At 38.5% G+C, this 216,870-nt stretch overlaps 11 protein-coding genes and 1 long non-coding RNA gene across 30 annotated transcripts; 6 read left to right on the top strand and 6 right to left on the bottom strand.

Moving 5' to 3' along the window:
• Positions 1-1,123: 1,123 nt before the first annotated feature.
• Positions 1,124-3,176, top strand: LOC107217348 (probable cytochrome P450 6a13). The gene is made up of 4 exons (XM_015654849.2): positions 1,124-2,106; positions 2,187-2,408; positions 2,486-2,737; positions 2,836-3,176. Exons 1-4 carry the CDS (start codon positions 1,230-1,232, stop codon positions 3,015-3,017), a joined length of 1,533 nt encoding a protein of 510 aa, XP_015510335.2. The 5' UTR covers positions 1,124-1,229; the 3' UTR covers positions 3,018-3,176.
• Positions 3,177-5,399: 2,223 nt separating this feature from the next.
• On the top strand, positions 5,400-8,310 carry LOC107217345 (probable cytochrome P450 6a13). Its single transcript, XM_015654847.2, has 4 exons — positions 5,400-6,390; positions 6,476-6,697; positions 6,775-7,026; positions 7,124-8,310. The coding sequence occupies exons 1-4, from the start codon at positions 5,514-5,516 to the stop codon at positions 7,300-7,302; spliced, it is 1,530 nt and encodes a 509-aa protein (XP_015510333.1). The 5' UTR covers positions 5,400-5,513; the 3' UTR covers positions 7,303-8,310.
• On the bottom strand, positions 7,447-11,704 carry LOC107217328 (meiosis-specific nuclear structural protein 1-like). The gene is made up of 2 exons (XM_046740174.1): positions 11,343-11,704; positions 7,447-11,081 (listed from the first exon to the last, which is right to left on the bottom strand). Exon 2 carries the CDS (start codon positions 11,014-11,016, stop codon positions 9,817-9,819), a length of 1,200 nt encoding a protein of 399 aa, XP_046596130.1. The 5' UTR covers positions 11,017-11,081; positions 11,343-11,704; the 3' UTR covers positions 7,447-9,816.
• A 5,957-nt stretch (positions 11,705-17,661) lies between these two features.
• LOC107217337 (trypsin-3) lies at positions 17,662-21,182 on the bottom strand. Its single transcript, XM_015654834.2, has 7 exons — positions 21,011-21,182; positions 20,461-20,537; positions 19,270-19,361; positions 18,809-18,950; positions 18,490-18,597; positions 18,045-18,185; positions 17,662-17,922 (listed from the first exon to the last, which is right to left on the bottom strand). The coding sequence occupies exons 1-7, from the start codon at positions 21,069-21,071 to the stop codon at positions 17,788-17,790; spliced, it is 756 nt and encodes a 251-aa protein (XP_015510320.2). The 5' UTR covers positions 21,072-21,182; the 3' UTR covers positions 17,662-17,787.
• A 3,887-nt stretch (positions 21,183-25,069) lies between these two features.
• Positions 25,070-68,424, top strand: LOC107217350. Of its 6 annotated transcripts, none has more exons than XM_046739809.1 (12): positions 25,070-25,367; positions 42,715-42,849; positions 52,760-53,052; positions 53,198-53,339; positions 54,118-54,126; positions 55,720-55,865; positions 56,697-56,803; positions 56,967-57,176; positions 60,500-60,619; positions 61,966-62,303; positions 63,462-63,578; positions 64,594-68,424. In XM_046739809.1, exons 3-12 carry the CDS (start codon positions 53,004-53,006, stop codon positions 64,826-64,828), a joined length of 1,473 nt encoding a protein of 490 aa, XP_046595765.1. In that variant the 5' UTR covers positions 25,070-25,367; positions 42,715-42,849; positions 52,760-53,003; the 3' UTR covers positions 64,829-68,424. The 6 variants fall into 6 exon arrangements, with proteins under 6 accessions (XP_046595765.1, XP_046595766.1, XP_046595763.1 ...); XM_046739810.1 differs by having other exon boundaries at positions 42,715-42,853; positions 55,726-55,865; XM_046739807.1 differs by having other exon boundaries at positions 42,715-42,853.
• Positions 68,425-72,785: 4,361 nt separating this feature from the next.
• Positions 72,786-75,223, bottom strand: LOC107217334. 2 transcript variants are annotated; one of them, XM_046739813.1, is made up of 2 exons: positions 74,576-75,223; positions 72,786-74,459 (listed from the first exon to the last, which is right to left on the bottom strand). In XM_046739813.1, the coding sequence occupies exons 1-2, from the start codon at positions 74,957-74,959 to the stop codon at positions 74,172-74,174; spliced, it is 672 nt and encodes a 223-aa protein (XP_046595769.1). In that variant the 5' UTR covers positions 74,960-75,223; the 3' UTR covers positions 72,786-74,171. The 2 variants fall into 2 exon arrangements, with proteins under 2 accessions (XP_046595769.1, XP_015510317.1); XM_015654831.2 differs by having other exon boundaries at positions 74,567-75,215.
• A 661-nt stretch (positions 75,224-75,884) lies between these two features.
• LOC107217349 (formin-like protein) lies at positions 75,885-117,531 on the top strand. Of its 4 annotated transcripts, none has more exons than XM_046739840.1 (18): positions 75,885-76,590; positions 98,757-98,840; positions 108,790-108,876; positions 109,151-109,257; positions 109,386-109,525; positions 109,632-109,810; positions 109,917-109,993; positions 110,087-110,402; positions 110,489-110,605; positions 110,730-110,970; positions 111,075-111,340; positions 111,436-111,703; positions 111,815-111,942; positions 112,037-112,481; positions 112,567-112,841; positions 112,922-113,035; positions 115,145-115,367; positions 115,647-117,531. In XM_046739840.1, exons 1-17 carry the CDS (start codon positions 76,357-76,359, stop codon positions 115,355-115,357), a joined length of 3,291 nt encoding a protein of 1,096 aa, XP_046595796.1. In that variant the 5' UTR covers positions 75,885-76,356; the 3' UTR covers positions 115,358-115,367; positions 115,647-117,531. The 4 variants fall into 4 exon arrangements, with proteins under 4 accessions (XP_046595796.1, XP_046595797.1, XP_015510336.1 ...); XM_046739841.1 differs by lacking the exon at positions 115,647-117,531 and adding an exon at positions 113,908-114,007 and having other exon boundaries at positions 115,145-115,281; XM_015654850.2 differs by having other exon boundaries at positions 109,178-109,257; positions 115,145-117,531.
• A 643-nt stretch (positions 117,532-118,174) lies between these two features.
• On the bottom strand, positions 118,175-120,954 carry LOC107217330 (INO80 complex subunit B). 2 transcript variants are annotated; one of them, XM_046739842.1, is made up of 7 exons: positions 120,749-120,954; positions 120,362-120,530; positions 119,899-120,088; positions 119,579-119,812; positions 119,251-119,423; positions 118,666-118,854; positions 118,175-118,530 (listed from the first exon to the last, which is right to left on the bottom strand). In XM_046739842.1, exons 1-6 carry the CDS (start codon positions 120,792-120,794, stop codon positions 118,707-118,709), a joined length of 960 nt encoding a protein of 319 aa, XP_046595798.1. In that variant the 5' UTR covers positions 120,795-120,954; the 3' UTR covers positions 118,175-118,530; positions 118,666-118,706. The 2 variants fall into 2 exon arrangements, with proteins under 2 accessions (XP_046595798.1, XP_015510312.1); XM_015654826.2 differs by having other exon boundaries at positions 118,175-118,854.
• A 219-nt stretch (positions 120,955-121,173) lies between these two features.
• LOC107217333 (60S ribosomal protein L38) lies at positions 121,174-122,372 on the top strand. Its single transcript, XM_015654830.2, has 5 exons — positions 121,174-121,233; positions 121,406-121,443; positions 121,643-121,703; positions 121,913-122,035; positions 122,300-122,372. Exons 2-5 carry the CDS (start codon positions 121,441-121,443, stop codon positions 122,323-122,325), a joined length of 213 nt encoding a protein of 70 aa, XP_015510316.1. The 5' UTR covers positions 121,174-121,233; positions 121,406-121,440; the 3' UTR covers positions 122,326-122,372.
• Positions 122,373-123,807: 1,435 nt separating this feature from the next.
• LOC124294506 lies at positions 123,808-127,761 on the top strand. Of its 5 annotated transcripts, none has more exons than XR_006904383.1 (4): positions 123,808-125,766; positions 125,865-126,057; positions 126,247-126,798; positions 127,325-127,761. It is a non-coding gene; the product is annotated as an uncharacterized LOC124294506 (long non-coding RNA). The 5 variants fall into 5 exon arrangements; XR_006904386.1 differs by having other exon boundaries at positions 123,808-126,057; positions 126,247-126,459; positions 126,630-126,798; XR_006904384.1 differs by having other exon boundaries at positions 123,808-126,057; positions 126,247-126,558; positions 126,630-126,798.
• Positions 127,762-164,781: 37,020 nt separating this feature from the next.
• Positions 164,782-165,876, bottom strand: LOC124294680. The gene is made up of 2 exons (XM_046741115.1): positions 165,381-165,876; positions 164,782-165,295 (listed from the first exon to the last, which is right to left on the bottom strand). The coding sequence occupies exons 1-2, from the start codon at positions 165,874-165,876 to the stop codon at positions 164,907-164,909; spliced, it is 885 nt and encodes a 294-aa protein (XP_046597071.1). The 3' UTR covers positions 164,782-164,906.
• Positions 165,877-172,747: 6,871 nt separating this feature from the next.
• Positions 172,748-206,804, bottom strand: LOC107227280 (calcium-transporting ATPase sarcoplasmic/endoplasmic reticulum type). 5 transcript variants are annotated; one of them, XM_046741723.1, is made up of 14 exons: positions 206,529-206,804; positions 202,786-202,987; positions 191,343-191,360; positions 185,566-185,648; positions 184,886-185,272; positions 183,749-184,236; positions 182,651-183,656; positions 182,307-182,527; positions 182,008-182,143; positions 181,757-181,909; positions 181,529-181,662; positions 181,251-181,368; positions 181,036-181,153; positions 172,748-174,332 (listed from the first exon to the last, which is right to left on the bottom strand). In XM_046741723.1, the coding sequence occupies exons 2-14, from the start codon at positions 202,901-202,903 to the stop codon at positions 174,304-174,306; spliced, it is 3,009 nt and encodes a 1,002-aa protein (XP_046597679.1). In that variant the 5' UTR covers positions 202,904-202,987; positions 206,529-206,804; the 3' UTR covers positions 172,748-174,303. The 5 variants fall into 5 exon arrangements, with proteins under 5 accessions (XP_046597679.1, XP_046597678.1, XP_046597675.1 ...); XM_046741722.1 differs by having other exon boundaries at positions 172,748-173,715; XM_046741719.1 differs by lacking the exon at positions 172,748-174,332 and having other exon boundaries at positions 180,663-181,153.
• Between the last annotated feature and the right edge of the window lie 10,066 nt (positions 206,805-216,870).

Below are 216,870 nucleotides of genomic sequence, written 5' to 3'. Positions count from 1 at the left end.
ATAAGAGAAATAACGTTAGATAGTGCGAGTAAACAGTTAAGTTGGCAAACATAAGGAACGAGTTGGAGCGACTCGAGTGCAACCAGTAGGAATCTATTCGTTAGTCATCCTGGCTTTCAGTAGCACATACCGTTAGCAAACCGCAGTGTGAACGTACTTAAAATGTGGAGTCTGGCGCTTTCATTAATTAACAAATTGAAGTTGTTTCGAATCACGTGAATTGTTTGATAATGTTCGTCTAACGCGAGAATGGCCGGTCCCAGGTTCAAACGTTTTCAAAGATAGCTGCTGCTGTTGAAATATCGCCATGAGGTCACACCTGTCGCCAGGTGTGAAGAGCCAAAGGCCGAAAAGACCTCGGCCTTGTTCTCCACATCATGTATCTACCAGCAACTCGGTTAAAAATAATACGAAGAAAGTGCTGCCAACCTATTAAGAATTACCTGAAATGCACTTTTTTAGGCCCAACTTGCTGGGCGAAAAAGATTGACCTGCTAATTAGGCCCTTCGTCAGGGTAAGAGTCAGATCGATGAATTATTTCACACTCTCGCTTCAAACATTCACGACATAAATTATATAGATACTTGTAGTATTACACTTATATTTTTATGCGATTGTTGGATACGTATTGCGCGTCAACCACTACTGGCTTATCTTGCATTCAGTCGAGTCACGAATTTTCAGATAAAAGAAAAAGTGACCCAATAATATAGCAAAAGTAGGCAAACAATTTATGAACCCTGCCGATTACAGGATCTAATGAGGATAATCGAATGGTTTTAGGAAACAGCCAAGTAAATTGTAAATCTGGGATCGTGTGGAATTACGGGTATGATTGCTAAAAAGATGTCTTACTCGAGAGTCAGCCAAGATTTGCAATAAGATAGATGTTTCGATTGATAATTTGCAATTATTGATACGAATCAAAGACGTAAAGAAGATTTTCAGCTGCAAGCATCGTGAAAAATAAGAAGCGTCAGACAGCCATAATCCAAGCTCGATATGAATGTATTAAGTTTATCTCGAAGTACCGAGATACCGCTGCGTTACGTCACGAGCGCGGAATGACTGGCATAATTTCTCGGGTACCATAAATTTCCAGTTTCCGCCTGGCGCGATCAGTTTTATCTTCGCCAGCGCAGCGAGCACTGGGAAGGGTTCATTTATCTGACTGTGACGGTACAGCAGAAAGTTTACGTATCAGACCGAAATTTTTTACCGATCAACAATGTTTCTTCAAATTATACTTAATCTGGGGCTCGTGTTAGTCGGCGTGGCGACGGTTGCTTATATGTTGATTCATCGACAGTATACTTATTGGGAAAGAAAGGGTATACCGTTTATAAGACCTGAATCCTATTTAGGCACCTACGCTGACGCCGTAAGCAAGAAGAAGCCCCTGTGCGATGTGGTCAGCGAACTGTACGTCAAGTTTAGAGGAAAGAAATTCGGTGGTGTGTGGGAACTCTTCTCGCCAAGATTGTTCCTCGTCGATCCGGACATGGTTAAAGACATAATGATAAAGAATTTCGACTCCTGGTCCAACCGTGGGCTGACCTCGAATCCGGAGGTGGATCCTCTCTCTCAGCACATAGCCATGCTCGATGGGAAAATGTGGAAGGTAGTCAGAACAAAGCTGACCCCCACCTTTACCTCGGCGAGACTGAAGAGCATGCACTACCTTGTTTTGGAATGCGCTAAGAACTTGGAGAAGTACCTTGATGCGGTGGTTCGGAAAAACGAGCCCATCGAGGCCAGGGAGGTTGGCGCCAAGTACACCACTGACGTAATTGGCTCCTGTGTATTTGGGATCCAAATGAACTCGTTGAACGATGAGGACGCAGCTTTCCGTAAGATGGGAAAGAGATTGGGTGGAGGCTCTGGGTACTGGTCCCGTTTCGTGCATCTGCTTCAGGGCAGTTCTCCGTGGTTATTCCACAAATTGAAGCTTTCCCTGACACCGCCGGACGTCGAAGAGTTCTTCCTTAGAATCACGAGGGAAGCCTTCGAATACCGAGAGAAGAACAATGTGCAGAGGCACGACTTCGTAGACCTTCTGAGGAAACTCAAAAACACCGACCAGAAACTGGGCAAGGATGACGTAGGTATGTCGAGGTTTCGGCTACCCCGCATTTCCTTCACCCAAAAGTCTCGGCAACATCCTGACTCCTTCGCATTTGCTTAGTGTTCGATGATAAACTCCTGGCCGCCCAAGCGTTCGTTTTCTTTGGAGCCGGTTTTGAGACGAGCGCCACAACAATTGGGTACATCCTTCACGAGCTAGCCGTTCACCAAGACATTCAAGACCGCCTTCGGAAGGAATTGCGTGAGATGAAAGCCGCCAACAACGGAGAAATCACCTTCGATGGTTTGCAGGGCATGAAATACTTGGACATGGTGTTGCAAGGTAGGACCTGATTTTCAAGTCTGGAAGATTAACGATCCACGGTGAGCACTAAAATAAAGCCAGCCTCACATTTTCAGAAACGTTGAGGAAACATCCCATAGTTCCACAACTCGAACGAGTCTCAGTGAGGCCCTACGAACTCCCAGGAACGAACGTGGTGCTACCAGTGGGATCAAAGTGCATCATCCCCATCTACGCTCTCCACCACGACCCAGAATTCTGGCCTAACCCAAGTAAATTCGACCCGGAGAGATTCAGCGAGGAAGGCAAGGCTAAACAAACTCCCTACACTTTCATGCCCTTCAGTATCGGACCCAGAACTTGCATAGGTGAATTACTTTTTCTACATCATTTCAATTCCATAGTTTGTACGAAAAAAAAACCGATCTTGAAGATTGAAGATTTTAATCACATTATTTTCTCGCAGGCTCTCGGTTTGCCGAGCAACAGACGAAAGTCGGAATACTCACGATGCTTGACAAGTTCAAGATCATTTTGTGCGAAAAGTCGCAAAATCCACTCAAGTACAGAAATGGCGCTGGAGTATTTCTCATGCCCGAACGCGGATTTTGGATCAAGATGATTCCCCTTGGCGCCGACGACAAGTGACGTCATCAGCTCTTTCACTGCTCTCGATAATCGAGTGAAAAGTTCGACGTCACCGAATAGGAATCGTTGTAAATGTTTTATACTGTACTGAAATTCTGTGCCTGAGACGAGCTAACGAAGACGGCTTTCTCTGTTAAATAAACTTCATAAATATCGGTACGTGAAACATACTTTTGTATCATCTCCCGGTGGAAAACATATTACGTGAGATCTGTCTTTATAACTTTTTTCGCAAACGGGAAATAGTAAAACAAGACATGTAAAAAGAAAATGTAATGATGTATTACCAGTTGCATTTTTATCAGAAATCGATTTGTTAATTCGTTGAGTATGAAACCTGAAGTCCTTGGGCCCTTCGAGGCGCCAATGGGTCCGAACAGATGCCATCTGAAAACTCATTTGGTTGATTCTTCGCAATTGAATGGACCCACGATTCTTCTTCAATAAGTAAGCAAAGTGAGTGCAATGTAATTACTTATCTTGCCTGAAATCTAGTTCGTTTCATATTTGAAAAAAAATGACGCGATTCCAAATATTAGTGGATAACTTCTAGAATCCTTTCGTTTTCAAGAGACCTAAACCAGTTTAGGCAACCACCGTTATCAGGTAATCCTTACGCATCGGTCGTACCCATACTCATTTTTCTGTAATGTAGTCCTTAACGACCTGATGCGTTATGATTTGTCGTAAGTTATTATCGTACGTGTCACTTTCACTTTGGACTCCAGAGAAAGGTTAGCTAAGATTACTTTTTATTAGCCACGGAATGGGACCCCCTACCTGGTCGTTATATATTAGAAAAATTACAATCAACAAAAAAGGTACGATTACGTGTTATAATAAATTATTAATTGATTGGTAAGTATCAGAAGAACGGAACGGAAAAATAAGGCGTGTGTGAGCAGAGTAAACAACATTGCAGCACGATAGAACGTAGCATATACCCGCATAGAGTTCAAACACCAGTTGGATAAAGAAAATAAAAGATGGCCAAGCAAGTAAGGTATGACTGAAAATGTAAGAAGGACGTTGGTACTGTAGGTCGTATAAAATTGAATCAAATCAAATTAAGATAAGTATTGTTAATTAAGATAAGATTAGCCGATCATGTGATATGTAATACAGCCGTATGTATAAAATCAAAGCTAGGTAATACCTTCGGAAGGTTTAATTCTAGTTCGATCTAACTTACTGAATAAAATAATTCGTGATGATTGTAATAGTCATTAATTACATCATTAAATAGAAATTAAGTCAAATTGGCCTGAAACAAATCACACTTATTAACGTAAAAATTAGTTACTCGACTCATTCTGGGTGCCTCAGACCCAACAGCACATTAATATCAGTATCACCCAACAACAAAGCAACTTCTCATCATTACCTCGATGTTGATTTCACAATAGTCAACAGTATCAAGAATCTCAGGGTAAAATTTTTTAGATACAAGGACTTACGACCACTATAGACCAGCCGCGATGCGCTCACCTTCCAAGAGGTGGGCGTAAATCTTACCAAAAACAAGAGCTGATTCGGTGCTACAAATAGTTTGTGGCAGAAAATTCTGAAATAACATATGAAAATAGTAAGGGATTTCTGATATTCGCATGTATAGCTGATCGGAATTGTGAGTACATGGAAAGTTTGGCAAAAGAATGGAAAAAATTCGGTTATATAATCAGATTCCCCTCTTCTGAAGATATTAACTAAGAGGCAGCCTGTCAAATAAAGACGTCTGCTTTTTAAACTGCGTTTGAAGAGCAAGAGAGAAAAAGAGAGAGAAAATGTTTGGACGTTTCCAAAGATGGCTGATCATACTGTGTAAACGCTGACACGAGGTCACACCTGTCGCGAAGTGCGAGGAGCCAGTGGCAGAAGAGACGATCTTTTTTACCACATCTACCATCTACCATCTACTCGTCTAAAAATAGTACGGAAAATATGCTACCTATGTATGACGAATTGTTGGAAATGAATTGCGCGTCAACTGCAACCCACTTATCTTTATTACAGCCGAGTCACGAATTCTCAGATAATAGAAAAAGTTATCTGAGTGCGGTGGCAAGATCTGTCAACCCAAAGTTATCCAAGATTCACAACAAGATAGATGTTGAGCAATGGATAGTTTGTAACTTATAGGGAAAAATAACAAGCACAGAGAAGCATTTCACGGTGAAAAATAATAAGCGTCGAACCGCCTTAATCTAACAATAAGCTAGGCACAGTGTACGTCTAGTCTTAAGATTCATTACACATACTATACGTGCGTCGACGCGCCAAGATTCAGCTACGTTGTATTACGTCACGAGTTTCGAAGGCTACATAGTCGGCATGACTGTGCACAAAATTTCCGCTGTCTTATATTGCCGGACTCCGCCCAGCGAAAGCAGTTTGATGTTCCTTGGCGCAGAGAGCACTGGAAGCAGTTCGTTTGGCAGATCGTGACGAAGTGGCAGAGAGCTCGATTCATAAAGTGATATTCGGAACCGGGCAACAATGTTTTTCCAAATCGCAATTAACCTGGGGCTAGTGTTGGTCGGTGTGGCGGCGATTGTTTACATGTTAATTCGCCGGCAGTTTACTTACTGGGAAAGAAAGGGGGTGCCGTATATAAAGCTGGAAAGCTATTTGGGCACCTATGCCGACGTTATAAACAAGAAGAAGTCGGTGCCTGAAATGCTGAAAGAACTTTTCGGCAAGTTGAAAGGAGAGAGATTCGGCGGTGTATGGGAAATCCTTTCGCCGAGATTATTCCTCGTCGATCCGGACGTACTTCGGGACATTATGGTGAAGAATTTCGACTCCTGGACCAGTCGCGGGATGACCTTCAATCCGGAAGTGGATCCGCTCTCCCAGCACGTAGCCATGCTCGATGGGAAGATGTGGAAGGGAGTGAGAACGAAGCTCACCCCCACCTTCACCTCGGCGAGACTGAAGCACATGCATTACCTTCTTTTGGAGTGCGCGAAGGACTTGGAGAAGTACCTTGACTCGCTGGCTCAGAAAAATGAGCCCATCGAAGCCAGGGAAGTTAGCGCCAAGTTCACCACGGACGTTATTGGATCCTGTGTATTTGGGATCCAAATGAACTCGTTGAGCGACGAAGATGCAGCCTTCCGTAAGATGGGAAGGAAGATCACTGACAGCTCTTCATTCTGGAGCCGATTCACGCTTCTGGTTCAAGCCAGTTCTCCGTGGTTGTTCAAGAAATTGAAGCTCTCCTTGACATCGCCGGACGTCGAAGAGTTCTTCCTTAGAATCACGAGGGAAGCCTTCGAATACCGAGAGAAGAACAACGTGCAGAGGCACGACTTCATAGACCTTCTGAGGAACCTCAAAAACACCGACCAGAAACTGGGCGAGGATGACGTAGGTATGTCGAGGTTCGGGTTACTACTCCGCATTTCCTTCACCCAAGAGTCTCGGCAGCACCCTGACTCCTTCGCGTTTGCTTACAGTGTTCGATGACAAACTCCTGACCGCCCAAGCGTACGTCTTTTTTGGAGCCGGTTTTGAGACGAGCTCAACGACGATCGGGTACGCCCTTCACGAGCTGGCTGTTCATCAAGATATTCAAGAACGTCTTCGGAAGGAACTGCGTGAAATGCAAGCCGCTAACAAGGGAGAAATCACCTGGGATGGTTTGCAGGGCATGAAATACTTGGACAAAGTGTTTCAAGGTAGGATCGAATTTACAAATCTGCAAGAATGACGATCCAGGATAAGCACTAGTATCAAATCGTTATCACTCTTTCAGAAACACTAAGGAAATATCCAGTCATTCCGCAAATCGAACGAGTCTCAGTTAAGCCCTACCAACTCCCAGGAACAAACGTGGTGCTACCAGCAGGATCAAAGTGCCTCATCCCCATCTACGCCTTCCACCACAACCCGGAATTTTTCCCCGACCCGGAGAAATTCGACCCGGAGAGATTCACCGAGGAAGCCAAGGCTGAACGACGTCCCTACACTTTTATACCCTTCGGTGGTGGACCCAGAAATTGCATAGGTCACTCACTTCTTTCATGATTTCTCCTGCGCGGATTATACGATTCGAAAATCCATCTCGCAGGATCAATGGTTTTGATAACCCTATTTTCTTGCAGGTTCTCGGTTTGCCGAGCAACAGTCGAAAATCGGTATCGTCAAGGTGCTTGACAAGTTCAAGCTTTCTCTGTGCGACAAGTCGCAAAATCCACTCCGGTACAAACTTGGCGCACGATTCCTCTATCCGGAACGCGGAGTTTGGATCAAAGTAACTCACCTTGGTGCAAACGATAAGTGAAGTCATCAGTTGTTGGACTGCCCCGTATAACCCAGTCAAAAGTTCTGGTTTACAGTATTGGAATCGTAGTGAATGTTATTTAGTGTAAAATCGTGAGCCCGAGACGGACGAACTCATTCAAAACTACATTCTGTTTTTAATAAATTTTATATATTTGGGTACGCAAAATTTTGGGAACAGATGTGTGATGTGAAATATAATTTTTATACCACAATTTTTAAGCACAAAATGTTTTAAAATGACGTTACCTTGAACGATCATTAACACGGTAAAGCGATTGAAGCAAATCTTGACTTGTCACTATCGTCTTCAACCAGAAGAGTAGACATACTTATTGCTACATTCAGTTAGTAGCAATAAAACTTGTTTACTATTTTCTATTTGAGGAGAGGAATAAAAATGTAGTCAGATATTCAAAAACTATTTGTTGAAAATATATTCTTAGTATTGTTTACATCAAGTTTTGTACAAGGAAATAGAATGTGGCTAGTTCCTTGAAACAAAATTAATTTACAATAAGAAAATGATTTGTGTTGTTTCTGTGTGACCGTGAGAAATATTACGTGCAGGTTTCTTGGCGAGAACGTATTTGAACACTCAGTCATTCGATATTAACTCATGACACAAACGACAAGATTTTTTAATCTGATATATTCTTCGATACTGAACTTAATTCAGATTGTCCAATATCTTTGTCAATTTATTTCGTGCCGACTACAATGGGTAAACAATCATAATTGCATTGATATCAAGTGTACGAGAAAACTTATTCGTATCTGCTAACTCATACGAGAATAAATCTGATAAGGTATTACAGATTACGATAATTATGACAAGAACAAAATTAAACGATTTATGCGCGCGAATATATCCATAATTATATAAATAATCGAACGACTCCAAGAGTATGAAAAATGTCGGCATTTTCCTTGAAAATCTAAGCAACACTGTCACCATCATCTGACAGAAACCAAACTGTAATACGTAATAAAAAAAAAGTATTAATCATTCGTGTGAGCATTCTTGACACCTAAGTGAAAATAAATACGAAGGTGTCGGTTCTGGGATGTTTCAAACGTTCTTCAATTTCGCATTAACCGTTTCGCGTAAATAAATTCACCAGAGAAGACAGATGACAACGGAAACAAAAACCTGCGATAATTTAAGCACGTTGAACAAAAAGTTGGACTTCCAACTGTTGCCGCGCAATTGCGTTTATCTTGAAATCGTCTACCTCGTAACCACGCGTCAGACACAAAACTTGATTCACTACACGCGATTAGATTACTTTTCTCCGTCGTTGCATTAACGTCGTCGATATATAAGCAACGGTAATCCGACGTTGACGTATGAAGATGGCCCCTCCGATCGAATCAATACATCAGGATAATGGTTGAACAATCCTAACGCGGGGTATCAATTAATCTATTACGACAAATGGTGGTAGTTTGTCAATCTGTTATAGGCTCTTATATATCCAACGACTTTCTCTGGTTGCAGGGAAACAAACAAACTTGGCAAGTTTCATCACGAGAATGACGTACATTAGCACTTTGTAGATCGATCGCGGTGGTCATCAGGAAGACCGAGCAGCTCTGCAAACGAGCTGAAACTAATTGCAACCTAGGAGTGATAAAATCTCTGAGAGTCCTTGAAGGGGCTCGTCGGTTGTAATCGTCGTTACGTCGTTACTCGCACCTGTTGACAAGTGCGAAGGGTGGGAAGCGTGTCGACTATCGAGCGAATTGCTCACATCCTGGGTTATAAGTATCGCAGGCATCCTGAGTTCGTGTTCGGTAATTGATTGCCAAAGAGGTATAACAGAAACGAGAACGTCATTGTAAATTCCAATCGTCTCCGAAGCTACATGCCCGTACATCGATCAATCAGCGAGGTTAAACTGCAGATAAGGAAAAGTTACCGGCACTTTGAAAATCAATAAAGGAGATGACATCGGTGACATTTTATCAACCTCGAGTGGTTTATTGACAATATTGTTAATCGCCGCGAGTAACTGGTGCGATATGTAAATGGCGCAGAGTCGACGCCCACAAACGTGGCTACCTAATGCCTGTCGCAAACGAGGATGCGGCAGTGTGAAATTTAAATCAATTTGTCCGGTCGATCGGGGGAGAGGCTGATCGGACGGACGATACATCCGTAATAGTTTCCAGACTGGTTATTCGTTGTCCGTATCGAGCTCGCGAGAGGAGGTTTGTACGCACACAAAACCACTTGCGTAACTCATCCGACGATTTCTCATCGGGGCTGTTGTAGCCTCGGGCATTTAGGCCCTGCACGCAGCCTTCGTCCGGCTCTCCACGCCTTACTGAGATATGTTATTAATTACTACTGGTGCAATCGACACTCCAACCAAGCCGTGGAATGTAATTAAAACACACAGCCGTTGACCCGTCGCTTTTCCGATCCCTTGCCTCCCACGATCCAGTGGAAAAAAAAAAAAAAAAAACAACAATAAGCTTAAAAATTAACAATATCAGATCTTCAATCAGCTCAAGCATCAGGCTTTTCTCCGTCTTTTGGGGCGGCGTCAATGATGGCGGCAACGACGGCGCGCTCGTCCGAGCTCAAAGCTCCGTCGGCGATAAACTCGGCAACGTTACCGGCGTGACGAATAAGCAGCCTCCTCCGCATCTCCTTGACTCCTTTCTCAATGGCAGCATTTCGCATCCTCTCGAGCCGAAGCTCCTCCTGAATTCTGACCACCTCACGAGCTCGCCTGGCCCTACGCTCCTCGATAACGAGCTCAAGACCGCGCCGGTACTCGATCTGTATCCGCCTCCTGGCCTCAACGGTTAGTCTCTGAACCCTGGCGTCCTCCATTACGCGGCGCATAACAGCAGCGGCGAATTCCTCCTCCTCAATCGCGTGTCGCAACCTCCGTTCTTCGACGAGTATCCTGTGCCGTTCGAGCTCGGCCGCAGCCTCCTCTCTGACCCTCTTGCGCCTTTGTTTTTCCTCGCGGAGTCTCGCCTCCTCCAGGAGCCATCGTTCCTCGGCAACAATATCAGCCAGGAGCTCTTGACGCTCCAACTTTCGATCCCGCGCCTCTAAGAGGCTCTTTGCAACGGCCTCAATCACCGCTGCTCGCGCGAGCTCGCGCTCAGTTCTAGCCAAGCGCAACGCCTCGGTCCTCCTCTCTACCACCGCTGCGTACTCGAGCTCTCTGCGTCGTTCCATCGCCGCGGCCTCCGCCTCCTGACTGCGTCGGATTTCCCTGACTTCGGTGAAGACGCGGAGCTCGCGCGCTGTTCTCTCGGCGAGCTCGAGCTTCGCCGCCGTTTTATCCGCCTCACGAGCCTCCTCCACGGCCCGCGAAACCTCAGCGAGTATCCGGCTCTCCCGCAGCTCGAGCTCGTAGCTCGCGACCCTCTTTCGCTCCCTCGCCTCTGCCGCCTCGCGTAGCTCAATACCGTAGCCGATCCTCGCCGATTTATCGATCCGTGCCGCCGCCTCTGACGCCCTCGCCGCCTCCTCGGCTAACCGCCGCAGCGCCTCGCCTTGAGCTCGGTCTCGAGCTCGTTCACCGAGTCGCTCAGCCTCCGCCTCGCACAGTTGAGCTCGCAACTCCTTCGCCACGTACGCCTCGCGCAGCGCCGCCTCCAACTGCCTCAGATCCTTGGTGGAATCGCGAATATCCCCGATCCGCGCGTAACGCTTTGCGCCTTTTTCGTTTTTGTTTATACTCTCCATTTCGATCAACGCATGCTCTACTCCGCCTGTGTACAGAGTCCGGTTATATTTTCGATACCGTCAGCCTGCAACAGAAGATATGAGAGAGCAGGAAACGAAAAAAAAAAAAATTAATAAACAAAAATAAACAAAAATTATCAAAAAATGTTTCTGTTACTCGGATGAAGAAGAAAACTGAATTTTCCAAACATTCGCGGTACATTGGAATGGGGGATATTGAACGCGCCGCTCGAAAATCAACCGAACTCTGTACACGCCGATGTTGTACGTTGCGTATAAAAAAAAAAAAAAGAAGAAATATCGATGATTCGTTGACAGCGTCTTACCTAGGTATACAGCCTTCAAACCGCGACGGCGTGGTGATAAATAATCCCTTATACGCACTGACGGAACATCGTAAATATGGCTTATCAACAAGAAGATAGAAAAAAAAATAGATAAAAAATAAAAAACACACGTACACTCGCCACACGCACAGATATTATTATCGAATCAAAGAACAGAACTTGCGCAGTCCGTTACGTGAAGAGAGATACATGATTATTTTTGAATTTCGGAAGCGCGCGATTCGAGGAGCGATATTCGAAGCACGATACGAGCCGCGAAATTTCAAAAAATGCCAATTTCACAACCGCATGACAGACACGCAACGCTTCTCTTCCCGCTTCGAGCCGCACGGCGCAAAACCAATGTTTACTCGGCAACGGATCAGATCGTACTAACCGGCTCGCCATCCTGTGGGCTTGGTATGGGGAAACACCGTAGTCGCTTTGAACTGATCCCGCCGCTGGGTTCAGGTTCCTCGACGAGCCACCAGGTAGACGCCTTTACCGCACGCATAATGTACCTGGGGTTACAGTCGAGACGGGCCTCTGGGGAGGAGCGAGAGAGAGAGAGAGACAGAGAGCCAAGGTACCAAATACGACGATTTTTGTCCCTTTCTTTGAGCAAAGCCGAAAGCTCGAAAATAGCTCGGAAAGGCTTTTTGTCAGATGTTTTGTAAAATCCCAGAGCCAAGTTTTGATTTTTGATCCAACCTTTTTATCCAAAAAATTTCTTATTCATATTTTTAACATCATTTTTTAGGGTATATTTTTTTTCCAACATTTTTTTCTCGCACTTAAAAAGTGCGTGAAATATTAACGATTTTGATATAGAAGGAAGACATAAATTTTCAAATTTTTCCACACAATACGTGTTTGTAGTCAAGATTTGCTGATTTTTGAGAAATATCACCGTTATTACACGTTCCTTCTACAGTTTAGACATGACGCGAATACGTCGCGAGTCGTTTATCAAAATCGACGAATTCATTCAACCGATGAATAAATCCCTAATGTATGGAAAGTGCCGAATCGATTTCATTTCCGTCAAGCAGCAGAAGCTAACATGGACACTTAACTGTCGATTACCATTACCCGTAATAAAGATAACGTATCGTCTAATGGCCTCTGGCAAACGGGAAAAAAATCGTTAAAAGGTAAAAAATAAAACGTCAACCGGCTCAAATAACCGTGATACATTCGATACACCTGCGGAGATCGATTTCGTAATATTGTTTGATACACTTGTAACAAGCGGTTGCTCAAGTTCGTTCACTGGGTACGATCAAGTATCAGAACGCAATAAAAAAAAAAAAAAAAATAAAACGTACTAAAAATATAGGGGAGTATAAATTACCGTATAGAAATTTTACAATTTTTTCCACGCTTCGCTATTGCGCGTTATAAAAAAATATTGATTTCTCCTAAAAATTACGCTTACAGAGAAAGAAATGAAAAGAGAGAAATTGTCAATGTTGGAATTAATACCCGGTCGTTAAGCTTATCAAGCAACAATTTTCGGTTCTTTTTTGAAATGTGTAGGTACATAAGCATGAATTCAACAATACTCGTTGCGTTGTTATAACAAGCCGTTATTATCAATGAAGTTTGAAACAATGATAAAAAAAAAAAAACACTCCAGCCCCGATCCTTGAAAATATTTTTTGTAATTATTTCATTGAAAGGATTTCTGAGTTTAGTTCCGTTCAACCATTGCGCAAAATAACGATTAATAGCAATAATAATAATTCATGCACATAAGCCGTTCTAATAATCGGATTGTCGTGTATTGCCCCCGAGGGTGTAATTGTCAACAATATAAATCATCCAAACTGGGCTTGGAACTACGAAACGCTGGTCGGTTCATCGAAGAACAACGCTTAGCCGACATCGATTAGTGCCAGTATACATAATGCAGGTGGTACGTATAACCGTCAGCCCGGCTGATTGTTGAGAAAATACGCAACCTCACACCCGGTTATATATCGGGGTATCAATATTAAAGCATCGCCACTCGTAACGTACACTGTGCATCATAAAAGGCTTCGCGTGTACGGATCGATTCCTTTCAGTCTTGCCTCTATTTTTCCCCACGCCCCCTCTCTCCGCCTGCGGGGGGGAAAAAAAAGGGAAGGAGGGCCAGGGCATCGGAGCCCTCGAAAGGTGAAGGGCTTATTTTTCAGGCCGAAATTCGGGGCCCACGGGAGACTCGGAGTCCCGATGGGCCGGCCGTGAGCTCCGTAATAATTCATCGGCTCGGGTCTCTGAACCTTGTTCCTAATTCATACGGCACATCCCCTTGCCATTATTCCCGCAGTCTAGCTTTCGCATTGTTGGTCTGTGTAATCTAGGAATATAGGTTTCAGTCCGCTTCTAATTGGCCCTTTCCATTTGTCCTTGAATTCACTTTACGCGTATCGGAACATCCAGTCTTCTCTTTTTCTTCATTTTTCGAAACTGGAGCGTTATTTCATTTTTTTCACCCGTTCCGTTAACCTCAGATACGAAGATCAAGGATTACTTACACCTTGACTAATCGAATCAAAACACCCTTTTCTACCCCTGCGGGAGGGTGAAATTCGGAATAGTGGAAAAAAATTTTAACACTCAGCGACGTGTTGACAAAATTATTCGGTTTTGTTTTTTATGCATTTATTTTTAACCACACGATAATCCAGTTTTTTTTTCTGTATTCTTTTTTTTTTTTACTTTGTCGTTACGCTCGGCGATTTTCAATGTTCAATTTTAAAACCAAATGGCAGATTTACTTGGACAAAAAACCGATGACGTTAGGGCGCAAAAAGTAAAACAGAACTTGAGACCAATTTAAAATAATTCTTTTAGAATAATTTCTATTGTAATTTAAAGAACTACATGTTTTTGGAACATTGTCCCATAATGCATAATTTCTCCGAAACGAACAACGATGGAGATTTTTGGTTAAATTTTTGATACTCGAGCGGTTTCGGTGTACAGATGATAAAAATTGTTAGGTAGTTTTAAATTCAAAACAGCGTATACTTATCGAAATTTCTTCGCCATGTATCGCGAATATTATTTTTGTACTTTCTATACCTCGTGCAGACGATCGAAAATAATTACGGGCAAACTATTTTGCATAGATGACGATCTCCCGTGCGCCTATTATACGCGAAACATTCGCAGCAGCCTTTCTCCAATTTACTAAAGTGCCTGTAAACTGGTGCACCTGCAGCAATCTATGTAGTAACGATGATGTTTGCAGACACGGCCACTGTACTTTTTCAATGGACATTCGCGTAACTTTGCAAAGTTTAGTGAAACCAGTGACCCGGATATTTCGCTCCGTTTATTCGCGCTCGGATCGTTATTGCACGTATACTAACTTATACATGGAGAAATATCGATAAAACTGCCGTCAAAGAAGAGTGAAAGAGTTAATGAAAATAAAAAAAAAAAAAAAAACGAGTTATAAACGAAAGAATACGAGAAAAGATGCGCCAACACTTTCCGTAGAAGTACAATATATCACTTTCAACGATGCTTAAATTGCAGAAATGTAACGCAAAAGTGGAAAAATCCAGGGAAACACGTCAAGAATGTATAGCGAAGATTATATAAATAAATTACAGAACGAAATTCAACGTGGAGTTTGCACACTGGGGAGAAATGTTGTATTTTATTTTCAGAATCCTTTAGCACATGGTTTTACCGCGGTGGAGAATTATTGGAATAAGGATTTGAACATTTTATATTCACTATCCCACTGCAGCCGCTGGCTCACCGATGTTTACCCTGAGAATTTGTTTACCATTAATCATTTCAAGGATGCAGATTTTCATCAGCTAGCAAAATAATTCTAAGCGACGTAGTTGTATACTATTTTTCACATTAAACTGCGAAATTATTGTTTATAAAGAATAATGAATTTTTTTCTTCAATTTAAACGAGACAAATTATTTAGCTAAATATTATAATAATTTTTAGCGAAGAAGAAGCGGAAAATTTTTTTTATCGTAATACGTAAATTGAGTATAAACAAAGAAAGAGAAGTAAAAAAAAATTACAGCAGACTTGACTCGTCGTGATTTCTCGTGACAAATCTCTCGGATATTTATTTTTCTTCGGAAAAAAATTCGTTCAACAACGTAAAATCGATCGGATGCAACTAGCATCGTCGTATTATCTCCGGTACTCCGGGCGATGCTAAATGTGTTGATTGTTCCGTGGCTAACGCATTTTCATTGTTCCAAAGCAATTTCATTCGAGTGTAAAAAAAGGGCGGACTGTGCGGTGACACGGAAATAATTTCTCGAAATATAGATCGGAGCCTAAGTTAGTTGTTCAAACTCGATCTTGAAGTCATTTTTCGTTTAATTTTCTACGCCTGAAACAGCTTTTCGGTTTCTTCGCTTCGTCACTCGTGTTTTACTCGCATAATCTCGTTTAATCGTCCCGGAATCTAATCATTCGATTTCCAATCTTATCGCGGTAATTCGACGCGTCACAATCGTATATTATAACATGCCTGATTTCTAACGCTGGATGAATTTTCGTAGATCCATACATGTATGTCATATTCGCAGTCATTTTGCGTTCTGTACAATATTATCGATATTAAAGGAATGAAATTTTTTTTTTAAATATTTTGCGGTTATAGGAAAAAAAATGAAAACGAGTGTGGTTGTTAAATATCGCTTCATGCCCAGGCACAGGATTTTTTTGCCCGTCGTAATTCTCGTAAAAATTTTATACCTTTATATTCCTCGTTATTTTTTTTTTTTTTTTTCTTCTTCTGTGATAAGGCGACGCTGCAACTCTTGATCGTTAACCCGAAGATTTCTCGAGACCGTCTTCTATTGCCGGATATTTTACGCGGTAGATATGCAGCGGGTCATATAAGATCGGATAGTTAAAGGAATGCGTAATATAAATCTGCTTTTTGCCGTAAAGCTTATCTCGAAAATGTCGATAACTCCGTTGACGCCACTTCTGTATACCGTCCATCGAAACCTTGGTTGATGGCTAGCAATTTTATCACTGTAATTCTCGAAGAGTATATTTCTGGGCATCGTCGACGCGGATAATTTACGACCGCAGTAAAAGAAACCCGCAGTCATTATTCCTATGTAGTCGGTTCAGAGATTAAGTGTAGCTAGTCTATGAACTTCGGACTAAACAATCGATCTGAAAACCCCTGCGGGGCATAATGCGCGATTTAACGAGTGTTGCGTAACTTTCATGCGAAAAAATTATATGTTCGTCGTACACGAATGAAGAATTAACGAGATTCACAAACGGCGTATTTATTCATACGCCGAAAATCAATACAGCGGTTACATTCATTTTATTCAGCGAGGAAACGAGGATGTTTCCAGAAGCTCGAAATCTCACTCCAGATACGGAAATTCAATAAGTGTTCAAGGAATTCACCCCTACTGTGATAGGAGAGAAATTTATTGCTCGGAATCTTGACGGGCAATATTATCGTTCCGTTTAAACGAGGAGAACCGAGGAGAGAATTTATTTATAAAAGCTCGCAGCCCTCCATGATATCCCAGTAATTACGATAAGAACGAATTTCAAGACGCGATGCGGAGCTTTCACTCTCTTCCTTCGTCCTTTTTTTCTTCGCCTAATTCAAACGACGATTAAGCTCGTCTCGAAAACTCACCAAAATCCGCGAATCGGTCTGATTTTTGGTTAAATTTTTCACGCTTCTCCGACGAATCGAAATCGATGTGAAAGGTCCTCGTCGTTGTTTCTAACTAATGTATATTTATTACGTGTTTGTGAGAGGGGAAAAAACGCTCGGAGATGATCACGACGTTGACGAATTGCTCGACGACGTTGCTCGCAAGACGGGATAGCAATTTAAAATATCACTCCCTCGACTCTGCCGTGTGACAGAGAGGTAATGGGGTTTCAAATTTCTACCTCCTGTGTTTCCATCATCTTACGTACGTTGCCACACATATGTTTCATGCTCGAGCGAGAAACGAAGAATTCAGGCGAGAGAACTCCGTCGGCGTTTTGACACTCGTTTCTCGTATTATAGTGATACGAAGGGCACGGGTCTGCGAATAAAAAGCGTTCTCCAAATGGCAAAAAAGTACACCCTCAGGGATTCGCCCGAAGCGAGACGGGTTTATCTTCTACATCCGAAAAGTATACACATTTCCCAGACGATTTTGCAACTTCACTCTCGCTTCGTCTCTTGGTTTTAGACTTAGAAAGCGAAACTTTTCGATCGGTAAGAAGTAGTTGCTCCAATCACCGTTTGACAGGAATTTCTCCCTCGGAACTTTTGGGGAAGAGAGAAAAAATGGAAAAACCAACAGTGTGAAAATGGTTCGAGTTTTATTATGACAGAATTAATATTAGAAAAGTGTTACATAATGTCAAGCACTGATATCGGTGTAAATCAGACTTCGGGAATAAATTAATCTTGTTGTAAGATTTCGGATTTTTATGCTAGATTGTTTTCCTCAATCCAATCGCGGTAATGAGCCACTCGAGTGTAAACGTCAGGGAATCCGGAAGTCGACCAAGACTTGAGTCCGATCAATTTTGAGTCCTGAACCAAAGGAGAGCCGTCGTTGCCCTTCGAAAATGAAACTTCGATTAGTTAAAATATCGATGTTGTTTTTTCAAAACAATTTTGCCCTGTTCTCACATCGTCCACCGATATTTATATCAAGTCGAATGAGTAAAGTGTAGACTCACGTTCTCGTCATTTTCTGAGACTTCGGTTGTTGCGCAGATGTAATCATCGTTTACCGACACGCCAAGAGATGCGTAAGACCGTCGACATTCGTTGACGCCGTTTATGACTCGCCTGATTTTCTTCAGCGTGCTAGAAATACTCTATAAAAATTCAAAAATAATCATGCGATTGTCAAGGAAATGGAGAATTTTTTAATTGCAAAAGAAAAATATCTCGCTCGATTTCGGGATTACAACTGATTCAGAAAATCGTTTCTAAGCTCTGAAATTCTGTCACAAACTTGTGATTTTTTAATAAATTCCAATTGTGTTACAAGTTTTCAGAGTATTTTACAGGATTTCAGGTAATTGGAGAAAATTCCATTAGCTAGCTTAGACTGGAATGATTTTAAAAAATGGATCGTGAACCGAGCGGAAACGACGTATCTGCAAAAGCAGTCCTTACCCATCCAGATGCTACAGCACTTGAGCCTTCCTGACCAATTTCCGTCTCATGTATCTCAGGAATTGGAATTGGACGAACGGCTGTATTGTATCTCAGATAACGGGCCAACTGAAATGGAGGAATTGTTTCTTCGATTACTTAACGACGAATCGATAATAGAGAGAAATTAATTTTGATGCTAGAGTGTGATTAAAACGTGAAGACAAACTTTTACAATAAAAGTTCGTTATCAAACTAAGGTTTTCCACAATTTTTACATATGCAAAGTATGAAGTATTCGTGAAAATGGCATCGAAAATAGTGGAAGAAAAACTTTCACCTTGAGCATGGCGATGTCGTTGAGCCGATCGCGATCATCCGGGACGAAATTTTCATGACTGATTACGTTTGTGAGAGAGTAAAAAGTCCCGGCATTCAAACCATCCGTGCCAACGACGACGGTTAGATCATCCGCTTCGTATCTGCAATTCGACGTTCAAGTTCAAAGGTGACCGTCCTAAAACTAGCAGATCCGATAACGCAAGATAACAACTTTCGTAACTTAGCTCAAAGCTGGGATCAGCGTTACAAAGAGTCGAGAGGGAAAATTGTCCGCGGGCCAAAAAGCGGCGAATTATTTCGATAGACGGCTGTTGAGTGATAAGGATTATCGAATGAAAGGATTCGAAAACGCGCGTTAGTCTCGAGAGAGAGTTTCGGGTACTCGTATTGACGTTTCATTCCAATTTAAAGATAATATGGATAATAGTATTAGAGCTATTAGGATGTACTTTGCCTCACCCGTTTACGCAGCTGGCGGTCGTTAGGATATAGAGAAAGTTGAGAACGGCTCCACTGCAGATTAAACTACCATCAGCTCTTCGAATTTGAGTCTAGACAGGGAACCCTTCGATTAAATTGATTAAATTCCGAATTAAGTTTTCTGTTAATTTCCAAGAACCAACCCCGTTTATGGCGTACTCGTGTAACCTGTAATCCTGTCGCGTTGCGAGTGTGACTTTATTTCTTCAAGCCTTGAGTGACTTTCGTAGCCTTTGGTTACCTCGGAATTGTAAAGATTTAAAAATATCTCCGTCTAAAACCGAAACGAATGCTCCAGTGAAATTAACCCTATTTTTACGTCACGTGATGTCCGTCTTCGTAAATGTACAGCTTCCTTCCCGGAAACGAGTTTTCACACTGCGAAACCATCGTCGGAGCACCACGTGTGAAATTGCCTTTCCTGACACACGTGCCTTTTATTTTCTTTCTCTTTTTGAAGAATTCAACTTCGAGAACGAATCGAGTGAACTATTAATTTGAAGATTCCGTTTCGCGGGATCAAATCAGAGATGTGTAAAAGATCAACTATGTTAGGTATCTTCAACGATATAATTACATAGATCCAGCCAACCTGTCGTCGTAATGGATAACATCTGTTGATCTGCTCTGCCGGTAATAAAACATAAGCGAACAATTGTTGAAAAAACAATTCGAGACATTAAAACGACGGATATTCAGTGAAACGAATACAAATCAAAGTGAGAGGCTATTTAAAAGGGATTAAAGAAAAGTGCGAGAAACAATTTTAATGAAAAAGAAATACGATTTATATTTACAATTTCAATCTGTTTCACCTGTTTATCGATAATTTATGTACTTTGCGAGCGAATGATCGAATGGACGACCGAATGAATTCATAATACCTTTTTCGGATGTTGCTATAAATTTATATACCTAACAAAAATAAAAGGAATATTCGCAATCTTCACATTCTATAACATAAAGTCTTCTTTCTTTTTTTGAATTTATTTCCAAGATTCAACCACATATATTTACAGAATAAAAACTGTATCGAGAACTTTTTCCTTACGAAAGTTACCGCAAGGTTGAGAGGTTCTGAATTGTGGGCGGAACTTCGTGAGCCAAGACTCGGGTTGGTACTTGATGAAATATATTGGCCGAAATGAATTAGCTAGTTGTTATACTCACGATGTACGGCGTTTCTGTAATTTCTAGAGACACACGAGCCACTCGTCGGTCATTGGCTTCGAGGTTCGACGACTTGGCTAGAAACCGAGTTAACGTCGCTGAATACAATTGCTCAGAATTGACGAAATATTTGCGTTGTTCGGTCAGTTCGATATTTCTCGAAATGTACTCTGTATCTGAATGTTTTTTTTTTTTTTTTCAAGACGATTACGTTCGATTGTTTTCTGCAAAATGTCATCGCCGAATTGACTCTTGACACTAATTCGACATCCGGCGGCGGACGGAGGCGAGGTTCAAACGAGATATTCGAGCAATTGCTCGGACTTTAGATTTTACGACCAGAACAAAGCGTCACGTCTCTGCCAAAGCTCTGCTACGTGAGGGTGAGCAATTCTTTATGCCTCCTAAACTCGGGGCGATAAAGACGGCGGGTATAATCCTGGTAAAAAGCACGTGCTCGAGTTTTGAATACCCTATTGCTTTTTTTTTTATTTTATTTTTTTTTATTGTTTTTTTGACTGCCGTGATTTACGAATCGTGCAACACGTACCTTCGACGAGCGAAACCAAGATCAGGACGAAGGTGACAGCGGATATCGGCGACGACTTCATAATGTTTCGGCGAATACTGCGAGAATCTGACGATTTTATTTCCAATCGCAAATTTCGCGAGCCGTTAAACCCGTCACGTGTTTTTGTTTTTCGTCACTGTTCTGAACTCCCGTCGCTGCGCTGATAAGAATGAAGCAACCGTATGTTAGGCAATGAATTTTTATCTTGTAAAGCTCGAGCGTATGATGCGCTGCCGAGAAATATGATCTCCGAATTTAGGTCTAGGCTGGGGAGATTTTAAACGCTTTGATACACGGCGGTAAATGTTTCGTTCAAAACAATTACTGAATATAATTTGAATTTCTCTTACAACTGATATACGAAACTCGATGAGTTGATTCCAATTATTCAAGAATGCATTTCTAAGGATCTTGAAAACAATTAACGACCGTATTGAAAATTGAAAACAACAGACGTTGACGTAGATTCTGACGGCAAATAATAAGTCTCAAAAAAATAACATCGAATTATAAAGAAAATCGACTGGCATATGATAAAAATAAAAACGGAAATTGGATCCTTGCTTCGTAAAGAATAAGTCGACATTATTGCCATATATCTGCTGAAGACCTTCACAACGCAATTATCAAAGTTGAGTCAATTGTAAGAAAACTTAATTTAAAAATAAAAGAAAAATCGCAGAAAGAATTTTAAAACAAGAAACCCGAAGGAAGACAATTTTCACTTAATAATTTCAATGTATTAGACCATCTTAAACAATTAATCGATCCAAAGTATGCATGTTCGATGAATGAATGAATACCTACTTTTTATCATACATGTATACGTCTTTATCTGACATTTTTGTACCTTTACCATAAAGGTAAAGAAAATCAAATGTTATTAAATAATTTCGATTCAGAAATGGCAAAGATATTGCTAATAAAGTGTTGTCGTTTTTCTTTTTTATTTTTAGGGGTTTTTGTTGGGGTCATTTTAAACTCTTCGTTTCCTTTATTTGTAAGTTTATAATCAATACAAAATATTGATTTGTCAGTTGATAATCAATGCAATCGTGTTTCGAACAAGGTTTCGGTATTTTTTTTAACCCTGCCGCAGCTTGTAATCGAAATACAAACCGACTGAACAGATTTTTCACCAACAACTGTCAGACTTTGTATTGAAATCGCAGAGACAAGATTAAAATCGCCGTTTGGATAGTTGACAAATGAACGAAACCAGATTTTGTCTCGTGTGAATAATTTTCTTTGCGTCTGTAAAAAGTAACAAAGCGAATAGGGCATAATAGCTGCAAGTTCGAGATCAAAGGTACACTTTTTAAGCCAGGCTCAACGTGCTTGCGGTTGGAAAAGAAGCTTGCCGCTGCAACATCGGCTGGGCGGAAAACCTTGAAGTAACCGGTCAATACGAGCGGAATTAAATTTTACCTTACACGTGAGAAGAAAATCTAATAATAACGGAACTCCGAGTGCAGCTTGAATTTGAGTGAAATTTTATTTCTTCCTCCTTTTCATCCGCGGGAAGCAATCGGAACTTCAATTTTTACGGTTATTCGCTCGAATCTCATAGGCGAGTAAAAAGTTCCAACAGAGACGCACGTGTTTACTTCATGGGTATAAAATTGGAGGGAAACATTTTCTAATAACGAGACGAATTTTCGGAAAAAAATGTGTCTCGCTGCGAGACAACGCAGAGAAAATAATGGATGAGAAAGGCGAACGATAATTTGCTAATTTCGCAAACGAGTGACTGAAATTATTGCGACTATCTTGATTTCAATGTAGGTTCTGGGAGTCGTTCGACAGGCAGGATCACAGGTCCTTTTTATTTTAATCCTCTCTGTCTCGATCACAGGATCGCCGTATTGCAAATTCGGCAAAAAGGACCCCTCAACTCGAGCTGCTTCAGCACGAGATGAAATTCTAGCTCGCTGTTTACGCCCGAGCGGAATTTCCCTTTTTCGGTGTAAAAAAGAACGGGACGCAAAGTTCATTCTAGGGAACTTTAGATCCGAGGTTCAAGAGCCGGTCGACAGGAGTCAAGAGCCAAAAGCGTTCTTTGATATCGCCGTTCGCCTGCCGCAATCCGATTTGAGCTTTCGAACTCGGGAAAAGCGCGGATTCTGTGCAACAGTAAATTCTGCAAGCAAGGAAAGTTTCGCCGCTCGTTTCTCCATCCTTAATTCCTTCTCTCCTACTTTCAAACCGGGATTCGAAGTCGAACTTGAGTAGATATTGAATTGCAGGACAACACATATTCCGTTTCGAGGAAACTTGTTTGTTCGTTTTGAAAATTTCGACAAATTTCTATTCGGATTATCCCGAGCAGGAAGATTCTCTGTTTAATTCAGTACACGCATAATTGATTGAAAACTTGATTGATCCAAGATTTTGACGGAACAAAAACGCCAAGTTTGTAATCCAACTTTCGTAATAGCAGCTTGCTTGAAAATTTTTTTAAAATAATTTGTCTACAATTGATCGTACTCCTCTTTTTACCGGACGTAAAATCCGTTTTGTTTTCCATCTTTTCTCGCTGAGAAGACATATTCGATAAGGTGGAAGATAAAATCACACAAGCGTGTAAATATTTGTTTGCATAATGTATATTATTGCAGGTGAATTGTTCCAACAATCCATTACCGTGTTTTTAATACATACAGACTCGGTGATACCTCACACAGTGTATAACTATACCACTTCCTGCCCGTCGGCGTAATAACGAAAGCAAACAATCCTTTAAGCGTTGACATTTGATATCGCAAGCTTAGCACTTCACGCTGTAAGCTTAACCGGCGCACACTTGTGTCGAGGATAAAATAAAAAAGCTGTTTACGCCGGGCGTGCGTCGCGTCATTTCTCCGAGTTGAAATTCATCCCCTCCGGTAAATAGGGAGCGAGAGAGAGAGAGAGAGGAAACAGGAACGTGACAAAATTTTCATTCCAATTACCAAGTCAGTCTTTAAATCGAAAATATTTATCTCGTATATCTAATCGACGAAAGTAATATAGAATTACTGTTTTCAGCTTCGTTATATTATATTCGCGAGTATCCAGTGCATGGTTTAAACAAAAGTATCGAGGTGGAATAAGATTTGAGAAAAAGGATTGAAAAACTGAGGGTTGAATTGATTGGAAGAAATTTAAAAATCGTATAAATTCGACAATAAACAAGTCTATTTCCTAACAATCTTGAATCAATTACGAACAAATTGTACAAATTTTTCATCAACGGATCAAAACTACATTATATACGATCTTTACACAGCTGAACTTTCGCCATCCGATCGAAAAGTTTTTATACTTATTAATTTCGAAACTTGATGTATGTACGAAAAAAAAGAAAAGATTACGCCAATCGAATTTCGCGACCAGCTTTCACGACCTCCACTTTATTCCACATTCTTTTTCCCCGTTTCGCCGATTCATCCGCGGGTGATTAAAAATTGATTGCCAGTCAAACGACGGGTTAATTTTCGGTGAACTTTCGTTTCGGGGGATTTTTTCGCCAACTCCCGTCGAGTGTACGGAGCCCCATGGGGTGCAATCCAGGGGGCTGAATTGTTGCGTGTGGTTTTACGTCGACGTCGCGACGCTAGCAGGTGGCGCCGTGCATCGGGCCGTAAAGATAATACGACCGTCGGGACGGTCGCCGAGGGAAAGTCTCACTCAGTGCTCGCGCACCCGCCAATCAATCCGTACCTGTTCAAATCACCCGAATGATTGACGCGAAGGAAACGATTCGACCAGAGAAGAAGTCAACGTCGCTGTTTCATCATTTATTTGTCGCTCGATGTGAAATTTATTTTTTCCCGCTAGTGCTTCGGTCGCGAAATAAAAGCTTGCTAAAAATGAAAATCAAGTAATTTCTCCCAAGTTTTAGTGAATTGTTTATACGTTATTTCAAACACCGTAAAAAATAAAAGCCAAACAAAAAAAAAAATAAACAAATAAATAAAAACAAAAAAATGGTAAAAATTAACTTTGCACCAACGGATACATATACATATATATATATATATAGATAAAAAACTAAGGTAAAAAAAAAACTGGAATCGATCGAGTGATTCCACTCTCAGTTGTATATTGTTGTAACGTTTGTGGTGGATTTCTATGCAGAATGATTTTTTTCATTGATAAATTTAAGCCAAGTTTATTGATTACACGTTTTTAAATACAGTGATACGGACTTTTTTTTGAACAGACATAATCCGCCCCTGTGCAAGTGGAAAAGTGATTATCTTAATTCTATTGCACTTTCATCGGACTTCGAATGCTTTTCATCGACTACTCAATGTGACTAGCAACGGAACCGGCGACAGGAAGGTAGTTTAAGGTAAGTAAGATCCTCCTTCATCTTTCGGGGCTTCTTAATTGCTCGATTTTGAGGTGGGAGAGATTAATTGAAAGTACCCGTCGCTGTGTAAAGGGTGAATTATATTTCCGTTTAATTACTTGCTCTTTGATTACAATATTTTCATTGTAAACGAAAAAGTTGTCTCGATTTGGTGAGAAAAAAATTACTGCTCGTCAATTATTCGTCACATATAAAATTCCAGAATTTGAATATCGTAACGTTAAAGTCAATTACGTTATTATTCACCGTTTTACGTGAGATTCGTTCCTAATTTTTTGGCAATCTGAGACAAATTTATACCATAAATTTATATTATGCAAACCGAATGAAAATCGCAAAGACGGTGACTCCTTTTCTTTTCTTTCGTCGTTTTGTTAACTGGGGACGTAAGTTTAATTCTGTTTGTTTCAAATCGAAAAAAAAAAAAGGCACGGTTTGTAATACCATGATCCTGACAAGCGTATGAATAAGTAAGGAATTTTGCAATAGAATTTTTCTGCAGCGTATAACAAGCAGCCGGGTGATTTGCAAGCTGCCCAAAGTGGCTCCTTTCTTTTAACTTACGCCGACCTAATACGTGTACGCGTTAATAAATAATTCGGTATAATTTGAAGCTAAAACCAGCAGCAACAAAAAGAGAATAAAAGTTACACACGTTGTACAAAGAGCAATATTAATCCCATTACGAGTCCCACGAGACTTTAGTTTGCGTTATTAAGCTCGTTTAGTACACTAAGCAAGGTCGTTTTATTGACTAGACAGCAATATGCAGCGGGTCGGGGAAATATTAATTATACATATGTATGTTGAAAAAGGAGACGAGTCGTTGTGGTTTTTCGAAAATTATCCATCGCAAGCTGCTCTGTTCTACAAAATACTACGGAAATAAGAAAAAATAGAAAGAGGAAAGTTGAAAAACCGTACGTACGGAAATATTACAGGTATCTCAAAGATTAGACGATCAATAATGAAAGAAATGTCTTTAAAAGAAACGAGTTTAATCTCTGATCTTTCGGTGACAGTAATTTTAGATTCGAGCTCATTACGAAAGGAAGGACGATTGCATCGAATCGATTTTTAGCGACGTTCGTACTTGCGCCTCGAATAAGACCCCTAATTTCTACGGACACCGGACCTTTTCGCCAAGCATATAATTTCATCCTCGATCGACGAGACGGGAATAATTTCGCATGTACGTAATACAATTTGTACCCTAGCAAATACCGCCTCTTGCATCTCCGTGCTCGTGGCAAAACTTGCCAGCGGTATGCATTAAGTTGGAATCAAGTTACGATCAAAGTAAACATCGTCGGATGAAAAGGTGAGGGGGCGTCGTTAAAATTTTGCATATACATATAACGCTGTTTGGCGTATCGCGGAAAATCTGCGACCCTGGCAGTAAATCCTGGCGATAAAAGAACCGGCATAAGCCGGCGAATCCTCCTGGATTTTTTTCTCCAATTCAATCCCGATCTCCTGCAGATATACAGAATATACATGCGTTTAACTGGAAAATAAATTTTACGACCACTCGTAATCAGCGAATTATTTTCACGAAGAGAAAAGAGGATCCGAGGATTTTTTCGGTGAAAAAGCTAGAAAAATACACAGGGACGAAGAATCGATTCGTGTTCTCGGTAATATTTTCGTAACATAAAATGTACCCGTTTCCATGCAATTTTCACGTGCAGAGATGCACAACCGTACGAATACATGCCTCATGTATTTCCGCGCGTCGACGGGGAGGCTTTCACTCGAAATCTCCGGAGCATTGACAAAGCTCTACAATTTTCCGACATATCTGTGTCAGCTCGATAAACTCTCTGGTTGAACAAACTTTTATTACGATGCTACGGTTCCGATGAAAGTCTGATATTGTACGATAAATCCCGGATCGAAGCTTAATCCCAGCTTCGTATAAATTGGGTTGCGAAAAAAGAAGCTTGCAAAAATACAGGCCTCTTTTATTATCTATAATTACCGTCGATCATGCGGGCAGACAAAAGAAAAACCGCCGAGTGGGGTGAAAGGCGATTTTTTCGGGAAGCAAGCTGCTCGGTTCATCTGAGGGTGAAGAATAATGAAGATTGAAATCGTCAAGTTAACGTAACGCAAACGCAGTTTGGAAAAAATAACTATCTTGCAATTTTCAGACTGTCTAAAATTCGTATTTGTAAGAATTCAATTTATATCCATATTTCTTTTTGTTTTTTTTTTTTTTGTGGTTAAACAGGAAATCTGAAACGGATAGGTTGCCTCAATTTCCACAGTCGCAAATTTGCTTTGTATGAAAAAAGAGAACCAGATATCTCTACAGAAAAGAAGTGCACCGCCGTCTAGAGGATGGTCATTGTAAAAAATTGGCACAGCGTTGCGAAATATTTTCTCACCAGTGTGGAAAAACAGTTTTTCCCCACTGGTGTAGAAATTGTTCGCAATTTCCCAACAAGGACTCGTTCGCGAGATATAGTGGGTTTCGTTGATCTTCAAACGTAGGGAAAAATCGCCTATTTTTACGTTTGACTCTTGAAGAATAGTCTTCTGACCGATCCGGTATGCAGGAGAGGTGAACTCAGTCTCAACGTGTCGTCAAAAATAGGACGGGAAAACCGTCGTCGTCGAGCATTGTGTCGGATATGCGCTCGTCGATCTCCGTGCTGGATGTTTACTTGCTCGGTAAACGAGGATTGACAAGATACGAATGACCGCTGCAGTCCGTCTGCAGAGATGACCGAAATAGAAACAGAGACAATTCGTTTGCTCCGTTCTAACGATTGCGAAAGAGCGAGTGGATGCTTGTAGGTATTCCTTCCCTTCGGGCAACGCTTTTACCTCCGAAAGTATAAACGGATCCAATGTGGACGCGGTCAAGCGACGGTCAGACGGAATTACCTACCCCTGCCGGAATCGAATGCCGAGCTTTTTATTCCCTCGGGACGTCGACTCTGATAGCTGAAAGATATTCCGAAGGACGGGGAGGTGGCTTGATCCTCATTGATTATTTATTTTCCTCTCGTTATCCGGCCGACAGAACGTGTGAATTAGAATGAATGACCAAAAATAATCAATTTATTATTTTGTTTCCCATTAATCCCGATTATTTTTCAAACTCGATTAATTTTCCTCGCAATCGGCTTTTTACGTTTTTACTCCCATGTTAGACGCAATACGATATCAATTTATGCGACCAGAGTAGGTATCAATCATCATCGTTGTATCAAACTTACTCAGTACCTATTTGGTATAACAAGTGAAAGCTTTTTTTTTAATTAAACTATAAATTATGAAGACTGCGTACTGAAATTTACCAAATTTTGGTTTCATACGCACCGTTTCAAAAAATTACCAAACAATCGATTGATCGATTAATTTTCGATTCGATGCGTCGATTTTTATTCAGTTTAGTGACCATCGTTTGTGGAAATGTAGGTTGAAGGTGACGTCGAGTAGCGAAAAACGCGAATTCCTGCTCAGAAAATTTTGGGTTTCTATTACAATATCCAGTACTTGCAATTTTTACCTCTCCTTCCAGCTTTTTCCACCGATTTTAATCCAGTTTCATTAATTTTAATCTTGTAAACGAATGAATGGATGAACGAATGATCTTAGAAAACAATTGATAGTTAGAATTTTATTTATACAAATCATACGCCTCTGATCCATTCATTTACCATCAAAAAAAAGAAAATGTATACAGTTTACTTTAAAAGAAAGAATTTAACTCAAAATTGATGATGAAACAAAAAAATCGACTGATTTTACATTTACAAAATTACGCCTCCAAACAATGTTTTTTCACATTTTAAGAAACTTGTATCCTTACAAATAAATTTTCTCTCTTAACGGAATATCTCTTCTTCCTTCCATAGTTCGCCCGAAAAGTTTTCCAACATAATCCTGAACAAAAATGTAACAAATTCGGTACTCCTTACGCTCCAGAACCCTCGCGTCGTATTTGGTATAAGGTGAATATCGAAAAAGAAATGCGGAAAGTCCCGCCAAGTTTGATCAAAGCCGAACATCCGAAAGCAGTAACCAAACATTCCTACACCCCCCCTTACTTTTCTTTCCTTTACAAACCTTGCCATCTTCTGTTCGTCGAGGATTCAACCTCAAGATGGACTTTTCATTTGATTATGCAGAGATCTGTCGTTGGGGTATAAAATACTCCCGTAAATTTCAGCCTGAAACCGAATTGGGTGAATTTTCATTAGATGATAATTATTTAGGTAGAGAGAACTCGTGGAGAGAACGACGTATAATCGACAACAGAATCATTGACCCATTTTATGTTATCTAAACATATTCATGCAGGCTGTGAGTGATTGTTTTTTTGTTTTTTTTTTTTTATTCATTAATTTGGAATCGGGAGTAAAAATTACGAACGATTAAAAATTTTTGAAAATGACAAGGTACGGGTGATTTCCTTTCGCACAGTGATTCGGAGTTTTTTTTATTTCCCACGCGTGTTTCGGTTAAAGTCTTGGAAGGACGCCTGGATGCAATGTGTAATTCGCTTAAGGATGCGGCGAACACGGGACGGTTTGCGTCACGGTTAAGCGGAACAACGTTGAGGCTTTATGAAACCCCTGGGAATATAAAGTGTGAACGCCATCCGGCCACACCTAGACAGCATGTTCTAATTCGTAGAGAGAAAAGCGAAGCAGTTTGACAAAGTTATGCGGTTTTCTGTCGGAAAAAAGCACGTGCTTATTCCTGCGATACATTCGGGATTACGATATTTTTTAAGCAATGCTTAACGGTGCAGAAAAAAAATAAGAAAAATTGAAGCAAATAACTGCAAATTTTTACCGAAATTACAGGGAATTTGAACATCACGTATTTACGTCGTGTAAGGTTACCTTCGATTTGTACTTCGGGTGTTTAAAAGTTGCATCTATTCCACATCTTGACGATGAAAATCGACTCGTAGATCACGACAAGAATTGGAATATTTCCTCGTCCTTGTGTCGAGAATGATCAACTCTCCGGGATAGCAGGATTATGGTCGTCAAGTTTATGGTCTGGAAATAAAACAAGTCTGGAGCAACACCGGAAGGAATAATCATACTTGTCAGAATATTGTATATTATAGATGAGATAGATTTATTTTCTGCCAAAGTCTACAGATAAATAATCGAAAGTAGTCCAAATTTTTGATTCCAGATAGCAAAGTGAGTTTCGTTTTTTTTTTTTTTTGTTTTTTTTTTTTTTTGTTTTTACGCATCGTTCTCCGTCTCGTGCATAAAAATCATTGAAAAATCGTTGCATTTTTTTTTTTATTTTTTTTTATTTGTCGGCTGAAAAGTGGTTGGATAAGCAGTTTGAATTTTCGGATGGCTAAAATTGATGTACCATAAAATACTTTCTCTTACCTTGAACTGGGAAATGTTTTCAAAGCCTCCAAAGTCCAGCTGAATAATTCAGGTATAGCAACATTTCAAGATGGGCAAAGGATTGCGCAAACACATATTCGACGAAAAAATGTTTATCCCGACGAACTACAGATCGCTTTTCGCGTTATTTTTTCTCCGGTCTTCCAATCTTTCCTGAGGCGGAAACCGGATACTCGATCTTTTAAAAAAAACATCTGAATTGCGATGGACATGATTTTCCGGGGGTGACATTATTGGATCGAATCTTGTTGCTGTTCCTTTTTGTAAAAACAACGGTTTATTTATCCAATATCCGTTTTTCTTTTTTAAACATGTTACAGCTGTTCTTTTTAGATTCAATTCCCATAAAGTGCTGTCCATATGTTCTCTGAGAAAAATTTCATTCGTTATAGTAACTATAAAAATTCAGTGAAGCAGGTATCGTTTAAAAAACTGTTTGAATATTGTTGGAACTACGAAAAACGAGGTACGCGTAACCATTTTGCGCTATCGTCGATCCTTTTATGTAATTGCAACGCAAAATCCGATTGTTCCATTTACTCTACTTTTTTAGTTACACAAGGCTTTAACGTCAATTTGTCGGAAAAAACTAATTTTCATTTTCTACCTAGAACTATATTTTTCGGTTGTGGTAAAGAATGAAAATAATTAAGGACTGAGCGGTAACCGGAACTAAAAATATCCCTCAGTGCAGGAGATGTAAAATCGACGATAGTTTTCTTTCCGTGTACTTTCCGGGTTATTCGCCTCGCAACACGTGACATAATTATCCGAAAGTGTGGATTCCTTTCCGACGTATGGAAAATGATAATTAGAAAGGATATTGACAGCCTGAGATAATTACGTTGATTGTTGTAAAACTATAGCATTATGCAAATTGGATATTGGCCGTTGGTAATTGAGCGTAAAACCGCATTACATCTTCAAACATCTACAACGTATAAATTAGTCTTCAGCATATTTAGATGGGACGATACGTCGTAAGTTTATCTTTGAAATTACGAACTTTGGCGCGTGCTCTTGGATAATTGGCATTATATATTATCTGCGTGCGAACAGGCGACGTGGAATTATTTAAATATACGAGCCTGTGTGTCTGTAATATTTCAGAAAACCCTATAAGTTGTTCTAGCGTCAAGGTGCTTTCTTCCAATTTGAAATACAGAAATGAGGCAAGTTAGATTGGCAATTCCCGAGTTGCGAATTTTAACCGCGAACGATATGTAAATTATAAATTGCCTTAAAAACGAGAGAGAATACTATGGAAAATTAAAATAAAACGAAGATCAACTTTTTTTTCACGGTTTTTCAATGCTCGCAAGGAACTTCTCGCAACGACGCGGCAAATCGGTCATTATTATTATCGTTAATAATAACAATAACAAGAAGAAGAAGGAAAATTTATTGCCTACCGATAATTAACTAATTTTTACCTTTGTTGCTGTAATAATTATTACCATGCACAATTCTAACCGGGAAAATCACCTCGATTCGATAGAGTTTTTCTTATTTTCTTCAGCTTCGGCACTTCGATGAATCAAAATATTTAAATAATGGAGTTTTGGGTCAATGGTTGAATGATTCGACATCAGGCACATTCGGATGATCGTTGTCGAGTAATTTATCTATCCATCTATCTAAATGCTGCACTATCTCTTTATACCAATTGCTTCGTGTAACCCTGGATCGATTTCAAACCTTCCCCACGTATATATTTATCTGTCGAGCGATACACGAATATGTATAATTTTCACGAATGGGTTTCTACAGCGTGTCAAATTTTGAATGCGTAAAACTGATTGAGGAAATAATCAATGCTGATGTCCCGGAATTTTTGTCGCTTGTTTTTTTTCATGCTTTTGATCGGTAACTTTTGTTTTTCGTTATAATTGTAATAGAAATAATGCAAAAATGAATTCCTAGTTGTAAGTAAAAATTGGTGTATTAAAAGTCGCTCGCATTTTATTATGCGCATTTCTGAATAAACTGTATAATCAAGAAACGAAAATCTGATGGAAAAGTAAGCTGGGCTAAGCTGGAATTAAACTCGACGTGACCGAAAAATATGTTAGCATTTATTACGACGAACGCAGATTTTATTTAGTTTAAAGTTTTTTCACGTCATTACAAAAATTCCCTCTTTGCGTATTAAGTTTTCGGTATTCAAACTCAGTCGTCTACGGAATTGGAGAAAATTGAAAAATCTACTAAACCGTAACAAAACAGAACAATTTTTCAACGAGTCTGCAGAAGAATGCGAACAAACTGAAACCATGATTCATCCCGCCTTCTCTGTATTCTCCATTAAAAATCAACGCCGTAGAACTTAATACAAACCAATATCTCATACGTGGAATAGAACGGAAGCATGAGAAATTATTCACGTATAAACCAACCGCCTTCTTCCCAAATCGCGGACAAACTTCAACCCAATGACGATCAACCGAAAGACCTGTGATTTATATTCTCATTCCGTCGCTTCGCCAAAGAAACGTCAGGCGAAGATAGAGAAAAGGGTGATGCGAAAAGCCCTGATTCAAGGAAACTCACCCCATATAATCCGGAACCAGCGCAGCTGGTCTGTCCCAGCGATAGAAATCGATGAAATAGAAATAGAACGCCTTCGGGGCGGGGGAAAAATACAGGGAAAATACAAAATACACACACGCACTCACGTGAACCGAATCGAACCTATCCGAAATCGAATAATCGAGTAACTTCCCTGTCCAAGGCGCATATTCGATCGCACAAACGTTCCATTCTTCCATTATAATCCCCCGAATTACTGAACCTGCCGAGTCGAAAAGGGTTCGCCAATTACCGGGATTCGCGGAACAAAGTGGAAGAAAAAAGGTAATCCTGGATACTCGCGGTTTTTATTTTTCTTACGTGCGAGAGAAATTTTCTTTGCTACGTTATACACGGAATTTTAGCAAAATTCGTATCGTTACAACGACTAGTCGAATGTTATTTGAATCTCAAGAAAATCTTCTGTAACTGCAATTATTGTCATCGATACTACGTCTTCTGATCATCCGTGCGCTTAGTTCGCCAAATTTTCTCATCCAGCCAAAGACCCTGGCATCAATTTATTGCTGTGTCAAAATCGAATTGTCGTAATAGTTGAATAAAAAAAAAAAAAAAATAAGAAATGTTTTAAGAGTGACTGGAATAGAAAATAACAATAATAACGAATACACAATAATCTATTCTTAACGGCTACAGCTATGGAATTCATCTCCGTTCTGCGTTCTTTTATTTACAAAATAGAAAAACAAAAAAAAAAAAAAGAAAAACAAAATGAAAATAGTTAAGAACTACGCGGTAACCGGAACTAGAAATTTCTGAAAGTTTGATTTCTTTGCTTCAAGTTTCACCCCCAATTAATTCGGAATTAGTCGCCTTTGGAAGTTTTAAAACGTGGAACTTCAATCCCGCCCCATTATTCTTTCCTTCGCGTATTTCCGACGAGCCCTGGACCACGCGGTGAAACCACTCGAGTCGGAATTGCGGTGCTGTTGCAGTAACGAAAGGTGAAATCGTGCAAGGATGGCGGCCAGCCCGCCTGTCCGGCGGGTCAGAGCTGAATCAATACAATTAATTGGCCTCGAGAGATGCCAGCTGGTACAGGGAAGAGAAAGAGAACCCCGCCCCCGCAAATTGGAGGGTGAGCTTTTCCCCGATTCGAATCATGTTTTATTAAACCGCTCGAGTTCTTTATCCGGAACTACTGAAATCGGACAAACTGCACATGTATTAACGGCGGAAGCTCGACTTGCGGAAATTTTGAGAAAAACGAAGGTGTAGGGATATCGCATTTCCGGCAGGAAGATCCTTGTACAACATTTATTAAATCCACAGGGAAACGGAGGGAAGAATTGGAGGATAAACGGGGAAGTGATTGAAGGAAAAATCATTTCTCGTGACGATTAATACGGAGGCGAAGTGAAACGCGATGTTTTGAGGAAACGTCGGATCGACGTGTTCCGACCGTTTCGTTTGTAATATGAATTCGTTCTTTATTCGCCGATTTTTTAAAACCCGATTTTTTATACCTCAATTTCTCGCGTATATCCATAAAGATAGCGGCTCTCGGGATTTATAACCGTTATAAAATCCCATAGATTAAACCGTAAAATTTCGGAATCCGTCATAATCCAGGAAGAAAAATCCTCTCTTATCCGCACTGCAATTACCCTCCCTTGTTATTTAATATCGCAAGCGTTAATTGACGTATCTACAAAGCGTTTTCAAGTTTTATCTTTCAGTTTGGTTTGACGATATATTACACCTTCCGTTATTGAACATTTGTGCTATGAGAATAAGATAATCAATCGTGAACAATGTTTTTCGTCATTTTTAAACGGTATTGAGAACAAAAGTTGGGTCTCCGCTGTTCTGTTTTTTTTTTTTTTTTTTCAGGAACCGCAATTTATCAGAACTTCGTTAATTGAAAGGCAATGAAAAAGAACAAGAAAATGTGATTGAATTAGAATTTCCTCATTCAATTAAATACGACGTAAATTTTTTTAACCAAGTTTGTGGTTTTCTTTTTGAAAAAAGAGCAGCCCATCTCTGACCGATTCCGAGTTTTAATTTGTTCACGTAATTGAATTGAAAAGTAAAATCGAGAAATTACAGATCGTGAATTTGATGACGAGAAATCAGGTGACATTTTTCAAGATTTATTGGAACTGATGTAACTTATTGATATTGTTTTTCTGAACGTTTGTCTGATTACAAAAGAAATTTGAAATTTGAAAGATCAAAGTATAATAAAATACTAAAATATCGAATAAAGTTAGAATTTGGCTTCATGTATTATTTATCAATTATCATTTCGGTTTTCTTCTACCCTTCGTACCTTACTTCCATATTTTCACTTGTATACACTCCGCGGTATTTCCATAATTCAATATCCAACAAGCTGAATTTTTGGCACTTTTGATTTGATTCGCTTTTTTAAACCAAACCCTTGTCCGGTCATTTCGCTTTTCGACACCCACCCTAAAATTCCGATTCAACGATCACGCGGCGAGGATGAAAAAATTAAATGGTACGAGTTGGGAGGTTGGGTGTAATAATTCAGTACGGTGAATTATCATTCCGGTTTTGTCGCATGTCGCATTACAGCTAAACACCAGCGAAGGTAAAACACAGGTAGAAGCTCGTCGGCGGTGCCCAGAACGGGAAATCGATACCATCGACCGCTGGGCGAAACAACGCGTGTACGGCCCTGTTTCGTCACTGGGACAAAAATGTCACGGACTTGATATTGTACGAACGCAAATGAAAAAACCCGAAATCCGCAAATTTAACCCTTTCAGTCGCGCTGACAAATATTCTTGCCATCTATTTTACATTCATTTTCCGTATATTCGGAGACTTTTCAACACATTTCCTTGCGGGTTTTTCCCTAGTTCTGACAGCGTACCAATAGTTTTTCAATACTCGAGGGTAATTACTGCGATATAATGTGAATTATTATTGTTAGAAACAAATTGACTGAAGAAGATCGTGATAATTGAAGGAATCATTCGTTTCCGAGAAAGTTGTCACTCTACGCGTGAACACGTTTTACATAAATTATAAGTATTTGGGATCGCGGATTACGAATATGAAATCAGATTTTGAAAATTTAGTACGGCGAACCCAATCAGTGAATTTTCATTTTCTACCTAGAACTATTTTTTTCGATTATGGTAAAATATGAAAATAGTTAAGGACCGAGCGGTAACCGCAACTAAAAATCTTGTTATAAAAGTTGCCTCGGCGCAATAATGTGTGACTCATAGGATCAAGAGTGGAATTATTTAAATGTTCTGATGCGCCGCAAACCGCTCGACCTTCTCCGCAATCAATGCGTTTAACGTCACGGCTGTGACGCGAATGCTGACGTCACGTCGGGTCATTATAATTATTCGTCGCATCAAACTGACGTATATAATCATATGTAAGCTGATAATCCACCGCTTGCTTTCGTAGAATAGTTAATTTACCCGAGGCGGTGAAAAAATACCCCTATATTAACGAAAAATGAATATCATTTTATAATATTTCGAAAATATTGGACAGTTTTTTTACACCGAACGCATCTTTCGTTTACTTTATTTTGTTTAAAAATCACCTCTACAGATCTGAAACGAAGATCTATTCATTTCATCAATGACCGATAAAGTCAGAGGGCTGATATTTTTTACGGATCATCGTTACCTGCGGGATTTTTTTTTATCTGTTTGTTCCTTTTTCCTCTCGCCGAATGATTGCACAAATTTCCCATACACGCGCATACAGAAGTATCCTTTATTCGTACGACTCAGCAATCGAATCTGCACGCAAGTAACGTACTGGCAAATTTTTTCGAACACTTGAGAAATATGTCGAGTGAAAATCGTTACTTCATCTGAATTCTCTCTGTGAAAAAGTTGGTCTTAAGACTGAGTGAATTTTTTTTTTTTTTTTTTTTACGAAACTTTATATCGCGAAACCGAGTTATTATTCCAGTCGACGCGCAGAGTCGACGGTTTTGCGAAACTTTTGAATCAGCGTATTAAAGTAACAGCTGATTACATATCCCGCAATCGCACAGACGAATCTTTATGCATTTACAGTCATAATCGTGGAATGCTAAAAGTTTAATGGCAGTGTTGCACGATACATCGCGTACGATTAAAGCGATGAAAAAGATTGTTCGAAGGAACAAAAAGGGATTTGGCGTTTCGCTGATACGCGAATTACAGAAAATCGCGTGAAAATCTCGAAATAATTTCAAATAATCTTAGAAATGCGTCAGAAAGGGTGAACTTGAACGAGTTTCGAGGTGAAAAATATAAGCCACAGAATAATTCCATGTCGGAAATAAATTTGCGCATTTCCTCCGCGTGATTGTTATAATTACGACACGTGAAAACCCGGAGATTCCGTGAATTATTATCACACTATATTATCCGTTAACGTGCAGCGAATTGATATTTATTTATTCATATTATTCTGTGAAGATTGGAATCGGCATTGGTACGAGCAACTTCTTATTATACACAATGTCCTGAACGTCAGTCAGCTCGAAATTAATTATCCTTAATTCTGAGCTGTTCCGAGAACCTTTCAGCGAGATTAAACTGCACAAAGCACAAAGATTAGACGATTTAATCGTGTTCCACGTATCGGCTTACAAGCTTATTTGTTTGTTTAAACTACTAAACTTTCACCATGCGATATCGAATCGCATGGCGTTTGCTTGCAGGGTTCATCGGCGGATTCGCAAGCAATTTTCGCAAGCCTCGCCGCTTACGCGAACTCGAAACAGCCTGAAATAGACTCTATCAATCACTCTGTCCCGCCGGTTTTGAATTACCACACGATTAGCTAATAGATCTAGCTTATGGGACTCATTCGTGTTTCCTCCAGCGTCCCGAAAAATCCCCTTTATTAAAAAATCCTTATACCTAAGTACTTGAGGGATATCTGTGCGAAATAAGCCGCTTAACAGGACGAGGTGAGGAAGATACGTAAATGTAAAAAATTGAATTATTCAATATTTCTTCTTATTTCTCACACGTATTTCGCAAGTTTCCGTGAATTTTTCGACTTCATTTTTCACATCATTTTGTCATTCGATAATCGACAATGATTTAAACGTTGCACAATTCAAAAATCCTGACAAATTTCACAGTGGGTATAATAACCGTGAACGTTTATTATCCGTCCACTCCAATTTCGCTTCATTATATGCGGGTGTATTTTGCTCCTGTGGTTCCGACTCAAATCCAATTTAAAAGCGTGTAACTATTTCAATCACGTGACCGACATGGAATCGTGATTTAATTCGATTCTGCGTACAGACAACAGAAACATAAACTCGAGTACGGAGTGAAATATTATTCTCTTTGAATCCGTAATACGAGAATATGATTTCGCGAAGTTACGTGAAACATTCCTCTCATATACATACGAATTCCCAGATGCTATTACACGAATTATACTTTCCCTTGTATCTAAGCCCACACACACATATATATATACATATAATATACATACATAAAGTACTCCATATATGTATATATACCTTTACAACACATCCGCCTACATTTTCATGCCGTCTTCATTTTCCTCGCAAGCTCCGACCCCTTTAATTTTATTATTCTCATCCCTTTCCTCGATCCTCTTTCCCTTTCCGCCCTCGCAGCTGCCACTTAACTTCGTTTCAACGGAGATAAAAAGTCTGCGTTTCAAACTTACTCCATCTAGGCTCGGAAAGTTTTTACACCCCGCCCCGTGTTTGTAGGTACATTTTATGTAGGTACTCGCGTATCGCGTGAAACGTGTCTCACGGTTTCCTGTGGGAAGGACAACGTTTTTGTTTTTTTATTTTTTTTTTTCAGTCGTAAAATTCGATAAAACTGAATCGGAACGTAGATACTTTAAGAATCGGCGAGAAGTTTATCCTCTCTAAATTTTCTTTCTTACCTTCTAACGTTTTCTCTACTCACGAAATTCTTTCTCATTAGATAGGTTAATCCGCGTATTGTATTTCGTAAAAAGCACCAAATTCTCGTTTCGTTTCTTAACCTTTTTATATTCTCTTCGCACATTCACCGAACTCAGGTTTCAGGAGAGTAGTAAAAGTAAAAACGTGACGGTTGTTTATTCCATCTGTTGGTTCGATTTTCTTCGAAGATTTCTGTCACTTCAGGTAAATCGGACTCGATCGTTTGACTCGAAAATCTCTTTGAATTTCTTCGCAGAAAATAATTTGGAGCTGGAAGTAGGTAACCGTCGACGGTTCGGTTAGGGTGTAAAAATTTTTCGGAATGTACAACGAGGGTTGCTTCTTCAACTCGGGCAAAGTAAAGTTTCGTGTAAGTTTCCTTGGAATTATTAATATTCTCGAGTTTCGGAGGGATATGATAAAAGCAGTCAGGATATAGGGCACGTATAAAGTATGTGTGTAAAAGAAATGAAAAGTGTAAATGGGGGAGAATCCTGGGCCTGAAGGACGCCTCTAAAAGTGCGAAAAGAGCAGCCTCACACATTTGCAGCGTTTCACTGTAGGTATATATTTCTTCCTTCAAATTTTCCCGCCAAAAATAGTCCGCCCCCCTGATGATCCCCTGAATAAAAGCCGAGGACTTTTATCAAAGCGTTAAATATTACAGAGGGTCTAAGGGCCTAAGAATTCGAGGCGAAAAGAAAAAAAAGGGGAGAAGCAATTTCGAGGAGAGCTTTCGCCGCCGTAAAACAATATAAAAGTATGTACACGATTTGAATAAACGAATTAATGCTGTACGGGCTTCGCTGGGTACAAAAGGTGAACGAAAAAAGGAAGGACGAAAATTCAATGAAAGGGCGTCGATGAAATCAGAGTTGGAGAAATTGCATATTCATACGGGCAATCAATGCGGCGTTGCAGGTTTGGTAATAAAAAAATTAAAGAAGAAAAATGATCGATTTATTATTAAAAGTCAGATGCTGCAGAAGAGGTTAAAAAATTGTGTACGGAATAAAATGAAAGTACCGGAAGACAGTTTGTTCAGGATTCACAATAGTTTAAACAATTTAATAATACTGTACATATGAACAAATGTATGGACTTTCCATTGTTTCAACGATTTCAGGCGATTCGTTATTGTTATTGTAATTTATTTGCATGGCTAGTTTATACAACAATGGATGTAGGTTAGGTTGTTCATTCAGAGTTCCTGATTTTCGGATTAAACAATGACAATATGTATTATATGAGGCTTTTGTTGTTAGCTCAAGCCCCAAATTTTCAACCTGACGCTGCGGTGTCGGGTTTGCTTTAATTTCCTGTTTGTTGCTGCCTAGCTTGTAGGCGATAAAAATTTCCCCATATGAATTACATCAAGTCAGGCAAGCTAACCCTTTCAGAATTGTTGTCCATTCCAGTGAAGACACACAGACTTCATGGATTCGTAAAGAACTTTTTTCTTTTTTTTTTTTAAGCGACGGACTTTGTCAACAGTTCCAACACCTTCCAGAGAAAAAATATATCGATGACTTTTCCTTTCGTTTGATTTTCATTCTCGTTTCTAATTTTGTTGGCTATTTGATATTAATTCTTTTGACAGGATAAAAAATATTCATGCTTCTAGAATAGTCTCAGCTGTCGTAAAAAATATATGTTGTGAGACTGGTTCCTATTAATACAAAATTGTAAACTTGGAAAACGTTACGTATCGACTGCGATCGACGTCCGAATTACTTTTGATATACGTTTAGGAAAATTCGTTGAAAAATCAGATATCTTGGTTGAAGGATACGAAACCGAAGTAAGTTGAAGTAAAAAAAATTTACACCATCTAGATTTAATTTAACTCCAGCTAACAAACGGAGACTTCATCAGACTTCCGGAGCAGAAATTCTGCTGAAACTTCTAAGAGTATTTCTGTTGCCCAAAGTATGCAGGTTTTTTTGCTCCTCTTGAAAGTATACGCAGAAATATCCAAAACTTGAAACAATAAATTTTTATTATTGAAACTAAAGAATAATAATTATTGGCAATTTTTTTTTTTTTTTTTTTAAGCCCTCTCTCTCTTTCGATTCAATAGAAGCTGTAATTTGACTAAATTATAACTTAAAAAATGGATATTATCTATAATATACGTGTATGTATAATATTGTAGAGTTCGTTTGTAAATATTATATCGCGTAGAGTTGGGTAGAAATTACGAATATCAATCATCTTTGTTGCGACAAGCTGTTCCATCGTCTCGCTAATATGACGATATAATTTACATTGACCAGCAGACAAGTATTAAAAACCGTTGACGTATAAGGTACGAATACACGAAATTTCATCATCGCTCAATCGGCGTGATCTACATTAATTTCGAACAGTATCTGTCCTGTCAATCGGAGCCACCCCCTGAATTATGAATGGAATTTCTGGATTATAAATATCGAAGTTGACCGTTACTTCCCGTTACAGTAGATACGTGTATTACACACGTTCATACCTTCAACGGCACATACGTAAAACCTAATTCAACAGAGTGTCTTACTCGCTATTCTTTTCTTTTTTTCTCTTCAATTTTCTTCTCACTTTAATCGACCGATTCCAAGCTGGATAAACGCGGAAATTAAAACTAATGTGTAAAATTAAACGGCATACCGAACGACGCGGTAATATAATCGTTGGAAATAATTCGAAACGATTGTTAGGTATATCCCATCATTAATACGGTTTTACTGTGACGTTGAGCACAGTTGACGGTCACAATTTCTAACCCCATAGAAAACAATATATCGCATTGGATAATTAAAGTGAATAAAATTGAATTACATGAGGCGATAATTAAATTGTGTCAAATTCAACGTAACTAATTAAGGTTGCATCGCTGGATAAAAATAAAATTATACATATATGCATCGGAGGCGATTAAGACTCACTCTCTCTCTTTATAAATTTGAGGAAAGTTCGCGGACTCGGTGAAACTGCACGTATATAATTCTGGGTACCCTCGGGCAAGGGAAAATCCGAGGCGAACGTGACCACGCAAAACTTTGGCGACAAATAGCCGAGCAAGAAGTTCGAGAGCTTAGTTGTCCTGTGCAAACTGACCACGGATACCCTTTGCCCAAACCAATGTGATCCGTATAAGCGTTTCGAGCCGCTCCCTGTGTAAAAGAAATTTGGGAGGAGAAGAAAGCGTTTAAAAAATGAGAATCGGGTTAAAAATGCAGGAGCTTAATTATTTTCAACGTTTTTTTTTTTGTTTATTATGTAACCTTGTCTCAGATCGTTGATGTCTTTGCTTGTATTATTCGTTTCTATTGATTACGTGAACAATTTTTCGTGTTAATTCGTGTTCGTCAGCATATCGCTGCAAATAAAACTTGTGTACTTTTTAATGTTTTGGAACAAACTTCCTACCCTTTCAATGAAAGTTTCTCTGTTTCTCTGTTTTCAGAGAGAGAAAGAAGTTATTTTAATCACCTCGAAAATGAAAAGCTGAATTTTCACTGGATCTCGACGTTTCGAAGTTGAGAAAATTACCTCCGATCGTTTTCAGATGGACATCTAGATTTTGGCTTTGACCGGTTTCGTAGGTACTGTTTCAATTATTTGATTAACAAAATTTCGAAAAATCAAATAAAAATAAAATATCTTGAGAATGGATGAATAGATTTGAATGAAAATTGGTACCGTGAAGTTTTTTGCATCGCTAATCACGAATCTAAGGTCAGATTTGCGAAGTTTGAATTTAGGGTTTTCAATAAGCTAAAAAAGAAAAACTAAAAGCATTTGGATTTTAATGACAATTGGTAATCGCCGGTTCGTTGGCTGGCCGATCACGAATCTGAAGTCAGATTGCAAAATCCAAAACGGCGATCCGATATGGCGGATAAAAATCAAAAAATATTCCAATTTCGGCAGAAATTGGTAGGCGAAAGTTTTTTGGTTCATCGATAACGAATCCAAGGTCAGACTTCTACAATTTGTAATGGTCGATCCGTTACGTTGGTTCAAAATAAAAAAATCGTTATATTTTCATGTAATATGGTATCCGAGGGCTGAATTTGCAGCTCGAAATTCTAATTGGATATTATTCTTATTTTCTCTATAAACTTGGAATCTGCGGTGTGAGAACGGGGCGTTCGAAATCTGGCTTAAGGCCGGTCTAAAGCCGCTCCTTTTTTTTTTTTTTTTTTCAACAACCGGAGCCTTTTACCTCCCGCGACAATCTCGAGGTTTGAAAAATGGTTCCAACATTAATTATTCTCCAAGCTACGAATGAAATTGAACGAGAATTCTCCTTCTTCTCGTACATAAATCTATAATAACGTACACGTATACTTATCGGTTTCGTCTCGTAGCCTTTGTTCTCGCTCGCTTTTTAACCCTTGCGTTGAAATCTCCTTTCGCATTGCTCTTCTGAATACCGTCCGATTAATTTCATTGTAACGAACCCTGAGCACCTCTCGGCTTCCGTTGTTATCTCGAGTTTAACTTCCGGCGAAGCTTTCGCGGCGCTTCTCTTCCCTGCTTTGTACGCTAGCGTTTCGCCCCATCCGCACACACTCGCACGCTATCCTTGCTCAAACAATTTTCTCCATCTTCTCTTTTCACCTGTACTACAGACTGTATTTCCACCGGGAAGAAACTTTCCTGAATAACTAGCGACTTTGATAAGAGCTTATAAACTCGTTTGTAATTTCTCGACGTGTACAATTCACTTTAAAGCTTGACAACTGCCCGTCGACCTCATCCAAGCTGCAATATGATTCAAACTGCAATCGTTGGTGAAATTCAAGAATTAATTTTACTTTGTACTCTGTGTCAATATACCTACTTCCGAGACAATTTAATCAACGCTATATATAGACGGAGATTGGATCTGGATTGAAATTTCATTCTTTTATACACGATGTTATAGTTTTGAGAAAATCTGTTAACAAACATATTACAATATTCGCTCATACAATATATTACCAATTCAACTTACGGTGGTGAAAGAAAAAAATTTAACAGCTGGAAAAAGAGATGAGAAATTCACACGTACAATGTATTTATTTATTTTTTTTCTATTTATCTTGTCTGTAGATTGCGCCACTGTTTTACCCCGAAAAAGTTCGATAACAGTAATGGAAATTTTTTAACAATCACCGGGATAAGAATCGTTGGTCAAGGTGAGTCCTTGTTATTAAAAACATTAATGACAAAAGAAAAAACAAGACGGAAGAGAAGAAAAAGAAAAAAGGGGAGGTAAAAAATTATCATAAATCATACGAATAGCACATCAACCTTTTTATTAAGAAACAAGTATATTATAATAGGCATCCTCAAATTATACTTGCATATAATGTAGAAGTTGAATTATGCCACTCGAGTTTTTTTTTTTTTTTTTCTTACTCATCCTAACATAAGCCATTCACTTTTGGATCGCGTGAGAAGAAGTGATTTTAATATTGGGGGAGGGGGAGGGAGAAAAACAGACGTGAGAATTTTTCATCAGTTAATCTCCGTGACGGGTTAACTAATATATGCTGCCGTTTTCTGAAAATTTTTCGGATCACCATCTGCGGTTAAGAATTTTGTTTAATTCGACGGGCCGATCCATTTCAGACCGAACCGTGCAGATGCGTAATCATCGAATGAAACAAATTATCAAGTGTTTTTTTGCATAGTTGGAAAATATTCAGGTGTAAACCGCACGTCGGTTTCAATAACGTCACAATTCAGTAGTTCGAATCTGTAAGCTTGAAAAGTGACATTTCTTTTGTTGAAAAATTAACCGTCACAGAGCATTTAAAGCGTAGTTATTACATTGCACCGGTTTCGGAACAAAGAACAGTGAAAAACCGACACATTTCGAGTTGTGACTGTAGATGTAAAAGTCAGCAAGTGAAAAGCTTGAAATTAGAAAAATTATTACAGTAGATTATAATACTTTAATTATACACGCGTACGTACAAAACGGTAGAGTATTAAAATCGAAAATAATGATACAATTTAAAATGAAATAGACCTGATACGATATTTCTATAGAGGTAAATTTAGTCAAGAACAATATGTCGCAACTCAAAAATTTACGGTACATTTTCGAAAAAAAAAGTGACACAACTCGAAAGGATTTTACGTCCCTGCCACGTGAGAATCCTTAGTGAAATCCAACGAATCGAACTTTTTCCAAACGATTTAAGAAGCAGAAAAAAAAACTTGTCACCATAAACGGTTTACTTCGACTCGTCAGTTATTTGCTTCTGCTGAAAAATGTCAATTTTTCCGTTATTGTGACGTTGTCGAAGCCGACGTGCGAAACGTTTAAAGATCGAACATGGATTTCGGATGTAATTGAATAACCTAAGAAGCGCGGGTGATGTTTGAAAATAGCCTTTTGTTCGTTTTTGATCTTTTAATGAAAGAAGAAGAAGAAGAAGAAAAAAAAAAAAAAACCGCGTGCGTACAACGTGAGAATTAATAAGTAATTATTTACCTGCCATTCTGCTGCGCGTGCAGATTGTTGCAGTATCTGTAACACCTATATGAGGGATTCTCCGTCAACTCGGCCACTTTTTTTTCGACCATCTCAGATCTGCCCCACAATTGGTTATATCAAAGTACTACTAAAAGGTACTACTAAAAGGCTTAATTTTTTTTACCCTAGAGCCTCGATCCGTGCCATTCTGGCGATTTTTTGGCGATATTGTCACACACATTGGAAGACTCTGCAATTTTTTGAGCAAAAAAAAAGGTCCTCTTTGAATAAAAAAAATAATTTCTTACTATTTTGGTAAAAAATCAGCGTTACCGGAACGTAAAAATTTTTTTACAAAAATTCCTCTCGAAAGCTAACAAAAAACTACAACTTTTACGCAGAGTCATTTTGTTTTCAGTTACTTTAAGTTCCCGAGATATATTCATTTGAAAAAAAAATCGGCAATTTCTCAAATAACGAATGAAAAAATCTTAAAAAAATTCACGTAGAGTACCTTTTAGTAGTACTTCGATACAACCAATTATGGGGCAGATCTGAGATGGTCGAAAAAAAAGTGGCCGAGTCGACGGTGAATCCCTCGTATATAAATTTACACATGTATAACAGCAGCACGTTGCATACATACAACGACGTATCCGCCGTTGCAGAGGAAACTCAGGGGTGATCGATGCATGCGGCGGGATTCTCGGCTTGAGGGGCATTAGCTGCACGTACCGTGTGTAGATTTCGCAAAGTGGTTAGTCACGCGTGTCATCCTGAAGGATATACACCCGCGACCTTACACGACGTCAACTGCAGCTAGCAGAGGTGAAATCCAGCCAAGGTAAACTCGCGTCTTGGTTTACATCCTTGGTATCCGGAGATCTGTGGGGAAAAGCTGATGAGAAAAGTAAATCCGTAAGGAGAAATCTCGGTGGTTGGAAAGAACAATACAAGGCAAGTATGTGGAGTGAATTTTGAGGAAAATTCAAAAGAATTCTACGCAACCCTCAGATTCGGAAACTTGAGTTTCTGTCGATAGAAACCGCAAAGTAAATGGGTTAATTCGATTATCAAAATGAAGGGGAATTCTACGGGGAAAGAAAAATAACGAAACGTTGAATGGGGTTGATTGGACGGAATTCCCTCTGGTAAACGGGAGCCCATATTTTTTGGGACGTCAAGTAGGGAGGGTGGTTTTTCTCTGTCTGATATCGCGCGTACGTCCGAAACCACGCGAAATTTGACGAGGATTTCGTCCCGTGAGAAATTTTTCACGAGCCATGGCACTCCTGACTGCAGCAAATAACAGGCTCGTTCGAATTCAACGAATAAAAAGGCAGAGAGCGTAACTCTTGTGGGGATTGAGGCGGGCGAAATAAACGTCGCGCGATTCAACCGCGAGATGGAAAAATTTTCGGTCGGATCTACCGCAACGCGGACGCGACGGGATAAATTTTCGTCGACGCCCTGTGAAAGTACAACTCCTCGAAAGATCTTACCGTAATGAACCGACGAAGCCTCCGGCTCGCACTTTTCGAAATTCACGTACGAGCAAAGGTGAGCCGCTGTGAAGAATAACGGAGAAAGGTAAACGGCAGGCGACAAGATAAAATGAAAGTAAAAAAAATTTTTATAAAAAAGGAGATGAAAATACTCTTTTCATTCCACGCGGGACTGACTACACTGAATTCCAAGTGTAATCAGGCGGGTTGAGATGGAATGAAAAGAAAAAGGGAAAGGTGCGTGTTTTATTTTTTTTTTTTTTTTTTTTCTTCTTATTATTTTAATATTATTGTTATTATTATTATTTATTTTTTCGTTTAATCTCGCGGAGAGGATACGGTTATTTTTTTGAAAATTGAACCGCTTTTTCATCACTCTTTTTTCCCAGGGGTTTAAAACGCTGTGCATCCTTCCATCAAATTTAAATTCAAATTTAGCTAACCACTACTGGTTGCCTGCAGGTCGAGGCACAAATAACTTTACGTTTTAGAGGATATATTTTTCAGCGTACGGTATCAGGTGGATGCGCAATATGCCGCAAGGTAATCCGCATTGCTACCCACACTTGGAACGATGGATTCAGTCGGGGAGGTATGTAGCGTTGGAAATCCGTGAAAAATGTAAGAAGCTTTTGTACTGTAAGGTGGGATGTCGAATGCGCGATACGAGAAGTTGCCTGAATCTTGGACACTCGTTTACATGAAATTAACATTTTTGGAAAAATAATTACGGTAGATTATGAAAACTTGCGACAAAACGAGAGTCACGCGTCTGAAATTTCCTTAAGGGATTATTTAAGCGATAGAAAATAAGATTTATTTCAGGCTTTTTGGTTCTTTTTTATTATTACAATTACGATTACAATTTGCATTGTACTTGGTTCAATAAAATAATGCCGTAGCGTTCTCAAAACTTTTTGTCTTATTGTTTGTCTATTCTATCGCCAATATGCAGAATATACCATTTTTGTTTTATTTTCTCTGTTTGTCTTTGTCTTTCTCTCTATCTCTCTCCCCAAAAATTATCCATCCCAAAGCGTTCTATTCTTTATTTAAATCGCATTATTAATGCACTGTAACGTACTGTTATTAATAACCCAGATCCGTAATAAAACCTCGTCAGTGATTTCAAACGCGACGTATTTAACTTTCAATGGCAAACAACATAAAAACTAATCGTAAGTAAGTAAAGACTTAATTATTTACGTTTCAATAATACAAGCACGATTCGCCAATTTATTAAAAAATAAACAGTCACAGCCTTTTCGACAAAAATATTGTATCTTTATTATAGCGTAAGACCTACAACCCTTGCTTTTTACTTTTACCGAGCTTGCGGACGCGACTCAGAGGTTGAAAAATAGTGGCGTAGAAAAATCAAGGTTACGGTAGAAAAAAGCTCCTCGCAGATGAAAGGTACTTGAAAAGCCTGGTGATAAATTTCTTTCATTCGTTATTTCCGTTGTGTTTTTTGATTTTGTTGTTTCTTTCCTTCTTCGCTGGGGGTAAATTTAACGGCACAAAAGCGAGCGGCTTAAATTGAGTCGACTCGACGTCGTAGCTGGGGCGAGGGTTGAATGTTTCGTAACTTGGATTTATGCCGCGTGTAATAAATCCGCGGGCCTTTTATACTCCCAACACTTCTCATCCCCCGTTGTCTATGTAACTCGGTATACGAGAGACCCCACAGAGCGAAGGCTAATGCTCGAGTTAAGCCCGGATTGAGGTCGAACATCCACCGGTGCAAGGCCTGCCTTACATTACACAAGACGGAAAGCCCTCGGCGTTGATGTTCGTATAACAAACCAATTTGTTACACTCCGCGCCTGTTTTGCCCCGCGTGCAACGAGACGCGATCTTTTTTCGATTTCGACAATTTTCGCAATACGTCGTATCAAAAGCCTTCTTTAAACCGGCGTTTTTGCCAGCAACGGAGAAAAAGATCAGAGCTTTGAGCACGGCGGGGTGTGAAAAACGTCTCCAATTTGACAGTGAGAAAAAAAAGTTCTGTGATCACGTTTCGGACCATCGGCTTCCATCACTCTTTCCAATTTCGATCCTTCTGTAAACGAAGCGTCATCCCGACGGACGGATCGACGACTGCTGTTTACTCGACAACCTTGACGCTGTCAGTTGGTTATTTTCGCATTTCCGTTGACGAGGATACGGCTTCGAAGCTATTTTCCTCGGAGATGTCAAAACCTATTGTGTGTAATCCGTCGACCACGCGTTCATCAACCGCACCAGTGAATTCGAACCTCTGTTTTATGCTGGTGTAATATCTGCCCGGGGAACTTTTGACCGAATTATTTATCCAATAAATAACCACCGGACGACGCGTTTTTACATAAATTATAAAAATACGTACTTCAATTGAACCGAAACAGCTCCGTGACAAACGCTGTACAAATATTTCATGAAATTATAAAATTTCCTACGTAACTTGATACAAGGTACAAACTGTACAGGGAGACAATTTCCAAGCAGTCACGGTTTCAATGAAGCACGTACCTATAAGTCTACTGCAGACGAATCATGTATCTAAGAAGTATATAACCGAGTAACGATTTTGCGTCAACCGATCCTTAATTTGTTTTACATTTTTTTGCTTTATTCAACTAACAATTCATTCGGGAACGAGTTACGTAATTAAGCTTTAAGTCTGGCAAAATGTAACGAATTGCTGGAAAATTGTTACGATGGTCAAACTTGTTTTGCGTTTTACTCTTGACAAAACTTGTACGTTCGAAACTTTCTCGTCAAATTAGTACTCATCAACGGTTTGAAGGACCGCTCGATCCGGCTTTCACCGTTCCACGAAAGCTCGTGCGAAGGATGTTCGCGTGACCGCGTGAAGAGAACCGGAAATGTAATCGTCTTAGTTCGGGTCGTTCGTCAAATTGCGGCGTGAGTATAATAATGGGAAATGCCGTGAGGGTTCCTGTTCTGTTTCATCCGCGGCCCGCGAGCTTATTGCGAGAAGAATTGACCAATTTTAAGCTTCCTGTTGTTCCTCGGTGAGAACAAACCCGACTCCGAGATAATGTAATACGTATCGCCGCATCTCGTTATCTTCAAGGCTAGATCTTTCAGTGCATCTAGATCGGGGACCGTCAATTTTATCCTCTGAAAAATTCAAGCCCGAATTTAATTAAAGTATTTTAATTTAATCGGTAAAAAAGCTCATCCGTTACGCAACGAGGATTATTACGCAACCAAGAAATCACGATGAACGGAAAGCTTTTACATTGTTCTCCGATCAGATATGATAATCGTGATCTTTTACTAGAGTCCTATTCGAAATATTGGCTTTTATTCTTCCCTCGTTTTTTCGATTTTACCTAGCTTTTTTTTCGCGTCAGGAAAAACGAGGGATGCTCGGCTCGATGCAGGGCTGAGAATGTACTGACTTGAGTCGAGTACCTACCCTCAATGGGGAACGGCTTTGTGTTATTAACGATTTAAGCCCAGCCGAGCCGGGGCCCCAAAAGCCACAAATCATTCCTTACATATCCTAAGGTTTATTATTTCAGGGTATTTGCTTCTTCACCGCGGGCGTCTTCGCATTTAGCAGCGTGTACGCAGCTTAACGTACGTTATATACATGTGCATACATATTATGTATATACACACACACGCACACACACACACACATGCGTGTGCGCTATATTTCACTTGCCGACACATGGTCGAACGGATATACCAACGGTGTCAAAATAAACCACCAAAAATAACTCGTCCGTATGTGTGTGTTTTTATGCAAGTCAGAGCAGTGCGGTAAATTAATGCCCCTTCTAAGATATTAACATAGTCTATTACCGGCTTCGAAACTCTTCGACAATTCCTCCCCCCGTACTTCGGCCGTCGTCGTTTTCGGCTTCTTTAAAGCCCTGTTTTAGCCGCGAAAAATCCTCGACTTCTCCCTCCACGCACGGTCCGGTTAATCGCAATTTACTCCCGCTCCGTTTTCATTTAAATGCTAATTCCTCTGGCTATAAATTCGCGGAAAGTCGCCCGCCTCCAAACGTCAATTCGAGCGTATATCGATGATCAGAAATCTCGCCGATCCGTTTTTCTTCACGTCCCACTGCGCCACGTGTGCGAGCTTTTTCTCACGAACGAAGTAAAAGCTTCCGTGTATTTCTCGTAGAAAAGCAAGATGCACTCTTTGCTCCGTTTTCCAGCTGTTCTTGTGTTTTTATTTCCTTTAGTTTCGCAAGCTGTTTACTATATTCGTATATTAATAGACGAACGGTGTTTTTAGACGCTGCAGTTTATACTATACGTTATACATACACCTACGATACAACATTTCGCGTTAATGTACTCTCGCAAATTATTCTCATCGTGCGGAATTTCAGCTGTAGGGGCAAACAAACAAAGATGAAACAAAAGTGTAGAGCTTTTTCTTTTTTTTTTCTTTTTTTTTTTTATCTTACATCTCTCCATTAGTCTTTATTTCATCCACATATCTAAACTATGAGCTCCGGCGTATTGCGCCAAAGTCTGACCTCGGGGTGATCGCATTTGTTTCCAAAGATATATTTATTTCGAGCACACGGCTCAAAAGTTGGTGAGATTTCAGTAAGAATCGATAAGCTCCGGTGTCTCTCTTTTATGTTTTCCTACGTCTCCGAAGCGTAACTTTTCTTCCATGTTATTCGACATAGATATACGTATATATATATATATATATACCTAAGTCATAGGTCGAGAGGACAGGCGAAGCTGTACTTTCGGTGGAATTCAATTTGGAACTTTACTTTCTTTTCGACGTTCTCCATTCTTCTCAGTGTCTTTTACACATACGATTTGAACGGTACCCGAGGCTCAATAAAATGTAGCTACAAAGAACTCCACTCGCAGTTACTCGACATACGACAATATTTCATAACGCGGTACGTGGACGCTTAATGAAAAACTAAACTCTCCTCCTTCCACGCGTCGTAAAGTCCGGAGGATTTACAATCGCTTTCTTACGCATCGACGCCGTGACGACACACCAGCGACAGGGTTATTTCTTTAAGCAGCTACCGCTTGCGAGCTTATATCCTTCTATACCGCAAACCAGAGACAGATGCATGGTTAGACTCTCCGCACGTACAACGGTCGTCTTGTCGATATAGTACACCACCTGTATAAAACTGTGTACCCAAGCAGGCTGGTTTGCAATAGATTTGCACGTACATACGTACGAACAGGCATTGCGGAGAACCAGGCTCGTCCACGAGGCTTGCATACTCCGTACTACAGTGCGACAACTCTCCTTGGCAAATTCCATATCTACACCAGCTCTTATCGATTGTCGGGCAGGCCAGCGCCGAGCCAATTCCACAATTTCACCTGGTTCCCATCGGCACCGGAACCAGCAACATCAAACCCAGTTGCGTGTCCTGTCCGTTGACTTCGTTTTTCCAGCTCACTTACGGGCTTCTGCCTGGGCCCGAACATTATCGACTCGGGTCGCAAGCTCCCGGTCGGTCAATTGCTCATTTATTGACCAAGAACTGACGGAGTGTTCTCTGTTTCAGGTAATCGAGACGTCTCTCACCGATATGGGGAAGCTTCGACAGCCTCGCGGAGGATCCTGTGCCGGCTGATAAACGCCGGCTGGTCCCAGGGGGCCCAAGACTTGATCTCGATGACAGTATTCCACGGGTTTAGTGGACGCTTGCCAATCAGTTCCTGCGGCTGGGCTTTCGGCTGACCTCTAGTGGCAGCGGACGTGGGGCTCCAAGGAGGCGCGGTCCAGTCCTGGCCCGCCACCCTGGAGGCATGGTCCTTTGGGCCACCATCCTAATTCTGCAGGGAGCTGGCCTCGTCGGTTGGTAAAAAGGGGGTTGAAGCCGCCCCAATTTTTCCACATAGTGCAAAGGGCCGATTTCTTTTGGAATGATATATTTCGTCTTTTTTTTTTTTTATTTTTTTTTAAATTATTTTTTGTCTTCTCCCTTCTCTTTTCGAATTAGGTTCGATGCCCGGTAATCCAGGAGTGCCCGAGAACATAACGGTTATGTTTGTCAACCCGACATCAGTTCGCGTTTCATGGAGCATGAGGCAGGTGGATTCGGTCGATAAATACGACGTAACTTACAAGCCGACCGATGCCAGGTGCGTTCATTGCTATTACATTCGATTTTTCTTTGAGGGGGTGGAAAGGGGTGTGAGGGAGGACAAAAAAAAAAAAAAAACTCAACGTACTACGTTGTAGCTCGATTTTTTTGTTTTTCTTCGAAATGCAACGTTTTAACCGCTCGGCGAAACTTCTTCTCGCGGTAAACCGAACATTAAAAAGAAAACCATTGAATAGCAAAGTTCCGTTAAAGCCGAACGAGGGGCTCTGTCGGAGGGGGTGGAAACCTCGTTTAAGTTTAAAAGCATTCCGAGGAGGTATTGCGTCTGACAATGAATATACTTGAAGATCTTGCGTTACACGCCATCAAAAATAATTGCTGCATTCATTATTTATCTTCGTAACTTGTATACCCGCGGGTTACAAGTCACTTGAAATTTTATGGGTTTGAGAAAATTCTTTCGTCGTGGTAAAGAATTTTTAACGGTAGCCGTAAAGAAAAAAAAGACGTAAAATAACAACAAACTATCAGCCATGTCCATACGGTCGAAAATATTGCAGAGTGATTCGTTGAAATAATATGAAAGGAATTCCGAACGCGAAGTTGTTTGAAAATATTCCCCTCAGGTACTGTACGGCAGTTCTATTTTTGTTACGAGATTTATTTACTAGATTTTATTTTAAGAGATCTGCTGCAATCCTTTTACTGTATATGTAATGACTTTGTATTCACGTTTACTTTACTCTGCCGCATATCAAAACGCAATACTTAACGGATTATTCTTGGGTCGGTGGGACCCTCCCTTGCTGTCGTAGCCAAGACAGGTACAAAGCATTCAAACTTTTCATTCGTATACGAAAATCCAAGGTACTGCATCCCCGCATAGCTATATATAGATCGTAATCGAAAGCAAGTACTTTGAAAATTCACTGAAAGAAATATTCGGCCAAAAACGATCGTGTTTCTATTTAAAAAAAAAAAACTCATACTTTATAATAATCATTTAAGGTAAGGAGATCCATTCTTGACGTAGCTTACGGATAGATTGATTTGTTTAAAATTTTATTATTCACTTACATACGAAGTACAACTATATAATAACGTAGTTCTATTCAACGAAGTTTCACTAAAAAATTCTCTTACATTTTTTATAGTCAACGTTGTTAATTACTTTGTGACGATCGTATTTGGCTCTCGCAACGAAATCATTTCAATTCCCTAAATCCTCTTGCACTGATTAAAAATAGTCACTTATCAGACTTAATTTCTTTGAGTGATCTGCAAGCTTATAAATCATTACTGACGTGGCTTAAGCTAGTCTTTTGCATCATAGGTATTTATATTACAGATACGAAACAATTCACCTATGCATATTTCATTCTATAAGTTAATATACATATCTAAGTAACAATATCCCTTTTTTTTAGAAATTCGAGATTGTACGCTGAAATGGTAGAAAAAAAAAAACGCTCGGTGAGGCTTAAAGAATGCAACCCACTTATCACTTGAAAGGCGATAGCTGGGTTGCATACTTGCAGGCGGAGTGCTCGCATGTTTTTTATCCCAGCGTTTAACTATCGAAAAATGCGTAGAAAATAAAGGGTGAAAAATCGATCCATATAATGGACTGTGTACTCATCGTCTCTGTAGTACATAAATATCTCGTTCATAGCCAATGTGATTGAAGGCTTACCGATAAAGGAACTGTCCATCTGTCGTTATACGCAGAGGAAAAAAAAAGCTTCTACTGCGTTGCATTTGCTGTTTTACGAATAAAGGCGATATTTTTACCGCTGAAGTTAGTGCAGTTTTTACGACTGTGATTTCTCCGTATGATAAACATTCGTGGCATCACCGTGGAAACTTAACGATTACAAATTGCACCGTTCTTTATTCTCCCGAGGAATTATAGCGAGTCTAACGGCAATTATTTTTTCGTTTGTAGTGGAATCTGTTCCAGCGTCGCTTGAATAACCTGCCGGAAATACGTGCGATATGTGGGTACATAATAAAGTAGAGAATACTTTACAGACCCTTGAAATAAAACCCGAACTGCCCGAGGTGAGACGCGTTGAGAAACAAAGAGCTGAATTTCACCATCGAATTAACGAGCTGCCCGATTCTGCTGTTTATATTTATTCCCAATTTAATGTTTGCCGTTTTCGAGTGATTTGAAGGAATGAATTACAAGTCAGCGGTGAGACGGCTTAGCCAGTATAATAATTACGTCTTCTGTGCTGGTCGTTACTACGCGACACTTCCCCCAATAATCTCACCCCAGGGTTGATACTGCTTGTATATCTATCGCGTCTACCTTCCGAAGCTCGAAGATTAAAGCTTAGTCGCGGTGCATCACGGCGCATGAAACTTGCGAAAATCAATAGTCAAAGATAGCATCACAATGTCAAAGTGGTTAGTTACAGGGTCGTGGCGATTGTCGCTGGAAACAGCGAGGCAGTTACCCTGAGTGGCCTGCGTGCCGACACTCAGTACCAATTGTTCGTCACGGCAGTACGAGCTGGAATAAGGCTGAGGAGTCGTCCAATCGTCTTCCGAACGCTAGGTAAGCCCGGATCGTTAAACTTACACCTCCGCTTGCGTCTCTCTCGGAAAAGCCAAGCTGTTGACGTCGGGACGAAGATGGGAGATGGGGACTGCAATGATACGAAACGACCGGGGATCTGGGATTGTCTGTCGTTTCCAACCTCCGCCTAAACTCTCAACCACCGCGATGACTACGATCCACGATTCGCTTTATCGAGAAACTCGAGTACGGGTGGGAAATCTATAAATTCGGAGCTGGAAATGCTTTCACCTCTTCTTTTGCAGTAAAGAAAAGAGCTTGGAAATTTGGAGACGTATTTAATGGGCACTTTCAATCACACTGAGTAATTGACGTTGCGATATTATACTGGCGATTTTCGAATGAAATCGTAAACGAAAGCGATCCGTGAATAATTTCTCGGAGGGTAAATCCGCCTGTATTTATGCAATTTGGTGTGCAGTTTGACAAACTCCGCCTACGTTTAAGCAACTTAAATTATACCTCAGCGATTCCTGGTTGCCGGAATGCAGGCGGATTTTGACGAAATGTACCCTGATTTGCATAAATGTAGGCTAATTTAGCCTGCATGAAATTATCCTTGGGAAATTTCCGCGAAATAACTTTCTCATTAGTCGCATCTTTGTTATTTTTGCGCTTTTGATGTCAATTTAATATCCTGTCTGGATCGATTCAGTGCGGATTTGCCGTCCATCTTTTCGAAGTGCAAAAATGGCCTCCGCTTTAACTTTTAAAAACTAATTATCCCTGCAAGTGTATCAACGAGACTTCATAAAATTAGGTATACCAATGGTTCGATCGTCATCGGTTCATTTTCTATATCGTTTGTAGAACCGCCGAAGACATCGCCGCAGCAGGACGCGGCCGGAGCTGTGACCGGAGGTCCTGTGACACCGCCAGGACCGCCATCGGCTCATCAACCTCAGGCCTACATTCAAGTGAGTACAGGACGACATCTCCGTGAATATTTGTACTCTGGCAAAGGGAAACTTTGGGAAAATTAGCATAACTTGGCCAGGGGTTTACACTTGTTTTTGAATTTCATAAGGGTGCCTGCAGAGGCTTTTGCATGCTTTTACGAGCCCGAAATTCTTCTCGCAGATCCGTGGGGTCGAGGTTGGAATCGTTGTTTTGGTCCTGGTCGTCTGGGCCGGAGCGATTGCACTGTTTTTTAACAGGTGGGGAAAGATAAGGATGCTCCTCCCCTACCAGCCTGATTACAAGGAACAGCTCAAGGTCCCCGGTACCGGTGTTTGTGCCGCCGCCACCAACACCTGCAACCAGCACTCGACGCAACACGCCTGCTCTCAGGTAGCTATAATCAATGAGCTTACGAGCTTTAGCGCGGGGCTTTTCCTCCCCTCTAGAGTTTCCCGCTGCGTCTTTTTGCTCGTTACTCTTTTTTCTCATGGTTTTTCCCTCGGCCCGTTTCACCGTTCGACGGTTTATCTCGAGGCTCCGCTGTGCGGACGATAGCCAATATAACCCAGCGGCTAAAGCCGAACCGAACGCTAGACACGTTAAGCCGGAACGAAAGCTCTATCGCTGTGAACAACATTCGTCGCATTCCGTACAGAGGGTGTAGAGAAAGCTGGGAAATTCCTTTACGAGGCAATGAAACACGCAGGAGTATCTCGGTAGTCGTCGCCGATACGTTCGAGAAGTTTATTAAACGAGATATTGCACAGGACGAATAATGGAAACCGAACTTGATCAAATATTCGCTCAAACATAACGAAACCGTTGCTGATATAGGGAGAAAAATTTTCGGTCATGTACGCGGTTGCATTCAAACCCTTGCTGATCAAACGAGGCATCCAGAAATACCCTCCATTGTTGGATAAATTGTTTACAAATAGAGGGTTGATGAATGTTTTATCGCTGATTTGCTCAACGGATGACAGGTAATACAGAGTGAACGATGCGTTGATTGATAAGCTTTTTTTAATTTTAAATATCTATACATATATATATATATCTTTATGTATATACGTACGATTGTACCTAACAACGTCTATCGAACAAAGCGAGTCTCATTGGATTTTCGTATTACATGTTTCACGTTTTCTATAATGTCTACAATATTATTTACAAAGATCTGTCAAGGAGAGTTACGACGAACTCGAAGGTAAAGAAGGAGAATACAGAGGACTGTAAGATGAAGACACCCGTGAGAGTTCGGTTTCAGTTTGTATATTCCGTCTCTGAAACGGCAACAGTTATAAATGGATTTATTGTTAATTTCATTTTAGATATACTGAACACTGCGGATTATCACGGATGATAAAAAGTGATATTAGGAAAAAAGAGGTTCGAAAAGGCGAGTTTTAAATTTGACAGACGCTGTTGGTGAATACACAATATAATGTTATACGTACGTATACGCTCGATGTACATGGAAATGTCGATCGCTTTGTGTTTTGCTTATAGAAGTATCACACACACACTCTGTATTATCACGTCGTTATCATATCGTCTCATATATACAGCTTTCGTTATTGTTGTATTTCTATATTATATAATTTAAATTCTATAGTTAATTTGAAAAATTATTTTCAAACGTTACTTTCAGAAATTGCGCAGTTGAGGAAATTATTTCCCTGTGCAAATATCTGTGTGTACGTAAAGGTCAGCGACTATACTGTGAAATAATGAGTCGTAAGAAATTCTGAAAGATTTTCTAACGGCTTCCACGTAAAAGGAAGTAGATGTATACCTATATAGCGTGGAAAATGTTTATACGCGATACGTAATCACGCCCGGAAGGTTTCTTATCCAAAATAACCTGTTTGACGATGCGAACGTTGATCAGCGAGCGGAAATCACGGAGGAAATTGAAAGTGATGTATAAAACACAAAGCTGAAGGTTAGAGATCCGGAGTCTTTCAACGAACCACGCGTGTCGTACATTTCTCATGAAAAGGATAATTAGTTACACCGATACTCTTCAGTTACGAAAAAAGGATAACAGTTCTGTTAATATTTTATTTATTTTTTCTACAAATAAAAATTTCGAGTCATCTTTATCGCTTTCAAAGTTGTCGATAAACGAGATACCCGATATCGCAACAATTTATAGAATACGCGAACGCGTGAAAGATGGGATTGTATTTTTATGAAAATTGACATGATTGCAAGCCGAAATTATATACTTGAAACTTGTGATTATATATAATTTTATAGGATATCCATTTTTTCTTTCGAAATCTTTTCACCGTACAAAATGTCAGCGTAGATTCGATCAACAAAGTAAAGGTTAAATAAAAAAATGAAAAAAAGAAAAAAACATGACCGAATCGTGAGTTCTGACGATGATTGCAATGATGACGCAGTGCGGTGGCGGTGGCTGCTGTGTCCTGGAGCAGTGCTTCCATTATCCAAGACGAGCGAGGGATCCTCGCGATTGCGGATGTCAATTCGCTCTACTCCACAGGGCAGACATCGCGTGACCACCGGTATAATTCAGTGTTACTCGACGAGTATTGAGTATCCAGCTATGATATAACGCAGTATATTCAATGTTTCACCTACTTTTCACGCTCACGCAAATTCCTCGAATTATCACGAAATTATACGTACAAGATCCGCTGGACCGGCAGGATAATTAGCTCTGGATTTTAACAGAGACGGCAATGACAATTTCAGGCAGTAATGGTAAAAGGCGTTGCTGGTACATTTTACGAAATTAAACTCATCTCGCTCGTCCGGCGGATCATTTTCAACGGATAAAAAATCCCAATACGCACTTTGCGCATCACCTCTATAATGCAATACGTGTCACCGTAAGCCACATGATAATATATTCTAATATGCACCGACACGTTCTCGCATAAAATGATAAAACTCCCCGGTTCCGGGGCCAGGAGAGAGTGTCGAAAATTTCTATCCCACAGCTGATCCTGAATCGTGTCAACGTTTCAGAATCAACTGCTAGTCCCGAATATTGATGACCAATGAAAACCGAGGGAATAATAACGACGCTCTTTCCCTTGTTCCTATGTTCGAAACTGTGTTAACATGCGAAAAGCACATTGCGGACACTTTTAGCACTGCAAACACCCGAGCCATGCTGCAGCCCTTGTTGATTGGTGCACAAGAGTGCACTGTTCTGTTATTTTATTTTTTTACGATTAAATTTCGCCGGTTCAAATTTGAGTGACATACATATTGTGGAAAATATTTTGAATCGAGACAGTGTGACTGAATTAAAATCAACTATAAAAAACAGTGCGTGGATATGAAAACAAAGTGTTGACGGCACTTGATAACATCGTAAATTCTATACATTAGAAGAACAATATCGTGCCATAATTTTTTTACAGATTTAACGATGTATTGGTGTGTGTGTGTGTATGTGGGTGTGTTTGTTTGTTTGTTTGTACAGCAAATGCACAACATTTTGCTCACAGAGTCCAAAGCAATGTTATACAAAATTAAGGGAGTTTTGCAAAGTCAAAATATTTGCACAATTTCTGCCATCTTTTCATACGAATGTAAACTCGGTTCATTCAATCAGCAATATATAAGCTGAGAAACTGATTTAAGCTATTTTTCAAATTACCGGTTCGTCGATGAAGAGGGATGTAAAATCACGAGCAGCTAATGAATATGAACATTTTGTCAACGTCTTTCAGCATCTGCACTGGTCGAACCACCACGTCGATTCCTTGGACAGCGCGGGTGGCCTCGGTTGGCCAAGGCCTACAAGACCACGTGTTAACAGCGCGATAGACGTCGCCGGGTTTCTTTCCCAGGTGAGTTTATGGTGAAAAAAAAAAAAAAAAAAGAACGATTACAGCAAGATAATTAGTGTGAAACAACCGAAGAAACTTGACCAAAAATATGCAATTCGAACCGATTAGCTCGTTCTAAATTTAACCCGTCAATCGACGCGGGTTCGCCGATGAATAATTAATTATAGAAATGAATGATTGGAAAATGCCAAAAGTTTACAAGTTAATTCTATGCGGTATGGGGCTTATCGTTCAGGCACATCGCATCGGGTTCGGAGTCATTCAGCTGAGCTAATGATTATTAACGACCTCAGCTCTGATCTGTAAATAATTTATCGTTAGCCTGGAATCGCCGTGTAACGACGTTGCAGCCTGTGGGGAAGTGCTCGACGTTTCTACTTTGCCTTTTGGATCGATTCGCTGTTCCGTCGCGTACAACGTGACCCTTTGTTACACCGGCGAAAAATGCCTAGCTCGTGGTTATACTATCCTAGAAAACCGAGATCCGATCTTCACGGTTTGCGAAATCACGTGTCGAGACTTCAAAATTCACTAGCCAGACTCGACGGTTCTCTGAATCTGCGGGGAAATTGTTCGAAGTGAAAAAAAAGAAAAAAAAAAAAAAACAAAAAATAGTTTAGTTGAGAAAATCTGTGAATTTTAAGACGTTGGTGAGCCTAAAATCATTGAAAATTTGTCGAATTATGCTGTTCTTGAGCTAGACAGCTCTATTTACAAATATAAAATGTAAAATACTGGAATTAAGAACAAACGTCGAGCAAGTAAAGTAAATGTCTAACATATTCGTTCTATTTCACTCTATGATGGTTTATTCTATTTAATAGACTATTTTTTACGAATCCATGGAAGCACCTCAGTTTATATATTATTGTGATTGTGATGGAAAAAATCTATTCGAGTGACTTTACAGATTATACCATATCCAAACGTGAAATTGAGTCATCTCGGCGCCTGCATATGGGCAACCGGTGTTACAGTTTCCGTCTCAGGAACGAAAGGGCAATGCCTTGTTGCCTATCTTCAGGCGCCAAGGTGGCTGGTTTCCACGTTTAAACCCGGTATAATCTATAAAAAAAAAAACTATCTCAGATTTTCATCCATTTCGAAACTATTTCAACCGGGCCATCGATATATACATATAAGATTAGGTTTATATTTCCATTATTTCACATTTTTCTAGGTTTGAAGAAATCTTCGTTACTTAGGGATATAGTAATTCGATAAGAAAAAAAAACTCATTTACTAGCGAAGGTATAGATTTTTGACTCTCCAAACCTACTTGCAAAAATTGCACCTGGTAAATATTGATCTGCGGCTGTGATTCGAACCGCATTCTGTGTGCGAAGGAATTCGTGCGGCGACACGGTTCGACTTCGAGGCTTTGTCGGAAAGTTCGCAGTGCAGATAATTTGCCGTTGGCGGCTTCGAGCAACCGTCAACACGATCAAAGAGGACTCCACAACCTCCGGGACGATCTCGGCGAGGATGAGCGACCCGACGACCGCGAGATTTTCTTCAAGTCTTCTTCCAGGGGAAATCAGGATTCTCGAGAATCGCGGGAACGCAGGACTCCTGCAGCGAGGGACGAGGAGGACGCCTCGGTGGCGCAGATAAATTTGGAAAAGGTACCCAAGGAAACGGAACCCTCGAGCCAGGAGGCCTCCTACCAGTTGCATAGCTTGAGGTTTGTTATTTAGAAGGTTTTTACAAAAAGTTTCCCCAGCTTTCTCATTTCATCGTCCAATCATTCTGTTTACATTGCGAAATCGAACCGCGGATCTCATTGGATAGGTATCTACATCCTCCCGAGGTAGAGTAAACTCGATTAAATATTTTACATCTCTGATTCGATCGATCTCAGGCCCGATGGAAAAGTTTCTTCAGATATAACTGGTCGGATGAGAATTTGACCTGTAATCTTGACGGTTAAAACATTTTCAATAACAGACCGAAAGCGTGAAATACTGATACGTGGAGTATAAAACTAAGGTAAGAATTGTTCAGTATTAACAGTGAGCATTTTTCAATCCAGTGTCCATGAGAATAGATGGAATATATCTTGTATTTATTGGAACGAAATTTCCTTTTTACACCGCTCTTAATTTCCGCACGCGAAAACTTCTTCGAGCACTTTACCATTCAACGTCAATGCGATTCGTGGCAAACCTTTTTATAGCCCGTCGACGTCAACGTGCTTTTAAATATTCATAACCAGGTCACAGAACAATTTTGCTACTGAGACGTCTCGTCTCGTCTCGACTTACATAGAAAATCACTTTTTAATCCATGGATTCATCAGTTTATACGTTTATATCAAATCCAACTCATAACATCATAGACTTTACGACGATGTACATTAATTTCGTTTCTTCAAATCCTTCGTTCCCGTTGCTGTCATTTAGTATTTAATTTTTTAAACTACATTAATATTCAGGCCTATTTTGTGTTGCTCTAACGATAAAAGCAGATACATTTTGTAATTTTCCGTATTGAACAACAATGATATTGAAATATATTCAAAACTGACGATAATTTTTATTTCTATTTACGATAATTACAGGGGAATGAAATTTTTTAGAATTTATTGGAATAGTTTTTAGGCACATGGTTAAAAAGATTCATAAATAAATTATGGCCCTGAAGAAAAAAATTTCCCACCATCACGAAATCACCCAGACGTATATTGCTTTGCGAAATTGGAAGATCAGTTTTACTGCTCGGTTTTACTGGCCAGAAATTGGTGGGATTGAATTTTCGGTGTGGTAGCTCGAGGGCGCGATACACCCGCCATAATTTAGTTGGTACTTCGTTCAACGTGACCGCCTGTATGAACACGTTTTAGAGAGGCTGCAGGGACAACCCCATCCCTTATGGCTCGTCGATTTGGGGGATGGCGTGTCAGCGGAAGTCACGAGTACGTGCGATGTCCGGTTCGTCAGCCTGCGTCAATTGACGAGCGGTGAGTTGCCTAATTTTCAAATATCGCCCGGGGTGCAGGTTCGACGAAACGTTTCAACCCTTACGTTTGAAAACATGATATGAAAAATTCGACGATATGTAAACAAATTGCGAACAACGTTGAATGTTGCTTGATCGTAAAGAATTTATTTGAAAAGGGTTACGCGAAGTTTATCGGTGGAACGAAACACGTTTACTGTTTTTTAACATTCATTTTTCATCATTTATTGAATATTTTTTTACTGGGGATTATCAAGTCTGCAATATTCGATAAGAAACGGAAATTTTTTTTTTTTTTTTTTTAGATTTATCGAAAGAATTGGTGATCCTGAAAGCTGATATTATTATTCGAAATTTCGATAGTAGTTCAAGTTTTGCGGGTATTCGGATTCTTTCACTGTGGTCAATTCTCGCTCTTATTGTTTGTGCGGATGACTTATACGTTTTTAAGTTTTTGTTCACTCTGTAGTAGTATTTACTAGCAAAAATTTTATTCAGCCGTTTTTAGGAATCCATGTATCGAATCTGGAGACCAAGGATTACAGGACAGTTGTTCGGAGCTGTTTAAAAGATATTTAACGCAAACATTACATTTATTGGGTAAAAAATGAACGAATCAATAATCCGTGGATCAAAGTACATTCATACGAAAAAATTGGCACTGCAGGATAGGCTGGAATGAAATTTCTCGTATTACACGGAATAAAAATTAGAAAAATTGATGATTTTTCAAAAGCTGAAAATATCTTCGGTTTCAAAGAATATCAGGGTAGTCATAAATCTCAATCGAATTTTCCAAGCGAGTCATGTACCGATCGACTTGCAAAATTATTATGAGGTTAAATTCGACTAATCGATTGAAACAGACCGTCGATTTATCGGAAATACGATTAATGGAAAAACTGAATTAATCGATCAATCGATTTCTCAAAAAACCGATTAATCACTAACATCCATTCTTTGTTCGCAAGATATTTTGGCAAAGCAGTACCGCGGTACTTGTTCTTCGTTTATAGATATTATCGTCGATCCTGCGAGCCGGATTTCGCGAGATTGGGTCGTCACCACAACCATCAGTCGCATCATCATCAGCAGCTCCACAGCGATCATCATTCTAAGAGCTGCGATTACGCGCGACGCGCAACACCGGAAACGAGCGGCACCGAAACCCAGCATTTCGGTCTACCGATTTTGAGCATCTCCGAGCCGAGTCCCCCCGACGAAATGGACCGCGTTGACGAGTACTTGTAGAATTTGCTTGCCGAGGAGTTCGTCGAGGAACTCCTCGTGTGACCGCGGAGCAAACCTCGCGTCACATTCGTCATCGTCATCGTCGTCTTCGTCTTCGTCAAGCCGTGTGAGGAGGACTTGTGATGAAAAAATACTTTACAGTCGGTAACACGCACTTGTTACACGCTCCGCGATACGAACGGTGATGTTTAAACCCGGTATAACGCGAAACTTGAAAACTGAGTTAATCATGTTTGTGACGTGACGTCGGACTTCTATCATCTTATTCGAATCGGGAATTTGAAGAGATAAGAAAAAAACACCGTGCTATTTCGTTCCAGTCGTCAACGATCGGTTCTCCGCATTGTTGGTCGACGATGAAATTTAAATACGCGTTGGGAGAATCTGTAATACCAGTGAAATTTAAGCACATATCTGCGTCTAATTATGATAGTGATATCAGGGACCTCGGCGTTTCTATAATTTTAATCAAGATTAAACGAAGCTTGGCTGATAATTATTAAAATCCCATACGCGTACATATATGTATGTACGTGACAGAAAAGGATCCGGAGTCGTGACTGTACAGGTGAAAGAGCCCACGCACGCACATAGATTTACCCATGTTACGAATTAACGAACATTATTAACGGTAATTGAAAACCATCCTTTGACGTAACTCAAATTATACGAATAATAAATGCGCGCGACGAAGGCTGTGGGAGTGATTGTTTCATCCTCGATAATTAATTCGGATATATATTTTCTCCGTATATAGTTACCAAATGCACGGCTGACGGCAGGTTTTCGTATTTGGTAAACGGCAATATGGCGCCGAAAAGATCGATCAGCTGATGAATCGTTTTGGGTGGATTACACGCTTGTGAGAACGCGGAGAACGTTGTGCAAGCCGCTTCGCTCTTCCTTCGTAACCTTAAGTTGAAAACAATTGAAAAATCTGACAAAAAACCAGTTTTATAATTAAATATGAGCGCGTAATCCATGATTTTCTTTCATTGTCAGCCGCGTTACGTCATTCGGTGAAGTGCTGAATTCATTAATTAGTTCTCTTCTCGTTAGGCTAATGAGAATCTGGATTATCCTCACAAAAAAAAAAAATAAATAAAATAAAAATCAACTATTCAAATTCCGAAACTCACGAGGTATCGATTTTTGTTTCTATCTTTTTGTCCTTTTCCATGTATTATGTATATTGAATACAAGTACCCAAAGTATTTGCGAATACGAGCCGAGTATACAGTAATAGTACCGAAGTCCTTCTAACGTGAAAGTTTCAGTTTTCGGTGGCTCTTGTAACTTTATTTAATTAAAAACCCTCAAGTGAGAGACTACGGAATTTTTCGTAAAACAAATAAAAAAGCTATCAAAAGCATCAAGGCTCTCACGTAGCAGCTACACCTTCACCGAATACTTTTCTCATTTTTGTTCAATCTCTTGTTCGAAAATCTCTGGATAAAGTAGAACAACATTAGAATCAATATAGATAAAAATTATTTCTTTGAAGACCTCTTTCTTTATTTTACATTTTTTTGTTTTTTTCACGTTTTCCTCCCCGTTCCTTGTTTTCTCTCACTTTATCTCCAAGGCCTGAAACAATGCTTCGTCATGCGGTTGCACAACGCCATTTTCGTAACTAATTATCTATTTATACCACGACCAGCGTTCTATATCCATATAAGGTCAACCTGCAGCGAGTTTCCCAACTAATTCGTTAATGGCATTAATTTATGTGTACTCCGATACGTGTATGCGCGTGTACGTATCTATATCACGCATAAACTATATGCCCTGACTGTACAGATACGTTCACCGATATTATTTCACGCGTCACATGTGGGGTATGTTTATGTGCAAAAATTGCGGAAGTATAAATAATACCTGTATACCTATATATATATATATATATATATATATGTATATATACATAAACGTGAGCTTTCACCTGCAACAGAAAATATGCGGCTCGCATCGATTAGAGATATGTGTAGGTATGTATTTATTTACGCACCTTGGCAATGTGACCTTCATGCAGGGTGTGTACGTGTATTCCCTTGCGTGATCATTGATCGAACGAACTCATGTGTATACATATATATATATATATAAATATATATCTATATATATATATATACACATACATATATGACGTATAAGATAGAAACGAGACTGATGCGTGGGATATGCATAGAGTTGGATGTTTTATGTAACACGTCACACTGTGGGTAGTTTTGGCATTGCGGGAAAATCGGATGAAGTGCCGAAGAATTCGGATAATTATGGTGATTTATGAGGCGAAAAGTTTGAAATAAGTAAAGAAATGATAGGAAAGGAAAATTATAAACGTTGAAAAATAATGATACATACCCTATACCTGCTACGTGTAGCTTTAAATACGATGAGACCAATTAAGTCAAACTGGATCGATTCCACTATCAATTCGAAAGAAATGTCGTTCCTTGTTTTTTTCAATTTGAAAAATTCCGAGCTTCTTTCACGGAGTGAAATTAATGAAAATCGAACCAATTGCGTATTTATAATACATATATTTTATATCAACATGTTAAGGTGAAACATCTATTATGTATAATGATCGCGTAATGACGAGCGTATTTTTTATCTTCTAAGCCCTACACGCATGCATAATTATCTATTTACACCTTATACATGTGTGTATATTTTCTAAGCAACATGACCTGTACTGTACGTGTCTCGATGTACATTTGCCTAATGGGAGACGTTACTGTATTGTACAGTGTCCATGTACCTGTGTGCTGATTCGAAAACGATATCGTTTGGAAAAATTGTGTAGCATTTACATCCCTCGTGTTATTTCACATATGTGTGACTAAACAATAATTATGTTTACCGGAAATAATCAAACATTATTCTTGATGGTCAATTTATGATCATTCATTTGAATATTATATAAATTGTAAATATATCACCAATGCGTAAAGTTTCGAGACATTGAACGAGAGAGAAATTAAGGAGAGAGATTGTACAGAATTGATCAAAGCGTGTATCCAATTTCAAAGTCAATATTCTGTCATCAATACATCATGTAATAACATCAACATACAAGAATAACAATCGATCGGTAGTGTCTTGAACAATTTTCTACTATTGAAAATTGTATTCTTGTGTAAATTATACTTAAATTAATATACTTGTATTATAATATATATATACATATATAATAACTGCGGAAAAGAAAAACTATTTATGATCGATTATAATAACAGTTTTAAGAATTGACTGGTTGCTTGATCGGCCAAACCCACGCTCACTAAAAATATGCCTGATGCGATTTTTTTTCTCATTGCGATAACTAGTTTAAGCGTTACAAGCTTCGCTAATAATAATAATGTGTAAAACAGTGCCATATTATTATATTTCATTGGCGAATTAGAATAGCTAAACATTCGATTTTTCCAACGTACACTTTTATACCTATACAACGTATTTCATGTATCATACATTTATCTTAAATTAATGTCGTCAAAGAAACGAATATAAGCTCCTATAGTACCTGCACAACAATTGACGTTAAAAAAAAAAAAAATCGATAAAGTCCGCGATTATCGATTATTTTTTATGGTGAAAGAGAGAAAATTAATTTAACCCATCTCAAAGCAGATGCGATCTTCAATTCGATTCTACTTGGTTCAGTGCGCGAGGTCGTCACGGATGCTTAATTTATCATTCATAATCTAATTTCTCTACACGTGTAAGATTCACTCGATAAAATTCGTCGCATAAAAGGTACACGTCGAATAAACGCAAATTGCTGACTTGGCCCGGTTATCATCCTATACTTATATTATATATACACTATCCGTATACCTGTAATGGAATATTGGAAGAGTTTGCGATACTTATACATGCTTCATGCGCTCGTCGTAATTAGCTAACGTTTCGAGCGATACTTGGCGATTCGGTACAATCAATAACCGGTGCCCTAAATCCTAGTACAAGCTCTCGTCACTGGCCAATTATTTACTATTACATCCTCGACGTCGCAACGACTTACCCAGACGTGATTACCCCTTACGAGGATTTAGGTCGAAGCACAAAACCGTACGTAACATTCCTTTCCCCAGTTCGGGCAAGCTTTGCACGGACGTATCATTCGAGAAATGTGAATTTTCATCATTCAAAAGGTTGTATTTCTGACAATGTTCCCTGTTCGCGTGAAAATTTTCGGCGCAAAACATCTTGGGGGCGGATGAATCGATAACAAAATGGCGATAGGTAACCATCATGGCCGCCGTGGACACACTTGCGATTAAATTTTGACGATAAAATCATTTCCAGAGTTTACAAATACCCGAACGCTAACTCAAGCCAAAGAAAACCATGGCAAGAATAGTTAATCGGCGATTTCATCTTCGACGATTGCCTGAAAACTGAGAAATCGGCATGCAAAGACTAATCGTACGGGGTGTGCGCGAAGTGCGTGGTGAAGTTGAAATTCTGTATTCCTTCTATTTTTAAGTCCGTGTAACGTGTCCGATGCATTGCGTTTCAACCGCGAGCTGGATAGGGATAAAAATGTCACTGTCACGTGACATCGCGTCTATTTCTCATTGCTGTTACACAGTTACACGCCTATGACGTCCCTACGTCCACTAATTATATCGATCCCTTTGACAGTTTATCTATTATTCAGTTGTACCCGCTTGATAGAGAATCCCTTCGTTGTATGTACGATGTACATACATGTGAATGTAGTGTATATATGTAAATACATAACACATACACGCAAATGTATACAGGTATAGTATCTTGTGTATTTAGGGCGAAATGAAGGCGATTTTGACGAGTGCGAAGTTAGACGTCCGAGCGAATTCAGGGCGGCCAATCACACGAGTCAAAATTGCTTTCCGCCCGTGATGTATACATTTTTTATCCCACTCTGTTTGAAAACACGGCTTTCCAAAGCAGTGATATGGTGACCGGTGCACACAAAGCTTCGTAAAATACGAGAAAGAAGCGAAAACTTCAGCGGATGGGAAAGCACAATGAGGGGCGAAGCCACCCGACTGTTCAAAAAATGATTCTCTCATTTGGTTTAACAAAGGTATTTATCGCAATTAACAAACAAAACACGATTCTTTATTTGATACAATATATATAACTGTATTGTTTGAAATGATAAAAAAAAAAATTATATATACAAATACCATTTATCGTGAGATTCTATTAAAGTATCGAGCTCTGACTAAATACAAAAAAAAAATAAATAAATCTTTTTACATTGATTGTGTTTCGTTGCTCGTCGTCAATGACGTGAAATTGGCTACAAACCGCCGTACCGTCACTATACCAATCAAGTAACTCGGGTTTGTTATTTAAAAGCCGTATTTTCAAGGGGTGTCGGATAAAAAATTTATATACTCGCAAGCATTTCATTCGTGATTCGGGTGATTTTTGCTCTGCTCAGCTCGACGAGTCATTGTTAGAAGAGGATAAGGGCAGTGTTACAAGTACATAGCTCAACATATTGCCGATTGTACCAACGACGAGACGAATTTTTTTTTTTTTTTTCTTTCGCAGCTTTGCCGATTCGCTTGTTATTTGCCGGGCTGCTTGAAAATTGCAAATTTCATCAATTCCTTGGATTCGACTTATCGCAGATTTTCACCTAGCAATATTCGACTAAGCTGGTGTATTTTCAATGCTGGCTTCTATACATATACGATTATTCTGAAAAAAAAACTTCACCTGTTTTCTATCTATATCATATACACATGTCCCCGTGCTGTGTAGTGAATTACGCAATTACAATATTCGCATACACAGCTGATATGACCAATACACTCTGTCCGAAAAAAAAAAATAAAAATTAATCATCGTTGCCTTTCGATATCATAAGTATATCCAATCAATTTTTTCAATAACGATGAATTTTATTCTTTTCCCAACATATCGGTGTAAAATTTATGACCAAAACTGCTATTTTTCCGGCACAGTTATAGGGCAGTATACTATTATATAGTACCTATTAGGTGTAACTTCTCGCATTTGTCTCTACCTGTACATATTATATGTGTACGATATTATACGTAAATGATTCTTAATTTAAATGTATAAAAAATATGAAAAACTATGTCCGTGATCGGTAATCGGAAGATGCACATCGTTGCGGATTATAATTCGCGGGAAAATCTATATGCGTTGTAACTCGTATCTGGGATATCTGATGTCACAATGGGGTCCAATGATATGTTGTTGATTAAAAATTCGAAGTGAATAAATGAATAAAAATTAAAGAAACAAACACATATGGTATATTATATTATACATTTACATATATATATATATAAACATAAAATACGTGGTCAATTCTTATTATTATACGTATATAATGGGTACATGGTATAAAATTTTTAACTCTAATGATATGTTGTAACATCGGTTTCTTTCCCGTAGAGCTTACGTCCTTGTAAGATACATTATACACGTAAACACGTAAAAACCGCTGCTTGGTTAAATATCGATTGAAATTACCCATCATATCCTTGATTTTATTAATAAATATAATTATTGTACATACGCATATACATATAATCACGAGTTATTAAAGTGAATTATTTCATTCGCATCTTAACGTTACTCAAACTTTCATCCAACTTGACGATATGTTGAAAGGTGTTTTTCGTATAAGAACTGAGTCAGTGTTAAATATATATCAATGTTACACTGTATAGATTAATCGCAATCATAATTTACATACGCATCAAAAATAATTCAAGTTTTATGTACTCGGTGCGAGATCCTGGCGAATATCTTGGCAGACTCTTAATACTATATAGCTATATTGAAATATGAACAAGAAAAGCTTCGCAAAGGGTAGGAAGAATAAATGTTTACAACAATAACTGGTGCAGGTTCATGTTTTCATACGTTTATTCGAAATTACGTTCTTGTTTATTATCATCATTTCATGTAATAATAGGTATGTGACAATACGTATACATGGTCAGATATTTTACTATAGAAACAAAAAAAAAATGTATGTATTATATACAATTATCCGCAAATGTCTCTAATCGTTATCATAGAATATTTGTACTCTTTTGTTGTTTCTTTCATATTTAATTAGCTCGTTATTATTATTTTATATGTTACCTACGTCGAAAATTGGGGATGACAAAAGAGAAAAATTGACCAAAAAGTGTGACGAATCTTAAAAAAACATAATCAAAACGATTCGCGAGTCATTATATTCACGTATTATTGTATAACGACATAACTAATTGTACAAATGATCGAATTACCCTTAAACTGGCGATAACATTCATGCGAATATATCGTCAATAAATCAATATGAATAATACAACATATGAATGTACTGATTCAAATTTTTCCTATGAATGGCAAAATCGTATTGTACTAATATTTAACGCTGTGAAATTTCTTCTGCTTTACTACGTAGTATATTTTAAATAAACGTTTGAAAAAAAGAAAAGGGAGGATTGCCAATGTTGTATATTATGCACGCGAGTAATAAATCATATTACGATGATAATAATAATATAGATATATATCACTATTTATTAGCACGCTATGTAAAAAAAAAAAAAAAAAACAGACGATACCTCTTTCCAATAATAATAAAAATAATAATTACAGTAATATGTTTATGCGCTGTTAGTTTTTTTTTTTTCTTCTCTTTCTTTCTTTTTTCTTTTTTGTATATACGTACATCCGTAGGTACGACTATTGACAAGTTTTGAAAATTCTTTGAATATATGGAAATATATGTATATCTACTTAGTATTCATTACGCTAATTGCATGTGTGCCTAAGCACTTATTAAAATATTAAAACATTCAATTGTCATTGAATATTTTCTCGACTCAACATTACTATTCCTTTACTATTTTAATTTTCTATTGTATGAATCTATTTGCTGATTCTCCGAATTGAATTAATGCAGTTCTGTCACACTTTGAATGAATTCGTCAGAAACATTTTTTGAGAATGATAAAATGCAATTATTTGTACCGTTTTTTTTTTTTTTTTTTTTTTTCTCGAGAAATAGGATGCGGAAAAAATTTACCAATACTGGGCATTCTTCGAATAGATCCTGAGAACACGACGAAAAATCGGAAGAAGTTTCGTGTACTTGGTTCGACGGGAATAACACTAACATTGCAAGCGAAAGGGCAAAATATGGGTTTTCATTTTTTCTTTCAGATTCGGGGTCGCAAAAAATTGAAGCGATCCTAGGCAATCTTTGTTTGGAGGCTAGGAATTTTCAGAAAAATCGACGTGACAACCCGAAATCTTGGTCAAAAGAAACAAGAGCGAGTAGTCTGAAACCTATCAACGATGAAACCACACATTACCAAAAAAAAAATTTCGGTTTTGAAATTGTTGTTCGTGGTTTTTAAGGCTCGAAAATAAATTGACTGACGCGTATTTAGTTCTACTGAAAAATCCCAGACTTGGCAATTTCATTGGGTGCTCCCCTTGAACGTAGGGTTCAAAAAAAAAAAACTTCATGCTTTGATGAAAAATAGTAAATATGGTAATACAGAATGTGCACAATCCTGTAAAGTGGTGAAATTTTACAAGACGCTAAACAAGGCGTGATCAGTTGTTATTACTATTATTATTTACATTTAAGGAAGTTTAAAACTTTCGTTTTCAACCTCAAATTGCACTAAGACTTAATTCGAATTGTATAAAATCTCAGAAACACTGTCCTCTGATATCAAAGCAATGTGATCGCAACCTTAGAATCCCATCGCATTGTAATGACAAGTTTGACTACGACGTCATGTAGAAAGCGATAAAAACAGTCACAATTTTATGCAGATTAACCAACAACCTCAAATCGGCATTTATATGAAACGGCAAAAAAAAAAAAAATTCGTTTAGTTATGAACAAATTACGTGTTAATCTTCCAAAGAATATGTTTTGCAATGCGCTAATTTTTAACCTTTTAGAAAAAAGGTTTACTGCTCTGTGAATATTAAAATACGTAAATAAAAAAGAAATAAAAATTGCACATCAATGTCAGTAAAAACAGTTATTTATCATCACAGCCAGGAATAGTGAGATATAATATAATGTTTTTCTGTTATCGTAATATCATTTCCCTACTTTTATCTCAGCATACCGAAAGTGGTTGCACTGCTGATATGACATCCTAACAAATCTGCTTCACAGAGAAGAGTAAAAACCGTTGTGAGTATAAATTTCACGCAATTGTTAGTCATTGTTGGAAGTTTACGAAAGGAAAAAAAATTAAATAATAATTCTGTATTCTAAAATATTTACACATACTCGTTACATATTTACATTCATCGGTATTAAACCATCAAGACTTTACTAACTTGGCATTGTTTTCGTTTCTGATGTTTCATGGGCAGCTATCTGTGACTCTTGACTTTCAGAGCTGGAATTCTTGCCGTTAGAATCAACGGTCAGATTGCCCATTAAAATACTTCCGCAGGAACTCCCGCTGGCATCGAGATTCGTAGAATCGTTGTTCCGTCCGCAGAAAGATTGCGACGTTTCCAATTTTGTCATAAGGTCAGCCCAGGGATCCTCCAGCATTGACTTGGCGTCGACATAAGCCGATATGTCTGTTTGCCTACGCACATTTTTCTGATGAGACTGTAATCGAGTAATGTAAGAGTCAGAACGTAACAAAGAAAATCAACTATCCTCAAAGCGTATTTCGCTATTATATTCAAATACATTCAGCTTCGCTGTTACCAAACCTTTCTAACCCCTCGTGGCGAGAATTGATGCTTGTGAAAGAACTTGGGAGAATTGGAATCGTTAAAACTTGTCCTGGGACTGTCGAGGTTGAAACTGTATCTATGCTGATTGAAGTCTCGACCTCGTTTTTGCCCGTGCCAATTTCCGCTACTTCTCGGATGATAATCAACGGGAGTGCTAAATCCGAGGGGGATAAAATCGTCCCCGGTACTCTGTGGCGAGGCGTCGTTTCGCCCGGGTACAAAACACTCGTACTTGTCGGCTTGGAACTGACCATAACCTCCATAACCTCTTCGATTCCCAGGATTTTGACGCCAATCTCGCGTTCCCCAGTCGTAACTTTTGTTACGCCTGTCACTGCCGCTCGGCGCACTCAATCGAGACTTTGGCATGTTTTATATGCCAATATTACGTTTCTCACGGTTTTAATAAACTCTGAAAACACGACGCAGGATCGGGTTCGTGGCTTGCAATAGTTATTTATTTACGCTCATAGCGTTACCCGGAGGTTGACGAAGCCGAGCACTGTAGCAAAAAAAAAAAAGGTACGCGTAAAATGGAGTGGAGGGATGTAAGTCATCCGTGAGCCATGTAACTGTAAAGACTTAAGTTCTTCATTTTTAATAAATTAACATTTCATTCCATGTTTCGTAAATACATCTCATGTGACAAAAAATTATTTAGTTAGTTTTTAATTCTATGCATATCCCCTACAAGGTGTTAAGATAGTCAACTAGCTCGGTAAGTTAGGGTACTGCGATTAACTCACCCTCTCGAGCTTGCTTTAAACATTGAGTTACGTATTAGCTCTGGCTCCTGGGTAATATTATTTGCTGGCTTAGGGCATTGAATAAGCCAAGTGTTGATCGACAATTTTTTCTTCATACTTCAATTCAACATTCATGCAATTCGCAGTATTTATGAATGCGCGAAGACGGTGAAAACGTTGCCGCCATGTCCGGTCGGTAAAAGCAGATTCGCCACCTCTTTCTAATACATGAAATAGAAAAGAACAGAAGACCGTTGTCGACGTCGGCCAATCAAACAGGCGCACCACAGATCCATTACAGATCGCGTATAAGTCTATGGTAGTACCGCACGCGCTGACCGTAGATGTCGGTAAGTCGGATATCACGGTATTCGGAAATCTTTCACCGACGTAGAGATGTCGCGTCGATTCGAATACGCTAAATTTTCCGCGGTTAAAACCGGGGTACATCTGTGTGAACGAATATTAGTTGCCGCGATGGGCGCTCGAAGCGAAGGTGCGCGACGATCGATGCAGCGAGCGGAGATGAGAGTTGTCGGGGAGTTACAAACCGCAGAAGCAGTAGGTGGCTAGAAGCGAAAGGCTGGTATCTGCGATCGAGATTTCTTACAAAGTTATCGTAGTTTCGTCGCAATGAATGGTGTCGTTTCGCGGTGCAGGGTACCTGTTGCACGCCGCTGCGCGTACTCGGTCGGGTCGTCTGCGCGTATTTGGTGATAACAATAAAGGCGCGGGAATAACGAGTGCGGACACGTTAAAAGTGTTGGAAAAAAAGCGTGAAGATATTAACGAAAATCGCGATGACATCCCGAGGGTGAGGGAGGAGATTTCGCTCCGCGTCGCGTGTCGTCGTCTCGTTATCCGCTCGGCCAACCCGCCGGGGGTTGCGTGCTCATCATCCGCCTTCGCGCGTGTTGTGCGACGAAAGTGTCATCGCAGTGTGCACCAGCGTTAAAAGCCAGGAAATTACCACCGAGCCACGGTGATAAGTTGGCGTGCGCGCGCGTGCCCGGGAAAACAATGGGAATCGCGCAAAGCCGCAGAGGAGACACGACCGACGGCGGAACGAACGCCGGGGATCATAAAAGGGGGAATGGCACCACTGCTCAGCATTACTCTTCTCAGCACAGTCCCGGATCCGGCATGGGCACCTTAGGCGGGCCCCACAACAGAGCTGGGAGCCTCAGAGGCCCTCCTCCCAGACTCCCGATGCCCGACGCGACCGAGCTGGAAAGCCGCTTCGCCAGAGTCTTGGTAAGTTTCCCTCCTTTTTCCTCCTTTTTCCCGTAACGCATCCACGACGAAGCGTCAATGGATCGTGAAACCGAGTCGCGTTTCTGACGTTTCCGGGCCTGGTGATTTTTTCGACATTTTTTTGTTTTCCCCTGACTTATCTTTTGTTTACGACCTGCTTTAATTGACGTCGATGACGAATATTTTCCGAGACTCAAGTTCCCCAACTTTCGTCGATAACTAACTATTCCGTACCACGTGAAAGTGGTCGAGGTTTTTCCATTGACCTCGAAAATTTTAGACATGAACGAACACGCGTGAAATTCTTAGCGTCGATCATATCGGGCTGAATTTGGTAACGTTAACGCTAGGAAACCTCTGGCTGAAAAATCACCGTTATTCGGCAATTTAAAAACTTGTACTTTCAACGAGTTTGATTTTCAAAATTAAACTATATTTTGTTTGGAATGGTTTAATAAATCTGGGTCTTTGTTAGAGGTGCAAGGTAGCGACTTTTTCTTGAAACCGTGATAAAACAAAACACTTGTATTTCGAATTCTTCGTTCCATCAAAGCGTATGACCTTAAAAGCTATTGTAAGAATATGAAAATAGTAAATTTTCCCTCAATTTTTCGTCACGATAACGCGACTAACTTCAATCTCGTCGACTTGTCGCATGGCTGATTAAACAATTTTCATCATGTTTTGAGCCAGGCTTTGAAGTTGTTCGCGAGGATAACGTGACTACATTTTCAGCGCTGAACATACTCACATTTTACCTTAACGATGCATGTTGAGAGAAAATCGTTACGTCGCATCTTTCGAATTGTCAGAAATGTAGTGAACCGTGATTATAAAAAAAACGTAGTGATATTTCGTAAAACCAACTTCCTGAAAGTTGTTCGAAGAATGATTTTTTCCTCAACGTTTCTTTACATTAAACTTTACGCTGCTGGTGTTATTTTTCAATCTCTCAAGATCCGAGAACAATTCATGTCCACTAAACGTTATTATACTCGATCGATGACAGTTTATCATAATTTTGAATCGCACATCGCCCACTTTTTAATCATATTCCGGAACGTTGATCAGTGCGAAGGATAACTGACGACAAACATAGAGGAAAGAAGAAGTTAGTGGAAAAAAAAAATAAAATCCTGGCAAACAATCGTCGTATTTGTTCGGTTTTAATATTACTTACTATGTTTGCGCAAGCTGAGCGGTTATTTCGACAAACCGATTGGCTCCTCCCTAAGAGATATGAAAAACAAAGAGATCCATTCAAACATATATTCCAAGTGGGACCCCTTGGCTCGTTCGTCCTTCTTCTTCTTCTTCTTTCGTACTTGTGTATTGTACATATGTTCGTCCGACTCGGCTCCGCCTTCAGGTCGGTCTCGTTATCAACCAGTCCTTTCCTCCTCTTCCTCCTCCTCCTCCTCCTCCTCATCTTCCTTCATCCTTCCCCTCCGCTGCAGTCTCGTTCTCTCCCTCCTCTCCTCTCCTCTCCTCACCACTTCCACGCCATATCCAATTTAGAGCAATAACTCAATGGATATAATAATATCATGAATGTAGTTACTGTTTCGACTGTTCCCGCCTCTGCCTCCCCTGTCTTCTTCACCCCTCAAATAAACTCCGCAGTGCCATGCTGTTATTACAGACGTTACACACACGCGTAAGCAACGAACGCTGTTTCTCTCAGCACTCCATCCGATCGTGTTTTCACTACTTCCAACCCCTTATCGACCGGCATCCTTACAAATCGAGACTCCCGTTCGTTCGTCTTCATCCTCGTCGCGTCATCCTGACACGAACCTGTTTTTAACCGGCTAGAAACTCCCACGGTGCATATAAATAAAAATGGAAAATTCATTTCGCTTTTGTCGAGTTATCCGAGTGATCTATGAGGCTGAAATTAGTAACCGTATCGAAACGTTGAAAAACAAAATTACTATCTTGCACCTTTCGAATAACTGGAAAAGTTGAGTTTACAAAACCTGAGTTTATTCAAGCTTTTTATTAACTGTTTCCCAACGTAAAATCACAAGTTTTTCATGCAAAAAGATCGGTATTTCACCATTACAGAAATGTCTGAAATGCACCGAGTCAGGATAACATAAAACTTATTCATACGTTGAGAACTTGACCACTTCAAAGTCACTATAAACTTGTTAAACAGTAATTTTTCTTGTCAATTAGTAAGTTACCAACTTCAATCTCATATAAATCTTCGATTACAAAGAAAGAAAGAACAACATTTAACCCTGCTTCGAGTTTCTTTAAAAACGACGCTCCTAGAGAAAAGAGATGCGAATAAAATTGAAAAAATTAAATTGTCTAATTAGACGCTGATTATTCTAGCTAAGAAGCCTTTCGGCTAGACAGTTTCGCGCCGAATCAACTTTTCACGAGTTGTGCGATGCATACCTCCGTGCACGTGATTTACACAACTTACCGACCGAGTAACAATAAAACCGGTACGTACATCGTTCCGGAACGCGCAACCCACGCGTCCAAGAATGCTAAATTATGATAAGTGCGTATTGTTCGAAAGGTCGTCTTCCTGCTTTTGCCTCATGCAGGATAGTCAAACCTCGCGTCGTCCACCACGCGTTAAAACAAAACACCTGAATTCTTCTTCTGCATGTCAGTAGGCTTGTTCAGAAAAACCGTGAATTACTCCGCTGTCTCCTACTTACATCCTCGATGACGATTACGAACCGGTTTAAATGTGTGTATTATCTTTCTACTGCTTACCATTTTACTCTCGTAGCGTGCAGCGAGGTGTCGAGATGACGATGAGATAATATGAGAAACGGAGATAATTATCTAGGATGAAATTAGCAACGTTAACGTAACGAAATTTCGGGGGAAAAAAAATCATTATTTTTGCGCGATTTAAGAATTACTTTGAAAGTATATCAGTATGTTTTGTTTATCAAGATTTACCGAATATCAGACAATCCCGTTGGTGCGAAGTAACGAATTTAACCAGATTCAAGTTAGTAGCGTTAATAGTAACAAAATATTGATACTAAAATCAGGCGTTTTGAATATTTACAACTACTTTGAAAGAGTTTACATTTCCAAAATCTAAATACACTCTGCTTTTGAAAAATGGATCATTCGATTTCAATAGAGAAATAATCATTCTTCCTAAAAATGAATCGATACAGTAACCTTACCAACTTCAACCTTATGATGATTGGGCGGCGAAGTTTACTCGAGATGATCGGTTTTACGAGACGCGAGATAATTGCAGGCTTAGAAACACAAGATCCAAACGTAACGCTTTTGTCCGAATAGCGTGTAGAAAATTACTACGATTGATCAATTTATTCGTTCGTTCATTCATTCATTCATTCGTCGCCACAAAAGAATGAAGAAAAACAGTAGTGATCAGAAAATAACGAAACTAAAAAGTTTGATTCATATTTTATATGATTATTAAATATCCTTGCGTTATTATCAGCGTTAAAACATTTTCTCTCTTCTAATTATTCAAATAGGTACTATAAATTTATTTTCTCAGATCGGTTAAAATCATTTTCTATCGTTTACATTATTGTCTGGTCATAATTGTATAATTTCTCTTTCTCCCACTGGTGTAATTAATTAGTGGAAAGTGCGTCAGGGGTATAATAATATATATATATATCTGTATAATATTATAGCTGCGCTTGTCGCGTTATTTTTAACAGTTCTTCCGACCATCGACAGACAACGATCGAAACGTCGATGAAGTAAATACAAATCGCCCTATTACCGCATTTTATTGCACTGTGTAATATATATATATATATACACACACATACTAAGAATCCGCTGGTTAGGTGGTTTTTTACTAATGCGGCTGAATCGTCGAAACGTGAGCCGGTGAGTTAAGAGCTGAAAGGTCGAATGCTTAATTAATTAGACTGTAATCACCGATCGGAAATGCGTGAGCGATACGGTACAGACTGTATTATAAGCTTGATACACGAAACTTCTTTGAGATTCTAAATTCTGGTGAGAGTCAAGATTGTGTGTCCGATGTATGAATTGAAACTTTTTTTTTTTTTTTTTTTTTTAATAAATAAATTAATAGAATTCGTATAAAATACCCCGAGTTATCAAAAGTTGCGAAAAAGAAGAGAAATAATTTTTTTTTTTTGTCAATTATTAATTATAACCTACGTGCAGACGTAAAAAAAAAATAAACATAAGGAAAATGAGTTGTTTTATTATGATCTACGTTTTACTCGCTGGTGTGATAGTGAAATAACATATGAGAGTTTCAATAATAAATATTAAATATATATATATATACATGTATATCCTATATACCCAGTGAAAGTATTAAGAAATTAAACTCGACTGCACGCAAACGCAAATGTAATGCCCGCGCAATAATGTGTATTTCGAAATAGCCGAATTATCGTATTCGAAAAATTTTCTCAATCGTAACCAAACGCGCGGTTACAAACATTATGAATTAGTTTAATTATACGTATGCAATACATACATACCGATTTTTCCTTTTCAACAAAATGCTTCTTATCCACCGATCTACCAGATTGACTTTTACCACTACTGTTACTGAAATTTTTCGACGGTTGCACATCGTTATCCAAATTGCTTTACGCTTACCGCCCGTCTGCTTGCACGTTATTCAAAGAGATCTGTATCGATTTTAAACAACCAGCGGCAAGTTGAATATAAACTATGATTCTTAAAATAAAACCAAATCATTTGGACCGGTTACCAAATCCGATACCTATCTAGTTACCGTAACAACAAAACTAGCGCTACAATTATTGTCGCAATGCACGAGTAATCAGGCAAAAGAGAAACTTGTATATTACTTGTCGCGCGGTCTTTCGACGCATGCATTTAATTAATTAATTAATTAATTAATCAATCAGTCAATCAATCATCAATTAATACTTCACATTCTGATTTTTGTTTTTGCTCCTTATTTCAGATATGTATGTATATATATACTTTACGTATTATAAATGTGTGTCAAAACGAAGCGTGATATCACCAGTTATCCTTGACGACGACGACGACGACGTCAACAATTTTAATGACTAAAAAGTCTGCGCGGCGTGTGAATCATACCATCTTATATCTCGTACCGCTTATTCTCGAAAAAAGTGTGTTTATAACGTAACAACACACACACACACTCACACACAAATATGCTCATAATACGAGCTTCGTAAACACGTACGGGATAATATAGCTATGTATGTGTATGTATATGTGTGTGTTTGTGCGTGTGCAACCCGTTTATGCATGAAAGACTGGCTGTGAGGTGACGTCAGCTCCGCGTGGTTGCTTCTCTTCTCCAGTTTAAAGTTCTTCTCCCTTTATTCTCCATCTCCTCTTATTTCCATGATGACGATGATGATGATGATGATGATATTACGCATAATGTATATTCCATGCATAATAATAATAATAATAACAACAACAACAATAATATCACCACCACCACGCGTATGAAATTATGATAGTGGCGAAAGTAAATTAGGCAGGGAACCAACCGCCTCCCCCCCCCTTTTTTTTTTTTTGTTGGTTTTTTCTGACTTTTTTCTTTCCCCATTTCGTCGATTATAATAACGTGAGAAATCCGGATGTTGGCTCTGTTAATGTCCGGTTAATTGATGGCTAAATTTCGAAGAGCATTTACAAACTGCGTTTAATATACGTTACAAGAGTTTAAATTGTACCAACGGAATATTTTTGGCATTTGCGGATTGTTTGCGTGATTTGGAATTCAGAAGGCTGTGTTAGATCGTTGATTGCAGTTTGAAGCGTAGAGTGTTTTACGGATCCTTGGATATCCTTGAATCTTGGGAAACAAGAATTGCTCCTCAAGTCCTGGAAATGACCTGAAATGTTTTAATTTATTCCGGAAATGTTGACGTGACGAAATTTTTTATTTTTTATTTACATTTTTTTTTTTTTTTTTTTTTTATCATTCGAACAATTAACCAACTTCTTATCCTGTCCTTAAAAATTTGTAAAAAAACAAATTTATTGTCCCGGAGTAGCCCTGGAATCTGAACTCTCAACTGCAGTAGACACTCTGTAAATGATAAGATAATAAATATGTTGATATTTAATTTGTTCGTTTGTTTTTTTTTTTTTTACTTTTTTCTATTCTTTTCTTTTCTTTTCTTCTTCACCGTTGCAGAATATTTAATAATTTAGTCATTCGTACTTTCATTCGCGAATATGTTGCATTCACTTGTCGTACAAAATTTGTATTTGTATCGTCAGACAGTATAATTTTCTTGCGTTTTACAGTTGAAAGAAGTTGGTCGTACGCTTGAATGAGCGAAATTAAAATCAGGAGGCATCGATGTCACTTGCGAAACATTTCGTTCATTTATATATAATATATATTTATTTTGTTGGTAAAAAAGCATCCTATTAACGGAAAAGTTGTGAATTTATGATATGGTTTTTTTTTCTTTTTTTTTTTTTTTACTTTTTATACACGACGTCGATACATATTAGATGTATAGTCGATTACCTTTGCAAGGCCGCTTCGCTTTTCGCGTGATTCCGCCGCTTTCACGAGAGTTTCTGCTGCGAAAACGAGAATGAGAATGAGAATGACTCATTCACCCGGTCGCGGGAAATAATCGTTGCTAATCCGAACCGCGAATAGATATCTAATTTTTTTTTTCACCCCTCTTTTTTACTCAACGTCTTACAACGTCTAAAGATACTTATTTTCGCCAAGATATTTCCAATTTAGTTCTGTATACGTGTGTATAATAACAAAAGTTTGATTTTGTTGAAAATTTTCGTCATCGATTGTCTCAACTCTGAAACAGTGTCGTGAATTTTTTTCACATTTCTTATTTAACTGGTTAATTATTTATAAATATTGAGAGTAATTTTGTAGCGGAACTTTTTATTAAATTCTCAAATCTGTAGTTTCTTTTCCATACATTTCAAGATGGGTCGATTTTTTCCACATTTTTCACTTGGAACATTCAACTAATTTTAATCAACTTCATAATAAAACCGGCCTAGAAATATTCAAAGTAAAAAATAAAAGTAAAAAATAAATAAAATGACAATTCTTCATTAATTTTCAAACCGTTTAAACGATGTTAAAAAAATCAGAAAAAAAATTCGTCCATCATGGATCCGGTATTTAAATGTTTGATAGAGAAAATACAGTTTTTGAGAATTCGTTTAGAATTTTGTAAAGGTTCTTTTCAAAATCACTCTTAATACTTATATATAATCAACTAATTGAATCAAAAATGTTTAAAAAAAAAAAAATACAGTGTACTGTTTCACAGTTTAAACAATTACAGTAAATTGTTTGAACAAAATCAGAAATGAGGAGGGTCAGACGTTGGTAAGATTTTCATGGAATTCTCCATATATAGCTTGAGTATAACTTAGATTTCTATCACTGATCAAAGATGACTTTTGCCCCGATCACTTCACAAATAGTGTATATATATATATATAATAATAAGGTTTCGTATTATGTAATCGTAACGAAACGTTACTTTTGATAATAAAGTATCGAAAGTTTTTCATGCGAATATACCTATAAAATTTCATTCAAGGCTTTTAAAGATCGGACAATAAAAAAAAAAAAAAAAAAAAAAAGAACCAACATTCAAACAAATTGTGGGAGAATACATTTTTTGCCAAATTTTTCGCAACTCGAGGAAAAAATCGTGCCGGTTCTACCGGGTCGGAGATGAGTGGTGAGGGAGAAGGGCAGCAGTTCTTTTTCTAAACAACAATGCAGCTTGTACCTAATATATATTGTGTGTGTGTGTGTGTGTATATATATATATGTATATATATATGTGTAGGACAGGCTGCATAAACGGTGCAGCGGACTGCAAGCGACTAGCTGCTGCTGTGCAACGGGGCGCCTACTGAAATATCTCCAGGAAAAGATAAAACTACCAAGTCTATATTTAGACGAGCAACTCTCCTCCTCGTTCTCCGGGGTTCTCATACTTTTGCCTTTTCGATATTATCGATCTATGCATGTAGGGGATTTTGTACAACGTGTTTCGTAAACTGAGCAGGGTGGCCGGACATCTGGAAAACCTGGAAGATTCGGGGGATTTTTAATTCGGCGATGGGATTGAGAAAAAAAAAAAAAAAAAAATTAAAATACAAATCGTCCGTCATGGGAATTAGAAATGATTTTTTTTTAAGGTGACTGGTTTATTTTATTTCTATTTTCTATTTATTTATTTATTTTATTTTTTATTTTTTTTTGTTTTTTACCGAGGAGAAAACAAACTGGCTTCAACTTATTTTTTTTTCGTAGCTATGTAATTGCGGTAAGGAATGAAAATGTTTTAAGGACCGAGCGGTAACCGGAACTAAAAATTTCTCTCGTCTCCCCCTAATATACACACATGGGGTAACACAACCAGCACAGCGAATTAATTAACCCGCATATATTGCTGTCCCGTGTGCAGAGGGATCGTTTAGCCCTGAAAATTCAGAGGCTCAAGTTTAAGTTTAAGCTTGAAGAGCACGTGGCGTGCGTGCAGTCTTCTTTATAACGACGAAAGGGGATATCCCCTCCATCGTCCCTCTACCCTACGCCCTTAAAAAAAAAAACCCCCACTATAAACGGCCCTGGACGTAGGATATAAATCTATAAATGCACCAAAGGGGCACCGATACACGTTATATACCCATAGATGTAATAATGTACGTATTTTCCTGCACATCTAACTCACAGCTATATTCAGATTGTACACGCTTCGACGGTCGTTCCTCCTCCTCCTCCTCCTGGACCCGTTATATACGTCTATTAATAGGGAAATTAACTCTAAGGAGGCGAGAACTGACGGCGAACTTTATATATATATATATACTTATTTCGATCATTACATACACGCGTACGTACGTGTAATAATGCTCGAAAACGATGAATGAAAACTAATCGAAGAAAATTGAAACATGTTTTTTTTTTTATTCTTTTTCTTTTAATTTTTTCCCCCAATTACCTACAACGATTACTACTCGATCACTTTGCTCTATATGTATATAATATATATATATTATCATTATTATTATTATTATACATAAATCAAATTTTGTAACAACATTCCGGACGCTATTATTTATACATCCGAGAAATGTCATGTTTAATTATTGTTATTATTATTATTATTCTTTTCTTTTCTCGAAAAAAAAAAACGTATATAAATCTTATGTGGAATAATTATATATATTCAAGATATTTACTTCGCTTTCATTGATTGATTGTTCATTAGATATAATATTTATTGTTATGAAAATTTTGTACAATCAATATAGCGTATCTTGGATCGTAATATCGTCGATAACGTACGTAATATTTTTCGTCGTCCTTTTCAACCCTGCATCACTTTTGTCACATCGTCCGCCTTTATTCACCTTTCTCTCTCACTCTCTCTCTCTCTCTCTCTCTCTCTTTTTTTTCTTTCTTCCTTTCTCTCTTTCTTCCATCCTCCTCCTCCTCCTCCTCCTCTCGACTCAGAAACGCACCCGCGGCCAACTTCTTGTCGACTTATTCAGTTTTATCCGTTCGTGAAAGTCCTCCATCCACATGCCACGATGCTGTTACAGAAGGAAAAATAATACAGTGGGATAGGAAGAGCTTGAATTCATTTTTACCTAATAACGTCATAAAAATTGTACCATATAAATATATAAATATATAAATTTGAATAATAAAAATTTTGAAACGACGATTATTGAAAAAAGACATTGTATACGGCTAAGTCGATAATTGTGGAACGATTCCAGTTTTTCATAATTTTTAATTATTTCCCAGCTAATTCTCTATATTTCAGTCAATTTTTAATAATCCAATTAATTGTCATTAATTCAGGTGAATTGGAATAACATCACAATTCTATCGACAACGTCGATTCACCGAGTCATTTTCCCCTCGGATATTATCAATTCGTTTCTGTTTTCGATACATCACGTGACAAAGTTTTAATTTCCTCACATAATAGTCACGGTATAAATTTCAAACCTACGACACGTCGTTGATTGGTTTATGGTATAATAATAATATACGATACCACCGGCGTGACGTAACGATTCGTTATTCTGACCGATATTTATGACGTCATGTAACAATTCGACGTCGAATTGTATCTCGAATACAAGTCGCCTGATAATATAATTGAAATGTTGTATTTTTTTTTTTTTTACTACCATAATATACATCATTCGTTTATAATTTTTAATTTAATTTATTTTTATTTTTTTTTTCCTCCACCGTGCAGGCAGTTAATCAAATCCGCGATATTTCTATACTATAATATACATACATATTTACTACTTAGGCAATCGATCAGTCGTTTCTTTCGAAAATGAATCGATAAACTGAGAGAACACTTTTATAATCGTAAAACGATCGTCAGAAGATCTCGTTGATTTCTGGGCTGTTTTATGCGTTTTTTAAAAAATTGAAATTTATATTTGAATCGATAGAGAACCTGTTCATTTCTTTGTTAGGTGGATATCAGAATTATTATACATAGTTTGTAATCGTGTAAAAATTACTCTCTCTCTAATGTCATTCAAATTTTTAGCATCGAATGGGGATATCGGTAGTCGACGGTTGCAATAACAGAGTTCTCGTTGTGTAAATCTATTATATTATCATAGTTGCTGTTGCTGCTGTTGCTCCACGGAACCGGCATGGCATCCGTTACAGGAAATGACGCATCGTGATTTCTCATGCCTATTCAAACCGGCGAACACTCGACTCGACGAACCAAATGAAACAGTATCGGTATTCGATGAATCGACCCTATTATTATTTTTTTTTTTTTTTTTACCCTCTCTCTTCTCTACCCTTTTATCGTCTATTTTCTACTATCGCGTCATTATACGGTAATTAAATTAAGGAAAATTATAGTGCTTGTCGATATATTTGATAATAGAGAAATTTACATGAAAAGCATAGGTTTTTTTTTTCAGTAAAGTTAGGTTGAAATGAGTCCTGGAAAACGTTTATGTCGGGAAATTTGATATATATGTAATTGATGCAAGACACACTTTACAATTGCAATCATAATTATAATTGTAATTCTTACAATTACTCTCACGATCATCGGCGTCGTTAATTATTAAATCAACGCCAGCTTTATATCGTCATACGATCATTAATCAGCATTATTATATTATATTACGCCGAAGTAAAGTCGTACAACATGCACGCCGATTCTTGTAATCTTAATTACTTACATACGATCAACTCTCTGCACTCATCGTCGTCATCCTCGCCACTCAATCCACTTCTTCCACATAATTATAATATCATAAAACAGCACGCTCCGTACCGTAGCGACTTTTTTTAGTGTTGACCCTTTGAGTTACGGTGATTAAGTATTCTTACCACCTGTTTTATATCTATTTTTTATACAGTCAAGTTTGAAACCGTATTTCTGATAGGATTCCAAAATCGTCCCGATATTCTTGTAAACATTCGATTAGTGCACGAATTTTTTGCCCGACGAAAGTTATTTTACAAAAAATTAACGCACACGGTAATATATTATAATTTCAAAAACTTGTAGAATATTATTATTGTCGTTGTTGTTGTTATTATTACGCACAGTCGCGGTTTATATTTACGCGAAGGGCGTATGTGACATACATATAAGACGCGTCCCGATTTCACAGAAAGGATGTGACGGTCTGGATAAGCTTCGCGGTCAGACCGGAAGACGGAAACCACTACGTACAACGTATAAAGTACGGCGAAGAAACGGTGGAGGAGATAGAGCGAGAGAGAGAGAGAGAGAGAGTGAGGGAGAAACCGAAGAAAATTACGGAATTGTGGGTTTTTAATTTTTTCCGCGAATGAATAGACATTCTCGAATGCGACGAATGAAATTATTCACGCCTTGCAGGCGCAGCGTTTGCGATTTAAATACGTAGATGGAAATATGTATACGTTTTTGTTATTATTTATTACAATTATATAGTATATAGGTACCTACGGAATATTCTGTAATTTTTATATAAGAGAATTGATTGACAGATTTTTCATGCGAATTGAACACGCGATGATGATGATGTAGTTTTATTAATATTTTATTAAGGAGGAAAAAGATAAGAAAGAAAAATTAAATTATTGTCGGTGAAATTGTCGATAAAGTTTTGACGAACTGGGTAAAAATGGTAACGGGAGAATTCGGTCCTAATATTGTAAATGAGAATAACCAAAAATATAATTGATAGACAAAATATTAAGAAAAAGTAGATTTATCATAGAATGATAAGAGAAATTCTTTGCAGAGTGTTCAATTCCCTACAAAAATACCTTCTTGTCTTATCGGTACATTAATGCGTTTACCAGTTATAGAATTCCAAAGTTTGAAATAAATAAATTCCCATGTTATATGATTAGGAAATAGAAAATCGCGATATGGCACCTCTAAATATTAATATTAATATGTAACTCAAACTAGGACAGCTTATTTTTTTCGTCATCTGGAACAATGAATTTTCGACTTGAATTATGAAAAATCAACTAACTTTACATGTGTATATTAGGCCTAATGTATGTATATACACTAAGAAAAATTTCGTTTGTTACAGTAACTAGAAAAATTCAGTAAAACACGTGTCGTTGAAAAAACTGTTCGAATATTGTTGGAATTACGAAAAACGAGATACGCGTAACCATTTTCTGCTATCGTCGATCCTTTTTTGGTTATTGCAACGCAAAATCAGTTTGTTCGGTTTACTCTCCTTTTTTAGTTAAACAAGGCTTTAACGTCAATTCATCGTTGCACGAGCATTAAATTTTCCTAACTATAATATAGTAACAGTGTTCGTAATGAGAAAGAATAGCAACGGATACCAGACTTTCCGGTAACGGCTGGAAAACTAATTTTCATTTTCTACCTTGAACTATATTTTCCGATTGTGAGAAAAAATGAAAATAGTTGAGGAAATATTTCTCTCAGCGTAGATGAAATACACGTGTGAGGTGGATCGCTAGGCGAGAAGGCCGATGCACCCTGGTTTTTCGCAACTGCAGCGGGTATCGATTGTTCTAAAGCTCGGACTGCACCCTGATGTGCACGGAGTCGACGGTGCGGGCGTCCCAGACAACGAGAGAGGGTTGAAAGCCCTCGAGAACCGAGCACCGGGGGCACCCCCATAACACCTACCTTGCACTACACCCATACTGCGGGTTAATCTAGGCGTGCACTATTGATACGATATTCCGTCGAGAGTTGTGCGCCTGTAAAGAAAATCCGTTAAACCGTTTTTCAGAGGCTGCTAAGTTTGCCATTTAAAACATACGCATTTTAGCCTAAATTTCAGTATACTGTATACGCATATTTGATCGTGGAAGTAACTGTGTGCAGAAAAAAAAAAAAAATGTACAAACGTAGAAAAATCAATCAACATTAATGCTACTATTCGATAAAATTAATATCAGCATCGTAAGTGGAACATTTTTTTGTCAATCGTCCACTGATGTGAAACTCACAAAAAAATTAAGACACACGAACGATGCTTGATATTTTTATTCAATATTAGAATCAATGCTCACTGATTTCTCGCAGCGACAGATTTTTATTTTTTTTTTTTTTAATTTTATTTCTTTATTTTCGTACAAACAAGTCCACCTGGTAGAAAATATGTACTGAAAATGTAGTAAAAACGTGTGTAATATTTTAAATGACAAACTTCACAGCTCTTGCGCGAGGGTTTAGGGTTGAGATGAAAGAGATCAGTGCTTTGAAGGAGATTCTTATTCATTTATTTCGAAACGGTCGAAATTCAAAAGAGTCCAATATAAACCCTCCCCCCAATACGCATGTAGTAATTTATTCAAAAGTATTATAAAACAATACTTGCAGACGTTTTATTTAATAATTGCAGAGGGTATTGCTCTGCATCCTTCGTTGGTGCAACGTTATCGTCGTCGAAAATAAGGGACACACGCGGCACGCAGCGAGAGGGTTAAACTCGTTCTTAATTATTTCAATTAAGGTAATTCCCCCGGTCTCGTTTCGACTCGTGTGCATATAGACATGATGCGTGTGTCGCTACGCCATGCTATTGTCTCCTTAAAAATAACTCCCGCAAATCTTTTAAGTCGTGACGATATGTCGTTGCTGCTGCTGCAGGCGGCGTGACTCTATGAAGAAAAAACAACCGTGAAAAAATATCGTGTACTGTATGTGATAATATCTCTTTACCATTATTCATTGCATACCGTGTGAAGAAAAATATGCGCGTTGTAGTTTATTATAATTTAATACAATATTCGTTATAATATTAGTGTAACGATCAATAGATAATCTTATTGTTCCAGGTAATGAATTATGTCGTTTTTTTTTTTTTTTTTTTTTCTCTTTATTATTTTATTTTAATATCAATTTGATATTGGCGCATTTTTCAGCTAATTTCTATATTTCTAATAATAAATTCAAAAGAAAACCTTACACCCGTATTATTATCATGAAAACTCGATTATTTGTATCTACATATTTCAAATTCATTCAATAATATTGAGAAATATAGACATTTGCCCGAACGTTTCGTCGCGTTGATGTTACTGTAAGGTATAATACATAATGACTCGAAACAGCTGTTGAAACGCGTTGTAATTCCACCGTTGGGTTAAATTTACATTATCGGAAATTGTGAACGAAAAGTGAACGGGAATTAATGAGTCGACGATGTCAAATAGTATTTTTGCAGGTCATCGTACGAAACAGTTGGTCAAACAGACTCAGTCGACGATATTAATGAAAATTTACTTTTTACGTAACGCATTCACCTTGCAATTTACATGCATTGTATTTGTGTTATACTGTACTTGATACGAATATTCGCGATGTTAGGTGTGCACTTACAATACACACACACACACACGCATTATATATAACACATATAGTGCGCGAAGCGTAGTTTGTTTAATGTTTAACAAGCAGTTTCCTCCAACCGCTCGACGTTGTCGTGCATGCCTTGAAATAGGAACCCGTCCTTCGGTTTCGTTTTCGCGACAACGAAGTGGCAGGTACAAGTACAGAGAACGGTTCACGTTGCACAGGTGTAATCTATTATACGTACACTGAGAAAGTTTCATTTTTTACAGTAACTAGAAAAATTGATTACAACAGTTGTCGTTCAAAAAACTGTTTTTTTTTTAGTTAAACGAGGCTCTAACGTCAATTTATCGTTGCACGAGCGTTAAATTTTCGCAACAGTTGCTAGAAAATCTAGCAACGGTGATCGTAACGAGAAAGAATAGTAACGGCTATAAAACTAATTTTCCGATTGTGGTAAAAAATGAAAATAGTTAAGGACCGTGCTGTAACCGGAACTAACAAATTTCTCTCAGTTTATGTGTAAACGGGTGTTGGCGAGTAGCTAGGTACGTTGTACCGGAGCAATAGATGCGTAAACGATTATTTGTTATTCACATGGTCACTTGCACTCGCGACGTTACGTTATCCATGCCTCTATTCGCTTTACATATACCGCTGTGTTTCACCTGTATGCGTTATGTGTGGATTTATTGTACTACATGCACACGTAACACAACATACGTACATGTGTTTATGTAATTATTCGCTATTCGCGGTGCAGCCGGAAGATTATATGGTATCATAGACGTACAGTAGTAGTCAAATCACGTACAACGTACGACCGCTGCTGTTGCTGATGCAACGTAGAAAAATAAAAAGGAAGAAGAAGAAGAAGAACGCCGCGAAGCGTATCAGTTACTGGCGCCCGATGCAGCTATCGCTCCGTGTCTCTTTGTGTGCTACACCTATGTATGTACATAGTTACGTACGTGTAACCCTTTGATGCGAACATTTTTTTCAAGCAGTCAAACTCCCTGAAATTTACAATTAGTAGGTGTATAAAAGTGCTCGAGATAGCTGATTTCAAAAATTGGGTCGGATTTGAGAAATTTTTTAAATTCGTATTGAAGGATCTTATATTAGCGAATTCGATCGATTTTTATATTTTCAATCCGTCGTAACGGATCCGCTATTTCGAAATTTGAAATTTTGACGTTGGATCTCTTTTCAGGGACCGCAAAAACCGCCGAGTACCAAATTTCAAGGAAATCGGATCAATTTTTGTATTTTCAGTCAGCCATACTGAATCCGCTAGTTTGAATTTTGAAATTTTGTGGTCGGAATTGTTTTTAGCGATCCCAAAAACCGAAGATCACCTGGTTCCACTTTTCTAGTCCCCGTAACCTTCCCGCAATTGCATTTATTCTGTAAGAACAGAAATTTTCAACACTTTATTTATGAGCAGTAGAAATGAAACCAATGATCCAAAAAATGTGATTCTTTTATACATTCTGTACCATACTTTTAAAAATCAATAAAATCGCCGATGGGGTGAGGGTCAGACGTAGGTCGGTTTGGGGTGGAATCCCTTATATTATATATAATATATATAACCTACTATATATTTCAAGGACCAGGTTATATTATTATTATTATTATTATTATTGTAATTATTTGTTGTAATATAAAATAACGATGCATGAATTAGAAACATAAACAGGGTGTTGTTCAATCATCATGAAATTCTCATGGAATTTTACATTGTGCCTGAAATCTTTTAATCTTGAGTAACTAGGTTCAAAAAAAATTTAGCCAAATCTTACAATTTGTCGTTAAAACTCTGTATTACTGTAAACATTTTTTACCATAGCACGTGTATTTGTCGTTGAGGCTACGAAAGTTGACTATATATTTTTGTCGATATTTTTATTGTATTTTCGTTTATCGTGTACTTGAAAATCGACTAAGAAAAATCGTAAATTTTATGTAGAAAAAACGTGGAAAACAACCGGACACCCTGATAAAGTTGAATTATTTTTGTACGTAATTCAATTCTTATTTGTAAAGTGCAAACTCATTGTCATGCTACGGATAGTGTTCAGGGTCTTGTGGTAGATATTCCCACGAGCGAGATACGTACGTACAATTGGGTGCAACGAATCTGAGACTGTTAATTTTTTTCACTAGACAGTTGTGTTGGTAACAAAGATAAACCTAAAGCGCCACAGTCGGCCGAGCGCGAAACTAACTCGATCTCATCTCAATAAATATAACGTAACCCGTGACCGTCGAATCTAACCTTAGAATTGACGTGTCAATTAAACGAGTCATTCAAGGTTAGATTCGACGATCATGGGTTATGTTACGTTTATTGAGATTGAGTTAGTTTCGCGCTCGGCCGACCGTGGCGCTGCAGGTTTCTATCTGTTGCCAACGTAACTGTCTAGTGGAAAAAATTAGCCGTCTCAGATTCATTGTCCCCGAGTGTACACTGCCGTATCGGATAAGCCTTGTCCCTGTCTTTTCACGTAATCCAGGAGACTTTAATGTCGTGCTGACTAACGCGGGTTTACACGCATCGATGCACGGAGCAGCCGAGCTCCATTATTACATACATACACACACATGCATGCGTCTATATTGTCACACATACGCGATGCGGATATAAATACAGCTATTACATACCTTTTTGTCCCAAAAACTTGTACGCAACGCTGTGTAATTTATGTAACACATAGCTAATGCAATCAACCGTACGTTCTATCTATCTGACTATACATATAAACTATACATGTACGTACAGTACATACCTGCTGCCAAAAAGGCGCGGAGAGACCTTAAAAATTTCTCTCGCCCGTTTAATGTTACGTAATATTAAAAGTTCTCGGTAATGCCAAATTATCCGTTACTTTTTGCGGGGCTTTATATGCATACATATGTATAATACATATATATATATATATCTTGTTGTATACTGTTTTTATACATGTATCGCGTATAATACATGCTTGACATTTGAGAATTTGAATAGAAAAATGATGTACGTTTTAGAATAATTATTCTAGAATTTATGTAGAACCACATGGAAAGAATAATGAATTTTTATGGAGAGTGCAAGTCTGATTACAAAAAAATAAGCTATCATACTTTTACACACTTGCCCGGAACATCCGATTGTACGTATTGTTTACAATAAACGAACAAAGTTTCGATAAATTCAAGTTATTTGAACAGTTATTTCCTTAGTATCATATTAAATGTAATTGCCGAGTTTTTTTTCTTCCGATTCGATCGGATTTGAAATTTTCGTCCGCCGTATTGGATCCGCCATCTTGAGTTTTTAAAAACTGCCTTCAGATTCGTAAATTTATATATAAAAAATGGATATAAAAGTACGATTCAAAGGGTTAACGGTTACTAACTCAAATCCCATTTAAATCTACAATCCGCATGCCGTCTTACAGCCTCTTTTTTATCGTGACAATTTCAAGGCTTAACATACGTGTATACTAAAAGCCTACTATACGCGTATAATAATAATACACTTGTGCACGCAGGCTGCCCTCCTAACTGGGACAAATACGCGACGAGAGTCAAGGATTCTGGAATTGATGCGTCATTCATCTCGTCTAGCCTTCATGTTACAGGTACCCATAACCCAGGACTGAAACATTCCAAGTTGCGCTAGCTCTCCTCGTTTCCAGGGTTAACAAACCGATTTCAACTCATATGGGGGGGGGGGGGGGGGATTCATTGTTTCATTGTTTCTATTTTGTGAAAATTTATCGAACCATGAAACTTGGCAACTTTCAATGCATTTTGCATTTAAAATTTCAATTTTCCCCCTACCCTTGCACGTGTCAATATTATCAAAGTAAAATGTATATTCACAAAGGATTATTTTTTCTCTACGATACGATGATATTTTTTGGGTTGCGATGAAAAAAAAATTCCAAAACTACCAAAATAACGAAGACGCTGACGCGTGTCTAATTTTTCTCTGTTTGGTCAGTGGTATGAAAAAATATTGGAACCGTTATTCTTACAACCATCTGACTTGAAAACTGCGAAGCCTCCTTTAGTGTAATTTACACGCTTATTCGTCGCGCCTATCCTTTGTATCGTACGTATGCGAGAAATGAGAGTAGATCGTGCATCAGTGACCCGTATTTCTTCCGGACCAACAATGTACCGTAGGCTGTCACTTTCGGCTGCATTGTTTGCTCCGCTATGATTCATTTTACTTTTACTCGTTCATTGTTTGACCGAACGTCTCTCCGCCCTAATAAAGTGACTGCGCCTCGATGTCAATCTATCAAATTTCCCTTTCTCCCCATCTGATGCTGCGTGTGTTTGAGCTATGGTACGGTCTGAGCGAGCTTCTGTATAATGATAACTCAAAAAACGCGAACCGCGCATTTTACGATTTATGAGTGTGAATTTTGCTTTTTTAATTATATACTTTTAACCGCAGTTCAGTTAATGCGAGGGTAAGACAAAACCGGTTTTTTTTTTTTTTTATCGTTTTGGAATAAATTTTTGTCGATATTTACAAATTGCGAGTTTTTTTTTTTTGAAGCTACAACTCGTTTTGGAAATTATTTAACCCTTTGAGTCACGCGTTATTGTACCGAGTCAAATTTTATAACAAGATCGTATTCTGTCGTTTTTGGGGTTGCTGATTACGAATATGAAATCAAATTTTGAAAATTCAAGATGGTGGATCCAATGTGGTGGGCGAAAGTTTTAAATTTGCTCGAATTCGGTGAAAAAACTTTATGCAAGGGTTTTCGGGACCGCTGATTTGATTCAGATTCGTAATCAGCGACCCTAGAAACTTAAAATTTATGCAAAACATGTAACTTTCTCCGAAATGAATTGTTCCTTCAATTTTCGCGATTTTTTTCAGTCTATTTGCTTCTAACAATAATAATTTACATTATATCGCAACGATTACCCTCGAGTATGGAAAACCTATTGGTATACCATCAGTAATATAAAAAAAAAATGGCACCGAAATATGTTGAATATTTCTCTGAATATACAAAAAAAATTTATATACAATAACTCTCAGGGTTTCCTCAGCTCAGGAAAAAAAAACCCCTCGTATAAATTGAAATCTTTAAGTACACGTCGTTGTTATAATCAGAAATATGAAATTGGAATTACCCCGAGATGGTAAGAAATAATATGTCGCAGACAATTTCCGTAGGAAATATTTTCCAGAAATATTGTTTCCGTTACTGTATAAACTATATTTATAGGGCTGGGAAAATTTATTGGTCAACTTGTGCGTAACGCGTTGGATATTTCCTATTATATTATTAATTCAACCACCTTTTAATAACGCAATTTTATGAGATTTCACAACTCTGGCAATGAAAGCGGAAATTTGCCTCGACTTGTGCGTACAAGTGTAACACTTATTCCGTATAATATCGGATCGCGCATTTTAACAACGCAAGCTCGGGGTTTAATATTACGAATGACAATTTATTTACGGCTGACAAGAGTTGTTGAATGGCTTCTAGTGACATTATTATAATAATAACAACAATTATTGCAAATCGAGTATGTATTTATGTATTATAACTTTAAATCGTCATCGAAACTAAATACATATCGATTCGCAAATTTTTTTTTATATTCGCTCGATTATCTTCTCTCTCTCTCTCTCTCTCTCTCTTGATTTATCCTTCGTTTTTACGTTTTTTTTTTTTTCTTAAGTCTTGCGCAGCCAATCAATCGAATCGTTAGTCGGTGCACGCCCAACGACGCTGCAGCATTGCAGGTTTTTGACGTCGCCGATCCTTGACTTCCGCTTCCGGCCTGTCGCGGTCATTTCAATACCTTAGTCAGATGGCATGATCCTCCATTAATGATAGGATAGGTTATGATGGCCAATTCACGGATATTTTATACAATTTCTTTGTTTACTTAAACAATTATCAAGATATTTTCCACGCATTAAAAACCGTGGAAGTAAAATCGATGAATCTGTTACACCGCGGTGTGTTTTTTTTTTTTTTTTTTTTTTTGGAAAATTACATTAGCTGATTGAAAAAATTTTTATTATTATTTTCTTTCTTTTCCATTACTCAAAATTCTATCCAACCAATCACGTTGCCTAATTAACTTTACAACAGACTGTTTAACATCGTTTCGCAAACTGTCAAGAAGAAATCAAGCAACCGTTGCGGTATCGACAATTGTAATTAATTACGTTTCATTGCCTCCTGTTACCTATTAATTACCTTGATTGATTAATCAAAACATCTCGTTATTTTTCCCGTCGAACGATCGCGTGTTGGAAAATTATTTCACCGCCGTGCCGCAAGTTTACATTATAACCCAACGTCACTTTGATCTGTGTTCAGCTTAACTGACCCTTATATATATATAATTAACCCAACTTCAAAGAGCTTTCACGATATATTCTTCACTGGACATGGGTCTAGGTACATACATATATATGTATATAATACAAGTACATAGAAATTTTCTCTCTCTCTCTCTCTCTTTTTTTCTTTGACGTAAGAAAAATTGACTTTTGTTCATTCGGAGTAAAAGCTTTTCTGCTCGAATCCATTTTGCCAAAATTTCGCGAGGATGTAAAATGTTATTTTCTTGACGCCAGGATTATTAAATTTCTTTTACTTTAACTCTTCGTCATTTTGATTTTTTACGCATCATTCGAAGTCCGAATCAGTTTTCTTAATTTTTCTTTTGTTACAACGGTTATTGTTTATTCTCTTTGTGCCGCCAGCAGCAGCAGCAGCAGCAGCAGACACTCTTGACTCTCACTCCTCGTCTCGTCTCAGACACTCGCTGCAAGCCTGCCCAGATGGCTGTTATAAATTCTCAAATAATTACACCATTGTCTTTGTTCCGTGACGCGGACCCCGGCATATTAGCTAATTAATATTCACGCCTCGTTCCGGCCTGCAGGAAAAAGCCAACGAAATTATCATACGCGTATTACTTGTAACGTTATTATATTTATACAGGGTGGCCACACACCTGAAAAAATTTGAAAAAAAACCTGAAATTGTCGGGGAATTTTTAATTTGCTCGTTAGGAAATAACAAAAATATCAGTCCTCTTTTATGGGAATTAGAAATTTACTTTTTTTTTTTCGTCGAGAAAACAAATTTGCTTGAACTGTGGGTTTTTTTTTTTTTTTTTTTTTTTCACAAAACTTTTTTGCCACCCTGTTATAAACCTACACCGATGCCTGCAGGTGTTGGACGTCTGTTTCATCAGGTTTACGGAACCATCATCCGGAGTTAAGGATTATAAGGGAGAGTTCCGTTTTTATAATTTCTTTTTTTATCCTTTATTTTTCAGGCTTCCATGGACTTGCCGCCGGACAAAGCTAAGCTGCTCAAACAGTACGACGACGAAAAGAAATGGGACATCGTATGCGATCAGGTGAGAAAAGAAAATTCTCTTACTTTCCATAACGCAGCTTCGAATCCAGGGCTCTTCGTATATATTATTTATTTTTTTCCATTTTCTTTTCAATCACATTTCAATTCAACGATTATTCCACAATTTTTTTTTTTTTTTTTTTTTCACATATATTTTGAAATTTCGAACTAGCGATGATCGCGTATCGAAATATAAGTTTCCGGAATGTATCCTCGGACTATATTTTTAACTAGAAATCACCGAATTATACGTATTAGAAAATGTAAATCACGATATACGGAGAAAAGTGGAAAAGAAAATAAAATAAAAAAACAAACAAACAAATTACTACTTTTTCAACCTTGCTTCGAGTTCTATGGTCAAATTAATTTCGAAATATCAAGTTTTCCTTGTATGATACGGTATAATTTGTACAATCATTCGTACGCGTTACGTACCGTAATTAACGATGAGAAACGCGGTGCATTGACATTAAAAAAAGAATAAAGTGATATCCGTGACCGTTAATATCCATCAACTGTAAACATCTGGTATATATATGTATGTGTATATATATATATATGTGAGACACGGTATATATAACACAAATGTGTATATATGTACAACACGTTGGCTTGTTGAATTTCTCTTTTCTCAATAATAATACATTCAGCAACTAATTTCGTACGAGAATGTTGAAAATTTTATATTCCGTGTTTAAATCGTTCTCGTTAAAATTATATGTTTATACATATATGTATATATATATATATATATATAAAATGTGACACACTTATATTAATAACATAACATAAACAGGTATAACATTTAAGCTATTTATTTATACATACATCAGCAACAATCTCCTCCCAATATTTTCGATTCGTATGATTTCTTCGCGGTATAATTAACACTTTTCTCACACGTAATAGATTTGTGAAAAATTGTGCATCAAATCTTGCGTATACCGCAAAAGATGCTGCTGCGTAAACAATTTGCATGATTCTAACGTCCCCGTTGTGCGTATACCTCTACACATACAGCAGAGTATGTAATGTACAAACAACGAACATCTGGCAACCAATTGTCGCTTCTTTTTAAATGACGTCGTGACATGTGCATCTTGTAATATCTGGATGACAGCGTAACCTGACTTATTTTGTTGATATCATCGTTGTTGTTATTTATTCTCAGAATACGAATGTCTCTATCGTTGTTGTTGCACTATCCGCGCATTTTCCCCGTAAATAAATTTTTACCGCAATTTAATCATAGAAAGATCTTTTATAATTTAGCAAAAAAAAAACAAACAAATAAACTGTTACCTTATCCAATGTTCCGAAAATCGAGAGAGCCGCGCGGGGTAATGAAAAGGCTATAAAAGTCTATTCAGCTACTTCTGACACGTTATATTATAATAATATTCTAAACGTGGACACGTGTTTAGTCCACTGACATGCGTATGTTTAATGAATAGACGCTGTGCGTGTATAATGATAATAATGATAATAATAATAATAATAATGATATACGGACAACTGAGAAAACACGAAATATGGAACGTCGACGCATACGTATTATGTACAACTTTACGTATGTACGTGTATGGGTAAATATGTGTGTCGGGTATAAAAGAGGGGAAAAAAATGAAATGAAATAAGACTATGAAAAAAATTAGACTAGGCAAACATGCCGGGGCGGCTACTGTTTGGGAAAAAGCAGGAAGTTGGGGGATTGAAAAAAGTTGGAGAATTTGAAAGACGATGAGAATTTTGCGTAGGGTGTAATTGAACGTGGAAGGATAAAGATTCTGTGGCAAAGAAATAAAATCATGCACGATGTATTTTTTATTTGGTATACCCGAATTGGCAGTATTAATTTGAATTTTTAGTGGGAAATCAGAAAAGTTATTTGGCTATTATTTTTAGCGTTCACGATGGAAAAGAAATTTGTACGAATAGGGGTTTAGAAATTATTTACTTTTTTCTTCTTTTTTTTTTTAACTAAAGTGTCAATTTTTTCTTCTTTCTTTTCCGGTACATTGAACGCGGTTTTCTCAAAATTCCTTGACGAAATTTTTTTTTTTATACTGGACACAAATGATGTAATTTACTTTCGGCAGGTAAAGTTATAACAAAGTAAATTTTAAGTAACGCATGATTCATCTGGCGGCTAGACTGCGGGTTTGAAAAATTATATTTAAGTTATTAAAATCTGTGATCTAACGCATATTTATAATACATGGCCCAATTACGGTGAATGCCGTATCGGTTCTCGTTATTTAAAACGTTCCTAAATGAATGACAATACGTAACCTGAATTCTTTTCGGGCATTAGCAAATATTATTCAAATGGTAATTAACCTTTTTTTCTATCCTCTCTTTCGTTTCGACAATTTTTATGCTCTTGTATGTATAATTATACGTTCATCTTCTCAATATAATCTCTACGTCGAATCGAACGCGATGAGAGGGGTAAAAAAAAAAAATAGTTGTGTAAAAATAAAACTCGACGTACGAAAAAGCTACTCGTTTTTTAACAATAAAAAAAAATAATATGACTAACCTAGTCATGATTCGGTCAATGAATATTTTAGTAAAAGCTTATCTTTTCAGTGGGGGCAAAATTTTTCCTGCGTGATATTGAATGAAATATAAAATCTGTGTTTACTTATGTATTATATGGTAAAAACAAAAGGACACAACAAACAAAAATAAAAGCATGAACACGCAGCAAAACAACGTCCGTGACAAGCAAAACTAATTAACCTAAATGACTCGGGTCTATAGCTGTTCGTGATTCGTGCACTATCTTATATAAATTCCCGAAAACGAGAGAACACCGTTAATTTTTCGCTTTTAAGCGATGAAACCTGCAATCAAATGAAATGAAAAATCCATTCAAATTTTAATACCTACTGATAACAGGAAGCTTAACTCAAATTGTCACGGTATAACATCGTATCATTATCATTTAACAACGTGTAATTTTTTTTCATCGAAAAGCTTAATTATTTATACTTATTATAATCGTGTACATTGTTACACTTTTACGAATATATTTATCAATGCATTATACGGTGAAAGTTGGCAAGAATGTTTTCTGGCTGACGGTAATAATATACGCTCGATATATTCACGTCTGTATACATAAAATCGCATCGCACACGTTCGTAATACATTCGAATAGATGTATGTACCCACTTTTCCTTACACGAAGAGGAACGTCGTAATGTGGCGTTAAGAATTACGTCGTAACGTAAACTTTCGCGACTGCATTTTAGTTTACTTGGTGTGGAAAAATTAGCCTTGATATTATTACAGATGTTAGTATTAATATTTTAATACTATCGTATGTTTTTACGCAGCACGTACACTGTCAAGAAAAGTTTCATTTGTCACAGTAACTAGAAAAATTCAGTAAAACAAGTATCGTTGAAAAAACTGTTTGAATATCGTTGGAATTACGAAAAACGAGGTACGCCTGACCATTTTGCGCTATCGTCGATCCTTTTTTGCTAATTGCCACGCAAAATCAGTTATCGGGGTCGCTGATTACGAGTCTGAAATCAGATTTTAAAAATTTAGTACGACGAATCCAACCAGCGCTCCCCGAAAACCCCTGAACAGAGTTTTTTGACCGTGTTCGATCAAATTTGAATTTTGTTCCACCGCATTGGATTCACCTTAGCACAATAATGTGTGTCTCAAAGGGTTATTGCGATCTGCAAACGAAACACCAGCAGCAGTAGCTCGAGGAGATCATATTGCAAATCTCCGGTATGAAAGGGAACGAGTTTTTTGAACTGGGTCAAACCGTGCCGTGATAAATACAGGTGTATATATATATATGTGTATATTTGCGGGTATATATGTGTATATATAGGTGCATAATGTGGTCCGATTGTCAGTGTTTTAAAAAAATTCTTCACGTACCATCCGAACAATTAATTATTTATATAATAATACACATAATTATTGAGGTCTTATTAACGTGCGAAAATCCATAAGACATTGGCCTTTGTTTGTGATTTTTTTTTTTCTTTTTTTCTTTTTTTCTTTTTTCTTTCTCCTTTCAACTTTATTCCAGCCTGACATCCGATGCGTGTAGTTTCTTGTTAGGCATATACATATAAATAGATATGAGCCAACTGTGCGGCTAACAATAAGAATATCGTAATTATAATCCAGGCTTGAGAAATAATTAAGTATAAAATTGAAGCAAAGCGATGAATTCATTTCTTTTGCTCATCAGATAACATTTGGTACCGAAACAATCGTCAAAAAATCGTGTATTATGACGGTGTGAGATTTTCGAGGTTTTTTTTTTTGTTCTTTTTTTTTAAAATTATCTCTTTCCGAAAGTCTTAAAAAATTACGACGAAAAAGCGGAAGACCGAAGACCATGTTATTATCGGTTAGAGTTACCAGCGTGAAATATCGAGACGAAGAAGTAGAAATAATTTACTAGATAATTCGTCGGGCGTTGGCTGCTGACAGACTCACACCGACATTCTTTCGTTTCTTGTTGCCGCTTCGTAGCGACGATCCGATGGGAAAGGGAACACAACTGGATAAAGGAAGGGGAAAGGAATCGGGCGAAGAAGAGGTCTGAAAAAAGACTCCGCATCCTCTCCATCCACCTTCTTATCTCGATCGTATGCAAATCAGCTCTATTTTTATATTATATACCTGCTGATGCACGAGACAATGTTGCGCATCTCGATATATTCCGATGAGTCTGAAATTCCTCGCGGAGCGCGAATTTTTCCCCAACTCCAACGTTGCAACTTATCGTTGGTAGCTAATTATGCATTTTTACGTAGAATATAAAAAAACGTCATCTCGCTAATTCTTTTTTTTCTTTCCATAGTATTTTATCAAGTCCGGCGAACCGTGTAATTAAAACAACACATTATATGTATATATCCGTGTTGTAAAAGCTCGATCGACGTTATCAGCTTCAATGTTATTGTAAAAACGTACGTTGGCAATTTTTCTTTGTCTTCCAAATGTACGATGTCGAGAAAATGATGTTTTTTTTTTATTTTTTTTTTTTCTTTTTCTTTTTTCTCTTCAATGGAATATAGACATATTAAGTTTATCAATTTTAATGGAAAACTTTGGGAAGAATTGTGACGAGCTTTAAAATAACACCGAATAGTCGGAATTTAACTTGTTGGAAAAAAATAAAGAAAGTTCTGGAAACAAATTTTTCAAACATTCGAGAGTTGGGAAGTTTTGAAGAGGAAAATCTTCTCTTCGACTTCGTTCGAATTTCATGTTTCAACTCGGAGTTTATCCCGCGCCTGCGGTATCGTGTTTAAATATTAAATATATACACCTGCGTGCCACGCGTTGTTATCGTTGTTGTTACTGTTATTATTATTATTATTATTTATGTATATACTTTATGTATATATATTTGTATCGTGGCGCGGTTAGAATTTTGAATTATGCACCACGTGCATAGCGGCAGACCGGGTTCGATCGATAGGTCAGGGCCGTTTCCCAGAGGACTCTGACCTCCGCTACTGCACGTGCGACAGCTCGGGTGCATCGGAGAAACTTTTACTCCGCAGTGCAGGCAGGGTTAAACATCCCGGGGAAAAAATGATGGATATTGTATGGACACTGAGAAAAATTTCATTTGTTGGGGTAACTAGAAAAATTGGGTAAAACAGTTATCGTCAAAAAAACAAAAAAACTGTTTGAATATCGTTGGAATTACTAAAAACGAGGTATCGTCGATCCTTTTTTGGTAATTGCAACGGAAAATCAGTTTGTAAGGTTTACTCTAGTTTTTTAGTTGAACAAGGCTTTAACGTCGATTTATCGTAGCACGAGCATTAAATTTTTGCAACAGCTGCAAGAAAATATAGAAATAGTGATCGTAATGAGAAAGAATAGCAACGGATACCAGACTTTCCGGTAACGGCTAGAAAACTAATTTTCATTTTGGACCTGGAACTATATTTTTCGATTGTGGTAAAAAATGAAAATAGTCAAGGACCGAGCGGTAACCGGAACTAAAAATTTCTCTCAGTGTACGACAAGAATTACTATTACTATTTCACCAAGCATGAAATTGAGGTTAGGGTCGCGTAATGTCAGATTTGTTTGCGACAGCGCGTGCGCGCAGTGCAGAAAAGACTGCTTTTAAGTCCTAGGAGTCAAAAGTGATATTTTCTGTACTCCGCGCACGCGCATTCGCAGAATCACTCGAACGTCATTGAAACGCCTACTTTGCGTACGGGAAAACCGGGTAAAACATGCTCGCGTTACTGTATGAAAAATAGTTGTAACATAATCACGAGAATCGATCTCTTTTTTTATTCTACACTCATTTTAATATCCGTATTCGCTCGGTATAGAAAATCATATAATTTAACGGGCGGAAATATAGGCGTGAATTAATTTGAAAATCGAATGAGTGAAATGTTCTTTGAAATTGAGGCATCGTTTCAAATCACACACAGCCTTGCCAGCGTTGTGAGTCTGGCTGTAATATGACCGATGATTTCAATTCAATAACATCGATTTAGATTGAATTGAATTGATTTTTAACTCGATCAATTTTTGTCGATTAATATTCCCACTTTACCAAGCTATTCTTCATTCGATTTCCGATCTTACCGATCCTATCACATCCAATGATTACCGAGTTTTTATACGACGATTATATTGTACTATCGGTAATTCGTAATCCCATTATTCCACAATCTTTCTACATATTATATATCTAATCTAAAAACAATTGAGAATCGATGAAAATCACATCGCGTCACCGATAAGATTTGTAAGAAATTGCCAGCAATCACTCGGAATATCAGTTTTGATGAATCGAAATCAATGATTTCCGAGTGAATGAGAAGACCGGAAACTCGGATATCGTTCACGTGTCTAGAAGTCGGCACGGTCGGCTTTTAGGATTGATTGGCATTTTACGCGTTGCAATCGTTATAGCTGCAGATTGGATTATACTTGTATCTCTGTAGCGCTGATATCGGGCTTGAGCCTCATATTCGATAAATCTACCTCCTCGGAGGTTGAATCGAATTTAATCGTCTCTCGACAAATCCTCAATCCCATGGATTCATGTAACTATTATCAACGGATCATCCAACTATAGCTCTATTCAATAACAATCAGTTATGAATAACGCAGGGTTTTACAAACGTATAAATAATACGTACGATAGTTGTTATCGGTGTAGAAACTTATCGCTGTCTTTCGTTAGCTTTCGTTCAATTCATTTCCTACGCGGTTCTTTTTTCCTCTTTATTTTTCTTTTTTCTTATCATTTTTTTTTTTTTTTATCGATCTCCGAATCGGAACTATGTGATTATACTTTTCCTCTCTCGCGGATCCAGCGTATAAAATAAATACTTTGGGGGTGTAAAGTGTCTCGGGATGTGGAAAATGAACACCCCGTAGATAGATAATCTCGCGTGGGTAACTCGAGACGGATGTAACGCAAGCCGCGTTATTATACGAGAGAAGTTTGAGGAGAGTGTATATATGAGCACCCGCAAAAAAATCCACAGCATCCCTCTCATCTGGATCCCTCGTCGTCTTCGTTTCACTTCTACGAAACGATCCCTCAGCCAAGGTTCGGCAACGAGTCGTTGGTATACACTTGTACGTGTATAATAATTATAATAACAACAACGGCTTGTCAAAAGAATGAAAAAAAAAAACAACAATAACGAGCTACTAAAATTAAAAAAGACTCGAGAGCCAAGAAGAGGGGAAAAATTAAAAAGACGTTATAATATTACGTACATACATGGTGACGAGAATATTAAAATTTATTTACAAGTATCGCATATTGGTATAATATGCGTGATAATATTTATTTCGTTATTTAACCCACACACGTGTTATAGGCTTGATATCCACTTATAGCCGAAAAAAAGGAAACCAGATTAATATAAACTATTATTATTATATATGTTGGTATTTCCGGAGAACGATGCGACGATACTGAAAGTGCAGTCTATGTATACCTGGATGTAATTTATACTATGGTGAAAAAACTTGATCGGTTATACTTGAGAATGTGCGATCTGATCGATCGATCGATCAAACGACGGCAATTTGTCATTCGATCGTTTGTGCTTTGAATGTAAGAAATCGCGTTGTACTTCTTAAGCACGTGTACAATACTTTTTTTGAGAAACAGTTTGGAAGAAAAATTATAATTATGTTAAATAAATGGACAATATCGCGTCATGAATTTAGTATAAAATATAAAGTTGGTGTAATAAATGTAAAGAGATATCGAGAGTGTAGATGATACTGGTAGATAGACTTCGGTATCTCAGTCTGCAAACAGAATCCCGAGCTCTCATTCAAGCGAAAGAATGTCGACCTACACTCTTCGCCTCGGAATATCAATTGATCGGATCGTCGTCGCTCTCTGTGGCTAACCTAGGTGGTAGGTATAGCTATTTAAACAACCACTACCCACTACATTTGTATATTACGAAAGAAGGGACCTTTGACTTCAACCGTCACGAACTCGTGTGCATGTATAATTCTCTTTTTTTCTCTCTCTCTCTCTCTCTCTCTCTCTCGCTCTCTTTAGATATTTCTACTCGTCTCTTTTACCGTTCGAAATAAATTAACCTCGAGTAGTACATACGTTCATGTATTATACATACCTTGTACCGAAACACTAATTGCGTAACAGTTAGTGGTATTTTATTTAATCTAAACATTTTATTTTTTACTTTCTATTACCGTTTTATGGTCAGAGCACGTGATAAATTTGAACTAGATTTCGTACTTTTATTTTCCAACCTATTGTCAGAGAATTGTATTGCCAGAGAATTTTGTAACAACTCGGAGAATTATTTGACGAATACAAATATTGTTATTTTTTTTTATTTAGAATGAGACATTTTGTCCAAAATTAAATATGGAAAAATTTATTTCTTCGTACTGATCAACACTGATCAATTAACCCCACGAATGGAAAATCATCACTCCGATAAATCTGTAAATATTGTGAGAAATAATGTAAAAAATCTTAATAAAAAAAAAAGCACCATATCTATAATTATTTCGAGGTCTTAAGTAACAGAGAGAGAGAGAGGAAAAAAAATCTATTTATTCCAAAGCAAATTCCCTGCAGCACCGATCCTTTCGCCAAGTTTCAGACCGCTCCTTATGTTTCTATCCTCTTTCTAATATATTAAGGTGGATAACGAGGTATATATAAATGCATATATCTAGGATGCGACGTTATTCAGGATCGCCCTTAGCCTCTTATCGTTGATATTTATAGGTGTATACATGTATGCACAACTGTATGCATATACATATATATATATACATGTATACATGCGTAGAAATAAAGTAGTCTTGTGAGGTGAACACACGTGAAGGAGAGTATAAAACTAAGCCACGGGGAAATAAAGGGGGAAAATCTAGCGGTCACAAATCAGCGCTGTCTAATTTAGAGATGGACTGAAATATTCGAAACGCTGCGCCAGGATATGGGATTTAACGCGTGGGCGGCGGAGGACGAAACAAGGTGCGGGAGATACCGAATGCTTTCCTTTTATACTTATACTATATGTATACTCTACACCCACCAGTCGACCAGGTTTTACTAGCCGCAGCAATCGAAGCGATCTCTCTTAACGACCTCCCAACACACTACAAAGGACTCTTTAACGTACAATGCGCTTAATTAATTTTAATCCATGATGCGTTACAGATATTTCAATCCATTTTTCTTTCACCGTGAAATTCAAACATTTTTAAGCGATATTTTAAGCGGATATACTCGAGAACTTGTAAAATTTTATGGATAATGAGATCGAGATAATTGTACTACTTTTTTTTTTTTTTTTTCCTTTTATTGTTGCAAACTATGCCAATATATATATCGACGATAGAATGGAGTCGGAACATACGAATAATCTATTTTTATCTTTTTTTTTTTACGTTTTTGTTCACAGTTGAGGGTGCAGGCAAAGGATCCACCCTCCCATTATTTGACCAAGTTGAGAACTTACCTGGATCCAAAAGCTTCTCGAAGTCATCGAGTATGTATTCGTATACGATAAATGTTTTTTGTTTTTTGTTCATTTAGTTTGATTTGTTTGTTTGATTGAACAATAGTTGTTGTACGCTATGTCCATTAATTTTACGTTGTCGATTCAATCCGTGAACAATTAACGATAGGAGAATAAAAATTATTTAAAAGAGTTATAGCTTGATTAACGTAATTTGAGAGAAGATTGTTAGTTTTTGAATTGAAAAGAAAAAAGAAAAGAAAGAAACCTGAAGCTTGTAAGACGGATACTAATCATTACACAGACGTATCGTTTCCTTACGTTCTTTCAGAAGCGAAAAATGGTCGGGGAATCAACGTCGACGCAAGTTCTCAGAGATTTGGAGATCTCGTTAAGAACAAATCACATAGAGTGAGTAGTACAATAATATGACGAATGAAATTACTTGTTGTACCTGTAAGGAAAATTCTAAGTGAAATTATACCGCCTTTTAATTTGTTCTAATGTCACTTTTTCTTATTCCATACCTACGTGTCTAGATGGGTGAGAGAATTTTTGGACGAAGAAAATCAAGGCCTAGATGCTCTCATCGATTACCTTAGCTTCAGATTACTGATGATGAGGCACGAGCAGCGTTTGATGGAATCCAGAACAGAGTCCGAAGAGAGGTTGCATGGTGGTAAGTGTAATGGTAAAATAAAAAATAATAAAAATACGTGTAAAAACCGCAATTAAACAAGTTTTTAACGAAGAAATCTGTTCGTAACGATTATAAATTCTTTTAGCAGGCATCGGAGACACTTCTACCCTGAATAATGGGTGTCTCAGACCACCTCTTTACGATCTTAAAGATAGCCCAGGAGTTAAACGTCGGACGCGACACGTCGCTCGGTTAAACATGGGAGAAGCGAAGGACGATATACACGTTTGCATACTTTGCATGCGGGCGATTATGAACAACAAGGTTTGTACTTGAACGTTTTGTCGTATAAGTGAGCGAAACATTTTAATGGTCACAAGTTACATGTGCAATTTCTATTTTCTAATCTACTTTTATCTTCATTTTGCAGTATGGATTTAATATGGTAATTCAACACAAGGAGGCAATAAACTGTATAGCTCTCAGTTTGATACACAAAAGCTTGAGGTACGTACATAACTGTGGAAAAGTTACTCGTAATTAGTTTATGCAGGGGTTCGATTTTTATATTGAAACGATTTTGTATATTTTATATTGCAGAACGAAATCTCTAGTGTTGGAACTTTTGGCAGCGATTTGTCTGGTCAAAGGTGGTCACGAAATAATACTCTCAGCATTCGATAATTTTAAGGAAGTCTGCTCCGAAAGACGAAGATTCAATACACTCATGACTTATTTTACCCAATACGATAACTTTCATATTGAATTCATGGTCGCTTGTATGCAGTTCGTTAACATCGTTGTTCACTCTGTCGAGGATATGAACTTCAGGGTCCATCTTCAGTACGAATTTACAAAGCTCGGTCTTGACGAGTATTTAGAAAAACTTAGGCACACGGAAAGCGAAGATTTGCAGGTCAGCAAACAACTATGAAAATAAATATTCTTCTCATCTTTTAATAAACAAATATTCATAAAGACAAAGTTTTTTTTTTTCTTCAGGTTCAAATCTCCGCTTATCTAGACAATGTATTCGACGTAGCTGCACTCATGGAAGATAGCGAAACCAAGACTGCCGCTTTAGAAAAAGTTGCAGAACTAGAGGACAAGCTCGGTCATGTGAGTAATTCTGAATTTTACTTTCGTTAGCGATAATATTGACAACTCTTCCGTCGATTCTTCCACCGATTAATCACACATGGCTTGGATACTAACGATTGCCTTCTTTTTAAAAAAAATTCAGGCTCATGACAGGATGGCAGAATTGGAGCGTGAGTCGCTGGCTAAACTAGCCGATCTAGAGACTGAGCTCGGAGCAACTAAAATAGAGTATTCGGATGCTGTTGAGGCACGTAGAATAGCGGAGGAGGAATTAGCCGCTCTTAGAAGGCAGCGGCAAGATTCTGCTCGACGGCAGAGCGTCCTTGAGAATAAAATTATCGAACTTCAAACGCTGACTGGAACCTTAACCAAAGGGTCGACGAGTAAGTATTGTCAACTTTTCGGCGGATTTGCGTCATTTCTCATATTACTTGGGATATTTCCAGTGATTAATTTTTTCGACATATTGTTTCCAACGTACTCACAGTTGCTAGTCTTGGTAATGGTTCGACGTCTCCGTCTGTCGATGATGCTTTCACGTCAACCTCGGCTCCGGCATCTTCTCCGCAAGTTTCTGAAATACCTCTGCCTGCCGCTGCGCCTCCGCCACCGCCGCCTCCGCCTTGTCCTCCACCTCCTCCCATGGTTCCCTTTTCTCCTGGAGACCATAAAGCACCACCTCCGGTTCCGGTTCCACCACCTCCTGCAGGCATGATGCCAGCGCCGGACGGAGCAATGACGATCAAGCGCAAGGTGGGCTGTAATTTGTTTTGTTTGCGTTGCAGATTTCGTTTAGTTTAACGAGATCTGGTTATTCATTTGTATTTCTTCTCATTTTACGAACACAGGTGCAAACAAAGTACAAACTTCCAACGCTCAACTGGGTGGCTTTGAAGCCCAACCAAGTTAGAGGTACTATTTTCAACGAGCTGGACGACGATCGGCTCCACAACTGTATAGACTTCTCTGATTTTGAAGAAAGATTTAAAATCGGCATGGGTGGACCGGTTTCGAATGGCAACAGCGAAATCGACGGTCTACAAAGTCAATCGAGCAAGAGATTCAAGAAACCTGAAAATGTATCGTTGCTCGAACACACGAGATTGCGTAATATTGGTAAGCGCCCATTGCGCCAGTGTTGCTAATTTTTTTTTAGTGGATCATTCTCGCAGCAATCGAGAGTAATGGGAGTTAGATTTCTTCAAGTGAATTATATTTTACTTTCAGCAATATCGCGAAGAAAAATGGAAATGCCAGTCGACAAAGTGATCACGGCTGTAAATAGTCTTGATTTAAAAGTACTTTCCCTTGAGAACGTAGAGCTACTTCAACGGATGGTGCCGACAGATCAAGAGGCAAGTATATTTTTTATTTAAAAATTTTTTTTTTATCGAATCACAAGTCCCGCCGATAATTGCAAAGAGACTAACGAAATAAATTACGTTTCAGATAAAGGCATACCGTGAATATATTTGCGAAAAGAAGAATGTGAACCTCCTAACGGAAGAAGACAAATTCTTGATGCAACTTGGAAAAGTAGAGAGAATATCAACGAAATTGTCAATAATGAACTATATCGGAAATTTCTTTGACAATTTGCATCTAATTACACCGCAAATTCACGCTGTAATATCCGCGTCAAGTTCAGTAAAGAGTTCGAAAAAGTTGAGGGCTGTGTTGGAAATAATTCTTGCCTTTGGAAATTATTTGAACAGTAGTAAACGAGGTCCGGCTTACGGATTCAAACTTCAAAGCTTAGACACTTTATTGGATACTAAATCAACGGATAAACGTATGTGCCTGTTGCACTACATCGTTGCTACGATACGGCTGAAGTTCCCCGAACTGATAAACTTTGAATCTGAATTAATGTACATCGACAAGGCTGCCACGGGTAATTATAAAAGAAAGATCAACTTTCCTTTGATGAAATTGTTTATTTCCCAACTGCTATTAATCAAGGGCTGGTCTGCTTTTAGTATCCATAGAAAACATCACAACCGACGTACACGAGTTGGAAAAAAGTATGGACTTGGTAAGAAAGGAATACGAGCTACGTGGTAAAGAAAAACACAACACGGTATTGCGAGATTTCCTAAGCAATTCCGAGGAAAAATTGCGCAGATTAAAACTCGACGCTCGTACGGCCGGCGAAACGTTTCGCGAGTGTGTAGAATTCTTCGGCGAAAGTCCAAGGCAGGCCGATGCCAACACGTTCTTCTCGCTACTCGTCAGATTCGCGAGAGCATTTAAAGTAAGTAACAATTATTATCATATTTTCGTTAGTTTTATGTTACCATGATAAATTCATGGGAAATTAATGACTGTTTACAGGCTGCGGATCAAGAAAACGAACAGCGTCGAAGGTTGGAGGCTGCTGCGGCAGAAGCCTTGAATACGTCTGAAGAAGTTTTTAAGAGAAACAAGTTGAATCAAAAGAAACAGCAGGTATGTTCCGCTTCAAATAACAAAATTATAAATGTGAAAAAAACGCTGAATTCATCATACGGTGTATTCATATATTATCTGACCCGTGTATATCTTCTCTCACTGAGAGACAACGCTCTTTGCAAAAGCTTTTGGACTTAACTAAAGCAGTCTATATTTCCTCTCAGCATCAATGCTTTGGTCTTGCGATCTACTGTTACTAACATTTCTCTTACGTACGTATTAATATCGTGCTGCATGTAATAATATTAAATCATACCCAAGCCAAGGCAGGTTTTTAATCATTCCTTTTGATACAACACATAAAATTTTATCATTCTATGTAACGTGCATATCAATTGCAAGCCTTTCACAAACATGCTTCCTCGGGCTGATCATATTAAAGACTAATTAATGATGTATAAATCTAAATTATTGCTATATTTATTGTGAGATCATACGCATCGTCATCATCACCGCTTATTATCCCGAAAATTCATTCATTCGTACATTGAAATACATTGAATCGTAATATTTACCATGACGGATATATGAGGTACTAAATTGTCATTAAAAGAAATTGAGTAAAAGTAATGATATTGCAAGTCACAGTTGGATTGAACAAAGGTGATTCTTTACGTAATTGATGAAAGATTACAAGATATACTAGATTGTTGCATGTTGTGAGCTGGCATGAAACACAACTTTCGACAATCATCGATATTTTGTTATTAACGATAATTGTTCTCAACGAAGATGATTGTTACAAGTGTGGTTTTTTTTTTTTTCCCTAAGTAGACAGAACTTTCTATTGACCAATTAACATGTACACATTATTTTTTATCATGAACATCTTTTTTTCTTATTTGTTACATATTTATTCGGATTTAAAGTCACCGAAATTTTGCTGTAACTCGAACAAGAGTCTGTTACACCGTCATCTTAATGAACTGGAGCTCAGAACGTAGCAAAGTAGAAAACGATTCACAACATGTAAGTCTGGCCTTGCTCACTCTTCCTCCCTAAGATCACTTTGCCGCCACCTTTTAATACCACACTCATTGCATTTTATTTATTTTTTTCCCTAATCAACAAATATTATTATATACCCTGCTTACAAACTCGTTTCATACATATTATGTTAATTTCAAACATTCGTATGTGCACCATTATTATTGTCGTTGTCATATATTTCTATGGACTTGATTGATGCATCAAAAAAATTTATGTCCTTAATAACTTGCATTAAGAATGGAATTGTTTGACAGCTCTATTACTTATTAGTATTATAACATACGACTGCGTTTATCTACCGTTAAAAGCAAGAAAAAAAAATCATGTAAATCTTTCCACTGAAATTTTCAGTTGCGAGAATCAATTGGTTCGACTACTTATACGTTACGCTTACTATCAGAATATTAATTACGATTGCAAATAGAGGGGAGCAAAAAGCGTTCTCAACAATTGGTCTGTTCTCTTTAAAGTTCTAAGAAATATACTAAGATCTTCGATTTTAGTATATTAATGGCTACGATATAAACCACATGGATATTATAATGGCATGTAATATTTACGTACGATATTATGGATACGAATGTATATTGCATTGATGTTGCTTGAGAGAGAAAATCTTCATTTCTTGAAATTGCTTTTTTTTTTTTTTTTTTTTTTTTTTTTTTTTTTTTTTTTTTTTTTTTTTTTTTTTTTTTTTGTGAAATTTCGTACAAACATATTTCACAGTTAGTATATATCATTTCACACAAATTGGAAATATATCTGTGTATCGTTAATTCATCCTGTTATTTATGTATAATCATTTCTTTTACGTAAAAAATTTCCTTTGGATCATTCGCCGTATCAATTTTGTTGCATCGTACCTATTCCTTTGTTGTGGCAATCCATGTTAATTTGAACCAATATTTTGATGAAAAATGTAAACAGTGGTATACTACTGGCAATTCCCTTCATGTAAACAAAACTTGTCAAGGTTCCAAAGGTTCAAAAATAATGTTAATTCACACCCGACAGCTGTTGCATACTAAAATTGTCGTAAGTTTTCCAGTGAGAATTTTTCATCATGTAAAGTACTGCTGTCACTGAGTATGTATGCATTATTATTTTGTGCAACAGGACGCTGTGATAAATGAACTGAAAAATAAGACGCGACTGGTTCAAGAAAAGAAATTGCTCCAACAAGACGAAGTCTACAATGGAGCACTGGAAGACATTCTGCTTGGTCTTCGCTCGGAACCTTATCGCAGAGCCGATGCCGTTCGACGTAGTCAACGACGACGGATCGACAATCACCGATTGTCCCGTACTGCTGAGGAATTGGAACTGTAATTAGGCAATTGTATGGAAAAAAATATTCCTCTTGATAGTTTCATTACTTTTACGATTTTTTTTTTTTACGTCAAAACATTTACAGTGACATATTTATTTTTATTTTTCATCAGGGCTATACGAATAGCTAGAAATAATGACAAGGTTGAATTTAGTTGATTTCTGTTAATAAGCGGTAGTGAATATTATTGCCTAATTTTTCTTTTCTTCTTTTTTCTTCCTTCAATCATTGTAAATAGTTCATGATGTTATTACCTATTCTCTAATTTCGTATTATTTATTTCCACAGTGCGAACGCCACTACTCGATGTAGGCATAGTCTTATATCTTTAATACGTCTCGCATGTTGCACATTACTTCGATTTAATTTTTACTGTGATGAAAGTTAGAGAAGTTTTTTTTTTTTTTTTTTTTTATTATCGATTCATATTTTCGTACCAATTCCGTTACGAAAAAAAGTATTTGTCATTTCCATTTGAAAACATTGTAGTTTTGGTTCTGTTAAAAGAAATCAAATCGCAGTTCATTAATTAAGATTATAAAGAACGACCAGGAATCAAATTATTAATGTAATTATTTGGTCTTCAAACAAAGACTGACCATATGCACAAGTTAAATATATTTCGGTGCTATTATAAGTATTAGAGAAAAAAGAAAAAAAAGTTTATAAAAATTTTCGGTATAAACTTATATATATTTATATAGTTTTTCAATCATTATTATAATGAACACTTGACATACGTGTCAAATTTCTCGACCCGTGAATTATAATCTTTCCGTCGATGGCTTTTATCTAGTACAAATAATACAAGTCCAACGAAAATTTATTTACTATGGTACAATCTTGTAGTAGCAAAATAATACAGACCGTATGGATGTTTAGGTATTCCGTCACAAGATAAAAATGTTCGCGAAACTTCTCCAAATATCAAATATGTAATGGTTTTTCCTTCATTTTTTCTCGTGCTCGCTCTCTTTGTCTCTCTCTCTTTTACCTTTGTATTATACCAATTGATAATATTCTTCACAAATACAGTCAGCATAGATAATTTATCAAGATATATGTAAATGTAGTCGATACCTAATAACTTGTTTTCATGACATGCCGCTCGTCCGTTTCACCTTCATTCGTACCGAACCGCTGTGACATTCCACGAATATCGTTAATAATAGAAGTCTGCAAGCGAATTTCAATTTCAAAATCCTTATCTTATAGAATCATCCTCGATGAATGACAAATCTATATTTGCATTAGAATCTCTCTGAAAGCTGAATTTTTTCTTTTTTTTGCACAACGGCACAAATTTTTCAACAATTTTTTTATTTTTTTTTTACTCTGCAATTATACATCATGAATACATAATTAATTTTTGCAGTCATTTTCACTATCTATGGTAAATTTATTCTATTTTCTTAATCCTATTGAAATGTTACCATGACAATATATCGCCATTACTACACTGTCACACCTTTAAACAGCACAAATTTGAGTCGATAATAGACACTATTGTATATAAGAGGAAAAATTAATCGATGCATCATCATTTTATTTTCAATTTTTCTGCGTATACTAGAAACTAAGTATTCGGGGTGGAGAAAAAAAAACTACTAGTATCCGAAAAATATTTGCAGTTTTATATGCTGGTGAAAAGTTTGTTTATAATTGGGGTTTTTTTTCCGGGATTGTAGGTTTCCCAAATTGAAAATACTTTTTTTTTTTCAAATTGTTTTTCTTGTTTATCCTATACCAGTGTCGAAAGAAGTGCAAGTGTTTTGTTGTTCTTATATTCTATCAAAAATAATTTTTGCGAACTGAGTTACGGTGTGATTGATATTAAAGCGATTGAAATGCAATGGAATAAAAACTATTCATTGCGTATATGGAATTACAGAAATCCAGTTGAAGAAAAGATTTGTAAAAAATGTTCAAGTTTGATTTGATTTGTAAAGTGACTCATATTTTACTAGTTTTAATAAAATCTTATTGTTATTATAAATATGTGGAAAAAAAAACAAAGGTACTTTGATACGATATAGTGAATAATTACTCACGATCAAACTGAATACATGAATGGGACTCAAATGATATTACGTTTGCCCTTACAAGTAACTGATATTGCGATGCTATTCATTATTTTATATTCAATGCTTGTAAACGACTTGTATTTATCAAAGAAAAAAAAAATGAAGCTATCTATAACCTGGGTAATATTTTGTAATGCATGTACTTTTCGTACGCAATAGATTGAGTAAAATTTTAGTATTACGGTTTATTTTAAATACACAGTCTAATAACGTGATAATGACATCTCTTTGCTTCAGATATTATCCAATCAGTACTTGATGCCATAACAAATGCATCTACAAATAAATATAAGCAAAACCGTCAATTAATACTTTTATATTTGAATAATATTTTTCAATTTTTAATACTTTGGACGGAATAGTTCGTGCTCGCTGCAAATAGTTATGTATAATCGTCGTTATTCTATTTCTTTACGGTAAGAAGTAAACAACTTTTCGAGATCAAAGCATAATTCTTGCATTGGCTAATAGAAAAGGAAAATCGTAATTTTTCGTCAACACAACTGATCTGTAATATCATACGTTATTCGTATCATACATATATATTAGACTTTTAAAATAGAAATATTATTTTTACTTTTATATTTTTGATTACACTTAAAAATTGAGAAACTCATTATGTAAATATTGTTGTACCATACACATGAAAATAATATTAAACAGTTATACAACTATAAAATAATATAAAAAAACATACCTATAGGATTAATGTATAGAAATAATTTACCAATGTGATGTTTAGATAAACTATTATTACGTATACATGTATAAAAGAAGCAAAAAAGTATACATATATTACTTAGTAATATTGATTATTACAACAACCTCACAATGGATGATAATATACACAATTTGTAATTTACCATAAAAATGTTGAAAGAAGTTTTTACTTATTTTTTTGCATACATGTAAATATAATATTCATTTCGTTACTTAAGTTATAAATATTATTATCTTATCGACGGTTTTGTTCGTCTGATTTCCCGTCTTATGTAACAGGGTGACGAAAATTCGAGCCAATATCAAATTCCATGCCACGCCCACCAACATTTCTTGGCAACTTCATGTTCTTCCGACCTGTCGCCAGCCTGTATGAGCACAGCCATAATTATTCAGTTTACCTTTATGCGCAAACCGTCAACTTGGTGTCGAGTCTAATTGCTTTAAATGACGTGATATTAATAATATCACTAATCACTATTTGTCAACAGAACCTGATGTACCTGAGTTGCAACTATGAGAAAACAATTTAAATGGTTGATCATCACGTGGTGACAAGTCGTAAGTGGGAAGATATATTAGCCTTGTAACATTCTAAACTGCAGAGTGGTATTCCCGTTTTTGAACAGGAGTATTTCTTCGGATTTTTGCAGCTGTTTACACCGCAAAGAATAACCGACGTTGGTTGTTCTCTAAAATAAAAAAAAAAAAAAACAACAACTTATGAATTATCATAGTTCGCAGGTATGATTGTGTGTGGCTATGAACATTTCACTGCATTATTGTAAAAGGAATTTGCCTCAAGGTTCAGTCCAACTCTCAAAAACTCAACCCTGACCCAAGACCAATTACAGGTAAAATGAAAATAATCTTTGCAATCGCATCGATTACGCCTGATTGAAACGAAAGTCAAATTCTTAATAAGCAATCCAAATTAGATACGGGTAGATTATTTCCAATGGCAGCAAAGGGGTATGTGTTTGTTGTATAATATTACAGATAGATAGCAGGTGTAAAATAAAATAAAAATTAATTATTTTCTAGTCAAACAGCTCAATATCCTTAATGTAGAAATTCATTTTACTCACTGTCGGGTCGAAGGCAAAGGGAACTCTTCCCCGGGGGGTAAAGAGATTGAGCTTCCCTCAAGCGTTATACGATAGCTCACTAGTGGAACTTGTCTTCTTGAAGGCTTTCCCTTTCCCAATATTTTCGAAGCTTTAGATTCTTGTTTCTTCAGTAATCTTTCCATAGTTTTTTTCTGTAAATATGTGCCAAAATAATTCAGAGTGTCAACTCAGTTTATCTATTTGATTTCACACAGTCTGCTAATATATGCTTTAAGTGTAATTCCTGTTTCTGATACACTTTTTAATCAAATTTCCAGATTTGTTGCATTACTAAAATTTAGTTTACCTTGTCTTTCTCACGTTTTTCATCAGCCAGTTGTTTTCTCTTTTGCGATTTAAGAGCAGCTTTCTGAATTGCTTCAGCAGTCATTACTTTTTCTTTGTAGCCAGATGGCAGAGACATCAATTGTTCAACGCTAGAGCTGGGCTCTGTGTCGGTCTTTCTTTCAAACATAGCTCGCTGCCGAGCTGTCATTAATTTTGGATCCTTAGGTTTGATTTTTTTCAATTCATCGTCAACCTGAAGAGTGAAAATTGTTCACAGAATAAATTATTATTACTATATCGTTATGTGTTAGAGACATTGTATTATGGAAAATAACTGACTTCCTCAAGCTTTCCAGATTCAATGGCATCGAGCCAACGTTCCTCTTCGCTACTGGTGCCACTTTCTTTTCCCTTGTTACCTTTAGATACCTTTTTCTTCGAGGCTGCTTTAGGCGAGGTTGAAGTGCTTGGTCCAGGCACTGCCACGATTGGTGGCTTGACTGTCTTATCTCTGATCTTGTCGACAGAACTGTAATTTACCAATTTATAAATAAAAATTGTCCTCTACTTCATATTTTTACATAAGTGAATTAAAGAGTTTTTTTTATATTCTTTGGATATTAAAGGAGGATTCTGCTGTTGAAAATGGTTTCTTTTTACAATTTTTTTTTCTTTTGGTATGGCGCAATAAATTTTTCTTGAAACCATGCAACAATTAATTTGCAAATATTTAGCTGTAAGAGAAAAAAATGGTATTGTCAAAATTCATATGATTAAGTTTGAAATATTTATCACTATGAACATTTTTTCTCCCTCCTTTTTCACTTTGAGCCTGATGGCTTTTTTCCTGTCTGCATCTTGTGCAGCAGCATTCATTAGTTCATCGATATCTTCTTGTGCCAATTTTCGTTTCTTGTGCTTTCTATGTTTATGCTTCTTGTGCTTCTTCTGAGGCAATACATCGCTGGTATCTAAATGATTAGAGAAAAAATTTCAGTTGGATAATATTTTTAGCAAATATAAAATACGAGAAGTATCAAGTAAAAAATAAGGTAGGAGTTTCTAAAAACTAAATATATTGAAGTTCTGGGGCCTATTTTAACGCATTAAGAATTTCTTATTGCGAGCTTGTGACCGAAATATAACCTCTAATCCAAAAACAAGGTTACAAAAGTGACTGTGTACAAACCAATATTGATTTCCTCGTCTGTACTCATCTCCTTGGGTTTTCCCATCGTTAGATGTGTTTCAACGTCGTCACGTTACACGAATGGTATTAGAAATCCTTTCCACAAAAAATCATGTCACACGCTTTGACAAGTTTGACAGAATGTGATTAAAAACAAATGACCGGTCGGTAACTGCAAACGCAGCTCACGTGGTAGTAAATGGTAAATGGTATTGGATCTGAAACACTGATCCAAAATCAGGAGAATACGCCAGTCAAGTAGCAACTAAATAACAAGTACAAAATTTAAGTAAGTATCACTAAATACGTTGAAGAAATAACTCAATTCCTATATAAATAATATATTTTATGTTTCCAGACGAACGAGTGGTTTTATGATTCGATTATGTCCAATGAACTGAGTAAATAATTAGAGGAAACTAGTATATACGTATGTACAGTTGACGGCGGGATTCAGTTCTTTCTTCCGGCAAACATCTGTCGCGGTGAGTGAAACTCGGTGTCAGGTTGTAAAGAATCTATCGTTATCAAGTCAATCCCACTGTCTTGGTAGTCAAATTGTGCAGAAAATCATTGCCTGATAATTAATTGGTTTATCAAGTGTGTAATATCGGTACTTCGTTTATTATACTCATTCTATTTCCACATCTGTTTCAGGCACTCACGTCGTGTCACACATAACCAAACTTAAAATGGTAAGTGATTTGTTTTCATTGATAAGCTCGACTAAAATTATCGTGATTCAAGAGTGGAATGCTTCCTAAAGGCATTCGAATATTCTGATTGTTTCCACAGAATTCAAAACAAGACATTTATACATTTCAGTGATACAAGTATCTTGGATATAACCTCAAAATCGATTTTACTATAGTATCTTTTTCTCTTCTTTTACAGCCACGTGAAATCAAAGAAATTAAGGACTTCCTTCTCAAAGCCAGGAGGAAGGATGCCAAGTGTGAGTTACAATTAATTATATACCACAAAATTTGATATTTCATGAAGTTTCTAGACTCTGTTTACATGGGTGTGTATACATAACCATGCAGTCAGAATATAGGTGCCAAATCGGCCCTACTTTTGCTGGTAGTGAATAATGATACCGTGTCATATTACCTAATCACAGAGTAATTTGCTGGTACTTATATATAATTTTTTTTCATGTAGCCGTTAAAATAAAGAAGAATGCCGAAAACGTCAAATTCAAGGTACGCTGCTCAAGATTTCTCTACACTCTTGTCATCACCGACAAAGAGAAGGCAGAGAAACTAAAACAATCGCTACCGCCTGGTAAGTAATTTAGGCAATATTATATTATGTCCGTGTTAATTCTGTTCTAGGCACACTTTGAGCCTATTTTCTTAAATGTAGATTTTACTCACATCAATGATCCTGTCGTGTGAACTGATTTTATTCTTTTATGGAATCTAAATAACTAAATTCAATTATTACATTTAAAGTTTATTGAAATTCTCAAGTCCTACACTTGTGTCAGTATCAAAACAATTACGATTCAGCAATGTCATTAACAAAGAATTATTTTTGTTTTTACAGGTCTTCAGGTTAAAGAAGTCAAGTAAACCACATATACTTGTAAACGTGAAATAAAAATTCTGTATAAAAGTTACACACCGCTAGTACACATGATTCATTTCCAACATTTTTTCCGCTCAGTTCTGAAAATGTCTTACCCAATTTGTTCCATGAAACTAAACAATACGTGTAGTACACTTAATTATCACGTTCATGCTTCCAATTAATTACAACATGTGAAACCAGTGATAAAATAGCTTTCTGAACAATCTCACTTCTTATGCCAAATCAAATAGCGCAGCGGGTTCACCAAATCATTGCCTTCACCTTTGATGTGTCTAGTATCAATTAGTATTTGCATGATGGTCGTGGATTTTAGTGCATTTTTGGCACGGCTGACCCAAAAACTGTTTCCTCCTCTCGAACATCGACGAATTGAGCTGTTTTTTCTCGTAAGAAGCCGCCTGCATTAGTTCCAACTCATCGTAGGTGTCTTTGCAGACATTATCGCTGCTACACGAAGGTCGTTGATCGCTAGGATAGCCTCGGCAGCAGTGATGCCTGATTTGACACTGTTGTTCGTCGTGTTGAATTCCCCTCTTCAAGTGTCTTCCCAACAAGCAATACTTCCGTTGACAGGGTCGAGCCTGCTGCTTCATCTGTTGCGAGAACAGCATTCCCAGCTCGTCATAGCTTTCACTCAGCTCCGAGTCGTCCGTTGATTCTCGGTGCAAGGGAGCTGGTGCATCGCCTTCGCAGGCGTTGCTTTTACCCTGCGTATCGTGTTGTTCAATCGGCTTCTGGGACTCGACAACGTGTTTCTGATCGGAATTCGCTTCGGAACCGCTGTTACTGGTTTCCTGGTTGCAGACTTGCGGCGAAGTGTTGACCTGGACGTCTTTCAACGATTCGCAATGCTCGTCCAAACTTTCGCGACACTGGAACTCCGCCTGTTGAGCATGGCAATCCGATTCCTTGCCAATTAGGAAGGACACTTGGGACGGCGTCAGGTGCACGGAATCTATTTCCGAATTTGTTAGCGATTCCATCAGCTCTCGTTCCGAGTTTGTTAATCGAACATTGGAGATACCCTTGGAGTGTATTTTATCTTTTATCATTTCCAGTCTCGTCATCCTTTGGTGTTGGTCATTTACCGAGTCGTCGTAGGGCAGAAGATCTGCTCGGGATGCGCATATCGTCATCGTCGTGATTTCTGAGGACGTCAGACAGCTCGGTAGGGTTTGTTCGGGTTTGGTCAAATCGGTCTGACAATCGGCGTCGATTTTATCTTTCGATAATACCAAATCCAATTCATCGGTTGCAGCTTCACGGTGTCGTAGTCTATCCGACTTTTCAGCAGTCAGTGATGACTTGTTCGTTGAGTCCATGTTCAGCATCTGCATTTCCGACGGTGATAACGACAGGATGAGACACCTCTCGCTTTCCGTCATCATCACCGTGTTGAAATCTCGAATTTTCCCCTGGAGCTTCTCGATATTTTTTTGCCTCTGGATAAGCTCCTTATCGCAATCGGTCGAGAGGATGAAATTCTTCTCGGAAATTGATATGTGAAGTTTATCCTGCTCCCGTGGGGTCAAACTTGCCAACAATTTGTATTCCGAGGAACTCAATCTTGGGCTACATTCCTTCCATGGTAGCTTTGATAACTTTGTTTGCAGCGTGATTATCCGCATATTTCGATGCTGCGAGGGCGAGGGCCACATCACTTGCCTCTCGCAATCGGAGGCTGTGTAAAACCTTACGTGGTCTTCAGTCAAACCCAGTTGAGCCAGCTCAAACGGAGTTAAGCTGAGAAAAAAGCTTCGCTCGGTCTTCGACAAATCCAAACGTGAAATGTCGCAGTTCACTTGAGTAAGCTTTTTTTCGATCTCTTTTATCCGTCGATTTCTTTCGCGGGGCACCAGCCGTTGCTGTAACAAATTTCTTTGGGATTTTGATGCCACGAGGAATTTGTATTCCGAATCAGTTATCCCTAGTTTTTTCTTTTCCTTGTCATCGATCTCTTTCAAGAATTTCTTCTCCCCGCAATCAAGCTCCAAATACTTTCTATCCTCGTGAGAAATCTCCTCGAACCTTGACGTCATTTGCTTCATTATAACCTGCCGCTTTTCCAACGGATCGCTAACCATAAGCTCCAAATCCCTGTCCGTAACCGGAAGTAATAGTCTCTCCGACGGGGATAACTTCCTTATCAATTTCCTCTGTGCCTCATTTAATGTTATATTTCTGTGATTGTCCGGTCCAATTTTCTCCAGCCTCTTTCTAAGATCGATCAGGAATTCCCGACGACCCTCGTAAGCCAGAAGTTTTCTCTTTTCACGATCAGAGGCTACCAGAAACTTGAAGTCCGAATCTGTCGTAGGAAGTAGATCTTTTTCAGCGTCGGTTAGAGACTTCAGAAGGTGTTGCTCCTTCCTACTCAAATGAATTATCTTCCTTTGAGTAGGACAAGTTTTCTGCAAAAACGAGTTGGGATGTAGCTCCTTGGTGGCTGAATTACAATGAAATCTATATGACTTGACCGAATAATTCGAACTCACTTGCAATCGTGCCATCAGCTGCCGAAATTCGCGGCGTCGTTGGTCTCTGGAATGATCGTTGTGTGTTTCAAATTTCTTTTTCAAATATTCGATCGGCGAAATCTGTCTCAAACCTAAGCCACCTCTAAAAGAATTCCAGAAGGAACGATCGGAGTCAGCGAGTGCGGCGAAACAGGATCTGGAACCTCCTCCGCATTGTCGGTCCTGTCGTAGCCAGGATTCTTCGTCAAACTCTTGCCTGAAGCGACGAATGAGTCCGTGGATTGACTTAGAAAAATGAGCGGCAATCGATAGGCTGATGCAATCGAGTGGAAATTTTCTCAAACTACATTACTCGATCGTTAAATCGTGTGGGCTCCAGGATTGTGTACCGGAAATTAGTAAAATGTCCGCCTCGCATTCTCGCGTACAAGAACTTATAGCAACAAAGGCAAAGTGTGGTCATCGATATGACCATAACGATCGTAATCATCAGCTTCTGGAAAACGGTTTGTGGTGGAATACCATCTGAACCAGTTTCATCCAAGGCTGGTCTCGCAGGTTCGACTCTAATGGAGTTTTCATCGTCCTTGCGAAGTACTCTGAGAAACAAATTATCACCCCTTAATAACAACTGCAGAAAATTGGACTAGCAAATATCAGAAGAACAGTTTTTTTTTATACATGAACGTACGCCGTGCTTCCTCGCATGTAATTCTCCGCCCTAGTCAACTGACTCTGGTGAATAAACTGGTTGCGTCCAAGCCAGTAGGCCAAATCATTCCTACCGATTTCCTTCAGCGCTAACTCAACGCGGTGATGAGCCTTCTCGGATAGGTTTTGAGGGTTTTCAAGCCAAGATATTAATAAATGTTCGCAATCGAATTTTCTCCGAAATCTTGAGCTCCGAGAAGAATCGGCACGTCGCTGAGGATACGGCAGAAGAAGGTAGTCAGATGATGTTATCCAGTGAAATCCGCATGGCTAATTAGTGACTATAGACATACAATATGGTTTTCAATGACCCGCTGCTTTTTCCCTTGTAGCAATTTGTAAAATAGTACACATTCATCTGGTCCAAGGTTACTTGACACGTACTCCAATTCCGGTGCTAATTGGATTTGATACGCTGCTGAGGTTACCTTATGCGTGAAAAATCGCTGGTCAGTACGTTTGGTGCAGAAGTTAATGGCCTGTACAGATTACCTGAAGCCAGATGATGATGACACTCCAGCTACGGTAATGCATCCTTAATTTTTTCGGAAATCCGTATCATTTTCTACAGTAAAACCATCGAATAAAAATAGGATGAAAGACATTGAGCATAAGCCGTGTTACATACATGATCAAAACAATTGATGTGTCTGTTCATACTCGGAAAAGATAAATAATGGGTTCTTTGAACGAATACAAAGAAACTTCGTTCAGGTTGAACGGTGTAATGAAGTCAACCGATCATTTCCCCGCACAAGCGTTTATTTCAGTGTACTTGAAGCGAAACTATGCGGATTTTAGACCCACGTCAGACCATCGGAATCGTGCCTTGATGGATTGCGAATAAGAGGTAGACGAGAGTACCAAAATATGGGCCTCGAGAAATAAAAAAGTCCTGTTGAGAAGTGAACATTGGGCGACAAATACGTAAGAAGTTATTCAAACTGAATTTCGAAAATAAGTTTCCACTTAAGAGGCATTGGGAATTTCTGTCGCTACATAAAAAGAATTTGACATTTTTTGGATGTAAGATTTCATTCACTGGGCATAGCAAGTTAAAACTTAAGAAATCCAAAGTAATTGACCTTTCTTTTTAGCCGATTTTAGAGGAAATTTTTTTTCTTCAACCTCTCTTGACTAATTGGACCTCGAGGGGTTTGAAAAGGGTACTTAAACGGACGAACGACTGACAGCTGAGAATATGGGGAGAAATATTTGCTGGCCAATCTATCACTTTTGTTCTGCTGCTCGCAGCGACTATAAACTGTAAGCGATTATTTCCTCACGTAAAATTATGTAGATCTAGCGTTTCAATGAATTTATTTTTTCGGCACACGCATGAAAGATTAGCTTTGTGTCGTCTGTTTCCGATCGGTAAAGTATAAACACTATACATAGTAAATACCAAAAATACGGTAGAAAGTGTTTAATCCGTAATTTTTTGTGCAGTTTTCAAAGTAAACATTCATCTCCGGTCTCGGTTATATTGGCAAAGATACCTGAATTTAGATTTTTTGACGTCTTCTTGCCAAAAGCGGAAAAAATGATGTAATATCCATAAACTAAACATGTCTTGAATGATGTTTTAAATCCGTATTACGAGACGTCGGCTCCGCTTTGGCTCGGTCAAAACGCTGGGCTTAGGCACGTGCCTCGGCAAAGTGAAATTCATCATTTGTGAAAAACTGCAAATTTTCGAATGAAAAAATACAATGGAATTAGGCGTGATTGTTCTGTATTTTAAGCGCTGAAAGATGTTCATCTCAAAATCGATTTGAATAATCTTTTGTAGACTAATTGGATCTCGAGGAGGAGTGCCAGAAAGTGCTCTAAAAAAAGCAAACGTCCAACAGTTGAGGAAGTATAAAGAAAATGCGTTGAAAATTGGTTTTTACTCATTTTAATTGATGTTACATGAGATGAAGACAATACAATAACATACATAATACTTCACAACATGTCAAAAGTGTGTTGCACCTGTTCACATGACAAAACTTATGCTCTACATTAAGATTATAATAATAACTACGTAATATGATGTTATTCTTATCCTGCCTAACATAAGACATTATAGACTACACCTATTTCCTCACATAATAATTAGAATTGTTGTGTCATATTCAAACATGTTTTTGCTTATGTCTTTGTCGTTTACTCTAATTGTATTTGTTAACTTATGATAACTACACACTCTAACTCAAACACTTGTACTAAAATTGGAGAAAAATATAAAAAACCTAAACGTTGAGTTATGATTGTGTGATTTTTCTTCCCCACCTTTTCAAGAAACAGTCAGTGATATTATAAGGTTCGGTCGTAACTTTTGATACGCTGCTTCCAGAGCAAAATTCTTATTATTGAGCGATTCTAGAGTTCTGATCAAACCAGAAGAATTGCTAAAGAAACATATACAACAGCGAAGGTCCAACTGCTCGTGACGTAATGAAAAATTTCCGCATTTTTCGACGTAAAAATTCCTGTCACGCAGCTCGCAGCGTAATGAGACTACGCCCAATCGATTTCTCTCACAAAATTACGTCGGAATAGTGCCAGAAAGAATTTATTCCAGCACTTTTGAAAATCGCGAAAATTTTCGCCAAAAATACAAAGGGGTTAACCTTCCTTTTTTTTTGACCGAAAAATTTTTCGTCTCAAAATCCATTTGTATGACCCTTTCCCGACCAATTGGACCCCCAGGAACTCAGAAAACACGGCGAAAAGAGCGTGGGACCAACAGGAAAGTAGTTACGAAGGAAAAAGCAGCTGCTGAAAAATGGCGAAAACTCAGGTTCTCGTTTTTTGGCTGTAACTTTTGATCTGTTGATCGCAGCCTATTGGAACTGCGCCCAATCGATTTCTCTCGCAAAATTACGTCGGAATAGTGCCAGAAAGAATTTATTGCAGCACTTTTGAAAATCGCGAAAATTTTCGCCAAAAATACAAAGGGGTTAACCTTCCTTTTTTTTTGACCGAAAAATTTTTCGTCTCAGAATCCATTTGTATGACCCTTTCCCGACCAATTGGACCCCCAGGAACTCAGAAAACACGGCGAAAAGAGAGTGGGACCAACAGGAAAGTAATTACGAAGGAAAAAGCAGCAGCTGAAAAATGGCGAAAACTCAGGTTCTCGTTTTTTGGCTGTAACTTTTGATCTGTTGATCGCAGCCTATTGGAACTGCGCCCAATCGATTTCTCTCGCAAAATTACGTCGGAATAGTGCCAGAAAGAATTTATTGCAGCACTTTTGAAAATCGCGAAAATTTTCGCCAAAAATACAAAGGGGTTAACCTTCCTTTTTTTTTGACCGAAAAATTTTTCGTCTCAGAATCCATTTGTATGACCCATTCCCGACCAATTGGACCCCCAGGAACTCAGAAAACACGGCAAAAAGAGCGTGGGACCAACAGGAAAGTAATTACGTAGGAAAAAGCAGCTGCTGAAAAATGGCGAAAACTCAGGTTCTCGTTTTTTGGCTGTAACTTTTGATCTGTTGATCGCAGCCTATTGGAACTGCGCCCAATCGATTTCTCTCGCAAAATTACGTCGGAATAGTGCCAGAAAGAATTTATTGCAGCACTTTTGAAAATCGCGAAAATTTTCGCCAAAAATACAAAGGGGTTAACCTTCCTTTTTTTTTGACCGAAAAATTTTTCGTCTCAGAATCCATTTGTATGACCCTTTCCCGACCAATTGGACCCCCAGGAACTCAGAAAACACGGCGAAAAGAGAGTGGGACCAACAGGAAAGTAATTACGAAGGAAAAAGCAGCAGCTGAAAAATGGCGAAAACTCAGGTTCTCGTTTTTTGGCTGTAACTTTTGATCTGTTGATCGCAGCCTATTGGAACTGCGCCCAATCGATTTCTCTCGCAAAATTACGTCGGAATAGTGCCAGAAAGAATTTATTGCAGCACTTTTGAAAATCGCGAAAATTTTCGCCAAAAATACAAAGGGGTTAACCTTCCTTTTTTTTTGACCGAAAAATTTTTCGTCTCAGAATCCATTTGTATGACCCTTTCCCGACCAATTGGACCCCCAGGAACTCAGAAAACACGGCGAAAAGAGAGTGGGACCAACAGGAAAGTAATTACGAAGGAAAAAGCAGCAGCTGAAAAATGGCGAAAACTCAGGTTCTCGTTTTTTGGCTGTAACTTTTGATCTGTTGATCGCAGCCTATTGGAACTGCGCCCAATCGATTTCTCTCGCAAAATTACGTCGGAATAGTGCCAGAAAGAATTTATTGCAGCACTTTTGAAAATCGCGAAAATTTTCGCCAAAAATACAAAGGGGTTAACCTTCCTTTTTTTTTGACCGAAAAATTTTTCGTCTCAGAATCCATTTGTATGACCCATTCCCGACCAATTGGACCCCCAGGAACTCAGAAAACACGGCAAAAAGAGCGTGGGACCAACAGGAAAGTAATTACGTAGGAAAAAGCAGCTGCTGAAAAATGGCGAAAACTCAGGTTCTCGTTTTTTGGCTGTAACTTTTGATCTGTTGATCGCAGCCTATTGGAACTGCGCCCAATCGATTTCTCTCGCAAAATTACGTCGGAATAGTGCCAGAAAGAATTTATTGCAGCACTTTTGAAAATCGCGAAAATTTTCGCCAAAAATACAAAGGGGTTAACCTTCCTTTTTTTTTGACCGAAAAATTTTTCGTCTCAGAATCCATTTGTATGACCCTTTCCCGACCAATTGGACCCCCAGGAACTCAGAAAACACGGCGAAAAGAGAGTGGGACCAACAGGAAAGTAATTACGAAGGAAAAAGCAGCAGCTGAAAAATGGCGAAAACTCAGGTTCTCGTTTTTTGGCTGTAACTTTTGATCTGTTGATCGCAGCCTATTGGAACTGCGCCCAATCGATTTCTCTCGCAAAATTACGTCGGAATAGTGCCAGAAAGAATTTATTGCAGCACTTTTGAAAATCGCGAAAATTTTCGCCAAAAATACAAAGGGGTTAACCTTCCTTTTTTTTTGACCGAAAAATTTTTCGTCTCAGAATCCATTTGTATGACCCTTTCCCGACCAATTGGACCCCCAGGAACTCAGAAAACACGGCGAAAAGAGCGTGGGACCAACAGGAAAGTAATTACGAAGGAAAAAGCAGCTGCTGAAAAATGGCGAAAACTCAGGTTCTCGTTTTTTGGCTGTAACTTTTGATCTGTTGATCGCAGCCTATTGGAACTGCGACCAATCGATTTCTCTCGCAAAATTACGACGGAATAGTGCCAGAAAGAATTTATTCCAGCACTTTTGAAAATCGCGAAAATTTTCGCCAAAAATACAAAGGGGTTAACCTTCCTTTTTTTTTGACCGAAAAATTTTTCGTCTCAGAACCCATTTGTATGACCCTTTCCCGACCAATTGGACCCCCAGGAACTCAGAAAACACGGCGATAAGAGCGTGGGACCAACAGGAAAGTAATGACGGAGGAAAAAGCAGCTGCTGAAAAATGGCGAAAACTCAGGTTCTCGTTTTTTGGCTGTAACTTTTGATCTGTTGATCGCAGCCTATTGGAACTGCGCCGGATCGATTTCTCTCGCAAAATTACGTCGGAATAGTGCCAGAAAGAATTTATTCCAGCACTTTTGAAAATCGCGAAAATTTTCGCCAAAAATACAAAGGGGTTAACCTTCCTTTTTTTTTGACCGAAAAATTTTTCGTCTCAGAATCCATTTGTGTGACCCTTTCCCGACCAATTGGACCCCCAGGAACTCAGAAAACACGGCAAAAAGAGCGTGGGACCAACAGGAAAGTAATTACGTAGGAAAAAGCAGCTGCTGAAAAATGGCGAAAACTCAGGTTCTCGTTTTTTGGCTGTAACTTTTGATCTGTTGATCGCAGCCTATTGGAACTGCGCCCAATCGATTTCTCTCGCAAAATTACGTCGGAATAGTGCCAGAAAGAATTAATTCCAGCACTTTTGAAATTCGCGAAAATTTTCGCCAAAAATACAAAGGGGTTAACCTTCCTTTTTTTTTGACCGAAAAATTTTTCGTCTCAGAATCCATTTGTATGACCCTTTCCCGACCAATTGGACCCCCAGGAACTCAGATAACACGGCGAAAAGAGCGTGGGACCAACAGGAAAGTAATAACGAAGGAAAAAGCAGCAGCTGAAAAATGGCGAAAACTCAGGTTCTCGTTTTTTGGCTGTAACTTTTGATCTGTTGATCGCAGCCTATTGGAACTGCGCCCAATCGATTTCTCTCGCAAAATTACGTCGGAATAGTGCCAGAAAGAATTTATTGCAGCACTTTTGAAAATCGCGAAAATTTTCGCCAAAAATACAAAGGGGTTAACCTTCCTTTTTTTTTGACCAAAAAATTTTTCGTCTCAGAATCCATTTGTATGACCCTTTCCCGAACAATTGGACCCCCAGGAACTCAGAAAACACGGCAAAAAGAGCGTGGGACCAACAGGAAAGTAATTACGTAGGAAAAAGCAGCTGCTGAAAAATGGCGAAAACTCAGGTTCTCGTTTTTTGGCTGTAACTTTTGATCTGTTGATCGCAGCCTATTGGAACTGCGCACAATCAGTTTCTCTCGCAAAATTACGTCGGAATAGTGCCAGAAAGAATTAATTCCAGCAGTTTTGAAAATCGCGAAAATTTTCGCTAAAAATACAAAGGGGTTAACCTTCCTTTTTTTTTGAGCGAAAAATTTTCTGTCTCAGAATCCATTTGTATGACCCTTTCCCGACCAATTGGACCCCCAGGAACTCAGAAAACACGGCGAAAAGAGCGTGGGACCAACAGGAAAGTAATTACGAAGGAAAAAGCAGCTGCTGAAAAATGGCGAAAACTCAGGTTTTCGTTTTTTGGCTGTAACTTTTGATCTGTTGATCGCAGCCTATTGGAACTGCGCCCAATCGATTTCTCTCGCAAAATTACGTCGGAATAGTGCCAGAAAGAATTTATTGCAGCACTTTTGAAAATCGCGAAAATTTTCGCCAAAAATACAAAGGGGTTAACCTTCCTTTTTTTTGGACCGAAAAATTTTTCGTCTTAGAATCCATTTGTATGACCCTTTCCCGACCAATCGAACCCCCAGGAACTCAGAAAACACGGCGAAAAGAGCGTGGGACCAACAGGAAAGTAATAACGAAGGAAAAAGCAGCAGCTGAAAAATGGCGAAAACTCAGGTTCTCGTTTTTTGGCTGTAACTTTTGATCTGTTGATCGCAGCCTATTGGAACTGCGCCCAATCGATTTCTCTCGCAAAATTACGTCGGAATAGTGCCAGAAAGAATTTATTGCAGCACTTTTGAAAATCGCGAAAATTTTCGCCAAAAATACAAAGGGGTTAACCTTCCTTTTTTTTTGACCGAAAAATTTTTCGTCTCAGAATCCATTTGTATGACCCTTTCCCGACCAATTGGACCCCCAGGAACTCAGAAAACACGGCGAAAAGAGAGTGGGACCAACAGGAAAGTAATTACGAAGGAAAAAGCAGCAGCTGAAAAATGGCGAAAACTCAGGTTCTCGTTTTTTGGCTGTAACTTTTGATCTGTTGATCGCAGCCTATTGGAACTGCGCCCAATCGATTTCTCTCGCAAAATTACGTCGGAATAGTGCCAGAAAGAATTTATTGCAGCACTTTTGAAAATCGCGAAAATTTTCGCCAAAAATACAAAGGGGTTAACCTTCCTTTTTTTTTGACCGAAAAATTTTTCGTCTCAGAATCCATTTGTATGACCCTTTCCCGACCAATTGGACCCCCAGGAACTCAGAAAACACGGCGAAAAGAGCGTGGGACCAACAGGAAAGTAATTACGAAGGAAAAAGCAGCTGCTGAAAAATGGCGAAAACTCAGGTTCTCGTTTTTTGGCTGTAACTTTTGATCTGTTGATCGCAGCCTATTGGAACTGCGACCAATCGATTTCTCTCGCAAAATTACGACGGAATAGTGCCAGAAAGAATTTATTCCAGCACTTTTGAAAATCGCGAAAATTTTCGCCAAAAATACAAAGGGGTTAACCTTCCTTTTTTTTTGACCGAAAAATTTTTCGTCTCAGAATCCATTTGTGTGACCCTTTCCCGACCAATTGGACCCCCAGGAACTCAGAAAACACGGCAAAAAGAGCGTGGGACCAACAGGAAAGTAATTACGTAGGAAAAAGCAGCTGCTGAAAAATGGCGAAAACTCAGGTTCTCGTTTTTTGGCTGTAACTTTTGATCTGTTGATCGCAGCCTATTGGAACTGCGCCCAATCGATTTCTCTCGCAAAATTACGTCGGAATAGTGCCAGAAAGAATTAATTCCAGCACTTTTGAAATTCGCGAAAATTTTCGCCAAAAATACAAAGGGGTTAACCTTCCTTTTTTTTTGACCGAAAAATTTTTCGTCTCAGAATCCATTTGTATGACCCTTTCCCGACCAATTGGACCCCCAGGAACTCAGATAACACGGCGAAAAGAGCGTGGGACCAACAGGAAAGTAATAACGAAGGAAAAAGCAGCAGCTGAAAAATGGCGAAAACTCAGGTTCTCGTTTTTTGGCTGTAACTTTTGATCTGTTGATCGCAGCCTATTGGAACTGCGCCCAATCGATTTCTCTCGCAAAATTACGTCGGAATAGTGCCAGAAAGAATTTATTGCAGCACTTTTGAAAATCGCGAAAATTTTCGCCAAAAATACAAAGGGGTTAACCTTCCTTTTTTTTTGACCAAAAAATTTTTCGTCTCAGAATCCATTTGTATGACCCTTTCCCGACCAATTGGACCCCCAGGAACTCAGAAAACACGGCAAAAAGAGCGTGGGACCAACAGGAAAGTAATTACGTAGGAAAAAGCAGCTGCTGAAAAATGGCGAAAACTCAGGTTCTCGTTTTTTGGCTGTAACTTTTGATCTGTTGATCGCAGCCTATTGGAACTGCGCACAATCAGTTTCTCTCGCAAAATTACGTCGGAATAGTGCCAGAAAGAATTAATTCCAGCAGTTTTGAAAATCGCGAAAATTTTCGCTAAAAATACAAAGGGGTTAACCTTCCTTTTTTTTTGAGCGAAAAATTTTCTGTCTCAGAATCCATTTGTATGACCCTTTCCCGACCAATTGGACCCCCAGGAACTCAGAAAACACGGCGAAAAGAGCGTGGGACCAACAGGAAAGTAATTACGAAGGAAAAAGCAGCTGCTGAAAAATGGCGAAAACTCAGGTTTTCGTTTTTTGGCTGTAACTTTTGATCTGTTGATCGCAGCCTATTGGAACTGCGCCCAATCGATTTCTCTCGCAAAATTACGTCGGAATAGTGCCAGAAAGAATTTATTGCAGCACTTTTGAAAATCGCGAAAATTTTCGCCAAAAATACAAAGGGGTTAACCTTCCTTTTTTTTGGACCGAAAAATTTTTCGTCTTAGAATCCATTTGTATGACCCTTTCCCGACCAATCGAACCCCCAGGAACTCAGAAAACACGGCGAAAAGAGCGTGGGACCAACAGGAAAGTAATAACGAAGGAAAAAGCAGCAGCTGAAAAATGGCGAAAACTCAGGTTCTCGTTTTTTGGCTGTAACTTTTGATCTGTTGATCGCAGCCTATTGGAACTGCGCCCAATCGATTTCTCTCGCAAAATTACGTCGAAATAGTGCCAGAAAGAATTTATTGCAGCACTTTTGAAAATCGCGAAAATTTTCGCCAAAAATACAAAGGGGTTAACCTTCCTTTTTTTTTGACCGAAAAATTTTTCGTCTCAGAATCCATTTGTATGACCTTTTCCCGACCAATTGGACCCCCAGGAACTCAGAAAACACGGCAAAAAGAGCGTGGGACCAACAGTAAAGTAATTACGTAGGAAAAAGCAGCTGCTGAAAAATGGCGAAAACTCAGGTTCTCGTTTTTTGGCTGTAACTTTTGATCTGTTGATCGCAGCCTATTGGAACTGCGCCCAATCGATTTCTCTCGCAAAATTACGTCGGAATAGTGCCAGAAAGAATTAATTCCAGCACTTTTGAAATTCGCGAAAATTTTCGCCAAAAATACAAAGGGGTTAACCTTCCTTTTTTTTTGACCGAAAAATTTTTCGTCTCAGAATCCATTTGTATGACCCTTTCCCGACCAATTGGACCCCCAGGAACTCAGATAACACGGCGAAAAGAGCGTGGGACCAACAGGAAAGTAATAACGAAGGAAAAAGCAGCAGCTGAAAAATGGCGAAAACTCAGGTTCTCGTTTTTTGGCTGTAACTTTTGATCTGTTGATCGCAGCCTATTGGAACTGCGCCCAATCGATTTCTCTCGCAAAATTACGTCGGAATAGTGCCAGAAAGAATTTATTGCAGCACTTTTGAAAATCGCGAAAATTTTCGCCAAAAATACAAAGGGGTTAACCTTCCTTTTTTTTTGACCAAAAAATTTTTCGTCTCAGAATCCATTTGTATGACCCTTTCCCGACCAATTGGACCCCCAGGAACTCAGAAAACACGGCAAAAAGAGCGTGGGACCAACAGGAAAGTAATTACGTAGGAAAAAGCAGCTGCTGAAAAATGGCGAAAACTCAGGTTCTCGTTTTTTGGCTGTAACTTTTGATCTGTTGATCGCAGCCTATTGGAACTGCGCACAATCAGTTTCTCTCGCAAAATTACGTCGGAATAGTGCCAGAAAGAATTAATTCCAGCAGTTTTGAAAATCGCGAAAATTTTCGCTAAAAATACAAAGGGGTTAACCTTCCTTTTTTTTTGAGCGAAAAATTTTCTGTCTCAGAATCCATTTGTATGACCCTTTCCCGACCAATTGGACCCCCAGGAACTCAGAAAACACGGCGAAAAGAGCGTGGGACCAACAGGAAAGTAATTACGAAGGAAAAAGCAGCTGCTGAAAAATGGCGAAAACTCAGGTTTTCGTTTTTTGGCTGTAACTTTTGATCTGTTGATCGCAGCCTATTGGAACTGCGCCCAATCGATTTCTCTCGCAAAATTACGTCGGAATAGTGCCAGAAAGAATTTATTGCAGCACTTTTGAAAATCGCGAAAATTTTCGCCAAAAATACAAAGGGGTTAACCTTCCTTTTTTTTGGACCGAAAAATTTTTCGTCTTAGAATCCATTTGTATGACCCTTTCCCGACCAATCGAACCCCCAGGAACTCAGAAAACACGGCGAAAAGAGCGTGGGACCAACAGGAAAGTAATAACGAAGGAAAAAGCAGCAGCTGAAAAATGGCGAAAACTCAGGTTCTCGTTTTTTGGCTGTAACTTTTGATCTGTTGATCGCAGCCTATTGGAACTGCGCCCAATCGATTTCTCTCGCAAAATTACGTCGAAATAGTGCCAGAAAGAATTTATTGCAGCACTTTTGAAAATCGCGAAAATTTTCGCCAAAAATACAAAGGGGTTGTTAACCTTCCTTTTTTTTTGACCGAAAAATTTTTCGTCTCAGAATCCATTTGTATGACCCTTTCCCGACCAATTGGACCCCCAGGAACTCAGAAAACACGGCAAAAAGAGCGTGGGACCAACAGGAAAGTAATTACGTAGGAAAAAGCAGCTGCTGAAAAATGGCGAAAACTCAGGTTCTCGTTTTTTGGCTGTAACTTTTGATCTGTTGATCGCAGCCTATTGGAACTGCGCACAATCGATTTCTCTCGCAAAATTACGTCGGAATAGTGCCAGAAAGAATTAATTCCAGCAGTTTTGAAAATCGCGAAAATTTTCGCTAAAAATACAAAGGGGTTAACCTTCCTTTTTTTTTGAGCGAAAAATTTTCTGTCTCAGAATCCATTTGTATGACCCTTTCCCGACCAATTGGACCCCCAGGAACTCAGAAAACACGGCGAAAAGAGCGTGGGAACAACAGGAAAGTAATTACGAAGGAAAAAGCAGCTGCTGAAAAATGGCGAAAACTCAGGTTTTCGTTTTTTGGCTGTAACTTTTGATCTGTTGATCGCAGCCTATTGGAACTGCGCCCAATCGATTTCTCTCGCAAAATTACGTCGGAATAGTGCCAGAAAGAATTTATTCCAGCACTTTTGAAAATCGCGAAAATTTTCGCCAAAAATACAAAGGGGTTAACCTTCCTTTTTTTTTGACCGAAAAATTTTTCGTCTCAGAATCCATTTGTATGACCCTTTCCCGACCAATCGAACCCCCAGGAACTCAGAAAACACGGCGAAAAGAGCGTGGGACCAACAGGAAAGTAATAACGAAGGAAAAAGCAGCAGCTGAAAAATGGCGAAAACTCAGGTTCTCGTTTTTTGGCTGTAACTTTTGATCTGTTGATCGCAGCCTATTGGAACTGCGCCCAATCGATTTCTCTCGCAAAATTACGTCGAAATAGTGCCAGAAAGAATTTATTGCAGCACTTTTGAAAATCGCGAAAATTTTCGCCAAAAATACAAAGGGGTTAACCTTCCTTTTTTTTTGAGCGAAAAATTTTCTGTCTCAGAATCCATTTGTATGACCCTTTCCCGACCAATTGGACCCCCAGGAACTCAAAAAACACGGCGAAAAGAGCGTGGGACCAACAGGAAAGTAATTACGAAGGAAAAAGCAGCTGCTGAAAAATGGCGAAAACTCAGGTTTTCGTTTTTTGGCTGTAACTTTTGATCTGTTGATCGCAGCCTATTGGAACTGCGCCCAATCGATTTCTCTCGCAAAATTACGTCGGAATAGTGCCAGAAAGAATTTATTGCAGCACTTTTGAAAATCGCGAAAATTTTCGCCAAAAATACAAAGGGGTTAACCTTCCTTTTTTTTGGACCGAAAAATTTTTCGTCTTAGAATCCATTTGTATGACCCTTTCCCGACCAATTGGACCCCCAGGAACTCAGAAAACACGGCAAAAAGAGCGTGAGACCAACAGGAAAGTAATTACGTAGGAAAAAGCAGCTGCTGAAAAATGGCGAAAACTCAGGTTCTCGTTTTTTGGCTGTAACTTTTGATCTGTTGATCGCAGCCTATTGGAACTGCGCCCAATCGATTTCTCTCGCAAAATTACGTCGGAATAGTGCCAGAAAGAATTTATTGCAGCACTTTTGAAAATCGCGAAAATTTTCGCCAAAAATACAAAGGGGTTGTTAACCTTCCTTTTTTTTTGACCGAAAAATTTTTCGTCTCAGAATCCATTTGTATGACCCTTTCCCGACCAATTGGACCCCCAGGAACTCAGAAAACACGGCAAAAAGAGCGTGGGACCAACAGGAAAGTAATTACGTAGGAAAAAGCAGCTGCTGAAAAATGGCGAAAACTCAGGTTCTCGTTTTTTGGCTGTAACTTTTGATCTGTTGATCGCAGCCTATTGGAACTGCGCACAATCGATTTCTCTCGCAAAATTACGTCGGAATAGTGCCAGAAAGAATTAATTCCAGCAGTTTTGAAAATCGCGAAAATTTTCGCTAAAAATACAAAGGGGTTAACCTTCCTTTTTTTTTGAGCGAAAAATTTTCTGTCTCAGAATCCATTTGTATGACCCTTTCCCGACCAATTGGACCCCCAGGAACTCAGAAAACACGGCGAAAAGAGCGTGGGACCAACAGGAAAGTAATTACGAAGGAAAAAGCAGCTGCTGAAAAATGGCGAAAACTCAGGTTTTCGTTTTTTGGCTGTAACTTTTGATCTGTTGATCGCAGCCTATTGGAACTGCGCCCAATCGATTTCTCTCGCAAAATTACGTCGGAATAGTGCCAGAAAGAATTTATTCCAGCACTTTTGAAAATCGCGAAAATTTTCGCCAAAAATACAAAGGGGTTAACCTTCCTTTTTTTTTGACCGGAAAATTTTTCGTCTCAGAATCCATTTGTATGACCCTTTCCCGACCAATCGAACCCCCAGGAACTCAGAAAACACGGCGAAAAGAGCGTGGGACCAACAGGAAAGTAATAACGAAGGAAAAAGCAGCAGCTGAAAAATGGCGAAAACTCAGGTTCTCGTTTTTTGGCTGTAACTTTTGATCTGTTGATCGCAGCCTATTGGAACTGCGCCCAATCGATTTCTCTCGCAAAATTACGTCGAAATAGTGCCAGAAAGAATTTATTGCAGCACTTTTGAAAATCGCGAAAATTTTCGCCAAAAATACAAAGGGGTTAACCTTTCTTTTTTTTTGACCGAAAAATTTTTCGTCTCAGAATCCATTTGTATGACCTTTTCCCGACCAATTGGACCCCCAGGAACTCAGAAAACACGGCAAAAAGAGCGTGGGACCAACAGTAAAGTAATTACGTAGGAAAAAGCAGCTGCTGAAAAATGGCGAAAACTCAGGTTCTCGTTTTTTGGCTGTAACTTTTGATCTGTTGATCGCAGCCTATTGGAACTGCGCCCAATCGATTTCTCTCGCAAAATTACGTCGGAATAGTGCCAGAAAGAATTTATTGCAGCACTTTTGAAAATCGCGAAAATTTTCGCCAAAAATACAAAGGGGTTAACCTTCCTTTTTTTTTGACCGAAAAATTTTTCGTCTCAGAATCCATTTGTATGACCCTTTCCCGACCAATTGGACCCCCAGGAACTCAGAAAACACGGCGATAAGAGGGTGGGACCAACAGGAAAGTAATGACGGAGGAAAAAGCAGCTGCTGAAAAATGGCGAAAACTCAGGTTCTCGTTTTTTGGCTGTAACTTTTGATCTGTTGATCGCAGCCTATTGGAACTGCGCCCAATCGATTTCTCTCGCAAAATTACGACGGAATAGTGCCAGAAAGAATTTATTCCAGCACTTTTGAAAATCGCGAAAATTTTCGCCAAAAATACAAAGGGGTTAACCTTCCTTTTTGTTTGACCGAAAAATTTTTCGTCTCAGAATCCATTTGTATGACCCTTTCCCGACCAATCGAACCCCCAGGAACTCAGAAAACACGGCGAAAAGAGCGTGGGACCAACAGGAAAGTAATAACGAAGGAAAAAGCAGCAGCTGAAAAATGGCGAAAACTCAGGTTCTCGTTTTTTGGCTGTAACTTTTGATCTGTTGATCGCAGCCTATTGGAACTGCGCCCAATCGATTTCTCTCGCAAAATTACGTCGAAATAGTGCCAGAAAGAATTTATTGCAGCACTTTTGAAAATCGCGAAAATTTTCGCCAAAAATACAAAGGGGTTAACCTTCCTTTTTTTTTGACCGAAAAATTTTTCGTCTCAAAATCCATTTGTATGACCTTTTCCCGACCAATTGGACCCCCAGGAACTCAGAAAACACGGCAAAAAGAGCGTGGGACCAACAGTAAAGTAATTACGTAGGAAAAAGCAGCTGCTGAAAAATGGCGAAAACTCAGGTTCTCGTTTTTTGGCTGTAACTTTTGATCTGTTGATCGCAGCCTATTGGAACTGCGCCCAATCGATTTCTCTCGCAAAATTACGTCGGAATAGTGCCAGAAAGAATTTATTGCAGCACTTTTGAAAATCGCGAAAATTTTCGCCAAAAATACAAAGGGGTTAACCTTCCTTTTTTTTGGACCGAAAAATTTTTCGTCTTAGAATCCATTTGTATGACCCTTTCCCGACCAATTGGACCCCCAGGAACTCAGAAAACACGGCAAAAAGAGCGTGAGACCAACAGGAAAGTAATTACGTAGGAAAAAGCAGCTGCTGAAAAATGGCGAAAACTCAGGTTCTCGTTTTTTGGCTGTAACTTTTGATCTGTTGATCGCAGCCTATTGGAACTGCGCCCAATCGATTTCTCTCGCAAAATTACGTCGGAATAGTGCCAGAAAGAATTTATTGCAGCACTTTTGAAAATCGCGAAAATTTTCGCCAAAAATACAAAGGGGTTGTTAACCTTCCTTTTTTTTTGACCGAAAAATTTTTCGTCTCAGAATCCATTTGTATGACCCTTTCCCGACCAATTGGACCCCCAGGAACTCAGAAAACACGGCAAAAAGAGCGTGGGACCAACAGGAAAGTAATTACGTAGGAAAAAGCAGCTGCTGAAAAATGGCGAAAACTCAGGTTCTCGTTTTTTGGCTGTAACTTTTGATCTGTTGATCGCAGCCTATTGGAACTGCGCACAATCGATTTCTCTCGCAAAATTACGTCGGAATAGTGCCAGAAAGAATTAATTCCAGCAGTTTTGAAAATCGCGAAAATTTTCGCTAAAAATACAAAGGGGTTAACCTTCCTTTTTTTTTGAGCGAAAAATTTTCTGTCTCAGAATCCATTTGTATGACCCTTTCCCGACCAATTGGACCCCCAGGAACTCAGAAAACACGGCGAAAAGAGCGTGGGACCAACAGGAAAGTAATTACGAAGGAAAAAGCAGCTGCTGAAAAATGGCGAAAACTCAGGTTTTCGTTTTTTGGCTGTAACTTTTGATCTGTTGATCGCAGCCTATTGGAACTGCGCCCAATCGATTTCTCTCGCAAAATTACGTCGGAATAGTGCCAGAAAGAATTAATTCCAGCACTTTTGAAATTCGCGAAAATTTTCGCCAAAAATACAAAGGGGTTAACCTTCCTTTTTTTTTGACCGAAAAATTTTTCGTCTCAGAATCCATTTGTATGACCCTTTCCCGACCAATCGAACCCCCAGGAACTCAGAAAACACGGCGATAAGAGCGTGGGACCAACAGGAAAGTAATGACGGAGGAAAAAGCAGCTGCTGAAAAATGGCGAAAACTCAGGTTCTCGTTTTTTGGCTGTAACTTTTGATCTGTTGATCGCAGCCTATTGGAACTGCGCCCAATCGATTTCTCTCGCAAAATTACGTCGGAATAGTGCCAGAAAGAATTTATTCCAGCACTTTTGAAAATCGCGAAAATTTTCGCCAAAAATACAAAGGGGTTAACCTTCCTTTTTTTTTGACCGAAAAATTTTTCGTCTCAGAATCCATTTGTATGACCCTTTCCCGACCAATTGGACCCCCAGGAACTCAGAAAACACGGCGATAAGAGCGTGGGACCAACAGGAAAGTAATGACGGAGGAAAAAGCAGCTGCTGAAAAATGGCGAAAACTCAGGTTCTCGTTTTTTGGCTGTAACTTTTGATCTGTTGATCGCAGCCTATTGGAACTGCGCCCAATCGATTTCTCTCGCAAAATTACGTCGGAATAGTGCCAGAAAGAATTTATTCCAGCACTTTTGAAAATCGCGAAAATTTTCGCCAAAAATACAAAGGGGTTAACCTTCCTTTTTTTTTGACCGAAAAATTTTTCGTCTCAGAATCCATTTGTATGACCCTTTCCCGACCAATCGAACCCCCAGGAACTCAGAAAACACGGCGAAAAGAGCGTGGGACCAACAGGAAAGTAATAACGAAGGAAAAAGCAGCAGCTGAAAAATGGCGAAAACTCAGGTTCTCGTTTTTTGGCTGTAACTTTTGATCTGTTGATCGCAGCCTATTGGAACTGCGCCCAATCGATTTCTCTCGCAAAATTACGTCGAAATAGTGCCAGAAAGAATTTATTGCAGCACTTTTGAAAATCGCGAAAATTTTCGCCAAAAATACAAAGGGGTTAACCTTCCTTTTTTTTTGACCGAAAAATTTTTCGTCTCAGAATCCATTTGTATGACCCTTTCCCGACCAATTGGACCCCCAGGAACTCAGAAAACACGGCAAAAAGAGCGTGGGACCAACAGTAAAGTAATTACGTAGGAAAAAGCAGCTGCTGAAAAATGGCGAAAACTCAGGTTCTCGTTTTTTGGCTGTAACTTTTGATCTGTTGATCGCAGCCTATTGGAACTGCGCCCAATCGATTTCTCTCGCAAAATTACGTCGGAATAGTGCCAGAAAGAATTAATTCCAGCACTTTTGAAATTCGCGAAAATTTTCGCCAAAAATACAAAGGGGTTAACCTTCCTTTTTTTTTGACCGAAAAATTTTTCGTCTCAGAATCCATTTGTATGACCCTTTCCCGACCAATCGAACCCCCAGGAACTCAGAAAACACGGCGATAAGAGCGTGGGACCAACAGGAAAGTAATGACGGAGGAAAAAGCAGCTGCTGAAAAATGGCGAAAACTCAGGTTCTCGTTTTTTGGCTGTAACTTTTGATCTGTTGATCGCAGCCTATTGGAACTGCGCCCAATCGATTTCTCTCGCAAAATTACGTCGGAATAGTGCCAGAAAGAATTTATTCCAGCACTTTTGAAAATCGCGAAAATTTTCGCCAAAAATACAAAGGGGTTAACCTTCCTTTTTTTTTGACCGAAAAATTTTTCGTCTCAGAATCCATTTGTATGACCCTTTCCCGACCAATTGGACCCCCAGGAACTCAGAAAACACGGCGATAAGAGCGTGGGACCAACAGGAAAGTAATGACGGAGGAAAAAGCAGCTGCTGAAAAATGGCGAAAACTCAGGTTCTCGTTTTTTGGCTGTAACTTTTGATCTGTTGATCGCAGCCTATTGGAACTGCGCCCAATCGATTTCTCTCGCAAAATTACGTCGGAATAGTGCCAGAAAGAATTTATTCCAGCACTTTTGAAAATCGCGAAAATTTTCGCCAAAAATACAAAGGGGTTAACCTTCCTTTTTTTTTGACCGAAAAATTTTTCGTCTCAGAATCCATTTGTATGACCCATTCCCGACCAATTGGACCCCCAGGAACTCAGAAAACACGGCAAAAAGAGCGTGGGACCAACAGGAAAGTAATTACGTAGGAAAAAGCAGCTGCTGAAAAATGGCGAAAACTCAGGTTCTCGTTTTTTGGCTGTAACTTTTGATCTGTTGATCGCAGCCTATTGGAACTGCGCCCAATCGATTTCTCTCGCAAAATTACGTCGGAATAGTGCCAGAAAGAATTTATTGCAGCACTTTTGAAAATCGCGAAAATTTTCGCCAAAAATACAAAGGGGTTAACCTTCCTTTTTTTTTGACCGAAAAATTTTTCGTCTCAGAATCCATTTGTATGACCCTTTCCCGACCAATTGGACCCCCAGGAACTCAGAAAACACGGCGAAAAGAGAGTGGGACCAACAGGAAAGTAATTACGAAGGAAAAAGCAGCAGCTGAAAAATGGCGAAAACTCAGGTTCTCGTTTTTTGGCTGTAACTTTTGATCTGTTGATCGCAGCCTATTGGAACTGCGCCCAATCGATTTCTCTCGCAAAATTACGTCGGAATAGTGCCAGAAAGAATTTATTGCAGCACTTTTGAAAATCGCGAAAATTTTCGCCAAAAATACAAAGGGGTTAACCTTCCTTTTTTTTTGACCGAAAAATTTTTCGTCTCAGAATCCATTTGTATGACCCTTTCCCGACCAATTGGACCCCCAGGAACTCAGAAAACACGGCGAAAAGAGCGTGGGACCAACAGGAAAGTAATTACGAAGGAAAAAGCAGCTGCTGAAAAATGGCGAAAACTCAGGTTCTCGTTTTTTGGCTGTAACTTTTGATCTGTTGATCGCAGCCTATTGGAACTGCGCCCAATCGATTTCTCTCGCAAAATTACGTCGGAATAGTGCCAGAAAGAATTTATTGCAGCACTTTTGAAATTCGCGAAAATTTTCGCCAAAAATACAAAGGGATTGACCTTCCTTTTTTTTTGACCGAAAAATTTTTCGTCTCAGAATCCATTTGTATGACCCTTTCCCGACCAATCGAACCCCCAGGAACTCAGAAAACACGGCGATAAGAGCGTGGGACCAACAGGAAAGTAATGACGGAGGAAAAAGCAGCTGCTGAAAAATGGCGAAAACTCAGGTTCTCGTTTTTTGGCTGTAACTTTTGATCTGTTGATCGCAGCCTATTGGAACTGCGCCGGATCGATTTCTCTCGCAAAATTACGTCGGAATAGTGCCAGAAAGAATTTATTCCAGCACTTTTGAAAATCGCGAAAATTTTCGCCAAAAATACAAAGGGGTTAACCTTCCTTTTTTTTTGACCGAAAAATTTTTCGTCTCAGAATCCATTTGTGTGACCCTTTCCCGACCAATTGGACCCCCAGGAACTCAGAAAACACGGCAAAAAGAGCGTGGGACCAACAGGAAAGTAATTACGTAGGAAAAAGCAGCTGCTGAAAAATGGCGAAAACTCAGGTTCTCGTTTTTTGGCTGTAACTTTTGATCTGTTGATCGCAGCCTATTGGAACTGCGCCCAATCGATTTCTCTCGCAAAATTACGTCGGAATAGTGCCAGAAAGAATTAATTCCAGCACTTTTGAAATTCGCGAAAATTTTCGCCAAAAATACAAAGGGGTTAACCTTCCTTTTTTTTTGACCGAAAAATTTTTCGTCTCAGAATCCATTTGTATGACCCTTTCCCGACCAATTGGACCCCCAGGAACTCAGATAACACGGCGAAAAGAGCGTGGGACCAACAGGAAAGTAATAACGAAGGAAAAAGCAGCAGCTGAAAAATGGCGAAAACTCAGGTTCTCGTTTTTTGGCTGTAACTTTTGATCTGTTGATCGCAGCCTATTGGAACTGCGCCCAATCGATTTCTCTCGCAAAATTACGTCGGAATAGTGCCAGAAAGAATTTATTGCAGCACTTTTGAAAATCGCGAAAATTTTCGCCAAAAATACAAAGGGGTTAACCTTCCTTTTTTTTTGACCAAAAAATTTTTCGTCTCAGAATCCATTTGTATGACCCTTTCCCGACCAATTGGACCCCCAGGAACTCAGAAAACACGGCAAAAAGAGCGTGGGACCAACAGGAAAGTAATTACGTAGGAAAAAGCAGCTGCTGAAAAATGGCGAAAACTCAGGTTCTCGTTTTTTGGCTGTAACTTTTGATCTGTTGATCGCAGCCTATTGGAACTGCGCACAATCAGTTTCTCTCGCAAAATTACGTCGGAATAGTGCCAGAAAGAATTAATTCCAGCAGTTTTGAAAATCGCGAAAATTTTCGCTAAAAATACAAAGGGGTTAACCTTCCTTTTTTTTTGAGCGAAAAATTTTCTGTCTCAGAATCCATTTGTATGACCCTTTCCCGACCAATTGGACCCCCAGGAACTCAGAAAACACGGCGAAAAGAGCGTGGGACCAACAGGAAAGTAATTACGAAGGAAAAAGCAGCTGCTGAAAAATGGCGAAAACTCAGGTTTTCGTTTTTTGGCTGTAACTTTTGATCTGTTGATCGCAGCCTATTGGAACTGCGCCCAATCGATTTCTCTCGCAAAATTACGTCGGAATAGTGCCAGAAAGAATTTATTGCAGCACTTTTGAAAATCGCGAAAATTTTCGCCAAAAATACAAAGGGGTTAACCTTCCTTTTTTTTGGACCGAAAAATTTTTCGTCTTAGAATCCATTTGTATGACCCTTTCCCGACCAATCGAACCCCCAGGAACTCAGAAAACACGGCGAAAAGAGCGTGGGACCAACAGGAAAGTAATAACGAAGGAAAAAGCAGCAGCTGAAAAATGGCGAAAACTCAGGTTCTCGTTTTTTGGCTGTAACTTTTGATCTGTTGATCGCAGCCTATTGGAACTGCGCCCAATCGATTTCTCTCGCAAAATTACGTCGGAATAGTGCCAGAAAGAATTTATTGCAGCACTTTTGAAAATCGCGAAAATTTTCGCCAAAAATACAAAGGGGTTAACCTTCCTTTTTTTTGGACCGAAAAATTTTTCGTCTTAGAATCCATTTGTATGACCCTTTCCCGACCAATCGAACCCCCAGGAACTCAGAAAACACGGCGAAAAGAGCGTGGGACCAACAGGAAAGTAATAACGAAGGAAAAAGCAGCAGCTGAAAAATGGCGAAAACTCAGGTTCTCGTTTTTTGGCTGTAACTTTTGATCTGTTGATCGCAGCCTATTGGAACTGCGCCCAATCGATTTCTCTCGCAAAATTACGTCGGAATAGTGCCAGAAAGAATTTATTGCAGCACTTTTGAAAATCGCGAAAATTTTCGCCAAAAATACAAAGGGATTAACCTTCCTTTTTTTTTGACCGAAAAATTTTTCGTCTCAGAATCCATTTGTATGACCCTTTCCCGACCAATCGAACCCCCAGGAACTCAGAAAACACGGCGAAAAGAGCGTGGGACCAACAGGAAAGTAATAACGAAGGAAAAAGCAGCAGCTGAAAAATGGCGAAAACTCAGGTTCTCGTTTTTTGGCTGTAACTTTTGATCTGTTGATCGCAGCCTATTGGAACTGCGCCCAATCGATTTCTCTCGCAAAATTACGTCGAAATAGTGCCAGAAAGAATTTATTGCAGCACTTTTGAAAATCGCGAAAATTTTCGCCAAAAATACAAAGGGGTTAACCTTCCTTTTTTTTTGAGCGAAAAATTTTCTGTCTCAGAATCCATTTGTATGACCCTTTCCCGACCAATTGGACCCCCAGGAACTCAAAAAACACGGCGAAAAGAGCGTGGGACCAACAGGAAAGTAATTACGAAGGAAAAAGCAGCTGCTGAAAAATGGCGAAAACTCAGGTTTTCGTTTTTTGGCTGTAACTTTTGATCTGTTGATCGCAGCCTATTGGAACTGCGCCCAATCGATTTCTCTCGCAAAATTACGTCGGAATAGTGCCAGAAAGAATTTATTGCAGCACTTTTGAAAATCGCGAAAATTTTCGCCAAAAATACAAAGGGGTTAACCTTCCTTTTTTTTGGACCGAAAAATTTTTCGTCTTAGAATCCATTTGTATGACCCTTTCCCGACCAATTGGACCCCCAGGAACTCAGAAAACACGGCAAAAAGAGCGTGAGACCAACAGGAAAGTAATTACGTAGGAAAAAGCAGCTGCTGAAAAATGGCGAAAACTCAGGTTCTCGTTTTTTGGCTGTAACTTTTGATCTGTTGATCGCAGCCTATTGGAACTGCGCCCAATCGATTTCTCTCGCAAAATTACGTCGGAATAGTGCCAGAAAGAATTTATTGCAGCACTTTTGAAAATCGCGAAAATTTTCGCCAAAAATACAAAGGGGTTGTTAACCTTCCTTTTTTTTTGACCGAAAAATTTTTCGTCTCAGAATCCATTTGTATGACCCTTTCCCGACCAATTGGACCCCCAGGAACTCAGAAAACACGGCAAAAAGAGCGTGGGACCAACAGGAAAGTAATTACGTAGGAAAAAGCAGCTGCTGAAAAATGGCGAAAACTCAGGTTCTCGTTTTTTGGCTGTAACTTTTGATCTGTTGATCGCAGCCTATTGGAACTGCGCACAATCGATTTCTCTCGCAAAATTACGTCGGAATAGTGCCAGAAAGAATTAATTCCAGCAGTTTTGAAAATCGCGAAAATTTTCGCTAAAAATACAAAGGGGTTAACCTTCCTTTTTTTTTGAGCGAAAAATTTTCTGTCTCAGAATCCATTTGTATGACCCTTTCCCGACCAATTGGACCCCCAGGAACTCAGAAAACACGGCGAAAAGAGCGTGGGACCAACAGGAAAGTAATTACGAAGGAAAAAGCAGCTGCTGAAAAATGGCGAAAACTCAGGTTTTCGTTTTTTGGCTGTAACTTTTGATCTGTTGATCGCAGCCTATTGGAACTGCGCCCAATCGATTTCTCTCGCAAAATTACGTCGGAATAGTGCCAGAAAGAATTAATTCCAGCACTTTTGAAATTCGCGAAAATTTTCGCCAAAAATACAAAGGGGTTAACCTTCCTTTTTTTTTGACCGAAAAATTTTTCGTCTCAGAATCCATTTGTATGACCCTTTCCCGACCAATCGAACCCCCAGGAACTCAGAAAACACGGCGATAAGAGCGTGGGACCAACAGGAAAGTAATGACGGAGGAAAAAGCAGCTGCTGAAAAATGGCGAAAACTCAGGTTCTCGTTTTTTGGCTGTAACTTTTGATCTGTTGATCGCAGCCTATTGGAACTGCGCCCAATCGATTTCTCTCGCAAAATTACGTCGGAATAGTGCCAGAAAGAATTTATTCCAGCACTTTTGAAAATCGCGAAAATTTTCGCCAAAAATACAAAGGGGTTAACCTTCCTTTTTTTTTGACCGAAAAATTTTTCGTCTCAGAATCCATTTGTATGACCCTTTCCCGACCAATTGGACCCCCAGGAACTCAGAAAACACGGCGATAAGAGCGTGGGACCAACAGGAAAGTAATGACGGAGGAAAAAGCAGCTGCTGAAAAATGGCGAAAACTCAGGTTCTCGTTTTTTGGCTGTAACTTTTGATCTGTTGATCGCAGCCTATTGGAACTGCGCCCAATCGATTTCTCTCGCAAAATTACGTCGGAATAGTGCCAGAAAGAATTTATTCCAGCACTTTTGAAAATCGCGAAAATTTTCGCCAAAAATACAAAGGGGTTAACCTTCCTTTTTTTTTGACCGAAAAATTTTTCGTCTCAGAATCCATTTGTATGACCCTTTCCCGACCAATCGAACCCCCAGGAACTCAGAAAACACGGCGAAAAGAGCGTGGGACCAACAGGAAAGTAATAACGAAGGAAAAAGCAGCAGCTGAAAAATGGCGAAAACTCAGGTTCTCGTTTTTTGGCTGTAACTTTTGATCTGTTGATCGCAGCCTATTGGAACTGCGCCCAATCGATTTCTCTCGCAAAATTACGTCGAAATAGTGCCAGAAAGAATTTATTGCAGCACTTTTGAAAATCGCGAAAATTTTCGCCAAAAATACAAAGGGGTTAACCTTCCTTTTTTTTTGACCGAAAAATTTTTCGTCTCAGAATCCATTTGTATGACCCTTTCCCGACCAATTGGACCCCCAGGAACTCAGAAAACACGGCAAAAAGAGCGTGGGACCAACAGTAAAGTAATTACGTAGGAAAAAGCAGCTGCTGAAAAATGGCGAAAACTCAGGTTCTCGTTTTTTGGCTGTAACTTTTGATCTGTTGATCGCAGCCTATTGGAACTGCGCCCAATCGATTTCTCTCGCAAAATTACGTCGGAATAGTGCCAGAAAGAATTAATTCCAGCACTTTTGAAATTCGCGAAAATTTTCGCCAAAAATACAAAGGGGTTAACCTTCCTTTTTTTTTGACCGAAAAATTTTTCGTCTCAGAATCCATTTGTATGACCCTTTCCCGACCAATCGAACCCCCAGGAACTCAGAAAACACGGCGATAAGAGCGTGGGACCAACAGGAAAGTAATGACGGAGGAAAAAGCAGCTGCTGAAAAATGGCGAAAACTCAGGTTCTCGTTTTTTGGCTGTAACTTTTGATCTGTTGATCGCAGCCTATTGGAACTGCGCCCAATCGATTTCTCTCGCAAAATTACGTCGGAATAGTGCCAGAAAGAATTTATTCCAGCACTTTTGAAAATCGCGAAAATTTTCGCCAAAAATACAAAGGGGTTAACCTTCCTTTTTTTTTGACCGAAAAATTTTTCGTCTCAGAATCCATTTGTATGACCCTTTCCCGACCAATTGGACCCCCAGGAACTCAGAAAACACGGCGATAAGAGCGTGGGACCAACAGGAAAGTAATGACGGAGGAAAAAGCAGCTGCTGAAAAATGGCGAAAACTCAGGTTCTCGTTTTTTGGCTGTAACTTTTGATCTGTTGATCGCAGCCTATTGGAACTGCGCCCAATCGATTTCTCTCGCAAAATTACGTCGGAATAGTGCCAGAAAGAATTTATTCCAGCACTTTTGAAAATCGCGAAAATTTTCGCCAAAAATACAAAGGGGTTAACCTTCCTTTTTTTTTGACCGAAAAATTTTTCGTCTCAGAATCCATTTGTATGACCCATTCCCGACCAATTGGACCCCCAGGAACTCAGAAAACACGGCAAAAAGAGCGTGGGACCAACAGGAAAGTAATTACGTAGGAAAAAGCAGCTGCTGAAAAATGGCGAAAACTCAGGTTCTCGTTTTTTGGCTGTAACTTTTGATCTGTTGATCGCAGCCTATTGGAACTGCGCCCAATCGATTTCTCTCGCAAAATTACGTCGGAATAGTGCCAGAAAGAATTTATTGCAGCACTTTTGAAAATCGCGAAAATTTTCGCCAAAAATACAAAGGGGTTAACCTTCCTTTTTTTTTGACCGAAAAATTTTTCGTCTCAGAATCCATTTGTATGACCCTTTCCCGACCAATTGGACCCCCAGGAACTCAGAAAACACGGCGAAAAGAGAGTGGGACCAACAGGAAAGTAATTACGAAGGAAAAAGCAGCAGCTGAAAAATGGCGAAAACTCAGGTTCTCGTTTTTTGGCTGTAACTTTTGATCTGTTGATCGCAGCCTATTGGAACTGCGCCCAATCGATTTCTCTCGCAAAATTACGTCGGAATAGTGCCAGAAAGAATTTATTGCAGCACTTTTGAAAATCGCGAAAATTTTCGCCAAAAATACAAAGGGGTTAACCTTCCTTTTTTTTTGACCGAAAAATTTTTCGTCTCAGAATCCATTTGTATGACCCTTTCCCGACCAATTGGACCCCCAGGAACTCAGAAAACACGGCGAAAAGAGCGTGGGACCAACAGGAAAGTAATTACGAAGGAAAAAGCAGCTGCTGAAAAATGGCGAAAACTCAGGTTCTCGTTTTTTGGCTGTAACTTTTGATCTGTTGATCGCAGCCTATTGGAACTGCGCCCAATCGATTTCTCTCGCAAAATTACGTCGGAATAGTGCCAGAAAGAATTTATTGCAGCACTTTTGAAATTCGCGAAAATTTTCGCCAAAAATACAAAGGGATTGACCTTCCTTTTTTTTTGACCGAAAAATTTTTCGTCTCAGAATCCATTTGTATGACCCTTTCCCGACCAATCGAACCCCCAGGAACTCAGAAAACACGGCGATAAGAGCGTGGGACCAACAGGAAAGTAATGACGGAGGAAAAAGCAGCTGCTGAAAAATGGCGAAAACTCAGGTTCTCGTTTTTTGGCTGTAACTTTTGATCTGTTGATCGCAGCCTATTGGAACTGCGCCGGATCGATTTCTCTCGCAAAATTACGTCGGAATAGTGCCAGAAAGAATTTATTCCAGCACTTTTGAAAATCGCGAAAATTTTCGCCAAAAATACAAAGGGGTTAACCTTCCTTTTTTTTTGACCGAAAAATTTTTCGTCTCAGAATCCATTTGTGTGACCCTTTCCCGACCAATTGGACCCCCAGGAACTCAGAAAACACGGCAAAAAGAGCGTGGGACCAACAGGAAAGTAATTACGTAGGAAAAAGCAGCTGCTGAAAAATGGCGAAAACTCAGGTTCTCGTTTTTTGGCTGTAACTTTTGATCTGTTGATCGCAGCCTATTGGAACTGCGCCCAATCGATTTCTCTCGCAAAATTACGTCGGAATAGTGCCAGAAAGAATTAATTCCAGCACTTTTGAAATTCGCGAAAATTTTCGCCAAAAATACAAAGGGGTTAACCTTCCTTTTTTTTTGACCGAAAAATTTTTCGTCTCAGAATCCATTTGTATGACCCTTTCCCGACCAATTGGACCCCCAGGAACTCAGATAACACGGCGAAAAGAGCGTGGGACCAACAGGAAAGTAATAACGAAGGAAAAAGCAGCAGCTGAAAAATGGCGAAAACTCAGGTTCTCGTTTTTTGGCTGTAACTTTTGATCTGTTGATCGCAGCCTATTGGAACTGCGCCCAATCGATTTCTCTCGCAAAATTACGTCGGAATAGTGCCAGAAAGAATTTATTGCAGCACTTTTGAAAATCGCGAAAATTTTCGCCAAAAATACAAAGGGGTTAACCTTCCTTTTTTTTTGACCAAAAAATTTTTCGTCTCAGAATCCATTTGTATGACCCTTTCCCGACCAATTGGACCCCCAGGAACTCAGAAAACACGGCAAAAAGAGCGTGGGACCAACAGGAAAGTAATTACGTAGGAAAAAGCAGCTGCTGAAAAATGGCGAAAACTCAGGTTCTCGTTTTTTGGCTGTAACTTTTGATCTGTTGATCGCAGCCTATTGGAACTGCGCACAATCAGTTTCTCTCGCAAAATTACGTCGGAATAGTGCCAGAAAGAATTAATTCCAGCAGTTTTGAAAATCGCGAAAATTTTCGCTAAAAATACAAAGGGGTTAACCTTCCTTTTTTTTTGAGCGAAAAATTTTCTGTCTCAGAATCCATTTGTATGACCCTTTCCCGACCAATTGGACCCCCAGGAACTCAGAAAACACGGCGAAAAGAGCGTGGGACCAACAGGAAAGTAATTACGAAGGAAAAAGCAGCTGCTGAAAAATGGCGAAAACTCAGGTTTTCGTTTTTTGGCTGTAACTTTTGATCTGTTGATCGCAGCCTATTGGAACTGCGCCCAATCGATTTCTCTCGCAAAATTACGTCGGAATAGTGCCAGAAAGAATTTATTGCAGCACTTTTGAAAATCGCGAAAATTTTCGCCAAAAATACAAAGGGGTTAACCTTCCTTTTTTTTGGACCGAAAAATTTTTCGTCTTAGAATCCATTTGTATGACCCTTTCCCGACCAATCGAACCCCCAGGAACTCAGAAAACACGGCGAAAAGAGCGTGGGACCAACAGGAAAGTAATAACGAAGGAAAAAGCAGCAGCTGAAAAATGGCGAAAACTCAGGTTCTCGTTTTTTGGCTGTAACTTTTGATCTGTTGATCGCAGCCTATTGGAACTGCGCCCAATCGATTTCTCTCGCAAAATTACGTCGGAATAGTGCTAGAAAGAATTTATTGCAGCACTTTTGAAAATCGCGAAAATTTTCGCCAAAAATACAAAGGGGTTAACCTTCCTTTTTTTTGGACCGAAAAATTTTTCGTCTTAGAATCCATTTGTATGACCCTTTCCCGACCAATCGAACCCCCAGGAACTCAGAAAACACGGCGAAAAGAGCGTGGGACCAACAGGAAAGTAATAACGAAGGAAAAAGCAGCAGCTGAAAAATGGCGAAAACTCAGGTTCTCGTTTTTTGGCTGTAACTTTTGATCTGTTGATCGCAGCCTATTGGAACTGCGCCCAATCGATTTCTCTCGCAAAATTACGTCGGAATAGTGCCAGAAAGAATTTATTGCAGCACTTTTGAAAATCGCGAAAATTTTCGCCAAAAATACAAAGGGATTAACCTTCCTTTTTTTTTGACCGAAAAATTTTTCGTCTCAGAATCCATTTGTATGACCCTTTCCCGACCAATCGAACCCCCAGGAACTCAGAAAACACGGCGAAAAGAGCGTGGGACCAACAGGAAAGTAATAACGAAGGAAAAAGCAGCAGCTGAAAAATGGCGAAAACTCAGGTTCTCGTTTTTTGGCTGTAACTTTTGATCTGTTGATCGCAGCCTATTGGAACTGCGCCCAATCGATTTCTCTCGCAAAATTACGTCGAAATAGTGCCAGAAAGAATTTATTGCAGCACTTTTGAAAATCGCGAAAATTTTCGCCAAAAATACAAAGGGGTTAACCTTCCTTTTTTTTTGAGCGAAAAATTTTCTGTCTCAGAATCCATTTGTATGACCCTTTCCCGACCAATTGGACCCCCAGGAACTCAAAAAACACGGCGAAAAGAGCGTGGGACCAACAGGAAAGTAATTACGAAGGAAAAAGCAGCTGCTGAAAAATGGCGAAAACTCAGGTTTTCGTTTTTTGGCTGTAACTTTTGATCTGTTGATCGCAGCCTATTGGAACTGCGCCCAATCGATTTCTCTCGCAAAATTACGTCGGAATAGTGCCAGAAAGAATTTATTGCAGCACTTTTGAAAATCGCGAAAATTTTCGCCAAAAATACAAAGGGGTTAACCTTCCTTTTTTTTGGACCGAAAAATTTTTCGTCTTAGAATCCATTTGTATGACCCTTTCCCGACCAATTGGACCCCCAGGAACTCAGAAAACACGGCAAAAAGAGCGTGAGACCAACAGGAAAGTAATTACGTAGGAAAAAGCAGCTGCTGAAAAATGGCGAAAACTCAGGTTCTCGTTTTTTGGCTGTAACTTTTGATCTGTTGATCGCAGCCTATTGGAACTGCGCCCAATCGATTTCTCTCGCAAAATTACGTCGGAATAGTGCCAGAAAGAATTTATTGCAGCACTTTTGAAAATCGCGAAAATTTTCGCCAAAAATACAAAGGGGTTGTTAACCTTCCTTTTTTTTTGACCGAAAAATTTTTCGTCTCAGAATCCATTTGTATGACCCTTTCCCGACCAATTGGACCCCCAGGAACTCAGAAAACACGGCAAAAAGAGCGTGGGACCAACAGGAAAGTAATTACGTAGGAAAAAGCAGCTGCTGAAAAATGGCGAAAACTCAGGTTCTCGTTTTTTGGCTGTAACTTTTGATCTGTTGATCGCAGCCTATTGGAACTGCGCACAATCGATTTCTCTCGCAAAATTACGTCGGAATAGTGCCAGAAAGAATTAATTCCAGCAGTTTTGAAAATCGCGAAAATTTTCGCTAAAAATACAAAGGGGTTAACCTTCCTTTTTTTTTGAGCGAAAAATTTTCTGTCTCAGAATCCATTTGTATGACCCTTTCCCGACCAATTGGACCCCCAGGAACTCAGAAAACACGGCGAAAAGAGCGTGGGACCAACAGGAAAGTAATTACGAAGGAAAAAGCAGCTGCTGAAAAATGGCGAAAACTCAGGTTTTCGTTTTTTGGCTGTAACTTTTGATCTGTTGATCGCAGCCTATTGGAACTGCGCCCAATCGATTTCTCTCGCAAAATTACGTCGGAATAGTGCCAGAAAGAATTTATTCCAGCACTTTTGAAAATCGCGAAAATTTTCGCCAAAAATACAAAGGGGTTAACCTTCCTTTTTTTTTGACCGAAAAATTTTTCGTCTCAGAATCCATTTGTATGACCCTTTCCCGACCAATCGAACCCCCAGGAACTCAGAAAACACGGCGAAAAGAGCGTGGGACCAACAGGAAAGTAATAACGAAGGAAAAAGCAGCAGCTGAAAAATGGCGAAAACTCAGGTTCTCGTTTTTTGGCTGTAACTTTTGATCTGTTGATCGCAGCCTATTGGAACTGCGCCCAATCGATTTCTCTCGCAAAATTACGTCGAAATAGTGCCAGAAAGAATTTATTGCAGCACTTTTGAAAATCGCGAAAATTTTCGCCAAAAATACAAAGGGGTTAACCTTCCTTTTTTTTTGACCGAAAAATTTTTCGTCTCAGAATCCATTTGTATGACCTTTTCCCGACCAATTGGACCCCCAGGAACTCAGAAAACACGGCAAAAAGAGCGTGGGACCAACAGTAAAGTAATTACGTAGGAAAAAGCAGCTGCTGAAAAATGGCGAAAACTCAGGTTCTCGTTTTTTGGCTGTAACTTTTGATCTGTTGATCGCAGCCTATTGGAACTGCGCCCAATCGATTTCTCTCGCAAAATTACGTCGGAATAGTGCCAGAAAGAATTTATTGCAGCACTTTTGAAAATCGCGAAAATTTTCGCCAAAAATACAAAGGGGTTAACCTTCCTTTTTTTTTGACCGAAAAATTTTTCGTCTCAGAATCCATTTGTATGACCCTTTCCCGACCAATTGGACCCCCAGGAACTCAGAAAACACGGCGATAAGAGCGTGGGACCAACAGGAAAGTAATGACGGAGGAAAAAGCAGCTGCTGAAAAATGGCGAAAACTCAGGTTCTCGTTTTTTGGCTGTAACTTTTGATCTGTTGATCGCAGCCTATTGGAACTGCGCCCAATCGATTTCTCTCGCAAAATTACGACGGAATAGTGCCAGAAAGAATTTATTCCAGCACTTTTGAAAATCGCGAAAATTTTCGCCAAAAATACAAAGGGGTTAACCTTCCTTTTTGTTTGACCGAAAAATTTTTCGTCTCAGAATCCATTTGTATGACCCTTTCCCGACCAATCGAACCCCCAGGAACTCAGAAAACACGGCGAAAAGAGCGTGGGACCAACAGGAAAGTAATAACGAAGGAAAAAGCAGCAGCTGAAAAATGGCGAAAACTCAGGTTCTCGTTTTTTGGCTGTAACTTTTGATCTGTTGATCGCAGCCTATTGGAACTGCGCCCAATCGATTTCTCTCGCAAAATTACGTCGAAATAGTGCCAGAAAGAATTTATTGCAGCACTTTTGAAAATCGCGAAAATTTTCGCCAAAAATACAAAGGGGTTAACCTTCCTTTTTTTTTGACCGAAAAATTTTTCGTCTCAGAATCCATTTGTATGACCTTTTCCCGACCAATTGGACCCCCAGGAACTCAGAAAACACGGCAAAAAGAGCGTGGGACCAACAGTAAAGTAATTACGTAGGAAAAAGCAGCTGCTGAAAAATGGCGAAAACTCAGGTTCTCGTTTTTTGGCTGTAACTTTTGATCTGTTGATCGCAGCCTATTGGAACTGCGCCCAATCGATTTCTCTCGCAAAATTACGTCGGAATAGTGCCAGAAAGAATTTATTCCAGCACTTTTGAAAATCGCGAAAATTTTCGCCAAAAATACAAAGGGGTTAACCTTCCTTTTTTTTGGACCGAAAAATTTTTCGTCTTAGAATCCATTTGTATGACCCTTTCCCGACCAATTGGACCCCCAGGAACTCAGAAAACACGGCAAAAAGAGCGTGAGACCAACAGGAAAGTAATTACGTAGGAAAAAGCAGCTGCTGAAAAATGGCGAAAACTCAGGTTCTCGTTTTTTGGCTGTAACTTTTGATCTGTTGATCGCAGCCTATTGGAACTGCGCCCAATCGATTTCTCTCGCAAAATTACGTCGGAATAGTGCCAGAAAGAATTTATTGCAGCACTTTTGAAAATCGCGAAAATTTTCGCCAAAAATACAAAGGGGTTGTTAACCTTCCTTTTTTTTTGACCGAAAAATTTTTCGTCTCAGAATCCATTTGTATGACCCTTTCCCGACCAATTGGACCCCCAGGAACTCAGAAAACACGGCAAAAAGAGCGTGGGACCAACAGGAAAGTAATTACGTAGGAAAAAGCAGCTGCTGAAAAATGGCGAAAACTCAGGTTCTCGTTTTTTGGCTGTAACTTTTGATCTGTTGATCGCAGCCTATTGGAACTGCGCACAATCGATTTCTCTCGCAAAATTACGTCGGAATAGTGCCAGAAAGAATTAATTCCAGCAGTTTTGAAAATCGCGAAAATTTTCGCTAAAAATACAAAGGGGTTAACCTTCCTTTTTTTTTGAGCGAAAAATTTTCTGTCTCAGAATCCATTTGTATGACCCTTTCCCGACCAATTGGACCCCCAGGAACTCAGAAAACACGGCGAAAAGAGCGTGGGACCAACAGGAAAGTAATTACGAAGGAAAAAGCAGCTGCTGAAAAATGGCGAAAACTCAGGTTTTCGTTTTTTGGCTGTAACTTTTGATCTGTTGATCGCAGCCTATTGGAACTGCGCCCAATCGATTTCTCTCGCAAAATTACGTCGGAATAGTGCCAGAAAGAATTAATTCCAGCACTTTTGAAATTCGCGAAAATTTTCGCCAAAAATACAAAGGGGTTAACCTTCCTTTTTTTTTGACCGAAAAATCTTTCGTCTCAGAATCCATTTGTATGACCCTTTCCCGACCAATCGAACCCCCAGGAACTCAGAAAACACGGCGATAAGAGCGTGGGACCAACAGGAAAGTAATGACGGAGGAAAAAGCAGCTGCTGAAAAATGGCGAAAACTCAGGTTCTCGTTTTTTGGCTGTAACTTTTGATCTGTTGATCGCAGCCTATTGGAACTGCGCCCAATCGATTTCTCTCGCAAAATTACGTCGGAATAGTGCCAGAAAGAATTTATTCCAGCACTTTTGAAAATCGCGAAAATTTTCGCCAAAAATACAAAGGGGTTAACCTTCCTTTTTTTTTGACCGAAAAATTTTTCGTCTCAGAATCCATTTGTATGACCCTTTCCCGACCAATTGGACCCCCAGGAACTCAGAAAACACGGCGATAAGAGCGTGGGACCAACAGGAAAGTAATGACGGAGGAAAAAGCAGCTGCTGAAAAATGGCGAAAACTCAGGTTCTCGTTTTTTGGCTGTAACTTTTGATCTGTTGATCGCAGCCTATTGGAACTGCGCCCAATCGATTTCTCTCGCAAAATTACGTCGGAATAGTGCCAGAAAGAATTTATTCCAGCACTTTTGAAAATCGCGAAAATTTTCGCCAAAAATACAAAGGGGTTAACCTTCCTTTTTTTTTGACCGAAAAATTTTTCGTCTCAGAATCCATTTGTATGACCCTTTCCCGACCAATCGAACCCCCAGGAACTCAGAAAACACGGCGAAAAGAGCGTGGGACCAACAGGAAAGTAATAACGAAGGAAAAAGCAGCAGCTGAAAAATGGCGAAAACTCAGGTTCTCGTTTTTTGGCTGTAACTTTTGATCTGTTGATCGCAGCCTATTGGAACTGCGCCCAATCGATTTCTCTCGCAAAATTACGTCGAAATAGTGCCAGAAAGAATTTATTGCAGCACTTTTGAAAATCGCGAAAATTTTCGCCAAAAATACAAAGGGGTTAACCTTCCTTTTTTTTTGAGCGAAAAATTTTCTGTCTCAGAATCCATTTGTATGACCCTTTCCCGACCAATTGGACCCCCAGGAACTCAAAAAACACGGCGAAAAGAGCGTGGGACCAACAGGAAAGTAATTACGAAGGAAAAAGCAGCTGCTGAAAAATGGCGAAAACTCAGGTTTTCGTTTTTTGGCTGTAACTTTTGATCTGTTGATCGCAGCCTATTGGAACTGCGCCCAATCGATTTCTCTCGCAAAATTACGTCGGAATAGTGCCAGAAAGAATTTATTGCAGCACTTTTGAAAATCGCGAAAATTTTCGCCAAAAATACAAAGGGGTTAACCTTCCTTTTTTTTGGACCGAAAAATTTTTCGTCTCAGAATCCATTTGTATGACCCTTTCCCGACCAATCGAACCCCCAGGAACTCAGAAAACACGGCGATAAGAGCGTGGGACCAACAGGAAAGTAATGACGGAGGAAAAAGCAGCTGCTGAAAAATGGCGAAAACTCAGGTTCTCGTTTTTTGGCTGTAACTTTTGATCTGTTGATCGCAGCCTATTGGAACTGCGCCCAATCGATTTCTCTCGCAAAATTACGTCGGAATAGTGCCAGAAAGAATTTATTCCAGCACTTTTGAAAATCGCGAAAATTTTCGCCAAAAATACAAAGGGGTTAACCTTCCTTTTTTTTTGACCGAAAAATTTTTCGTCTCAGAATCCATTTGTATGACCCTTTCCCGACCAATTGGACCCCCAGGAACTCAGAAAACACGGCGATAAGAGCGTGGGACCAACAGGAAAGTAATGACGGAGGAAAAAGCAGCTGCTGAAAAATGGCGAAAACTCAGGTTCTCGTTTTTTGGCTGTAACTTTTGATCTGTTGATCGCAGCCTATTGGAACTGCGCCCAATCGATTTCTCTCGCAAAATTACGTCGGAATAGTGCCAGAAAGAATTTATTCCAGCACTTTTGAAAATCGCGAAAATTTTCGCCAAAAATACAAAGGGGTTAACCTTCCTTTTTTTTTGACCGAAAAATTTTTCGTCTCAGAATCCATTTGTATGACCCTTTCCCGACCAATTGGACCCCCAGGAACTCAGATAACACGGCGAAAAGAGCGTGGGACCAACAGGAAAGTAATAACGAAGGAAAAAGCAGCAGCTGAAAAATGGCGAAAACTCAGGTTCTCGTTTTTTGGCTGTAACTTTTGATCTGTTGATCGCAGCCTATTGGAACTGCGCCCAATCGATTTCTCTCGCAAAATTACGTCGGAATAGTGCCAGAAAGAATTTATTGCAGCACTTTTGAAAATCGCGAAAATTTTCGCCAAAAATACAAAGAGGTTAACCTTCCTTTTTTTTTGACCGAAAAATTTTTCGTCTCAGAATCCATTTGTATGACCCTTTCCCGACCAATTGGACCCCCAGGAACTCAGAAAACACGGCAAAATGAGCGTTGGACCAACAGGAAAGTAATTACGTAGGAAAAAGCAGCTGCTGAAAAATGGCGAAAACTCAGGTTCTCGTTTTTTGGCTGTAACTTTTGATCTGTTGATCGCAGCCTATTGGAACTGCGCCCAATCGATTTCTCTCGCAAAATTACGTCGGAATGGTGCCAGAAAGAATTTGTTCCAGCACTTTTGAAAATCGCGAAAATTTTCGCCAAAAATACAAAGGGGTTGTTAACCTTCCTTTTTTTTTGACCGAAAAATTTTTCGTCTCAGAATCCATTTGTATGACCCTTTCCCGACCAATTGGACCCCCAGGAACTCAGAAAACACGGCGATAAGAGCGTGGGACCAACAGGAAAGTAATGACGGAGGAAAAAGCAGCTGCTGAAAAATGGCGAAAACTCAGGTTCTCGTTTTTTGGCTGTAACTTTTGATCTGTTGATCGCAGCCTATTGGAACTGCGCCCAATCGATTTCTCTCGCAAAATTACGACGGAATAGTGCCAGAAAGAATTTATTCCAGCACTTTTGAAAATCGCGAAAATTTTCGCCAAAAATACAAAGGGGTTAACCTTCCTTTTTTTTTGACCGAAAAATTTTTCGTCTCAGAATCCATTTGTATGACCCTTTCCCGACCAATTGGACCCCCAGGAACTCAGAAAACACGGCAAAAAGAGCGTGGGACCAACAGGAAAGTAATTACGTAGGAAAAAGCAGCTGCTGAAAAATGGCGAAAACTCAGGTTCTCGTTTTTTGGCTGTCACTTTTGATCTGTTGATCGCAGCCTATTGGAACTGCGCCCAATCGATTTCTCTCGCAAAATTACGTCGGAATAGTGCCTGAAAGAATTTATTCCAGCACTTTTCAAAATCGCGAAAACTTTCACCAAAAATGCAAAGGGGTCAGCCTCATCTATCTTTTGTGCACAAAACTCTTCGTCTCAGATGCGGCTCGTACGTCACCTGTTAAGCTAATCGGACCCCTAGAAACTCAGGAAATGCAACAAAACGGCCGTTGGACTTCCAGGACAGAAATGACGAATGAAATTTCCTGTTCTCTGGCTCAGTTAATAATCTGGTCCGAACAATTGGGATTAAAACAGAATCGTAGATAGTCTCCACACTATCATGGAAGTATACCAGACTCTCACATCCCACTCGAGGCTCCGAAAAATTTGAACGTATTCCAACAAGTGACTAGGAACTTTACGCCACAGTTCAGGTGGAACAGTTAAGTCAAATGTCTTGCGATAATATTCTGAGATGCATGTGATAATACAACCCTGCAGCCCCATGTAATGGATTCTCAAATATTCATGTTCTTGACTGAGGGGGCCAAGTTTTCAGAAGATTTCATGTCCTTTACGCCATGCGATTCTGGCTTGTGCTTGGAATCCTCGTCTGCCTGTTGATGTCAAACCTCTCGTGGTCGAATACTACTTGCACTATTGACTCCAAGTTTATGGTACTGGGGGCCGAAGTGGAGGCTGATGAGAAACACGATCAATTATGCTTCAGAAATATGAAAAGTGAGTTCGAATCGTGTGGTCTACATGAGGTCTACTAACACTCACTTGGTATTATCTTAAAACACAAGTCGATTTCGTTCAAGGAAGAGCTGTGACAGAGGAGGAAATATCGTACATTGCCAGCACTTTGCAGCCCAGTGAGTGCTTCAGTTTGCTCTACTTGCTGCACCACGGTTACAACAGAAGACGTAGAAGAGAAGTTTCGGCTGAGGTACTCCCAACGTGAACAACTATTAGGATTTCTTTATGTATCAGCTTTTAACCTAGCATACTGCATATTTGATTACAAAAAAAGGTTCTCCTCATTAGAAAGAATCAAACATTCATGAAAGGTCTGCCCAAATAACACCCTGTGAAACAATGCTGCTCAATTACTGGCGAGATCCTAGTTCCAGGGGTCAAAGAGATTGCTCCCAAGTATCGCGGACTCTTCGAAAAGTGAAAAGACAAGACCTAGCAAGATGGCTGTGCTATAGGCGGCCTGCGTACTTCTTCAGAACCGGTGAATTAAATGGAACAAACGATGCCACTCCCTTATCTTCGGAGATGCAGATGATGTAAGTTAACTGCGGAAGCTACTCGGCGAGAAACGTGGTATTTCTAAAATCGTAATATCGCAGAACTTGTGCTTTGCACGTTGCATATACTTAAGCGTTACAACTTAATTAAAGTAGAATCCAAGAACAACCCTTCACTTTCGCAGACCGATCTACTCCAGTCATCCAAAGACTGACCACTCTGCAGTGGCTTCAGATCGTGAAACGGTGAACCGAGCTTTGATTGATTCTACCTTGGACTCGATGATGTGGATTTATATCGCCCTGGCGGTTTGCTCAACGGCAGCCGCGCTGCTCTGCGTTAACTGGGTGTTCAGAAGATTTCGAAAACCTTCTCAATATATGTAAGAGACGCTTATTATTCGCTTAATATAATCTATAAGCTCCAACGATTTATGGTGAATATTATCTAACTTCTCTGTATCTTTCAAAATTACCATGTTTATTCATACGGAATCTTATGTTGGTATTCAGAAATTTCGTAATTGTTCTTTAATGCAAAATAACGACTGTGTTCTATACTCACAGAGCACTAGCTGACAAAGATATACGAAGTTTGCCGCATGCCTGCAGCAGCTGTGACGATAAGCGATCACCTGCATCCAGTGGCAAGAAGAGGTATCAAGTACCCCAAACACGATGCGCGTGTTCGGGAAACGAATAACACGAATATATAATAATGTTTAAAAATTGATACATAACGAATATTCGTAAAGTTCTTGCTTGGAGTGCAACCTTCCGCATCAAGACAAAGAATCAAGGGCAGAATAATTTGTATCGAGATTAAATAGAATGCAATAAATATTCGATTTTTATAATATTCTTCAGCTCCCATCTACAGCAATAATGAATAATCTTGTGTGATTTCATTTGGGCGCTGTTGAATCCGGATGTTATTGAAGGTATTTTTAAGCGAGACAAGAACGCTCAAAAATTATAAATACCCTTAGCGTAGTGATTTGTAAAAATTTATAAGATCGGTAGCGTTCTTTGATAAATACGTGGCAAGATCGAATCTCCCCATCTCTTGTAAAATTTTCTCTATTCGCTCATGAGCTTTCTCGTCTTTCAGAGCCATTTTATTCCACTTGTCGAGTTTAAGGAGACAATGAATGTCTGGTTTAAATGAAAAAGTTTTATCAGTGGAGCTCTGCTCTTGAGCTTTACAATTTGCTTGTAGGCTGTTCGACAAGGCATTCGTCAAGTATGCGCATTCTTCTGGATAGAGTCTTTTGGAGAGATACTGGAGTTCGCTCTGGGTCAGATAGCCTTCATCGGTGACTTGAGGATCCTTGCATATGAGGATGAAAATGTAAAACGCTTGGTGTGAAAAATTAAACAATATCGCGCTATGCCAAAAAATACCGAGGTGATTTACTCGTAAATAGATTTTACGTCCGCTACTTACCGTTGCAATAACAATCGTCAAAAGGTAAAACTGTACAAGTTTCATTACATTGAAAAGAAGGTACATATATTTATAAAAAAGTTGAAATTGCATCGATAAACCGCTGTTACCAACTGCATTTCCTCTTATACGTACGTTTGACAATCGAGCATAATTCGTAACTCCATTCACGTTCATCGAACGCGTATCTGTGGTTTTTTCGTCCGAAAACGAAATTCCTAGCTATGCAATTTTACAGCTGCTAATAGCGCGGATCAAACTCAGAGCATTGGCCTGACGTCATCCAAGAAACATCTCTGCAGCTTTATCACTAATTAAAAATCGCATGAAAATTTTTTCTTTGATTCCTTGGATCGACGTTTCTTCCGTTTTTCTTTCCTATTGATATTGCAGATTTCCAACTCAGAAGACGAGGCTGAGACTTGAACTCTTCTGGCTCTTTTAGCCCTTCGCGAACCCGACCTTCGAGATGATGATTCAATATTTTTCTCTTTCTCTGCAGACTCGCGTTGCCTCCCGGACATCGTCGATGACTTATTGTTAGACGCCATCGACGTACGGTATACCATCACAGTATTGTCATCTCGTTGTATAGTTGTCGGTATCCTTTCGCGTTTAGTTACACCTGATTGTTTTTCCTCCTTCTCCACTCGTTTCTCGCATTTGGTTTGTCTGTCGACGTGTCTTTCGGGTCTACTTTCCACTTTTCATCACGAAACAAAAAATCGAGTGCGAGGCATAAACACAGAAGAACAAGAAATAACGATTTTCAAAAATAATGTACTCACCATTCAGTTTCCCAGGACTATTGCAATTACAGCACTGACAAATTCCGCCTTCTTGATCAAGCAGCGTAAGTATTTTATCCTGGAAGTGTTTCATGTCAAAAGTGCAGCCCTTCCTTGTTTGGCGTTTCTGTCGTGGTCGAATTATCTCTTGCATAGCTTTGAGGCAGCCTTTGGTACCCTTGGTTTCTTCCTTCGACTTGCTCTTGGCTTTCTTCCTTTTCTTCTTGGTTCCAATTTCAGACTTGCAAGTCTCTGGTTCCAACCGATGACACCTGCACGGAATCGGCCAAGTTTCTGTTTGCACTTCTACAGACTCCTCGACAAAAAGCTTGCAATTTTCAATCGAGGTTCCACCCGTGCATGTCTCATTGCCTAACGCGGTATCTGAAAAACTTTTCCGACTATCGGTACCCACAGAATTAACACAACTACGTCCCTCAATGTTGATTTCCGATATTGGGCAGGTGTTGATCGACTGAGTTTCAGCATCGTTCATATCTTCTAAATAACCGACGCATTGCAGCCCTTTTTCGCGAGTGTCAAAGCAGCTCCCCGAGCAGAATTCGCTGGAAAATGAAATCGAATCAAGCCACTTACAAACGTACAGATCATCATGTATTTTTTCACTGACTGATATAATCGTTCACCTCCATTGAGCAGCACATAGGCAATTTATCAATGGCTTTCGAAGAAGGAATAGCATAATTCCGCAAGCAATGATGATTAGAGCACTCAAAATTATGACAAAAATCATGGCATGTTTTGACGTTGTCTGTTTCCAATTCTTTGGTGAATTTGTGTAGGCTGTAGCTTGTTGTCCACTGCTTGTAGTATCTTCAATAGCACTGTAAAATATGGCGTCCACATGCTTTTCTTACAATTTCTCTATACTGTAGTAATATTCAAACCAGTCCATTTTTACCCTGCGATCATCGGAAGACGGATGTTGATGTACTGATTCGTGCTTCTGGGCGTCTTCGTTCGCTGTATTTTGCGAGTCCACCTTTTCTTTCCATCATGCGTATGGTGCAGAGTATGGTCTGTATCTTCTTTAGCCATAACCATCCTCGAGATTCTCTGTTTCACCATATTCTGGAATGTATTTGCTTTCGCACTGGATACTAACGCGTTCCAATCTCTGCGCACGTGATTCGCCAGGTCAATTCTGCCCAAGGCATTCAGATGCAAAATCATGACGACGCGACCTGGGGGTTCAGCCTTGTCTGAAAAATGATCGAGTTGAATAAAGTCGCGGGAAGTTGGCGGGATTTTATTATTCTTCGCCTTGACTCTCACCTGGGAACTGATGGTTCCATGCCGTAAGTTCGTCCAGACATCCGTGGTCCGATATCCAGGCGTTCACAGGTGTCTCTCGAGTAATCCTGTGCCCCTCATCTTTGGGAATTGACAAGTACAGTGACTCCAATAGTCGCATGCATTCCATGGGTTTTAGTTTACGCGAAATTAGCATTAACTCGTCATGGGTGAAGTTTGCCACGTTTTCAACCATTCGTGTGCTCTGAAGTTAAGGTATGAAACAACGTGCGTTTTACATTATGTCTACAGTAAAAGGTTAGGTATAGTCTCGAAAAAGATTATGCAAACAACATTGCAAACATGACTGTATACCAGCCGGTAATTAACCAGCGTGCTTACCCTCAAAATGATGATAATAACATAAAAATTACATACAAATTTCATGGTAAAAGTATCCTTAAAAAACCTAACGACCACATCACGAAACTGCAGTCAATACATTGTGACAAAGGACTGGCGTACGCCCAGGTTGGTTAAATATTCGTCACGTGATTAGTGTTTTCAACTATCGTAATTTACAGGTGCAGATGGTTATCCAGACTAATTTTCTCATGTAATAAAAAAAATTTTACCACTTCTTCCAAAGCACAGTGGGGGGAAAAACTTCGTTACTCTACATCGTTTGATTCAATTTCCACCTTTCGTTAAATGATGATCAAATTTTACATCGGTAGTATCAATAGTGTGATCTGATCTAAGATCCCCGATGTCATTTGAGCACAAAAGTACGTCATGTTCAGATACCAGCTGTCCAAAAGTTTTTCCGGCAACATCACACCGTTACTCCTTCTCGTTTATTTTCTTCTGCTTCAGGCAAGTCAGTCAAGTTTTTGAAACGCCAATTGTGTTGTATAAATAATTATGTAAATAATAAATTTTCATTACAGGCCATCGTAGCTGACGTAGAAACAACGGCTTTGCAGCACATCGCAAAGCGATTGCTTCCAAATGAGTGCCAGAGCATAGTCAATCACGGTTTTGAAAGTAAGAGCCACGCAAGAACTCACAATCAGTGTCATTTAATGTTAGAAAAAAACCTGTTAGTTATAATTGATGATAGAATTTCGATTTGGATTTTACATGGTCATAATTTATAGAGTCACCTTACCATTTGTCATCTAACGAAATTGATTGCTTTCGAATGCTCGTTAACTGGGCGTCGAATATTCGTATTAATCGAAGAGACGCCGAATTATTGCTGGGAAATAAACTTCGTAAAATCGGTAGAAATGATTTGGCATCCTGGCTCCTAGCTTCGGCTTATAATAGAGAGAAGAGCGCCACTGAACAAACCTTGGAATCCGAGTGAGATATCGAAAATTATACAGCAAAATCACTACGTCAATGATTTATCCCTTCATCACGCTCTCCAGGCCTTGGGACAGTAAGATGATGAATATTGGGAACTCGAAGTTCTCGTCCGAGTTCTCGGCATTACCGGATATAAACAATTTGATATTTGGGCCACGTCAGAACAAATCACTGCGTGGATCGTCTCCAACTGGCTTTTACCAGCGGTCAATCGTCAGTATTCCCGAAGGGCGAAAGCTGAACGGAATTGAGGATCTGGACGTATTCCAGGACCGTTCGCTAGTGATGGGAGAGCCAGAGTCTGAAAATACGGCGAATTCAGGACTGAAAATTCCCCCAGCGAAAGTCGAGGAGGGTAATAAGGACGCTTCGGTGAACGGTACGGTTGATAAGGGAAACGACGGATCGAATTCGACGACAAAATCCGACGAGAAAAAGCACGGAAAATCAAAGCTCTCGAAGCTGTTCCCTCACTTGACCGACGATAAGACAGCGACTTGTTTGAGGGTCTCGCTGAGTACAGCTCTGCTGGTTCTTGGTACAATAATGGTGCTCACATGCTGTTGCGCTCTTCTTCTGCGGAACAGACTTGTGGCTTGCTTTGAGAGACTGAGGAAAAAAAAGCCAAAAATCATGTAAGTGTTCCAGGGTAACCTGCATTTCTCGGGGCTGAGATCAATGTGCTTTTCAGTAAGCGTACGTCGATCGACGAGGAGCAAGGCTTTATGGGACCGAGAACCGTGAGTAGAGTTCCAAAGAGGAACAGCATCGGCAGGAGAGGCGGTGGTTCCGTTGACGTGACCAACGTCGGCACTCAGGACGCCAACGTTCCACCCAATGATTCCAACGAGTCCAAAGAGTTGGACGAAAAGTCAACGGGGTGTTGCACCTGTTGTGCAAGAAAGAAGAAAAAGAACAGAAAGAAACGAAAAAAATGATCTCGAAGTAGAAATATCTAGGGTCAAAATAATTGTAGCTAGGATGTCGCATCGGTCGAACGACGATCGTCGGAGCTGAACATTTTTTTTCTTAATTGCACATACAACGATAAAACGGTTCCGTACCTGAATCAAGGATTGGAACATTATTTTTTTTCCCTTGGTATGAATTTTATTTCTACTCCCAGAAAAAACGTCGCTGCAAATAAAACAGCGCAGGTTCTTTTTCATACTTGTATACTTATAAATAATTTCACATACCTTACGTAGTATCGATGTTGTATTTATTCGCATCGAAATATTCCGTCTTTCCTAATCACTTTACAGTATGAAATTATTCACAATTCGTCTCGTTTATATCACGCACAATTGATCCTGTGACCGCGTGAAACGAGGAATCGATTAACAATAGAATTTGATAGTATAATAGTGGCATCAAGATGTCAACCACTTGACGCAGGTCGAGGTTGACGAAGATCCGTTGACCATGCCGAAACTTAACCGATGGCTGATGACGTCAATGATCGCGGACCTGAAAGAACTCGTTGCGGTATCAAACGAGATGTGCTCCTGGATTGGTAAGGTCGAACACTTGTCATGGAGGTATCCAACCAGGTTCGCTAGGAATGTCAACGCCATCGCAGTTGTGCAACAACACAACGGCTCGGCTGGTGAGATGTACATTCTGCTCCTAGAACTGGCTTATGACAGGTTTGAACAATTGTACGATTAGAGATACGTGGTGAAGTGTTAAAATACCCGTTTAACAATATCTCGACCTTTGACCCGCCAGGATGCATTTCGTCTTGCGGCTCGTGGTGGAGTTCATGAACGGTCACTCGTTTATCGGTGATTTCTTCAATGAAACAGCCAAGGCGAAGAAGACTCCCCGAAAAATGAGCCTTGCAAACGTGGTTCGGATTTTATGGTGCGGATTGAAGTCGATACCGGAAACTTGGACGCGAAATACGGTGAAGAGATGATCCCAAGTGTTGAAAAAAAAATATGTTAATCCCGAAATTTAATTTCCACTCGCGGTTGATCAGACGAAAGTCAAGCAGCTGGATCAGGGATCCGTGTTCTCCGATCGGGTATCTTGTGGATGCCAAGCATCCGGTTCACTTACTTCCTGCGAGAGCTGCCGTTACGCCGGAAAGGCAATCGCAGATCTGAGTAACAGCATGAGCGCAGCTTTGCGCGGCAGTAACTTGTCGTCAGAAGTTCTTAGGGTGCGGTAAGATTGGAAATTGCTTCCTCGTGGAAGGTGCATCGTTTTTATATACAGGGCGTGTAATTCGCAGTGAAGACATCCGCGCAGACATCTTTGAAAAAACGCAATGGGCTGTCATGACTAAATTGATTCGAGCGATAGAAGCGGATATCAAGAGTTTGCTCAGTGCCGTATCTAACATCGAGGCCGAGAAAATGGAGCACGAAAAAACTGCTCGAAACTTAAACGAGGAACTGGAAAAACAACGTGCCGAAAAAAGCTCCCTTGAATTAAAAATTGCGGAGACGATTGACCGGATGAGAATCGGTAACTCCAATGCACCTTAGATACTTGAACGAAACGCGTGGTCAATATACGAATTCAATATTGTTCAGTTGAAGGTCAGTTAGAGAGAGTGCAGAACCGTCATGCCGAATCGGTTCAAGAGAATAAAACCCTGGTCGAGTCTCTCTCCGAGGCAGAAAAGAATTCATCGAATTCAGGCAAATATACCGCGAGTTTTGTTATAATTATACGCCTACACGTAATAAGCCATAATTCGAAATTTTTGTTTTATAAGTGTTTTTTAAATGACGATAAGCAGAAGCCTTTCTCGAGATCGTTCTCCGGCAGATCGCAGAAATTGGGGAAAGCAAATTGGCGTGGGAAAATACCGTTAAACAATTACGCGAAGATTTAAGAGCTACGCGTGATGCAAGCTCAAGCGAGAACGAAAGTCTGCAGAAAAGTTTGGATCAGCTTCGAGAGGAGAAGATTTCGGTGATTTGACAGATGTTGAAATCGTATTATTCGATTAACGCGACTGTTTCCCTTTTTGTAAGATGGAAGAGCAGCACCGCGAAGAGTTGAAGAACTTGAAACGAGAGCATTCAGAAATCGTGGAAAAATTCCAACAAGATGCTAAAGGCAAGCTGCACTTCGGCTCAACGAATATTGATCGAAGGAAGCGAGAAACTGCCGCAGTTGAAATAACGGAGGAAAAAACTAGCGCAGATTTTTCGACTGCCAAAAGTGACCCGGAAATCGACATGAGGCAACAGTTGACAACGAATCGAGAATTAATCGATAAATTAATACGACAAAACGAACGTTTGTCAAGGACTCTGAATTTAATCGAGGAACATCGTAGAAATTCGGGAGAGATGAAACCGTAAAATTTTTTTAAGCATCGTTAACTTAAAATGAATATTTTTTATGTCGATAATATATCACGTCAAAGTGAAAATGTATGTAGATCGTATAGACAGATTGAAAATTTGTCAATCATTGTTCTTCATACGAATACAGGCCTCAAAATTTTCCTTCCAATTTTTTTACCGTTAGGAAAAAGTAACGGATTTGCATATTTTCCGTAAATTCAATGGAAGGAAAGAATTTGTTGAAAAGATTTTTTTTTAGTCCTTTCGTTTTTCGAACAGAATAATTAAATTTGATCTTAATAAATAAATATTATATACGTTATTACGTTATATATTATATATATAAATAAATTATAGGCAACTTGAGCGAGAACATTAACAATTAGTCATAGATATAGATGAATTCTTCATTCGTATATAATAAATACTATTTGATCAACGGCACAAAATGAAGAAAATGATTGTTAAATGGCTCGCTCGGAATTCCTCTCCTCAAGTTATAATACCTACGTTATTATTACAAGTAAATAAGTAAATGATTTGATTAATCGGTTCGAAGCAATTGAATTTATGTATTTTTTTTTTTTCAATTCATATACGTATATTCGTTCTATTCATTTTTCGTTTATTTTACTTTTTATTTCATTTTTGGTTTTCATTTTTTCTTTTTTTTGTTGGTATGTTTTAAATATATATTTACAATTTATCGTAAATTTACTTATTACATGTATGCATATATGTATCCATAAAATTGTATTGTATACGTATATACATACATATAATCATAATAATAATAATAATATACTTATGTTGAATTCTACCACTATGCACGACTATCGGTAGACTCGACCGTTTTTCTTGTTACGTTAGTTATTCTCGTGTCTATGCGCGTCTATACATATTTCTCGGTTTTTTTTTTTTTTTTTTTTTTGCATGCATGTGTATTGTACATGGCAGTGTATATATATATATATACACATAATATGCATATATATATATATAATTCATAACGATGATCTTGTATCATGTATAATTTTATATCGTGTGACAGTGTCGTGATGTGATATTATAATAATAATAAGATATGCACAGATAGTGTTACATTAAAGAGACACTCACGCAATTATATTATTACTCCCGAGCAACATTTTTCCCTTTCTTCCTTTCTTTCGTTATTCTCTTTTTACAGTAGTAGTATATTCAATGATTTTTTTCAATATGCCCGGCTCGTCATGTTAATTATATAGTTGTAACAATCGTTTCACTAGTCGGTGCTTATTATTAATAATATTAATAATATTATAACTATTATTATTGTTATTATCATTGAAAACTGGGAAGGAAGAACATGATCAACCAATCTCATAAATAATTACATTATATTGTTTGTTTTATCTTCAATTTCATTCCATCTCTTCTCGATCTGCTTAATTTTTTTTTTTTTTTGTTTTTTTAAATTTATTTATTTATTTTTTTTTCCGTCGTTTATTCTTATAACAGTTATAGTAAATATCTAAAGGCGATAATAACGAATAAATTAATGGTTAAGACGTGATATCAATGATAAGAGAGATTGCGAATTTAAAGTAACACGGGTACAAGTATAACATGAGGGGTGAAGTTAGGAATTAAGGGAATCGCTAATTGCGACGTGTTAAAAACGAAGTTTTTGGGGAAAATCGGTGATGCAGCTTCCTGTTAATAAAAACGATTAATAAACGAGAGAGGAGGGGGTAAAAAAAAAAAAAAAAACTGAAAGGGGCAAGGGGGGGGGGGATACCGCGATGAGATAATAAAGGATAATAAATAAAAACAGACAAAAATACGGACAGTCTCTCTGGGGGTGGGGGGTGGGGGCGTTATTGTCATACATAAATCTGTGTAACTTTATTATATCAAGCGAGCACCTCCAGCCGTGTTTTATATATACATATATGTATACACACATACATGTGTACGTATGTATGTATAAACAGAATTAAGGTCCGACGTTGTCTTTTCTAATTAGGTTTGCTAGCATCCGTAGCAGTGCAGTAAATAATTGTACTACATATGAACGAGTGAGTCAGTGTGTGTGTGTGTGTGTGTGTGCGCCTTTCTAGATGTTTCGTTTCTTTTCATTTGATTGTTCGCTTGTCAATTTTCTTTACATCAAATATACCGATTGTTAAATTTTCCAAGATGTCGCTAATGCAATAACACGTGTACCAGGGCTTCGACTCGAATGTAACATTTTTTCTCCCCTCGTTTATCTCTGTCTTCCGTACTCTATCGTACTGTCGCTGAACACACATATAACGTTTGTCAGGATGGGATGTTTGACATTATAACGGAATAGTAGTCGCGAGGCCAGTGGGGACCAGTAGGTTAGGCCCACTTGTCGACGACCACATCACCCACTGCAACATACACAATGTGTCTGAATTAATTTACTGTTCTGCCACTTTTAAAACCAGCAAACGCCTGCCACCTTCACCGTGTACACAAGCGTTACACTTCTGTTAATATTAGTTTCGTATGGCAATATATAATGTGTACGTATATATATACATACATATATAAATATAGGTATATATGTATTATATCATGTGCAGTATATATATATACATATATGTGCATCACCGAAGGCAATCAATGGAATCATTCATTGACGATTATTATTATTATTATTATTATTATCATCATCGTGTATAATAATCATTGCTGCGTATAGACAATTCGCTGTACACGCGTACTTGTTTCTATATACACACACACACACACACACATATATATATTATATACGTATATGTATATATGTATATATCCATCCGTGTTTTTATATATAGAGAATGATCAATTCTTCAGAGAATTTCTCTTCATTTTTTTCCCCCTTTCTTTGTCAATTCCATGTCTGCCTTGCATCGGCGGTGTTTGGTGTAGGTTTTATTGCGCGATGTGTGTCCGCTCTGTCGCTGCACGAATCACTTGTGCGATTATCTTCCATCTTATTTCCTCACGACCACCGTCGGGGAAACTGTAATCACATTTGTTACTCTCAATTTACCGTTCACCTAACAAGTTTTGATAAATAAATATACCGTAGGAATTAATTTCAGTACTGGCATCCCGCGTATTTCGATCCGTTATGCTTATATAATATGTATATTCAACGGTCCGTGATCAAATTTATCGTATTAAATTAAACTCGATGCGCCAATTCATTGATATCGAACGTATGTCGCTGTAGTTTTTTTCACATTACGATAGTTATAAAGGCTGGAAGTGTTTACGCGATTTTTTGATAGTACTATTATAACGTCGATTGCATCCGGTGTAATTTGATCGTGTCTCTTTGTGAATATGTACAACAGATGTGATAAGTTATCATCGTCAGAATCCCGAGGATATACAAGTATTGGAAACATTGGTTACGGATACGGATATCGTGCAACGATTAAAACAAATTATAAATTTACATCGGGCTTGACGGAAGAGTTTTAACGGACAAGACAATTACCGAAATGGCACGAGACTAATTTTGTAAACCGAGAATCTCGACACAAATGTTATAGAAACAATTTTCACGTATTAAACGAATAGAGTAACGTATTATTATCATTGCTCGATTGAGAATAAAAAAAAAACAAAAAAAAAATGTGGTCCTGCGAATTAAGTATCCAGAATACAACAGGTTGTGAGAAAAACAGGTGTACACATTCGGAAACAACGAGACATGTATAAATTATTCAATATATTAATTATAACAACAAATGGGCATCATATATATGTAGATTAGTATAATAAAACGTATATATATATATATATAAGTATACTGCAAAAAAGTGTGCGTTACCTTACCAGAAATGTCGAGTGACGTGCAGGTCGGTGTTTCCTTCGTGGTGAAGTAAGAACGGAGATTTGACTGAACTGACAAACCAGCAGGCATGGTAGTGTGGTGAAAGAAAAAAGGAAAAAAGAAAGAAAAAAAAAAAAAAAAAAACGATTGTTTCTCTTTTTCGTTGTGAATTATTACAGAGAAACGCCAACTGTAGCAGATGTACAACACAGCCGAATTTAAGTACAAATTCGGTAATTCTTCACCGTATAAGAATAATTTGATCGCTCAGTTTATCGATTTGAACATATCTATCAAAAACAAGCATGCTTGAAATTTCGACAATAGTGATTTAACAATGCAGGTATCGCAATGATCGTAATTTCCTTTTTTTCAGACCATTGTGTTCTTTCAAACGTTATATTTCATTGTCCTACCCCGAAAATCCACAATATTTAAACAAATTTCAAATACGATTTGTACAATGCGAAATATCAATTGCATCAAGATTATCGTATACCATAAAACCGAAGGAAATTACTCTGTGCACAATGATACGTCATTGTAGAGCAAAGAAATAATTTGTGTACAATATTGAATTTATTGAAATAATTCACGTTTGATATTTGAGGACGTGGCAGTATTTACATATATGATATATGTATATTTATATACACATTTATATTAAGTAACAACAAATTAACGGAGATGAAGTGTTGAAAGTAAAAAAAATTGATTAAAACGGGGGAAAAAAAAAAACAAAACAAGAATTGAAATAAAAATTACAGAGAAATTTGTCTAGTTAGTATGTAATGTATTATACGTGTATAATGGTGCTCAAACTGTCATATTGTCTGAGTGACTGACGATGATTCAACATTACCAAAAATTGGTCAATTCATATTATAAATTTCGACAGATTAGTATTTTGTGTGACATGGTATGTATGTATGTATGTATGGCCAATTATTAATTTTCAACACACACAATTAGTAACACATGATTTGTTTCTTTCTTTATTATTATAACAAGTTGGTAACGTATCAATCAACCAATTAATTAATCAATCAATCAATCAATCAATCAATCAATCAATTAATTAGATAATATTCTGCAGTTTCGTTTCTTTTCCTCTTATTATACATATTCTTTATCATTTTCATTAATTTTTAATTCCCTTCCTTTTCTACTTGTTATAATATTATTCAGTTCAAAATTCGTAAATGTAGTATTTATAATATTTATCTTCGTTCGCTCGCATCGTTAGAGATAAATAAAATTGATAAATAAACAAAATCGTTGCTACACAATCGAGTTCCATACTCACGACTATTCCCAGTCGTTGTAATTAGAACTTGTGACAGTAATAATAATATTAATAATAATAATAATAACATTAAAGTCGAACGTCGTTAAGTTTCAGTTCAGGGTTAGGCTTAGTTCAGGTAATTGTGACTAATCAAAGGGTGCAAAATTAACGGTCACCCTAATCGCACGCTTTTGTTATAGACATGCTTCCTGCAAATTTTTACTCGTTTTTCCGGCGTCAACGCCAAATACGAACCGTCACTCTTCCGTGCACATTATATAGTCACCTCACTTTACAAAAACTTTATGCGATTGTGGTATTTATATTTGTTCTCTCTATGTGTGTGTTTTCCTTTTTTCTTTTAAATTAATATAAATATACATTATTATTATTATCATCGGATGGCACACCGCACTTTCCTCTCTCATCTCTCCCCCTTGTCAAAAAGCTTCGGATGATTGTTGTTACTTCTCATTCGTTTCACACCAGCGGGTTAACGTGTTTAAACGTAGTACTTACTATTTATTATGCGATACCCAGCCAATTGCAGTGACACTCCAAATAAAACAAAAAACAAAAAAAAAAAAAAAACAAAGGAAAAAAAATAAATAAAAAAAAAAACGGACGTTAATTAACTTTCTACAAGTTTCTCACCTTATGATTGAGCATAGTAGAGTAGAATTGAAATTTCTCCTTCTAATATGAACGTAGCCGCGTCAGAGAATCGTCGAATCTCTCCTCGAGATGTTTTACATGTTTTACACATTGTTACTTATTGATTTTCGAGATTCACGATAAGTCTACAAGACGGTACATCGATTTGCGTTAAAAAGAAAAAAAAAAAAAAAATTACAACTCTACTTTCGTTGAAAAAAAAAAAGAAAAAAAAAGATTCCAAACCGTTAACAATAACTTTTACCTCGAGCAGAGATATCGATTTCTGCCTAACATCAATTATATATTCAACTGACGCGGTTACTGGATTTTTAAAATCGGTTATTGTAGCACATAATAGGGATGACACAATAGACAAATGTTATTGTATTATTAAAAACACAACCACTCCGAATTAGTGCGTGATAAGTTTACCGGCAATAAAACAGTACCGTCCACAACACTAACTCTTTCCATTCTTAACCGGTTAAGTTCAATTATGCCAAAATTCTATGTATGTGTATATATATATATATATTTATATTTATACACACACCTGTATACTGATTTTGTTGTTTTTTTTTTTTCTTTTCTTTAATTCTCTTTCTTTTCACTTTAAACGTATAGGTAGTATGTTATTTATGCTATATATAATGTATGTATATATATATATAAATTACTATTATGTCGTGATCTAATAATTTAATAATCTTGATGGATTATTAAACCGTTTCAATATTTTATAATATTATGTATATATATATGCATTGAATGCCTTCGATAAATCATCGATTGTGCAGTTGGCCCACTATTTATATCAAACCACTGCTCATCAGTCTTGTTGCGTTTTCGAGGGTCAAAATAGTGGGCGCAGCTACGTTATCACACAGCACAAAAGGAAAGAGATATTGAAAACGAGGAGCAGGGAAAAAAAAATTACAAAAAAAAAAAAAAAATAACTGACGGATTCACAAAAATTAAACAGCCGCCAAAAACTGTATACGGCTAAATAAGAATAATTAAAAATAAGTTATTGTTACGACGTTGCCTACAGGTCGTTTGTACAATTCTTTTACACACGATCATCTTCCTCTATCCCTCTTTCTCTTTCACTCATTTTTTTTTTTTTTTTTGTACCCTTAGTAGACCCCAGTTTTGCACATTCTCTACTTTTGCATCTTACACCGTTCACAATTAATTCGATACACGTTGTTAGTTATTTAAAAAAAAAAAATAATAATAATCCAATCCGTGGTCAAAGTTTGAGACCGTCTGAATCGTTGAGAATTGTTCAAAAAATTGCAAACAAAACTCTGAACAGATAAAAGTCAATCAATGGTAACACTGTCCTTTTTGCGTAGGGTGAATGAATATAGGTAATTTTTATCAGCGAAATCATACGTTATCAATATTCAAATATCGTCTCTTCCTCGCTCTGAGCGATTCGATGAGTAGGAATCTACAAATCTTGGTCCAAGGATTTCTCTGCTAATCATGTTCAAAGGGTTATTGGTGCCCCGTCGATAACGAAATTGGATAAAAATACAGAAATTACGTTTACGTAACATCGAATCGGCATTGCCAATAGATGTGTATACACACGCGCACTCACACCCACATAAATATCATCGTATACATAACGTAAAATCCACATAAACTAATTAGTTACGTTGAATAACAATGTCACTTAGTTGTTAATCGTTAATTTAGATGATTGAATTATTTGGTAATGGTAATTTCGAACAATTATTTAGGAATGGGTGTCTGTAGGTGACAGAGGTGCAACTACATTAAGCGTGTAACGAACATGCACAAAAGCTCTGGATGAGGGAGTGAAGGAAGACACGTTACGAATAGTGTGTCGTGGAAACATCTTCAATCCAATTCCCCATGCACATAATGTATCTTGCAATACTTTCGAAAAGTTGATACTCCCGACGTTTACTACTCCGATTTCAGCTTCTTCCTCGAAGGTGCAGGCAAACCTGGTACTGTGAATGTTAATGCACACACAAATATATATACATGCACATGTAATTGTCAATCACAAAGCTGTAAATGAAAGAAAGAGAGAAATTTTGGGATTTACAAAAGGGTAGATATACCTATGAATGTACGAAAATAATTATCACCACTGGAATTAGTTCGAATTAGAAGGGAAAAAAGATAAACTCAGTTCAACGTAAACACAGATGATTGGGTGAAGATTGTGAGTGAGGAACTACAGATGCAAAAGTGAGAAAACACGAGTTAATCTACATGTATGTATTTCCTATCTACCTCTCCATCGACACTTTTGTAAAAAAAAAAAAAACAAGCAACTCTTCTTTTTATTTTTTGTTTTTGTTGGTAATTTTTCCTTCATTTAATTATATTCTCCTACACTCTTTTCGCTAATTAAATCTACCACTTTGTGTATTTGAAAAATAACTTTTCAACCCTAAGCATTAATATAAATAATAAAATTATGTCACTAATATCTCAACATACCTATAATAATAATAGGAATAATAATAATAATAGGAATAATAATAATAATAACAATAATGTATTGGTATGTACATTTGATTTTTTTCGTTTACCTTCTTTACGCATAAAATGGGAAATACCTCAAATTAGCAATTGGAATATACCTATTTGCTTTTTACGCGTAACAAATAATGAAAAAAATAAGGGGGGAAATGATCTACTATGTGATAGGCTGTATATAATATATATATATATATATATATGTGTGTGTGTGTGTGTGTGTGTGTGTGTGTGTGTGTGTGTGTGTGTGTGTAATCTACAATTCTACTCTACAATGCAATGCACTGATTACCGTTGCAATTAATTATTTGTCTATGTGAAGAAAAATTGCTTTGATAAATTCGACCGGGCAACGAATGTGAACATAATTTACCATTGAATTCGTATTCACAGTTCGATTCGTGAAACGGTAAAATGTCGATGGAGTCAGCATGCGCAATTAGTCAGCGTGCACAAGTTACGGACACATAAGGGGAAAAAAAATAAAACTGAACTTTTTTTTTTTTTTTTAAATGTAATGCACCCACACCATGTGTTCTGACGAAACTAAGTGCATTGCTTGTTGACGTGCGGTGAATTTTTATTTCTTTTCTCGTTTCGTTTTTTTTCTTTTTTTGTTTTTCTTTTCTTTTAATCAGTATTATCAGAAACTCGTGTCATCGGAATCAATACTGAGGTCAGTTGGCTACGATTTACATACGTTAATGCTTAAAAAGGCACTTGTATAAAATAATTTAAAAATCATGATTCTTGAATAACGGTAGAATATTCAAAAACACTTGGAGCCACTGGAGTTGGTAGAATTTATGGCGACGGTTGTGGTAACGCTGTTGTCTACAGGGGGAGAAGAAGGGCAGGGGGACATCGTGGGAGCATTTAGTAACGACGCACGGTTATGATTGCACTGACTAACACCATGCGCAGCAGTCCAAAAACTTGTTAAAAATCTCACTTAAACACACTTCGTTAATAATTCATTATTATTAATTATTGTTATATATGTATATATGTTTCATATACGCATATATATATATATCTCTTTTTGTGGTTGTTGGTTATTTTTTCTTTTGCTTTTTTTTTCTCTCTTTCATTTCGTCACTTCTCCCGTGCCATGGGGGAAGTTCAATATTAAATGCAACTGCAAGTCCAGGTAATTCAGTTATTTATGAACGTTACCCCCACGGGAAAAAGAAACATTATTATTATTATTATTATTATTATTGATCAACTAATATTAGACGAGGTTTTTTTTCTTTTCTTTTCTGTTTGATTTTTTTTTTTTTTTTGCTGTTTTTGTTTTGGTTTTTTTTTTTTATTTTTATTTTATCTAGATTGGAGAAACTAGTATCGCTCCAAAGAACACAGCCCACATCAGTACAATCCAATGCACGGTGTATATTGGGTTCTCACCATCTGTGATTTTTCTGGCGACAAACTTCAGGGTTTCATCAAGGAGTACCACTGGAATGGAGAACTTCATTACGGTGATCCATTCGTCCAGGGTTAAGGGGCACACTTGGAACACGGACTGAAATACAATAATTAATATTTCATTAATCACATATTCTTTCAAGCTTTATCCAATTAGCATTTTTATGTTTCACTTTTTTTTTTCATCAACTCACGGATAGTACGTCGACGTAGAGGATGACGAAATGGAGTGTGAAAGAAAGAGCCATCGAGGCGATCAGCCAAAGGTTCGACCATGGAGGCATGGAGATCAGAGATTGGTTCTCGGACAAGCTGTAGAGAAATGAAAAGATATTCACGATTGTTGATTTATTGATTTGGGCATCGAAGAATTACTCTTGGATGTGTATCGTCCTGTTCATGTAACATGAGACAAATTTCCGACTGAAAAACACACGCAATTACAAACAATAAGTAAAAAGAAAATTCGTACCTGTTCATAGCGTTCAACATCTCAATGGTAACGAGAACCGAGAGAGCCATTGTCATGGGATGAGGATCGGTAAAGACTTTGCAGTCAAGACCCTTGAATTCATCGCCACCGCCGATGCAGGCCAAGTGATGCGTCTGTGAAATAATTATTACAAATGATGATAAAAAAATGAACTCAACGACAATCAATGACAAATATCAGTATTCTCTGGATCCGGTTTCTCTTTACCAGCTGGTAGTAGTTCATCTGAGGTCCGTGGGGACTGTACAGGAACCACCATGCAGCACCTCCAACGGTAGCAGCACCGACGTATCCACCAATAGCCATGTAGCGGAAAAACAACCACCCGGAAATGAGGGACTCGTCAGCCTTGCGCGGGGGCTGAAAGCGCGTTTACGTGAAGAAATTTTCGGACCTGCTGCTAAGACGCAAGCTCGCTTCAAGATGACAAAGTTTATTTACTAAAATTTAAAACTCACCTTGTCCATGATGTCGAGATCTGGAGGATTGAAACCGAGCGCGGTGGCAGGAAGACCGTCTGTTACCAAGTTGACCCAAAGGAGCTGAACGGGGATCAAAGCTTCCGGAAGACCGAGGGCGGCAGTGAGGAAAATACTACAAAACGTATGGTACTTTCTTTGCAATGTGCTCTGATGTTTATCATTTTGCGGCGATATCGGGTAACAGAATACGTGGATCTGACGATATTCTAGGGATTTTCAGGGCTACAACTGCTGTTAAAAGCAACTTTTCAATCTTTCATACAGAGTTTCCTTACCTTACGACTTCACCAATGTTGGACGAAATGAGATAACGGATAAACTGTTTCATGTTGTTGTAGATAGCACGACCCTCCTCAACGGCAGCGACGATAGATGAGAAGTTGTCGTCAGCCAATACCATTTCAGAAGCGGACTTAGCGACTGCGGTACCAGATCCCATGGCAATGCCGATTTCAGCCTTCTTCAGGGCCGGAGCGTCATTGACACCGTCACCAGTCTGTAATCATGGATTGAGAGAAAAAAATAAAGAGCGTTATGAAACGAATCACCGATGAAGCGCGTATTCGCGAAATTCAAACCCCTAAAAAATGAACGATAAAAAAACAAACAAAAAACTAACCATAGCAGAGATTTCATTCATTCCCTGAAGGAATTCAACGATCTTAGACTTGTGCGCAGGTTCGACACGGGAGAAGAGCCTGGCCCTGGCACATGCGGCCTTTTGTTCGGACAGAGGAAGATCGTCGAATTCACGACCAGAGTATGACTTTCCGGTGGTGTCTTCGTCCTCGCCGAAAACGCCGATGCGTCGGCAGATAGCTTCAGCGGTTGCCTTGTTGTCACCGGTGATAACGATTACGCGAATACCGGCTGCACGGCATCTTACAATCGAGTCGAATACCTCCTTTCGGGGCGGGTCAAGCATACCAACGACACCGACGAATGTGAGTTCCTTTTCGTAGGTGAAGAATTTGGTAGAGTCGCCGAGGTCCATGTCGTCGGGTTTCATCGGGTGGTCGGCGGTCGCGAGAGCGAGACAACGGAGGGTGTCGCGTCCGGTTCCGTATTGCCTGGTGAGTTCGAGAATGCGGTTCTTGAGGGTCGATGTCAGTGGGAACTTCTGGGTTCCGACACGGGCGTGGGTGCATCTGTCGAGGACACCCTCCGGTGCTCCCTTGACGAAGAGTTTTGGTCCGGTGCCGAGTTTAGACGGTTTCAGGGGGACGCAGTAGGATGACATGGACTTGCGGTCGCGGGAGAATTCCAGGGTGAACTCCTTCTTCCACTTGGTCTCGATGTCCTGCCTGACTACAATAGCCGATGCACGACGGTCCAGACCGGCCTTCGAAACGCCGAAGGGATTAACCTTCTCGGCTAGAACGATAAGCGCGGTTTCCGTCGCCTCGCCGACCTTCTCGAAGGCCTGTTTGAACTCGTTGAAATCGATTGCAGAGTCGTTGCACATTATGCATATCGTTCCGATCTCGTGGAGCGTCTCGAAATCGTTACCCTTTATCTTCTGACCCTTGAGGAATATCTCACCGATCGGCTCGTAGGTCGATCCGGTTATCTCGAACTCGTGGAAGCTGCTGTCGTTACCCTCAATTTTTTCGAATGTGAACATGCTGAAACAATTCACATCAAATTTTCACAAAAAATTTCACAACGTAACCAATTTCACAGTGTGGCTCAACGATATATCAGAGATACCACCTACCGGCTGACGGACATCTGATTGGTGGTCAAGGTACCGGTTTTATCGGAACAGATGACGGAGGTGCAACCGAGGGTTTCGACGGACGGAAGTGACCGTACGATGGCATTTTTCTTGGCCATACGACGAGTGCCGAGGGCAAGACAAGTCGTGATTACGGCCGGAAGACCTTCGGGAATAGCAGCGACGGCAAGGGCGACGGCAATTTTGAAGTAGTAGATGGCACCTTTGATCCATGATCCTCCGTGAGCCGGGTCGTTGAAGTGACCGATATTGATCGCCCAGACAGCGACGCAAATCACCGAAATTACCTTCGACAATTGTTCACCGAACTCGTCGAGTTTTTGCTGAAGCGGCGTCTTGATTTCCTCGGTTTCCGACATCTCGGTACGGATTTTACCAATGGCGGTATTCAATCCGGTTCCAATTACAACGCCTCGCGCCTTTCCAGCGGCTACGTTAGTTCCGGAGAACAAAATGTTCTTCTTATCCTGAACAAAGAAAAATATGACAAAAATGTTAGTCAAGAAAAACGAGCTTCTTAACTATTGGAGATAAGAATCACGAGGTTTGAAATTCAACACCTCAATTCAACTATGCATTTTTATTGGGAAGTAATTTTTATCTCCATTTTTTGAAGTGGTTTATTAAAAAGCGATAAACTATACCTATAGGATCTAGAAAAAACCATAGCCATATTTTGTAAGCGTAACTCCTTCGGTCATATTAAAATTGTTAATTCTTTCTTCGATATTTCGTCACACAAACGTCATAAATAACAATATCGTAAAGAATGACGATTTTTACCGAATGTAAGTGAAATATCAATACAAGAACAAACTCAGCGACGTCTCACAATAAAAATCCATAGTTATTTCTTTTTCTTTTCACGTTTCTTCCTCACCAAACATTAAAGAGTTCGGAATTTTTCGATTAGGATTAAATCAACGTCAAGTAGCGGTACTTGGACAGTTGAAAAATCACGATCAGAGCTAATTTCGATACAGGGAAAAGTTCTGAGGTAGGAAAAAAAAAAGGGATGACGGAGTGGCTAATTGTAAGACAGGATAGAAGTGGCAATTTCATCCCCATCGAGTATCGATTTATCGAAAGTTTCAATACAACAAGTGATATACAAACCTGATTGACAGCACGTGGGTCTGGGATGGCCTCGGTGTGTTTGATGACGGAAACTGATTCACCGGTGAGAATGGACTGGTCAATCCTTAGTGTAGTTGAGTAGATTTTAGTGAGACGAATATCAGCCGGTATTTTGTCACCAACTGATACCTCGACTATATCACCAGGTACAATTTCCTTTGCCCTGAGCCTCTGTACACCAGATTTGTCACCTCGAACAACTTTTCCCATTTCAGGTTCGTACTCTTTGAGCGCCTCAATCGCGGATTCGGCGTTACGTTCTTGCCAAACACCGACAACGGCGTTCGCGATAAGAATAAGGAGAATAACGAAGGGCTCGACGAATGCCGTGAACGCGTCATCGTGCTCTTCAAATAAAGCTAGAACCTGTAAAAAAAAATAATTCGTAGATTATATACAATACACGTTTAAATATGTGTCACTTTATTTTCATTTCACAACTCCTTATTGCGAGTCAAGCAATTGTTTCAACTTGTAGAAATAATAATAATAATTTCGACTTTATATATTTTTTTTTGCTCAATGAAATTCCACGCTGAATATGGTGACAAATATTTTTGGTCATACGTTTACGTATATACACATATATACTGGTTTTTCTGTGAAAAAATTAAACAGGACACATATATCTGAGACAAATGCTTCGAAAAAACACTTACGAATGATATGATAGCGGCTAATAGAAGAATCTTAACTAGAAGGTCGTCAAATTGTTCCAAAACGAGTTGCCAGATGGATTTTCCTGTAATACAATAAAACGAGAATAAATTTCATGAAACACACACACACACACACGCATAAACAAACTACAAACTAAGTACGCGTATAAGAATAGGAATTTATTTGAAATGCATGTATATATATATATATATATATATATTGTAACCGAATTGAGCGAATCGTTATAACGAAGTACGAGTCAATGTCTGTATGACGAGACTAAAAATCCAAATATTGAACAAGAGTTGATGTCACTTCGATTTCTTTATTATGGATACATGGCATGTGTATATATATATATATATATATATATATATATGTATGTATACGCGCATCTATATATGTATGTATGTATATATGTCGGTATATGTATATATCCAGTTTCTGTACCTAATATTCGTTCAAGTTCGAGGTTTTGTTAACGTTCTTTCTTCTTTTTGTTTCATTCTTGTAAATTCTTTTTCCTTTTATTTTTCAGGAGTAAAAAAAAAAAAAAAAAAAGAGAACTGCCCCTCACATCGGCCAATTCATATATCTCACAGGGCGACGTGAAATCGCCTAATCGCCGACAAATACTTACCGTGCCTAAACGAAACGCTGTCCTACGATTATATATATACATGTATATATATAGTTATGTTGGGTCATAGTATGCACTAGCGATATGATTACAGAGGCACTTGAGCGTATTAGTTAAAAGCCAAGACACCGGCATCGCGACGTTTCCCAGTCGTCCTTGAATTTCTACACTCGCAATATTTAACAAACACAACGATTTATGCTGTGTGTATGCACGTATGCTTACAGCATATATGTATATATGCATATTCACACACACGTACCTTCGCTAATGCTACAGCTATAGAAATTCCTACCGTAAGCGATTTAAAATTTAATATCATGCGTGCATACCCAGATTTTGTATACGATATATCTTTAATACTACGTTTAATCTATCGAAATAATAAAAATGAAAATTTTCGATCGTTTTGAGCTTTTTTTTTTTTTTTTGAAATTTACTTTAGGTACCGCATACATATACGCACTGCATATCGTCAAGCGTGTCACGTAAACAGATATAAACCTATCCGTAGGTATATATATATACACAAGACTGGCAAACAAAAACGTTGAATTCTAGTCTCGTATAGGTGTATAATATTTTAAACCAGCGGTGATTAAATTCAAGAAATGAGACAACGGCGTATATACAACTATACGTATTTTACAATGACACGTCCTTGTGCAAATACCGTTGTGAATTTATATTATTGCTATACAGGTGTACAACAATAATTAACTATGGGAAAAGAACGGGGTCATCGAATTTCAACAAAAAAAAAAATAAATAAATAAACCTCCGCAACTTTAATATTCCGTATAAAAATTAGTTCGGTATACTATAGACATACGATGTAATAGGTAAAATTATACAGGCGTACAATAACAATAATAATAAGGTAAATGTACGAAAGACATATTTTTCACCGGTTATTAAGTTGAACTTCTTTTTCTTTCTCTCTTTTTTTTTCTTCACAAAATGGGTATTACAATACGTATAAAAACTTATAAAAACGCATAATTATCGAACGAGTATTTAATAAGGTGGCATGTGAGCTGAAGGCGGCGATCTGCACGATGGTTGTTAATGTGGCCTAGTTTGATAAGCCTAATACATTGTATACTAAACTGTATACGTATACGTATATTATGTAAGGGACCGGATTATATCCGCTATTCAATGAAACATCCAGAGCGTGAGAAGCATAAGTTGGCAACTCGTCGAAGGATAACCAAATATCTTCAATTTTAATTAATTACGTGATCTTCGAACGCGTGTACGATTGCTTTTCATTTATTATTATTATTATTATTATTATTATTTATCATACTTTTCGAGTTTCGAATATCGCAACAGAAGAAAGACGAGTAAAATATATATAATTATAAATTGAGAATCAAGTATTTAGTAATCTTCCGTTGATGTACAGTTCCGCAGTACGGAATGAAAATTCAATTCGTCGAAATACCTTCGCGTATGTATATATTACATGGAAATATAAACGTGTTTTAATGTAAAAATGAATTTCGAACATCAAAATGAACGTTTGTAGCTGCTTCTAGCACCCACTAATTGAATCCCCGTTAAGCCTGTTATAGCCGGTGGCCTATGAAAGGTCCTTTAATACCGCAGTGAGAGACAAGGTAGCGAAGGTTGGATATGATTGGATTGATTTCCGTTGTACAATAGCAGTACAGGAAATTTGTAACGCGAAAACGGATGTCGAAATAGAAACATATTTCTTCGTTTTTACCTCATGAAATTTGAAACAATAAATGAAAAAAAGAAGAAAGAAAGAAAGAAACCAAATCTATCAACCACGATTGCACGTAAAGCTGTTTCATATCGTGTTTGATTTTTTTTTTTTTGTTTTTTTTTTTTTACCCCTTTACTCAAAGATTCTCCGATTGCAGACAAAGCTCTGTAAGAATCGCTGAAATTTTCAGCATCGCAACTCATTAACTTCTCTACGGGTAACAAATTTCAAGAGTCTATTGTTACGGGAGACTTAGAGTCAAATTTCAACACTTACTTTCTGCAAGCGGGGTCTGTAATAGAGGTCGACTCTGTGTACCAACTCTTATAATCTTGCCAAAAATTTTGTTACACCCGTCAGCCACAATTGGCTAACTCTGGTTTGGTAATTCTTGCAGTAAAAACTCTGCGAATGTCATTTAATTTCGGCTACGTGAATTTCACTGCCAAGAAAATAATAAACACGGGCGCTAAGGAAAGAAAGTGAGTGGGAAGTCACAAAAAAAAAAAAAAAAAAAAATTAGGTTTTTTGCGCAACACTTGCAACATATTGTTGTACAGCGCGTAAGTCGAACAAAGTTTAATTTTTTTTTTTGACAATTAGCTATATGAAATTTCGCCTTCAAGTGTCTTCTAATGTGCAGATTTTAATCACAATTTTTATTGCTAAATTTCCCGGTTAATGAAAATAGAAATTTGTGCATTTTTGTTTTCCTTCGTTTCCCACATTCTTTCAGTCCAACAGGGAACTTTATTTACTCGAATCGATTACCGCGCCGATACGTCGAACTCTATCGCGATGGTTAAAAGAAAATATTATACATTTGTGAAAAAAATTGCGCAACCCTTTTCGGCGGAAATGTTTCCTGTACCTGGCAGCCATTCGGATTTTCAAACAAATTCTCCCCCGCCCCCTCCCCCGATACACGACGAGTCTCTTGTCAGCTGTGCAGCAGAGATAGGTAACGTAATTACGTACACGTGAACCGTATAACGGATTTGGCTGCACACCAGTGCTCTGGAGCACTCTGAAGAGCCGCCTGCCATTATATATAGCTGCAGCAACGTCACCGAATAATCGTTGGATCACAAATTTAGGGATGGCTGCAGAATTTCACCGTTAAAACCGAAGCGCGGACGGTCGGCTTTGACGTAGGTTTGAACGTACTTGTTCACGTGTGTGTGTGTGTGTGTGTGTGTGTGTACATATATACATATGCATATATTCACAGCATGCACGGGAAGATATTAGAGACGAAAATTTGTTGCGGCTGTGCGGCGGGCCGCCGGTGGCTTGGTTTAGTTTCGTTTAGTTTCGTTTCGTTTCCTTTCCTTTCGTTTAGTTTGGTTTATAAGTTTGGCTTGGTTTAGTTTCGTTTAGTTTCGTTTCGTTTCCTTTCCTTTCGTTTAGTTTGGTTTATAAGTTTGGCTTGGCTCGGCTTGTCTATCCGATCGTTTTCACGGATCCATAACAGCAGCGCGTATCAATTTGAGGCCAAATTCTCCGGTACACGCAACACAACACCTATACTTGTACACGCGAGTATGATACAATATATCGGGCATTCCACGTCAGATCGACCTGACCATCTCAAATTTGGTATAAACTTTGTGAAAAATTTCTGTTGGTCTAAAATAATAATAACAACAACAACAACAATAATAATAATAATAACAACAATAAACCTCTTTTATTTATTCATTTTTTTTTTTCTTACAAAACAGTTCGGAAAAAATTTACAGCTTTGAAACGAAATCCTGACCCATGATGAAGTTTACACGGGAGAAGTTTTTTAATAATAAGAGAGGGAATATATCCTGTGAAGTTTTTATCGAAAAAATTTAACCGTTTAGAAAAATTTCAAAGACTGATATTTTTTGAGTCTTCATGAAATTTCAGCGGCCTCGATAAATTTCTGCGTATCTTCTTGGTAATAATTTTCGAGTTATACTCAATTAAACTTCGGATATTCCCAATTTCCGCATAAATTTTATACAGAACGCTAACGTCTGACCGTCGACGAATAAAAATCTTTAAATAATCACAAATATTATCGACAAGTAACGGAAGGTTATCACAAAGTTTAAACAAATTACGAGAGGTCAGGCTTTTGGTCAGGTTAATCTGACGTGGAATGCTCCATATATACCCGTATGCGCGTGTCTATATAGGACGCAGGACACATGCGAGAGAGCGTAAATTACTCGTGTGTTTGTTTGGAAGATCACCCACAAGTGCGGAAAGCACAAGCTTGCTTCGCACAGGTTGGCCGTGTAATGATTATACGTGACATTATTAGGGCGATCCTTATTTTGGAATTTTTCGAAATTTGATAGGGACACCCCCCCCCCCTCCCCTCAAATTGATTCCAAACAAATGAATCGAAATCCCCGCGAAAGCACGAGTAGGTTTCGAAAAACACGAAAAGCACAAGAGAGCAAGGTTTGTGAAGTTTGCCATTTAAGATATACGTATTTTTACTTAAATTTTAGTACACTGTGTACATATATTTGATCATGGGAGTAACTATTTGTAGAAAAATCAATCAGCATCGATGCTACTATTTGACAAAATTAATATCAACACAGTAAATGGAAAAATCGTCCACTGGTGTGAAACTCACAAAAAAGCTCAATTCTAATCGGATACAGCTGACGTAACAACGATCCACAGACAATGCTTGATATCTTTATTCAATATTAGAATTAATGCTCACTGATTTCACGCAGTGACTGATTTTTTTTTTTTTTTTTTTTTATTGCACAAACAATTCTTCCTGGGAGGAAATATATACTGAAAATGTAGTAAAAACGTGTGTAATATTTTAAATGACAAACTTCACGGCTCTTGCGCGAGGGTTTAGGGTTGAGATAAAAGAGAGATCTGTGCTTTGGAGGGGATTCTTATTCGTGTATTTGGAACTAACCTGGGTGGCGGACAAGTCCAAATTCGAAAAAGTAAAAAATAAAAACTACTCTATTATACATATCCATTGCCTGTGGCGGAGATTCCGATCGTTACATAATTCGTATAATCGATAAATTATTACAGTTTCTTTATTTACTGCGCTCTGTTGCCGTGTCATTTGGTTTATTTCTATTTTCTACGACATTTTTTTTTCTCGTTTACTTTTTTTCACTTTTTATCCATTGTCTCTTATTATCCTTTGAGATTTGTTGTACCCGAGTAAAAAATTCTCTCCGAACATTTTCGCGGAGATTTTTCTTGTACGCAGATGAAACTTGAACGAATACATACGTACAGAGATACATAGATGAACATATTCGATGTACATACAAAAAAAAAAAGAGGTTGATTCATTTTCCGTTTATCCGGAATCCGAATGATTATCATGTACACAATAAACATAAATTGCTGTATTTTTTTTTTTCACTTACCCTCCTCAGCTGGCAGTTCTGAAACAGAAATAGAAAGGAAAGCGTCAGTTATAAGTTGCATACTCGTTTTACAGAAATATAGGCTATGGCCGTGACAGATTGAGTTTGATCTGATGAAAAATAATATTAACTATCAAAAGCAGGTTTTATGTACAGAAATACGGGCGTATAAAAACGACCAAGTAAACATACTGTAACTAATTGGTACACATAGTTATATACCAACATATAAATTGCATAAGTATATATGTATAGAAAGAATTCTTTCGCGACATATCGATCGACTCGCAACTTTCCTCCGATTAATTTCCTTGATAATTATTTACAAACAAATATTTGTCGTGTAACAAATTTATGCCCGGGGGAGATTTTTTTTTTCTCAACTTGAATAGAAATAAAATTAGAAAAAAAAAAAAAATATATATTGTTTTCAAAGAAGTGAGAAAGGGGGCGTTTGATTAATTAGCTCTCATTTTAGTCGCGAGATGTCGCTGACGGACGAATACTTCTCGAAGTAGATTCGAAGAGCGGGAACTTTCTCCCAGTTCAATAAAATGCAGAAACGATTGATTCTACAATCGTAAGCACCGTAAAAATTTCATTTTCAATCGCCAACAACGAGCGTTTGAATTCATAAGCGTGTGTTTTTTTGTTCATTAAGTCTGTGCCTCTTACTTTCATAAATGATGCACGTGCTTTTACAGAGATGAAATAAATAAATATACACCCGTCAATCTTGTGAGTAACTTGTAACGCATGCACGTCTCAATCTCTCTCCCTCCCTCTCTATTTTTCCCGCTCTTTTTAGTTCCTCCCCATTTAATTTCTTTTCTTCACTCAACTTTTTTTCACCAACTTCCTTGCGCGTATATAGAATCCTATTTTAATACCTAGACGCGTTTTTTATTTTGTTCTTGCATGTTTTATTCTACATCGCATTCCTTTTCAACGTAGCGGTTCAGCGCAGTCATATCGCTTCTTGTATGCTATCTCTGAGAAACTCACGATCAGACAGCCACTCGTTTCCTTGTAATTACGCGTAGAGTGTAAATGTGCAACATAAATGTACATGCAAGCGTCTTGCATACAAGCGGAAAGTAAAACCGGAAGCAACGTGCACCGCAATTTTTTAACTACGAGGCGACTCCACTTTCCGGTTTATTTACACGTGTACGTGTAAGATTTTTTCTTCTTCAGTGATACTCGACGGATTTGTGAGAGAATCAGAGGCGAACCGCAAGTTACAGTCCATAATGCGTAATCACGCCTCTCGCAATGAAACTACTTCCAGCAACTTCGTAATTTGTCTTAAAAATGATTTGCAAACAATACATCGAATAAACGATTCGCTTAAAACAGTCAACAGAAAAATTGTAAAGTAGATTTTCTTTTTTTTTTTTTTTTATAATCTATTGAAATAAACAGGCGTATTGAATTTTGAAAAATAATAATTGCAACGCGAACGTATTACAATCGAAAATATGTATGAATTTGTTTTTCACTACTGAATTATTTTCATAATTTTTTTTCCCCCTGTATTAAATAATAATATTAATGTATTGGAAGAGAAAAAATGAAAATGTATGCTTGAGAGAAATTGTATATAGGCTACGTGTCAATTTGTCAGTAACGCATGTAAAATAATTCTTGCGTGTATACATTGTAATAAAAAGATGCCAGAAGGTTATTATACAAGTTTTGTATTTACTGTAAGAACAGAGGTTTATAGATCGCCTGTGTAGTTTTCAGTATTACAAACCTGTCGTCCGTCTAATTCGATTTTCATTAGTATAGTTTAGCGTATATATATATATACACATAGAGCGATGTGAACTTTGCCAAAGTAAACTGAAAATCAATTTTTACGCGTGTGACGGTATATTTATACGGACCACATTATACAATAATATTTCTCCACTATTTTACGATGGTTATGTATTCATTTTTCCTTTAAAATCGTCATATTGAAGTTAGTAACGTTATCGTAACGATTTATGCTGAGGAAAAACAGTTAGTTCGAGATTTTGGAATTCTTTGAAATTCCGTAAATCTCAACAAAACGATACAAAAATATTTGGAAATCTTAGTTTCTTTAAAAATAATTTGTAAAATTAGAAACATAGAAATAGAAAATAATGATTTTTTCCCCAATATTTCGTTACGATAACGTTACTAACTTCGACACCGTTTATATTCTATATTATATTGTCTATAATTTGTACGTTATTTTAGTTATTTTTTTTTTTCATTTATTAATACTATCATTATTCAACTTTTTGCCTTCTTCATCTCTAGGTCACAGCTCAATTCGTAAGACGTAAGATCTGGTAAACCGAAACGTCTACATGATTACAGCACAGTTAGAAAGACTATCCGATTACGCACTAAGAAAAAAAAAAAAAGGAGAGAAAAAAGACTGAAGGACAAACCAAAAATAATACCTATCAATATTCAAGCTATTTTATGAAAATCTTGTTACAAAGAAAATCCATTGCTACTAGACATATATATTTATACCAGCATATATAATAAGTTTTTTCAAACAGAAGATGGCAAAAAAAAAAAAATTAAGGAAAATTATCAATAAAAATTATACAACGATCATTCAGCTATTATACGCGAATAAATGTGCAAGAATAGAGAGTGAAAAAAAAAAAAAAACAAACAACTAACAACATATTAATTAATCAATCGTACACAGGAAAGTTTCGTCAATATTTTATCGTCGCGATTATTAACACGCTGTTATTTTATATCATGTATATTATATTATACATTATTTATATTATATTTTATACATCCACGATACTTGTGTTTAAACTTTGCAAGTTTATACAACGTTCGCGACATAGGATTAGAAAATATTCCCGCAAGGTCAACGAATCGTTCCGACTCGATTATCGCCTATTTCGACTGTTAATCGTTGTCGTAGTTTAATTTATTTTTCTCATTTTTGTCCCCCCCCCGTTTTTCCTATTACCCGAATGTATACTCATAACGGCCTTGCTTGATGATGCTTGCTACTGTGATTTGATCTTTCATTTCGTATCACTACACAATGAGACCTAATGGATTATATAATATACCTAATATTTTTTTCTTCGCGCGATTGATAACAGAAGAGAGAAGTTATTAAGATGACGAAAAAAAATATTTTGCGTATACAAAATTGTTCGAAAGAAAGGGAAAAGTTTCTTTTTCTTTATCAACACGATTAATAACAGTAACAACAACGATAATAATAATAATTATAATTCAATAATTTTATTCGTCAATTCGATTTCTCTTTCTATAATTCTTTGTGAAATAGACGATAAACGTATAATGTGTCGTGACACGGTAGAAGGTGTTTTTTCACCGATGATTCTAAACGATAACGATGATTGTATGTACGTTAATATCACGTATACGGAAGTGATGAAAGATAACGCAGACAGACACACTAATTGACCGTTATACCTGCATCAATTGATCGATAAACGATAAATATGACACAAATTTGTTTCTCTGCTGTGTGAATTTTTCGCGAAAGTATTAAAGTAACAGTTATGATTGTTAACATGTCTGTAAGAAAGATCGATTCGTCGAAATTTCACTCCTGTCCACGATTAATGGAATAAATGAACGGAAACGAGAAGGCTTGAATAAAAAAAAAAAAAAGGGAAAGAAAGAATGAAAAATCAACGATTTCGACCTATGAAAATATATAAGACATTTTCGCACCAGCATTAATCAGATATACAATCTATATATGTATATATATATTCGACCCGAAGGCTATGTACACACACAATGAGTATACAAACATAGGTATGTATATATTTAGTGCAATTAAATCGAATCGATCAAGCTTGAATCAACTAGAAATCAACGGACGGAAAAAGAGACAATAATAAAGAAATATACGCTGAAAATATGACATGATGGAAAAAAATTTAATACCACCGCAGGTATTAACTACGATTAATATTATGTACATGCATACGTATATCTATGTATATATACACAAATGATATGAAAATTGGGTCAGTCAAAATCCGTACTTTGATAACGTGATCACCAATTTCAGCATACATGAGTTATGAATCATCAATTTTATAGACAATTTTTCAACTTTATAATCGACCATTTTTCTTTAACGTCAGCAGAAAGAAAGAGAATCTTGTTTTTTTTTTTGTTCATCACACGGAAAATTTTACTGTGCACAGTTTTGTGATTCATACGATATTTGGTAGATTTTTTTATTCTCGCGTGAACGATAACGTTGAATCGCAACGGGTTTTAATTATTGTTAGACACCTTTCTACGATACGAATGAAAATGGAATTTTTTGTCGCGCGAGGAATTAATTTTTCTAGTATTACAACTATCGTATGATTGAAATAAGCAGTAATTGTGTCGGGTATTTGTACAATGATTAAATCATGATACTAGGATAAAATCGCGATTACAAAGTTCATACGAAAATACAAGTTACTACGCAGAAAGACTCGATTATTTATGAATGCCTGCTACTAAACGGAGAATTGGAAAAAGAGCTGAGAAATGAAAATGAGGAATATAGAAGAATAGTACAAAGGAATACGAGCCATAAATAAAGCGGTAATAAAATTTCTTAATATCCAAACGTTTTATACAATTCCGCTATTCGGCAGCGTTTAGATTTATTACGAAATCCCTGCAACGTGGTGATAAACAGCGTGTTACGTCACAAGGATCGAGACGATCCGTGATAAAAACCTATCGTCGAGCACACATCGTCTGTGTTTACATCTATATATATATATATATAAATAAATTTTATATATATATATATATATAGTATATATATATAAAGTATGAGAAGCCCGACCTTTCCTTTCGCCCGTCGATCGTTAATCGTTAAGACTTGTTTAGCATGTTTCACATTAATTAATAAATTTAGCATTAACAATGAAGCCGCTGATGAGACGGGGAAAAATATTAAAAACTGTCCAAGGTTACGCAGAGATGATCGATTAATATCGAATGACAATTTCGTTTCGAATATCGTTTTTAAACAAATATTGCGAAATCCGAATGATCCGGCACAAAGACAATTATTATTCGTTACTTGCTTTGATCAGCTTTTCATTTTCCATATTTTTTGAATATTTTTTCAACTACCCGTTTCTCTATTTTCAGAGAAAAAAAACAAGAAAAAGAAAAAAAAAATAGAATTTATTGTAATGACCCAGTAAATAAAACGTTGAGTTATCGGATTTTTATGACTTTAGTCCCGGTCAACGCGAGTTTTCCAAACTTAGGACTGATTTGTGTCTGACTTTGATCGGCTCGGTGATTTTCGAATTATTCGAAAAAGAAAATTATAAAGAATAAAATAAAAGTGATATCTTGAGAATGGATCAACTTATTCGAATGAAAATCGGTATTATAACGTTTTTGTTTTTTATCGCTGATCACGAATTTAAAGTAATGTTGCAATTTTTTTTTTTTTTTTTTTAATCATCATTATTATTGATGTTGTTATTATTATTCAAGTTTGAAACGAGTTTGAAAACGTCAAGTTCAAAGGCTGACTTGAGTCAGTTAAGACCCCGTTTGTTCAACTATTTTTCTAGATAAAAATTAATGAAAATTTATATCGAATCTCCGTCTTTGATCAAATCGTGAATAAGCGCTGTACAATTTGCAGGGGTAGAAGAAAAAAATTGTAAAAAAAAAGAAAGAAAAAAAAAAATGAATAATCGCGAAATAAAAAATCTTCATCTTACAATTGACCCTATTTTTTTCTCCTACAACTGCAGACGAGCCGTAAAAAACGAATGGCCAGGTAATAAAGCTGTGCTTGAACACTAGCAGCCGCTGTACGTGTAATATATTCAAAGTCTTCTCTTTCTCGTATTTCGAATCTACTCAAAGATTAAGACCCTTGATTGATGTTTCTTCATGCGCATAAATACACACGAGACAACGTAATGTTGTAAATAATATTAAAAAATCACGCACAGCGAGAAGAGAGTTCGTTTACTGTTAAAAAAACTTATATTTGGATACAACGAAATAAATTTTTCGTTATTATTATCAAATTTGAGTCAAGCCATGTAATGATCGATACATATTTGTTAATAGTTAACAAATCGTATGTTCGCTCAAATAAAATTTCAAAATAATAACGAAACATTTATTTCACCATATCCAAATATACGTTTGTTGAACAGTAAACAAATTCTTTTCTCAGTGCATAAATCACAATCATTGACTTCTTGATCGCACCAATTAACAGAGATACGTCGTCTATTATATTCGCCACTTCGTTCAGAGGAGGAAACGCCATTTTTCTGTCGTTAATTCTGCAGTGTCATTATTGTTATTGTTACTATTATTATTATTGTTGTTGTTTTTATTATCATTTTCACAAGTATCAATTATATATATATGTTAATTATTCACCTCCGACAATGAATTATATAAAATTTGTCCATTTGTCGCACGAGAGTATATTTCCATTTAAAACAGTGCATCATTTGTTGAAATATTGATAAAACTTGACGACGTTGCGTTTTCGAAATTGAGTATCTGCAAAATAATTCAAACACGCGAATATCATGTACTACCTATAATATGATATTTCGTAACGCGCAAGGTGAACCGGACGCCATAATACGTATATTTAATTATATTCCCTACTTCTTTATTCCAGCGGCATAACTGCCTAAGAGAATGGAGTAGTGATATCTATGACGTCATTAACGATCGAGTGGTAATGTACCTACGTCAAGAGATCACCGAATGACGAACTGTACCGAGAGAGAGAGAGAGATACTGGGAAATTTTACACGCAGAGAATAAATTAACGAAGAAGAAAATAAGATAAGTAAATATGTGCATCTTGATATCGGTGCACAAGAAAAGATTTGCGTGAAAAATTACTAGATCATAATATAAAGTGAGTGTATCATTTATCGACTCTGACCCAATTATCGACATTTTTGGTTGTACATGTTCGATCCTTGGTTATAAAATTAGCAATAAATAAATTTGCAGTGTCTAAATCATCTAGCAATTGGTTTTAGTTATCGATGAATTCACAATTTGTACCGTAAATTTATAATTTTGGAAAATAAAAGGGTCAATAATTGGTTTTAACCCTACATATGCAAATATTTAGTGGGCGAGATAAAAAAAAAAAAAAAAAAAAAAAAAAAAAAAAAAAAAAAAAAAAAAAAAAAAAAAACCAAACAAACAAAACAAACAAAACAAAACACCTCATCTTCACATTCTATATAAATTCTATTACAACAGAAACAAGGTTTAATGTAGCGTAATAAGAGCTTTTTCGTAGATCGGTGAAATTGATACGAAATTTGAATTAAAATTAAGACGATCGAACTCGTCGATTGCATTTCATATATATATATAATAATAACCGATTTAAACAAAAATCGTTACACCGTGACAGATTTTACGGTTTTTATTAATTTGCGCTGTGTTATGTGCCTGATAATCATCTTCTTGGCGACGAATTGCAGATATAAAGTTACGATAATAAAATCGATTAGGCAGAAATTGAGACAATGAATCGTTATCTCATCAGATTATAGTCTTAAACTGAGCAATCATAAGACGTCGAGAGAATAAGACGTTATTATTTCCTCATAATCCGGTCAAATATTTCCACCCTATTTCACACGGCTGTTTTTTTCTTTACTTTGATTTTTATATCAAACAAAAAAAAAAACAAAAAAATAAACCTACTCTTCAATTTTACCATCCTACATATATTCAGGAGTATTGACGGAACGTTCGCGAAATGTTACGATGATATGGAAACAAAAATTTCGATCGAAGGAGTAGAAGGAGCTTTGAGAAGGAGGTGTAAAGATATATGGCGCACATTTGCCACTTGAGCAAATAAAAATCGTTGAATTTACCTCACCGTTATGTTTGTTTTTTCGATTAATGCCGTAGGATGACGAGATTTTTGTACTTCGGTAGTTTAAATTCTTTCGTGTATAATGTACATAACATCGGCGCAAAAATACATCGTGAACATAAAAAAATTGAACTACTTCGGCAACGTAAAATATAATAATACACCGAAAACGTTGGAGGGAGAATGGAAAGATAAGAAAGAGAGACAAAAAGAAACCGAAAACCAAGAACGCATAAATTACCGTTCCAATAACGTAAAATTTAATGTTCATTTCTCGTTTTCACCATCTCGTAAATATTCTTCATCATTAACGTAACGTGAATAATGCTTTCATCATTGCTCAATTTAATTCCTATACGTATATATATATATATGTATATGTATATATTTGATACATTAACGTTCGACACAAACTTGAACCTCGTCGATTTGCAACGGACAAAAATATTACATTTTTTCGCGTATGTATATATAAATAATCTGGTTCAGAAAGTAATAATTTGCGATTTTTCAATGTGAAAGAAAAATTCTGAGAAATAGCTGAGCGTTCTACGTTACGTAGAAAATCGTCCTAGTTTGATTTTTTTTAACTCATGGAGAATATTGAACAAAAATTTGTTTTCATTTATTGCTTAAGTCAATCAAAATATCAATTAAGCATCGTAAAGAAGACCAACTCCACGTGTAATATTACGTCTCCAGTTGATTTTCGAGAAGTGCATTTGACGATTTATTCATTATCAATTCGATCTTATAAAGTAATTATTATTCAATACGAATTTTTAAATTACGAATATAAGATTCCCATTCGATCTACATTCTTATGCTATGGATCGTGATCTTTCGGTTGAGAAATTAAGAATAAAAACAAATAATAATTGAAATGCTGCAACTCGTTGCTTAAAATATTCAAAAAAATATCTAAAGAAAAAGTGAAAAATCAAATATTGGCAATCTTGGTTACATAACGCAGAAAGCTCATTATTTCCCAAAATCTTTCTTTTTAACCCGAGGAATAAATTTTTTAGGGGATGCCGAAAAAAAAACAAAAAAAACTGCAAATCATCTTTTTCGGAAACACCTCGATATATTTATATATTTTATCGGAGAGAGAGTGATAGAGAAAGGTGGTTGAATTTGCTGTACGATGATAATTATATGCTTAGTGTGAGGGGGGGGGGGGAGGGGGGGGGGATGACGGAGCTGATCTTTCTTTTACTTTCCGCTAGGTATATAACTTTTGACGTTACGAATGTGCGTACGTACGTATACAATACGAGTAGTTGGGTGTAGAGGTAGGTGGGAATAATACGAAAATAAAAATTATAAAAATACCCGAGAGAAAAAGTTTGTGCTAAATTGGTCGTGAAACCCTTGAAATTCGAGAGGCGAGAAGCGTTCGTCGTCGGACACGTGGACGGGATAGGCGAGTGTGCTTCGCGGGGGTCTCTCTAGGAGACTCGAAGTAAGATCGGAATCTCTAGCCTAGCCCGTTGCTCGCTTGATCCGCTCTCCTCGGCAGCCGGGGCTCTAAACGAAAATATAAAACTTACATAAGCAATTTGCAGGCGGAAGGCCTCTCCTACTCACCGCACGCCCGAGATGCGATCACCTGTGATTTTCGACGAACGACGAATCCCCCCCTCCGTACATTCCCTTTCCCTTCCTCGGACGCGTTTCGGATGAATAAAAATTACTTGCTTAGAGGGTGGGGGGCGGAGGTGGGGGAAGCAAGAATATAGAGTGATCAAAAAAAAAAAATAAATATAAAAACGCAACATCCACGAGGATACGAAATTTTCAAAGTAGCGATAATTTGATTTACATATAATTTAAAAATATGGAAAGACCAAAGCATGGAGATGTGAAAAGAAACATCAAAGGTCGGAATTTAGAATCGTAAGAATTCGTCTAGGTCATAATAATGTAAAATCGTATCAGAGATTCCAAATTTTACATTTCTATGTTATATTCTTCGTCTTTTCAAATTTTCATAATTATAAGCGAGTGAGTATACGGGCGATTTTTTTTTTTTTTTTTTTTTTTTTTTTAGTTCATCCCTCTCTCCACTCAGGAAAAATCAAACATTACGGTGATCGAGCGTTTTTTCTTCAGGCGTGCAAAAACTATTCGCAGTGCTTACTGCACATCTTTTTCCGCGTTCTCATTCCTGTACATATACATGTATAAATACACCATTGTGCGTACATTGTACACATAAGCGAGGAATCCGGCGACCTGCCTGCACCAGGTCGCGCAATCAATATATGCAGCCAGCTGACCGAACAGCGCGGTATTTCAGGCGTAAGGAACGCGACCGACGAGGAAATAATTCAATTGGGTATTCGAAAAAACGACAAGAAAAAAAAAAATAATATATATATATTTAATATTGTTTGTTGCTGTTATAACGCTTACAATGCGAACAAAAACACGGCGAGATCCTAGGGCATGTAATATTATTTCCTTCTTCGTTGCAAGAAGACAAAAACAAAAAGTAATTGCGGAAGTTTCTAATACTTGGCAATTTAACCAGCACTGTACATACTTTGCTTTGATTTTCTGTTTGGTTTGAGAAGAAAAAAGAAAAAAAAAAATTATATCACCCAGGTACAAGATTTTTTCTTTCGTGTCATTTGCACTCGATACAAATGTAACATCTTTTCATAAAAATTGAGCAACCCGATTTCTCAATCCTTCGGGAAATACGATTCGGTACAAATGTTCAGAGTAAAACGAATTGAATTTTGATAGATTCAAGAAGAGGAGGGAGGGGGGGGGGGGAGGGGTAGTGAATAAATAAATACCGACTGGGTGATGAGAAGTCCAGGAAAAGCTCAAGATACGTGCCGCTGTAACTATCAATCAAAAGCTTCGCCGAGAGGCGAAGGAGAAATTAGAGAGAGGCACGAGAGGATTTTGTATGTTTAGATTTCACTATTCCACACCGACAGGTCTATCTATAACATCCACATCGGACGCGTCGAGGATTAGTTAATTCTGACCTTTTGATTATCGCTAAAATCCCACGACCCGTATTTATCTTATTCTATTCCACTCTCCAGTTAATGTAGTTCCGTTATTTCCACACCGAAAGTATTTGGCTCAAGTTTAGGCAGCCCAACCACATCTTCTTGACCTTTTTCTTATATCCCCTCCTTATTTCCCCATCTTTCACACACGTATCGAATATTCAAGGTGAATATCTGTGGCTCATCTAGATACCGAGTTGCAGAATTGCTGGCCTACTGGTTACGAAAAGCGAAGGCATTTCTTGTTTATCCTATTCATTTTATTTTCACAAGCGACAGGTTTATGCACGGGGAGTGATTTATCACCGCCGCTTGCAACTTGGCAGACACTGCTCGAGCCGAGGCTGCAAGTTGTAATTGCGCTGATAGCGTTAAAACAGGTGGCTGTCTGGTTTCTTCGCTCTTGATTCGGCGCGGTGGAAAGCGGCGAGTAGAATTTCAGGCCAACGATAATTGAGTGGAAGGTAGAAAAAATCAAGTTAAAACATTCACTCACCGTTGAGGCCATACTTTTCCTGGTTCCTCTTAACTTGATCGGGCGATAATCCTTTATCAGAGTCGGTGCTAAAGTAGTTTAGCACCTCGTCCACAGTCTTGCAGTGGGCGTCATCCATGGTTAGCTTGCTGCTAAGTTCGGAGCCAGTTGTGCGTAATCGGTGTATCAGCAGCTATCGGCAGTCATTCACGAAAGTTGTATCCTGCAAAGAGTTTAGAAAAGATAGAGATTGTAGTTTGAAAATAATGCAAAATCATCGTCACCCGGGTGGTATTGGAGGTCGAATAACGGGATCCGCAACAATAATAAAAACAACAACACCAACGGTAACAACAATAATAAATAAATAAATAGATATATAAATAAATAAATAATTAAATAAATAAGTAAAGAAATTGCGATACGAGAGCGATGAAAATTTAACAAAGAATATAAAAGGTGGAAAGAATCGAGTAACTATTTCCTATTAAATTCCCGTTTCGATTTCAACAACGAGACATCGCGTCAACGTCCAGGTGAGCGAGAGACGCGAGCGTGACGAAGGGGAAATGAATCGCGAGGAATCGCGATGCGGCGTGACTTTTGCCCCGTCGACATCGGAACGACGATACCGCCCTTCGGCCACTATTTCCTATGTCCGAGGGTCAAGGGCGAGGAGATGCAACTCACCGGTCAACAGTTTGCCCGTTTGGCGAAGCGAAATAGCGACGAGACGGGTGTTAAGTCGGATATTTAGGTTAGGAATCGACGACGGCGACTGCTGGCTGCTGAACGCAGCGCGACGACACTGCCGCGTAAGCTGGTGTAATTTTTAATATATATATATATATATATATACACGTATGTGATATATTGTGTGTGCGTGTGTATATATATATATATGTGTGTATATCACTTTCTGCGACACGAGGAGGATGATCACAGGGCGCCGTGACAAGCAGCGTTGAAATTACACGTCATTTTTAACTTTTTGTTATTTTCCCGTTTCTCTTATCCTTGTTCTTATTCTTATAATATTATTTTATCGTATCTAGTATTACTGCACACCGGATCAACGAACGAACTAACGCGAGACAATGCGGTCGGTTGGCCAGAGATAGAGACAAGGACGGATAGACGGACTGACTGACTGACTACCGATGAACTATAAACTCCCTGGGTTAGAACCACCGAGCAACTTTAGAGTTCCGTTACACGGTTACACGCAAGCTCTTACGCGAAACTGGCTCAACGAACCGAACTTACGCACGCACACATGGAACGCCAACGATGCGAACTACGATCAGGCCGATAGTGCGCCGCCTGCCGGATAAACGGTGGAACTAACCGGCGGTAGTTTATTTCGAAGAATTTCGCGATATCGGGAACCTTTTGCGCGAGGTTGGAGACGACCGTTTTGGTTTTGTGGGTTGTTTCAACCCCCTGTAGCACTCTTTGTACCTTTTATACGATTTTTCACCATGCGAACAGCCCGCGACACTCTGCGCGGTAACGAACGAGTCGAACATATCGGAGCATGTGGAGCTACGCCATTGGCCCGAACCTGTCATGTGACCCTACCCCTGTGACGCACTTCGTTATTTTCAGAACTTCTGCTAGGCTATTTCCTTGGCGCGTATTTTAAGACGCCTAAAGGACATCCAGCCGCATTTTGTCGTTGCGTAACTTTACGAATAATTATTATCCAACGGACACGGGATAATCCTTTTCATAATTGGATTCGAATATCGTTGCGGTGGGTTTTGGGTGACGTTATTTTCTTCTTCCAAAATCGAATGTAAACTTCTATTTTTTTTTATGTACTTCGCTACGATTATATTTCACGCACGGTATGGAAATTATTACGGAACACGCGTTCGAAGTTTGAAAATGTCTTTGGGTTCGAAAACACCCGCCGAGGTTTATTCGCGGCTTCTTGTCATAATAGTTATGACCACGGCTGAGATTGACCGAATTCTCAGAAAGCTCCGTTTCGCGTGTTTAAAAGATTCTAAACATTCCGATGCTCCCGTCGAGTTCCACGATAATTCCGGAATTTCAATTATACCGACCGAATCCCAATCGGTCCGACCTTGCGCGTATATGCTCAAACGTCACACAGCTTAGATGTAATAAATTTTCCTCGCTACAACCACACTTACGTTCAACAATAAGAAGAGACAAGTTAAAGGTATAAGAATCAGCGATGCAAATGAATATAGAGAGCAGATAAGACGCGCTGGGTGCGGGAAGTCGGGAAGCACTTGCCCCAGGCTCTCCGCGAGTATATCCGGCAGAGTCGAGTCGTCTCGTCCCGATCCGAGGTTCCGTCGGTATTTGTCAGCCGCGGATTATGCGGATGAGTTCGCGACTGAGACTCGGACCGAGTCGCCGACTATCGTTCGACAGCCCGGGGGTCTCGGGGTGGCTCGGAGTGGGTCGGCGGCCAAATTGCGCGTGCCCGAGCGAACACTTTTAGCACATCTCTCCGACGACTTCCTAATTATTTTGGCAGGGGTAGGCCAGTCGTACGCCAACGTTCTGCCAACTCAATCTTACAATATGAATCTTACAATCGCCGCTGGCTAGCTGTATTTTAGAAAAACGCGTACGATGCAATTGTAGCTTCGCATACGTGCATAAATTTCGCAATATCGCGATGCTGCGGTCGTCTTGTCGCCGGTTTGTTCTTTTCTATTTTTTCCCACCTCCTCGTTTTTCGGCTGTCATTTTTTCCAGTCTAATCTCGTCTTTGGATTCTCTGGTATTATATATCGCTGACAGGTGGTCAAAAGCTATTTCAACCGATACATACACACGCGCGGACGACTTCAGCTGCGACACTAAACGCATTGTATCCGAACTTTGGGGAGCGGGAGTTTGAATCTCCCGCCAAGATCGAACTGCGCTCAAAATTTGAATTCAGCGAAAACCGCTACTTTGGCGCACGATTAACTGTTCGCGTGTTTTCGGCCGGTGCTGTTCCTATACCGTTCGTTCGCAGTATCGCATTATAGCGGTAAATATAACATTTAGTAATTATATAACGCAACGATGTAGGCTTTGATAACAAGTTTTACGGCGAAATATGATTTACGCACAAATGAGCAGACCCCGCTTCTTTGAATGGTTCGCAAATACCGCGAGCTTGCAGCATGCTACATGCGATGTGATGTTTTATATTTGAAGTATTTTTACGCGAGCAAGTTGTTGTCTGATAGTCACATTACAAACACATGGCTATGTATCCCTACCTTCGAGCGGTTGAAATAATTCCAAATAATAGGTGCTCCGTATAGAAAAATGACAACAATTTTTGCAATAATAACTAGTATGAACAAAAATTTTACGTATATTTTCACATGCTAAGGGAAGCTTTGTTTCGTGAAAAAAGAAATATTTTCGCAGGTTTATACAGCCACCTATAAACATGCACCGTATATATAATAAATGCAGCCGTAAGATACAGTATTTAGATATAATAATCCACATAGACAGTCCTGGCCGTTTAGGTTTCGGTCCTTCTGCGATATTTCCTTTCCTTTCGAGCCTGTCACCCTTACATGTCACAATATAAGTTCACTGATTCTCGAATACGATACGTTACAAAATGACATCTCGTTTTAGTATAAATTTTTTGTTTTTTTTTGTTCTCGTTTCTTACTTTTCGTTATTTTTTTTTCTTTCCTTTTGTTTCACTGTGTCGCACACTTATGCCACTTTTAACACCGTTAATGTAGAGAGGGGAGGAGTACCGAACTTACCAGTATTTAGGGGCACCGTAGTCCCAACAATATAACGTTTTAAAACACTGTGTACGTCGTTTTGTTGTTGAACAAAATAAAAAAAAAAAACTTACAAAAACAACGAGAAAAACCAACAACGCAGCACTTATATTGATAGATACGGGGGGCCCAAGGATACGACGATAACTGCTCTCAAGCGAACATTTTTCGTTGATGAATGAGCGTGATTTCTTTGGGGGGAAAAATAAATTTCAAACGGCAACGCTTGCGCTGCTTGCGACGAGACGGGGCGCTGGGAGACGGTGAAATTCGGTTAAATACTCGTCGACAGCGCTACCTGACGGCGGTTCGGCGAACTAGGCGAAAACCTGGCCGAAAGCCAGTCGCCCCCCGACTTTTGTCCGCTATGTGTTTCTTCACTCGTTAATATACAAAAAAGCGTGATCGCTTTTCGCGTTAATTCAGCCGCAGCGTCTCAACGATCACCGCGCGCGACGTTCTAATTCAAACATGCTTCCCGCTCTTTTTTCGCTTCTTTTCTTTTATTCTCATTTCAGACGATGCGAGGGTCGTATTTTCGTTATTTTTCCACCGCTAACTTGACCTTGAAAAACTAATTCAGGGGGTTAGCGGTGGGAAAAATTTCTCTAAAAATTTAGCGCAGATCAGCTGACCGAACGGTGCAACTAGATTCTATCCGCAGATTCAACCGGGAGCGCGGGAAACGAGACAGAGACAAAATGCGTAATTCATTCACGGATATATATAGTTCCAAAAATAGTTATCCAAAGCGAGAGTATACTCTCCGGAGTCAGTGTATCACCGTAATAATAATTACGCTCCTTGACGCGCGGTGAGGCTCCAGACGCCCGAGCTCTGCTCTTGCGAGACGATGAAACGGAAAACTACCCATAACACGAGGTCACTGAGTAAACAACTTATCCCCTAGTTCCTCCTTAATTTTAAATAAAACTACCGTTTCAGTGTTCGTCTTTCGATCGACTACAGACCACGAAACAAGCTCGTTGTACTTCGTTCATGACTGGGAGCATTGTGAGCGTCATGCTTAACGGGGAACGTATAATGTCCGAATGTCGTATGAATAACCCAACGGAAAAACCGTCGAGAAAACAAACAAATGGCCCGAGAAAATTAAAATAGTGAATAAAAAGAGGGGATCCGTGTTTCTGGAGAACGGTTGACGACCGTTCAATAAAAGCTGCATAATAAGCAAGCTCTTTTTTTTGTTTATAGAGCCTGTAACGACATTTTGACATGTAATTTCATAGTGCCGTTGTAAACTATGATATTACAGGCGTGATTCAATCGGTATTTGTATGCTTGTGGTACCTAGTTCTTTCTTTTGCCCTTCCTATATAATGCACACTGTACACACTGTATGTGGTCCTTGAACGAATGAATGGTTTAATCCTTTCGATCTGGGGGGGCTGATTTATTGCTCGTCTGTCATCGAGAAAGACCGTTATTATATCTAACGTCTGGGTTTGCATTCTGCGTCTGCATTAACAATGAATTCGCTGTTATAATACTGTGAGAATTGTAAACAGTTATTCTGAGCCGAGTATTTTAAAGTACCAACATGTCAGCCACGCCAAACAGACGGGGGCGGACGTTCGCCCAATGCACGTCTCACCTCCATCGTAATATGCATCGCATACGTATTTCTTTGGAGCTTTAACTAGCTTAGCTGCAAGTACAATTTTCACACATCAAAGCGAGAGGTCTTCCGCGTACATTATGCGTTAAACGTAAATATAGCGCTGAGAAGCTAGCTCCAATTCTATTTATTTATTTGTATTTACGTATATATATATATAATGGTCTATATATATATATATATATATATATATATGTTTTTTCAACTACTCATGGTAGACGTAGAAGCCTCTCCTCCTTTGATCCGAGAAAAATTACCAACAAACTATCTATTACTTCGTTGTACATGTTAGAGGGCGAAAACCGATAACTCGGAAACGGTGTCGAGTCATCGCACCGCTCGAATTCTGACTACATATACTCTTCTGACTTATAGGTACATACCGACTGCTACCACCTATCAGCATATTCTCATTATGGATTTTAAAAATAGACTCATGTTATTTCCCCGTTTATTTCGACTGTGTGTTGTTTAAAATGGCTGGTTATTTTCGGACGATTCGAACCGTGCATGAGGTGTTATGTAAAACTCATCGAGAGCGTGTACGTGTATACACATGTATTTGAGTTCCGATGGATCATTGATGCCGTTTGTCAAATCGACTTGACACGTGCGAGGAATGTATAAATAAGTAAGCTAATTGAACGAATTTAAAATACGGGGGAAGGGTGGGGGGGTAGGGTTGGTTGATTTCGACGTTGACGTATATATCTCCAAATATCGAAGTCCACGTATCTCAAACGCGAAGATGGCCTTAACAGTCCCATTTTATACATAATTCTGAACAAAAATAATTCCATGAATTTTCATTTGACGCAGAAATAAAGAAATGGCATGGTTTGAGACGCGTGGACATACGTCTTCACTGTTTCTAGCACAGATCAAGAACTCTATTAAACCAAATTGTATAATGTACGAGATACTTAATTTGCAAATGTCTTAGTGTAAGAATTAAAATAAAGTAAAACTTTACAAGCATGTTTATAAACAAATGTTAAAATAATTAAATTGTCCAGCTATGCTGTATTTGCATTATTTTTTTCCACCATCCATTGTTGGGTATTCCCATCAACGTAGCCGCGTGCATCGACGAAGGGAATTAACACGCACGTAATGTCAGCCCGCATCTCTAGCTCTACTACTGCTGCAGGAAACAGCGGGGAATCAGCCGATCACCGAGGAGACGGTCTGCTGCCGTTCCGCGGTAGTCTTTTTATAAAAGATGTGCCGAAGATATTTGATTACTCAAGAAGTTGCACTTGAGAAAAATGATGAAACCTCGTTTTAGTTGTATAGTGTGTAACATAATTATACAAGTATGATGAATTTCGGTTTTCACAACCAAGTGGTTGATTACGCTCATACATGTACTCATGTACGGAGTGAATTTGTAACTACCGCATAGTCCGTCGTCTGCTAAGATTCAATGCGCAAGAGCTACAACTCGGGAGGAGCTGTTTGCCAGGGTGACCAACCGTGAAAAATGTTACCTCAAAAATTGCTTACATTTGTCGGCTGGCAGTTGTGCTCAACACTGACAGCTGTCGAAATTTTTGAGGTTACGTATATCGCGGCGAACTGACTTCTTAATTTATGACGGTTGGTTGCCCTGGCAAACAACCGCTCTCGAATTGTAGCGCGTGGGCATTGAATTTCAGCCGACGATAGACCATGCAGTCGTTAGAAATTCACTCTGTATAATCTTGCGGTAAAATAGTTTAAATTGGAAATAAATTTTGTCATAAAATCTTGTAAAATGTCGATTTATTCACCCAAATTATTGAAATGATTTCATGCAGATTTAGTTCTCGTGACGACTAACGCACGATGAATTAATCTGGTCCCCTATCGGTTTTGTAGGCTAATTAGATAAGAATCTGGGATGCTTATAGATTATTGGGCGAGAGTGGCAGCTGCACGGAAATGGAGAAAAAATGTTAGAATCTGATTCGGAGCACGCGCTTCCCGTCGAACAGTTGCATTGCAGAAATTTGGCAATTGTATTACAGCCTGGCTGGGTGCAGTTTGCGTGTCGTACCTTGCGGCCTTGATAAAATAAGACGATTTTTTGGCAGGGACGAAGGCGTGGGCAGGGCATCCACACACAAGCGTTTTGGGTCGGTGCTGCAGTCGGTTTGACTACACCTACAAGTTTATGCAATGTAGGTTTAACTACGAGAAGCCGGGGGTGAAAATCGGTGGCGTTGACGCAACCGGAGCCTCGTAGCCGTATGCAGATACCTAATACAAACATTTAGTCAAAACGACGGTTTTATTGCCTACAGGCGTTTAGCGCCTGTTCAGCGAATGTCGCGCCCGCCAATCACCAGGCGATAAAGCTACCGCATTGCCATCGGATGAAGGGAAGGGATGCGATCATGCACGCGACTCCTTTTAAACGAATTCAGGGTAATTCGGATCCCTCGGAGATTAACTTTTAAGAGCGGTACCAGCTTTTAGTGTACGTACACTCGGGCGCAGTGATTCTGACGATCTATTCTCATGTAGAGCGGGATCGTTGGAATCCGGAACAACGGAACGGAACGCTGACGAAATCTAGCGAATTTCAGCGTTCGTTCCAAATCTTGAAAAACCCTGCCGTTGCATGTACGAAAATTGCACGGAACGACGGAACGGAGTGGATTCATATTTCTGCTATTTGGTTTCATTTGTCACATAGTTTAGATAGAGCTTTTGTAGGATTATATCTAATTCGCTTTTATGATAGGTTGAATTTTGTAACTATAATTAAATTATTTGTTAGAATAAAAGTCGACCCTCGGACACTACGTTCCGGAATTTGGGTACATGGGAACCTGAGCGATGCAAATAGACGGAACGGAACATGGACCGCTTTGTACACAACAAGTATAACCGTAAAAATACTTACGGGATGGCATTCGTTAGCACTCATGATTAGTAATAGCACTGTGTATAACCTCTTCTTTCGTATTTATATGCATATGCTACTCCTGCAGACGCCTTAAACAGAATGATATAATATGCGGATACCGGACGGAACCACCATTCAGTAAACATACGACGGAATAAAATTAGCGGAACACGAATTCTAGTGAATTTTCCGTCCATTCCATTCCGTCATTCCGGATTCCGGCGATCCGACTCTACATGGGAGCCTAATGCACCATGAGACGCCTAATTTTTTCCGGCCGGTGATGGCGCTGCGGGCTGATTCTGCATTGCCAACCTAACCGACTCGTCGAAAAATTTAGCTGCCTCGGAATCACTGGGGCCAAGTGTACATCATGTCGGTAGCTGCGGTTTTACTCAAGTCGTTCAAGCGCTTCCGACGCTACAGAGAATATTTGACGTATATTGTACAGCTGTATAACGGGCTGATATACGTTGCCATTTTTACGCCCGCTTGCAATAATGACGTAGACTTGTTATATCGGCGCTTCCGCCTTCGTACTGCGAGGCCGCGATACGGAAATTTTTACCTGGAATTGAAAGAAAGCCGCGGTTTTTGCACAGCTCTTATATGAAAAACACCTGTTATCATCATAATATTCACTGTAAAAATTTTCGGAGGGATCTGAATACGAGAAAAAATAATACATATAGATGACGATTTTACCCAAGTACTTGTGTGAATTTTACATTTTCGACAGGAATTTCCAAGATGTAAGTCGACGTACAAAATATCATCTTATTAGATAAAGACATCACAAGATGGCCGATTGATTTTTACGAATAAGAATTGAAAGATAATGTCAAAAGTTTGAAATACGTTTGAAACCACTATCGGACATGTTTTGAAATCATCTGACTGCATGTGTCATTGCTCAATTTAGTACTTTGGAGTTTTGAATCGAATCGGACGGTGAAGATTCATGGTTTTTTTTTTTTAATTCCACATTTCAGTAGTTCAGAGAAGAATAATTTGAGTGCATCTAGCTTTTGTTATTACCGTTTTTAACGGTAATGAAAAAATGAATGAATTACAACTTACAAGTAGACATCTAAATTTCGTGAAAAATTTCAACTCACAGATACAATATTAATATAATATTATGATAATATATACAAAGAATAGTAAAATTGGCAAACGTAAATTGAAACGTTGCTGCAGCCCATCGTCGCTGATTTACGCGTTTAAAGCAAGGTCGCAAATTTTGTACATGCGCTGGCCAAGCTTTAACTCGTCTGTAAATTTTTCGTTTAGTATTAAATAAAAATGTTATACACAAACGACATAAGAATACGGTTTAAATTATCAATTTCTCTAATATGCAAATTAACATCCTTGCGTGTAGGATATAAATTTGTAAAAAAAAACACAAATCCCCAAATATTTCCTCATAACAATAATTCGCATACCGACGTACGCGTAATTATAACCAGGCCTTAAGATCGAGATTTGCGATTTGTTCCCTGCAACTTTTTTCCTGCCGCGGTTCGAAATATAAGGGGAAAGGAGAAACGGGCCCCCCCTTGTCACCCTCCCGTATTTTTAGGCCTCGGGAAAGATAATACGGAATTAGAACGCTCGGCCTTTGTAAGAAGCGCCATTAGTTATTCGGAAAGACCACGTTGTGATCCGCCGCACGGTGTCCCTGGGAGGCGTTATTGTTGCCAACGTCAAGAATAGACGGGCTTCGCGGTCTTCAGGATTCCCGGTTTATTTGAACGTTACAAACCTCCCCCCTCCTCCCTCCTGCCGCCACCGGCCGTCGCATTTACCGTCTCTCTCTTTCTCTCTCTTGACCCCAACGCCGCAATGACGTCACAAAGGGACATTGCAGAAACAAAAACTATAGACATACATGTATACCATGTACCGGTCACCCTTGTGACGGTACAAGAGTTGGGTTTTACCCTATTTTTTTTTTTTTTTCTAATTTTATTATTATTTATTCTGTTTTTTATTTTCACTCTCAGGCTATATTCACCCCGAATTAAACAGCCTCAAACTGCAGGGAAATCATCAAGGGTGATTGATATCTTTTGAGGCCCGTGCCGCCGGACTGCGGGATCAAAGCTCTGAAAAGGGGTGAAATTTACGTCGGCCTTACAGGGATTTTTTTAAAAAATTTTACTATACATACAATAACTGTAAGGCTTGATATTTTCTTACCGCAAACAGTTTTTAATTTGTAACGTTCCGTCGGCGTTTCAGATGAACATTTCTCATAACGACCCGTTATGAGTATATTATCACGACGAATTGAATACCACAAATTGTGGTTTAGGCAAAGTGCTGATTGTCCGGTCTTCTACAAACTGTGGATTTGAAAGTATGTTTTAAGCCTGTGTACCGACACTCGAGTAAACGTTGCAGAGCCGCGGTTCAACGGTTGGTTATGAATTTGATAAGCTCCGTGGGTTTTTTATTTTCCTTATTATTGTGGACGTTAATTTTTTTTTTTTTCTATTTCTCTCTTAGCCCGGTATTTTCCTCCCGTGACCATAATCGCGAGCTACGAGATGCGTAATATATAAAGGTGCAGGCGTTGCATTCGTGGACCATGGCCAGAAACAACAGATTCGATTAACTCTTCATGCGTCTATGCTTTAAGCTGCAATCCCCTGGCTCGACTTGATTCGCCATCTCTGGAATGCCTTACGGTCATAATCGTTTATAATCGATTTGACCAAAAAACAACGCCGCTGCACTCGACGTACAACCAGAGACGCGATTCACTCGGTAGAGAAAATTTATAGACATGGATTTTGTCTTTTCTTACGTTAAAAAGAAATTGGACCCATCGATTGCCTGGGGAAAAGTTCTTTTTTTTGAAATATAAAAATTATGCGCCTTTGGCAAATCGTCAGAAGCTGCGTAAGTTAACATGTTGCACTTGGTGCTCGGCACACATGTTGTAACATATCCGCGCCGTGTTTGTCTCTTGGTACTATCTTTTGGTTTTTCTCGTATCAATCAGGCCTGGGATTATATATTACAAAGTGTTCACGCGTCTGCAATAAGCTGTCTCTGTCTCTCTGCAAGTTTATACTTGTATACAGCGTATAAAAGTCGTTCAACAGAAATAAGCTTCCGTCTCTCATCCACCTCCGACTCTTGACAAAGATATGACGTAGTTTTTGTCCTCACATGTGAATAAATAACGAAAAAAATCGTAAACGGTTTTGCTATTTTGCCTGACTAAAAATACGCGCATACTTCGTTCCATGGGTCGAAATTCTGCGGGCCAACTGGGCCAGTTAAATAATCATTTAAATAAAATGCGACAGTGTAGCTTTCGGCAGCTTGCACCGCGTCTCTCAACGTCCCAAATACAGTCTAACTGGTGTATCTGCGTAACTTAGTCCATGTACATGTGTAGGTATAACCGACGATGGGAATTGGCATCGGGTCGAAATCATAAAGGTAGGCGTCTGTCAGCACGCTAAGCCCCGAAAGGCTGAATAGACATACCAGAACAAGTCTAGCGATTTTGCTGGCTCTAATTCTGTTCCACCTTGGACGGATGATGCGGGATGGGTAGAGTAGTTTAAGTAGTCGTCGTCGCCGCGAATCTACGTTATAAAATATATTACCTACGTCGGCGTTGTGACTGCAGGCATTAAAATCGTCGTCGCGCGACAGCTGCGCGTGGAATAATTAAAACCGGACGAAGCACGTATCTTGCGTACAATAATTTTCCAAAAAATCATCTCAATGTAATTGTCTTCTTCCACTTTCAGCTTCGATAATTTGTATACCTATTCCGGTAAAAATTTCTATCACACTGAGAGGTTACCGCTCGGTCCTTAACTATTTTCATTTTTTACCACAATCGAAAAATATGGTTCTAGGTAGAAGATGAGAATTAGTTTTACAGCTGTTACCGGAAAGTCTGGTATCCGTTATTATTCTTTCTCATTACGATCACTGTTTCTAGATTTTCTTGCAACCGTTGCGAAAATTTAATGCTCGTGCAACGATAAATTGACGTTAAAGCCTTGTTCAACTAAAAAAGTAGCGTAAACCTCGGAAACTGATTTTGCGTTGCAATTACCAAAATGGTTAGGCGTACCTCGTTTTTCGTAATCCCAACGATATTGAGACAGTTTTTTTTTAACGACACCCGTTTTACTGAATTTTTCTAGTTACTGTAACAAATGAAACTTTTCTCAGTGTAACTACGAAGTTTCAGGGAAATTGGAACGTTTCGTATTATTTAGTAAAAATATTGTACGTATGCGCAGTTTTCTGGCAAAAGAATCGTCAACTTTTCTTTTAATTGTAACAGCTTGAAGTTTTCATTAAAATCTACAAGTTTTTATGAAAATCTATGAATATTTAAAAATCGTTTTCGTACAAGATTGCACGACGATGTCCCAATTTTCACCGGGGAATTTGTTAATTATGAAAAATATTCCCGGAATAAATTAGCCGCGCTGCATCGCGATCTCGTATTAATATCCTGCAAGCTGCTTTTCGCGACCTTCCGCCTTCGCTGCGAATGCGAGCCGCATTTAAGTTAAGGTTTCTAGGTTTCGCGGACGTGAGCAAAGCTAGCTAGCTCGCTGGCTAGAGCTACGTCTAATCGGCCAATTACACATTATAATTCCAAGGCATCCCGCACCTGCGTCCATTCTGTATTCTAATTAACGATGCGCGGTAAGCTTTGGCAGCTTCGGTATTATGTGACGGTGTTATCATCGCATTTTGCGATACTCTTGCAGTTTAGAACGGGCACACAGATGCAGAGGGATGGGAAATTGATCGTTTATCATATAGTGGCCTAATTTTTATTACCTAACGTCTATTCCCTCAACTTCCGGCCAGTTTTTTAAGGGCGAACTTTTTGATACACGCTAATGATAAAATGAAAATTGTCAAATTTTGAGGAGTTTTTGCTGGATCGTTTACGAGAAACACGTCGATTGATTTTGCTTTCGAATCGAACCTTTGTCTTCGAAATTTTTACCGCATCGTGTCGTCGGAAAAAAAACACGACCTGATGTTTTTTTAACGTAAAAAAATCTCTCATCTTTCGGAATGCGAAAATGTGAATCCTTAAGATTTGTTTAATACACGTTTTCTTTTTTTACATTCTCTAGACGAAAATATCATATGAAGGCCCTAAAAATAATCATATCTATTCCGATTTCAGAATCACAACTATTTTTTTTTTTTGAACCTTCGCGTACACCAGATTAAAAATGTCTCAATAAAAGCATCGTCTTTAACAATTCAAAAATATTTGCCTTGAAATCGACATTTTATTTGAAAACGGCAGATTTTTTTTTATACAAAGTAACATACTGGGTCACGTTTTTTTCGTCAGTAGGAAGTGCTAAAAATTCAACGACTAGGTACAATTAGTTTCAATCCGCAATCGTGATAAAATTTATTAACGTGGAAAATTTGAGAATTTTCATACACCAGAGTAAACTGTAAAGTGTACTGTATCGTATAAATTGCAACGAAATCGAAGTTTATACCCTGGAAAAGAATATTTTTTTCCCCAACATGTTCCAAAGTTACATTCAAGTATAAAAATATGCCTGTTAAAATTTCAGCTCGTAATATTAACGTTAACAGATTGCGCATCGCACTTTTCTATTTTCCGTAAGAATGACACGAGAAGAATGGTTTTTGCTCCTTTTAATTTTTATAACTAGTCAACGTCGTAATGAAAATTAACAGACACATTTTTGTAGAGAATTGAACGGCCTTCAAAAAATGTCTGTTCTAATTTTACGATAAAT

The sequence above is a fragment of the Neodiprion lecontei genome, chromosome 5 (genome assembly GCF_021901455.1).
Source record: "Neodiprion lecontei isolate iyNeoLeco1 chromosome 5, iyNeoLeco1.1, whole genome shotgun sequence".
Lineage (NCBI taxonomy): Eukaryota > Metazoa > Arthropoda > Insecta > Hymenoptera > Diprionidae > Neodiprion > Neodiprion lecontei.
The sequence above is the reverse complement of the archived record's forward strand: the minus strand, read 5'-3'. Positions and strand labels throughout refer to the sequence as shown.

What these genes read in the sequence shown, in the direction of transcription:
- LOC107217348 (XM_015654849.2), top strand. Translation starts at nt 1,230, where the DNA reads ATGTTTCTTCAAATTATACTTAATCTGGGGCTCGTGTTAGTCGGCGTG. An exon ending in ACTGGGCAAGGATGACGTAG is followed by an intron (nt 2,107 to 2,186) that starts GTATGTCGAGGT and finishes GCATTTGCTTAG; the next exon opens with TGTTCGATGATAAACTCCTG. An exon ending in CGGACCCAGAACTTGCATAG is followed by an intron (nt 2,738 to 2,835) that starts GTGAATTACTTT and finishes ATTTTCTCGCAG; the next exon opens with GCTCTCGGTTTGCCGAGCAA.
- LOC107217345 (XM_015654847.2), top strand. Translation starts at nt 5,514, where the DNA reads ATGTTTTTCCAAATCGCAATTAACCTGGGGCTAGTGTTGGTCGGTGTG. An exon ending in CTTGGACAAAGTGTTTCAAG is followed by an intron (nt 6,698 to 6,774) that starts GTAGGATCGAAT and finishes TCACTCTTTCAG; the next exon opens with AAACACTAAGGAAATATCCA. An exon ending in TGGACCCAGAAATTGCATAG is followed by an intron (nt 7,027 to 7,123) that starts GTCACTCACTTC and finishes ATTTTCTTGCAG; the next exon opens with GTTCTCGGTTTGCCGAGCAA.
- LOC107217328 (XM_046740174.1), bottom strand. Translation starts at nt 11,016, where the DNA reads ATGGAGAGTATAAACAAAAACGAAAAAGGCGCAAAGCGTTACGCGCGG.
- LOC107217337 (XM_015654834.2), bottom strand. Translation starts at nt 21,071, where the DNA reads ATGAAGTCGTCGCCGATATCCGCTGTCACCTTCGTCCTGATCTTGGTT. An exon ending in ACGACATCGCCATGCTCAAG is followed by an intron (nt 18,598 to 18,808) that starts GTGAAAGTTTTT and finishes CCTCCATTTCAG; the next exon opens with TTGGCCCGTTATCTGAGATA. An exon ending in GTGCTGTAGCATCTGGATGG is followed by an intron (nt 18,186 to 18,489) that starts GTAAGGACTGCT and finishes GAATTTTTATAG; the next exon opens with AGTATTTCTAGCACGCTGAA.
- LOC107217350 (XM_046739808.1), top strand. Translation starts at nt 53,004, where the DNA reads ATGGTCCTTTGGGCCACCATCCTAATTCTGCAGGGAGCTGGCCTCGTC. An exon ending in AACCTCAGGCCTACATTCAA is followed by an intron (nt 56,804 to 56,966) that starts GTGAGTACAGGA and finishes TTCTTCTCGCAG; the next exon opens with ATCCGTGGGGTCGAGGTTGG. An exon ending in TCGCCGGGTTTCTTTCCCAG is followed by an intron (nt 60,620 to 61,965) that starts GTGAGTTTATGG and finishes CTGTGTGCGAAG; the next exon opens with GAATTCGTGCGGCGACACGG.
- LOC107217334 (XM_015654831.2), bottom strand. Translation starts at nt 74,959, where the DNA reads ATGCCAAAGTCTCGATTGAGTGCGCCGAGCGGCAGTGACAGGCGTAAC. An exon ending in CGCCACGAGGGGTTAGAAAG is followed by an intron (nt 74,460 to 74,566) that starts GTTTGGTAACAG and finishes ACTCGATTACAG; the next exon opens with TCTCATCAGAAAAATGTGCG.
- LOC107217349 (XM_046739840.1), top strand. Translation starts at nt 76,357, where the DNA reads ATGGGAATCGCGCAAAGCCGCAGAGGAGACACGACCGACGGCGGAACG. An exon ending in CTTAACCAAAGGGTCGACGA is followed by an intron (nt 110,971 to 111,074) that starts GTAAGTATTGTC and finishes ACGTACTCACAG; the next exon opens with TTGCTAGTCTTGGTAATGGT. An exon ending in CACGAGATTGCGTAATATTG is followed by an intron (nt 111,704 to 111,814) that starts GTAAGCGCCCAT and finishes TTTTACTTTCAG; the next exon opens with CAATATCGCGAAGAAAAATG.
- LOC107217330 (XM_015654826.2), bottom strand. Translation starts at nt 120,794, where the DNA reads ATGGGAAAACCCAAGGAGATGAGTACAGACGAGGAAATCAATATTG. An exon ending in AAAAAGGAGGGAGAAAAAAT is followed by an intron (nt 120,089 to 120,361) that starts GTTCATAGTGAT and finishes GGTAAATTACAG; the next exon opens with TTCTGTCGACAAGATCAGAG. An exon ending in AAAAACGTGAGAAAGACAAG is followed by an intron (nt 119,424 to 119,578) that starts GTAAACTAAATT and finishes ACATATTTACAG; the next exon opens with AAAAAAACTATGGAAAGATT.
- LOC107217333 (XM_015654830.2), top strand. An exon ending in CAGGAGGAAGGATGCCAAGT is followed by an intron (nt 121,704 to 121,912) that starts GTGAGTTACAAT and finishes TTTTTCATGTAG; the next exon opens with CCGTTAAAATAAAGAAGAAT. An exon ending in AAAACAATCGCTACCGCCTG is followed by an intron (nt 122,036 to 122,299) that starts GTAAGTAATTTA and finishes TTGTTTTTACAG; the next exon opens with GTCTTCAGGTTAAAGAAGTC.
- LOC124294680 (XM_046741115.1), bottom strand. Translation starts at nt 165,876, where the DNA reads ATGAACGATGCTGAAACTCAGTCGATCAACACCTGCCCAATATCGGAA. An exon ending in TAGTCCTGGGAAACTGAATG is followed by an intron (nt 165,296 to 165,380) that starts GTGAGTACATTA and finishes CGTGATGAAAAG; the next exon opens with TGGAAAGTAGACCCGAAAGA.
- LOC107227280 (XM_046741719.1), bottom strand. Translation starts at nt 202,903, where the DNA reads ATGGATGACGCCCACTGCAAGACTGTGGACGAGGTGCTAAACTACTTT. An exon ending in ATGTTGAACGCTATGAACAG is followed by an intron (nt 181,369 to 181,528) that starts GTACGAATTTTC and finishes ATTTCTCTACAG; the next exon opens with CTTGTCCGAGAACCAATCTC. An exon ending in TCTACGTCGACGTACTATCC is followed by an intron (nt 181,154 to 181,250) that starts GTGAGTTGATGA and finishes ATTGTATTTCAG; the next exon opens with TCCGTGTTCCAAGTGTGCCC.